The sequence below is a fragment of the Mytilus californianus genome, unplaced genomic scaffold (assembly GCF_021869535.1).
Source record: "Mytilus californianus isolate M0D057914Y unplaced genomic scaffold, xbMytCali1.0.p SCAF_6, whole genome shotgun sequence".
Taxonomy (NCBI): Eukaryota; Metazoa; Mollusca; class Bivalvia; order Mytilida; family Mytilidae; genus Mytilus; species Mytilus californianus.
The window spans coordinates 117821466-118109823 of record NW_026262712.1 but is presented as its reverse complement, the minus strand read 5'-3'; the positions used below and the strand labels follow the sequence as shown (position 1 = coordinate 118109823).

Sequence of the window (288358 nt, the reverse complement as noted above, 5' to 3'; positions counted from 1 at the left end):
ATTCTCTATAGTCTCTGTATTCTCTATAGTCTCGGTAGTATACTGCACGCAAAGCAGGAGACTTGCACATTGTTAAAGTATTCTATATTGTATAAAATACAAATGATTGCAGAAAAAAATTATCTACAAAACTATAATATATATGTACGCATAAGTACTGTGTATAAGAAACAAAATATATGTAATATATTTAAGAGAATGTAACAGCAGAAGAAAAAGAAGAAAAGAATCCAGCTAGACCTCAGACAGACCGACAGACACACAATCGATCGAACGAACGAACGAACGAACATTTTCATATATATATTTATATAAGGTCAAAGATTGTAATTTGTGTGAGTATATCATCCTTACAAGAGGATTGCAGCGAAATTTACACACCAAACAATACAAATATGTAACATTGACCACAAACAAATATAAGTTTTTTCTTCTTCTCGTGCTTGCGCATTTCCATCAGCATCTACGTTAGGTGGTTGTTTATTTGTTGGACTTTTATAGGAGAAAAAAGCAAGGTGAACTGTTTTTTTTTTTTTTTATCTATGCATGAATTTTTGACATCAACTATTGTTATATATAATAAAAAAAAGTAGACATCTGTAAACTGTTTACAAAAAAATGAAAAACAACAGAAAAATAAAAAATAAAAAATAAAAGACAGAGAAATGAGGGGGTGAGCTAGTTTTAAGGTTGTATTCTTCATTCAACTAATTGTACAACAAAGTCAGATTCTTTTTGAAAAATGTTGGTGGCCCTGAAAAGGGCCGTTGTAAGTGAAGTTTCTGTTGTATTGACTTTACTTGGCAGCTTTCTGTGTCTTCTTTGGCAGAAGTACAGCCTGGATGTTTGGCAAAACACCACCTTGGGCAATGGTTACACCAGAGAGAAGTTTGTTCAATTCTTCGTCGTTTCTGATGGCCAACTGAAGATGACGGGGGATGATTCTGCTCTTCTTGTTGTCACGGGCAGCATTTCCTGCCAACTCCAAAACCTCAGCTGCTAAGTATTCCAAGACAGCGGCAAGGTAGACTGGAGCTCCGGCACCAACTCTCTCGGCGTAGTTTCCTTTCCTCAAAAGTCTGTGGATACGACCTACTGGGAACTGAAGTCCGGCACGGGATGACCTAGACTTTGCTTTTGCCTTTGCTTTACCTCCTTTTCCTCGTCCTGACATTTTGATTTAATACGTTGTTTGACACTGAACAAGTATAAACAATGATTACCCCAAGAGGTCGTATTTTACTATTTATACCCGCAAAACGGATTGAAAGATGTTTCAGTTCTAAACCAATCAAATCATCGCTTCCTCCAAGTAGTTGGGTTGAATGTTAGAAGGTGCTCTCTCCGAAGTTCGCGTTTAGTAAAAACTTTCAATCCGTTTTGCCGAGTATAAATACAAATTTTTATTAACGGCCATCATTCACTGATTACTTTTCAGAGAGTATACATCTGTCAAAATGCCACCAAAAGTTGGAACCAAAGGAGCCAAAAAGGCCGTCACAAAGGCCAAAACTGCCCGTCCCGGCGGTGACAAGAAAAGGAGGAGGAAGAGGAGAGAATCCTATGCCATCTACATCTACAAAGTCTTGAGACAAGTTCACCCAGACACTGGAGTATCCTCAAAGGCCATGTCTATCATGAACAGTTTTGTCAACGATATCTTTGAGAGAATCGCTGCAGAAGCTTCCCGTCTCGCTCACTACAACAAGAGATCTACCATCACATCTCGGGAGATCCAGACTGCAGTTCGTCTGCTCTTACCCGGTGAATTAGCCAAGCATGCTGTCAATGAAGGTACCAAAGCTGTCACAAAGTACACCAGCAGCAAGTAAACAACGAGAAGTTTTCACTTCACAAACGGCCCTTTTCAGGGCCACCAACATTTTTCAAAAAGAGTCTTATTATTGTTGTACATCACATAAACTTCTAAATCAAGCTTTGCCCCCAGCCCAAATGAGGAATTTATCTTTATCATTTTTCTGCCTTTTTTTCTTATTCTTCATATAAAAAAGTTAAATTTGCTAAAATGTGTGATATGAAATATAAACAAAATTCTCTCTTTTTGTCTTACTTTTGTCTAGGCGCTTGAAAAGGGACGAATGAAAGTATACTTCGTGTATATTACTCCGTCATATAAAAAAAATCATACATTTAAAATTAACCAAACCATGCGCTAATATTGTACTTGAAAAGAAAGAATGAAAATAAAAATAAAAGGGTCTTCAGAATATATAAAATTTACACTTATATTCTGAATAAATTAAATGTCAACTGTACGAAAATAAATAAAGAGAGAAATGAAAACAATAAACTTATAAAAAAAATTATATAAATAAAGGTAAAATAAATGATTAGAGTGTAATTTTTATAAGTCGAGATTTATATATTATCCACTTGCTTAATTTTTTTATGGGCAAAAAAGAAAATAATCAAACATAAACGAAGAGAGGACAGAAAAATGGACAGGAGAAAGCTATGATTTTCATTTTGAGTACAACAAATGCAGATTCTTTTTGAAAGATGTTGGTGGCCCTGAAAAGGGCCGTTGTATTTGTATTTTTCAGCTGGCTGTTTAACCTCCGAATCCGTAAAGGGTACGTCCTTGACGTTTCAGGGCGTAGACAACATCCATGGCGGTGACAGTCTTCCTCTTTGCGTGCTCTGTGTATGTGACAGCATCACGGATGACATTTTCCAAAAAGACTTTCAAGACACCACGTGTTTCCTCGTAGATGAGACCAGAGATACGTTTGACACCACCTCTTCTTGCCAGACGACGGATTGCTGGTTTGGTGATACCTTGGATATTATCACGCAACACTTTCCTGTGACGCTTGGCGCCTCCTTTTCCTAGACCTTTTCCTCCTTTACCACGACCTGACATGTTGATTGCTTTGTGAAGTTCGAAATGTCGAATGACAACACTATCCAAATTATGCTATATATCTCATGAACGCGGCCCTAAAAGAAATACCACTAATCTTTTGGTAGGTTGGACCTGATTGGTTCTTTTCGTCTAATTCCGGGAGGTAACTCTGTAGGAATGTTGTACACTTTCAATCCACTTTTTGAATGATGGTCTGAAAATATATGAAAATAACAAATTTCAAAATGTATACAAATAAAAAAAGAGATTATACAAGATGGACCAAACAATATAAGATCTTTAACATCAATTAACAATATAAGATCTGTAACATCAATTAATATTCTTTTTTATTTTCAAATCTGAATGAGCTTTTTTTTTTTTAAGACTAGAAAATATCACACTGCATACATAAGCAGGAGATAATGTGCAATTGTAATTTTTTTTTTCATATTTCTTTTCTTTCCATACAATTTTTTCTTCTTCAAAAGACACAGTTCAGTTTCAGATGAAATCCACTTTGCAGATTTAAAAGTTTACATTGAAAACTACAACATACCAGTTAGTTAAGCATGGACAGATAAATTTGTAAATAACATTAACAGGTGTGCATAATAATTTTTCTAATAATCACTTTTACCAGTTTTAATGAGGATGTCCAGGCAAATTGACATTTCAAACATGGTATTATTACATGTCTTAAACTAATGCACATCTTTAAACTGCTAATAAGGAATCTTTCTACAATGCAATAAATTTATATATCAGCTTTTGATCTGTACACAGCTCAGCCTCACTTTTTACATACCACAAATGGTACATCATTGAATGAATAAATTATTGCGCCTTGTCTATTTTTCTCCACCAATGGGAAAAAAAGATTCATCCGCACACATGTAAACATCATTTATAAGACACAAATAGCACCCAAAATAGCTTCATATTAATCACAAATTAAAGGTTTTCAACAAAAAATTCTTTCTGTAACACGCAAATAATGAAGACAAAGTTTTCAAGGAGAATTTAAGATGGACTTCTTGGACCCGTACCGAAAAAATATATTTAAAAAATATAAAATAATTGAATCTTCTCTTGTATTCACAGTATAATACACAATATATGTAAAAAGAATATACAAAAGCATCAATAAAAACATTGAGAAAATAACATCAAGGGAAAATGTATGTAAGAGAAAAATATAACCACAGAAATTAGAAAGAAATACATTTTAATAATTCTGCAATAAGAAGATGGATTGTATTGTTCTGGGACTATAGTACTCTTCCCTTTTTAAATTTTTTTTTAGGGCCGGTATATATATCTCTGAAAATGTATAACATTCATATATTTCTATATGATGTGAAAGTTTTAGATGAATTAAAATATGTATACATAAGGTGCATATGGAATGAATGACTCTCTCTGTATCTATTTATATTTTCATTTGCAGAAGAGTATGTTTTGAAATAAGTTTTTTTTTAATTTTGTTTCAATAGTTAACTAGGTATAACATTTTCTGAGATTAAAAAAAAAGAAAGAAAGAAAGAAAGAAAGAAAGAAAGAAAGAAAGATGTGGAGAGGGTTTCAGCTATATTTGATTTTGGTGTACAACAAATTCAGACTCTTTTTGAAAAATATTGGTGGCCCTTAAAAGGGCCGTTATTGTATAGAGTAAAGGTCAGTTTAAGCACGTTCTCCACGGATTCTGCGAGCCAACTGGATGTCTTTGGGCATGATGGTGACTCTCTTGGCGTGGATGGCACACAAGTTGGTGTCCTCGAAAAGACCAACGAGGTAAGCTTCACTGGCTTCCTGGAGGGCCATAACGGCAGAGCTCTGGAAACGAAGATCAGTCTTGAAGTCTTGAGCAATTTCACGAACTAATCTCTGGAATGGGAGTTTCCTGATGAGGAGTTCAGTACTTTTCTGGTATCTTCTGATCTCACGAAGAGCGACTGTTCCTGGCCTGTATCTATGTGGTTTCTTAACTCCACCAGTTGCAGGTGCGCTCTTACGGGCGGCCTTGGTGGCAAGTTGCTTTCTTGGAGCTTTTCCTCCAGTGGATTTACGGGCGGTCTGCTTTGTACGAGCCATTGCGATATGTTCTCTGTGAAAATCTACGATTACACGACAGAATACTTTAAAACTTCGAATGTTTGTGTATTTGTGCTAGCCGCAATGTTTGCAAACACGACACTGATTGGCCTTTCGGGGTAATAAAACTCACGCTGATTGGTTGAAATCTCTGTATTATGATTGGACTGATCTGGAAGTTACTGTCACAGCTTTCAATCCCTTTTTGGACTGTAGCTAAAGACTGTTCACCCCAAGCTAACATTTGGCTCACATTTGTGTCTATTCTGTTTTGTTGTGATCGTGTCAACAAAAGTTTGAAATAATGAAAATACTCAAGAGTAATGCAGAATTGAATTAATCTTTATTCAAATTAATAAATAATTGGTTAATCAACAGTCTAACACGAAATGTATAAATTAATTGACAGGAAAAAAGTTACTGTAAATTAAATACCAAAAAAAACAACAAAAAACATCATCACCCATCAATTTTGATCAGTAGACGAGTGGTATAGGCATGCAGCCTTTTGTTGTCGCCAGTTTCTCGTATAGACATGCTTAATTCAGTGCACGACTGTCACTCGTCTCAGTGTCTGGGGAAAGGTTCCAAGACAAAGAGAACACTCTGTATTATCTTATCTTTCGCCTTTGTAATCTCTATAATAGTCTCGGTATTCTCTATAGTCTCGGTAGTATACTGCACGCAAAGCAGGAGACTTGCACATTGTTAAAGTATTCTATATTGTATAAAATACAAATGATTGCAGAAAAAAATTATCTACAAAACTATAATATATATGTACGCATAAGTACTGTGTATAAGAAACAAAATATATGTAATATATTTAAGAGAATGTAACAGCAGAAGAAAAAGAAGAAAAGAATCCAGCTAGACCTCAGACAGACAGACAGACCGACAGACACACATACACACACACACACAATCGATCGAACGAACGAACATTTTCATATATATATTTATATAAGGTCAAAGATTGTAATTTGTGTGAGTATATCATCCTTACAAGAGGATTGCAGCGAAATTTACACACCAAACAATACAAATATGTAACATTGACCACAAACAAATATAAGTTTTTTCTTCTTCTCGTGCTTGCGCATTTCCATCAGCATCTACGTTAGGTGGTTGTTTATTTGTTGGACTTTTATAGGAGAAAAAAGCAAGGTGTACTGCTTTTTTTTTTATCTATGCATGAATTTTTGACATCAACTATTGTTATATATAATAAAAAAAAAGTAGACATCTGTAAACTGTTTACAAAAAAATGAAAAACAGCAGAAAAATAAAAAATAAAAGACAGAGAAATGAGGGGGTGAGCTAGTTTTAAGGTTGTATTCTTCATTCAACTAATTGTACAACAAAGTCAGATTCTTTTTGAAAAATGTTGGTGGCCCTGAAAAGGGCCGTTGTAAGTGAAGTTTCTGTTGTATTGACTTTACTTGGCAGCTTTCTGTGTCTTCTTTGGCAGAAGTACAGCCTGGATGTTTGGCAAAACACCACCTTGGGCAATGGTTACACCAGAGAGAAGTTTGTTCAATTCTTCGTCGTTTCTGATGGCCAACTGAAGATGACGGGGGATGATTCTGCTCTTCTTGTTGTCACGGGCAGCATTTCCTGCCAACTCCAAAACCTCAGCTGCTAAGTATTCCAAGACAGCGGCAAGGTAGACTGGAGCTCCGGCACCAACTCTCTCGGCGTAGTTTCCTTTCCTCAAAAGTCTGTGGATACGACCTACTGGGAACTGAAGTCCGGCACGGGATGACCTAGACTTTGCTTTTGCCTTTGCTTTACCTCCTTTTCCTCGTCCTGACATTTTGATTTAATACGTTGTTTGACACTGAACAAGTATAAACAATGATTACCCCAAGAGGTCGTATTTTACTATTTATACCCGCAAAACGGATTGAAAGATGTTTCAGTTCTAAACCAATCAAATCATCGCTTCCTCCAAGTAGTTGGGTTGAATGTTAGAAGGTGCTCTCTCCGAAGTTCGCGTTTAGTAAAAACTTTCAATCCGTTTTGCCGAGTATAAATACAAATTTTTATTAACGGCCATCATTCACTGATTACTTTTCAGAGAGTATACATCTGTCAAAATGCCACCAAAAGTTGGAACCAAAGGAGCCAAAAAGGCCGTCACAAAGGCCAAAACTGCCCGTCCCGGCGGTGACAAGAAAAGGAGGAGGAAGAGGAGAGAATCCTATGCCATCTACATCTACAAAGTCTTGAGACAAGTTCACCCAGACACTGGAGTATCCTCAAAGGCCATGTCTATCATGAACAGTTTTGTCAACGATATCTTTGAGAGAATCGCTGCAGAAGCTTCCCGTCTCGCTCACTACAACAAGAGATCTACCATCACATCTCGGGAGATCCAGACTGCAGTTCGTCTGCTCTTACCCGGTGAATTAGCCAAGCATGCTGTCAGTGAAGGTACCAAAGCCGTCACAAAGTACACCAGCAGCAAGTAAACAACGAGAAGTTTTCACTTCACAAACGGCCCTTTTCAGGGCCACCAACATTTTTCAAAAAGAGTCTTATTATTGTTGTACATCACATAAACTTCTAAATCAAGCTTTGCCCCCAGCCCAAATGAGGAATTTATCTTTATCATTTTTCTGCCTTTTTTTCTTATTCTTCATATAAAAAAGTTAAATTTGCTAAAATGTGTGATATGAAATATAAACAAAATTCTCTCTTTTTGTCTTACTTTTGTCTAGGCGCTTGAAAAGGGACGAATGAAAGTATACTTCGTGTATATTACTCCGTCATATAAAAAAAATCATACATTTAAAATTAACCAAACCATGCGCTAATATTGTACTTGAAAAGAAAGAATGAAAATAAAAATAAAAGGGTCTTCAGAATATATAAAATTTACACTTATATTCTGAATAAATTAAATGTCAACTGTACGAAAATAAATAAAGAGAGAAATGAAAACAATAAACTTATAAAAAAAATTATATAAATAAAGGTAAAATAAATGATTAGAGTGTAATTTTTATAAGTCGAGATTTATATATTATCCACTTGCTTAATTTTTTTATGGGCAAAAAAGAAAATAATCAAACATAAACGAAGAGAGGACAGAAAAATGGACAGGAGAAAGCTATGATTTTCATTTTGAGTACAACAAATGCAGATTCTTTTTGAAAGATGTTGGTGGCCCTGAAAAGGGCCGTTGTATTTGTATTTTTCAGCTGGCTGTTTAACCTCCGAATCCGTAAAGGGTACGTCCTTGACGTTTCAGGGCGTAGACAACATCCATGGCGGTGACAGTCTTCCTCTTTGCGTGCTCTGTGTATGTGACAGCATCACGGATGACATTTTCCAAAAAGACTTTCAAGACACCACGTGTTTCCTCGTAGATGAGACCAGAGATACGTTTGACACCACCTCTTCTTGCCAGACGACGGATTGCTGGTTTGGTGATACCTTGGATATTATCACGCAACACTTTCCTGTGACGCTTGGCGCCTCCTTTTCCTAGACCTTTTCCTCCTTTACCACGACCTGACATGTTGATTGCTTTGTGAAGTTCGAAATGTCGAATGACAACACTATCCAAATTATGCTATATATCTCATGAACGCGGCCCTAAAAGAAATACCACTAATCTTTTGGTAGGTTGGACCTGATTGGTTCTTTTCGTCTAATTCCGGGAGGTAACTCTGTAGGAATGTTGTACACTTTCAATCCACTTTTTGAATGATGGTCTGAAAATATATGAAAATAACAAATTTCAAAATGTATACAAATAAAAAAAGAGATTATACAAGATGGACCAAACAATATAAGATCTTTAACATCAATTAACAATATAAGATCTGTAACATCAATTAATATTCTTTTTTATTTTCAAATCTGAATGAGCTTTTTTTTTTTTAAGACTAGAAAATATCACACTGCATACATAAGCAGGAGATAATGTGCAATTGTAATTTTTTTTTTCATATTTCTTTTCTTTCCATACAATTTTTTCTTCTTCAAAAGACACAGTTCAGTTTCAGATGAAATCCACTTTGCAGATTTAAAAGTTTACATTGAAAACTACAACATACCAGTTAGTTAAGCATGGACAGATAAATTTGTAAATAACATTAACAGGTGTGCATAATAATTTTTCTAATAATCACTTTTACCAGTTTTAATGAGGATGTCCAGGCAAATTGACATTTCAAACATGGTATTATTACATGTCTTAAACTAATGCACATCTTTAAACTGCTAATAAGGAATCTTTCTACAATGCAATAAATTTATATATCAGCTTTTGATCTGTACACAGCTCAGCCTCACTTTTTACATACCACAAATGGTACATCATTGAATGAATAAATTATTGCGCCTTGTCTATTTTTCTCCACCAATGGGAAAAAAAGATTCATCCGCACACATGTAAACATCATTTATAAGACACAAATAGCACCCAAAATAGCTTCATATTAATCACAAATTAAAGGTTTTCAACAAAAAATTCTTTCTGTAACACGCAAATAATGAAGACAAAGTTTTCAAGGAGAATTTAAGATGGACTTCTTGGACCCGTACCGAAAAAATATATTTAAAAAATATAAAATAATTGAATCTTCTCTTGTATTCACAGTATAATACACAATATATGTAAAAAGAATATACAAAAGCATCAATAAAAACATTGAGAAAATAACATCAAGGGAAAATGTATGTAAGAGAAAAATATAACCACAGAAATTAGAAAGAAATACATTTTAATAATTCTGCAATAAGAAGATGGATTGTATTGTTCTGGGACTATAGTACTCTTCCCTTTTTAAATTTTTTTTTAGGGCCGGTATATATATCTCTGAAAATGTATAACATTCATATATTTCTATATGATGTGAAAGTTTTAGATGAATTAAAATATGTATACATAAGGTGCATATGGAATGAATGACTCTCTCTGTATCTATTTATATTTTCATTTGCAGAAGAGTATGTTTTGAAATAAGTTTTTTTTTAATTTTGTTTCAATAGTTAACTAGGTATAACATTTTCTGAGATTAAAAAAAAAGAAAGAAAGAAAGAAAGAAAGAAAGAAAGAAAGAAAGATGTGGAGAGGGTTTCAGCTATATTTGATTTTGGTGTACAACAAATTCAGACTCTTTTTGAAAAATATTGGTGGCCCTTAAAAGGGCCGTTATTGTATAGAGTAAAGGTCAGTTTAAGCACGTTCTCCACGGATTCTGCGAGCCAACTGGATGTCTTTGGGCATGATGGTGACTCTCTTGGCGTGGATGGCACACAAGTTGGTGTCCTCGAAAAGACCAACGAGGTAAGCTTCACTGGCTTCCTGGAGGGCCATAACGGCAGAGCTCTGGAAACGAAGATCAGTCTTGAAGTCTTGAGCAATTTCACGAACTAATCTCTGGAATGGGAGTTTCCTGATGAGGAGTTCAGTACTTTTCTGGTATCTTCTGATCTCACGAAGAGCGACTGTTCCTGGCCTGTATCTATGTGGTTTCTTAACTCCACCAGTTGCAGGTGCGCTCTTACGGGCGGCCTTGGTGGCAAGTTGCTTTCTTGGAGCTTTTCCTCCAGTGGATTTACGGGCGGTCTGCTTTGTACGAGCCATTGCGATATGTTCTCTGTGAAAATCTACGATTACACGACAGAATACTTTAAAACTTCGAATGTTTGTGTATTTGTGCTAGCCGCAATGTTTGCAAACACGACACTGATTGGCCTTTCGGGGTAATAAAACTCACGCTGATTGGTTGAAATCTCTGTATTATGATTGGACTGATCTGGAAGTTACTGTCACAGCTTTCAATCCCTTTTTGGACTGTAGCTAAAGACTGTTCACCCCAAGCTAACATTTGGCTCACATTTGTGTCTATTCTGTTTTGTTGTGATCGTGTCAACAAAAGTTTGAAATAATGAAAATACTCAAGAGTAATGCAGAATTGAATTAATCTTTATTCAAATTAATAAATAATTGGTTAATCAACAGTCTAACACGAAATGTATAAATTAATTGACAGGAAAAAAGTTACTGTAAATTAAATACCAAAAAAAACAACAAAAAACATCATCACCCATCAATTTTGATCAGTAGACGAGTGGTATAGGCATGCAGCCTTTTGTTGTCGCCAGTTTCTCGTATAGACATGCTTAATTCAGTGCACGACTGTCACTCGTCTCAGTGTCTGGGGAAAGGTTCCAAGACAAAGAGAACACTCTGTATTATCTTATCTTTCGCCTTTGTAATCTCTATAATAGTCTCGGTATTCTCTATAGTCTCGGTAGTATACTGCACGCAAAGCAGGAGACTTGCACATTGTTAAAGTATTCTATATTGTATAAAATACAAATGATTGCAGAAAAAAATTATCTACAAAACTATAATATATATGTACGCATAAGTACTGTGTATAAGAAACAAAATATATGTAATATATTTAAGAGAATGTAACAGCAGAAGAAACGAACATTTTCATATATATATTTATATAAGGTCAAAGATTGTAATTTGTGTGAGTATATCATCCTTACAAGAGGATTGCAGCGAAATTTACACACCAAACAATACAAATATGTAACATTGACCACAAACAAATATAAGTTTTTTCTTCTTCTCGTGCTTGCGCATTTCCATCAGCATCTACGTTAGGTGGTTGTTTATTTGTTGGACTTTTATAGGAGAAAAAAGCAAGGTGTACTGCTTTTTTTTTTATCTATGCATGAATTTTTGACATCAACTATTGTTATATATAATAAAAAAAAAGTAGACATCTGTAAACTGTTTACAAAAAAATGAAAAACAGCAGAAAAATAAAAAATAAAAGACAGAGAAATGAGGGGGTGAGCTAGTTTTAAGGTTGTATTCTTCATTCAACTAATTGTACAACAAAGTCAGATTCTTTTTGAAAAATGTTGGTGGCCCTGAAAAGGGCCGTTGTAAGTGAAGTTTCTGTTGTATTGACTTTACTTGGCAGCTTTCTGTGTCTTCTTTGGCAGAAGTACAGCCTGGATGTTTGGCAAAACACCACCTTGGGCAATGGTTACACCAGAGAGAAGTTTGTTCAATTCTTCGTCGTTTCTGATGGCCAACTGAAGATGACGGGGGATGATTCTGCTCTTCTTGTTGTCACGGGCAGCATTTCCTGCCAACTCCAAAACCTCAGCTGCTAAGTATTCCAAGACAGCGGCAAGGTAGACTGGAGCTCCGGCACCAACTCTCTCGGCGTAGTTTCCTTTCCTCAAAAGTCTGTGGATACGACCTACTGGGAACTGAAGTCCGGCACGGGATGACCTAGACTTTGCTTTTGCCTTTGCTTTACCTCCTTTTCCTCGTCCTGACATTTTGATTTAATACGTTGTTTGACACTGAACAAGTATAAACAATGATTACCCCAAGAGGTCGTATTTTACTATTTATACCCGCAAAACGGATTGAAAGATGTTTCAGTTCTAAACCAATCAAATCATCGCTTCCTCCAAGTAGTTGGGTTGAATGTTAGAAGGTGCTCTCTCCGAAGTTCGCGTTTAGTAAAAACTTTCAATCCGTTTTGCCGAGTATAAATACAAATTTTTATTAACGGCCATCATTCACTGATTACTTTTCAGAGAGTATACATCTGTCAAAATGCCACCAAAAGTTGGAACCAAAGGAGCCAAAAAGGCCGTCACAAAGGCCAAAACTGCCCGTCCCGGCGGTGACAAGAAAAGGAGGAGGAAGAGGAGAGAATCCTATGCCATCTACATCTACAAAGTCTTGAGACAAGTTCACCCAGACACTGGAGTATCCTCAAAGGCCATGTCTATCATGAACAGTTTTGTCAACGATATCTTTGAGAGAATCGCTGCAGAAGCTTCCCGTCTCGCTCACTACAACAAGAGATCTACCATCACATCTCGGGAGATCCAGACTGCAGTTCGTCTGCTCTTACCCGGTGAATTAGCCAAGCATGCTGTCAGTGAAGGTACCAAAGCCGTCACAAAGTACACCAGCAGCAAGTAAACAACGAGAAGTTTTCACTTCACAAACGGCCCTTTTCAGGGCCACCAACATTTTTCAAAAAGAGTCTTATTATTGTTGTACATCACATAAACTTCTAAATCAAGCTTTGCCCCCAGCCCAAATGAGGAATTTATCTTTATCATTTTTCTGCCTTTTTTTCTTATTCTTCATATAAAAAAGTTAAATTTGCTAAAATGTGTGATATGAAATATAAACAAAATTCTCTCTTTTTGTCTTACTTTTGTCTAGGCGCTTGAAAAGGGACGAATGAAAGTATACTTCGTGTATATTACTCCGTCATATAAAAAAAATCATACATTTAAAATTAACCAAACCATGCGCTAATATTGTACTTGAAAAGAAAGAATGAAAATAAAAATAAAAGGGTCTTCAGAATATATAAAATTTACACTTATATTCTGAATAAATTAAATGTCAACTGTACGAAAATAAATAAAGAGAGAAATGAAAACAATAAACTTATAAAAAAAATTATATAAATAAAGGTAAAATAAATGATTAGAGTGTAATTTTTATAAGTCGAGATTTATATATTATCCACTTGCTTAATTTTTTTATGGGCAAAAAAGAAAATAATCAAACATAAACGAAGAGAGGACAGAAAAATGGACAGGAGAAAGCTATGATTTTCATTTTGAGTACAACAAATGCAGATTCTTTTTGAAAGATGTTGGTGGCCCTGAAAAGGGCCGTTGTATTTGTATTTTTCAGCTGGCTGTTTAACCTCCGAATCCGTAAAGGGTACGTCCTTGACGTTTCAGGGCGTAGACAACATCCATGGCGGTGACAGTCTTCCTCTTTGCGTGCTCTGTGTATGTGACAGCATCACGGATGACATTTTCCAAAAAGACTTTCAAGACACCACGTGTTTCCTCGTAGATGAGACCAGAGATACGTTTGACACCACCTCTTCTTGCCAGACGACGGATTGCTGGTTTGGTGATACCTTGGATATTATCACGCAACACTTTCCTGTGACGCTTGGCGCCTCCTTTTCCTAGACCTTTTCCTCCTTTACCACGACCTGACATGTTGATTGCTTTGTGAAGTTCGAAATGTCGAATGACAACACTATCCAAATTATGCTATATATCTCATGAACGCGGCCCTAAAAGAAATACCACTAATCTTTTGGTAGGTTGGACCTGATTGGTTCTTTTCGTCTAATTCCGGGAGGTAACTCTGTAGGAATGTTGTACACTTTCAATCCACTTTTTGAATGATGGTCTGAAAATATATGAAAATAACAAATTTCAAAATGTATACAAATAAAAAAAGAGATTATACAAGATGGACCAAACAATATAAGATCTTTAACATCAATTAACAATATAAGATCTGTAACATCAATTAATATTCTTTTTTATTTTCAAATCTGAATGAGCTTTTTTTTTTTTAAGACTAGAAAATATCACACTGCATACATAAGCAGGAGATAATGTGCAATTGTAATTTTTTTTTTCATATTTCTTTTCTTTCCATACAATTTTTTCTTCTTCAAAAGACACAGTTCAGTTTCAGATGAAATCCACTTTGCAGATTTAAAAGTTTACATTGAAAACTACAACATACCAGTTAGTTAAGCATGGACAGATAAATTTGTAAATAACATTAACAGGTGTGCATAATAATTTTTCTAATAATCACTTTTACCAGTTTTAATGAGGATGTCCAGGCAAATTGACATTTCAAACATGGTATTATTACATGTCTTAAACTAATGCACATCTTTAAACTGCTAATAAGGAATCTTTCTACAATGCAATAAATTTATATATCAGCTTTTGATCTGTACACAGCTCAGCCTCACTTTTTACATACCACAAATGGTACATCATTGAATGAATAAATTATTGCGCCTTGTCTATTTTTCTCCACCAATGGGAAAAAAAGATTCATCCGCACACATGTAAACATCATTTATAAGACACAAATAGCACCCAAAATAGCTTCATATTAATCACAAATTAAAGGTTTTCAACAAAAAATTCTTTCTGTAACACGCAAATAATGAAGACAAAGTTTTCAAGGAGAATTTAAGATGGACTTCTTGGACCCGTACCGAAAAAATATATTTAAAAAATATAAAATAATTGAATCTTCTCTTGTATTCACAGTATAATACACAATATATGTAAAAAGAATATACAAAAGCATCAATAAAAACATTGAGAAAATAACATCAAGGGAAAATGTATGTAAGAGAAAAATATAACCACAGAAATTAGAAAGAAATACATTTTAATAATTCTGCAATAAGAAGATGGATTGTATTGTTCTGGGACTATAGTACTCTTCCCTTTTTAAATTTTTTTTTAGGGCCGGTATATATATCTCTGAAAATGTATAACATTCATATATTTCTATATGATGTGAAAGTTTTAGATGAATTAAAATATGTATACATAAGGTGCATATGGAATGAATGACTCTCTCTGTATCTATTTATATTTTCATTTGCAGAAGAGTATGTTTTGAAATAAGTTTTTTTTTAATTTTGTTTCAATAGTTAACTAGGTATAACATTTTCTGAGATTAAAAAAAAAGAAAGAAAGAAAGAAAGAAAGAAAGAAAGAAAGAAAGATGTGGAGAGGGTTTCAGCTATATTTGATTTTGGTGTACAACAAATTCAGACTCTTTTTGAAAAATATTGGTGGCCCTTAAAAGGGCCGTTATTGTATAGAGTAAAGGTCAGTTTAAGCACGTTCTCCACGGATTCTGCGAGCCAACTGGATGTCTTTGGGCATGATGGTGACTCTCTTGGCGTGGATGGCACACAAGTTGGTGTCCTCGAAAAGACCAACGAGGTAAGCTTCACTGGCTTCCTGGAGGGCCATAACGGCAGAGCTCTGGAAACGAAGATCAGTCTTGAAGTCTTGAGCAATTTCACGAACTAATCTCTGGAATGGGAGTTTCCTGATGAGGAGTTCAGTACTTTTCTGGTATCTTCTGATCTCACGAAGAGCGACTGTTCCTGGCCTGTATCTATGTGGTTTCTTAACTCCACCAGTTGCAGGTGCGCTCTTACGGGCGGCCTTGGTGGCAAGTTGCTTTCTTGGAGCTTTTCCTCCAGTGGATTTACGGGCGGTCTGCTTTGTACGAGCCATTGCGATATGTTCTCTGTGAAAATCTACGATTACACGACAGAATACTTTAAAACTTCGAATGTTTGTGTATTTGTGCTAGCCGCAATGTTTGCAAACACGACACTGATTGGCCTTTCGGGGTAATAAAACTCACGCTGATTGGTTGAAATCTCTGTATTATGATTGGACTGATCTGGAAGTTACTGTCACAGCTTTCAATCCCTTTTTGGACTGTAGCTAAAGACTGTTCACCCCAAGCTAACATTTGGCTCACATTTGTGTCTATTCTGTTTTGTTGTGATCGTGTCAACAAAAGTTTGAAATAATGAAAATACTCAAGAGTAATGCAGAATTGAATTAATCTTTATTCAAATTAATAAATAATTGGTTAATCAACAGTCTAACACGAAATGTATAAATTAATTGACAGGAAAAAAGTTACTGTAAATTAAATACCAAAAAAAACAACAAAAAACATCATCACCCATCAATTTTGATCAGTAGACGAGTGGTATAGGCATGCAGCCTTTTGTTGTCGCCAGTTTCTCGTATAGACATGCTTAATTCAGTGCACGACTGTCACTCGTCTCAGTGTCTGGGGAAAGGTTCCAAGACAAAGAGAACACTCTGTATTATCTTATCTTTCGCCTTTGTAATCTCTATAATAGTCTCGGTATTCTCTATAGTCTCGGTAGTATACTGCACGCAAAGCAGGAGACTTGCACATTGTTAAAGTATTCTATATTGTATAAAATACAAATGATTGCAGAAAAAAATTATCTACAAAACTATAATATATATGTACGCATAAGTACTGTGTATAAGAAACAAAATATATGTAATATATTTAAGAGAATGTAACAGCAGAAGAAAAAGAAGAAAAGAATCCAGCTAGACCTCAGACAGACAGACAGACCGACAGACACACATACACACACACACACAATCGATCGAACGAACGAACATTTTCATATATATATTTATATAAGGTCAAAGATTGTAATTTGTGTGAGTATATCATCCTTACAAGAGGATTGCAGCGAAATTTACACACCAAACAATACAAATATGTAACATTGACCACAAACAAATATAAGTTTTTTCTTCTTCTCGTGCTTGCGCATTTCCATCAGCATCTACGTTAGGTGGTTGTTTATTTGTTGGACTTTTATAGGAGAAAAAAGCAAGGTGTACTGCTTTTTTTTTTATCTATGCATGAATTTTTGACATCAACTATTGTTATATATAATAAAAAAAAAGTAGACATCTGTAAACTGTTTACAAAAAAATGAAAAACAGCAGAAAAATAAAAAATAAAAGACAGAGAAATGAGGGGGTGAGCTAGTTTTAAGGTTGTATTCTTCATTCAACTAATTGTACAACAAAGTCAGATTCTTTTTGAAAAATGTTGGTGGCCCTGAAAAGGGCCGTTGTAAGTGAAGTTTCTGTTGTATTGACTTTACTTGGCAGCTTTCTGTGTCTTCTTTGGCAGAAGTACAGCCTGGATGTTTGGCAAAACACCACCTTGGGCAATGGTTACACCAGAGAGAAGTTTGTTCAATTCTTCGTCGTTTCTGATGGCCAACTGAAGATGACGGGGGATGATTCTGCTCTTCTTGTTGTCACGGGCAGCATTTCCTGCCAACTCCAAAACCTCAGCTGCTAAGTATTCCAAGACAGCGGCAAGGTAGACTGGAGCTCCGGCACCAACTCTCTCGGCGTAGTTTCCTTTCCTCAAAAGTCTGTGGATACGACCTACTGGGAACTGAAGTCCGGCACGGGATGACCTAGACTTTGCTTTTGCCTTTGCTTTACCTCCTTTTCCTCGTCCTGACATTTTGATTTAATACGTTGTTTGACACTGAACAAGTATAAACAATGATTACCCCAAGAGGTCGTATTTTACTATTTATACCCGCAAAACGGATTGAAAGATGTTTCAGTTCTAAACCAATCAAATCATCGCTTCCTCCAAGTAGTTGGGTTGAATGTTAGAAGGTGCTCTCTCCGAAGTTCGCGTTTAGTAAAAACTTTCAATCCGTTTTGCCGAGTATAAATACAAATTTTTATTAACGGCCATCATTCACTGATTACTTTTCAGAGAGTATACATCTGTCAAAATGCCACCAAAAGTTGGAACCAAAGGAGCCAAAAAGGCCGTCACAAAGGCCAAAACTGCCCGTCCCGGCGGTGACAAGAAAAGGAGGAGGAAGAGGAGAGAATCCTATGCCATCTACATCTACAAAGTCTTGAGACAAGTTCACCCAGACACTGGAGTATCCTCAAAGGCCATGTCTATCATGAACAGTTTTGTCAACGATATCTTTGAGAGAATCGCTGCAGAAGCTTCCCGTCTCGCTCACTACAACAAGAGATCTACCATCACATCTCGGGAGATCCAGACTGCAGTTCGTCTGCTCTTACCCGGTGAATTAGCCAAGCATGCTGTCAGTGAAGGTACCAAAGCCGTCACAAAGTACACCAGCAGCAAGTAAACAACGAGAAGTTTTCACTTCACAAACGGCCCTTTTCAGGGCCACCAACATTTTTCAAAAAGAGTCTTATTATTGTTGTACATCACATAAACTTCTAAATCAAGCTTTGCCCCCAGCCCAAATGAGGAATTTATCTTTATCATTTTTCTGCCTTTTTTTCTTATTCTTCATATAAAAAAGTTAAATTTGCTAAAATGTGTGATATGAAATATAAACAAAATTCTCTCTTTTTGTCTTACTTTTGTCTAGGCGCTTGAAAAGGGACGAATGAAAGTATACTTCGTGTATATTACTCCGTCATATAAAAAAAATCATACATTTAAAATTAACCAAACCATGCGCTAATATTGTACTTGAAAAGAAAGAATGAAAATAAAAATAAAAGGGTCTTCAGAATATATAAAATTTACACTTATATTCTGAATAAATTAAATGTCAACTGTACGAAAATAAATAAAGAGAGAAATGAAAACAATAAACTTATAAAAAAAATTATATAAATAAAGGTAAAATAAATGATTAGAGTGTAATTTTTATAAGTCGAGATTTATATATTATCCACTTGCTTAATTTTTTTATGGGCAAAAAAGAAAATAATCAAACATAAACGAAGAGAGGACAGAAAAATGGACAGGAGAAAGCTATGATTTTCATTTTGAGTACAACAAATGCAGATTCTTTTTGAAAGATGTTGGTGGCCCTGAAAAGGGCCGTTGTATTTGTATTTTTCAGCTGGCTGTTTAACCTCCGAATCCGTAAAGGGTACGTCCTTGACGTTTCAGGGCGTAGACAACATCCATGGCGGTGACAGTCTTCCTCTTTGCGTGCTCTGTGTATGTGACAGCATCACGGATGACATTTTCCAAAAAGACTTTCAAGACACCACGTGTTTCCTCGTAGATGAGACCAGAGATACGTTTGACACCACCTCTTCTTGCCAGACGACGGATTGCTGGTTTGGTGATACCTTGGATATTATCACGCAACACTTTCCTGTGACGCTTGGCGCCTCCTTTTCCTAGACCTTTTCCTCCTTTACCACGACCTGACATGTTGATTGCTTTGTGAAGTTCGAAATGTCGAATGACAACACTATCCAAATTATGCTATATATCTCATGAACGCGGCCCTAAAAGAAATACCACTAATCTTTTGGTAGGTTGGACCTGATTGGTTCTTTTCGTCTAATTCCGGGAGGTAACTCTGTAGGAATGTTGTACACTTTCAATCCACTTTTTGAATGATGGTCTGAAAATATATGAAAATAACAAATTTCAAAATGTATACAAATAAAAAAAGAGATTATACAAGATGGACCAAACAATATAAGATCTTTAACATCAATTAACAATATAAGATCTGTAACATCAATTAATATTCTTTTTTATTTTCAAATCTGAATGAGCTTTTTTTTTTTTAAGACTAGAAAATATCACACTGCATACATAAGCAGGAGATAATGTGCAATTGTAATTTTTTTTTTCATATTTCTTTTCTTTCCATACAATTTTTTCTTCTTCAAAAGACACAGTTCAGTTTCAGATGAAATCCACTTTGCAGATTTAAAAGTTTACATTGAAAACTACAACATACCAGTTAGTTAAGCATGGACAGATAAATTTGTAAATAACATTAACAGGTGTGCATAATAATTTTTCTAATAATCACTTTTACCAGTTTTAATGAGGATGTCCAGGCAAATTGACATTTCAAACATGGTATTATTACATGTCTTAAACTAATGCACATCTTTAAACTGCTAATAAGGAATCTTTCTACAATGCAATAAATTTATATATCAGCTTTTGATCTGTACACAGCTCAGCCTCACTTTTTACATACCACAAATGGTACATCATTGAATGAATAAATTATTGCGCCTTGTCTATTTTTCTCCACCAATGGGAAAAAAAGATTCATCCGCACACATGTAAACATCATTTATAAGACACAAATAGCACCCAAAATAGCTTCATATTAATCACAAATTAAAGGTTTTCAACAAAAAATTCTTTCTGTAACACGCAAATAATGAAGACAAAGTTTTCAAGGAGAATTTAAGATGGACTTCTTGGACCCGTACCGAAAAAATATATTTAAAAAATATAAAATAATTGAATCTTCTCTTGTATTCACAGTATAATACACAATATATGTAAAAAGAATATACAAAAGCATCAATAAAAACATTGAGAAAATAACATCAAGGGAAAATGTATGTAAGAGAAAAATATAACCACAGAAATTAGAAAGAAATACATTTTAATAATTCTGCAATAAGAAGATGGATTGTATTGTTCTGGGACTATAGTACTCTTCCCTTTTTAAATTTTTTTTTAGGGCCGGTATATATATCTCTGAAAATGTATAACATTCATATATTTCTATATGATGTGAAAGTTTTAGATGAATTAAAATATGTATACATAAGGTGCATATGGAATGAATGACTCTCTCTGTATCTATTTATATTTTCATTTGCAGAAGAGTATGTTTTGAAATAAGTTTTTTTTTAATTTTGTTTCAATAGTTAACTAGGTATAACATTTTCTGAGATTAAAAAAAAAGAAAGAAAGAAAGAAAGAAAGAAAGAAAGAAAGAAAGATGTGGAGAGGGTTTCAGCTATATTTGATTTTGGTGTACAACAAATTCAGACTCTTTTTGAAAAATATTGGTGGCCCTTAAAAGGGCCGTTATTGTATAGAGTAAAGGTCAGTTTAAGCACGTTCTCCACGGATTCTGCGAGCCAACTGGATGTCTTTGGGCATGATGGTGACTCTCTTGGCGTGGATGGCACACAAGTTGGTGTCCTCGAAAAGACCAACGAGGTAAGCTTCACTGGCTTCCTGGAGGGCCATAACGGCAGAGCTCTGGAAACGAAGATCAGTCTTGAAGTCTTGAGCAATTTCACGAACTAATCTCTGGAATGGGAGTTTCCTGATGAGGAGTTCAGTACTTTTCTGGTATCTTCTGATCTCACGAAGAGCGACTGTTCCTGGCCTGTATCTATGTGGTTTCTTAACTCCACCAGTTGCAGGTGCGCTCTTACGGGCGGCCTTGGTGGCAAGTTGCTTTCTTGGAGCTTTTCCTCCAGTGGATTTACGGGCGGTCTGCTTTGTACGAGCCATTGCGATATGTTCTCTGTGAAAATCTACGATTACACGACAGAATACTTTAAAACTTCGAATGTTTGTGTATTTGTGCTAGCCGCAATGTTTGCAAACACGACACTGATTGGCCTTTCGGGGTAATAAAACTCACGCTGATTGGTTGAAATCTCTGTATTATGATTGGACTGATCTGGAAGTTACTGTCACAGCTTTCAATCCCTTTTTGGACTGTAGCTAAAGACTGTTCACCCCAAGCTAACATTTGGCTCACATTTGTGTCTATTCTGTTTTGTTGTGATCGTGTCAACAAAAGTTTGAAATAATGAAAATACTCAAGAGTAATGCAGAATTGAATTAATCTTTATTCAAATTAATAAATAATTGGTTAATCAACAGTCTAACACGAAATGTATAAATTAATTGACAGGAAAAAAGTTACTGTAAATTAAATACCAAAAAAAACAACAAAAAACATCATCACCCATCAATTTTGATCAGTAGACGAGTGGTATAGGCATGCAGCCTTTTGTTGTCGCCAGTTTCTCGTATAGACATGCTTAATTCAGTGCACGACTGTCACTCGTCTCAGTGTCTGGGGAAAGGTTCCAAGACAAAGAGAACACTCTGTATTATCTTATCTTTCGCCTTTGTAATCTCTATAATAGTCTCGGTATTCTCTATAGTCTCGGTAGTATACTGCACGCAAAGCAGGAGACTTGCACATTGTTAAAGTATTCTATATTGTATAAAATACAAATGATTGCAGAAAAAAATTATCTACAAAACTATAATATATATGTACGCATAAGTACTGTGTATAAGAAACAAAATATATGTAATATATTTAAGAGAATGTAACAGCAGAAGAAAAAGAAGAAAAGAATCCAGCTAGACCTCAGACAGACAGACAGACCGACAGACACACATACACACACACACACAATCGATCGAACGAACGAACATTTTCATATATATATTTATATAAGGTCAAAGATTGTAATTTGTGTGAGTATATCATCCTTACAAGAGGATTGCAGCGAAATTTACACACCAAACAATACAAATATGTAACATTGACCACAAACAAATATAAGTTTTTTCTTCTTCTCGTGCTTGCGCATTTCCATCAGCATCTACGTTAGGTGGTTGTTTATTTGTTGGACTTTTATAGGAGAAAAAAGCAAGGTGTACTGCTTTTTTTTTTATCTATGCATGAATTTTTGACATCAACTATTGTTATATATAATAAAAAAAAAGTAGACATCTGTAAACTGTTTACAAAAAAATGAAAAACAGCAGAAAAATAAAAAATAAAAGACAGAGAAATGAGGGGGTGAGCTAGTTTTAAGGTTGTATTCTTCATTCAACTAATTGTACAACAAAGTCAGATTCTTTTTGAAAAATGTTGGTGGCCCTGAAAAGGGCCGTTGTAAGTGAAGTTTCTGTTGTATTGACTTTACTTGGCAGCTTTCTGTGTCTTCTTTGGCAGAAGTACAGCCTGGATGTTTGGCAAAACACCACCTTGGGCAATGGTTACACCAGAGAGAAGTTTGTTCAATTCTTCGTCGTTTCTGATGGCCAACTGAAGATGACGGGGGATGATTCTGCTCTTCTTGTTGTCACGGGCAGCATTTCCTGCCAACTCCAAAACCTCAGCTGCTAAGTATTCCAAGACAGCGGCAAGGTAGACTGGAGCTCCGGCACCAACTCTCTCGGCGTAGTTTCCTTTCCTCAAAAGTCTGTGGATACGACCTACTGGGAACTGAAGTCCGGCACGGGATGACCTAGACTTTGCTTTTGCCTTTGCTTTACCTCCTTTTCCTCGTCCTGACATTTTGATTTAATACGTTGTTTGACACTGAACAAGTATAAACAATGATTACCCCAAGAGGTCGTATTTTACTATTTATACCCGCAAAACGGATTGAAAGATGTTTCAGTTCTAAACCAATCAAATCATCGCTTCCTCCAAGTAGTTGGGTTGAATGTTAGAAGGTGCTCTCTCCGAAGTTCGCGTTTAGTAAAAACTTTCAATCCGTTTTGCCGAGTATAAATACAAATTTTTATTAACGGCCATCATTCACTGATTACTTTTCAGAGAGTATACATCTGTCAAAATGCCACCAAAAGTTGGAACCAAAGGAGCCAAAAAGGCCGTCACAAAGGCCAAAACTGCCCGTCCCGGCGGTGACAAGAAAAGGAGGAGGAAGAGGAGAGAATCCTATGCCATCTACATCTACAAAGTCTTGAGACAAGTTCACCCAGACACTGGAGTATCCTCAAAGGCCATGTCTATCATGAACAGTTTTGTCAACGATATCTTTGAGAGAATCGCTGCAGAAGCTTCCCGTCTCGCTCACTACAACAAGAGATCTACCATCACATCTCGGGAGATCCAGACTGCAGTTCGTCTGCTCTTACCCGGTGAATTAGCCAAGCATGCTGTCAGTGAAGGTACCAAAGCCGTCACAAAGTACACCAGCAGCAAGTAAACAACGAGAAGTTTTCACTTCACAAACGGCCCTTTTCAGGGCCACCAACATTTTTCAAAAAGAGTCTTATTATTGTTGTACATCACATAAACTTCTAAATCAAGCTTTGCCCCCAGCCCAAATGAGGAATTTATCTTTATCATTTTTCTGCCTTTTTTTCTTATTCTTCATATAAAAAAGTTAAATTTGCTAAAATGTGTGATATGAAATATAAACAAAATTCTCTCTTTTTGTCTTACTTTTGTCTAGGCGCTTGAAAAGGGACGAATGAAAGTATACTTCGTGTATATTACTCCGTCATATAAAAAAAATCATACATTTAAAATTAACCAAACCATGCGCTAATATTGTACTTGAAAAGAAAGAATGAAAATAAAAATAAAAGGGTCTTCAGAATATATAAAATTTACACTTATATTCTGAATAAATTAAATGTCAACTGTACGAAAATAAATAAAGAGAGAAATGAAAACAATAAACTTATAAAAAAAATTATATAAATAAAGGTAAAATAAATGATTAGAGTGTAATTTTTATAAGTCGAGATTTATATATTATCCACTTGCTTAATTTTTTTATGGGCAAAAAAGAAAATAATCAAACATAAACGAAGAGAGGACAGAAAAATGGACAGGAGAAAGCTATGATTTTCATTTTGAGTACAACAAATGCAGATTCTTTTTGAAAGATGTTGGTGGCCCTGAAAAGGGCCGTTGTATTTGTATTTTTCAGCTGGCTGTTTAACCTCCGAATCCGTAAAGGGTACGTCCTTGACGTTTCAGGGCGTAGACAACATCCATGGCGGTGACAGTCTTCCTCTTTGCGTGCTCTGTGTATGTGACAGCATCACGGATGACATTTTCCAAAAAGACTTTCAAGACACCACGTGTTTCCTCGTAGATGAGACCAGAGATACGTTTGACACCACCTCTTCTTGCCAGACGACGGATTGCTGGTTTGGTGATACCTTGGATATTATCACGCAACACTTTCCTGTGACGCTTGGCGCCTCCTTTTCCTAGACCTTTTCCTCCTTTACCACGACCTGACATGTTGATTGCTTTGTGAAGTTCGAAATGTCGAATGACAACACTATCCAAATTATGCTATATATCTCATGAACGCGGCCCTAAAAGAAATACCACTAATCTTTTGGTAGGTTGGACCTGATTGGTTCTTTTCGTCTAATTCCGGGAGGTAACTCTGTAGGAATGTTGTACACTTTCAATCCACTTTTTGAATGATGGTCTGAAAATATATGAAAATAACAAATTTCAAAATGTATACAAATAAAAAAAGAGATTATACAAGATGGACCAAACAATATAAGATCTTTAACATCAATTAACAATATAAGATCTGTAACATCAATTAATATTCTTTTTTATTTTCAAATCTGAATGAGCTTTTTTTTTTTTAAGACTAGAAAATATCACACTGCATACATAAGCAGGAGATAATGTGCAATTGTAATTTTTTTTTTCATATTTCTTTTCTTTCCATACAATTTTTTCTTCTTCAAAAGACACAGTTCAGTTTCAGATGAAATCCACTTTGCAGATTTAAAAGTTTACATTGAAAACTACAACATACCAGTTAGTTAAGCATGGACAGATAAATTTGTAAATAACATTAACAGGTGTGCATAATAATTTTTCTAATAATCACTTTTACCAGTTTTAATGAGGATGTCCAGGCAAATTGACATTTCAAACATGGTATTATTACATGTCTTAAACTAATGCACATCTTTAAACTGCTAATAAGGAATCTTTCTACAATGCAATAAATTTATATATCAGCTTTTGATCTGTACACAGCTCAGCCTCACTTTTTACATACCACAAATGGTACATCATTGAATGAATAAATTATTGCGCCTTGTCTATTTTTCTCCACCAATGGGAAAAAAAGATTCATCCGCACACATGTAAACATCATTTATAAGACACAAATAGCACCCAAAATAGCTTCATATTAATCACAAATTAAAGGTTTTCAACAAAAAATTCTTTCTGTAACACGCAAATAATGAAGACAAAGTTTTCAAGGAGAATTTAAGATGGACTTCTTGGACCCGTACCGAAAAAATATATTTAAAAAATATAAAATAATTGAATCTTCTCTTGTATTCACAGTATAATACACAATATATGTAAAAAGAATATACAAAAGCATCAATAAAAACATTGAGAAAATAACATCAAGGGAAAATGTATGTAAGAGAAAAATATAACCACAGAAATTAGAAAGAAATACATTTTAATAATTCTGCAATAAGAAGATGGATTGTATTGTTCTGGGACTATAGTACTCTTCCCTTTTTAAATTTTTTTTTAGGGCCGGTATATATATCTCTGAAAATGTATAACATTCATATATTTCTATATGATGTGAAAGTTTTAGATGAATTAAAATATGTATACATAAGGTGCATATGGAATGAATGACTCTCTCTGTATCTATTTATATTTTCATTTGCAGAAGAGTATGTTTTGAAATAAGTTTTTTTTTAATTTTGTTTCAATAGTTAACTAGGTATAACATTTTCTGAGATTAAAAAAAAAGAAAGAAAGAAAGAAAGAAAGAAAGAAAGAAAGAAAGATGTGGAGAGGGTTTCAGCTATATTTGATTTTGGTGTACAACAAATTCAGACTCTTTTTGAAAAATATTGGTGGCCCTTAAAAGGGCCGTTATTGTATAGAGTAAAGGTCAGTTTAAGCACGTTCTCCACGGATTCTGCGAGCCAACTGGATGTCTTTGGGCATGATGGTGACTCTCTTGGCGTGGATGGCACACAAGTTGGTGTCCTCGAAAAGACCAACGAGGTAAGCTTCACTGGCTTCCTGGAGGGCCATAACGGCAGAGCTCTGGAAACGAAGATCAGTCTTGAAGTCTTGAGCAATTTCACGAACTAATCTCTGGAATGGGAGTTTCCTGATGAGGAGTTCAGTACTTTTCTGGTATCTTCTGATCTCACGAAGAGCGACTGTTCCTGGCCTGTATCTATGTGGTTTCTTAACTCCACCAGTTGCAGGTGCGCTCTTACGGGCGGCCTTGGTGGCAAGTTGCTTTCTTGGAGCTTTTCCTCCAGTGGATTTACGGGCGGTCTGCTTTGTACGAGCCATTGCGATATGTTCTCTGTGAAAATCTACGATTACACGACAGAATACTTTAAAACTTCGAATGTTTGTGTATTTGTGCTAGCCGCAATGTTTGCAAACACGACACTGATTGGCCTTTCGGGGTAATAAAACTCACGCTGATTGGTTGAAATCTCTGTATTATGATTGGACTGATCTGGAAGTTACTGTCACAGCTTTCAATCCCTTTTTGGACTGTAGCTAAAGACTGTTCACCCCAAGCTAACATTTGGCTCACATTTGTGTCTATTCTGTTTTGTTGTGATCGTGTCAACAAAAGTTTGAAATAATGAAAATACTCAAGAGTAATGCAGAATTGAATTAATCTTTATTCAAATTAATAAATAATTGGTTAATCAACAGTCTAACACGAAATGTATAAATTAATTGACAGGAAAAAAGTTACTGTAAATTAAATACCAAAAAAAACAACAAAAAACATCATCACCCATCAATTTTGATCAGTAGACGAGTGGTATAGGCATGCAGCCTTTTGTTGTCGCCAGTTTCTCGTATAGACATGCTTAATTCAGTGCACGACTGTCACTCGTCTCAGTGTCTGGGGAAAGGTTCCAAGACAAAGAGAACACTCTGTATTATCTTATCTTTCGCCTTTGTAATCTCTATAATAGTCTCGGTATTCTCTATAGTCTCGGTAGTATACTGCACGCAAAGCAGGAGACTTGCACATTGTTAAAGTATTCTATATTGTATAAAATACAAATGATTGCAGAAAAAAATTATCTACAAAACTATAATATATATGTACGCATAAGTACTGTGTATAAGAAACAAAATATATGTAATATATTTAAGAGAATGTAACAGCAGAAGAAAAAGAAGAAAAGAATCCAGCTAGACCTCAGACAGACAGACAGACCGACAGACACACATACACACACACACACAATCGATCGAACGAACGAACATTTTCATATATATATTTATATAAGGTCAAAGATTGTAATTTGTGTGAGTATATCATCCTTACAAGAGGATTGCAGCGAAATTTACACACCAAACAATACAAATATGTAACATTGACCACAAACAAATATAAGTTTTTTCTTCTTCTCGTGCTTGCGCATTTCCATCAGCATCTACGTTAGGTGGTTGTTTATTTGTTGGACTTTTATAGGAGAAAAAAGCAAGGTGTACTGCTTTTTTTTTTATCTATGCATGAATTTTTGACATCAACTATTGTTATATATAATAAAAAAAAAGTAGACATCTGTAAACTGTTTACAAAAAAATGAAAAACAGCAGAAAAATAAAAAATAAAAGACAGAGAAATGAGGGGGTGAGCTAGTTTTAAGGTTGTATTCTTCATTCAACTAATTGTACAACAAAGTCAGATTCTTTTTGAAAAATGTTGGTGGCCCTGAAAAGGGCCGTTGTAAGTGAAGTTTCTGTTGTATTGACTTTACTTGGCAGCTTTCTGTGTCTTCTTTGGCAGAAGTACAGCCTGGATGTTTGGCAAAACACCACCTTGGGCAATGGTTACACCAGAGAGAAGTTTGTTCAATTCTTCGTCGTTTCTGATGGCCAACTGAAGATGACGGGGGATGATTCTGCTCTTCTTGTTGTCACGGGCAGCATTTCCTGCCAACTCCAAAACCTCAGCTGCTAAGTATTCCAAGACAGCGGCAAGGTAGACTGGAGCTCCGGCACCAACTCTCTCGGCGTAGTTTCCTTTCCTCAAAAGTCTGTGGATACGACCTACTGGGAACTGAAGTCCGGCACGGGATGACCTAGACTTTGCTTTTGCCTTTGCTTTACCTCCTTTTCCTCGTCCTGACATTTTGATTTAATACGTTGTTTGACACTGAACAAGTATAAACAATGATTACCCCAAGAGGTCGTATTTTACTATTTATACCCGCAAAACGGATTGAAAGATGTTTCAGTTCTAAACCAATCAAATCATCGCTTCCTCCAAGTAGTTGGGTTGAATGTTAGAAGGTGCTCTCTCCGAAGTTCGCGTTTAGTAAAAACTTTCAATCCGTTTTGCCGAGTATAAATACAAATTTTTATTAACGGCCATCATTCACTGATTACTTTTCAGAGAGTATACATCTGTCAAAATGCCACCAAAAGTTGGAACCAAAGGAGCCAAAAAGGCCGTCACAAAGGCCAAAACTGCCCGTCCCGGCGGTGACAAGAAAAGGAGGAGGAAGAGGAGAGAATCCTATGCCATCTACATCTACAAAGTCTTGAGACAAGTTCACCCAGACACTGGAGTATCCTCAAAGGCCATGTCTATCATGAACAGTTTTGTCAACGATATCTTTGAGAGAATCGCTGCAGAAGCTTCCCGTCTCGCTCACTACAACAAGAGATCTACCATCACATCTCGGGAGATCCAGACTGCAGTTCGTCTGCTCTTACCCGGTGAATTAGCCAAGCATGCTGTCAGTGAAGGTACCAAAGCCGTCACAAAGTACACCAGCAGCAAGTAAACAACGAGAAGTTTTCACTTCACAAACGGCCCTTTTCAGGGCCACCAACATTTTTCAAAAAGAGTCTTATTATTGTTGTACATCACATAAACTTCTAAATCAAGCTTTGCCCCCAGCCCAAATGAGGAATTTATCTTTATCATTTTTCTGCCTTTTTTTCTTATTCTTCATATAAAAAAGTTAAATTTGCTAAAATGTGTGATATGAAATATAAACAAAATTCTCTCTTTTTGTCTTACTTTTGTCTAGGCGCTTGAAAAGGGACGAATGAAAGTATACTTCGTGTATATTACTCCGTCATATAAAAAAAATCATACATTTAAAATTAACCAAACCATGCGCTAATATTGTACTTGAAAAGAAAGAATGAAAATAAAAATAAAAGGGTCTTCAGAATATATAAAATTTACACTTATATTCTGAATAAATTAAATGTCAACTGTACGAAAATAAATAAAGAGAGAAATGAAAACAATAAACTTATAAAAAAAATTATATAAATAAAGGTAAAATAAATGATTAGAGTGTAATTTTTATAAGTCGAGATTTATATATTATCCACTTGCTTAATTTTTTTATGGGCAAAAAAGAAAATAATCAAACATAAACGAAGAGAGGACAGAAAAATGGACAGGAGAAAGCTATGATTTTCATTTTGAGTACAACAAATGCAGATTCTTTTTGAAAGATGTTGGTGGCCCTGAAAAGGGCCGTTGTATTTGTATTTTTCAGCTGGCTGTTTAACCTCCGAATCCGTAAAGGGTACGTCCTTGACGTTTCAGGGCGTAGACAACATCCATGGCGGTGACAGTCTTCCTCTTTGCGTGCTCTGTGTATGTGACAGCATCACGGATGACATTTTCCAAAAAGACTTTCAAGACACCACGTGTTTCCTCGTAGATGAGACCAGAGATACGTTTGACACCACCTCTTCTTGCCAGACGACGGATTGCTGGTTTGGTGATACCTTGGATATTATCACGCAACACTTTCCTGTGACGCTTGGCGCCTCCTTTTCCTAGACCTTTTCCTCCTTTACCACGACCTGACATGTTGATTGCTTTGTGAAGTTCGAAATGTCGAATGACAACACTATCCAAATTATGCTATATATCTCATGAACGCGGCCCTAAAAGAAATACCACTAATCTTTTGGTAGGTTGGACCTGATTGGTTCTTTTCGTCTAATTCCGGGAGGTAACTCTGTAGGAATGTTGTACACTTTCAATCCACTTTTTGAATGATGGTCTGAAAATATATGAAAATAACAAATTTCAAAATGTATACAAATAAAAAAAGAGATTATACAAGATGGACCAAACAATATAAGATCTTTAACATCAATTAACAATATAAGATCTGTAACATCAATTAATATTCTTTTTTATTTTCAAATCTGAATGAGCTTTTTTTTTTTTAAGACTAGAAAATATCACACTGCATACATAAGCAGGAGATAATGTGCAATTGTAATTTTTTTTTTCATATTTCTTTTCTTTCCATACAATTTTTTCTTCTTCAAAAGACACAGTTCAGTTTCAGATGAAATCCACTTTGCAGATTTAAAAGTTTACATTGAAAACTACAACATACCAGTTAGTTAAGCATGGACAGATAAATTTGTAAATAACATTAACAGGTGTGCATAATAATTTTTCTAATAATCACTTTTACCAGTTTTAATGAGGATGTCCAGGCAAATTGACATTTCAAACATGGTATTATTACATGTCTTAAACTAATGCACATCTTTAAACTGCTAATAAGGAATCTTTCTACAATGCAATAAATTTATATATCAGCTTTTGATCTGTACACAGCTCAGCCTCACTTTTTACATACCACAAATGGTACATCATTGAATGAATAAATTATTGCGCCTTGTCTATTTTTCTCCACCAATGGGAAAAAAAGATTCATCCGCACACATGTAAACATCATTTATAAGACACAAATAGCACCCAAAATAGCTTCATATTAATCACAAATTAAAGGTTTTCAACAAAAAATTCTTTCTGTAACACGCAAATAATGAAGACAAAGTTTTCAAGGAGAATTTAAGATGGACTTCTTGGACCCGTACCGAAAAAATATATTTAAAAAATATAAAATAATTGAATCTTCTCTTGTATTCACAGTATAATACACAATATATGTAAAAAGAATATACAAAAGCATCAATAAAAACATTGAGAAAATAACATCAAGGGAAAATGTATGTAAGAGAAAAATATAACCACAGAAATTAGAAAGAAATACATTTTAATAATTCTGCAATAAGAAGATGGATTGTATTGTTCTGGGACTATAGTACTCTTCCCTTTTTAAATTTTTTTTTAGGGCCGGTATATATATCTCTGAAAATGTATAACATTCATATATTTCTATATGATGTGAAAGTTTTAGATGAATTAAAATATGTATACATAAGGTGCATATGGAATGAATGACTCTCTCTGTATCTATTTATATTTTCATTTGCAGAAGAGTATGTTTTGAAATAAGTTTTTTTTTAATTTTGTTTCAATAGTTAACTAGGTATAACATTTTCTGAGATTAAAAAAAAAGAAAGAAAGAAAGAAAGAAAGAAAGAAAGAAAGAAAGATGTGGAGAGGGTTTCAGCTATATTTGATTTTGGTGTACAACAAATTCAGACTCTTTTTGAAAAATATTGGTGGCCCTTAAAAGGGCCGTTATTGTATAGAGTAAAGGTCAGTTTAAGCACGTTCTCCACGGATTCTGCGAGCCAACTGGATGTCTTTGGGCATGATGGTGACTCTCTTGGCGTGGATGGCACACAAGTTGGTGTCCTCGAAAAGACCAACGAGGTAAGCTTCACTGGCTTCCTGGAGGGCCATAACGGCAGAGCTCTGGAAACGAAGATCAGTCTTGAAGTCTTGAGCAATTTCACGAACTAATCTCTGGAATGGGAGTTTCCTGATGAGGAGTTCAGTACTTTTCTGGTATCTTCTGATCTCACGAAGAGCGACTGTTCCTGGCCTGTATCTATGTGGTTTCTTAACTCCACCAGTTGCAGGTGCGCTCTTACGGGCGGCCTTGGTGGCAAGTTGCTTTCTTGGAGCTTTTCCTCCAGTGGATTTACGGGCGGTCTGCTTTGTACGAGCCATTGCGATATGTTCTCTGTGAAAATCTACGATTACACGACAGAATACTTTAAAACTTCGAATGTTTGTGTATTTGTGCTAGCCGCAATGTTTGCAAACACGACACTGATTGGCCTTTCGGGGTAATAAAACTCACGCTGATTGGTTGAAATCTCTGTATTATGATTGGACTGATCTGGAAGTTACTGTCACAGCTTTCAATCCCTTTTTGGACTGTAGCTAAAGACTGTTCACCCCAAGCTAACATTTGGCTCACATTTGTGTCTATTCTGTTTTGTTGTGATCGTGTCAACAAAAGTTTGAAATAATGAAAATACTCAAGAGTAATGCAGAATTGAATTAATCTTTATTCAAATTAATAAATAATTGGTTAATCAACAGTCTAACACGAAATGTATAAATTAATTGACAGGAAAAAAGTTACTGTAAATTAAATACCAAAAAAAACAACAAAAAACATCATCACCCATCAATTTTGATCAGTAGACGAGTGGTATAGGCATGCAGCCTTTTGTTGTCGCCAGTTTCTCGTATAGACATGCTTAATTCAGTGCACGACTGTCACTCGTCTCAGTGTCTGGGGAAAGGTTCCAAGACAAAGAGAACACTCTGTATTATCTTATCTTTCGCCTTTGTAATCTCTATAATAGTCTCGGTATTCTCTATAGTCTCGGTAGTATACTGCACGCAAAGCAGGAGACTTGCACATTGTTAAAGTATTCTATATTGTATAAAATACAAATGATTGCAGAAAAAAATTATCTACAAAACTATAATATATATGTACGCATAAGTACTGTGTATAAGAAACAAAATATATGTAATATATTTAAGAGAATGTAACAGCAGAAGAAAAAGAAGAAAAGAATCCAGCTAGACCTCAGACAGACAGACAGACCGACAGACACACATACACACACACACACAATCGATCGAACGAACGAACATTTTCATATATATATTTATATAAGGTCAAAGATTGTAATTTGTGTGAGTATATCATCCTTACAAGAGGATTGCAGCGAAATTTACACACCAAACAATACAAATATGTAACATTGACCACAAACAAATATAAGTTTTTTCTTCTTCTCGTGCTTGCGCATTTCCATCAGCATCTACGTTAGGTGGTTGTTTATTTGTTGGACTTTTATAGGAGAAAAAAGCAAGGTGTACTGCTTTTTTTTTTATCTATGCATGAATTTTTGACATCAACTATTGTTATATATAATAAAAAAAAAGTAGACATCTGTAAACTGTTTACAAAAAAATGAAAAACAGCAGAAAAATAAAAAATAAAAGACAGAGAAATGAGGGGGTGAGCTAGTTTTAAGGTTGTATTCTTCATTCAACTAATTGTACAACAAAGTCAGATTCTTTTTGAAAAATGTTGGTGGCCCTGAAAAGGGCCGTTGTAAGTGAAGTTTCTGTTGTATTGACTTTACTTGGCAGCTTTCTGTGTCTTCTTTGGCAGAAGTACAGCCTGGATGTTTGGCAAAACACCACCTTGGGCAATGGTTACACCAGAGAGAAGTTTGTTCAATTCTTCGTCGTTTCTGATGGCCAACTGAAGATGACGGGGGATGATTCTGCTCTTCTTGTTGTCACGGGCAGCATTTCCTGCCAACTCCAAAACCTCAGCTGCTAAGTATTCCAAGACAGCGGCAAGGTAGACTGGAGCTCCGGCACCAACTCTCTCGGCGTAGTTTCCTTTCCTCAAAAGTCTGTGGATACGACCTACTGGGAACTGAAGTCCGGCACGGGATGACCTAGACTTTGCTTTTGCCTTTGCTTTACCTCCTTTTCCTCGTCCTGACATTTTGATTTAATACGTTGTTTGACACTGAACAAGTATAAACAATGATTACCCCAAGAGGTCGTATTTTACTATTTATACCCGCAAAACGGATTGAAAGATGTTTCAGTTCTAAACCAATCAAATCATCGCTTCCTCCAAGTAGTTGGGTTGAATGTTAGAAGGTGCTCTCTCCGAAGTTCGCGTTTAGTAAAAACTTTCAATCCGTTTTGCCGAGTATAAATACAAATTTTTATTAACGGCCATCATTCACTGATTACTTTTCAGAGAGTATACATCTGTCAAAATGCCACCAAAAGTTGGAACCAAAGGAGCCAAAAAGGCCGTCACAAAGGCCAAAACTGCCCGTCCCGGCGGTGACAAGAAAAGGAGGAGGAAGAGGAGAGAATCCTATGCCATCTACATCTACAAAGTCTTGAGACAAGTTCACCCAGACACTGGAGTATCCTCAAAGGCCATGTCTATCATGAACAGTTTTGTCAACGATATCTTTGAGAGAATCGCTGCAGAAGCTTCCCGTCTCGCTCACTACAACAAGAGATCTACCATCACATCTCGGGAGATCCAGACTGCAGTTCGTCTGCTCTTACCCGGTGAATTAGCCAAGCATGCTGTCAGTGAAGGTACCAAAGCCGTCACAAAGTACACCAGCAGCAAGTAAACAACGAGAAGTTTTCACTTCACAAACGGCCCTTTTCAGGGCCACCAACATTTTTCAAAAAGAGTCTTATTATTGTTGTACATCACATAAACTTCTAAATCAAGCTTTGCCCCCAGCCCAAATGAGGAATTTATCTTTATCATTTTTCTGCCTTTTTTTCTTATTCTTCATATAAAAAAGTTAAATTTGCTAAAATGTGTGATATGAAATATAAACAAAATTCTCTCTTTTTGTCTTACTTTTGTCTAGGCGCTTGAAAAGGGACGAATGAAAGTATACTTCGTGTATATTACTCCGTCATATAAAAAAAATCATACATTTAAAATTAACCAAACCATGCGCTAATATTGTACTTGAAAAGAAAGAATGAAAATAAAAATAAAAGGGTCTTCAGAATATATAAAATTTACACTTATATTCTGAATAAATTAAATGTCAACTGTACGAAAATAAATAAAGAGAGAAATGAAAACAATAAACTTATAAAAAAAATTATATAAATAAAGGTAAAATAAATGATTAGAGTGTAATTTTTATAAGTCGAGATTTATATATTATCCACTTGCTTAATTTTTTTATGGGCAAAAAAGAAAATAATCAAACATAAACGAAGAGAGGACAGAAAAATGGACAGGAGAAAGCTATGATTTTCATTTTGAGTACAACAAATGCAGATTCTTTTTGAAAGATGTTGGTGGCCCTGAAAAGGGCCGTTGTATTTGTATTTTTCAGCTGGCTGTTTAACCTCCGAATCCGTAAAGGGTACGTCCTTGACGTTTCAGGGCGTAGACAACATCCATGGCGGTGACAGTCTTCCTCTTTGCGTGCTCTGTGTATGTGACAGCATCACGGATGACATTTTCCAAAAAGACTTTCAAGACACCACGTGTTTCCTCGTAGATGAGACCAGAGATACGTTTGACACCACCTCTTCTTGCCAGACGACGGATTGCTGGTTTGGTGATACCTTGGATATTATCACGCAACACTTTCCTGTGACGCTTGGCGCCTCCTTTTCCTAGACCTTTTCCTCCTTTACCACGACCTGACATGTTGATTGCTTTGTGAAGTTCGAAATGTCGAATGACAACACTATCCAAATTATGCTATATATCTCATGAACGCGGCCCTAAAAGAAATACCACTAATCTTTTGGTAGGTTGGACCTGATTGGTTCTTTTCGTCTAATTCCGGGAGGTAACTCTGTAGGAATGTTGTACACTTTCAATCCACTTTTTGAATGATGGTCTGAAAATATATGAAAATAACAAATTTCAAAATGTATACAAATAAAAAAAGAGATTATACAAGATGGACCAAACAATATAAGATCTTTAACATCAATTAACAATATAAGATCTGTAACATCAATTAATATTCTTTTTTATTTTCAAATCTGAATGAGCTTTTTTTTTTTTAAGACTAGAAAATATCACACTGCATACATAAGCAGGAGATAATGTGCAATTGTAATTTTTTTTTTCATATTTCTTTTCTTTCCATACAATTTTTTCTTCTTCAAAAGACACAGTTCAGTTTCAGATGAAATCCACTTTGCAGATTTAAAAGTTTACATTGAAAACTACAACATACCAGTTAGTTAAGCATGGACAGATAAATTTGTAAATAACATTAACAGGTGTGCATAATAATTTTTCTAATAATCACTTTTACCAGTTTTAATGAGGATGTCCAGGCAAATTGACATTTCAAACATGGTATTATTACATGTCTTAAACTAATGCACATCTTTAAACTGCTAATAAGGAATCTTTCTACAATGCAATAAATTTATATATCAGCTTTTGATCTGTACACAGCTCAGCCTCACTTTTTACATACCACAAATGGTACATCATTGAATGAATAAATTATTGCGCCTTGTCTATTTTTCTCCACCAATGGGAAAAAAAGATTCATCCGCACACATGTAAACATCATTTATAAGACACAAATAGCACCCAAAATAGCTTCATATTAATCACAAATTAAAGGTTTTCAACAAAAAATTCTTTCTGTAACACGCAAATAATGAAGACAAAGTTTTCAAGGAGAATTTAAGATGGACTTCTTGGACCCGTACCGAAAAAATATATTTAAAAAATATAAAATAATTGAATCTTCTCTTGTATTCACAGTATAATACACAATATATGTAAAAAGAATATACAAAAGCATCAATAAAAACATTGAGAAAATAACATCAAGGGAAAATGTATGTAAGAGAAAAATATAACCACAGAAATTAGAAAGAAATACATTTTAATAATTCTGCAATAAGAAGATGGATTGTATTGTTCTGGGACTATAGTACTCTTCCCTTTTTAAATTTTTTTTTAGGGCCGGTATATATATCTCTGAAAATGTATAACATTCATATATTTCTATATGATGTGAAAGTTTTAGATGAATTAAAATATGTATACATAAGGTGCATATGGAATGAATGACTCTCTCTGTATCTATTTATATTTTCATTTGCAGAAGAGTATGTTTTGAAATAAGTTTTTTTTTAATTTTGTTTCAATAGTTAACTAGGTATAACATTTTCTGAGATTAAAAAAAAAGAAAGAAAGAAAGAAAGAAAGAAAGAAAGAAAGAAAGATGTGGAGAGGGTTTCAGCTATATTTGATTTTGGTGTACAACAAATTCAGACTCTTTTTGAAAAATATTGGTGGCCCTTAAAAGGGCCGTTATTGTATAGAGTAAAGGTCAGTTTAAGCACGTTCTCCACGGATTCTGCGAGCCAACTGGATGTCTTTGGGCATGATGGTGACTCTCTTGGCGTGGATGGCACACAAGTTGGTGTCCTCGAAAAGACCAACGAGGTAAGCTTCACTGGCTTCCTGGAGGGCCATAACGGCAGAGCTCTGGAAACGAAGATCAGTCTTGAAGTCTTGAGCAATTTCACGAACTAATCTCTGGAATGGGAGTTTCCTGATGAGGAGTTCAGTACTTTTCTGGTATCTTCTGATCTCACGAAGAGCGACTGTTCCTGGCCTGTATCTATGTGGTTTCTTAACTCCACCAGTTGCAGGTGCGCTCTTACGGGCGGCCTTGGTGGCAAGTTGCTTTCTTGGAGCTTTTCCTCCAGTGGATTTACGGGCGGTCTGCTTTGTACGAGCCATTGCGATATGTTCTCTGTGAAAATCTACGATTACACGACAGAATACTTTAAAACTTCGAATGTTTGTGTATTTGTGCTAGCCGCAATGTTTGCAAACACGACACTGATTGGCCTTTCGGGGTAATAAAACTCACGCTGATTGGTTGAAATCTCTGTATTATGATTGGACTGATCTGGAAGTTACTGTCACAGCTTTCAATCCCTTTTTGGACTGTAGCTAAAGACTGTTCACCCCAAGCTAACATTTGGCTCACATTTGTGTCTATTCTGTTTTGTTGTGATCGTGTCAACAAAAGTTTGAAATAATGAAAATACTCAAGAGTAATGCAGAATTGAATTAATCTTTATTCAAATTAATAAATAATTGGTTAATCAACAGTCTAACACGAAATGTATAAATTAATTGACAGGAAAAAAGTTACTGTAAATTAAATACCAAAAAAAACAACAAAAAACATCATCACCCATCAATTTTGATCAGTAGACGAGTGGTATAGGCATGCAGCCTTTTGTTGTCGCCAGTTTCTCGTATAGACATGCTTAATTCAGTGCACGACTGTCACTCGTCTCAGTGTCTGGGGAAAGGTTCCAAGACAAAGAGAACACTCTGTATTATCTTATCTTTCGCCTTTGTAATCTCTATAATAGTCTCGGTATTCTCTATAGTCTCGGTAGTATACTGCACGCAAAGCAGGAGACTTGCACATTGTTAAAGTATTCTATATTGTATAAAATACAAATGATTGCAGAAAAAAATTATCTACAAAACTATAATATATATGTACGCATAAGTACTGTGTATAAGAAACAAAATATATGTAATATATTTAAGAGAATGTAACAGCAGAAGAAAAAGAAGAAAAGAATCCAGCTAGACCTCAGACAGACAGACAGACCGACAGACACACATACACACACACACACAATCGATCGAACGAACGAACATTTTCATATATATATTTATATAAGGTCAAAGATTGTAATTTGTGTGAGTATATCATCCTTACAAGAGGATTGCAGCGAAATTTACACACCAAACAATACAAATATGTAACATTGACCACAAACAAATATAAGTTTTTTCTTCTTCTCGTGCTTGCGCATTTCCATCAGCATCTACGTTAGGTGGTTGTTTATTTGTTGGACTTTTATAGGAGAAAAAAGCAAGGTGTACTGCTTTTTTTTTTATCTATGCATGAATTTTTGACATCAACTATTGTTATATATAATAAAAAAAAAGTAGACATCTGTAAACTGTTTACAAAAAAATGAAAAACAGCAGAAAAATAAAAAATAAAAGACAGAGAAATGAGGGGGTGAGCTAGTTTTAAGGTTGTATTCTTCATTCAACTAATTGTACAACAAAGTCAGATTCTTTTTGAAAAATGTTGGTGGCCCTGAAAAGGGCCGTTGTAAGTGAAGTTTCTGTTGTATTGACTTTACTTGGCAGCTTTCTGTGTCTTCTTTGGCAGAAGTACAGCCTGGATGTTTGGCAAAACACCACCTTGGGCAATGGTTACACCAGAGAGAAGTTTGTTCAATTCTTCGTCGTTTCTGATGGCCAACTGAAGATGACGGGGGATGATTCTGCTCTTCTTGTTGTCACGGGCAGCATTTCCTGCCAACTCCAAAACCTCAGCTGCTAAGTATTCCAAGACAGCGGCAAGGTAGACTGGAGCTCCGGCACCAACTCTCTCGGCGTAGTTTCCTTTCCTCAAAAGTCTGTGGATACGACCTACTGGGAACTGAAGTCCGGCACGGGATGACCTAGACTTTGCTTTTGCCTTTGCTTTACCTCCTTTTCCTCGTCCTGACATTTTGATTTAATACGTTGTTTGACACTGAACAAGTATAAACAATGATTACCCCAAGAGGTCGTATTTTACTATTTATACCCGCAAAACGGATTGAAAGATGTTTCAGTTCTAAACCAATCAAATCATCGCTTCCTCCAAGTAGTTGGGTTGAATGTTAGAAGGTGCTCTCTCCGAAGTTCGCGTTTAGTAAAAACTTTCAATCCGTTTTGCCGAGTATAAATACAAATTTTTATTAACGGCCATCATTCACTGATTACTTTTCAGAGAGTATACATCTGTCAAAATGCCACCAAAAGTTGGAACCAAAGGAGCCAAAAAGGCCGTCACAAAGGCCAAAACTGCCCGTCCCGGCGGTGACAAGAAAAGGAGGAGGAAGAGGAGAGAATCCTATGCCATCTACATCTACAAAGTCTTGAGACAAGTTCACCCAGACACTGGAGTATCCTCAAAGGCCATGTCTATCATGAACAGTTTTGTCAACGATATCTTTGAGAGAATCGCTGCAGAAGCTTCCCGTCTCGCTCACTACAACAAGAGATCTACCATCACATCTCGGGAGATCCAGACTGCAGTTCGTCTGCTCTTACCCGGTGAATTAGCCAAGCATGCTGTCAGTGAAGGTACCAAAGCCGTCACAAAGTACACCAGCAGCAAGTAAACAACGAGAAGTTTTCACTTCACAAACGGCCCTTTTCAGGGCCACCAACATTTTTCAAAAAGAGTCTTATTATTGTTGTACATCACATAAACTTCTAAATCAAGCTTTGCCCCCAGCCCAAATGAGGAATTTATCTTTATCATTTTTCTGCCTTTTTTTCTTATTCTTCATATAAAAAAGTTAAATTTGCTAAAATGTGTGATATGAAATATAAACAAAATTCTCTCTTTTTGTCTTACTTTTGTCTAGGCGCTTGAAAAGGGACGAATGAAAGTATACTTCGTGTATATTACTCCGTCATATAAAAAAAATCATACATTTAAAATTAACCAAACCATGCGCTAATATTGTACTTGAAAAGAAAGAATGAAAATAAAAATAAAAGGGTCTTCAGAATATATAAAATTTACACTTATATTCTGAATAAATTAAATGTCAACTGTACGAAAATAAATAAAGAGAGAAATGAAAACAATAAACTTATAAAAAAAATTATATAAATAAAGGTAAAATAAATGATTAGAGTGTAATTTTTATAAGTCGAGATTTATATATTATCCACTTGCTTAATTTTTTTATGGGCAAAAAAGAAAATAATCAAACATAAACGAAGAGAGGACAGAAAAATGGACAGGAGAAAGCTATGATTTTCATTTTGAGTACAACAAATGCAGATTCTTTTTGAAAGATGTTGGTGGCCCTGAAAAGGGCCGTTGTATTTGTATTTTTCAGCTGGCTGTTTAACCTCCGAATCCGTAAAGGGTACGTCCTTGACGTTTCAGGGCGTAGACAACATCCATGGCGGTGACAGTCTTCCTCTTTGCGTGCTCTGTGTATGTGACAGCATCACGGATGACATTTTCCAAAAAGACTTTCAAGACACCACGTGTTTCCTCGTAGATGAGACCAGAGATACGTTTGACACCACCTCTTCTTGCCAGACGACGGATTGCTGGTTTGGTGATACCTTGGATATTATCACGCAACACTTTCCTGTGACGCTTGGCGCCTCCTTTTCCTAGACCTTTTCCTCCTTTACCACGACCTGACATGTTGATTGCTTTGTGAAGTTCGAAATGTCGAATGACAACACTATCCAAATTATGCTATATATCTCATGAACGCGGCCCTAAAAGAAATACCACTAATCTTTTGGTAGGTTGGACCTGATTGGTTCTTTTCGTCTAATTCCGGGAGGTAACTCTGTAGGAATGTTGTACACTTTCAATCCACTTTTTGAATGATGGTCTGAAAATATATGAAAATAACAAATTTCAAAATGTATACAAATAAAAAAAGAGATTATACAAGATGGACCAAACAATATAAGATCTTTAACATCAATTAACAATATAAGATCTGTAACATCAATTAATATTCTTTTTTATTTTCAAATCTGAATGAGCTTTTTTTTTTTTAAGACTAGAAAATATCACACTGCATACATAAGCAGGAGATAATGTGCAATTGTAATTTTTTTTTTCATATTTCTTTTCTTTCCATACAATTTTTTCTTCTTCAAAAGACACAGTTCAGTTTCAGATGAAATCCACTTTGCAGATTTAAAAGTTTACATTGAAAACTACAACATACCAGTTAGTTAAGCATGGACAGATAAATTTGTAAATAACATTAACAGGTGTGCATAATAATTTTTCTAATAATCACTTTTACCAGTTTTAATGAGGATGTCCAGGCAAATTGACATTTCAAACATGGTATTATTACATGTCTTAAACTAATGCACATCTTTAAACTGCTAATAAGGAATCTTTCTACAATGCAATAAATTTATATATCAGCTTTTGATCTGTACACAGCTCAGCCTCACTTTTTACATACCACAAATGGTACATCATTGAATGAATAAATTATTGCGCCTTGTCTATTTTTCTCCACCAATGGGAAAAAAAGATTCATCCGCACACATGTAAACATCATTTATAAGACACAAATAGCACCCAAAATAGCTTCATATTAATCACAAATTAAAGGTTTTCAACAAAAAATTCTTTCTGTAACACGCAAATAATGAAGACAAAGTTTTCAAGGAGAATTTAAGATGGACTTCTTGGACCCGTACCGAAAAAATATATTTAAAAAATATAAAATAATTGAATCTTCTCTTGTATTCACAGTATAATACACAATATATGTAAAAAGAATATACAAAAGCATCAATAAAAACATTGAGAAAATAACATCAAGGGAAAATGTATGTAAGAGAAAAATATAACCACAGAAATTAGAAAGAAATACATTTTAATAATTCTGCAATAAGAAGATGGATTGTATTGTTCTGGGACTATAGTACTCTTCCCTTTTTAAATTTTTTTTTAGGGCCGGTATATATATCTCTGAAAATGTATAACATTCATATATTTCTATATGATGTGAAAGTTTTAGATGAATTAAAATATGTATACATAAGGTGCATATGGAATGAATGACTCTCTCTGTATCTATTTATATTTTCATTTGCAGAAGAGTATGTTTTGAAATAAGTTTTTTTTTAATTTTGTTTCAATAGTTAACTAGGTATAACATTTTCTGAGATTAAAAAAAAAGAAAGAAAGAAAGAAAGAAAGAAAGAAAGAAAGAAAGATGTGGAGAGGGTTTCAGCTATATTTGATTTTGGTGTACAACAAATTCAGACTCTTTTTGAAAAATATTGGTGGCCCTTAAAAGGGCCGTTATTGTATAGAGTAAAGGTCAGTTTAAGCACGTTCTCCACGGATTCTGCGAGCCAACTGGATGTCTTTGGGCATGATGGTGACTCTCTTGGCGTGGATGGCACACAAGTTGGTGTCCTCGAAAAGACCAACGAGGTAAGCTTCACTGGCTTCCTGGAGGGCCATAACGGCAGAGCTCTGGAAACGAAGATCAGTCTTGAAGTCTTGAGCAATTTCACGAACTAATCTCTGGAATGGGAGTTTCCTGATGAGGAGTTCAGTACTTTTCTGGTATCTTCTGATCTCACGAAGAGCGACTGTTCCTGGCCTGTATCTATGTGGTTTCTTAACTCCACCAGTTGCAGGTGCGCTCTTACGGGCGGCCTTGGTGGCAAGTTGCTTTCTTGGAGCTTTTCCTCCAGTGGATTTACGGGCGGTCTGCTTTGTACGAGCCATTGCGATATGTTCTCTGTGAAAATCTACGATTACACGACAGAATACTTTAAAACTTCGAATGTTTGTGTATTTGTGCTAGCCGCAATGTTTGCAAACACGACACTGATTGGCCTTTCGGGGTAATAAAACTCACGCTGATTGGTTGAAATCTCTGTATTATGATTGGACTGATCTGGAAGTTACTGTCACAGCTTTCAATCCCTTTTTGGACTGTAGCTAAAGACTGTTCACCCCAAGCTAACATTTGGCTCACATTTGTGTCTATTCTGTTTTGTTGTGATCGTGTCAACAAAAGTTTGAAATAATGAAAATACTCAAGAGTAATGCAGAATTGAATTAATCTTTATTCAAATTAATAAATAATTGGTTAATCAACAGTCTAACACGAAATGTATAAATTAATTGACAGGAAAAAAGTTACTGTAAATTAAATACCAAAAAAAACAACAAAAAACATCATCACCCATCAATTTTGATCAGTAGACGAGTGGTATAGGCATGCAGCCTTTTGTTGTCGCCAGTTTCTCGTATAGACATGCTTAATTCAGTGCACGACTGTCACTCGTCTCAGTGTCTGGGGAAAGGTTCCAAGACAAAGAGAACACTCTGTATTATCTTATCTTTCGCCTTTGTAATCTCTATAATAGTCTCGGTATTCTCTATAGTCTCGGTAGTATACTGCACGCAAAGCAGGAGACTTGCACATTGTTAAAGTATTCTATATTGTATAAAATACAAATGATTGCAGAAAAAAATTATCTACAAAACTATAATATATATGTACGCATAAGTACTGTGTATAAGAAACAAAATATATGTAATATATTTAAGAGAATGTAACAGCAGAAGAAAAAGAAGAAAAGAATCCAGCTAGACCTCAGACAGACAGACAGACCGACAGACACACATACACACACACACACAATCGATCGAACGAACGAACATTTTCATATATATATTTATATAAGGTCAAAGATTGTAATTTGTGTGAGTATATCATCCTTACAAGAGGATTGCAGCGAAATTTACACACCAAACAATACAAATATGTAACATTGACCACAAACAAATATAAGTTTTTTCTTCTTCTCGTGCTTGCGCATTTCCATCAGCATCTACGTTAGGTGGTTGTTTATTTGTTGGACTTTTATAGGAGAAAAAAGCAAGGTGTACTGCTTTTTTTTTTATCTATGCATGAATTTTTGACATCAACTATTGTTATATATAATAAAAAAAAAGTAGACATCTGTAAACTGTTTACAAAAAAATGAAAAACAGCAGAAAAATAAAAAATAAAAGACAGAGAAATGAGGGGGTGAGCTAGTTTTAAGGTTGTATTCTTCATTCAACTAATTGTACAACAAAGTCAGATTCTTTTTGAAAAATGTTGGTGGCCCTGAAAAGGGCCGTTGTAAGTGAAGTTTCTGTTGTATTGACTTTACTTGGCAGCTTTCTGTGTCTTCTTTGGCAGAAGTACAGCCTGGATGTTTGGCAAAACACCACCTTGGGCAATGGTTACACCAGAGAGAAGTTTGTTCAATTCTTCGTCGTTTCTGATGGCCAACTGAAGATGACGGGGGATGATTCTGCTCTTCTTGTTGTCACGGGCAGCATTTCCTGCCAACTCCAAAACCTCAGCTGCTAAGTATTCCAAGACAGCGGCAAGGTAGACTGGAGCTCCGGCACCAACTCTCTCGGCGTAGTTTCCTTTCCTCAAAAGTCTGTGGATACGACCTACTGGGAACTGAAGTCCGGCACGGGATGACCTAGACTTTGCTTTTGCCTTTGCTTTACCTCCTTTTCCTCGTCCTGACATTTTGATTTAATACGTTGTTTGACACTGAACAAGTATAAACAATGATTACCCCAAGAGGTCGTATTTTACTATTTATACCCGCAAAACGGATTGAAAGATGTTTCAGTTCTAAACCAATCAAATCATCGCTTCCTCCAAGTAGTTGGGTTGAATGTTAGAAGGTGCTCTCTCCGAAGTTCGCGTTTAGTAAAAACTTTCAATCCGTTTTGCCGAGTATAAATACAAATTTTTATTAACGGCCATCATTCACTGATTACTTTTCAGAGAGTATACATCTGTCAAAATGCCACCAAAAGTTGGAACCAAAGGAGCCAAAAAGGCCGTCACAAAGGCCAAAACTGCCCGTCCCGGCGGTGACAAGAAAAGGAGGAGGAAGAGGAGAGAATCCTATGCCATCTACATCTACAAAGTCTTGAGACAAGTTCACCCAGACACTGGAGTATCCTCAAAGGCCATGTCTATCATGAACAGTTTTGTCAACGATATCTTTGAGAGAATCGCTGCAGAAGCTTCCCGTCTCGCTCACTACAACAAGAGATCTACCATCACATCTCGGGAGATCCAGACTGCAGTTCGTCTGCTCTTACCCGGTGAATTAGCCAAGCATGCTGTCAGTGAAGGTACCAAAGCCGTCACAAAGTACACCAGCAGCAAGTAAACAACGAGAAGTTTTCACTTCACAAACGGCCCTTTTCAGGGCCACCAACATTTTTCAAAAAGAGTCTTATTATTGTTGTACATCACATAAACTTCTAAATCAAGCTTTGCCCCCAGCCCAAATGAGGAATTTATCTTTATCATTTTTCTGCCTTTTTTTCTTATTCTTCATATAAAAAAGTTAAATTTGCTAAAATGTGTGATATGAAATATAAACAAAATTCTCTCTTTTTGTCTTACTTTTGTCTAGGCGCTTGAAAAGGGACGAATGAAAGTATACTTCGTGTATATTACTCCGTCATATAAAAAAAATCATACATTTAAAATTAACCAAACCATGCGCTAATATTGTACTTGAAAAGAAAGAATGAAAATAAAAATAAAAGGGTCTTCAGAATATATAAAATTTACACTTATATTCTGAATAAATTAAATGTCAACTGTACGAAAATAAATAAAGAGAGAAATGAAAACAATAAACTTATAAAAAAAATTATATAAATAAAGGTAAAATAAATGATTAGAGTGTAATTTTTATAAGTCGAGATTTATATATTATCCACTTGCTTAATTTTTTTATGGGCAAAAAAGAAAATAATCAAACATAAACGAAGAGAGGACAGAAAAATGGACAGGAGAAAGCTATGATTTTCATTTTGAGTACAACAAATGCAGATTCTTTTTGAAAGATGTTGGTGGCCCTGAAAAGGGCCGTTGTATTTGTATTTTTCAGCTGGCTGTTTAACCTCCGAATCCGTAAAGGGTACGTCCTTGACGTTTCAGGGCGTAGACAACATCCATGGCGGTGACAGTCTTCCTCTTTGCGTGCTCTGTGTATGTGACAGCATCACGGATGACATTTTCCAAAAAGACTTTCAAGACACCACGTGTTTCCTCGTAGATGAGACCAGAGATACGTTTGACACCACCTCTTCTTGCCAGACGACGGATTGCTGGTTTGGTGATACCTTGGATATTATCACGCAACACTTTCCTGTGACGCTTGGCGCCTCCTTTTCCTAGACCTTTTCCTCCTTTACCACGACCTGACATGTTGATTGCTTTGTGAAGTTCGAAATGTCGAATGACAACACTATCCAAATTATGCTATATATCTCATGAACGCGGCCCTAAAAGAAATACCACTAATCTTTTGGTAGGTTGGACCTGATTGGTTCTTTTCGTCTAATTCCGGGAGGTAACTCTGTAGGAATGTTGTACACTTTCAATCCACTTTTTGAATGATGGTCTGAAAATATATGAAAATAACAAATTTCAAAATGTATACAAATAAAAAAAGAGATTATACAAGATGGACCAAACAATATAAGATCTTTAACATCAATTAACAATATAAGATCTGTAACATCAATTAATATTCTTTTTTATTTTCAAATCTGAATGAGCTTTTTTTTTTTTAAGACTAGAAAATATCACACTGCATACATAAGCAGGAGATAATGTGCAATTGTAATTTTTTTTTTCATATTTCTTTTCTTTCCATACAATTTTTTCTTCTTCAAAAGACACAGTTCAGTTTCAGATGAAATCCACTTTGCAGATTTAAAAGTTTACATTGAAAACTACAACATACCAGTTAGTTAAGCATGGACAGATAAATTTGTAAATAACATTAACAGGTGTGCATAATAATTTTTCTAATAATCACTTTTACCAGTTTTAATGAGGATGTCCAGGCAAATTGACATTTCAAACATGGTATTATTACATGTCTTAAACTAATGCACATCTTTAAACTGCTAATAAGGAATCTTTCTACAATGCAATAAATTTATATATCAGCTTTTGATCTGTACACAGCTCAGCCTCACTTTTTACATACCACAAATGGTACATCATTGAATGAATAAATTATTGCGCCTTGTCTATTTTTCTCCACCAATGGGAAAAAAAGATTCATCCGCACACATGTAAACATCATTTATAAGACACAAATAGCACCCAAAATAGCTTCATATTAATCACAAATTAAAGGTTTTCAACAAAAAATTCTTTCTGTAACACGCAAATAATGAAGACAAAGTTTTCAAGGAGAATTTAAGATGGACTTCTTGGACCCGTACCGAAAAAATATATTTAAAAAATATAAAATAATTGAATCTTCTCTTGTATTCACAGTATAATACACAATATATGTAAAAAGAATATACAAAAGCATCAATAAAAACATTGAGAAAATAACATCAAGGGAAAATGTATGTAAGAGAAAAATATAACCACAGAAATTAGAAAGAAATACATTTTAATAATTCTGCAATAAGAAGATGGATTGTATTGTTCTGGGACTATAGTACTCTTCCCTTTTTAAATTTTTTTTTAGGGCCGGTATATATATCTCTGAAAATGTATAACATTCATATATTTCTATATGATGTGAAAGTTTTAGATGAATTAAAATATGTATACATAAGGTGCATATGGAATGAATGACTCTCTCTGTATCTATTTATATTTTCATTTGCAGAAGAGTATGTTTTGAAATAAGTTTTTTTTTAATTTTGTTTCAATAGTTAACTAGGTATAACATTTTCTGAGATTAAAAAAAAAGAAAGAAAGAAAGAAAGAAAGAAAGAAAGAAAGAAAGATGTGGAGAGGGTTTCAGCTATATTTGATTTTGGTGTACAACAAATTCAGACTCTTTTTGAAAAATATTGGTGGCCCTTAAAAGGGCCGTTATTGTATAGAGTAAAGGTCAGTTTAAGCACGTTCTCCACGGATTCTGCGAGCCAACTGGATGTCTTTGGGCATGATGGTGACTCTCTTGGCGTGGATGGCACACAAGTTGGTGTCCTCGAAAAGACCAACGAGGTAAGCTTCACTGGCTTCCTGGAGGGCCATAACGGCAGAGCTCTGGAAACGAAGATCAGTCTTGAAGTCTTGAGCAATTTCACGAACTAATCTCTGGAATGGGAGTTTCCTGATGAGGAGTTCAGTACTTTTCTGGTATCTTCTGATCTCACGAAGAGCGACTGTTCCTGGCCTGTATCTATGTGGTTTCTTAACTCCACCAGTTGCAGGTGCGCTCTTACGGGCGGCCTTGGTGGCAAGTTGCTTTCTTGGAGCTTTTCCTCCAGTGGATTTACGGGCGGTCTGCTTTGTACGAGCCATTGCGATATGTTCTCTGTGAAAATCTACGATTACACGACAGAATACTTTAAAACTTCGAATGTTTGTGTATTTGTGCTAGCCGCAATGTTTGCAAACACGACACTGATTGGCCTTTCGGGGTAATAAAACTCACGCTGATTGGTTGAAATCTCTGTATTATGATTGGACTGATCTGGAAGTTACTGTCACAGCTTTCAATCCCTTTTTGGACTGTAGCTAAAGACTGTTCACCCCAAGCTAACATTTGGCTCACATTTGTGTCTATTCTGTTTTGTTGTGATCGTGTCAACAAAAGTTTGAAATAATGAAAATACTCAAGAGTAATGCAGAATTGAATTAATCTTTATTCAAATTAATAAATAATTGGTTAATCAACAGTCTAACACGAAATGTATAAATTAATTGACAGGAAAAAAGTTACTGTAAATTAAATACCAAAAAAAACAACAAAAAACATCATCACCCATCAATTTTGATCAGTAGACGAGTGGTATAGGCATGCAGCCTTTTGTTGTCGCCAGTTTCTCGTATAGACATGCTTAATTCAGTGCACGACTGTCACTCGTCTCAGTGTCTGGGGAAAGGTTCCAAGACAAAGAGAACACTCTGTATTATCTTATCTTTCGCCTTTGTAATCTCTATAATAGTCTCGGTATTCTCTATAGTCTCGGTAGTATACTGCACGCAAAGCAGGAGACTTGCACATTGTTAAAGTATTCTATATTGTATAAAATACAAATGATTGCAGAAAAAAATTATCTACAAAACTATAATATATATGTACGCATAAGTACTGTGTATAAGAAACAAAATATATGTAATATATTTAAGAGAATGTAACAGCAGAAGAAAAAGAAGAAAAGAATCCAGCTAGACCTCAGACAGACAGACAGACCGACAGACACACATACACACACACACACAATCGATCGAACGAACGAACATTTTCATATATATATTTATATAAGGTCAAAGATTGTAATTTGTGTGAGTATATCATCCTTACAAGAGGATTGCAGCGAAATTTACACACCAAACAATACAAATATGTAACATTGACCACAAACAAATATAAGTTTTTTCTTCTTCTCGTGCTTGCGCATTTCCATCAGCATCTACGTTAGGTGGTTGTTTATTTGTTGGACTTTTATAGGAGAAAAAAGCAAGGTGTACTGCTTTTTTTTTTATCTATGCATGAATTTTTGACATCAACTATTGTTATATATAATAAAAAAAAAGTAGACATCTGTAAACTGTTTACAAAAAAATGAAAAACAGCAGAAAAATAAAAAATAAAAGACAGAGAAATGAGGGGGTGAGCTAGTTTTAAGGTTGTATTCTTCATTCAACTAATTGTACAACAAAGTCAGATTCTTTTTGAAAAATGTTGGTGGCCCTGAAAAGGGCCGTTGTAAGTGAAGTTTCTGTTGTATTGACTTTACTTGGCAGCTTTCTGTGTCTTCTTTGGCAGAAGTACAGCCTGGATGTTTGGCAAAACACCACCTTGGGCAATGGTTACACCAGAGAGAAGTTTGTTCAATTCTTCGTCGTTTCTGATGGCCAACTGAAGATGACGGGGGATGATTCTGCTCTTCTTGTTGTCACGGGCAGCATTTCCTGCCAACTCCAAAACCTCAGCTGCTAAGTATTCCAAGACAGCGGCAAGGTAGACTGGAGCTCCGGCACCAACTCTCTCGGCGTAGTTTCCTTTCCTCAAAAGTCTGTGGATACGACCTACTGGGAACTGAAGTCCGGCACGGGATGACCTAGACTTTGCTTTTGCCTTTGCTTTACCTCCTTTTCCTCGTCCTGACATTTTGATTTAATACGTTGTTTGACACTGAACAAGTATAAACAATGATTACCCCAAGAGGTCGTATTTTACTATTTATACCCGCAAAACGGATTGAAAGATGTTTCAGTTCTAAACCAATCAAATCATCGCTTCCTCCAAGTAGTTGGGTTGAATGTTAGAAGGTGCTCTCTCCGAAGTTCGCGTTTAGTAAAAACTTTCAATCCGTTTTGCCGAGTATAAATACAAATTTTTATTAACGGCCATCATTCACTGATTACTTTTCAGAGAGTATACATCTGTCAAAATGCCACCAAAAGTTGGAACCAAAGGAGCCAAAAAGGCCGTCACAAAGGCCAAAACTGCCCGTCCCGGCGGTGACAAGAAAAGGAGGAGGAAGAGGAGAGAATCCTATGCCATCTACATCTACAAAGTCTTGAGACAAGTTCACCCAGACACTGGAGTATCCTCAAAGGCCATGTCTATCATGAACAGTTTTGTCAACGATATCTTTGAGAGAATCGCTGCAGAAGCTTCCCGTCTCGCTCACTACAACAAGAGATCTACCATCACATCTCGGGAGATCCAGACTGCAGTTCGTCTGCTCTTACCCGGTGAATTAGCCAAGCATGCTGTCAGTGAAGGTACCAAAGCCGTCACAAAGTACACCAGCAGCAAGTAAACAACGAGAAGTTTTCACTTCACAAACGGCCCTTTTCAGGGCCACCAACATTTTTCAAAAAGAGTCTTATTATTGTTGTACATCACATAAACTTCTAAATCAAGCTTTGCCCCCAGCCCAAATGAGGAATTTATCTTTATCATTTTTCTGCCTTTTTTTCTTATTCTTCATATAAAAAAGTTAAATTTGCTAAAATGTGTGATATGAAATATAAACAAAATTCTCTCTTTTTGTCTTACTTTTGTCTAGGCGCTTGAAAAGGGACGAATGAAAGTATACTTCGTGTATATTACTCCGTCATATAAAAAAAATCATACATTTAAAATTAACCAAACCATGCGCTAATATTGTACTTGAAAAGAAAGAATGAAAATAAAAATAAAAGGGTCTTCAGAAGATATAAAATTTACACTTATATTCTGAATAAATTAAATGTCAACTGTACGAAAATAAATAAAGAGAGAAATGAAAACAATAAACTTATAAAAAAAATTATATAAATAAAGGTAAAATAAATGATTAGAGTGTAATTTTTATAAGTCGAGATTTATATATTATCCACTTGCTTAATTTTTTTATGGGCAAAAAAGAAAATAATCAAACATAAACGAAGAGAGGACAGAAAAATGGACAGGAGAAAGCTATGATTTTCATTTTGAGTACAACAAATGCAGATTCTTTTTGAAAGATGTTGGTGGCCCTGAAAAGGGCCGTTGTATTTGTATTTTTCAGCTGGCTGTTTAACCTCCGAATCCGTAAAGGGTACGTCCTTGACGTTTCAGGGCGTAGACAACATCCATGGCGGTGACAGTCTTCCTCTTTGCGTGCTCTGTGTATGTGACAGCATCACGGATGACATTTTCCAAAAAGACTTTCAAGACACCACGTGTTTCCTCGTAGATGAGACCAGAGATACGTTTGACACCACCTCTTCTTGCCAGACGACGGATTGCTGGTTTGGTGATACCTTGGATATTATCACGCAACACTTTCCTGTGACGCTTGGCGCCTCCTTTTCCTAGACCTTTTCCTCCTTTACCACGACCTGACATGTTGATTGCTTTGTGAAGTTCGAAATGTCGAATGACAACACTATCCAAATTATGCTATATATCTCATGAACGCGGCCCTAAAAGAAATACCACTAATCTTTTGGTAGGTTGGACCTGATTGGTTCTTTTCGTCTAATTCCGGGAGGTAACTCTGTAGGAATGTTGTACACTTTCAATCCACTTTTTGAATGATGGTCTGAAAATATATGAAAATAACAAATTTCAAAATGTATACAAATAAAAAAAGAGATTATACAAGATGGACCAAACAATATAAGATCTTTAACATCAATTAACAATATAAGATCTGTAACATCAATTAATATTCTTTTTTATTTTCAAATCTGAATGAGCTTTTTTTTTTTTAAGACTAGAAAATATCACACTGCATACATAAGCAGGAGATAATGTGCAATTGTAATTTTTTTTTTCATATTTCTTTTCTTTCCATACAATTTTTTCTTCTTCAAAAGACACAGTTCAGTTTCAGATGAAATCCACTTTGCAGATTTAAAAGTTTACATTGAAAACTACAACATACCAGTTAGTTAAGCATGGACAGATAAATTTGTAAATAACATTAACAGGTGTGCATAATAATTTTTCTAATAATCACTTTTACCAGTTTTAATGAGGATGTCCAGGCAAATTGACATTTCAAACATGGTATTATTACATGTCTTAAACTAATGCACATCTTTAAACTGCTAATAAGGAATCTTTCTACAATGCAATAAATTTATATATCAGCTTTTGATCTGTACACAGCTCAGCCTCACTTTTTACATACCACAAATGGTACATCATTGAATGAATAAATTATTGCGCCTTGTCTATTTTTCTCCACCAATGGGAAAAAAAGATTCATCCGCACACATGTAAACATCATTTATAAGACACAAATAGCACCCAAAATAGCTTCATATTAATCACAAATTAAAGGTTTTCAACAAAAAATTCTTTCTGTAACACGCAAATAATGAAGACAAAGTTTTCAAGGAGAATTTAAGATGGACTTCTTGGACCCGTACCGAAAAAATATATTTAAAAAATATAAAATAATTGAATCTTCTCTTGTATTCACAGTATAATACACAATATATGTAAAAAGAATATACAAAAGCATCAATAAAAACATTGAGAAAATAACATCAAGGGAAAATGTATGTAAGAGAAAAATATAACCACAGAAATTAGAAAGAAATACATTTTAATAATTCTGCAATAAGAAGATGGATTGTATTGTTCTGGGACTATAGTACTCTTCCCTTTTTAAATTTTTTTTTAGGGCCGGTATATATATCTCTGAAAATGTATAACATTCATATATTTCTATATGATGTGAAAGTTTTAGATGAATTAAAATATGTATACATAAGGTGCATATGGAATGAATGACTCTCTCTGTATCTATTTATATTTTCATTTGCAGAAGAGTATGTTTTGAAATAAGTTTTTTTTTAATTTTGTTTCAATAGTTAACTAGGTATAACATTTTCTGAGATTAAAAAAAAAGAAAGAAAGAAAGAAAGAAAGAAAGAAAGAAAGAAAGATGTGGAGAGGGTTTCAGCTATATTTGATTTTGGTGTACAACAAATTCAGACTCTTTTTGAAAAATATTGGTGGCCCTTAAAAGGGCCGTTATTGTATAGAGTAAAGGTCAGTTTAAGCACGTTCTCCACGGATTCTGCGAGCCAACTGGATGTCTTTGGGCATGATGGTGACTCTCTTGGCGTGGATGGCACACAAGTTGGTGTCCTCGAAAAGACCAACGAGGTAAGCTTCACTGGCTTCCTGGAGGGCCATAACGGCAGAGCTCTGGAAACGAAGATCAGTCTTGAAGTCTTGAGCAATTTCACGAACTAATCTCTGGAATGGGAGTTTCCTGATGAGGAGTTCAGTACTTTTCTGGTATCTTCTGATCTCACGAAGAGCGACTGTTCCTGGCCTGTATCTATGTGGTTTCTTAACTCCACCAGTTGCAGGTGCGCTCTTACGGGCGGCCTTGGTGGCAAGTTGCTTTCTTGGAGCTTTTCCTCCAGTGGATTTACGGGCGGTCTGCTTTGTACGAGCCATTGCGATATGTTCTCTGTGAAAATCTACGATTACACGACAGAATACTTTAAAACTTCGAATGTTTGTGTATTTGTGCTAGCCGCAATGTTTGCAAACACGACACTGATTGGCCTTTCGGGGTAATAAAACTCACGCTGATTGGTTGAAATCTCTGTATTATGATTGGACTGATCTGGAAGTTACTGTCACAGCTTTCAATCCCTTTTTGGACTGTAGCTAAAGACTGTTCACCCCAAGCTAACATTTGGCTCACATTTGTGTCTATTCTGTTTTGTTGTGATCGTGTCAACAAAAGTTTGAAATAATGAAAATACTCAAGAGTAATGCAGAATTGAATTAATCTTTATTCAAATTAATAAATAATTGGTTAATCAACAGTCTAACACGAAATGTATAAATTAATTGACAGGAAAAAAGTTACTGTAAATTAAATACCAAAAAAAACAACAAAAAACATCATCACCCATCAATTTTGATCAGTAGACGAGTGGTATAGGCATGCAGCCTTTTGTTGTCGCCAGTTTCTCGTATAGACATGCTTAATTCAGTGCACGACTGTCACTCGTCTCAGTGTCTGGGGAAAGGTTCCAAGACAAAGAGAACACTCTGTATTATCTTATCTTTCGCCTTTGTAATCTCTATAATAGTCTCGGTATTCTCTATAGTCTCGGTAGTATACTGCACGCAAAGCAGGAGACTTGCACATTGTTAAAGTATTCTATATTGTATAAAATACAAATGATTGCAGAAAAAAATTATCTACAAAACTATAATATATATGTACGCATAAGTACTGTGTATAAGAAACAAAATATATGTAATATATTTAAGAGAATGTAACAGCAGAAGAAAAAGAAGAAAAGAATCCAGCTAGACCTCAGACAGACAGACAGACCGACAGACACACATACACACACACACACAATCGATCGAACGAACGAACATTTTCATATATATATTTATATAAGGTCAAAGATTGTAATTTGTGTGAGTATATCATCCTTACAAGAGGATTGCAGCGAAATTTACACACCAAACAATACAAATATGTAACATTGACCACAAACAAATATAAGTTTTTTCTTCTTCTCGTGCTTGCGCATTTCCATCAGCATCTACGTTAGGTGGTTGTTTATTTGTTGGACTTTTATAGGAGAAAAAAGCAAGGTGTACTGCTTTTTTTTTTATCTATGCATGAATTTTTGACATCAACTATTGTTATATATAATAAAAAAAAAGTAGACATCTGTAAACTGTTTACAAAAAAATGAAAAACAGCAGAAAAATAAAAAATAAAAGACAGAGAAATGAGGGGGTGAGCTAGTTTTAAGGTTGTATTCTTCATTCAACTAATTGTACAACAAAGTCAGATTCTTTTTGAAAAATGTTGGTGGCCCTGAAAAGGGCCGTTGTAAGTGAAGTTTCTGTTGTATTGACTTTACTTGGCAGCTTTCTGTGTCTTCTTTGGCAGAAGTACAGCCTGGATGTTTGGCAAAACACCACCTTGGGCAATGGTTACACCAGAGAGAAGTTTGTTCAATTCTTCGTCGTTTCTGATGGCCAACTGAAGATGACGGGGGATGATTCTGCTCTTCTTGTTGTCACGGGCAGCATTTCCTGCCAACTCCAAAACCTCAGCTGCTAAGTATTCCAAGACAGCGGCAAGGTAGACTGGAGCTCCGGCACCAACTCTCTCGGCGTAGTTTCCTTTCCTCAAAAGTCTGTGGATACGACCTACTGGGAACTGAAGTCCGGCACGGGATGACCTAGACTTTGCTTTTGCCTTTGCTTTACCTCCTTTTCCTCGTCCTGACATTTTGATTTAATACGTTGTTTGACACTGAACAAGTATAAACAATGATTACCCCAAGAGGTCGTATTTTACTATTTATACCCGCAAAACGGATTGAAAGATGTTTCAGTTCTAAACCAATCAAATCATCGCTTCCTCCAAGTAGTTGGGTTGAATGTTAGAAGGTGCTCTCTCCGAAGTTCGCGTTTAGTAAAAACTTTCAATCCGTTTTGCCGAGTATAAATACAAATTTTTATTAACGGCCATCATTCACTGATTACTTTTCAGAGAGTATACATCTGTCAAAATGCCACCAAAAGTTGGAACCAAAGGAGCCAAAAAGGCCGTCACAAAGGCCAAAACTGCCCGTCCCGGCGGTGACAAGAAAAGGAGGAGGAAGAGGAGAGAATCCTATGCCATCTACATCTACAAAGTCTTGAGACAAGTTCACCCAGACACTGGAGTATCCTCAAAGGCCATGTCTATCATGAACAGTTTTGTCAACGATATCTTTGAGAGAATCGCTGCAGAAGCTTCCCGTCTCGCTCACTACAACAAGAGATCTACCATCACATCTCGGGAGATCCAGACTGCAGTTCGTCTGCTCTTACCCGGTGAATTAGCCAAGCATGCTGTCAGTGAAGGTACCAAAGCCGTCACAAAGTACACCAGCAGCAAGTAAACAACGAGAAGTTTTCACTTCACAAACGGCCCTTTTCAGGGCCACCAACATTTTTCAAAAAGAGTCTTATTATTGTTGTACATCACATAAACTTCTAAATCAAGCTTTGCCCCCAGCCCAAATGAGGAATTTATCTTTATCATTTTTCTGCCTTTTTTTCTTATTCTTCATATAAAAAAGTTAAATTTGCTAAAATGTGTGATATGAAATATAAACAAAATTCTCTCTTTTTGTCTTACTTTTGTCTAGGCGCTTGAAAAGGGACGAATGAAAGTATACTTCGTGTATATTACTCCGTCATATAAAAAAAATCATACATTTAAAATTAACCAAACCATGCGCTAATATTGTACTTGAAAAGAAAGAATGAAAATAAAAATAAAAGGGTCTTCAGAATATATAAAATTTACACTTATATTCTGAATAAATTAAATGTCAACTGTACGAAAATAAATAAAGAGAGAAATGAAAACAATAAACTTATAAAAAAAATTATATAAATAAAGGTAAAATAAATGATTAGAGTGTAATTTTTATAAGTCGAGATTTATATATTATCCACTTGCTTAATTTTTTTATGGGCAAAAAAGAAAATAATCAAACATAAACGAAGAGAGGACAGAAAAATGGACAGGAGAAAGCTATGATTTTCATTTTGAGTACAACAAATGCAGATTCTTTTTGAAAGATGTTGGTGGCCCTGAAAAGGGCCGTTGTATTTGTATTTTTCAGCTGGCTGTTTAACCTCCGAATCCGTAAAGGGTACGTCCTTGACGTTTCAGGGCGTAGACAACATCCATGGCGGTGACAGTCTTCCTCTTTGCGTGCTCTGTGTATGTGACAGCATCACGGATGACATTTTCCAAAAAGACTTTCAAGACACCACGTGTTTCCTCGTAGATGAGACCAGAGATACGTTTGACACCACCTCTTCTTGCCAGACGACGGATTGCTGGTTTGGTGATACCTTGGATATTATCACGCAACACTTTCCTGTGACGCTTGGCGCCTCCTTTTCCTAGACCTTTTCCTCCTTTACCACGACCTGACATGTTGATTGCTTTGTGAAGTTCGAAATGTCGAATGACAACACTATCCAAATTATGCTATATATCTCATGAACGCGGCCCTAAAAGAAATACCACTAATCTTTTGGTAGGTTGGACCTGATTGGTTCTTTTCGTCTAATTCCGGGAGGTAACTCTGTAGGAATGTTGTACACTTTCAATCCACTTTTTGAATGATGGTCTGAAAATATATGAAAATAACAAATTTCAAAATGTATACAAATAAAAAAAGAGATTATACAAGATGGACCAAACAATATAAGATCTTTAACATCAATTAACAATATAAGATCTGTAACATCAATTAATATTCTTTTTTATTTTCAAATCTGAATGAGCTTTTTTTTTTTTAAGACTAGAAAATATCACACTGCATACATAAGCAGGAGATAATGTGCAATTGTAATTTTTTTTTTCATATTTCTTTTCTTTCCATACAATTTTTTCTTCTTCAAAAGACACAGTTCAGTTTCAGATGAAATCCACTTTGCAGATTTAAAAGTTTACATTGAAAACTACAACATACCAGTTAGTTAAGCATGGACAGATAAATTTGTAAATAACATTAACAGGTGTGCATAATAATTTTTCTAATAATCACTTTTACCAGTTTTAATGAGGATGTCCAGGCAAATTGACATTTCAAACATGGTATTATTACATGTCTTAAACTAATGCACATCTTTAAACTGCTAATAAGGAATCTTTCTACAATGCAATAAATTTATATATCAGCTTTTGATCTGTACACAGCTCAGCCTCACTTTTTACATACCACAAATGGTACATCATTGAATGAATAAATTATTGCGCCTTGTCTATTTTTCTCCACCAATGGGAAAAAAAGATTCATCCGCACACATGTAAACATCATTTATAAGACACAAATAGCACCCAAAATAGCTTCATATTAATCACAAATTAAAGGTTTTCAACAAAAAATTCTTTCTGTAACACGCAAATAATGAAGACAAAGTTTTCAAGGAGAATTTAAGATGGACTTCTTGGACCCGTACCGAAAAAATATATTTAAAAAATATAAAATAATTGAATCTTCTCTTGTATTCACAGTATAATACACAATATATGTAAAAAGAATATACAAAAGCATCAATAAAAACATTGAGAAAATAACATCAAGGGAAAATGTATGTAAGAGAAAAATATAACCACAGAAATTAGAAAGAAATACATTTTAATAATTCTGCAATAAGAAGATGGATTGTATTGTTCTGGGACTATAGTACTCTTCCCTTTTTAAATTTTTTTTTAGGGCCGGTATATATATCTCTGAAAATGTATAACATTCATATATTTCTATATGATGTGAAAGTTTTAGATGAATTAAAATATGTATACATAAGGTGCATATGGAATGAATGACTCTCTCTGTATCTATTTATATTTTCATTTGCAGAAGAGTATGTTTTGAAATAAGTTTTTTTTTAATTTTGTTTCAATAGTTAACTAGGTATAACATTTTCTGAGATTAAAAAAAAAGAAAGAAAGAAAGAAAGAAAGAAAGAAAGAAAGAAAGATGTGGAGAGGGTTTCAGCTATATTTGATTTTGGTGTACAACAAATTCAGACTCTTTTTGAAAAATATTGGTGGCCCTTAAAAGGGCCGTTATTGTATAGAGTAAAGGTCAGTTTAAGCACGTTCTCCACGGATTCTGCGAGCCAACTGGATGTCTGGCCCCTGTGTATCTTTCTGTGTTTTCTGAGTGTAAGATGCACAAATGTGAATGTTAACACACATGAACTTCGAACTTTATTCCTCCGAGCCCAATTGTTATCGGATGAATCTGGTATAATAAAGGGCACACACACAACATGACATTTAGATTTTATATATACATTGTTAAAAAACTTCAATTTATACACAAACCTACATGAATATAGTTCAACATTGTCATCTTCATCCTTCCACTTAAAACTCAAAACAAAATGGTTTCATTCAGAACTACTTGACAGGATGCCGAACTGGAAGTACTCGCCGTAATAACCTTGAAACCGTTTGTCAAACACGCCTTTTCAAGACAACACTCGCCACTAATCTCACTATACAATGATGATCAATGATTTTTGGAGAATTGAACGAACGATGAGATGTTCATTAAAGCAAATCCATTTGGTTGATCAACATTTCATCTATAGACCTACACAATTTAATTTCTTTCTAATATCAATTCAGGTTCATCATAACAAATGGACAAAACTGACTTATAGTAGTCTCAGAGTGACTGTATAATGAATTTACACCTCAAAAACTGATCTGAGTACAGATTTGCATGTGCAGTTGGAGGAAAAGTTTTTAGACATACAAGATTAAAGTGTATTTTGTGTTTCAGGATTTTTTTGGCATTTGTGTTCATTCCTACTGAAACACCTGAATTACATTTGATATTGAGGCCTCTCATGGGGGTATGCAAGTAATCACATAATCACAAATGTTTTGCCAATATAATAACATAATCATTTATTATTTTTTTAAACAAGATATTCAAATAATCAAAAATGAAATATTTGGTCTAGTAATCAAATAATCACTACAAAAACAGCTAAGTAATCACATAATCAAAAACCCCATGAGGATGCTCATATTGTCCACTCAGTTTCATCCTTTAAACTCACCTATTGTTATATAGATATCTATTGTCCATATCAATACAATACAACACAATACAGTTGTTACCTGAATCTCAAATATTTAACCAAACTTACTTTATTTTTACAAAGAAAAGAATGCCCATCTAAATCCCAAAATGTTTTTTTCTGATCTCCAATTTGATGAAAAAAAATATTCTGGTCAAGCAGATGAGATGGATGACAAACCTAATAGTGTTAAATTTTGAAAAAAATAATCTGATTGATCGCGTCGCTTTGAGCGAAAAAAAATTCAGATTAACACAAAAAAACCATAACCCCTAACTTCAGGTTAAATGGTTGCTCCCTTATGGAACACTGAACTGGTGAAGCATTCGGATTCATTTTTAGAAGAGAAAACATCTTTCCATTATGGGGAATTATGAATAGAGACAAAGCTCAACAAAGCTAAGAATTTCATCACTCCACTTAAGAATTGAGTGCGGAAGGTATCAGGGTACTCTCCTAAATGACAGAACTTGTACTCGTTGTAACTTTGGAGATGTGGAGGATGTATATAATTTAGAATTTTCTATTCCAATGTGTTAAATTTAATGATGACCGATTCATCTATTTCAAGAAATAACTAAAAGTTGTCAATTTTTTTTTACTCTTAACTCAAGAGATAAACTTACATATCTAATGAACACAGAAGATATTAAAGTCAATTTTCACTGCTGCTGATAAAATTATTAATTATGTGGCTTTCTTGTCTGCTTCAGACATGACAAGGACTGTAAATACTACAACATCTTGAGCACTGCCACTTGGTGTCTGGTGCAATTCTCAATAGCTATTACTGCAGTATATTTTATTTGCTGTGAATACACTTGAACTTTTGTTACATTTATGTTTGTTTCTCTGCATCAGATACGAGGAGGCTTGTTAGAGCTCTTACGTTCACAATCAGAAAGCATTGTCCCTTGGTACCTGTTGCAGCTAAACAATCAATTATATTTATTCATTTTCAGCAAAAATATTATAAAATTCGTAAGGGTTCCACGGAACCCAGTGTCTCGCCTACTTTTTCTGTTAATCGCAGGCTCAACAAAAATGAGGAAGTAAATCAATAAAAATATTCCTCTTGATACTATCTTTTGATTGTAAGAAGCTTCTGTCCAAGTTTGGTAAAATTCCAGGATAGTTTATGAATCTAATAAATGTTTAAAAACTTTAACTGCAGACTGAATGTAATGTTAACTGGAAGAAAACAAAATTTCCTTCTAGATACTGGCATTTGATCATAAACAAGCTTCTGTCCAAGTTTGGTACAAATCCAAAATAGTATAAGAAAGTTATTAAAATTTTAAAAACTTTAACCACCGAGTGAATATGTTGTTTCCTGGCAGAAAATCTAAGTCCATTTAAAAGTAAAATACGGAAAAAATGGATTTATTTTTTTACAAAATTTCCTTCTAGATACTAGCTTTTGATCATAAACAAGCTTCTGTCCAAGTTTGGTACAAACCCAGGATAGTTTAAGAAAGTTATTAAAATTTTAAAAACTTTAACCACAGAGTGAATGTAATATTTACCGGCAGAAAAACTAAGTCCATTTATAAGTAAAATACGGAAAAAATGGAATTTTGTTTTTACAAAATTTACTTCTGGATACTATCTTATGATCATAAACAAGCTTCTGTCCAAGTTTGGTAGAAATCCAGGATAGTTTAAGAAAGTTATTAAAATTTCAAAAACTTTAACCACAGAGTAAATATTTGTGGACGCCGCCGCCGCCGACGACGACGGAATGTAGGATCGCTATGTCTCGCTTTTTCGACTAAAGTCGAAGGCTCGACAAAAATCAAGTGAGAAAACTTTTGCCACATCTCTAGAGTAGCAACTTTAACTCTTAAATACTTTTTTTATTTTAACACATAATAGCCTGTATGACTTAATATCAATATTTAAGGTTTATTATATAAATGTCATGTAAAATACTGTATGTTGTAACATTTGTTCCTAATTTGGAAAATAATATATCTTATTTTATAAGTGAGTTTACAAATTTGATATAAGGCTTTTCTTGTTCCAAATTTTTGTATATATCATATGAGGACAAACTTTCCATTATATTTTCAGATTTAAGCCACAGCTAAAAATGTCGTTTGAGACAGACAGCACTTAACTGAGATGCATGCTGATCCAGATTTTGAAAAAGGGCAACCAAGAAACAGTTGGGTCAGGACACTCAGCATTTACCCATTTTTTGTAGTTCCCAGTACTGCCAAGTTTTCATGAAGCAAATGATAATAAGAAGAAGCCCTATATTAAATAAGAAGAAGCCATCAAGTAAATAAGGTGAAGCGGTAAGATATGTTTAGGTATTTGTCCAGTATATATGTAATTGTATTTGTTTGACATCTAATTACTTTCATCAAGATGAGTTGCCATACATGAAATTAAACCAGTGAAACAATTAGCTGTGTAATAAGCCATACCATACATATAAATTATGTTTAAATAATAGTGTCAGCTATATTGTCCAATAATTATACTCTGAATTTAATTACCGGTTTGACATCAAATTGGTTTCATCAAAGGTGCTAAATTTTACAGTGAAACCATAAACTGTGTTGATAATTGTCTGCAATAAAAATTGAGTAAAACCTGATATTGCAATAACTGTATATCACCTAGGGTGCTATAATATGTGCTGGTCTAGCAGTCTAGCCATCAATAGTATAATAAGGCACGTCATTGAAGTTTTTTCCTGCTATTCAAACATGTTTGAAACATTAAAACGTTTAAACCCGCTGCATTTGTTTGCACCTGTCCTAAGTCAGGAATCTGATGTTCAGTAGTTGTCGTTTGTTGATGTGGTTAATAAGTGTTTCTCGTTTCTCGTTTTTTATATAGATTAGACCATTGGTTTTCGCGTTTGAATGGTATTACACTAGTAATTTTTGGGGCCCTTTATAGCTTACTGTTCGGTGTGAGCCAAGGCTCCGTGTTGAAGACCGTACTGTGACCTATAATGGTTTACTTTTATAAATTTTGACTTGGATGGAGAGTTGTCTCATTGGCACTCATACCACCTCTTCTTATATCTATTAAATACCGTTTTTTTTATGTTGCGGAGGATTACTTGAATTAACAAAAGCAGTGGTTGATCAGAGACTGTTCAAGGTCAATGCATTTGAATGTGGACATATGGGTGGGGTGGAACCCCCTCCTTTTTCTCATGGGTTTGAACCCCCTTTTAAAAATGTCTGGAAGCGACTTGCAAAGGACCCTCTGCAAGCAGCCTTAATGTAAAATAGATACGCAGAAAATTAAATTTAAATAAAATTTGAATAAATGAATAATTTTTATTACCAACATGAATACACAATTTTTGCAAAAAAGAAAACATTATTTAGGAAATTGAATCTATCAAGAATCTAAAAACAACAGAAAAAGTTACTTCTAAACTGTATCTAATTATAATTTGACAGATTCAGTCAGAAAAAAAAGAAAACATCATGTTTTCATAATTTAAGCATGGGGTAAAAAATAAAAAGTCACATTATTATATACGTAAAACTTCATTACATTTTTTTTCAGGTTTACAAATTCCTTACATAAAATAAATACTTTTTGAGTGTTCAATTTATATGTTAAACTGAAAACAGATATGTCTGTGCTAAATCTATATGTTTATCCTGATGACATTTGCATTATGCCTTGAATTAGATATGGATAATGTAATTTTTTGTTGAAATGATTATTAATTCCAAGATCAAGGACCTTTTCTCATTTGTAAAACAAAATGCAATCAATGTGTAATATCAATTATGACCAATTGCACTGGTGTATAATGAAATTGTTTGGTTAAAATTTGTATATTGAACATTTTTTCTGCAACTTTCTATGGCTTAAGTCTCAATTGCCATTTAAATTTATATTAGAATTTACTTTTCAGAATAGAAAACAATTTAAATATTTTCCATTATTATTCAATGTTTGGTTATTGGTTTGTTTACTTTGCATTTATTCATTGATTATATATATCTTTTCTTTTTACATTTCAGTGGTGATTCCTAATGCAGTTGATATTCCATTACAGTGATTCCCATTATGGTGGTGATTCCCATTACAGTGATTCCCATTACAGTGGTGATTTCCATTACAGTGGTGATTCCCATTACAGTGATTCCCATTACAGTGGTGATTTCCATTACAGTGGTGATTTCCATTATATTGAGAATTCCCATTACAGTGATTCCAATTATGTTTAGGTGGTGATTCCCATTACAGTGTTGAATCCCATTAAGGTGGTGATTCCCATTAGTGATTCCCATTATGGTGGTGATTCCCATTACAGTGGTGATTCCCATTACAGTGTTGATCCAGGAACTTTTAGATTTACCTTCTTCAAAGAAAAGAAGTTAATTCACTTGAATGTAAGTACAAACTTTGTTATCGCTTTTATTTTTCTGTCCGAAGGTTACAAATTTCAAGGAACATATCAATCTTTTATCAATAAATATCTATGTGCAGATATTGGTACTTAGTCAGAGGAAAAAGGTCTAAAGATAAAATAAAAAGTAAAACCCTGCCGCAAGTCATATCTGCAAGTTTTTGCCATTTGAAGAATTTGATGAGGATGGAAAGTTTGAGAATGGTGTTTAATCTATTTGAAAATTCATATTTGTTAACTTAAAAAGTAAAAGAAGAATTATGATGTACACAATGTTTGGTTAAATTTTGGTCAAAAATAAGCACAAAATCTGATGTATTATTGGCTGGCTTGCAAGTCAATGATTCAATTCATTAAAATTCATATTAATGCAACCTTAAAAAATTTAAACCTCACCTTAAAGAAAAGGGGTTGAAGAATGGAATTTCAACATGTGTGAAGTGAAATTTAAGAAAGGAGCATCCACGAAGAACCACTTTGTTGACAGCATTCATTCTTATACAAGTATAACTATGATTTATGCATTTTTATGCCCCATTTGTGGGCATTATATTTTCTGGTCTGTGCTTCCGTTCGTCTGTTCGCCGTTCATCAATCTGTCCTGCTTCGGGTTAAAGTTTTTGGTCAAGGTAGTATTTGATGAAGTTGATGTCCAATCAACTTGAAACTTAGTACACATGTTCCCTATGATAAAATCTTTCTAATTTTAATGCCAAATTAGAGTTTTGACCCCAATTTCACGATCCACTGAACATAGAAAATTATAGTGCGAGTGGGGCATTTGTGTACTATGGACACATTCTTGTTTAATCTATGACATGAAATCAAACAGACCTATAAAAATTGTTACTACACGATTGCACATGCTTGTTTTGTCTATTTATATTCATGTTTATACCAAGAAAGATCATATCATAGGGAACATGTGTACAATGTTTCAAAAACTACCTTGACCAAAAACTTTAACCTGAAGTGGGACAAAAGAAACAGTTTATATTAAATGCATTGACTCATTTATTGTTCAAGTATTTTCTGGAAATTTTATACTAGATACCATTTAATTAATCACGGGAATGGCCTCCAAATTATGCTGATAGTACTTATAATGACTATATTTCAATGCCAAATTACAGTCTTGACCCTAATTTCAAAGTCCACTGAACATAGAAAATGATAGTGCCAGTGGCACTGGGGTAAATGTGATATCCGTAACTGCAGTTACGTTTATCCAAAGATGGCGGAAATGTTTCTAGTCAATATTTCTTTTGTCAATTCTGTAATAGTTATTTTGTGTCTTCTTTAACGTATTACTGAATTTGAAACTGAAATACTAAGAGTTTGTTCATAATTCAACTGCTAAATGGAGAAAACAGCCGTCCAAAATATCCACTGATATGGGTAACTGAAGTAAATAAATTGTCGATGATATACGTAACTGGAAATATTCATATCAGTAACTGATTTTATTTCTAAACAATTCATGCATGTTTGAAATGAAATAAATGTCTCCGGTTATCAAAATTGTAATCAATCGGGATCTGAATTGTTTTTGGAAGTCTTTACAAATATTATGTGAAAATATATTGATCAGGCTACCAATTCTGTATTTCTATGTAGTCAGCAGCATGCATAGTGAGGCAGAGGAAGGAAATTTGGTAGCTTATTGCAGATGAAATATGGGTGGCAATCAAGACATGCATATCGCTTATAACATAAAAAATACCGAATAAAATTGAGGACGGACAGTCCTTTAGCAAATGAAAAAAAAAAAATCTTAATCTCAAACACATCAAACATATTGATAACAACTATCATATTCTTGACTTGGTACCAGCATTTCCTTATGTAGAAAATGGTAGATTAAACCTGGTTTTATAGCTAGCTAAGCCTCTCACTTTGACAGTCGCAGAGGAATTCCATTATATTAACAATAATTTATGCAAACAGACAGGATAGGTAAAAATAACAAAAATTGGGGTACAACAATCAACATTGTTTTATAATCTTAATAACTATAAAACAAAATTTAAAACTATTTCAACAAAGAAATACAAAATGGCATATAGACACTTTCTGATAAAGATCATGAGCGAAAATTAAAGGTAAGAGTACAAATTGACTATAGCACCATAACACAATGGCGGTATACATGTATGAATACTGAGCCACGACAAATATTGCCAAAAAATTAATCAAACAACAACATAGAGTAAAGGTTAGTCTTCCTCCCCTTAAACCCTTGTAGGATTAATCAAGTACTCATCCACGTCTGGTCAGAAAGGGGACGTTAAATCTGATGCCTCGTGTGGAGAGGGTGCCGTGCTCTTTGCACGTTATGAACCCTTGCAACAACTCTTTGAAGGGTCCAATGGTGGCCTTTTGCAAGGCCAAATTTCCGTCCCTATCCAATTTACCATCATTTCCCCGTGGCAGTCCAAATTTCCCCGACCTTCATCCCAGATGGCCTCTATTGTAAGAATTATCTACTGTATCTATTTTTATCTTGTTCTCGTCCTGAACATATATAAAAAGATGTGGCATGAGTGCCAATGAGACAACTCTCCACAAGAGACCAAATGACACAGAAAATAACAATTATAGGTCACTGTATGGCCTTCAACAGTGAGCAAAGCCCATACCACATAGTTAGCTATAAAAGGCCCCAAATGACAAATGTAACACAATTCAAACAAGTCAACTAATGGCCTTATTTATGTACAAAAAAAATAAACGAAAAACAAATATGTAACACAGCAACAAACGACCACCACTAAATTATAGGCTCCTGACTTCGCACAGGCAAATACAAAATGTTGCGGCATTACATGTAAGCGGCGCCCAACCATCCCCTAACCTGGGACAGTGGTGTAAAAGTACAACATACGAGCAGACTATAAAAATCCTTTGAAAAGGCTTAACTCATCAGGTGGATACAAATAAAAATAAATCCTAACAAAAACATAGAGTGGACGTGGGAGGATACTTGAACATCCCAACAACAAAACAAAAAACCCCAAGTACAGATCTGAGAGTACTCGCATTTACTAACAGCAAGTTCAAAGCTAGTAAAACTTTTAAAAAATCATGTATCTTAGACTAATTTATCAATCATTACAGATCCAACATCCAATGGATTTAGTGTGACAACTTCATAAAACTCAACAGTTATGGATATCCTTTTCTAAACGTTTATTACAGTTATGGATATCAGTCTATACAGTTACCAATATCCACACGGTTTTTGGACGGCTGATTTCTCCATTTAGTGGTTGAACTATGAAAAAAAAAACTTTGTATTTCAGTTTCAAACTAAGTAATACATTAAAAAAACGACACACAATACCGAAGACTTATACATAATTATTACAGAATTGCAAAAAGAAATATTGACCAGAAATATCGTCGGCCATCTTTGGGTATACTTTAACTGCAGTTACGGATATCACATTAACCCCAGTGAGTGGGGCATCGTGTACTATGGACACATTCTTGTTTTAAATGCTTTTTCATGGTCTTGAAGATAATCTTTATCTGTATTTGTAGTTGGATACTGTATTTTGGTCATAAAAAAGCTTCTATCCAAATTTCTTAAAATCTATGAAGGTTTGACAAGGTTATTGAAGTCTTAAAATAATCTTCGATAAAAAAAAGCACTTTTATTATATCCTTTTATTATCAAGATTGCCTAAACCGATTTCCTTATTTTCTTTGTACAAGAGCTAATACCTATTAAAGTAAGGTTTTGTGAAAATTAGAAGAAAAACTTTGGTTAAGTGACATTTCAGCAAAAATATCACACTTAGTTCCCTATGAACTTTTGGGTAAATTGGATGTAAATTACAAGTTTTTGTAAAAAGTTCAAAGTTTGAAAAATTGAATCTATTTGTGCTTGGATTTCATAAAAGAAGTTGAAATAATCTGTTCCAAATTTATTGTATAGGTTCCAAAAATTAAGGAATGAATAATTTTTTGTAAAAAAATAAATAAATAAGGAACACTTATTTATGCATTATTTAAAGAAAATTGTTGGATAATTATGACATGCATTCCAAATTGATTCCTGACATCATATTTGTGGTAAAAACACTTATTTAATAAGATATTACAAATTTGAAGAAATAACTGATTTTGGGGATAGGATAATGCAAAGAAAATAGATATGCATTAGCTTTTCCTGATCGAGACTATACTATGTGTTATAGTAGTCTCATGCTATTCCAAATTTCTGAAATGAAATGGCTGTCAAAACAATATTATAAACAATACCAGCTGAGAACACATCCTCAATTTCCTGGTGTCAAATTTAGGAAAATGTATTCCCAATGATTAAGTAATTAAGTTTGCTTTTGTATTATTAATTTTTTCATTGACCTACCCAATGGGGCCCTTATTTGCTGATATGTCAGTTTTCTAATTATTAAACTGCTTGAGATGAAAAGGAAGTCAGAAATATAACCTCTTCAAGTAGTTTATATTTTATTTAAAAACAGTTGCTGCACATATTTAATAATAATCAACTGCCTGTCAAATGTTAACCAGTTAATATGGTCATAATCATTCATATATACTTTGTTTAACAACCCCCAACAATGATTATGTGCAGAGAACCAGGATTCTGAAAAAGGGGGACACCAGCAAAGCTATGTAAAAAGTGGGACTTGAAAAGAGTATATGCATGAACCAAATATGTAACTCTGAAACTACTGGGCCAAATACCTTCAAACATTATCCAATAAGTCAGCATGATCAAAATAGTCATTGACCCCTTTAAAGTAGTTAATGCCCTTAAAACTTCTTTTTAACATTTTTTGTGAGTCCAATTACTTTTTAAAAAATCTTCTTCTCTGAAATTGATTGGCCAAATACATCAAAACTTTAATTGAATGTTCCTTAGGAGATTTACAGTCAGGAAAAGTGGGGTATTACCTGTATTCAGGGAACACTCCAGTTTTCTGGTGTTAAAAAACCCAGTTTTAACAGGGGCTTCTTTTTTCCTATTCAGTTTATGGTATGAAATCTACAAAACTGCACCTTCTACATATGATAGCAAGTGTTTTTATTAGTACAAAAATCAAGCAAATTTCAACTCTAATTTGATGCATAACTCACAACAAAACACCAATTCATACCTTGTTCATCAATTATGAGATGACAAAAAGATAAGTAAATCATATGGGCATTTAAATTCAATAAATAGAAATTTTCAATAGAAGTGAACATAATTTAGTTATTTGGTCAGTTACACCTGCAACAGGTGCGTCTAAAAACCGCTCAGGACATCCTGAGTGCACTCAGGACATAAGCAGTGCACCCAGGACATGTAATAGATGTTTTAGTGAGCGTTGAGGGTATGCATTCCATAGATTATTTAATTTTTCATCTTATAATTTTTGTTTAAATAAAACCAATTCAATATTTAAGAAGTTATTGAAGTTTTTATCGACACACGTTTTCCTGGGATATGTTATGCATGACCAATGATTATATTGAATACTTATTATCATGTTGATTAGGTCCTTTGATCTTTATTACTTAGTACTTAGGAGTGACTAGCGATGGTAATAAACACATACAAGTAAGCTTGGCAAACAAACAAAAGAAGGTTTCCTTGGAAAAATGAAAATAATAAAGATTTATTGTTTTAGCAAAAATGTTAAATAAACTTTTCGTTCTGTTTGTAATAATTGAAGCCAGTTGAAAAATTTAAGAAATCTACATAAATATCTTGTTTTGTCTTGTCTATAGTCGGGAAATTTTTCATTTAATTAATTTCATTTGAAAAGGTTAAAAAAATATAGAGCTAATTCATTGCACAATGTGGCGTCCTTTGGGATAAAAAAACCTTTCAACTACGAGGAAAGTCCTATAATATAAGACTTCATAGGTGTGGTTCAGCATTGATTAAAAAAAAAAAACGGATAATGCATCAATAGAGTGCCTTATACATTAAAAAAAAATACCAAAATATATGTATTTGAATATGTGTGTGTTTTGTTCTAATTTTTTGTCCATTTAACACGTTTTGACTATTTAAACCACGTGGATCCACATATTTACAAGACACTGTCATTTGGCATTTTCATTGTTTTACTTAATTTCTTTAAACTCCTCATATATAGTTTTATATTATTCAAAGACAGCTTTTATATGCAAATTTTATTAAAACAAATATTTTTCGCCATCAAAACTCATTCTTGTCCAGTAACACATTTCTTAAACGAGTGAAATTGTGAAATATTTTTTTTAAGCTTTTATCTTTATTGCGATAGCCTATGTGTAAAAAAAAAACGTACGATACGTGTATAGTTTCAAACTTTATTAAGTAAGATGTATTCCCCCATTTACGCTCATTCTTGTCCAGTAATAAATTCCATGAACTTTGGGTATTTTTTCTAAACAATTTCAAGTAGTAAGATTAGGTTTTACATCGAGCTCATGGGAAATTATGAACTTTTTGGTCTTACAGAAAATTATGCTATTTCACAATAAGGTTTGCAAGACTCAAGAACAGCGAGACGACTATTTTGCAGATTGTTGAATGATACTCAGTCCTTTCTAACAACAACTAAGTCCTAATGTACAGATTTTGAGTTACAAAAACCCCAGAAACTTGTTCATTAGCCAAACCAAAGAAAGAAACCAAGGCAAGCATGTACTCTGCCAAGATATTAGACTTTAGATATTAAAACAAAAACACACTTGTCTGCCTTTGTATGATTATATTGAACAGATATATCATGTTAAGGAGGGGTATTTGCGAAAAATACCAGTCGAGAGAATGTTAAATTTTGCGAGCTGTAAGGCGAGGGAAATTCATTCTCAAGACTGGTATTTTTTCGCAAATACCCCTCAAGAACATGCTATATCTGTTTAATTACACCGAATGTTAACGTTCAAAAACGCATTGATGATCGTGACGTTACAAGCGTCCAGTCGGATAGAGTATTTTTTGGCAAATACCATGGCAGAGAGGGTAAAAAAGGCATATCCTTTTTGCATATACCCCGGCGGTGTTAAAAAATGAACGATATTCATTTGATAACAGTAAATTGGTGAAAAATACACTGGATATCAACCAATCAAAACCCAGGATTCTTACATAAGCTGTAATTATAAATAAAATATGATATTCGTTTATTTAGTTGATGTTGGAGAGGGGAAAAAAATTCACAAAGAAAAACAAAAACGAACTTGTAATAGACAAACTATACAACAATTTCTTTTACTTATGATAACTGCAGAACGTACAATAACAAATTAATTTCGCTGTCCTCTTTACACATAAACTGTATCAAAATACATTGAATGGGACTATTTTTTTGCTCCATTATTGTAAATTTCACTACACTATAAATAAAATAAATTTAAATACATAAATCAATTCCAAAACAACTTTAAAATATCGCACAATTAAATTTTATCAAGACTGTTCTAATAACATGATATTCATAAGAAATAAGGATATCCAATCAATTTTGTTGATTGGATTATTCACTACTGAGTAGTTCTCTAATCAGTGACATGTGCCCTCATTATTTTATAAAAATAATAAATATCTATTTAAGTTCGTTTTCAAAATCTACCAAAATTTACCACTACAATAAACAGCGTGCAACAAATATGTCGTTCTTCCTGTGTGCATATACGATGACTATAAAGTATCCTGAGTGCGCTTTGTATGTCCTGAGTGCACTCAGGAGGTCCTGAGCAGTGTTTAGACATACCCCCTGGAACATGCAGCTTGGTCAATTGATTCCTAAACAAATGATTTGTATGTTTTTGAGTTCTAGAAAAAATAAGGCTTCACTTTTTCATTGTTTTCACATGAAATACTTTAACAAATACTGCTGATGCACCAGAAAACTAGAGTGTGCCCTGAAAACAGGATATACCCCACTTCTCCTGACTTGTGCCCAACCTGATCTAGTTTATAGATTGTATTCAGGGATTGGATCCATTCATAAACATGGAGGCAGTTTCTAAAAATAGAACATAGAGTCAATAAAATTTTTTGGCTTTCATCTCAAAAACTAAAGCAGTTAAAGCAAAACTGATATAGGTGAAAGTGTTAACAGGTTATAGGAGCACTAGCTGTCAAAATCATATTCACTGATTTGACTCAAATTCTCATATTTGATTTATAACATACTAAAACACATATCCAACTTATAATAAGTCTTAAATAAACAGTTACCAGTGCATATACTAGATAATATATAACAGAAATTTTTGTGTATTTTAGTCTAGACGCCATCTAATTAACTATCGAGATGACCCCGAAAACTACCGACAGTCACATAACACGATATAAACATAAACATAGATATAAATAGACATGGTCCTCGTGGAAATGGATTTTTCTATGTCTATTTGATTTCATGTTTCAGGTTAAAATTATTTTTTTTTTTTCAATTTTACCTGTATAGGAATGTTTTTTTTTTGTGGATCGAATTAGTCAATCAAATGATTTACCTTTGTTTCACTCTCAATGTTGACATTCTTTTCTTTTAATAACTGAACATGAATCAGTCATGTGTAATTCATCTCTAGCTAAAGGATTAAATTTAAGTTCACATGAATATGGTCTCAATGAGGTCGAATTATTCACTTGCAAGTGAATGATACATCATTGATGTATCTTAGCTTATTTTGACAAAATTGAACCATACTGGCTACTAAAACTGAATAATTATTTCACTATTTCACTTTCATTAATGATTGAACAAAAAAAGTCAGAATCTAAATGTTTTAGGTATCTCGTAGCTAGTGCCCCTTTAACATCTACCTGTCAAGTAATCTTCAGACCAATGGGACAACTTATTGAGGGGTCACTGTCCAGAAATATTTAATTTTTTGGAAATTTACAGTTATGGGTTATGCATTACCTTTAATATATGTTATAGAATGAGAGAAATTGTTCAGCAAAGTGCAGATCTACAAATAAGTCAAATGCCTAAAACTGAAATTACAAGTGAGTGATATCAGACTCTCATGAATCTCTTGTTAAACTTTAAGTTCAAAAGGCTATTTTTTTTTATATTTTCTTTTCTACCACAGCTAAATAACCCCTTGTCTGAAGGAGTCGGAAAGACTCTTGTTTGAGAAAGGATTTGTATAGTAACTATACAAATCCTTGGCTTGAGGGATATCCCTCATTTGGGGGGTTGTTCCCAACGGGTTATCAGGATCAAGGATCACTAAAAACACTTTTGCCCATTGTTTAAAGCACAGACATATATACATGTCTGTTAAAAGTGATTGCTTCAATACTGTTCCAGGGTTCTAATCACCAGCATATAGATTTTTTTTTATTATTTCTACAATTTATTTTCAACAAATATTAGGAGGTGAATCTTACCATAATTTAAACAAGAATTTTTTTTTAAGAATTACAAACTTTTGTATATGAAATGCATTCTACTTACCAGATACATACCTTAGGTCAGTCAGTGCCCCCCCACCTTTATGCAAAGTTCTGGATCCGCCACTGGCATATTACATGTGGTCATTTCTCCTGTCAAAAAACTAATGACAAAATTCAGGTCCTTAGTTCAAGTGTCAAAATTACAGGTGAACTTAATTAACAACTGTTCACTACTTTCCATTTTATAACAGGAAATGGAATGATTATATCACCAGGTAATTTTAACACCTTGGATAGGTATAAAGTAGATAATCTTTGTGTATTTTTTTACCCATGACTGTGCAAGAACCTAATAATTTGGTCACGGTGGATAAAACCCCCTCATCATCATGTATTGTCATGCAGACATACTAATTATCTGATTATTCAAAAAAAATTTTTTAGGAAATTAAATAAATTTTTTTGAACATGGCATTAAAAGATCCTGGTCATATCTTAAAACTGAACAATTGTTTTCCAATTGAAGTAAGGCCAGGGTTAACATTTTGAAGTATTAAAATCGTTTAATAAAGATACACACTTAATTATAATTAAAAATGAAGATACAAAAATAATGTACAAGTGAAATATAAATTTGATAAACTAATTCACCACCAATGAAGTAAATATTTCAAGGCTATTGTTAACTGATTTTTCAGAGACATGGAAAAGAAAAGGGAAAAAAATCTTCAAAACTGTTTATTTCATAATTTTATGTTTTAAAGAAAAAATTTCAGACAAAAATGCAAATGATATTTATTTTTAGACTTTTTGTCATGATCCTTAATCCAATATAAACTTATGATAAGGCAAAATAAGGCCATTATTTCATTTCAGTACAAAATATAGTTTAAAGAGGAATAACTCTTGCTTTTTAAATTATAAAGAAAATGTTTCAAACATTTAATTATAGTACAATACTTGTGCAGCTAAATTCATCTACACATAGCTTACAACTTCTGTTTAATTTGATCATTTCTACTTTAAAACATGTTTTGTTTTATGAAAAAAAAGTTAAAAATTGTGCACATCCTAAACATGGAGGAATATGTGCACCTGCATTGGCATAAAGCAACATATAACCTGAATCAATATAAAAGAGGGAAAAAAAACTTTTAAACAAGTTTTTATATCTTTTTTAGTTCTATATGTAGAGTAGGGTATTATAATATATTCTTTCAAAAATTCTGCAGTAAAGCCTATAATCAAAGGAAAGAAAAAATAATTAGAAATAGATAACATATAAAATATTTGTTGACAAACAATGATAGGACTGAAAAAATGTTGACAGGATTATTCTATATCATTTGTAGTTGTTTATGCTGTTGTGATAATTTCCCGGGCAACAAGGTTGCAAGAAGTATGCTAATCTAATGCCCCCTTGACCATCCTTCTATCCTTCCTATTTTCATTTTGCATTCTATCTTAAGTTTATTCTTTACAAATTATATGAAACTCATACACAATAATAAGAACCAAAACTCACAAACAGAGTTAGAATTTGGGCAGCGAGTCAGTTACCAACCTAGAGTTATGCCCCTTTATAACTTTGAAAACTGCAATTTTTTTTTTCCTCACCAACTTAATTTTTCAGTCCATCACCACTTGTAGTTGCCTAGCTTATACCTTCATATTGAAGATTTTGATAATCAGAAAAATGTGAAATGTGAGACCCATTTTATCTCAAGCAGTCAAGGGAGGCTTGTAAAAATTGATGGACTTATGAAAATTAACAATATTGTTGACAGGATAGCCCCTTCATTTATATTTTATCGACAATTTGAATAAAGCTTTTGAACTTCAAAAGAGTTGGATTATCAGAAAAAAAACAATCTGAAATGGGGGACTACAATTTTGAGAGGGGGGTTGAGTATTGTTCCTAGTTCTGTCTGTGACAGGATTGCTTCCCTTGAATAGTAGATACTTAATCTCAATAGTTAAATTATCAAATTTTAAAGTCTCGATAGTTAAATTATAGTCCTTGTCTAGGCTCAAACTTTAAAAAATGAGATAATTAAACAATTTTGATTGGATAAATCCTATTATCCACTGATGCAGTACCATCTTTTCTGCACTAGATGCACATTTCAACAATAAATGTCTCATCAGTGATGATTGATGCCAAAATATTTGAAAACATAAAACTTACTAAAAAACAAGAAGTCACTCAGCTTATTAACCAAATGTTGAAATCTAAATGGTAATACTTTAATGTATAAACTATGCCAAACATTCAAAGTCAAGGAACCATTACTGAAGATACAGGGCCAAATAACCACAGTGAAAATGAGAAATACCAAAACTATAACAACTGCATACACCATTACCATTAACTTATTGTCCACTTAAACTGACCTCTGAACACAAACATTAACATGTAAAGATTTCAAATGTTTCAAGTTCAACTAACCATGGTGATAGGTGGGGTCATATACCAGTAATCTCCATGGAAATGAGATGTGCAAATGCTAATACAACTGCATTAAAGTATCATTGACCTATAGCTAGCACTAATGATTCTGCCAAACCACAATTTTTTTTTTATGTTGTGTTGTTCCACAACTGTTCCAGGTTAACATGGTTAAGGGTGGGGTAAACATATTTAACCCAACATTATGTAAGTGTCTGTTCCAAGTCAGGAGCCTGTAATTCAGTGGTTGTCCTTTGTCACTGTATATCATATTTGTTTGTTTTTTTGTTTGTTTGTTTGTTGTTTTTTTTTAAAATAAATCAGGCAATTAGTTTAAGTGTTTTGATTATTTATATAAGTCAAGAATGGGCCTTTGATAGCTTGCTAAGCAGCATGGTTTTGCTCATAGAAGAAGGCTGTACAGTGAACTATATTTTCCAACTTTAAGATCATTTGGTATCTGGTGGGAAGCTTTCTCATTGGAAATCGGTATATACCATATCTTCTTACTTTTATATTGATACATTTCTAATGCTGCTGCAGACAGAAACAACGCAACTAAGTCTTGCTATTTTCGAATTTATCATGCCAAGACAAAACTAGGTTAACTCCACAACATATATTTTGCCTGTCTCAAGTCAAGGACCTTCCAGTTCAGACAAATTTTCTTCCCTTTGGGACATCTTTAATTGACAAAAAAAATATTGTATTGTATTGTATTCATAAAACACAGAAAAGAATACTATTAACATGTCATTGGTTCATGTTTTCTCATATTTGTTTTTCCTAAATTGTTTTGTTATTAGGCTGTTAGTTTTCTGAATTTAATTGTTTATATTTTTGTGTCAGGGCCTTTTATAGCTGATTTCATGTTATGAGTTTTTCTCGTTGTTAAAAGCTGTATTGTTGTATATAAATGATAACATCCAATTCATTTGAACTTTGGTAAATAGTTGTCTCATTGGCAATAATACCACATTTCCATATTTCTATATTAAACTACAATTAAATTGTTTTTTTCTTTATATGTTTCATATACTTAATTGTGTAGGATGTCAACAATAGTTGTATAATTGTTTATCCTTCATTATGACAAACAATTTAAAAATAAGTTGGATCTCTGTTATACATTTATTGAACAATTTCTTCATTTGATAAAAATTCTCTACATTTCTTAAGAAATTTGAGACTCTGTGACCACTTCTCTGAAGGAAATTGTTGATGTATATCTGTTATAAAATTTTCTAACTTCTGGTATCTCTCAGCTACACTGAACTGACATACATGTTGAATTTTGTGTAAACAGACTGGACAATAAAACAACGGTTGGTTCATTGCATCAACCATTGACAAGCTTTCATTCATGTGACACAGAAAGAACTCACAATGTTCAAGTCCAAACAGATGTCCTAGTTCATGACTGGAAACCTGAAAATTTTCAAATTCAGAGAATCATTCAATATTTTGAGAATAATTTTCCAATTCCAAAGAATCATTTATTTCCAACAAAAGTGACAAACCTAAGTATTCTGTTTTTAATTGCTTTATTGTTTTTAATAACAGTTTTCAGAAGGTTGTTACTTTACACTGGAATAACATTGTCACCTGTTTCACTTCTGTGATGTCTATGAAGACTCTAGTATTTTATATATATAATACTTTAATTCCTGTGAATCCACCCACCTTGCTCATGTTGCTAAGTTTAGTATAATCGGGCACTTTTATTTTTATATGTCAATTAAATATTACCAGGAATTTAGGGAAAATAAAACTGCTTCAAAAACTCTTTGTTACCATTGTACTCTATAAATGGTTTATATGACCATTTATTTGTGTTCTTCAACATCTCTCTAATAATTCTGTTCCTTGAATTTTCAGTGAACTGTGAGTTTTTGTTCCCCATTAAAGGTTGCACTTTGTAAATACAGCTGTTTCTCAAACCACACCTCTTTTGGGGAGATATAGAATATTCATAGATAATTAATTTTGTTTACAAACTGGATCCCAATGGTGATCTCTATGTTTCATCTCATACAGACATAACTTGGGAACGTAAATCACCAGTAAATATACATATGCATATTGTTTATATTGAAATCTGTGGTAATCCTACTGTTAAGGTAGGGGTAGTTAAGAAATTTAGTGTTAGTTTAAACTCTTAGAAGTTCGGGGCATATAAACGTTGAAAATATGCCGCACAGCCCTATATTTTGACCTTAGAAAAAAATAGTAGTGCATATGAACTTTCCATTCTAGGATATGATTTTTTTCAAAACTTCATAGTAAAAGTGGTACAGTTTTAGTCGTAAAAGGAGTTCCTATGGGAAATTGTATTGTCAATATTTACAGAAATGCAACCTATATTGGGTGAAAAAAGAGAACATACGGAATTTATCCAAATTTGGTTTATCTCACAGGTTTTAATGAAATTAACTCAAATATGAAGTTTTATAAATATTTCATGAAGATTGAGAAAATCCTGGGCCTTAGCTATGATGACTCAGCATAAATTCACAGTTTACAGTATGCATAGTTTACATAAAGCCCTGAATGCAAAATAAATTCATCATATATGCATATTGATAGTTAAATTGTTGAGAAGTGCTTATTTTTACTCTTCGCAGTCATTGAAACTCATAGATCCTTCCTGAATATTATTGGTGGGGTGTTTTTGTACTGTCGATAACCCAAAAGTAAACCGTAACACCTAAATCTGCTTTTTTTGTCACCGCGACATAAAAAATACAAGCTAGAAATTACTTTAATATCTCAAAAAATATACATTAGTGTGTTCTATCCTGAATATGTACTAAATATTTCATATTGCTAGAAACAGCAAAATAATTGAGGGAATTTGAGGCCCCAGGGGCAAAAAACAGAGAAAATTGCCTACCCCCTGGGTCATAAAACAAATAATTTAACTTGTAAATGATATGATTTTATGATTTTAAAGGTCTTTATATAGAAAACAATAACTGTGCTTGGATTAAGTTATGCAAAAATCAGATGTTAGCAGTCATTTCTATAAATTTTAAGTGAATTTATACATCAGACTTGTATCTGCATACATACAACTATTGCAAATATGGCTTTGTTTTAACACTTCTAGTTCATATATTAGCTAAATTATGTCAGATATATGGTTAGAGATGATACTGTTGTGACAAGAATTCTTAACTGGCCATTTGAGGCAGAAATTGTGAATTTTCATTGACAAATAGGCATACAGTAAGATGTGGACTGGAGACAGAGGCAGGATTGGGTACTTTATATAATCTTGAATGTTGGAATAATTGACTGCTAAACATTACATTTACTGTAACAGTATTCTGAAATGCTTTCAATTTGTTATCAGAACAGTTTTAAACAGATTCTAGGCATTTCATGTCAGATAACATGCAAATAGGGTAAGCTGGCAATAATTAAAGTCTTGTTTTCAAATTCTTTAAAAAACTGAAACTGGGGAGGGGGTATAAAATGTACAGTAAAAGAAAACTTAGAATATATGCAGTGATTTCTATAAGGCTATAAATATGATAAATATGTATAAATGTGAGAAAAAGTGTTTTTTGAGAGTTTTCTGTTTCAATAAAGGTTTGTATAGGTTGCACTTTGTAAATACAGCTGTTTCTCAAACCACGCCTCTTTTAGGGAGATATAGAATATTCATAAATAATTAATTTTGTTTACAAACAGGATCCCAATGGTGATCTCTATGTTTCATCTCATAGAGACATAGCTTGGGAACGTAAATTACCAGTAAATATACATATGCATATTGTTTATATTGAAATCTGTGGTAATCCTACTGTTATGGTAGGGGTGGTTAAGAAATTTAGTGTTAAAAAAATAGTAGTGCATATGAACTTTCCATTCTAGGATATGATTTTTTTCAAAACTTCATAGTAAAAGTGGTACAGTTTTAGCCGTAAAAGGAGTTCCTATGGGAAATTGCATTGTCAATATTTACAGAAATGCAACCTATAGACCTCACAATGACTTTGAGATGAAGAATTGCAACAAAAGTGATGTTCCTTTGCTTTGGATCATTCTGTCAAATGTATGTAGAACTTTTATTATTATTTATTCCTATTAGTGAATTTGTTCTTTCTATTATTTTGTGTCCTACAGTGCAATCTATACAAATTACAATTTAATTACTAATATAAGAGGTATGGATTATCACAAAAGGATATATTTGCTTGTGTATAAATCAATGAAACAGCAACCCAACACAAAACATTTACAGTTTAGCATGCAGACTTCAACAAGAGATAATAGTGTAAAGTGATGATATACCCTAAATTCCCTTTGTTAGACCAAATATGTGTTCTGAGTAAACTTTAATCTGTACAATATTCTTTAGTGAACAATAACATTGTATACAAATACAACCACTGACAAGTTTCTGCATTTCACATGCACATTAACATAGAATATGTATATTATATATAGTTTTGTGAGTACTCATTCTTTATCCCTTTTTTTCTCAATCTGTATAAAAACAACAGGTTAAAATTAAAAGCCCTAGAAAAAACATGACTTAGGCAATACATGAAACAATAGATCTATAATTTAGAAGGAAATTTAATGAAACATTATATTCATGTTTCTTATTAAAATAAATTAAATTGTTTTATAAAAAATACAAGCAAGGTTGACAATTTAAATTTAAAATAATCCTGGTTGCAATCTATACACAGTGATCTTTTCCATCCCCCCCCCCATAAAAAAAAAGAAAAATTGTATTAATGTCTTTTATGTCCCTAAATTGTTTAAACTATCTTTAATCAGGAAAACATTAAACAACAGATTATTTAAACGAATAAAAAATATGTAAAACTAATAAGTGAGATATTTTAAACAAATATATTTTTGTTAATCCACAGAATGCATTTCCCTTATATTGATATATATATATATATTTACAATTTTTAATGATAGAATGATGTGTGTAGGCTTGTATTATATAACATTGATACATGTGTATGAAAATTTACCTTCAATAATCTCCACAAAATTTCAGAGGTGATTTCAGTTATATCTTTAGGATTTTTAGGGTCAAATGTTGATGGCGGACATCTTCCAAAACTAAATACACCTGACTTATGTTTACAGGAAGCTTCTCCTAAAGCAAAGTTATACTTCTCTTCAGGATATAAGTCTGTCCATGTCATACCCATAATGCAATATCCATCGGAGGGGTTGACATTTTGAAGAGGTGTAAAGAAATCCGTCACTAAATACTGCAGCTGTTCTGTTACTATATGACACCTTTCTCTAATATTCCAATCCACGTTTTTTAAGTTGATGTTATCCAACCATCGCACATCCATTCCCATGTGATAAATCTTTAAAAAATTCTCAATAAATTGAAATAATGTGTATGAACTTGACTGCAAAGTTATTCTAAAATTCTTGACGAAATCTGGGAAGTCATTTATCTGCACCAAATATATTACTCTTTTTGGTGAAGTAAATAAATGTTTTAAAAAATCTAAATCCAAACTCGATTTCCACTGAACATATGTTTGATGACAAAATAATTTCTTCTTCTTTGGTAATGGTTTGAATATTTGTGAATCACTGTCTTTATTTTTACAATTCTTGACAGTATCAATATCAGAGTTATCTCCCCTTCCATCAGCTTGATCTAAGTATATTTGACTGAGGTTAAAAAAATGCCTTTCATCAGGGGGTTTCCCATTTAATTTTCCAATTAGGAAAATGGATTCTGAACTCTGTGTGGAAAACAAACTACCCATTGCATTTCATCTGTCTGACAACTCTGAAATATAATTTTTAAATTATTTTTATATTTTATTGGTAATTATTAGCAATGTGTTTAAGTCCATATCACACATTTAAAGTGCATGAACTGTAATGTATACATATGTAATGTTTAATATTGATTCACTCATAGGGTCTTTGCATCGGAAATAAACACATTTATTGTAAACCAGATATTGGCATGATACGGGTTATGTTCTTTTCATATATTTTATGATGGTATGATACTAAACCGCTAACGGGAGAAATTGTGCTTAATTTTCATATGATGAAGACATAATCTTTCAATCAGTTTAATTGAGGTCTGGAGCTGGCATGTCAGTAACTGCTAGTAGTCCTTTGTTAATTTATGTATCATTGTCATTTTGCTTAGTTTCTTCTGTTACCTATTCTGACATCAGACTCAGACTTCTTTTAAACTGAGTTTTACTGTGTGTATTGCTGTGTGTTTGTTTATTCTACATTGGCTAGAGGTATAGGGGAGGGTTGAGATCTCACAAAACATGTTTAACCCCGCATTTTTGCACCTGTCCCAAGTCAGGCGCCTCTGGCCTTTGTTACTCTTGTATGTTTTTTTTTAATTTTAGTTCATTTATATGTTTCGGAGTTTAATGTGTAATCCGTTTTCACTGAACTAGTACACATTTTTGTTTAGGGGCCAGCTGAAGTCCGCCTCTGGCTGCGGGATTTTCTCGCTGTGTTGAAGAACCATTGGTGGCCTTGAGCTGTTTTCTGCTCTTTGGTTGGGTTGTTGTCTCTTTGACACATTCCCCATTTCCATTCTCAATTTTACTGTCTAAATTTAATTGACAAAAAAAAAAGAAGGGTTTTGTAATATGAAAAGAATGAATGCAGTAATAATTTAGCAATGCAGTTAATCTTTCCACCCTTGATTAGTCTTTCAACCTTAAATAAATGGTTAATGATTAATTATACAAAAAAAAGTTCAGTTTTATTTTTATTCTGTTATTTTAACAATTATAAAAAATAAATTTATATTTAAGATTGTGTATCCTAATGGCACAACAAACATGTCCACTCCATAAGTGTACTCTGCTCCAAGACAGTCAGGTTTTTATTTTAATCAATAACACAAGGAAATGAATAACAACATTTCATTTATGCAAGAAAATATATATGAATAATCAAAATATTCTTTGTATGCATAGTTCTTGCCAAGTTTTGTTATGGTAAGCCAAAGTTTGGTAATGGTAATCCAAGTGATTTCAGAGTAAAAACATTAATCTTGTATGTGCTCAACAACATACTAGGATTTTCAATTCCGGAGGGAGATATACGTTTTCTGATTTAAATGAAACATTTGACAAAGCAGTGACCTAGCTAGACAAAAGTAGAGGCACTCTCTGTTTGTTCTGTGCTCCCCTCTGCTCTTATAGGTTGTCATAGACCTGTTGGTAGTGGACTATCATTGAATCCTTTAGAGTTAATGAGTTCCCATCTGCCTTATCTGTCCAGTAGCCATTGCCTCAATTTAAGCTTTATTTAGATGAAAAATATTGTATGTAAGTTTCTAGTTTATACCGGTAATAAAATAGTTATGTAATTGTGCTTTAACTGAGGTTGCAACTCACTGACACAATTGGCCTTACATGGTTTTGGCTATTCTACTTCATTCCTGTGGGATTTTGAGTTTCTAAATATTTTATATATTTGGCTTTCCCAACTTATTATAATAAACTTAACAAACTGACCTAATGAAGTTATTCCAGAAACTTGTTCTGCATACTTCAAATTGAAGGATGATCAAATCCCCATCTATGGTATTCAAGTAAGTATGCATTGGGTGTGGATTTTGTGGCTTTAGAAAGAAGTAAGAAGAAACTTATTCTCTAAAATACTTTAATATCTGAAAAATCTTGGGAAGAATCTATGTGGGTGTTCATGATGTATAAAGTAAGTTGCACCTTTTGTATTCACTGAATGTTAAATATAATTACCATAGGCTTATCTATCTTGAAATCATACCTCTACCTGGACCTCATAGAAGAAATCCACTTAACAACTCTTCTTTGGAATTGAATTTATCAGACATTTTTCTCACAAATAATAAGGGCCCTGTATCAAGCTGCATCACTGTCTGTCCATCAACAATTTTTGTAAACGCCAAAAATCCAATAGTGTATGTAGGATTCTAATGAAAGTTTGCACTGTTGTTGTGCATAATATATTTTGGTGAAATTTCAGCTCATTTATTTTGGGAAAATACTATTTTTAGTTTAAAAATTACCGATTTGGAGAAAAAGATTTTGTTAAGGCAAATACTTCAAAAGTATAGGTAGGAGGGCAATGAAATAAATTCCCAGTGACAAAAAAAGATTTTTGTGAAATTGGAAAACAAATTGTGATAAAAACTTAGTTTTTGTTAAAAATATATAAATTTTGTGAAACTTTTGTGTGGTTTATGAAAATGTCATTAGTTCATGGGATTTAAAAGTCATGATTTTTAGATAAATATATTAGATCTCAAAGGAAAATATGTATTTCATGAGGTACTTAATTTCAATTCCGCTTGAACCACAAATTCCAAGAAAAATTGATAACCCCCAAACATGCATTGCTTCCTTTGCATCAATATAAAGTATTTGATTCTGTCACTTCTGTGTCTCAAACAAATACACCAGTGGGGCCCTTGCTGACATGTCAGTTCTCTAATTTATTTAGTACTATTAAATTCGTAATTCTTAAGAAAAAATTAGGAGTATGAAAAATATGTGAGCTTGAAATATCATAAATAAAATTTGAGATGGGGATATTAATTAAAAGAGCTATGGAACTTACAAGGCCACCACAGGGTCTGCAACACAGCGAGAAAATCCCGCACACGGTATTGCTTACTTTCCCAATACCTATGTCCTTTAACTGTCTGCCTTAATTTTCAATAATTATAATAGAAAAACAAAGGATATGTGGTATCCATCCAGGACACAAAATCAGTGCATGCACAGCAAAATGCACACAAAAAGCAAAGTAACAGTGCTTGTATTGCTGTTCTTCATCTCTAAGTCACAATGAGGCCTTCAACACAGAGCAAAAAAACACTCACCTCACTGCAAGCTTAAGACGGCTCCTAGCAAAGGTGATCCTTGTAGAACACATTTTTACTGATAATTTTGAATAACACAAAAATGTATGAATGAATTCTAAAATTGAGGAAATATATTGCCTGTTTCTCAGTTATGAAGTACCTGCATGGTTTGGTGTATCCAAATTTCTGGTTACCAGTATTGTCTGATGTGTACATAAAGGTATAATGGTAAAGCAAAATATTGTCCTCCATGACTATGTATCGTGAAATATTGTCCTAATCTATAAAAAACTGTCCAGAGTAGGACAAATTTCCATAGTGAAATTTTGTCTGTATATAGGCAATATTTCACAGATGAATACTATGAAATTTGTCCTGTTAAAGGGAAGTTATATTTTGTGTGCATTGAGACAATATTTCATAGACAGATTATCATGAAATTTTGTCTCATGAAGGGGAGGTTATCAACAGATATCATGTTGGATAATGATATCATTAAAGTGTTTTATTTGACTGATAACTAATAAACACAAATTAATATTCCAGTTACATTGTACTACTGTACCTCCAAAACACTGTCGCAAAAAGATTCGTCAATCTAGTATTTACGAATACTATTAGTACTTTCAATTTTAAACATAAATAAGTGATTGTCAGTACATAACTTATATTTATACAGTATAATGTACTTACAATGGAACATGAGTTACAATTTATGACAAAAATCAGCAAAGACCCATCGAAACAACATCTGATAAACAAATTTAATAATACTTTTAGATATTTGGATGATATTTTGGCTCTCAATAATGACGACTTCAGTATGTATACTAAAGAAATTTATCCTGTTGAACTTACTTTAAATAAAGCTAATACTAACAATGACCACTGCCCTTTCCTCGATCTTGATATCTATATCATTAATGGAAAGCTTAATACTAAAATATATGATAAAAGAGATGATTTTTCATTTCCTATTGTTAATTATCCATTTTTAGATGGTGACGTTCCCTTGTCACCATCTTACGGTGTTTATATATCTCAACTTGTACGATTCGCTCGTGTATGTAACAATGTTTTAGATTTCAACGAGAGAAATTTATGTATTACTGAAAAATTATTACACCAGGGTTTTCGATATCACAAACTAGTCAAAACATTTACTAAATTTTATCATCGGTATAAGGATATCATTCGTAAATATAGCTCAACATGCAGACTTCTTATACGTTCAGGTATTTCACATCCAATTTTTTATGGAAATATTCTTTATAAAGCACAAAAATGTCAGTATTCACCTCTGAAGCTAACAAAACCTTTAAATAGACTTATTAAGAAGGGATATAGTTACGATACTGTTGTCAGGTCATTAAAGATTGCATATTTTGGCGTTAATATCGATTCACTTATAGGGTCTTTGCATCGGCACTAAACACATTTATTTAAAAACCAGTTGTTGGCATGACACGGGTTATATTCTTCTCATATATGTTATGATGGTATGATACTAAACCCCTAACTGGAAGGATTGTGCCTGATATTCATATGATGAAGACATAATCTTTCAATCAGTTTAATTGAAGTCTGGAGCTGGCATGTCAGTTAACTGCTAGTAGTCTGTTGTTATTTATGTAGTATTGTCATTTTGTTTATTTTCTTTGGTTACATCTTCTGACATCAGACTCGGACTTCTCTTGAACTGAATTTTAATGTGCGTATTGTTATGCGTTTACTTTTCTACATTGGCTAGAGGTATAGGGGGAGGGTTGAGATCTCATAAACATGTTTAACCCCGCCGCATTTTTGCGCCTGTCCCAAGTCAGGAGCCTCTAGCCTTTGTTAGTCTTGTATTATTTTTAATTTTAGTTTCCTGTGTACAATTTGGAGTTTAGTATGGCGTTCATTATCACTGAACTAGTATATATATTTGTTTAGGGGCCAGCTGAAGGACGCCTCCGGGTGCGAGAATTTCTCGCTGCATTGAAGACCTGTTAGTGACCTTCTGCTGTTGTCTGTTCTATGGTTGGGTTGTTGTCTCTTTGACACATTCCCCATTTCCATTCTCAATTTTATATGTTAGACAATTCTTTAATCTATAATTAACAAGTTATAAAATATCTATGCAAATTTGAAACTAGCTTATGTTAAAATAAATATTAGTTTGATATATATAGAATAATTTCAGTTATAAATCTAAAAATGTGCATGCTGCATGCATGCAAACTATCATCAGAAGTTATTTCACCGTCAATAGCTTATATTATAAATAGGAGTATCACTACTGGTATATTTCCTTCTGAGCTTAAAAATGCCCATGTCATGCCAAGTCATAAAAAGGGTCCTAAAGATACTGTTGACAACTATAGACCAATATCTATTTTGCCTACTCTTTCAAAGATTTTTGAAAAGCATGTCTGCAAACACCTATACGGATACCTATTAAAATATAAGCTCCTTCATGCAAGTCAGTCTGGATTTAGAAGCCACCACTCTTGTCACACTGCTTTACTAAAACTTATTGATCAGTGGTTCAAAGCCATTGATGATGGAGAAATTATAGGTATTATCTTCCTAGATTTTAAAAAAGCATTTGATCTGGTAGATCACATTATCCTTCTTAAAAAACTGCAGTGATACAAAATTTTAAATTTATCATGTAACTGGTTTAAATCATATCTATCTCATAGATTCCAACAAGTTGAAAATGGGACAATCAAGTCAAGGGCACTAGAAATAAAATCTGGAGTACCTCAGGGCTCCATATTGGGCCCCCTTTTATTTTTATTGTTCATTAATGATTTGCCCCTTCATATAACCTCATCTCAAGCAGACCTCTATGCAGATGATACTACCATCCACTGCACAGGTCGTAGTCTCAATACCATCCTGGACAGCATTACAAATGATTTAGACAGAATTGAAGAATGGTGCAAGGGAAATAAGATGTATATAAATCCAACAAAAACTACATCTATGGTTATTGGTTCTAGACAGAAACTAGCAAAAACAGACCATGTTCTTAATTTGACTGTTGGTAACTCCCACATTAGAGATGTTAATGGCGAAAAGCTCCTAGGGGTTTTTATTGATGAAAATCTTGAGTGGACAGCCCAAATTGACACTTTGTGCACAAAAATCAGTACCAGGCTAAATCTTTTGTCTAGGATAAAGAAATCCCTCCCCCTGGAAACACGAAAGTTATACTTTAATGGTTATATTCTCCCTATTTTGGATTACTGTTGTACAATTTGGGGAAACACCAGTGACCAAAATACAAAGATTAGATAAACTTCAAAAACGAACAGCTAGAATTATTCTTGAACTTCCTTATGATACCCCATCTAATACAATGTTTAAAAAGTTATCATGGCTTCGATTTACTGATCGTGTAATTTACCACAAGGCCTTATATGTTCATAGATGTTTATATGGATCTGTCCCAGAATATTTGTCTAACAAAATCTCCTATGTTACAAATAAAAATGGAATGCAACTTAGATCAAATACTACCCAATTACTTAATATACCAAAGGCAAGAACAAACACATTAAGAAGATCTTTTTCATATTCTGGCCCAACTTTATGGAATAAACTACCAGAAGCACTAAGACACATGTCAATCATAAATACTTTTAAAACAAACTGCTTCAAGTTTTTACTTGAAAATCCAGGAATTATTAAATGATTATGTATCAATGTTGATTATGTTTTCTTATGTTTATCTTTGTTACGAAGAAATTGTGTGATGCATTGTGAGTGGTGTGTGAGGGCCTCAAGGGAGAATAGTGTTTGTACTAATTGAGCATACCCTCTTGAAATAAAGATTATTATTATTATTATTATTATTATTATTGTGTACAATTTTTATTTTGTAATAGTATTTCATAGTGAAATATTGTCATGGACAAAAAATGACACTATTTCATAATGAAATATTGTCCTGGAAAGTATTTCATTATGAAATAGTGTCCACAGACAATATTTTATATGTCCGGCAGACAATATTTCATGGGGGACAATATTTTATGTTACATTATTACTCCACTTGTACATGTGATATTTTGATGGTTTCTTTCTAAATTTGATGATCTTACATTTTTTTTAAGATTTTATGCAGATTATAAATTATGTTTTTTTAGTAAAGCCATAATATAATAATTATATGTCCCTGTTGTTAGGGATAAAAATCCAGCATTATATATAATTTTAACATATAAAATTATTCATGGTTTTAAAATAAAATTGTACAAATCAAATAATTGTCTTCATCACGAATGTAACTGTCATTTTATAACAAGAAACACAAGAAATGTTATCGTAGTCACAAACTGGCACACTTCAAAGGTAATTATGGCAATTATAAAAAAAAAAAAAATAGAAAAAAGCAAAATTGTATTAAAAAAGCAAATGCAGGTCAGGAAATATATGTTTTTGGGCGAAATTGCTGGTGATACATTTTGGTGACATCAAGATTTTACACAGTGAGTGTATGAGAATCAGTGCAACCTGTACTGTAGATGCACAAGATGGTCAGTTAACAAAGGTAATTGTAACCCAGAAGTCAGAATTTTTACAGGGACCTGGGACTGATTATATACTATGTCCCAGCAGGGACTAAGTCTAAAAGTCATTAAGTATTTATTTCCGAATTCTAGTCACTTCGGCACCTGGTTAAATCGGCACCTGGTCAATTCGGTACCAAGTCAAATCGGGACCTTGTTAATTCGGCACCCGAGGTAGTCATTTCGGCACACAAAATTAACATTATGTTTAGCAAGTTAACTGTGTATCATGACTATACACCTTATCGCTATTTTGAAATCTGTCCCGCTTGACCCGAGAATCTGTCCCACTTGAGCTATTGACGTCATACAACAATCACTTTTCCATTGTGGCGTCAGATATTTTCTATTATGACGTAAAAATTTTACTGGAACTTTTGTGATGTCCAGCAATGGCGGACAAATAGCGATAAGGTGTATTGAAGACTGTTAATTTCCATATTTTTTTAAAATATTTTCACTTGAGGTGTTGATCGACGTATATTTGTCTAAAAATACTTGAATTTGATTGGTCCGTTAGCATTGTCCCCCTTGGTTTACACTTCGATAGACCATGTTGCCGAAACTATTTTCGTAACCTTCACTGTGATCTATTCATGCAGATGTATGGGATTAAAGAGTTCAAGCAAATTGAGATTTAATTTTTTTTTTTTTTAAATACATATATAAACTGTTAGTTTCTTGTAGCCTTCAAATTTGGATAACATCTCATTGAAATGAAGTTTTTGATGTAGGTGTTAATTAATTTTATGTTTTATTGAATTAATCGAACATAAATGGATTTCAGACAGACATTATGCATGGCGGCAAACTCCTAAGTTACGAAATGTCAATTATGCATTTGATGGTTACAAAACAGTAGCCAATGTACCAAAAATTGTTAAAGAAAAAATTCAAATGTTTGTTTTAAGAATTATAAGGATTAAACACATTTTTCTAGAGGTTATTGATGTGTAAACTGGGTCGCTGACTCACAAACTTTACATAAAAGTCAGTGTGTGAGTTAATCGCCCCAGTTTACACATCAACTACCTCTAGAAAAAAATCTTTAATCCTATAATAAAAACCGAAAAACTATTCTCAAATAAAAAAGAAGGAAAACGGTAAAATTAATATTTGGTGCCAGTTGAATAACCAAATGCCGAAATGACTTTAAATAGGTGCCGATTTGACTAGATGCCGATTTGACCAGGTGCCGATTTGACTTTTTCTTTAAGAGCCGAATTGACCAGGTGCCGATTTGACTTGTACCCTTATTTCCTGGATTTCACATTTTCAGAATCATCAAATTCAAGGAATTAAAATTAACTGCATGTTTCTGTTTCTACTGAAACTAAATTATGTGTAGAACTGAAGCTAGGCAAGTTACCTCTTTAGTGTATTGACGATTTTAATCAAGTGATTATCAGAAGCTTTTCAATTTTACCCAGATCTTCTTTTACAGGCCACCTGGCAACATGTAAACTTCCGTATGGTGAATATATAATTAAAATTCCTAAACAAAACGAAACAAAGGATAAGCTCATATTTACAACAATTTATCTAACATTGAGCTATCAAGTATATTAATAAAGAGTAAAAAAATATGTTTTTATTATGTCACCTAGTTTTTGGGAGAGAAAAATTTGAATTTGTTTTTACAATGTGACAATAATAAGTAGTTTCGTTTTGTAAGAAAATTTGGTTTGTTATTATATGGGAATAACACACACATGCAGGAAAATGATTTTACATTAACAGTAAGTTATAATTCAATTTACGTTTTGAATTGATACACAAGAATTGATTTATCCTGTATTTGAAATCTTTTTACTTATTTCAAGCAAAATTAATTGATTTTATTGAGTAATGCACATTTTTATTTTGCTCAATTGTTGTTTTGAAACATTTATGGAAGTCTTAAAAGAAGCTGGTAAGAGGAGCCCTAATTAACCTTCAATAGTAATTTTATAAATCAAAGAGGCAAAGAATACAGAATAATCCTGAATGTGTAATTTAAAATATACCCACAGGTATAATTTTACTTACCTCAGCAGCCTTTGAGGTGGTTCACTCATGTGTCTAGGCAGTATAGGGACTGCCAGTATATACATGTATATCTGGGTCTGTTCACCCAAAATTATTTGCTCCCATTCACGATCGCCCCCTTTCACATTGGCACTCTTTTTATTGGTTGTGTGTTGAATACACTTTTAATCAAGTTTAAGTATTGCTATAAATAAGTTTTTTTTTTTAATGTTTCCTCAAAATAAAGGGACATTCTTAAAACGTAAACAGGTTTCCTTTAGTGTTTTATTAATTATTTTGACTAAATAAATCATGAATAAAAGATTGTCATGAAGATTAAGGCAATGTTTATTCATCTAAGATTTGTATTAAAATGAAAGGGTGCAATCAACAGTTTTTTTCTATGACGTCATATTTTAAGGGACCATGCCTAAGTGACCCTTAGTGGTGGAATGGTTAATAAAGATACTTGTATAAAACTAGATATTACTGGAATTAGAATTTTCTCTAGTTTATATTGAAATAAAAATATACTGTACTTTTAATATAGTAAAAAAGTTCTATCCAGAGAAAATGGGGAAAAAGTTGCCTAATCTGAACATAAAAAACCTGAAATCAGGTCATGTGCATACCCATGTAAACATGATACAGACACATTTCCCATAATCAAAACTGTATGAAATTCATAGGTTTTTACCTGGCCTTTAATAAAAATCTTGTTTCAGGGTACGGTTTCCTGCTTCGAAAAGAGCTACAGTGGCTGCAAATAAGTTTTCAATTTTCACTGCCAAAAAAACAGGATGTTTACAGTGTTGTCTCCCCTCAAAACATGAATATTTAATCAATTTTTTAAAATTATTTTAATCATTCAACCTGTTTAATTTGAAAGCTAATTAACTAATTTTTACAATTGAATACAAAAAACATGATACTTTTTCACCAATTATATGAATAAAAAGGGATTTCCCTCCATGGTTATTTTTAGTCGGGGAATAACCCCTAGTTTTTTATACGAAACTGTTTATAGCACCCAAAGGCAGAAGATATCAAATCTTTATTGAGTTTACTCATACCCAGCTAACTACATGCAGTATTTACATCAAAGCTAGTTATAACAACAACCATGATTTTCAAACACAGACCAAATTCAATTATACAAAATTTCATCATTAAAATTTAATTATTAATTATCAAATCACAAAACAAAACAAAACAAAATTTCATATAAAATTTTTCAAATTTTTATTTATGAAATTTATGTATTTTGATAAATATATTTAAAAACATCTAATGATTCAACCAGTATTTGAATAAGAAATAAGGTGCAAATTTGTGGTGTGTGAACGTGTTAGAGTGTGAACGTGTTTTGGGAGTGAACGGACCTGATACCTGACTGCAAATTGTCAAATAAAAAATATCACATGGACCATAAGAGCTGCAGTTCTGCAGCTACATTGTGTAACTATGACCTAGACCAGCCACCTCCCACTTCAATCCAGTATTTACTGTCCCATAAATTATTTTGATATTATAGCTATGTATGTTTTATTTAAGAACATTATGTTTTTAAACAAGATCATCTGACTGAAAGTTTTATCGCCACCTTTTTTTAATAAGGTTTTTCAGGGCCAACTAGTCAACCATCTACTTTTTCAGCTCCCTGTGGGAGCTTATATTCATTGCACTCTCTCCATTAGCTGCACAAGTGAAGTATACCAGAACATCTGATCCCTACTGATATTAAGTATGACATCACTGACAAAAAGTTAGAAAAGAGATGAAAAGTAAAAGGAACTCTGGTAACACTTAGAAGTAGGGAAGCAGGTGGTTATTATCATCAGATTCTTAATTGAATAAACATCTGAATTTTAGTATTTGACCCCTGTTCTATTTAATAATATTCTGATGATAGATTGTACAAGAAATCTAACTAGAATAATCAATTGTAAAATTTTATAATCAGTTAAAATTTTAAATTTGGGAAGCTCACTTTAAATTTTAGCAGCATACATATGTACTTAATCTATCTAAATTTAAAAAACGCATTTTCTACAATTAAGACATTATTGTCTGCTGGATCTAAAAAGATTGTTTGCTTGCTTCCAGTGGGAAATATTACATACATGTTCCTGACGAGAAACTATTTACAGTTAATCTTTTACATATAGGTAGGTTCTGCAAGGTCGGACCACATGTATTAAAGTAGGAAAATTTAGGCTGTCACTGGAACACAATAGTATGTTGAGAACAGTTGACAGTTCAGAGAACCAGGTTCATACTCCGTCTCTACATAATTTATGTAAATCTTAAATACAAATATAACCATCTTTAAGTAAATCAGATTGTGTGTTCTCCAGTTAGTAAAGACTCAAATTCAATCAATACCAATGATTTTACATTTTTTTAGATGCTTAAAAAACATCAAAGACAATGCAATGGAATATTTTCTACTTTCTGACATAACTCCAAATTTGAACCATTTTTACTGCAATAATGTTCTTAAACAAAATGCACATCCATTTATATTTAATATTTATGTATGTACATACATTTCATGTCATACACCTTTCTTTTGGTACAACTACATGTAGATGATTAGTGGATTGTTACATTTGATACAAATATTGATTATTTGCATTAATGTGTAAACTATTTTGGATAAAAAGGATACTTGTGTATAGGAAAAAAGTTATTCAAGCGTGTTGACTTCAAGATATTAGCTTCATCATCTGAAATGTGAAATTACATTAAAAACTGTTTATATCCCTGAAGAATCAGGGATTTTGTTTTTTTTGTGTCTCTTTGTCCTCCATATTTGCTCAGGTTGGAGTGTTTAAAATTAAATGTAAAAAAGGTCAGAAAATATCAGCAGATACAAAACAAATACTCCATTTTAACAAGCCAATTTTTGTTTTACACATCAGAGTGTGTTCATGGGAATGTGTTGTTCCTTCTTTATTCCAAGTTTATAGTTGTAAATTACATGTTTATAATGTGTATCTTTTTATTGTCCCCTGTTTAATGAGAAGCAGGAAGCGTAGAAGAATCAGACATTCAAAATATAAGTTTAAATGTATATATTGAAAATTGCATGGACTTTGTAAGAAGTCTCAAGCCTACATTTCTTGACAGATTTTTATGACATTTATATCAGTAATGTCTTTGAAAAGCAGTGCTAACCAACTCTTTTAAAAGAACCATCTTTGCATCGGAAATAAACACATTTATTCTAAAACCAGTTGTTGGCATGGTACAGGTTATGTTCTTCTCATATATTTTATGATGGTAAGATACTAAACCCCTAACATGAGGGATTGTGCTTGATTTTCATATGATGAAGACATAATCTTTCAATCAGTTTAATTGAGGTCTGGTGCTGGCATGTCAGTAACTGCTAGTAGTCCTTTGTTAATTTATGTATCATTGTCAATTTGCTTAGTTTCTTTTTTTCCCTATTCTGACATTGGACTCAGACTTCTTACTGTACCTATTGCTTGTGTTTCTTTATTCTACATTGGCTAGAGGTAGAGGGGGAGAGTTGAGATCTCACAAAACATGTTTAACCCCGCATTTTTGCACCTGTTCTAAGTCAGGAGCCTCTGGCCTTTGTTAGTCTTGTATGTTTTTTAATTTTAGTTCATTTATATGTTTTGGAGTTTAGTGTGACGTCCATTTTCATTGAACTTGTACACATTTTTATTTAGGGGCCAGCTGAAGACCCATTTGTTTTCTGCTCTTTGGTGGGGTTGTTGTCTCTTTGACACATTCCCCATTTCCATTCTCAATTTTATATTTCCCAGTTCATTTCTTTATATAGGGTTTAAGGAAAATCAATGGCAAGAGGTGGGGACCCAGTTCACTCAGACAGAGATGCATCAAATAGATTATATAATGAAAAAAAGGAAAAGTTTCTTAACATATAAGGAATTTCAGTAGAATGCAGATTATCAGTTCTCTATAAGACGTAACATGACAGACATTTTATTAAACTACTGTAGCAATATTCATATAAAAGGATTAATCTGACTAGTCAAGATTATAACACTAAAGAATTTAAACAGAAAAGATTAAAACTGAATGAAAATAACTTGTTGTACAAAATAATGCTGGATAAAATTTACACTTATTGACATGTCATGATAGGGCTAAATTCAAGTGTCTTAAAGAATTAAAACCTTTTCTCCAACACAAATATGTACATGTACATATGATTGTAAGATTTTTGTTAATTTTGTCAATACTTATTTATATACTGTAAATTCAGAAATAAGTGTATGCATTTATTATTGCGAATCCTTGATCTCTGGCAAAAATGTTAAATCTAATTAATGTGATCGATTCCAAAAAGTTTATGAAGGAAAATTACTGCTAATATTACAAATGCAAGTTTTATTGATGCGAAAGTGGTACTGTAAGTATTTTTCGCATTAAGAAAAACATTTCAATAAATTCTGATATTACTGTATTAAAATAAGTTGCAAAATATGAGATAAAAATCTTCAATTTCAATATTGTATTATCATTGTTTTCCCCAAAATTTCACCACTTTCAACATTTTTAAAATTTTTTTTGCATAAAACTGGAAATATTAGAAATAACAATTAAAAATTTTCAACATTTTGATATTTCATTCACCAAAACAATAAGTACATGTAAGAGTATGTGAATATGTTGCTTGTTTGTCAACATGACTTATAAAAAAAATATTTAATGCCTGAGTTGAGGGACAGCTAATGTTTCTTGAACTTTGTAAAAAGAAATAAAGTATTGATAGATATATATGTACTTGATAGTTAATGATTAGTAGTATGTAAGCGTCACTGTGAATGTATTTGAGTTGGTCAGTGTCCAGGCAAAAATAAGTCAGCTGGCAGATATTCTTTTCATGCTAAGCAAACTTAGGATCAAGTCGACATCTAAATTTGTAACTCTGGTACTTCAAGATGCAGAATAATTGGATGTTTTTATTCTGGTTTATTAAAAGGAATATATTTGACATGAAAATTACATGTAGGTAACACTTCTGACTGATGTCACTTCATATGGACATATTTAGTCTGAACTAGTCGACCTAGTTTTCATGTTACAATAATTTGTAACTTTGTAAGACTTTGGTTCAAATTTATATCAATGATTGAGTAGGTATGAATGAAAGATGCCGAGTATGCATGGTATGCAACAATGAGACAGTTACCCAACAACACAAAATAAACTAAAAATATTGAGATGCCAACATTTTTTCCTGTATTACATATTGCCTTATATCATGTATATGATAGTTACTTGTAAGTCATTACCAAATATATGTCTAACTTTGATTTTGAGTCTAGACAAAATGTGAATAAAGAAAACAGACATGTTTTCATCACACCACATTCCCTAAAGGACAAGAACATGTTAAAGAAATAATTAAAAATAACCTCTGACTAGGTTCTATGGTTTGACTACCTCTGACTAGGTTCTATGGTTTGACTACCTCTGACTAGGTTCTATGGTTTGACTACCTCTGACTAGGTTCTATGGTTTGACAACAGTACAAATAACCTCTGACTAGGTTCTATGGTTTGTACAAATAACCTCTGACTAGGTTCTATGGTTTGACTACCTCTGACTAGGTTCTATGGTTTGACTACCTCTGACTAGGTTCTATGGTTTGACAACAGTACAAATAACCTCTGACTAGGTTCTATGGTTTGTACAAATAACCTCTGACTAGGTTCTATGGTTTGACAACAGTAACTAGGTTCTATGGTTTGACTACCTCTGACTAGGTTCTATGGTTTGACAACAGTACAAATAACCTCTGACTAGGTTCTATGGTTTGTACAAATAACCTCTGACTAGGTTCTATGGTTTGACAACAGAAACTAGGTTCTATGGTTTGACTACCTCTGACTAGGTTCTATGGTTTGACTACCTCTGACTAGGTTCTATGGTTTGACAACAGTAACTAGGTTCTATGGTTTGACTACCTCTGACTAGGTTCTATGGTTTGACATAAGTACAAATAACCTCTGACTAGGTTCTATGGTTTGTACAAATAACCTCTGACTAGGTTCTATGGTTTGTACAAATAACCTCTGACTAGGTTCTATGGTTTGACAACAGTAACTAGGTTCTATGGTTTGACTACCTCTGACTAGGTTCTATGGTTTGACTACCTCTGACTAGGTTCTATGGTTTGACTACAGTACAAATAACCTCTGACTAGGTTCTATGGTTTGACTACAGTACAAATAACCACTGACTAGGTTCTATGGTTTGACCACAGTACAACCACTGACTAGGTTCTATGGTTTGACCACAGTACAAATAACCTCTGACTAGGTTCTATGGTTTGACCACAGTACAAATAACCTCTGACTAGGTTCTATGGTTTGACCACAGTACAAATAACCTCTGACTAGGTTCTATGGTTTGACCACAGTACAAATAACCTCTGACTAGGTTCTATGGTTTGACAACAGTACAAATAACCACTGACTAGGTTCTATGGTTTGACCACAGTACAAATAACCTCTGACTAGGTTCTATGGTTTGACTACAGTACAAATAACCTCTGACTAAGTTCTATGGTTTGACAACAGTACAAATAACCTCTGACTAGGTTCTATGGTTTGACTACAGTACAAATAACCTCTGACTAGGTTCTATGGTTTGACAACAGTACAAATAACCTCTGACTAGGTTCTATGGTTTGTACAAATAACCTCTGACTAGGTTCTATGGTTTGACAACAGTAACTAGGTTCTATGGTTTGACTACCTCTGAATAGGTTCTATGGTTTGACAACAGTACAAATAACCTCTGACTAGGTTCTATGGTTTGTACAAATAACCTCTGACTAGGTTCTATGGTTTGACAACAGAAACTAGGTTCTATGGTTTGACTACCTCTGACTAGGTTCTATGGTTTGACTACCTCTGACAGGTTCTATGGTTTGACAACAGTAACTAGGTTCTATGGTTTGACATAAGTACAAATAACCTCTGACTAGGTTCTATGGTTTGTACAAATAACCTCTGACTAGGTTCTATGGTTTGTACAAATAACCTCTGACTAGGTTCTATGGTTTGACAACAGTAACTAGGTTCTATGGTTTGACTACCTCTGACTAGGTTCTATGGTTTGACTACCTCTGACTAGGTTCTATGGTTTGACTACAGTACAAATAACCTCTGACTAGGTTCTATGGTTTGACTACAGTACAAATAACCACTGACTAGGTTCTATGGTTTGACAACAGTAACTAGGTTCTATGGTTTGACTACCTCTGACTAGGTTCTATGGTTTGACCACAGTACAAATAACCTCTGACTAGGTTCTATGGTTTGACCACAGTACAAATAACCTCTGACTAGGTTCTATGGTTTGACCACAGTACAAATAACCTCTGACTAGGTTCTATGGTTTGACAACAGTACAAATAACCACTGACTAGGTTCTATGGTTTGACCACAGTACAAATAACCTCTGACTAGGTTCTATGGTTTGACTACAGTACAAATAACCTCTGACTAAGTTCTATGGTTTGACAACAGTACAAATAACCTCTGACTAGGTTCTATGGTTTGACTACAGTACAAATAACCACTGACTAGGTTCTATGGTTTGACAACAGTACAAATAACCTCTGACTAGGTTCTATGGTTTGACTACAGTACAAATAACCACTGACTAGGTTCTATGGTTTGACCACAGTACAACCACTGACTAGGTTCTATGGTTTGACCACAGTACAAATAACCTCTGACTAGGTTCTATGGTTTGACCACAGTACAAATAACCTCTGACTAGGTTCTATGGTTTGACAACAGTACAAATAACCACCGACTAGGTTCTATGGTTTGACAACAGTACAAATAACCTCTCTGACTAGGTTCTATGGTTTGACAACAGTACAAATAACCTCTGACTAGGTTCTATGGTTTGACAACAGTACAAATAACCTCTGACTAGGTTCTATGGTTTGACAACAGTACAAATAACCTCTGAATAGGTTCTATGGTTTGACAACAGTACAAATAACCTCTGACTAGGTTCTATGGTTTGACAAATAACCTCTGACTAGGTTCTATGGTTTGACAACAGTACAAATAACCTCTGACTAGGTTCTATGGTTTGACAACAGTACAAATAACCTCTGACTAGGTTCTATGGTTTGACAACAGTACAAATAACCTCTGACTAGGTTCTATGGTTTGACAACAGTACAAATAACCTCTGACTAGGTTCTATGGTTTGACAACAGTACAAATAACCTCTGACTAGGTTGTTCTATGGTTTGACAACAGTACAAATAACCTCTGACTAGGTTCTATGGTTTGACTACAGTACAAAAAACCTCTGACTAGGTTGTTCTATGGTTTGACTACAGTACAAATAACCACTGACTAGGTTCTATGGTTTGACAACAGTACAAATAACCTCTGACTAGGTTCTATGGTTTGACAACAGTACAAATAACCACTGACTAGGTTCTATGGTTTGACAACAGTACAAATAACCACTGACTAGGTTCTATGGGTTGACTACAGTACAAATAACCTCTGACTAGGTTCTATGGTTTGACTACAGTACAAATAACCACTGACTAGGTCTTGGGTTTGACAACAGTACAAATAACCACTGACTAGGTTCTATGGTTTGACAACAGTACAAATAACCTCTGACTAGGTTCTATGGTTTGACAACAGTACAAATAACCACTGACTAGGTTCTATGGTTATGGTTTGACTACAGTACAAATAACCACTGACTAGGTTCTATGGTTTGACTACAGTACAAATAACCTCTGACTAGGTTCTATGGTTTGACAACAGTACAAATAACCACTGACTAGGTTCTATGGTTTGACAACAGTACAAATAACCACTGACTAGGTTCTATGGTTTGACAACAGTACAAATAACCTCTGACTAGGTTCTATGGTTTGACTACAGTACAAATAACCTCACTGACTAGGTTCTATGGTTTGACTACAGTACAAATAACCACTGACTAGGTTCTATGGTTTGACTACAGTACAAATAACCTCTGACTAGGTTCTATGGTTTGACAAATAACCTCTGACTAGGTTCTATGGTTTGACAACAGTACAAATAACCTCTGACTAGGTTCTATGGTTTGACAACAGTACAAATAACCACTGACTAGGTTCTATGGTTTGACAACAGTACAAATAACCACTGACTAGGTTCTATGGTTTGACAACAGTACAAATAACCTCTGACTAGGTTCTATGGTTTGACTACAGTACAAATAACCACTGACTAGGTTCTATGGTTTGACTACAGTACAAATAACCTCTGACTAGGTTCTATGGTTTGACAACATTACAAATAACCACTGACTAGGTTCTATGGTTTGACAACAGTACAAATAACCACTGACTAGGTTCTATGGTTTGACAACAGTACAAATAACCTCTGACTAGGTTCTATGGTTTGACTACAGTACAAATAACCTCACTGACTAGGTTCTATGGTTTGACTACAGTACAAATAACCACTGACTAGGTTCTATGGTTTGACTACAGTACAAATAACCTCTGACTAGGTTCTATGGTTTGACTACAGTACAAATAACCTCTGACTAGGTTCTATGGTTTGACAAATAACCTCTGACTAGGTTCTATGGTTTGACAACAGTACAAATAACCTCTGACTAGGTTCTATGGTTTGACAACAGTACAAATAACCTCTGACTAGGTTCTATGGTTTGACAACAGTACAAATAACCTCTGACTAGGTTCTATGGTTTGACAACAGTACAAATAACCTCTGACTAGGTTCTATGGTTTGACAACAGTACAAATAACCTCTGACTAGGTTCTATGGTTTGACTACAGTACAAATAACCTCTGACTAGGTTCTATGGTTTGACTACAGTACAAAAAACCTCTGACTAGGTTGTTCTATGGTTTGACTACAGTACAAATAACCACTGACTAGGTTCTATGGTTTGACTACAGTACAAATAACCACTGACTAGGTTCTATGGTTTGACAACAGTACAAATAACCTCTGACTAGGTTTTATGGTTTGACAACAATACAAATAACCTCTGACTAGGTTCTATGGTTTGACAACAGTACAAATAACCACTGACTAGGTTCTATGGTTTGACAACAGTACAAATAACCTCTGACTAGGTTCTATGGTTTGACAACAGTACAAATAACCTCTGACTAGGTTCTATGGTTTGACTACAGTACAAATAACCTCTGACTAGGTTCTATGGTTTGACTACAGTACAAATAACCTCTGACTAGGTTCTATGGTTTGACTACAGTACAAATAACCTCTGACTAGGTTCTATGGTTTGACTACAGTACAAATAACCACTGACTAGGTTCTATGGTTTGACAACAGTACAAATAACCTCTGACTAGGTTCTATGGTTTGACAACAGTACAAATAACCTCTGACTAGGTTCTATGGTTTTGACAACAGTACAAATAACCTCTGACTAGGTTCTATGGTTTGACAACAGTACAAATAACCTCTGACTAGGTTTTATGGTTTGACTACAGTACAAATAACCACTGACTAGGTTCTATGGTTTTGACAACAGTACAAATAACCTCTGACTAGGTTCTATGGTTTGACTACAGTACAAATAACCTCTGACTAGGTTCTATGGTTTGACTACAGTACAAATAACCACTGACTAGGTTCTATGGTTTGACTACAGTACAAATAACCACTAACTTGGTTCTATGGTTTGACTACAGTACAAATAACCACTGACTAGGTTCTATGGTTTGACAACAGTACAAATAACCTCTGACTAGGTTCTATGGTTTGACTACAGTACAAATAACCTCTGACTAGGTTCTATGGTTTGACTACAGTACAAATAACCTCTGACTAGGTTCTATGGTTTGACTACAGTACAAATAACCTCTGACTAGGTTCTATGGTTTGACTACAGTACAAATAACCACTGACTTGGTTCTATGGTTTGACTACAGTACAAATAACCACTGACTAGGTTCTATGGTTTGAATACAGTACAAATAACCTCTGACTAGGTTCTATGGTTTGACTACAGTACAAATAACCTCACTGACTAGGTTCTATGGTTTGACTACAGTACAAATAACCACTGACTAGGTTCTATGGTTTGACTACAGTACAAATAACCTCTGATTAGGTTCTTTGGTTTGACAACAGTACAAATAAGCTCTGACTAGGTTTTATGGTTTGACAACAGTACAAATAACCACTGACTAGGTTCTATGGTTTGACAACAGTACAAATAACCTCTGACTAGGTTCTATGGTTTGACAACAGTACAAATAACCTCTGATAAGGTTCTATGGTTTGACTACAGTACAAAGATTTATTTAGATTTCAGAAGGAACCATAGGAATAAAACATACTCCTGTACAGTGCGAAATGTGCTATTATCCATATTTGATTTGGTCATTTTTATTGACTGTCTAAATTATTAACATGGGTATTGGCTTAAAGAATACTTAGCAGATATATGGACTTTCCATTTTAATGATTCTTTGGAAAATATTGGTTAAGTTCAAGATATGACCATAGTAAAAAGCATTAGTATCTAATGCTGTCAGATATGACTCCTATATAGATATTTATGGTTGCAGTAGTTTACTAGACTTGTAAAAATTATAAAGTTCCAGCTAATGGCCCTAATATTGTGTAGAGATGCCTGACTGCAGTGTATGTCATTGTTTACTGTTTTTAAAATTATTGGGATGATGATGTTTTCTTAGAACATTTCTAATGGGATATTTCTATATTGGCTCATTGTATACCCATTAACAAGGATATCACACACAAATAAGGAAAAAAATGACAGAGACAAATTCAGTAATTTTAATTGTAAATTTCTGATAACATTGTTGCATAAAATTAAAAGAAATTTTGTAGATGTTTTTAACATGTAGAGGTTTTAAATGCAATCCTGTGTGTTAAAATTTAATGATTACATTTTAAATCCCAAAACAAAAAAGTTGTTGTTGATTTAATGAGATGTTAAACAATTTATCCTTTGTGGACATGCTTTATTGAAAGGCTTTATTGTTACTGTACTGGCAGTGAAAAGTTTGAATTATTTAATACACAATTGTTTGTTGAGACTGATGGAAATATAAAGACTCACCCACTGTGAATTTTTATTAAAGAATTTTTTACAATGGTTTGCTGTTTCTATTTCATTTTATATTTTATGAGGTATCTTAAGGTCTCATTTGGTTTTAGTAAATATTTGAGGAAAAATATAATGATATTTTGACATACAATGAATAAAGATTATTTTCAAAGTTACCATTTAATTTACATCTTTATCATTTTACAGACATTTTTAATTGCTTGAAGACCTTTATTTACCCTTTTATATTTTGTGTACAGTTTTCACTTTTAACAAGTGACCATTGTATAACAATTATTGATAGCTTTTCATGGATTCTTTCTAATAATTTGTGAGTATGTTTAAAGATAAGGTTTCTACATATTGACCAACATGACCAAGTAAACTAAATGTGCTATTAATAATGGCCTGAGAAGTGGAAAAACTTAATAACGGTACATTTTCTTTCCTGTCTTGTGTTATATTTATTTGTCTTCATTGTATATTTCTTGAGAGCAGTCAAATTTCTGTTTTGCAGATACCCTGAAATTTAAATACACCAAAATTCTTTGATATTGGTATTTATATATTGTTTGACATTTGATTAGAAATTTGCTAATGTTGAGTTTTGTATCCTTTTACAAAAATTATAGCTTTTATAAGTTAGAATTTTGTGACCCCTGCTACTTTAGGACTCATTTGACCCTTGCTGTGTGTATATCTATTAAGCTGGATGGCCAGTACTAGTTGGAACTAGGAAATCAAGATGATTGCTTGACTTTTTTTGTCATGTTTGTTGCAGAGGACACAGCATTTGACAGTATAACCCTTGATTAAGATTTGTATTATTCAGTATGTGCTATGATTTTCTTTTTTTTTAATTTTACTGATAAACCAGGTAGTAATTTATTGCTCAGAAAAACTTTGTTTGGATTAATAAATAATAATTGTCCATTGTTGAGTGAGCCATCCAGCACCAATGTGAACACTGATGTTTAAGAACCCTTATAATTATAACAACTCTCAATAGTGTGTGATCTACAGAATAGCTTTTTTTCTTGTCCTACCCAATTTAACCCTCAAATGTTGAAATAATGACTGTCACAAAATTTTATATAAAATTCTCAAAGAATTCATGGTACCATTGAAGTCTTTTTTAATTGCTATCCAATTTTCTAGTTATATAAGGTTATGAGACAGTTAATCAATCAATCATAGATAAAAGGTTCAACAGAATAGGATTAAAACTTCTTAGATTGAATATATTGTATTAAAATGATGTAATACTATATATCAAAAATCAAAAGTCAATAGGTCTATAAACTGTAGAGATCTTGTACAAGAAAAAATGTAGAAAAAGCTTCTTCATCTAAGTACTGCTTGATCAAATTTAACAGAACGATTCCTTATGAGGTTCTTACTAAGTCGGGGGCGGATCCAGCCATTTTTGTCGAGCCTGCGACTTTTGTCGCAGAAAGCTCGACATAGGGATAGTGATCCGGCGGCGGCGTTAGCTAACTTCTTAAAAGCTTTATATTTTAGAAGATGGAAGACCTGGATGCTTCATACTTTGTATATGGATGCCTCATGTTATGAAGTTTCCGTCAGTCACATGTCCAATGTCCTTGACCTCATTTTCATGGTTCAGTGACTACTTGAAAAAAAAGTTCAGATTTTTTGTAATGTTAAATTCCCTCTTATTATAAGTAATAGGATAACTATATTTGGTATGTGCGTACCTTGCAAGGTCCTCATGCCCGTCAGACAGTTTTCACTTGACCTCGACCTCATTTCATGGATCAGTGAACAAGGTTAAGTTTTGGTGGTCAAGTCCATATCTCAGATACTATAAGCAAGGACTGTAAGGTGTACATGTCCAACTGGCAGGTGTCATCTGACCTTGACCTCATTTTCATGGTTCAGTGGTTATAGTTAAGTTTTTGTGTTTTGGTCTGTTTTTCTTATACTGTATGCAATAGGTCTACTATATTTGGTGTATGGAATGATTGTAAGGTGTACATGTCTAGCTGGCAGGTGTCATCTGACCTTGACCTCATTTTCATGGTTCAGTGGTCAAAGTTAAGTTTTTGAGTTTTGGTCTTTCTTTCTAATACTGCATGCAATAGGTCAGCTATATTTGGTGTATGGAATGATTGTAAGGTGTACATGTCTAGCTGGCAGGTGTCATCTTACCTTGACCTCATTTTCATGGTTCAGTGGTCAAAGTTAAGTTTTTGAGTTTTGGTCTTTTTTTCTAATGCTATAAGCAATAGTTCAACTATATTTGGTGTATGGAAATATTTTATGATCTATATGTCAGTTACGCAGGTTTTATTTGACCTTGACCTCATTTTCAAGGTTCATTGCTCAGTGTTAAGTTTTTGTGTTTTCGTCTGTTTTTCTTATTCTATAAGTAATAGGTCAACTATATTTGTTGTATGGAAGAATTGTTAGCTGTACATGCCTGCCTAGCATGGTTCATCTGACCTTGACCTCATTTTCATGGTTCATTGGTCAATGTTTAGTTTACTTGGTTAATGTTAAGTTTATGTGACAGTTGTAATAAAGCTTTATATTTAGGACTATCAACATAATATCAATGATTAGTAAAGAAGGCGAGACATTTCAGTGTGTGCACTCTTGTTAAAAGGGGGTTTTAATCATATGTCCCCATTCAAAAGCATTGATCCTCAAAAAAAAGTGGGGGTTCCAAAAGGTTCCTTATGATTTACTGACTGGCTGGGAAATTAAATCAAGCAATAAAGCCAAATAAAGCAAGTAGTTTAGTAACTAGAACTTTGACAAGTGTCATTTCTTGATAGCATGTGAAGTATTTAAAACAGACTGGACAGGACAGGAGAAATAATGCATAATTAAGTGTAGGACAGAGTATAAAGAATGAAGTACATGTAAATTACACAACAACTATTGCCTGTGATTATCTTACAAGCACCTTACAAAATAGTTTCCACATAGAGACAATTTTGATTTGCCAATAATTTTCTTAATAAAGCAGTGAATTGTCTGAATTTAACTTTGATGTGCTATACCGATAGTTATATTCGACTTAATACTTTCTTTTAGTTTTATTGTTAAGCCTAGAAACATTTTCATTCTATAATTATTATTTTTTTGTATTTCAGGGTAGATGAAGAAAAATATGAAACCAGGATAGTTAAAAACAGACAGACATTACAGCAGAAATGCCTCAGATACGGACATTTTGTCGTATCAAGCCAACAGGGGATTACTATCCTGAGTTTGAAGTGTCACATGACACCCTCAGTTTACGAGTACCAGAGCTGTTGAGAGACTACAACAATCCAAAGGCTAACAATAGAACTACGGTACACCATGAGTTCCACTTTAACTACATATTTAAGAATGTGGCTACTCAGGAGGAAGTGTTTGATGTTGCTGCTAAAGATATTGTAGCAGGTATATTTTTTAGAGTCATGAGAAAAAAATATACTAATAACTTCAGGGAAAAAATACATTACTATAAAATAATCTGAAAAGTTCAGTAGTAACTCTGATCCTTGCAGTTCAAAAGGGTTCTGTAGAACTAATACATGTTATTAAGAAGTTACTCATATACAACCCTTCTCCCCCATCAAAAAAATATACTTTCCACATATATTATATATACAAACTTAAAAAACAACAACAAAAAAGCCAGTCTTTGAAGAACAATACTGCAAATTATTAACTTTTATTAGATACAGACAACATCTTCTTTTACAGGTGCCGTAGGAAGGACCATGGCCAATCTTTAACATTTTTAAATGCAAAATTGTACAATATTTATTTGATTAAAAGAAGCCATCTGTTTATTCAAATATTTGTAGGATTTTTGGATGGTTTCAATGGTACAATCTTTGCTTATGGTCAGACTGGTACTGGGAAAACATTTACTGTTGAAGGTTACGGCAAACAGTATGAAATGAGGGGTTTAGAACCCAGGTAAGATATATCATGTTGAATTTTACACAGGAAACAGTTTGTTAAGTTAAAATATATTTAGATAAAGTAGAAGATGACACACACACACATAATATAGAAAAAACTATTATTTCGTACTTGGATGGAAAGTTGTTTCATTGGCACTCATACCACATCTTCTTATATCTACATAAAAATTATATGTATATATAGAAAATCAAACAGGAAGAATAAAGGGACATTGAGGAATTTATCATGCACCAAGTATGCATTAGAGTGCTCATTTTGCAAAATGAAAGAACAACCTTAACTGGCTCTACAGCCCTTACACGGTCTAATTAAATCATCGGAGAGGACGTGATTTGCCAGTTGATATATATATATATTTGAAATTGAAATTTCGTTGAAAAATAATTTTAGGTTATTTTGTAAATGTTAATTTGCTGTCTCAATGACATATAGCCAATATCTCCTTTTTTATACCTTTTTGTAATTTATGCGATCAATTTTTTTCTCAGATATTTTTCATGGCATACATCTGCTTGTTATGGCTGAAAATGAACTGATTTATGATAATTTATAGTGCAATTGTTGCAAAATGGGTTGTAATTCTCCTTTGTATTGACTTTAAGGCAACTTTCAATGATAAACTTCTTTAACTAACACATGCACCCACACACAGTGGTCATACACACACACAGAAAACTAATATCTTTTATTTTGTGTTGAATGACAAATTCCTTATAAACTTTCAAGCATTGCATAACTTGTAAGACCAAAATGTAGGTAAATTCAGTAGAGGTAACTGGCTTAATGGTGTTAACTTTTATATTAAGTTGTGATCCTGAGTATACTGCAACATTTTTTGTGGTGTTTTTGTTTTTGTTTGCATAAACTACCTAAACTTTAAAAAAGAATACTTGCATCCAAAAAGTTGTTACTAGAAATTTGATTAAAAGGACAAAGCAAAAATTAGCAGTTAAAACGAGATATTAAAGAAGAATGTAAAAATTTACAAATAACAAACACACTTATGTAGCAGAAAAAAAGGGTAAATTATGGTTAAATTGTAAAATTATGTTTAATAAATATTATTGCTTCGCATCACGATGCGGAGCTATTAGTTTCAGTCAATATACACGCCATCTTGAAATAATTACTTTTCACATATAGATTTTGATTGGTTGCTTTATGATGCGGCTGAGATACAGCAACAGCTATTGGCCTAAATGAGATAAAGAATTACAGACTTTTCTCGTCTCAGGATAAGACATCAAATGCTGGAAAATTAACTATGTGTATTTCAGTTCCGATCAACTGTCATTAATTCATGTTCGTTTTATTATGCATATATATTGCACACTGAAATTCAATTTTGAAATATCAATTATTAATATGTGTTTATTTGCTTTGTTAATCTGCAATATGCACGATTTGTTTTGCTAAACAATGTTTACAAAAATGCATTATCTGTATTTTATAACTTCTGCCAATCTAGGCACACCTCCAGAGTCATGTCTATTTGTAAATATAAATAAATATAAATATATATACAAAAATTGATATTCCTAGTCTAAGACATCCATTTTATATCAATCAATATCTTAAAATACCACATTTCCAATACTAAACCAACAACCACATGCACACATATATCCTTAAATTAGGATAGAGCGAAGCAGTCCACAGCTTTTTAGAAAGCTCAAACTTGTATGTTTTTAGATCTCTATCCATGATATATAAAGCTTTGGAGAAACGTACAGATGAAGAAATTGATGTGCACATATCTTATATGGAAATATATCAAGAAGTTGGATATGATCTACTGAACCCAAACTACAAACAACAGAATCCAAACACACCATTTCCTAGGGTAATGACATACAAACTTAAACTACTTTTAATTGTATCTGTCTTTAATTGGTTGCTGTCATATTGATGTTTACTTCTCGTTACTTTTTATTCGCTGTTGTTCAGTATGGTTTTTTGTCATCTTTTCTATCTCAAATAAAGTGCAATTTAATATAAAAAAAACACATCTTAAATAATTTTAAAAAGTTCTTAAAAAGTATTGATCATGTTGATATTAGATGAAAATATATATGGTGACAATTTTTCTTAGTTCCAACTGAAAAAATTGCATGAGTAAACATTACAAAATTACGAAAGCAGGTCAAAAACCCCTGGAAAAAAATAAGACAAATGAAAATAGCCAAGTTTATCATCGCATAAAAAAAATCAGTAGTTACTTCCCTCTACACTGTTATCTTTAGTAAGTATTTATTGATAAACATATATAACAGCAGATAAGATTTCTTAGAGGAAATATCATCAGGGGTAACCCCAAAACATCTATTAATATAATAAAAATAGAAGTGATTTGCATGATCAATTCTTCAAGATTGGTCATTTTTAGGCTATAAGCATTGATATATGACAAACTGATTTTGATATCCACACAATCTACTGATGAATGAATCTAAATAAAAGCTTAGAAGCACAGTTTCTTTCCAGAATCAAACTTTTTGAACTCGATCTTTGACTGTTTTGATAGCAAGGATATAAAGACATGTTATTTACCTAATCAATATTTAATTGTGTATTAAAAAATGTTTTTTTTTTATGTCAAACATGCTTGAAATTTATCAAATAATAACATTTGTATGGTTGGAATTGCTAGTTTACTGAAAGAAAAATAAATTATGGTCAAGGGGGAGATAACTCCTATTTTTTTACAAAGCAATGGTAAAGAAAATAGATTACTTCTGTACACTGTTATGAAATACATTTTTTAAATACAAACCATTATATTTAGTTGGAAATTAACACTTAAGAATCCAAGAAGAGATCATAGTTATACACATTTACCATGTTAATTATTTTATTGTATAAATGGACAGAAAAATTATGCTAAAATATACAACTTTAACAATTTGAAGTAAAACAAATTTTTTTCTATAGCTGGAATGTGAATGTGATATCCCACCTGGATTGAATTAAGTCATCTATAGTTTATGATAAATATTGCTTTTATAAGTTATCTTTACTTTATGTTTTGTTTTTTTTCTTCTATGCGGGGATGAAGTTTTAGTTTTGCTTTATCATTAAAGGTAGGGGGCAGGTTTAGTTTGAATATGTAACAAACTGAAGAATTTAAAATTTAATTATATTGATTAGGAAATGATTTAAAACTATGTCAAGAAGTATTTGTCAAAATCAAACCTTAACTGACAGTGTAAATTTAATTAAAAAAACCTTAAGAATTTTGAAAGCTATTGCTTATGGCTTAAGCTTTGTCTATGAGAAAACATGCACAGAAAGAGATTTCCAGTTTTCATTTTATACAGAAAAATTTGACAAGAAGAATATATAGATAAATTTTTAAATTACTGAAGATTTAAATTTTGTTTTGTAATTTACCTGTTATAACTGTGTTGTTGTGTTTTGCTAGGTTCATGTGTTAGAAGGCACAGGTGGAGTCTGGGTTGTAAGAAACCTATCAGTTCATAAGGCTCCTACTGAGGAGATAGCCCAACAACTTTTACAACAAGGTCAGCTTCATCGTAAAGTAGCTGCCACCAGTGTACATGATAGATCGTCACGGTCACATGCTGTGTTTACTATACAAATGACATCGAAGAAACCAGGCTCAGATACTCTACTAAGGTCAGTTAAAGTATTTATAGAATATTTGTCAACAATATACATGTTCTTTTGGGTCTCAATACTTCAGGATAAAGGTTAATTAAAGGAAAGGACTGTATTGGGGTTATAGGTTAAACACAGATTCCTGTATTCAATTCAGTTTTTCTTAAAAATTGTTGCCTCACACTTAGAGTACAAGTCTTCAGGCAATGATAATGTCTTTGATAAGAAAATAAAAAAAAAAATTTGTTCCAAAACAGACTTTATAGGAATTGTTTCAACAAAATATTATCTGTCCAAAGATGACAAATTTTTATGCCCCCACCTACGATAGTAGAGGGGCATTATGTTTTTTGGTCTGTTCGTTTGTTCGTCCGTCTGTTCTTCTGTCCGTCCGTCTGTCCCGCTTCAGGTTAAAGTTTTTGGTCAAGGTAGTTTTTGATGAAGTTGAAGTCCAATCAACTTGAACCTTAGTACACATGTTCCCTATGATATGATCTTTCTAATTTTAATGCCAAATTAGAGTTTTGACCCCAATTTCACGGTCCACTGAACATAGAAAATGATAGTTTGAGTGGGGCATCCGTGTACTATGGACACATTCTTGTTCAAATAAATAAATTTAGATAACTATTACCTGAAAATGAGGTTTGTAACAAGATCTAATACATTTTATTTAATTCCCAGGCAGTGTTGTAACTGTTTAAATATAATGTTTTGAAGAAGTTTTGATGTAAAGAATTTCCTTAAAAGTGATTAGAAAATACTGGTAATTGAAATACATTTAGGTTAAAGACTGATACTTTGTTTTAGATAAAGATTTCAAAAAATATATAGGCTGCAATCCTTGTAAGAGAAAGTGCAATTTTAAGCATTTCTGGAAAAGTTGTTATAATGATTTTAATTTTTCCTAGAAAATCATTGTAGAACATGACATAATAATAAGATGCAAAATGCTTGTCAACTGCATCAACAACATCAAAAGTCCTAAGCCTCCTATGGATGCCATTTCAGGGAAGCTGTAGTGTAACATGTGAATCACTTCTTTATTGTGTCTTGGTTGTCATCCATGTCACACTTTGTTTATCAATATCTCTCTCAAATTTGCTGGACAGATTTCAACAAAATTTGCACATATTCTTCAGGACATGAAGTTGTGCACCTGCTATTTGAAATTTTAATCTGAACTATTTTTTGGGTTTCCCTTACCAAATCAGTGTGTTTAAAAACTGCAACTCTGACAATCATTGGCAGAAAAGCTAAATTGTCAACAAAATCCATTTCTAAATGATTTTATGTAAATCTTTATATTAAACCAAAGCTTGCACAGGTGTTATGTTATTTTTCTTCAACTGGTCAGATTTACCTAGACTTTAAAAATTTTAATTTTTAAGAAAGTGGGTGTTACATGGGCACTTTTTTCTTTTAGGAATGGCTTGCTACCAAAAATGACAAAAAATTATAAAAAAACGATTTATTATAATAAATGTGATGTGTCAGTATAAGTAATTATGAAATGTTTAGAAACTGTGTCAGACATCTAATCAATCATTAGTCTGGGTCCTGCTAAGCATTACTGCCACAGTGGTCTAGTGGTAACATGCTCAATAAGAGTATGGAAGATTCATGGGTTCGATCCCAGGTTAAGTGAAACCAAAGACTTAAAATCAGTATTTACTGTTTATGCCCGTAGCACACAGAATTTAGGAGTATAGGAGTAAGAAACAAGATTAGTCAGCTTTAGCATCTGAATAATGTGTCTTGAGACTGCTCATTGTGTCATTCTTGTACAAAGCAGGGTTCATATACATGTCACATTAAAATGTTCTCATCCTGACATACATGTAATACTTGCACTTGGCATTAAACATCAATCTATCATCATCATTATGTATTGCAACTCAATAGGAAGCACTGAGAGAATAAGCAAATCAAACTGTCAGCCTCCATTTTTTAACTTAATGCTTGCATAACAATAATGGGATACTTTTAGCAAACATTGTAATAAGTGTTTATTTCGACTAGTCAGAAAGTGAAAACAGTAATTTTTATGACATCCTTGGATATAAAAAACTCAGCGCAGGATGTTATCGCTTTTTTTATGGACATTTGCGCTTTTTATATAGGACATTTGCGCTTTAACAATATTTGCTGCTTATGACTTTCCTCCTTTTTTATCCCGTTTTAGGACCAGCAGGTTATACCTGGCAGAGTTAAAAGTCATAATTTTCTCTATGGTTAAAAGTATAATAGTCATTTCATAAAAGTATAATAGTCATTTCATATCACATTGATATAGTTATATATACCCGGTAACTAAAAGTAAACATTCTAAAGACATAAAAGACACGTTTAGTAATCACTGGTCAGTTTTCGCTTGATATCTAAAGCAGAAGGAATGAACAAATTTAGCTCTTGTAATCTGTCCTGACAGGTATTTGGCCCATATTTCAAATAAATATTCTAGTTTCTCTTTCTCAATTCTTGACTTAGGTGCTTTTTCATCAATATAATGAATTTAAATATAATTAAGTGACTGTTGTTCAATGATGAAAATCCATCGTGACATATAACATTTTTTTTCTTTACTAGTTGGGGCCGAGTGGTCTAAGTGGTTACTACTGTAATCACTAGCCAGTCAACACTCAGGTTGTGAGTTCGAACCCAGCTCGTCGGGTGCACTCAACTCCAATCTTAATTGACTAGGATTGTCAGTTTTCCTATCGAAGGTTGGTGGTTTTCTCTGGGCACTCCGGCTTCCTCCACCAATAAAAACTGGCTGCCACTAAATAGCCCAAAAGCGGTGCTTAAAAGTGGCGTTAAAACACCAAAAATCAAATCCTTTACTAGTCTACAACTTGAAACTCTATGTTTAAGACCGTGTCCATGTGAGCTAGCTTACGACAAATATAAGTTGAATTTATTTACGTTATGATTAAAATTGCTGGTAGACGACTATAGATAAAAAGCGCAAATGTCCGGTCAATTTAATACAGGTGTATCAAAATTTAAAGCGAAATGTCCATAGTGTTTGGAGGGCAAATGTCCTATCGTGTTACAGGTAAAAAAGCGCAAACATCCTGTGCCCAAAAAACTGAACTGGTGCTTTTGATTTGATATTTAAAATGAGTTACCCGATTGTTTTGTTTTGTGTTGGTTTTTTTTTTACAACTAGTAGCCAATATTACAAACAAATTTGGCATGCTATTTTAAAGCAGTAGTTTATGTGTATACCCTCAGACTTATGTATGTAAGTAAGTAAGTAAATAATGTATTTGAAGACGGTTTCAAAGTTGGCAACAATAAAGCAAATCTTCTGTGAGGCCATGAAATAAGAACAAATTTAAACAATTATAATGTAAATAAAATGTATAGAATTTACAAATCTACAGTACATAAAGTCTGTGAAATAAAATGTTTCATTGATTTAATTATTTCTAACATTAAATATGCTATATACTTTTCTTTAAAGGTATCAATATTTTCCAATATTTATTGGACTGGATGATAAAAAGTAAAATAAAAAAAATACCGAACTCCAAAGAAAATTCAAAACTGAAAGTCCCTTATCAAATGGCAAAATCAAAAGCTCAAACACATCAAACTAATGGAAAACAACTGTCATATTCCTGACTTGGTACAGGCATTTCCTTATGTAGAAAATGGTGGATTAAACCTGGTTTTATAGCTGGCTGAACCTCTCACTTGTATGACAGTTGCATAAAATTCCATTATATTGACAACAATGTGTGAACAAAACAAACAGACATAATTGGTAAAAAAGTTAAAAAAAAAAAAGGGGTACAACAGTCAACTTTGTGTTATAATCTTAATCACTATAAAAACAAACAAATATGTCAACAAAGAAAAACAAAATGGCATATAGACAAAGCACATAAGCAAAAATGAAAAACAAGAATACAAAAAATGACCATAGTACAATAAAGCAATGGCGGAATGTATAAGTACCGAGCAACGCCAAAAGGATATTTCCAAAAATGAACTAAACAGTAAAGGTAAATAATAAAGAAAAATAAAAGAATACTATAACACATAATTAAGATGATAAACAACGTCAGTACCTAGAATATATACTTCAAAACCATCATGTATTATTTGTGAAGTTGATACTGAATATTTATCAACAAGGTCTTGGTATCTTCCGATGAATTTTTTTAGAAAAAGGACGATACGTTGGTTCATCAACTTTCTGCTCAGACACTGGTGACGTTTTATAAAGTCTGAGTAGCAGCTGCAAGCTCTTGAATAATGAATGAGTTGGGAAAGAATTCCACACTTTGTTGCCTATATAATGTTATTTGTAGATAAACACTGCAAACCCACCTGTAGTAAGTTCAAATAAAAACTATTAGAAAAAAATCTTGATAAATAATTAATCATTGAGACCAATATTATCCGTCTGTCAGTCCCTCCTTCTTTCAACATGTCATACTAAAATTATAAGTTAACAAGAATATGCTTTTATAAAATTTCTTGAAACTATGGAATATTTGAAGCAGTGGAAAAGACTTTATGGATTTAGGAATTTTTGTTGCAGCATCGTTTCAGAGGATTTGATGTTTCATGAACTTTCCCTGTATCATACATAGAATGTCAAGGTCACATTCCAGGAAATGTATTGAATTTACCACATCTTTGTACTAACTTTTTAGATCATGGTAAAATGTAATTAATATCCATAACTTAAGGTGTGATGACTGACCCAAAATAACACATGGTTTGTCTAGATCACATCCAATAAATTAATGAAATTATGTGAATTCAACATCAAATTTTATATTTAGGTAACTTTAGGCCTTAGGTGAATAGGTGTTGCTTTTAACCATGGGGTTATTCTACTTTTTGCTAGAGTACAAATCTATCTGAAGTACTTGTGCATTTTTGTCGAGCCTGTGAAATTTATGTCCTGAAAGCTAGACATAGCAATCCTAGATTCCATCGTCGGCCATGTCAACATTTACATTCAGTCTGTGGTTAATATTTTTTAAACATCAGTAACTTTGTCAAAACTTTTATGGAATTTTATGAAATTTGGAATGAAGCTTTTTTTGACAAAAAGACAGTATCCAGAGCAAAATTTTGAAAATATTTATTTTCTTTTTTCCATATTTTTGGGATAAATGGACGTTTTACAGTCTAAGGTTAAAGCTTTTCATTCATCAATAATTTTGTCAAACCTTCATGGAATTTAACATAAGTTAGACAGAAGCTTTTTTTATGAACTAAAGACAGAATCCAGAGCAAAATAATACAAATATTTTTTTTTCATTTTTCAGTATTTTTCTAAAAAAAGACTTAGTTATTTGCAGTTAACAAGTAGATTCAGTCTGGGATTAAAGATTTGTGCACATCAATTAATTTGTCAAACCTTCATAAAATTTTATGAAACTTTGGCAGAAGCTTTTTGATGATTAAGAGATAATGTCTGAAACAAAATTTTAAGAGTATATTTCTTTCTTTTTTCAGTATTTTACTCATAGATGGACCTAGTTTTTTGCAGTTAATATGTACAGACAGTCGGGGATTACATTTTTTTACATGATAAATTTGTAAACCTTCATTGATTTTTATTAAATTTGGACATAAGCTAATCTTTAAGATCAAGAAATAGCATCTAAAGATAAAGATTGAATTTTTTTTTTTAATATTTTTTATTTCACTGATACATGAACTCATTTTTTTAAGTCAACTTTACTCTTTAACACTGACAGCAGCAATCAAAGGGGAGACACTGGGTTGCATGGAACCCTTTACAGATTTTTATAAAATTTTGCATGGATTATTATGTTATGTGTACTAATGTTTTTACAAGTTTCAGACAGGACTATTTTTATTTCCTTGCCTATGATAGAAGGGAGCATCATGTTTTTCCGGTCTGTTCATCTGTTTGTATCAGTCACTTGTTAATTGGCTTGCATGAGGACAAACAATGTCCTGAAGATGGTAAATAATTTATCATTTGAAGACATCTGTCGTATATCAGTTGTGACTTTTCAAAACCAGTCAGCAAGTATTTTATCTTACTATTGACTTTACAATAATCTCTAACCCATTAGCCTTTAAATAAACCAATACTTTATTTGTATAGGTTTGATAGATATAAGTGTTACCGTCAACAGTCTTTTGATTGGAATAAAATACAGGGATTAGAACCCATTAACCAGTTAACGAATTAGCACTTTAAATAGCCATTGTCAAGATGTGTTCAATTGTACAACTTTAAATCAACAGCTTTTGTCCTTCAATTTTGTCTAAGAGGTGATTGATAAATATTTGTATTGATATGATAAAGAGGCTCATCTTGCAGGTATTTTTTTGACAAATTTCTTCATTTTCCTAGAAATAAAATAACCAGCTGAATAAGACATTAACCATATTCCTAAAATTTATTTTATTGTTGCAAAATATAATTCAAATAATGAATTAGAAATTAAATGCAAACATTCCCCCCTTTTTGGTACCTCAGAAATTTAGTGATGGATATATTTAAGATTTAAAAGAACAGAATGAAACATTGTTACAGTGTTAAACAAGGTATTATAAAAACTCAGACTCAGTTTATCAATTGGAATATTTTATTACAAATCTGTGGTATGTATCAATTTTGTGTTTAGTTTTTACTTATGATTAGATAGATATACAAATGTATTAAAAGATTTCAAAAGCACATGTTTTTTCAGAAAAAAACTATATAGATTTATGTTAAAAATTATACAGTTTATATATTTTCAATGTGTTTTACTAGATATTGAAATTGAAAATTTGTATTCAATCATGTTTCACAACTTGTCTTTTCATTTTGAAAATGTTCAAATAGTCAGATATTTTGATAAAATGTTTGGATTGTTGGGATCTGTTACTGAAAAATGACTATGACAGTTATACCATTCCAAATTTTCCAACTTAAATCCAAAGGCTAGCCCTCATATATCAAATTTGATTTTTTTTAAGAATAAACCTTAAGTTAAGGTGCTTGTAATATTCCCTATTCTTCATAGCACCTACTAAGATGATGAAAATGGGTTCAACATGGATCTACAAAGGAATTTAGAACAAGGAATTATTTGAATCTGGAATAATTTTGAATTCTGGAAAATTGATGAGAAATGTATGATGAAAACTTACCCAATTTAGGGGGTTAGTTAGTTCATACTAAAATATCAGTGAAAGTAAAATTAACCTTAGCCATGCCCGCATGCCCGCATGCCCGCATGGCAAACCCTGTTTATCTTGATTAGATTTCATCATAAATTTCTGATCAATTTTCCAAAATTCAAATTTATTCCAAATTCAAATAATTCCTTGCTTTAACTTTTTAATTAAATGCAACCTGGTGAGATACGTTTAATTGATTAGATATAAAAACAATTCCTAAAAATAAGTCCACTTTTAAAGTGGGGGCTATATTGCAATCAACTTGTTCATCTGTCCGTCCTTCATCCAACAAATATTTTTGTCACACTTCTAAGAAAATGAAGAAGCTGTGAACAGAATTACTTCATATTTGGTCAGCAGCTTGATAATGCTGAGTTGTAACATGTGAGCACTTTGCATATTTGTCAGACACCCTTTCCTTATTTGCCAGTAATTGCCATCAGGTTGACAATAATGAGATATAACCTGTGTACGCTTTTTGGACCTATGTGACAACTACTTCTCGTTTTTTTTATGCTTTAGATTTAATTTTTTTTTTATTTTGACTAAAATTTTTGTCGCACTTTTATGATAAACTACTGTACAGAATGACTTCATAATTGGTCAGCAGCTTTACAGTGATGTGTTAATGTAATGTTTGAGCCCTTTTCTTATCTCTCGGACACATAGTTTCTGTTTTACAATACTTTGAACTATGAGTTGAGGGTATACTTAGCACGACAATGCATGCATTCTTGTTGATTTAGAGAGTCTTTCTGTTTTTCCTTGGGCTAATTAGGATTACTGTGTTCAAATATCAACTTTCAAGTACCTTTTTAATTTGTTCCAAAATTAACTTGATCTTGCAAATGTTAAATAAAAAAAACAAATTATTGAGACCTATTGTGTTACTCAAAATTTATGTGAAAAATCAGTGATAATTCACATTTGGGATGTCACAACTAAGGAAGTAAGGGACTGAATTGTGGTTATGACTTAGTTAAATAGTTTGTATGCAAGCAGCAACCTTTTTATCAAAGAAGACCTGAAAGGAAATGTAAACCCTGGAATATTGTATCATCTGGTAGAATTATACTCCATAATCAGGTGCTGCTTGTGGGTTGCTACACAGAAAGGTAAAGTGCACAATGGGACCTTCATTGACTTATGTTAATTGTTAGGAAAGTTGGAGAAGGCTTGTTTTGACTAAAGTAATTACCTAAATGTCCAGCAGACATGAACTCTGAGTGGTTAAAGAAAGCTTAAGAATATTATATTGAAAATTCTTTTCAAAATTTTTGTCTTTCTATATTCTATTTTTTACCATATCATTAGCTGCATGCTCTCCTGGTTCATAAGATTTCCCCCTCCTCTTCCTTTGTATGCAGGTTGATATATTTTGAAGACTGGAACCAGATTTGAGCCTTTTCTGATAAACATATGAATGACTCTTGGTATCCCCTATTCATTTCACAAGATTTTTTTAATAGAAGCACTTTCTGTCCCCCCTGTTAAAACATGTTTATAGTACATGTAGTGTGAATAGTTGATTTGCTGTACTATTGTACTCACTGTTGCATATCATTAAATCTGTTAGCCTTCTAATACTATGATTAGATTACACATTTAAATGTTTTACAAAGACAATACCATGTCTCAATGTATACCTTGATATCAACATATCTGTATGGTATGTAAGGGTCGATGCAAAGAAAGGTAGGTCATGTTTGTTTTAATAGCTAGCAGTTTAGTTCCAGAAGAGAACACATACAGACTAACATGCAATACAGTCTGCAGTTCAGGTCATAAGAACTCATGTAGTTCTATAAGTTTTAAAGTATGTTCATTAAAGCAAATCTCTAATACAAAATATGTAAATTGCTGACAGTAGCTCATTTATAGCTTGGAGAAAGTCTGATCTTTTTTATAAATTAGCAGTCTCTATAGAACTCTTCTTCTTTTTGTGTGGAAAATTTCATTAAAATGCAGTCAAGGTTATTTAAAAAACAAATTTCTTTTTGTCAAGAAATTCTATTTCAGGTTTTAAACGTTATTCAGCCTTCAAGATAAATAGATATTAGCTTACAAATAAAGGGACAAATAAAGGGATTTTGGGCCGAAACTGATGAAAAAGGGTTTATTACGATCCATACAGTGTGCTAACATGCTTTTACTTTGGTCTATTTGAAAGAGCATTTATATTACATCAGTTAAATTCTAGTAATCAAATACTACTCTATCATGTGTAACAGTTATTTGTTACAAAAGTTTATTAAATATTTAAAACAATTAGAGCATTGTAGTTTAAACCATTTCCATTACGTTGTTACTACAATTTCAAACATGCTGAAAAAAATCATTGACCCCAGTAAGAGTATTTTAATTATCAAGGACAGCTAACCTTTAGTGTTCTGACGCTGCAGACATGTAATTTTTAGATTACCGGAAGGTTTGAATTTGCAATAGTCAGTGATTTACTAATTGATCAGTGTGGTAGTGCATGTGCAACAAGACATTTGATGTTACCGTAGAACCGCTGGGATTAAATGACCATAGAACGTAACTTACACTTATTTGTTTTGATATACTTTGAAATGGTGATTGAGAGAATATTGTGAACATTGATAGTTATAATTGACCATTTCTGTGCAGCATAATTTTTATTCAAAAAATGAATGAAAATCAAAAATCCAAACTTCACTTTATATTTTTTTCAACAAATGATACCTACCAGTCTTTGTTTTCATATCTTGTTAGGCTCACGATAATAAAACTGTCTTTATTACTATTGGGAAGGATAGAAAAATAAGTAATTTCTCTAGGGGACAAGGATGCACAAACAAATTTATATCCTGTCTGGGACCTGAGGTTAAAACCATATTTAACTTTTTTTGCCTGGATTTTTCAGGATTCAAAAATATGTCAGTCACCTCTGGGGTCAGGATTAAAAAACGAGTTATATTTTGTATTATCTTCTCAGACCAAGATTGAAAAATATTTCAGTCCTCTCAGGGACCAGAATTATAAACAGAAACTATTTTATAATAAAGGCTATAAATAAAAACTTGACAAATATTCTGGTTATCTCGGGAATAACTTTAAACACAAGTTTAAACAAATAATGATAAAATCTTCAATTCAAATGTTGAAATTGAAATTATATATATGTGCCTTATCATCTAAATGAATTGAAAATATAAGATCTCTCATGATAACACTGCAGTTTATTGTCTTGGTACAAGATAAAAGGTCTAACTAATTTCCTTTCTAATCATGCATTACAGTGTCCTAAATGTAGATATAAGTGAATTTTCTTATGCTGATATAGTTCCTATAATGGTTGTCTAATATGGTCGTTTGAACTTCTTCATCCAACTATATGACTCATGGTGAGGGAATAAATGTTCAGCTCTGCAGAAAAAATACACAACTGGTCACTAGGGGCATAATAGTCAAATATTTTGATAGTGCCAGTTATGCTTATTGTCCCCCACATATCCCAATGTCAAGGACAAATTCGAAATGCAGAATCGATTAATTATTTTTTTAAAAGCTCTGCCCCTTTGAAATATTAATTATATGGAAGATTGCATTGTAAGCAATCTCAGGTGTATAGATTTTTATATGTAAAATTGCATTGTAAGCACTCTCAAGCCTACATTTCTCTAAGAAATTTAGAAATATTAAAAAGACATTTTGTTTTTTCATTTAAGTTAATGCCCTTAGACAGAAGAAATATGTGCAACAAGGGGGACATTGAAACTCTGTTGTTTTATTTAATATGAAAGAACCCTTTTTACAACTATTTGAATGTCTTGTAAAGTTATTTTCCGCACCCCCCTTTTTGCCAGTGGCAATTCAGGAAATAACTTTTTTCTGTATATAGATGATCTGATGCAAGGAAATGTTTAAATCCTACCAGCACAGTTCTTTTTCCAGTAGCATTCAACATTCTTAGCCTAATCATCCTTGTAAACCCAATTTGCACCTAAATTATTTTGTTTTCATTATCTCACTTGTTCATCTTGAATTTGCATAACATATTTGTCACTGGACATTAAATAAAGATCAATCAGTGAATTAAGTTCTATGAACAAAATATTATATACAACTACGGCCCTCTGAGGAGGGGGATATCCAAAATTGTCAACCCTGTTAAGGGAGCTTTAGCCCGAGGGGAATAACCCTTAGCAGAGTTGACAATTTTGGATATCTCTCAACTCATAGGGCCATAACTGTTTCATTATAAGGAACAAATATTGGCATTCAATTTGGCCGGTCAGTACAATTTGTTGATATTATTTACCGGCCCTGCCGATTTGGACGAAAATACTTGAATTAATTCACACCAGGCTGGGTTCATTCTAAAATATTTCTTTTATAACTCTTTCCACCATCAAACTGTTATACATGTAGTAATTATATATTATGAAATATTTGAGAAGATTGTCTGCTTTAAGAGCATATTTTTTGTGACTTTACATCTTTTAAAATTTTCTCGTCTATTGTGTCAGACTGAATATAGTACATTAGTGTATACTGATACTTACAAAAGCCAGTTTGGGTATTATGCTGGTTAACTCTCTTTTTAGCATACTGACTGTTGGAAGGGCATTCATGCAGTTCTGACATGTTTAGTTCACATTTATTTTTTTTAAAAAATGGCAGATAGACCCAATTTTAACCAGATTTAACCAGACACTCTTTTGGATGACTTCAATGAAATGTTTTCTCTTAGGGAGCTACCATTTGATTTTTAAGGGGGGGCTAGGATGAAAAATTTTGTCCTGCATTTTTTTTTAGTTTAAATCTCTGTCCTGCCTTTTTATTTTTCACTCTATTCGGTCCTGCATTTTTTTTTTATTAGTTTATCCTGACTTTTTTTTACATAAATTGACATCCTGCCTTTTTAGCTGCCACCAAATTGGTAGTTTTAACAAAATTTTGCAGTATTTTGTTATTATTTTGAATATTATTATAGATATATATCAACTGTAAGCAGCAATAATGTTCAGCAAATTAAGATCTACAAAAAAGTTAATATGACCATAATTGTCAATTGACCCCTTAAGGAGTTATTGCCCTTTAAAGACAATTTTACACAATTTGTTCATCAAGTTTGCTAACATTTAAAAATCTTCTCCTCTGAAACTATTGGGCCAATTACCTTCAAACTTTAATTAAATGTTCCTTAGGGTATCTAGTTTATAAATTGTATTCGAAGTTTTGATCCATCGACAAACATGGCCGCCATGGCTAAAAATAGAACGTAAGGGTCAAATGCAGTTTTTTGCTTATATCTCAAAAACTTTTAGAGCAAATGTGACATGGGGTAAAATTGTTTAATTGGTCAAGATCTATCGGCCCTGAAATTATCAGACGAATCGAACAACCAATTGTTGGGTTGCTGCCACCGAAATTGGTAGTTTTAACAAAATTTTGCAGTTTTTTGTTATTATTTTGAATATTACTATAGATATATATATAAACTGTAAGCAGCAATAATGTTCAGCAAAGTAAGATCTACAAAAAAGTTAATTTGACCAAAATTGTCAATTGACCCCTTAAGGAGTTATTGACCTTTAAAGACAATTTTACACAATTTGTTCATCAAGTTTGTTCATCAAGTTTGCTAACATTTAAAAATCTTCTCCTCTGAAATACAGGTGAGCGATTTAGGCTCTTGAGAGCCTCTTGTTTTTTTTGCCAAGTTGCTCATCCTGCCTTTTTTTTTACTCAAAACTCCTGTCCTGCCTATTTTTTCAAGTTTCATCCTAGCCCCCCCATAAAAATCAAATGGTAGCTCCCTTATTAAATAGTAATTTGAATGCAAAGAAGCCAAGTTAGTGTTGCAGACTTCAAACAAAGCCTCTGACAGAGTTTCGTGGAGATTTGCAGCCATTTATTGTCTTGCTTTCGCCACAGTAATCGACATAGGTATTAGAATCCCACGGTGGCGATGGTGTAAACTATTTATTTAAAGCTTTGTATTTCAGAAGGTAGAAGACCTGGATGCTTCATACCTTGTATGCAGATACCTTATGTTATGAAGTTTCTGTCTGTCATATGTCCATTGTTGTTGACCTAATTTCATGGTTAAGTGACTGCATGAAAAAAAAATTACATTTTATTTGTTAAGTGAAATACTCACTTATTATGAGTAATAGGATAACTTGTATTTGGTATATGGGTTCCTTGCAACGTCTACATCTCTGTCAGGTAATGTTTACCTGTCCTCGACCTTATTCCATAGATCAGTGACCAAGATTAAAGTTACGAGGTCAAGTCCGTATCTCAGATACTGTAAGCAATAGGTCAGCTATATTTGGTGTATGGAATGGTTGTAAGGGGTACATGTCTGTCTGACAGGTTTCATCTGACCTTGACCTCAATTTCATGGTTCATTGAACAATGTTTAGTTTTTGTGGTTTGATCTATTTCTCAGATACTATAAGCAATAGGTCAACTATATTTGGTGTATGGAATGATTGTAAGGGATACGGTCCGACTGACAGATTTCATCTGACCATGACCTAAATTTCATGGTTCATTGAACAATGTTTAGTTTTTGTCGAGCCTGCGACTTTTGTCGCAGAAAGCTCGACATAGGGATAGTGATCCGGCGGCGGCAGCGGCGTTAGCTAGCTTCTTTAAAGCTTTATATTTTAGAAGGTGGAAGGTCTGGATGCTTCATACTTTGTATATGGATGCCTCATGTTACGAAGTTTCCGTCAGTCACATGTCCAATGTCCTTTACCTCATTTTCATGGTTCAGTGACTACTTGAAAAAAAAGTTAAGATTTTTTGTAATGTTAAATTCTCTCTTATTATGAGTAATAGGATAACTATATTTGGTATGTGCGTACCTTGCAAGGTCCTCATGCCTGTCAGACAGTTTTCACTTGACCTCGACCTCATTTCATGGATCAGTGAACAAGGTTAAGTTTTGGTGGTCAAGTCCATATCTCAGATACTATAAGCAATAGGTCTAGTATATTCGGTGTATGGAAGGACTGTAAGCTGTACATGTCCAACTGGCAGGTGTCATCTGACCTTGATCTCATTTTCATGGTTCAGTGGTTATAGTTAAGTTTTTGTGTTTTGGTCTGTTTTTCTTATATTGTATGCAATAGGTCTACTATATTTGGTGTATGGAATGATTGTAAGGTGTACATGTCTAGCTGGCAGGTGTCATCTGACCTTGACCTCATTTTCATGGTTCAGTGGTCAAAGTTAGGTTTTTGAGTTTTGGTCTTTTTTTCTAATACTATATGTAATAGTTCAACTATATTTGGTGAATGGAAATATTTTATGATCTATATGTCGTTCACGCAGGTTTTATTTGACCTTGACCACATTTTCAAGGTTCATTGCTCAGTGTTAAGTTTTTGTGTTTTGGTCTGTTTTTCTTATACTGTATGCAATAGGTCTACTATATTTGGTGTATGGAATGATTGTAAGGTGTACATGTCTGGCTGGCAGGTGTCATCTGACCTTGACCTCATTTTCATGGTTCAGTGGTCAAAGTTAAGTTTTTGAGTTTTGGTCTTTTTTTCTAATACTATATGCAATAGTTCAACTATATTTGGTGTATGGAAATATTTTATGATCTATATGTCGTTCACACAGGTTTTATTTGACCTTGACCTCATTTTCAAGGTTTATTGCTCAGTGTTAAGTTTTTGTGTTTTGGTCTGTTTTTCTTAAACTATAAGCAATAGGTCAACTATATTTGTTGTATGGAAGAATTGTTAGCTGTACATGCCTGCCTAGCATGGTTCATCTGACCTTGACCTCATTTTCATGGTACATTGGTCAATGTTTAGTTTACTTGGTTAATGTTAAGTTTATGTGACAGTTGTAATAAAGCTTTATATTTAGGACTATCAACATAATATCAATGATTAGTAAAGAAGGCGAGACATTTCAGCGAGTGCACTCTTGTTGTGGTTTGGTCTATTTCTCAGATATAGGGCCAATATATTTGGTGTATGCAATGAATGTCAGGTTTTCATGTCTGTCTGCCAGGTTTCATCTGACCTTGACCTGATTTTCATGGTTCATCGGACAATTTTTAGTTTTTAGGCTTTGGTCTATTTCGCAGATATTATAAGCAATAGGTCAATTATATTTAGTGTATGGAATAATTGTGAGGTATACATGTCTGTTTGGCAGTTTCATATGATCTTGACCTCATTTTCATGGTTCATTGGTCAATGTTAAGTCTTTGTGACTCGTATTAAAACCTTCATATTATAGCTGACTATGCGGTATGGGTTTTGCTCATTGTTGAAGGTAGTACGGTGACCTATAGTTGTTGAGTTATGTGTCATTTGGTCTCTTGTGGAGAGTTGTCTCATTGGCAATTGTACCACAACTTCTTATTTTAATATTACAGACTTTCAACATAAATTCAATGATAAGTAAAACAGGCGAGACATTTCAGCGTGTGCACTCTTGTTTTAGAACATTTTTTCTGTATGGATAAACTTGACTTTTTTGTAAATATTTATCGAGTGGGATTATAATTCACTTTAAACCCATTACAGATTGCAACATAGGACTGTATTTCTTTTTTGTTGCTACTATAGAATGACAAATTTATCTTCATTAATAGTCTATGCATTTCTGTGCAGACTTCCTGACAAACAAAATCAATATTTAATATTATGATAAAATAATAAATTACAAAATTTGAAAATACTGGGTTCATTAAAATTCTCCAACGTCTAAGATAAACATTAAAAGTTAAATAAACCTAGGGATTATTTGACTAACCGGTCATTTATAAAATCATTAGACAGAAAAACATACATCTCTGTTTATATAAAGTTACACAAATCACACTTTGATGTCACTGGTTCACATCTATGTAGTTGTTATAGAAGATGTATATCATATACTCACCAGTTCACCCTAAGTAAAGTTGTTATAGAAGATGTATATCATATAATGTAAGTGAAAAAATACTGTTGAACTTGGTATTCAGTAAGTTTTTTTTTGTTTGGTGCAGGAGATTTGGGTAGATTTGTGATTTTAAAAAGGTATGCATTTCAGTTGACCAAGATTTCTCGACATCTGACAGACTTTTTTATGACTGGCTTGGGTCATGGGACCTAAAAAGAGTTAGTCAGACATCAGAGCAGAATCGGACTAGCTTTTCAAATAAACCATTAGGAGGTTAGTTTTTAGCTGAGTTTTACAAGATCAAACATAGCTACAAATAAGACATCAGCAATTTCTGTGGATGAGTTATTTTTTTAATTTGAATGAAAAATTATGTATACAAATTATTTAAAGTAAATCATATGTTTGTCTCTAGTACACACTGTATTGAAGAAAAAAACATGCATGGTGGGTTTTTAAACGCCCGCCCGTCAAATTTTTGACGGGACGTATTATGGTATACAAATGTCAGTCTGTTCGTCCGTCTGTCTGTCTGGCGTAAACATGTCGCACCGTAACTTGAGAATGACTTATCCAAATTTCATGAAACTTAACATAGTTGTTTCTTATGATGGTCAATCGATCTGTATACTTTTTGGTGAAAATAAGATTAAAACTTTTTGAGTGACGGGACTTAGTAACTAAAACAGGTGTGTGTTTTTTTTCACATGTCGCTCACGCAGGTTTTATGAACAATTTATGATTATTGCTTAAAACTTTACACACTTCTTAGTTATATTAATCTTAAGATCTGTATACTTTTTGGTGATGATTCAAAATTTTATTTTAGAGATATTGAGTATTTTGTTAAAAAAGGGGGAGGGGTTTTTCACATGTCCCGCCGTTTCTCAAAAACAGTTTATGATTATTGCTTAAAACTTTACACACTTCTTTGTTATATTAACCTTAAGATCTGTATACTTTTTGGTGATGATTCAAAATTTTATTTTTGAGTTATTGAGTATTTTGTAAAAAAAGGGGGAGGGGTTTTTCACATGTCGCGCCGTATCTCAAAAACAGTTTATGATTATTGCTTAAAACTTTACACACTTCTTAGTTATATTAACCTTAAGATCTGTATACTTTTTGGTGATGATTCAAAATTTTATTTTTGAGTTATTGAGTATTTTGTAAAAAAAGGGGGGAGGGGTTTTTCACATGTCACGCTGTATCTCAAAAACGATTTATGATTATTGCTTAAAATTTTACACACTTCTTAGCTATATTAATCTAAAGATCTGTATACTTTTTGGTTTTGATTCAAAATTTTATTTTTGAGTTATTGATTTTTTTTTTTTAAAGGGGGGTTTTCACATGTCGCGCCGTATCTCAAAAACGATTTATGATTATTCCTTAAAATTTTACACACTTCTTAGTTATATTAATTCTCAAGATCTGTATACTTTTTGGTTTTGATTCAAAATTTTATTTTAGAGATATTGAGTTTTTTGTAAAAAAAAAGCGGGGGTTTTCGCATGTCACACCGTATGTCAGGAACTATTTATGCTTATTGCATAAAAATTCACACACAAGACGACGGGCGTATCATGCGCTCATGGCGCAGCTGTTTATTTGTTTAACAAGAACTTTTTTATCATGTGTAGCATCTGTCATTTTCTGTCTGAACAGCTTTTCGATGGTTTTCTTTGCTGTCTTGGTCAACAATACACAAGATAACAACAATAAGAAATGCAAAAATTTTATTTAATTTTGTCATTTCACTGTTCTTTTTCAATTTTTCTTTTGTTCCATTCTTTTTATTTCTCTTGACTTCTGCTGGCTTCTGTAAAGAAAATGTTAACAAATTAGTCCTGTTGTTTAGTGAGTAAACTAGTGGAGATACATTGTGTAATTTAAATTTCATCAAATTACACAAGAAAATTTTATTTTAATCCAGTCTGGTTTCATAAAAATGTATATTGAAAAGCGACATCTAATCAGTGTGGCTGGATTCGGAAGGAATATTCATAGCTATTAGATATGCACGTACATCTGTGGAGTTTCAGGTGTATTATTATCATACGAGTCTGTAACGGTAGAGTTCACCAGTACTAAAATAAAACTGTACAGTACCATTTTCCAAACTGAGAATAGGACCTGTAACCTTTACTTGGTCTTACAAAAAATCAACTCTCTTAATGGTAATTGTATATTTTAACACAAATACATTTTTGTGATATAGATTGAGGCTATAAAAGGATAAATACCTTCACACAATCTGCTCCTCCAGAATGTTTTGAATCTAAGCTTATAAATTTTGGCTCTTCTAATTGTTTCTACAAAAGATAAAAAAAAAGTCAAAATATTAAATAAAATACAGTCAAGAAAAAATCACATTGTACTAGTCAGCTACAAAGGTCACAACATTAAAAAATGAAAGAAAATTCAAACAAGAAAACAAATGGCTTGATTTTAAATTATAAAATAAGACAATAAAAAAACAAATATATATGTATACATATCAGAAATTAACCAACTATAACTACTAAATTAAAGGCTCCGGACTAGGATTGACACATTAACAATTATCTATACTTACTAAAAATGTATCTGGCCTGGCCTGAAGGGCTAGCAAGTAATCACAGGCACTTGTCTCAGAAAAAAATGTGCGATTAATCATGAAAACTGTATAATGAATATATTGTCTTTCATGGTTACAAATATCTACCAGTAGAAAATGTCTGCAATATTTCACTATTTTATATTACTTTACTAACTAATACATTGTTGATGACGCTGAAAACAGCATACCTAATATATGCAGATATGCTATGTCTTGCTTTTGGACTCTGTCAATGCAAGACAAAAAGGAAAGAAATCAATGATTCAAGTTCAAATATATTGATTGATTGTTGGAATCTTAATGTCCAGTGACAAATATTTAATGCATGTTCCAGCCAAAGTTTAATTAAACAAGCTAAGGAATGGTTTGAATTTTTTTAAAACATGTAGGTAAAGATTTTTTAAAGTACTATTACATAGATTAAAATGTTAGGATTGCAAAGGAAGTTTCTGCTTGCCATGAAATATTTGAAAAACAAGATATCGAGTGGATTTAATGGTAAATGTATAACTAATGAAATTTTGAAAAATTCTTGTATGCTGAATGTTGGGCATGATATGTATATAAAATTATGAAACACTACTTTTTTCTTAAAAATTAATAAAATTTTCTCTCTAGCAAGAAGTTCTTATTGGAGAGAAAATTTATTTAACCCATATTCAAAGGAAGATGATTTAATAGCCCTTCAAACAACAGAGGTGTAACCCTTTTTACTAGTTTAGGAACATTTTTTTCCAAAGTATAATAGTTTAGAAAACTATTTAGAATCTCATAAGATTATCTGCCAAGAACATATAGGAATCAAAAAAGGATGTAGAACTATAGCGACCACATTTCTTAGTTTAAAAAATATTTAGTTGGGTTAGTTTTCATAATTATTTTCTAATCAATTTTGCAGAATTTGAAATTATTCCATATTTAAATAATTCCTTGTTTGAACTTGAATTGCAAATAAAACTTCATTATAGATGTACATATCTTTTAAAATTTCCAAAAATGGCCCCATCATGTTATATGTAAAAAGTTTGCAGAGAAGGGCCTCTATATTTTTTTTTACAGTGTCTTTTTTTTTTTAAGTTGATGAAGCTGAGACATATTAAAAGATTTAAGGCTTAAAAATGTAGAATCATGTCTTGTTTAAAAGTGTTATTGGGAGGATTTAATACTTTCCTTGTGTAATTGTCCAATTTTCAAAAGTAATAAATTGTTTATATATATCTGGGACTATTATACTATTAGTATAATAGTCCCAGTATATAACAAGTTAAATTTAATTTTCCCTTGCCCAGCCTGCATGGTCTTTATCACATGTCATGGCCAACAGATAATATCTGTATAGAACCCCTATTTTTGATTATTATTATACAAAATCATTTAAATGTATCCTAGAAAGTTTAATTATACCTTCATGCCTATTTATATGTTCAGTGGGTTTGTTTGTTTGTTTGTTTGTTTGTTTTTCTAACTTGGGGTACATGTATTTGTCACTTGGTATTTCACACTAAATATTTCATATAAAATTGCATTTCAAAAGATTATTTAGGGGACATTTCTGATTTGATTTTATGCAACTTGGTACCAACAGCAGAATAACTGTTTGTTTTATTTTCATTTTCTTCTATCTTGCTATATATTTATATTTCAACCAAATTAGATTGTAAAAAATAGTATATATGTTCACATCAGGAGAAAATAAAAACAACTGATGACAGAGCTATGACAAAACAAACAAATACTCTTTATATACAATTCAGCGTTTTTCAACACATTATTTGTAAAAAATACAACCATAAATGCCTCCAATAAACGTGTTTTTATATGAAATACATCATGTATATACATTTTTATAGCCCAAAAATGTAGGTGACGAAATCTTTTTGGCCATGTACTGAAGCAGCGTTTCCGCTTATAATAGAAGAAATCTCAATATTTTTTAAATACGTCGTTTACCTTTCTATAAGATCTATATTTCTGTCTCTTGTGACAGCTCCACGTAACGTTAGTTCTGGAACAGACCAGGTGATGTAATCATTGGATGCCATTGGCATTGTTTACGTTGTAAATACAGATGCAAACGTTTTACGTGATTGAAGCGTTCAAGTAACCACTTATGGAACCGAAGTGCCGCCACACGTGAAAAGTCGTGAATGATTCCTATTCACAGTGAGTGGTTTCATAATCAGATCTTTCTTGGATTCAATAACTGTTGTATATATTGTTAAATAAGAGAGAGTAAAGTAAAAATCCTTTTCATTATCAAAAGCCACAAAATCAAGTTGGATATTTATTGTTAAGTGATAAACAATTGGTAACTGAAACCCAATTGGAGTTATTGTGTTGAAAGACCTCATTTTGTCAGTTTTTTTTCTTTTTGGTAGTATAAACATAGGAGGTTTTAGGTGATACGGCTGCATATGGTCTGATATATATATATAACTGGTCAGTTTTACTGTCGGTAGGTGTCATAAAACTCAGGTTTCAGGTGCTGACTTTGATGAAATTTTGTGAAAAACTTGGCAAATGCCTGTAGATATATTCTTTAGTTCTTTCAAAAGTTGTATATTAATTTGTAGTAAATAAATTGTGCATTACCATTTCAGATCAAAACTTCATCTGGTAGATTTGGCTGGTTCAGAGAGAGTATCTAAGACTGGAGTTCAAGGTCATCAATTGAATGAGGCAAAATGTATCAACCTCTCTCTTCATTACCTAGAGACTGTTATTATAGCACTTCAGGGGGAAAGTGCCCCGCCCAGTAGACAAAGACCTGGTAGTGGAGGAGTCAAAAAGTAAGTATATGGGAATAGGGATGTCTTGTCTAGTAGACAAAGGTCAAGTAGTGGAGTAATTAAGACGAAGAAAGTATCAATTCAATATTATATTGGAAAGAGCACTATAAAGATGTGATCTTAGAATATTACACAAATTAAACTGTAAACTAATTGACACTTGGTATGATACATCCTCATATTAATGATAAATTGTATGTTCTATCACAGTACACTTAATCAAAATATTGTCTTAATCACTCAGTATTTTGGGAAAGATGAAGGTTTCAATAGGAAGACATTGTGTGGAAAGTGAAGTGGCCAGTTTATAGCCTCCAGTTTGTTAGTGAACAATTCATACATGTGAATGAATTTTCCTAATTATACATCTCAAAACAAAATTTGCAGTTGATACAATGTTACTGTTTTCAAAATCTTGAACAAATATAATGGTCAAGTAAAACAGAATTTGGTTATTATTTCTAAGTAGAACTATTATAAAAAAAATTCCCTTTATGGTGTTTTCATTTGTTACCAGATTCCATTAAAATTTGAATGAAAATTGACAAGTTTGCAACACACACAGTGTTTTCCTTAACCAACACTGACAAAGTATAAAATCTCAGTCTGTATCCTATATACACTCTTCTTAAAGACATGAACCCTAAGTATTACTATGACTTCTCATACTTTATCTTTTCATTTCAGATCTAGGTACAATTTACCAAACAGGCCAGCCACAGCAGAGGGAACAAGAATTGGAAATATCAGTAAACATGTCCCATACAGGAATTCTCTTCTTACTATGGTCCTCAGGGACAGTCTGGGTAGGTTTCTGGAAATATCAGTAAACATGTCCCATACAGGAATTCTCTCCTTACTATGGTCCTCAGGGACAGTCTGGGTAGGTTTCTGGAAATATCAGTAAACATGTCCCATTCAGGAATTCTCTTCTTACTATGGTCCTCAGGGACAGTCTGGTTAGGTTTCTGGAAATATCAGTAAACATGTCCCATACAGGAATTCTCTTCTAACTATGGTCCTCCGGGACAGTCTCGGTAGGTTTCTGGAAATATCAGTAAACATGTACCATACAGGAATTCTCTTCTTACTGTGGTCCTCCGGGACAGTCCGGGTAGGTTTCTGGAAATATCAGTAAACATATGTCCCATACAGGAATTCTCTTCTTACTATGGTCCTCAGGGACAGTCTGGGTAGGTTTCTGGAAATATCAGTAAACATATGTCCCATACAGGAATTCTCTTCTTACTATGGTCCTCAGGGACAGTCTGGGTAGGTTTCTGGAAATATCAGTAAACATGTCCCATACAGGAATTCTCTTCTTACTATGGTCCTCAGGGACAGTCTGGGTAGGTTTCTGGAAATATCAGTAAACATGTCCCATACAGGAATTTTCTTCTTACTATGGACCTCAGGGACAGTCTGGGTAGGTTTCTGGAAATATCAGTAAACATGTCCCATACAGGAATTCTCTTCTTACTATGGTCCTCAGGGACAGTCTGGGTAGGTTTCTGGAAATATCAGTAAACATGTCCCATACAGGAATTCTCTTCTTACTATGGTCCTCAGGGACAGTCTGGGTAGGTTTCTGGAAATATCAGTAAACATGTCCCATACATGAATTTTCTTTTTACTATGGTCCTCAGGGACAGTCTGGGTAGGTTTCTGGAAATATCAGTAAACATGTCCCATACACAAATTTTCTTCTTACTATGGTCCTCAGGGGTGTATAGGTATATATCCATCATCCATACAAATGAAATGGTTGAAATAACTAAATATTTAAACCACAGGTTTTCATCAAGGCTTAGAATTTACTAAAATATTTCAACCTAAAATATTTTTATCAAAGTATACATGTGTGAACAGAAATGAAAAAATGCCAAGATACAATTAGGACAGACTATTACTGGCCTTCCGTACATTAAGAGTCTGAATTCATTCTTTTTATTTTTATTTTTTACAAGAAAACTGTATCAGAATTCTATGATTTTAGGTGGAAATTGTATGACATCTATGATAGCTACCATTTCATTAGAATATAATAATCTTGGTGAATCCATTTCTACCTGTCGATTTGCTGGTCGTGTTGCATGTATAGCTAACAGTGTATCGTAAGTATCATTGTAGAGATAACAGTTCATACAAATAGTCATTCACAGAAGTACAAATAGTCATTCACAGAAGTACAAATAGTCATTCACAGAAGTACTAACAATATGTGATGCAGACAGTGTATGCATGATTAAAACTTTCACAGATAATTGAATCAATTATTATTAGTAATAGAAATGAAATGATTGTGTTCACGGACAAATCAACGTGTGAAGGGAATTAAAATGTTAAAGTATTATCTTCATGTAAGTTTTGTAGGAAAAACTTGAAAAATTATTGTGAAAATGTGAAACTAGCAAAATGGATAACAAAATACAAAACCATTAACTTACCTATAATTCAAAACATTAACTTTGGCACACAAAATCATTTCAAAGAAAACCACTGTACCTGTACATAATAATCTAAATAAAAATTGATTTGTTATTCATACTATAACAAATGATGATTTTCATCAGTTTTTTAACTGACTGCAGCGACGAATTTGGAATCAGGTATGGACATTGTAGGATATAGTATTTTATATCTGTGTTTATGTTTGTTTAGAGTTATCTCCAATTTAAAGACATTTTACCAGTGCTCAAATGTTTTAAACTTTCATTCAAACATTGACAGAAAAAAAAACCTCATTACTTCTCAGTTGGATTATATATGTTTCATTTTATGTGTAGGAATTCCAGGAAAGATAATTCAGCTTCTTATTTGTAGACTTTTATACCCCCGCTTTAAAAAAGGGGGGTATACTGTTTTACCTCTGTTTGTCCATCTGTCCGTCCGTCCATCCATCTGTTCGTCCGTCCCATGAATATTTTTCGTCGCATTTTTTCAGGAACTACATCATAAGGATTTCTGAAATTTGGTTTCAGGGTTTATATAAGTTAGCTATACCGTTTGATACGTTTTCAGATTCATCACTCAACAACAAATACATATTTGGGCTGGGGGTATCATCAGTGAGCAGTAGCTCACAGTTTCACTGGCCGTCTGATGGACATCAACTTTCTAACGTAAAACTTAAATACTTTCTGACATGTTTTATACCTTTAATATACTCAAAGTTTTGAAAGTCTGTTGACAGATGCGATCTAATTTGAATTCAACCTATGATTTTACCAAACATGCCTTGAAAAATTTAAATGGGGACCCTGTCACATCTGTAACATGTCTACAGACCAATTAAGCCTGTAACATTAAGTTATACACAAGGTCATCAAAACCTTTGAAAGATTGATATTTTTACACTAAATAGATTAGTTTTGAATGTAGATTAAAAAAATTACTTATTTAAAGGTTTTTACTGATTCTATGTATTGCAAGTATGAATTCTTGTGTCAAAATGGTGCAAAATTCATTGTCAAAAAGACCGTGAACATGATAAACATGAGATGATTGCAAAGTCACCAACCACATTGTTAACACTTTGTTAAATATTACTTCAAACATTTATGGCATTCAAATTACAAATGAATTTAATTGTGCATACAGAAATACATTGAAAGAATTCATGATGAAGTGTCCAGTTCAAATGTATGATAAAAAGAAAAATGACAGCCCATTCCTAATCTTGCAGTTATGGAGCTAGTGGCTTAAACAATGCTTAAGATAAATCTATCTTAACATAAGACTTAACCAGGGGAGATAACTCTTAATGTTTGTGCTACACTAATAGAAAAACTAGCCACTTTCCATCAATAAATATAAAACTATCAACTAGGGTTTTATTTATCACAGTATTTTATCAATTTGTTTAATGTAGCCTCAGACAGGTTGCACTTTCACTTGACAAAACGTAGTGTCAGTATTATATATCTTGTTTGCTGTTTAATATATATAGTAGCCTCATGGGTAGTTTGTCGAGCAAGTATATATGAATGAATGAATGGTTTATTATAGTGCAACCTGCATATATACAATAGATACATATTAGTACAATATTACATTACAGCCAGCCAGATAGGCTTACGATGCACTGACAAATTAAAACTCAAATTTTTGAAAAAATAGATAACAATTAGTTTTGGACGAATGTCTAAGTTATAAGAAAATACAACAGTTAACGTAAAATAGTTAGAGAATTTCTCTTCGGATACGATCACAGTCCAAGATAAAGATTGCTATACATTTGTTGTTGTTAGATAACAGTTCATTCAAGGCAGCATTTTGAGAAAGTTCCTTTATGCGTATATATAACTATGTATTATTTAGTTAATGCACACAATCTTCAATGTTTTATTGATAGAAAATGATGTTTCAATATTGTTTTGCTGCATTTCATAATAATGCTCTTACAAACTGAGAAAAATTGTCAATCATATTAACTATTGAGGCAAGCATTAGGAAAACTTTTGCCTTAGGACATAACAGTGTCTACTTAAATCCAAAAGATTAAAAAGTTGAATTATATATATCTATAAGTCATTGTATGGTCTTCTACAATAACCCATATCTTAGGGCTGTTTCAGAATTAAAAGCATTGAGGGGCATGAGAGGCCCCTTTTTAAAGACCCTAATCACTCATAATATAAAAATTGTATATAATTCTAAGGCAAATGCAACCTCCCACAATTGAGTGCTTTCCATCCCCCTTCCACAATCAATTTTTTAACAGTCCTTATGAAATGCAATAAAAGACCTCCAGTACAAAAAATAGAATCAGTTATTTGTTCTTTAGTGTATAATCATATCATTTCTAGATATTGGTGTTCACAGTATCATAAGCATGTTAAGCATTTCTTAGTATGAGTATTAACTAACAGTACAGTATGATTAAATAGTGAATGAAAATACTTTGTCCACATATTACAAGCATGTTATAAATGATATTGTTCACTATAGAAGCATGTTAAGCATCAGGCATATAACTAAAGTTACACTATGATTGGCTTTACAGTGGCAGAATATGGTAAGACATGCAGTGTTATAGCTTGTATAGCATGTAGCTTGCTTTAATTACTGGAGTATTGTGTACATTTGATGAACACTTTTTATGTGTAAACTTTGATTCCTTGTTTATAAATAGGACATTAGGATTTTTCTTTGACTTTGGCTTTTGCTAATTATCTTGAGTTGATCTCTATTGGTCCTTCTGACTACTTGGACACTTTTTTAGCTCACCTGGGCAAAACAATGAGCTTTTCTCATCACTTGGCGTCCGTCGTCCATCGTCTGTCATCTGTCGTCCGTTAACTTTTACTAAAATCTTCTCCTCTGAAACTACTGGGCCAAATTTAACCAAACTTGGCCACAATCATCAATAGGGTATCTAGTTTTAAAAATGTGTCCAATGACTCCACCTGCCAATCAAGATGGCAGACATGGCTAAAAATAGAACATCTGGGTAAAATGCAGTTTTTGGCTTATATCTCTGAAACTAAAGCATTTAGAGCAAATCTGACATGGGGGTAAAAATGTCCATCAAGTTAAGATCTATCTGCCCTTGAATTTTCAGACAAATCAGACAACCCGTTGTTGGGTTGCTGCCCCTGAATTGGTAATTTTAAGGAAATTTTGCAGTTTTTGGTTATTATCTTGAATATTATTATAGATAAAGATAAACTGTAAACAGCAATAATGTTCAGTAAAATCTACAAATAAGTCAACATGACCAAAATTGTCAATTGATCCCTTAAGGAGTTATTGCCCTTTATAGTCAATTTTTAACAATTTTTTGTAAATTTTTGTAATCTTTTACAAAATCTTCTACTCTGAAACAACTGAGACAAATTTAACCAAATTTGGCCACAATCATCATTAGGGTATATAGTTTGAAAAATTTGTCTGATGACCCCGCCTGCCAACCAACATGGCCAACATGGCTAAAACTAGAACATAGGGGTAAAATGCAGTTTTTGGCTTATATCTCTGAAACTAAAGCATTTAGAGCAAATCTGACATGGGTTAAAATGTTCTGTCTGCTCTGAAATTTTCCGACGAATTAGACAACCCATTGTTGGGTTGCTGCCCCTGAATCTTTATAGTCAATTTTTAGTCATTTTTTTTTATAAATTTTTGTAATCTTTTACAAAAATCTTCTTCGCTTAATCTACTGGGCCAAATAGAATTAAACTTAGCCACAATTTTCAATAGGGTATCTTGACTTAAAAATGTATCCGATGACCCTGCCATCCAACCAACATGGCCGCCATGGCTAAAATTAGAACATAGGGGTTAACTATAGAAGTCTAAGGGAAAATTGTAAAAAAATAATTTCAAATGGTCACAACTTGAAAACTAATTTAAATAATGATAAGGGATCTTCAGTAACTATTGTAAGACTACAATGGGATGACCTGCTTTTAATTTAACTACTGGGCCAAATTAAACCAAACTTGGCCTCAACCATTATTAGGATATCTTATACTATTTATTATGATTTTAACCTTATTTTACATGATTTCCAAAATACAGGTGAGCGACACAGGCTCTTGAGAGCCTCTAGTTTTTGGTTTTAAAGATCAGTCAAGAAGGCAATAAGTTTATATTTTTGAATACATTATGAATGCCATCATTTCTTTAAATCTTATATTAAACTAATTTTTTGCATCTTGCTTTTAACTTACTTTTTATGTTTTCATTCTGCACCTTATCAAAATTTACAAAGTCATGTATGTATCCTTGATTAAAATTTGGATAGTTATACTGTTTTACTTAACGTTATTGACCTAGAGTACACATCTTTCATCAAAACTACACAATTACATCTCGTAAAGTAATTTGCTATGAATGCAGTATTTTCTGACATTTATCTATGGTGTATGTTCTTTAGTTCTTAAAAATAATACAGTCAAACTTCACTAGCTCTTAACTCAATTACTCGTCAAAAACAGCTTTTATATCTCATTGATACATACGCTGTAACTACATTAAAATAAATAATTAATTACTTGTACACTTTGGTGTTTTAGCTACTGAGGTTTGACTGTATTGATAGAGTTTACTGTTATTTGTTTTATAATTTGTGCATGTTTTGGTCAGGAATATGGTGATAAAAAAAAAAAATGTTATATTGTTCAGGACACAACACTTTAGTAAAGGATTGAGATTTCTAAGAATTTCAATAAGTTGTAGTATGGGTTTACTGAAAAGGAAACTATGACTAAAATCAACATGAATATCATTTATGGAGATTGAAATGAGTACAGTGATAGAGATGAGTCAATGAAACACGCAGATGAGATCCCACTGTCTCCTGTCCTCTTTTGATAATGAGTAAAGCTATACCGTTCTTTGCATATATATGTATAGCAATATTGTTGTGTTGTAGTGACTTATCTTAATTAACTTTTTACTCTGACACTAAATATCTTAGCTGCATGGTAACAGAAAATTTTCTGAAACTATAGGTCTTGGATAATAAGGTAATAATCTTTGCTTTTTTTTTTTTTTTTCATCTGCTTATAGGTTTAGATTTCATAAGTAAAATTCACATTGGATAGATTACAACTTGAACTGTAAAACAATAAATTCACTGCACTTTTGGAATTTGACAAAAAGATTGTTTAGGTATTTAATAAGAAAATTATTGAAATTATTTAAACTGTATATTTTATTTCTTTTCAATCAATCAAATGTATAAGAATGCCATCAAAATGAAAGCAAAACGATCTAAGAGTACTCACAGTTACTGAAAGCTAGTTCAAAGCCAAATTTCAGCTAATAACCATGTTTTCCCAGAACTAAATAATTTTTTTTTTGGTTAAATTTTGTTATAAAGTTCTGTCTCATTGATATTTACCCTGCATCTTCAAATCCTGCAATTACTTGTACATGAGGACAGGCTTATTGTTCATACATTGTTTTCACTCTAACAGAAGAATATAGATTTATCCTGTTGAGTTGTTACCTCCTTTAAATGTACTTTGGTCCAGTTATTAGAAATATATCATTGTTAAACTCTTTTACTTATTGATTGAACAACTGTCAGTTTCTAAGAAGATGTGTGATTATAGGTTTTTACCAGAAAAGTCAGAATTGTGACAGACATCTTGTTTGTTAGAATGTCATCTCTGAAAAGTTTATTGAGATCTATTCAATAATACCATTTGCTCTGGCTCTTTCTGTTATTCAGTGTTAAATAAGTTACTTATTCGATAATCTTTGATCTTGTTGAAAAAATATATTGTGTTATTTTAAATTATTTCTAAAAGATTAGAGAAAGCATAAAAGATATGTTGAAGAATCATTTGATTCCATAACTAATTGATGCACAGTTATGATAAATAGGTAGGTTATTCTGGACTAAATGAGGGAAAAAATAGTTTGTCAGTTTTATTATATTATTACTTTTTCATTGTAGTCTTTGGGCACTTTTTTTATTTATTAACCCAATAGTCTTTATATTTTGTGTGTTCTTTACTACATATTAAGTAATTATTATCAAAATATAAACCAAGCTAAGTATTCTATATCATATTATATAAATTGACTCTGGCTATAACTATAACAAAATTTATTTTCATTTAACTCTTATCAAAATTTGTGACAAGTGAACCAACACCTTCTAACGGAAAAGCTGGTAGAGTAACCAAGATGGATACCGAAGTATGCTGCGGTTGTCTTAAAACCTCATGGAAATATAATATGTAGAGACATATTATATTCTTATCAAAATTTATAGAAATTTAAAAAGCATTGTAAAAAGCTTGTAGTATCATTAGCTTCTTTATTTTTCTTAAAAAAATATATAACAATAAATTTATTTCATGAATATTAAGAATAATTAGTTCTTAAAAACAAATATCAATTTGTGACAGTGCTGCATTTTTAATTATTAAAAAAATACAATTAATTTTTCTACATATACCTTTTTATAATAATTAGGATACCTCACTTCAGATTTAGTAGTTTATTATTTCACATTTTCTGTCAACTAAACAAGAGATCAAATTGTTTGATATTTTGACCAGTTCTTTGTAATAGTGGTGCTATATGTTTATTGTCTACTCATATAAAACAAATACTTGATTTTCTCACATTTCCTTTTTTTTTTTATTACAGGAGAAATGAACAGTTAGATGAAAAATCTTTGATTAAGAAGTTAAAGAAAAAAGTAGCTGAATTAGAAACAGAATTATCATGTCTGAAACTTGCCAAGGTAATCACTGATCACATGAGAAATGGTGGCTTTAACACAGAAATTTTGTTGACATTAATTTTTCACTGGTGCAATTTACAGAAAACTTAAGCACTTATAAAAAAATATTACTTGTGACAACTGCTTGTAACAGAAAAATTAGATAAGATATTCTTTCAATGGTAGAGTTTAAAGCTTAAATTTCTTCTTTTTTTTTAAAGAATGAAAAAAATTGCCATACTTAAAATGTTTGAAAATACCTGCTAGAATGGGAGATAACTCATGTAAAGTTCATCTGAAGAAACCTAATAAGTTTAAATCAATTCTGTTTTTCACATACAGCTGATGACGTGATGATGATACAGAGCTGATCTTAAGTTGTAGTATTACAAAATATATCATTATATAGTATAAGGTTTTATATTTTTACCAAAATTGAGTATTTCAACCTAGGTTATTGTGGATTCATTTATTTTCGTGGGTACTAATTTTTTTTGAATGAATGTTATTTTTAGTGGATATTTGATTTCGTGGTTATGCCAAAGTGCATACAAGTCTATAGAAAATTTATTCTGTGTTGAACATTTTAAATTCATGGTTTACCTATACCCACAAAATCAATAAAAAATTATGTTCTACGAATTAAAGTGAATCCACAGTTTTAATTATACCCCGCTTTAAAAAAGTGGGGGTATACTGTTTTACCTCTGTCTGTCCTTCCCTCAGTCATCCATCCATCCATCCATCCATCCGTCAGTCAGTCAGTCAGTCCGTCCCATGAATATTTTCTTCGCATTTTTCTCAGGAACTACTTGACAAGGATTTCTGAAATTTGGTTTCAGGGTTTATATAAGTAAATTACACCATGTGATGTGTTTTCAGATTCATCACTCAACAACTTCCTGTTAACCTAACACTTGTATTATTTTACACATGATAGCCAAGTTGTAAATTTTCGTCACATTTTTCTCAGGAACTACTTGACAAGGATTTCTGAAATTTGGTTTCAGGGTTTATATAAGTCAGCTATACTGTGTGATGTGTTTTCAGATTCATCACTCAACAACTTCCTGTGTTACTCAACAACTTCCTGTTTACCAAAATATTTCGGCAGGGGTATCATCAGTGAGCAGTAGCTCACAGTTTTACTTGTTATTTCCAGATTTGCAGTAAGTAATAGATGATAATTATTTTGTTATTTAAGGAGGTTGGTAATGCTGCTTTAGATAGTATGAATACAAAGTTAACAGACGAAGATAAAATCATGTGTGCTGAAATCATACAAGGTTATCTGGGAGGAAAAGTGCCTGACCCTATCACAGCAGGTATGTTACACACATCTCCTTCACTCAGCAGGTTTATATAAAGTTAAGATGTGGTATGATTGCCAATGATACAACTCTCCACCAGAGTGCAAACAAGCAATTATAGGTTACTGTACAGCCTTCAACAGTAAGAAAACCCCATACCATATAGTCAGCCCCAACATGAAAAATGTGAAACAATTAAAACAAGAAAACCAATGGCCTAATATTCACAAACAAAAAACCCATAGCTGTAAAAATATAAGGGCATACACTACAAGAACGGAACACATTCTGCTCCATCCCCACAGTAGGAGCAACAAACCCAGCAATCAATATAACATTAAGGAGATGTGTAGGATTGCCAATGAGACAATTATGTAGAGATATCCCCATAATTATATAAAGTTATCAGGGTAGAGGAGTGACAAGCTTACACGAGGGAGAACAGTGTCGTGTGCCAATCATCTCCAAACCTATTTGAGTTTGGGGTTTATATAGTGGTGAACTATTTAAGAACATTTCTTATTTGTGTGCATGTGGGAAGCTATATGTCAGAAACTTATTGATTATAAATGTTTAACTTTCAGATATTGCAATGAAATTTTATACAACCATAAATGATGGACATACTATGGTAGATGTTTGGTTGTCCATCCCTCTTGCTAAGCATGTCTTACAAAAACTCTATTTTTTCGATGCCAGGTCACAATTGATATACTATTGAATACTAGCTAGCTGTCCATCTGTTCAAAAATGTCTTCAATAAGATAAGCTTTACAATGTTAGTACACAATATCAAGTTGTATGAAAGCAAGCTATCTTTCAATTTTCAACGCCTTTTTTGATATGCCATTACAGAGTTCTTTTTTTTTCTATTCTATTTATATTATGCACAGAATTGATCTGGGGTTACTTTGGCAAGAATAGAAATACACAACTGCATGATATTTATAACTATCTACTAGTTTAAATATTTCATGAATTTATATACTATAAAAAGAAGAAGAAGTGGTATGATTGCTAATGAGACAACGCTACACCAATGTTTGTTTGAAAATTTCAGATTTAATATTTGGTAAATTGAAAATATTGAAACAATATTTGTTTGTCTTAAATTTGCAGGAATCACAAATCCACAAAAGTTCAGAGAATGTATGAAGTTACTTAGGGGTATGATAAGAGAAGGACAAAACTTAAATGAAGAATTTTCTAACAACAACAAAAGTATTGAATATAACAAAAATGATCAAAATTGGAGATCAACTGACAATCATTTAAACAAGAAAAATATTCGGATTATAACACATAACCAATCACAGACAAGGAGGAGAGCTTTTGAAGAGAAGAAAGTCCTGACATCTAATGAAGATCCAGAAGTGGATGTGTTGAAAGTCCATCCTGATACACGTATACAGCAAAATCAAGCCCAGTAAGATATTTAGTTGATAAAATATACAACTATTTATTAATTCAATTGTTATTTTTATGGCCCTGCCAACTTTGGTCAGGCCATAAAGTTCCTGCCATTGTGTCATTCCGTCATTCCACACCGACCAGTTATACAGACTTTTTTTTTCTAAATGCCTTTACATATTGAGCTGATTTTTAGTATGTGAGTCTATTATGATGAGTTACAGATCAAGTTTACGTTTGTTTTTGCTCCGCTGATTTTGCCGAAATTACAGGCTTTGGACTTCATGAAAATAACAGTTGTACAGACTTTTTTTCTAAACGCCTTCACATATTGAGCTGATTTTTAGTATGTGAGTCTGCTATGATGAGTTATAGATCAAGTTTAGGTTTGGTTCTGCTCCGCTGATTTTTGCCGAAATTACTGGCTTTGGTCTCAAAGTTTCCACTTTTTTTGCAAGTGGGGCCATTCGTATTGTTCTGACCCATCTAGTTTTTGTCGAGCCTGCAACTTTTGTGATCCAGGGGCAGCGGCGTTAGCTAACTTCTTAAAAGCTTTATATTTTAGAAGGTAGAAGACCTGGATGCTTCATACTTTGTATATAGATGCCTCATGTTACGAAATTTCCGTCAGTCACATGTCCAATGTACTTGACCTCATTTTCATGGTTCAGTGACTACTTGAAAAAAAAGTTAATATTTTTTGTAATATTACATTCTCTCTTATTAGAAGTAATAGGATAACTATATTTGGTATGTGCGTACCTTGCAAGGTCCTCATGCCTGTCAGACAGTTTTCACTTGACCTCGACCTCATTTCATGGATCAGTGAACAAGGTTAAGTTTTGGTGGTCAAGTCCATATCTCAGATACTATAAGCAATAGCTCTAGTATATTTGGTGTATGGAAGGACTGTAAGGTGTACATGTCCAACTGGTAGGGTTCATCTGACCTTGACCACATTTTCATGGTTCAGTGGTAGTAGTTAAGTTTTTGTGTTTTGATCTGTTTTTCTTATAATGTATGCAATAGGTCTACTATATTTGGTGTATGGAATAATTGTAAGGTGTACATGTCTAGCTGGCAGGTGTCATCTGACCTTGACCTCATTTTCATGGTTCAGTGGTCAAAGTTAAGTTTTTGAGTTTTGGTCTTTTTTTGTCGAGCCTTCGACTTTTGTCGAAAAAGCGAGACATAGCGATCCTTCATTCCGTCGGCGTCGTCGTTGTCGTCGGCGGCGTCCACAAATATTCACTCTGTGGTTAAAGTTTTTGAAATTTTAATAACTTTCTTAAACTATTCTGGATTTCTACCAAACTTAGACAGAAGCTTGTTTATGATCATAAGATAATATTCAAAAGTAAATTTTGTAAAAAAAAAAATCCATTTTTTCCGTATTTTACTTATAAATGGACTTAGTTTTTCTGCCAGGAAACATTACATTCACTCTGTGGTTAAAGTTTTTGAAATTTTAATAACTTTCTTAAACTATCCTGGATTTCTACCAAACTTTGAAAGAAGCTGGTTTATGATCATAAGACAGTATCCAGAAGTAAATTTTGTAAAAAAAAAATTTCATTTTTTCCGTATTTTACTTATAAATGGACTTAGTTTTTCTGCCAGGAAACATTACATTCACTCTGTGGTTAAAGTTTTTGAAATTTTAATAACTTTCTTAAACTATCCTGGATTTCTACCAAACTTGGAAAGAAGCTTGTTTATGATCATAAGATAGTATCCAGAAGGCAATTTTGTATAATAAAAATTCTATTTTTTCCGTATTTTACTTATAAATGGACTTAGTTTTTCTGCCAGTTAACATTACATTCACTCTGTGGTTAAAGTTTTTAAAATTTTAACAACTTTCTTAAACTATCCTGGATTTGTACCAAACTTGGACAGAAGCTTGTTTATGATTAAAAGCTAGTATCTACATGGAAATTTTGTTCCATTTTTTCCGTATTTTACTTATAAATGGACTTAGTTTTTCTTCCAGTTAACATTACATACAGTCTGCAGTGTAAGTTTTTAAAACATTTATTAGATTCATAAACTATCCTGGATTTTTATCAAACTTGGACAGAAGCTACTTACAATCAAAAGATAGTATAGAGAGGAATATTTTTATTAATTTTTTTCCTCATTTTTGTTGAGCCTGCGATTAACAGCAAAAGTAGGCGAGACACTGGGTTCCGCGGAACCCTTACGAATTTTTCTAATACTATATGCAATAGGTCAACTATATTTGGTGTATGGAAATATTTTATGATCTATATGTCAGTCGTGCAGGTTTTATTTGACCTTGACCTCATTTTCACGGTTCATTGCTCAGTGTTAATTTTTTGTGTTTTGGTCTGTTTATCATTAACTATAAGCAATAGGTCAACTATATTTGTTGTATGGAAGAATTGTTAGCTGTACATGTCTGTCTGGCATGGTTCATCCGACCTTGACCTCATTTGCATGGTTCATCGGTCAATGTTTAGTTTTCTTGGTTAATGTTAAGTTTATGTGACAGTTGTAATAAAGCTTTATATTTAGGACTATCAACATAATATCGATGATAAGTAAAGAAGGCAAGACATTTCAGTGTGTGCACTCTTGTTGTATATTTTATATAATTCTGTTGCTACTTACTATATACTTATGTCTGGTGTCTTTTACCTTACTTTCATGATGCAGCAACTGCTTATAAAACTATATAGTTTTTTATCATGTAATTTTTTGCTTGAGCTTATATGCAGACTATGGCAAAACCAAAAAAACCAGTATCCACGAAAATACAATTTTTTCTGAAATTACGAAAATTGGTACCCACCAAAATAAACAAATCCACAGTATAAGCTAAATGGTTGTTTTGTTTAAATATGTACGGACTAAACAGAATAAAAATATGTAAATTTTAATTTTTTTACCCAACAGACATATGCAGTAACATCCACTTCTATGTAATTGTTGCTGTCAATCATTTAAGGATTAAGTATCCAAGATAGCAGGTAATAAATACAAAATTAACAGTAGTTATAATTTAATTATTGAATTTAATTATAGTAAAGAAGTAGAGATCCCTATAACAAATGCTTGGACTGCTGACACCAGAGAAGCAGCCAAACAACCTGTCCGGAGGAAACCAAGACAACCTGTCAGGGAATCAACATTATCTGATGAGGAAAATAGAGAAGGTAAAAAAATGGTTTATACAATGACTGTGATGTATGAGAATGATATGTCAATCTTTAAAAAAGTGATCATTATTATCAAAGAGATTGTAGCATTGAGAAAAATGCATATAAGATAGATTGAATTTTCCCAGTTTTAAACTAAGCTGTTCAATGTGCTTCTAACCTGTGAAATGTAGTTGTAAGAATTGAAAGCATCTTTTTACATTCTTGTAGAGTTGTATTTTTAGCCTGGGATCCTGGCTCACTGCTTAACAGTAGAGCCAAGTGGAATACAATGACATATATTCGTGTATTGTCTGTTGCATTGTTGGATAGCATCATTTCTTGACATATGGCTGGAAAAATTTATTTAGCCATGAATTTGTTGAAAAATATTTAACAATTTATGCAAAATGCATTTTTTAATAAAAATATAGCAACAATAATCCAAACCTTACTGATATAAACTGTGAATCAACAGTTAATTTATGATCCATTGATAAATCCCTTGTTTATATAACCTGCACATGCACAGTAATTCAGTCCTGTACAGTGCTGAAAAGTGGTCACATGGATTGTATTACACCTGGCCTTGCTGATGCAAAGAGGAGGTTAGGCCAGGATGCCAGGCTATTGTATTTTCAGTTTGAAACATGAAAATGTGTTTTTGAGCTGTTTGGGATTGTTAATTAAATACATTGAGGGGTGTCTATTGGCTGTGTGGGATGCACAAATACAATCATCTGTATACAAGATGTATTAATACATAGCCATGTCCTTATAGGGACAATGATTCCAAGATACATACTTAATTTAAACAGAACTTATTGTATACATGGTTGAAGCTATGGCTAGGCTGTAAAACCTGGTTCAACTGACCACTTTCCTTCCAAAGTGTCTGTACTTAGTCATGACAACCACTTTCCTTCCAAAGTGCCTGTACTTAGTCATGACATCCACTTTCCTTCCAAAGTGCCTGTACTTAGTCTAGACAACCACTTTCCTTCCAAAATGCCTGTACTTAGTCATGACAACCACTTTCCTTCCAAAGTGCCTGTACTTAGTCATGACATCCACTTTCCTTCCAAAGTGCCTGTACTTAGTCTAGACAACCACTTTCCTTCCAAAATGCCTGTACTTAGTCATGACAACCACTTTCCTTCCAAAGTGCCTGTACTTAGTCATGACAACCACTTTCCTTCCAAAGTGCCTGTACTTAGTCATGACAACCACTTTCCTTCCAAAGTGCCTGTACTTCGTCTAGACAACCACTTTCCTTCCAAAATGCCTGTACTTAGTCAAGACATCCACTTTCCTTCCAAAGTGCCTGTACTTAGTCAAGACAACCACTTTCCTTCCAAAGTGCCTGTACTTAGTCAAGACATCCACTTTCCTTCCAAAGTGCCTGTACTTAGTCAAGACATCCACTTTCCTTCCAAAGTGCCTGTACTTAGTCATGACAACCACTTTCCTTCCAAAGTGCCTGTACTTAGTCATGACATCCACTTTCCTTCCAAATTGCCTGTATTTAGTCATGACAACCACTTTCCTTCCAGATTGCCTGTACTTAGTCATGACAACCACTTTCCTTCCAAAGTGCCTGTACTTAGTCATGACAACCACTTTCCTTCCAAAGTGCCTGTACTTAGTCATGACAACCACTTTCCTTCCAAAGTGCCTGTACTAAGTCATGACATCCACTTTCCTTCCAAAGTGCCTGTACTTCGTCTAGACATCCACTTTCCTTCCAAAGTTCCTGTACTTCGTCATGACATCCACTTTCCTTCCAAAGTGCCTGTACTTAGTCAAGACAACCACTTTCCTTCCAAAGTGCCTGTACATAGTCTAGACAACCACTTTCCTTCCAAAGTGCCTGTACTTAGTCATGACATCCACTTTCCTTCCTAAGTGCCTGTACTTAGCTAGACATCCACTTTCCTTCCAAAGTGCCTGTACTTAGTCTAGACAATGACAATTAATCCCCAATTGTTCCAATGAGGATTGTGTTAAAAGATTTTCCAAAAAACTAGCCAGTACATTTGGACATAGGTTGTCAGTCAGAGCTATAATGATTGGTAATCAATTATTAGATGAATAAATATTAGATTCAGCCTTTTTATAATGTAAACAGGGTTCGACATTAACTTTTATACCAACTTGTCCAGTTGGGCAAGCGCCCTATTTCTTTTACTTGTCCAAAAGTGAAATCTACATGCCCAAAACTCCTTTTTCCAAGACTCAATGAACACTCGTGGCATCCTTTTTTGTTCATATTTAGCTTTTGACTAGGACTGGGAGTCAGATTTCCTTTTTAAAGGAATTCCACTGAAAAAACTTGCCAGGGTTGATTGTTGTGCCATGATGGCTGCAACTAGACTTGACCACTGAGATACTATGAGGCATATATGAGCCGAGGAGGGAGGGAAAAGATCGACAAATATACGGGAATTGGATCATTTACATAGAGATACTTATTTCATAATGATTTATCTAAGAAATGCCATTTCAAAAAACCCTTCTTGATAAACTAACAACAACTGACAAATTTGTTAAAGTTTAATTTCATTTTCTCTTTCAAGCTTTTACGTTTTTCCATCTTAGGGAAATACACATCCGATTTCAAATTCTAAAGTTAGAACAATGAAAATAGACCTCCGCTTTCCATTGGTCGGTGGGAATAACACGTGCGTCGGAAACGATCAAGTGGTGTCCCGATTGATAACGATAATGACGAAGCAACGCCGCGGCCGCCAGATTGGCCAATATTTTTGAATGTGATTTATTTTTGGTAAAATGAGGAATTCAGTGCGAACAAATGACGAAATATACGCATTGAAGGGGGGTTAAGACCACTTTACTCGACTGTGCTGTGTTATCACTGAGTAATCTATTGACAAAACAGACACTATTGATTTTGTGAAATTTTAATCATATAACACTTTTTTTTTCACTTGCCCGATTGGACAACCAAGATGATGTTTTTACTTGTCCGAATACGGCATTTACTTGCCCTGGGCAATCGGACAACCGTAAGTGTTGGACCCTGGTAAACTACTTTTTTTTCCACTTAAATATGAAGTCAAATACAGCCTTTTGAATAAATCTTAATATTCCAGATTGCTGATTGCATCTGCCTTGTGTAAAATATGAATTATAAATAAAATGTACATTATATATTTCTGTTAGCAGAAAACAAACCACAAGATCCAGTCAGTCGTTTGACTTCACTACTGGAGGCCCATAAAAGGAGGAGTAGAAAATATCAATCACCATTTGAAAAGAAACGAGTGAAGGAGATAAAAACTTTAAATTCTAAAGTACATCAAATGCAACAGGAGAAGTTAGAGAAAGAGGAAGAAATCATTGAAATGAAACTAAGTCTGGCTACTCAGGAATTAGATATTATGGAACAGGAGATCAAGTATGTTATTCTGTATAATTATTTGAAATAGGGAGTCAATTAAATGCCTTTTTGTGTATATATAACATTGTACATAGAAGAATTTTAATTGAAACACTGAATTTGTACACAGGCAGGATAATACTAAATGTAAATGTGAAACCAAACCCTTCACAATTTGAGTACCTTTCAGCAACTACTAGTACATTCTGGTCAGAACTTTGTTATATCCTTAGATAAGCACCATTTCAATTAAATTTGACACTTTGAATCAATGATTTGCTGTAACACCAATCACCCAGTGTAGGAAAAGACTTTTTTACTCAAAAGCATGTTTAACCAAACCTTGTTTTGTGTATTATAGTCTAGTTACCAGATTATGCTTTCAATTTAGAATTTGATATAGATATGTGATGGGGAAATAACCAAGTTAAATAAAACATTACAAAAATACATTTTGTCTATAGTCTAAGGGAAGCAACTCCACATATTTTTAGATATAATCTTTGTTTATTCAGAACAAATTTAGACGTAACAAAAGACCAAGTATCAGATCAGCATGCCTATGTACAACAACTCAGATCCACTGAGGCAGATCCAAATCTGGTTGAACAGGAAAAACTTGTGGAAAAACAACTCAGGAAAAGACAGGTATGTTACAATGGACAGTTAATTGTACAGTTTGTCCAGTTTAGAGTAGGATGATTAAAGGTTTGGTTTATTTTTTAAAAAAATTCAATATTTGACAGCCATGGTCCAAAAACTTGAATAGAATATAATGTACCAATAAATTATAGTCATCGGGTATTAAAATACAGATAAATATTTGTTTACATAGGCAGTTTTAAAGCCTTATTTTTTTATTACAGGCCAAGTTTGATAAAAAGTTGGAATTTATAGATGAAAAACGACAGCAATTAAATGAACAATCAGAACATATTATGGCTGAGATTAGTAGTGCTAAACCAACTATTGTGGATAAGTTTGGAAAATTCCGTAAACATGATGGAACATTAAATACCAGACAGGTCTACGATTTGTTGAGAAATGAGGAGAAGAAACATGAAAAGGTAAATCATAAACAGATGTAAGCAAAACTTTACTCACATTTTAATTCCTGAAAATGTGTGTAAAGATATACACAGAAAAAAAGTCTCAAAAGTCAAAAGCTAGTCAATATGTACTTTTACATACAACTTAGTCAGATTACAAATTCAAGAAAGTCTCTTCCTGAAATTTCCTTCAATGGTAAAGGGTGTGTGATTATAGTTATACACCACTCTTACATTTTTATAGCCTCTGTCATTAATTCCACTGACTGGCATGACATTCTTCTGTACACAAGGTTCACAAAATGTTTTTAGAAATGTGACATTTTATTTTCATAATATTTTCTATTAAACAACAGAAACAGAATAGTTTAGAGGTAGCTTAATATACATATGAGACATTCTACAAAATCTGAATTGAAATTACTTATTGTAGAAAATGTCTTTTTAATATATGCAAATCACATACCTAAAAGATGAACCTTGTTTTCAGTATAAAACCTGTACATTATCTGTCTTAGATTAACTTTGTCTTCAGTATAGAACCTGTACATTATCTGTCTTAGATGAACCTTGTCTTCAGTATAGAACCTGTACATTATCTGTCTCAGATGAACCTTGTCCTCAGTAAAGAAACTGTACATTATCTGTCTTAGATGAACTTGTGTTGTTGGTTGGCTGTCTCATTGATACCCTTTTACTTATAACTAATATGATTATACAGTATAACTTGTTAAAATTTCAGATAAAATAATAATACCCTGAAGTTATTATTATATGAAAAGTAATAAATGGGATTCCAAATCATCAGACTTTTTTCATATATAAAATATTACAGATTACATGTTTTAGGAACTATTTTATTTAAATAGAGTATTAATACATAATACGTTTTGGAATGCTGGTCAGTAGTTACTTGGGGACACTCGCATGTCTAGGTTTTTAACCAATCAGCAATGGGGTTACCCAGTCACTGTCACATGTGCTTCTTGTTTACCAATTGTTTTTCGAGATCATACTAATTAACCAATGAGATTCATAGCTAATTTTGAATTAAATTTTCAGCACTTAATTAGTAAGGCTTTTGTTTTATGCACACTGGCTCAACTATTCCCGAAGCAACGCTTGCTTGCAGCAGCCATTATTTTTCTGGGACAAAACTGTCGCTATGCACACATTTGTGCTATCCAGGGGTGTGGTGCGGAACACCAAGCATTTGCTCATTCAAAAAACTGGGTATAATGGTAAAGCTGGGTATAATGGTAAAGCTGGGTATAATGGTAAAGCTGGGTATAATGGTAAAACTGGGTATAATGGTAAAACTGGGTATAATGGTAAAGCTGGGTATAATGGTAAAGCTGGGTATAATGGTAAAACTGGGTATAATGGTAAAACTGGGTATAATGGTAAAGCTGGGTATAATGGTAAAGCCAGTGCGTGACCTTGTTTATACTGTTTGGCAAGAGGAACTTAAAAATGATTCTGATAAAGAATTTCTTTTACAAGGCATAAAAAATGGGTTTGACATTGTTCAGGATATTAATTTGGCTCCACTTAACATTTCAGCTAAAAATCACCCTTCAGCACATATTTCAAGTCCTTTATACGATAAAGCTCATCAACAGATTTTAATTGAAATTGAAAATGAGAATTATGAGTTGGCAACGTCCACACCAAAAATTATCAGTCCTTTAGGTGTCATTTCAAAACCAGATGGGGGTGTAAGAACAATTCATGATTGCAGTAGACCCATAGGGTCAGCTGTTAATGATTTTGCAGGGGATATGGATAAGCAAAAATTTCAATCTGTTGATGATGCAGCAAAATTAGTGACAAAAAACTGTTTCATGTCCAAAGTTGATTTAAAATCTGCCTACAGATCTGTGGGTATCAGTCGCAGTAGTCAACAGGTAATAGGTTTACAGTGGACTTTCCCTGACAGTCAAACACATATTTTTATAGATAAAAAATTATCTTTTGGCTCTAAATTAGCACCTGGTATTTTCCATAGACTTTCACAGGCTATTCATCGCATGATGTCACGCAGAGGCTTTACCATTATAGCATACTTAGATGATTTTTTCATTTGCGAAAGCACTAAGCAGTGCTGCGCACATGGCCTTAGGGTTTTAATTTACTTGCTGCGCAAGTTAGGCTTTGCAATTAGTTGGTCCAAGGTCTTGGACCCATGCCAGAAATTAGTATTTTTAGGTGTGGAGATAGACTCCACAACATTTGAATTAAGATTACCTAGTACAAAACTAGAGCAGTTAAGGCAAGATTTGGCAGATTTTCAGCAGCGCAAGCATGTTTCTAAGAAACAACTGCAGTCCCTGGCGGGAAAACTAAACTGGGCTTCTTCAGTGGTTCGCGGCGGAAGAGTTTTTCTTCGAAGAATCATTGATGGCATTACGAAGCTTAAGCATGATTGGCACAAAATGCGCTTATGTGAGGATATTTTGCATGATATTCATTGGTGGTACAATTTCATGTCCACTTTTGGAAATCCTTCTTACTTAACACTGATCCTGTCACCTCAGTTTATACTGATGCTTGCAAAACAGGTGCAGGTGGAGTTTTTGGTACCGATTGGTTTTGTGTAAATTAGAAAGAGGATTTCCCATTTGCGCAAACTTTGCATATTAATGAGCAAGAAGCATTTGCAGTGGCTTTGGCGGCCAAGCGTTGGGCTAAATGTTGGCAAAATAAGCGTGTATATATTTATTGTGATAATTCATCAACTGTTGGTTGTATCAATAAGTGTACCTCTAAGAACAAACTTTTGATGTCATTTTTGCACGAATTGTTTTGGCTGTCTACTACTAACAATTTTCAACTTGTTGCAATTCATCTGCCAGGGAAGCAGAATGATATGGCTGATGCCGTTTCACGGTTGCATGAGTTAAAGCTATGTAAATTTTTTTTGAAAGAATGCTTACCAACTCCTTTGTTTGTGCATCACCTTGTTTCTCATATGTCCTGTCACTCCCTTCATTTTCTTTTATTTAGGCTCACAGGCACACTTTGATTCAGTGTTAATTTTCAGAAGTAACTTGTGCTGAATTCAGGATAATGAATTCTTGCAAAACTGTTCTTGTCATAGAATAAGTGTTAAATACCATCAGAAAATTTTGTTTATTCAAAAAGGGTACCATGCCTGTCTTTCTATAATCAGCATGTCATGCATGTATGTGTTATTACCAGGCTTCCAATTGCATGAACCTAATCTCCTTCTTTAACACAGGTTTGGATTATTTTGGAGTACCACAGTTTTTCAACTTGATTTTGCTTTCTTTGTAAATATGTTTATTGCTTTATTGATATGCAAAGAAAATATTAAACTGTGATTCTTTCTCCCAAACCTGTGTCTGTTTACTTTATTCCTTTATACATACTATAACCAGTTGGCATTTCTTGATCCCTTTACTGAACTCTGTTAAGTGTAAATCAGGTGCCTTATCTGCACTGTAACTCTTCAGCATTCGGTCAGGGCACCAAAGACATAGCAGACTGGTTATTGGTGCAACTGACATATATACAGCATAATAAGGGAGGATCTGGGTGGAACAGTGTTATGAATTAATTTGAAGGATTAAAGGTCACTTTCTTTGCATTTATACAATTTCATGACTGTCAGTTGTATACGCCCATCTTTAAAGACTGGAAGTATTATAGTATATCATTGTCTATCTGTATGTCTGTCTATCTGTCATCAACACTTTGGACAATAACTCCAAAACGCTTTCCCCAATTTTTTATAAAACTTTGGTGAATTGTTTATATCTGTTGACATAAGCTCCCTTTTGATTTTTATAAATTTTTAGATTTTATGTTTCCAAGTTGTGGGATTTTATTCATAAAAAATGGGAGATTTTCCAGTTTTCTGACTATAACGCCAAAATGCTTTGAGCAATTTTCATGAAACTTTGGTGAATTGTTTATATATATTGAAAAAAGTTCCCTGTCAATTTTTAAAAATTTCTGATGTTACGTTTTGGAGTATTGGGAATTTATTCATAAAAAAGGGGGGATTTTCCAGTTTTCCGACAATAACTCAAAAACGCTTAAAGCAGTTTTCATGAAACTTTGATGACTTGTTTATATTTATTGAAATAAGCTCCCTTTTGTTTTTTTATAAATTTCTGATATGACATTGCAGAGTTATTGAAATTTATTTGTTGAAAAATCATCCTTTTGTGTCAGTGGGTATCACTGTGTGTGCATGTCTTTTTTTTTGACGGGGGGGGGGTCTATTTGAGCAATGCTCACAGTATTTCTAGTTGATCATATAAATTCTTTTTATAGTCCTAGGTTAACTACAGCCTTTGAAGAGTAACAAACTAATTTAACTTTATTACTAATTACAGGCTCAGACAGATCTAGATAGAGAAAGGTATATGGTAATTAGTCGACAGTTAGAGATGAAAGAAGTAGCCACAAGACAAAAATTACAAGAATTTAAAGAAATGTTGCGCATGTCTAAATCTGCAGGATACCCTGATGGACTTGTATTACATAATGGTGATCGTAATATGAATACAGCTCCTGCTAAAGGCATGTTTATGCATCGTGAACCATCTCGGCATGCATCGCGACATGCATCAAAACCAGTTCAAATTGTAGAACATGATGAGGATGAGAATTATCCAAGGTCTGCACAGACAAGAGCATCTGATGACACTTTTGTAACAGCCAAAAGTGACTTTGATAGGGACGAGGATGAACGTGAAGAGTATCCTAAATCTGCTGTTACTAGAGTTTCTGGTGCTACATTTTTCACAGCCAAATCAAATTTTGATCGTCCTCCTTCAAGGGCCAGTCTGAGATCATTTCAAAGTAGCATTCCAGATTCAGATTTTTATGCCAAAAGAAAACAAGAAAAGGATCCAACTGTAAGATGGGAATCAGCATTTTCACGGCCGCCGTCATCTGCAGCGAGCAGACAGGCTTCTGTTGCTGACTTTCACAGCGAGTTAAAAAGAAATGCTGAAAAAGAGGTTCAGTTTTTATCTCCAGAATATATGACTGATGATTATAAGTCATCTTCTAGAAAATCTGAAAGAAGACGTGATATTAGTAGTGATAGGGAAAGTTTACAAAATGGTTTTGAGTCTGAACCAGAAGAAACAATGTTGCCAAGTAATTATGTGTATGGAATGAGTAGAGGAGATAAATTTGATGCAAGAAAAATGGGTCTTGCCTCAAATACCTTTGATTCTGCTTTAGCATCAATGTTGGACAAAAGTGAATCTAACGTTTATTATGATCATGAGGATTATAATGATTTTGCTAGAAATACTAATCCTAGCTTTTTTGGTGAAGTGCCAAGTCGTAAAAGTCGGGGTACATCACGACAGAGGTCAGAACAGATACAGGCAGCTTATGGTGTTAGACAGAGTAGGAGTAGAGACAGGCGAAGTGAGCAGAGTTCTAGAGATTCCTGGTTAAGACAGAGTAGTCTTAGTCAGGAGAGAAAGAGCACAAGTGGAGACAGAAAGACAAGGAGTAGAGACAGATGGAGGGATAAGTCAATGGACAGTGATTATAGCGATGCAGAACAGAAAAAGCCAGCCAAACCCAAAACTCCAAATATTAAGTTTAGAAACTGGGGACCAATGGCTAGAGTGAGTACAGTGAATTTCCTTAAAAAACAAGAAAGTTCAAAGTTGAAGAAGAAAGCTATTTTCTTTGTTAGGATAAAATAAATCGCTGATTGGTTTTGTAACACAAATAAAAGAAAATACAAAATTGATGATTCAGTCATCATTTTCTTAGAAGTTGTAAGATGTCTTATAGCAATTACAAGATTGCCACTTTGTCAACATCTTTTAGTTAAATCATGTATACTGAAATATTGTTTACTCTTGCATTATATTACTTTTTAATATATCAGTTCATACACATATGAAATTAAATTGAACTATTAATGAAGATGAGCAATGTTGTGTTATTCAGGACAGGAATAGTAAGTGTGTTATGAACAACAATGGCAGAAGAGACTATATGTACACAAAAAAAGAACATTCACGACAGGAACATAGCTATTTTTAAAAGACCATAAGAATACTTTTATTTTGAAAAATTCTGAAAACAGATTTTTATTGTTGTGTTTAAAATATACCCTAAGCATTAAAAATGTTACTTTACAATTTCACCAAAATTGTTGGAGGTAAAGCTAATTTTGACATATCATACAATTCCAGGAGACATCCATTTTAGACAGGTTGGCTTCTACATCCATTAAAACTCCAGAAAAGAAGACAAGAACACCATCAAAATCTAAAGAAGGTAAGCGCATCTAATCCACAGGGTTGTCCATGCTAAAAATATGTTGGCATTCTTGTGATTACATGGTTTATTAACTTTTTTAATCAAGATTGTCAATATCTGCAATTTTTCTATATTATGTATAGGCTTGATTATGAAACACAATCTCTTTTTCCTCTGAATCTGTCAAGTGATAACTATAAAGAAAATTAAAAAAATTCTTGCAATTGCCTTATCAAAATTTCCAGTAATCTCCCCTCTTCTAGATGGTGTGTATTTGAAAAAAACAAACTATATAAAATTTTCAGATATATTGATTATATTTTGTAATCACAAAAAATCTAGGTACAAAACTTTGAAAGCTTCACCATTTCTTAGCCTCTTACAAAATACAATTGCAAATATTTTAGAACATAATTGTTGATATCTCAATACACAGTTGCTTCTGTGTCTGTATGTCAGCTTCTTCTATTTTGTGTAACTCCATCACCTGGATATATGTTTTATTGTATAAACAGTTCATTATGTTGAAAAATGTATAATTTGCCTGTCAATAATTATTTTATTGTTCTAGAATATTTTGTTATAAGCTGCTAAGTCAGAATAATAAATCAGTACAAGGTAAATGTGTGTGTGTGTCAGGTCAATATATGTGTATGATTCGCAGTAGTAGCCTGAAGGTAGAGTCAACATTTGTTTAATTTATTTATTTTTAGTTTGATTTTTATGTTTCTGCAGTATTTTAGGACAATATAGATTGAGATTGTCAAGCTTTATTACGAGCACATAGTAAAAATAGAGTATTTGATATTTTGATAGAAGTTTTGTGTCACCGATTTTATATCTCCCGCCTACAACAGTAAAAGGGCATTATGTTTTCCTGTCTGTGTGTCTGTCTGTCCATCTATGTGTAGTAAGTCAATCCGTCTGTTATCCAGTTAAAGTTTTGGTTTAAGGTAGCTTGTGGTCACATCAACTTGAAACTTAGAGGGGGCATGGTATCCTATGGACACATGTTCTTGTTTTTTTTTGTTTTTTTTGCTTGTTAGAACTGCTGATGTGAATGTCATTCACTGGAAATTACTTTCTATCTTTATTACCACTGAATAATTTCAAAAGCAATCAAGCAACAGCTACAGAAAAATATATCTACTTTATACCAAGAATCGCCACAGTGGTATTGTGGTAATGTGCTAGCCGCGCATGTTGGTTGTCTTTGATACGATCGTTGGCTGGTCAAACCAAAGATTTAGACATTAATGTTTTCTGCCTCTCTGCCAAGGATGCAGAGTCTTCCTGTGGACTGTTACCTTATGAACTAGCACACAAAGGATTTAATTCTGGTAGTCAGTTTAGTACAAAGTAGTGTATGAACAGATTTTCGTCCTTAATATACTTGTAATACTTGATGCAGGACATAAAGCAGTCATCCATCAATCAGTCAGTCAACTGTTCAAAACCAAAATATGCATTATTAATTTATTCTGAATAACTGAAAAAATAGGAACATAATTTGTTTAAGAAATAATTCATGATAGCCATAGATTTGTTGGAAATTTTCACATGGCCTTGGCCGTTATAATCGAGTTTTATCCTGAACAATCGTGGGGAATAAAATTAATGAATATAATGGCCCAGGCCATGTGAAAATGATAACAAATCTATGGCTTGCATGAACTATTTGGATTCTAATTGGGCAAAATGGTAATTTAAAAAACTGAAGTGTAGGTAAGTGTGCTGTGAATTATTTCTTAAATAACCTTGTGAAAAAAGTGTTTAATCCTTATAGTTCTCAATCTAAATAATTTGTTTTTTGTTGGCTACTATTTTCTGTCCAATCCATAGTTGACATGTCGTATCTAAGGAATGAGCTGCCATGTGGACTTGCTGAAATCCATAAATGTGTAAATTATGCAATAGAAAAGAAAATGAAACAACACATACCTCAAAACTCCATTGTAATGCAATTTTATCAGAATTTGGACTGTAAAAGTAAAGATATAACCTTCAGCTGGAGAGATTTCATTGGTACATCACTGAGTCTGCACTAAGTATAGATATATCAGAAAATTTATGATGTTGTTGTTTACAAAGCGAAAGAAGCACGTCATATCAGAATAATGAATAATATTTGTTATTTTTGTGGTTGCATTTAATATCTTGGCACCTTTGAGGAAACCTTTATAGTTTATGTTTCACATTTTAGATAAAAGTTTTGATGAGACAGTAGTTGGTCATAACATGAAAATGGAGTATGTTCCAAAGAAAGCGAATCACTATACTCAGTCTAGCAAACCTCAGTCGACATCAGTAGAACCTGCTAATGATGTGGAGAATGCTTTCCAATCTAAAGTACAATCTCATAAAGAAAGGGTAGCCAAAATCAGGAAAGCCAGGAGATCAGCAGAACTTATACAACGAGCATGGAGAAACTATATCAAAAGCAAAAACAAAAAACGGCGTTACTAAAATCATAAATGGACTGTAATATAAGGGTATTTTAGTTAATTTTATGGTATTATTTTTAGTTTTTAGTCTAAATCTGCATTTTTTAGCATTATATTGATTTAGATTGTTGAAAATCATGAAATGTGATTAGTTATGCATTTGATTTTTTTAGTATTTGCTATATTGATAGAAGGCTAGTCAAAATATTTTGTTAAATACCGTCTGTGATATCACTTGTTTACTCATTCCACCAAAAATGTGCTATATCTTAACACTTCATTAACTTCAGGGAATATTCACAGGCACTAGGGAAATGAACACCCCTTTTTCGAAATTTTTTTTTTTGTGTTTTTTTTTAATATTGTAACTTATTTTGACTTATTAAATATGTTCTTGCTCTAATCCATATGATATTACAATAACAGTACAATCAATCAGCTATCCAGAAATTCAAATTTTCATACTTGGGTAGATTTTATTTCGCCAAGTCTATTACTGATGAGGGAGACGTCAAACACATGCTCTGTATGACTCCAAATGCTATACATGAATAATGAAGTCAGATAAGTTTGCAAGGTTTCCCACATTTTATTAACTTTTGGTGGCTGTAAATAATTGGGAAACCTTTCAAACTTCATGATTTATGTATTGCATGTATTGATAAAATAAAAACTTCTCCTGAACTTGAACTGAAATGATGTTAATTCTCATTATTGTAGGTGTAATACTATTTTCCCGTACTATTTTCCCGTTTTAGTAGTACTTGATGTGTCCAAACTGGTTTTCCGCAAAAACAATATTAACTGATCTGATTAGATGAATTTCCTTTTGTTTTATTTTTTACAAAGTCGTTTTCAAAGTTTCTGTAGACAATAAATAACACCCCACGCCAACATTTGGCAGAATTTATGTAAAGACTAGTGCAATGATTTTTACTCCTTCACAAATTTCCTGTTGTAACATTAATGAACACATCATCATTGCCCGTTGATTTTCTCTGTGCCTTAATATTTATGTCTGGATATTTAGAAAACTATCCATCTGTCATGTTCTGTGCCTTGTGTTTATTTTATAGTCAATCATATTTCTAGTTAATGCTAGATATTTTAGAGGGACATAACTTTATGAACTTACACCTTATTTTGTCTATTTTGTTGTAATGAAACTCAGGACTGCAAATTGTGACTTTGTAATGCAAGTTTTGTGGATATCTGTAATTTTGCTTTAATCAGTTTAGACATATTCAAATGAATTGAACTATAAATGACTTTAATACAAACAGCAGGTTATATGTATGGTAATAAGTGCCAGTCTGTAATGGTTATTACCAATCATTCTATTTAGGAGAGTATTTTCAGTGTTGCCAGTGTTAATGACTACATATATTTTTTTTTTAAATACTATGAAGTTAAATACAACAGCATTTGGAAAAACAATAAATCCAAATTATTTTTGTTTGTTTTATGACATTAAGAAAAATTTACTGCTGGTATCTGATACCAGTCAATAAAGCATTAAAATCATAGAGTAAGATTTCTCTGAAGAGGCTTGTCCCTGTTTTGAGCTAATTTAAATCTTACAGAAAAATTGTCTTTTATTTATAATTTTCCGTCCAAAATGAGTTTATGGCCAATATTTTTTTTTTATTGTGATATTGATTTAAAACATTCCATTTTTTTGACAGATATTTTATATTTGATTTTTTTAGAAGTTGATTTTTGAGATACATTTATATTTATTGCATTTATATTTATTGTAAAAACAAAAAAATAGATTTTGCCCTTGTCATATGTTATGTATAGATCAGATTTGGGTAACATGAATGTTGATTTTGTGATGGTTGTGCAAGTTATACAATTATTTCCAGAATGCATTTTCCTGTCTTGAACATCTAAAAGAGGTCCTCTCTTATACTGACCATTGTCTAGGGAAATTTAATCTCATTTGTTCTATTTCTCAGATGTAACAATTTAAATTTAATGAAATAATATATTTATTTTGATTTGACAGTTTATACATGAAATGTCCATGCACAGTCATTATCATTTGTTGCAATAGTAGACAATGGATCCCCCCCCCCCCCCCCACTCAATGCTTTTATTGTTACTACAAAAAAACATCAGAATACTCTTGAATTGTAATGGTGTTTTCTTTGCAGCAGTAATAAAACCACTTATAATGACTGTTAATATCAATGATGTTATAGCCTCTTGTGACCATGACAATTTTAATGTCAATGATGTTACAGGTTTTTGCGATAAAGACTATATTTATATCAGTGATGTTATAGCCTCTTGTGACCATGACATTTTTAATGTCAATGATGTTACAGGTTTTTGTGATAAAGACTATATTAATATCAGTAATGTTATAGCCTCTTGTGACCATGACAATTTTAATGTCAATGATGTTACAGGTTTTTGTGATAAAGACTATATTTATATCAGTGATGTTATAGCCTCTTGTGACCATGACATTTTTAATGTCAATGATGTTACAGGTTTTTGTGATAAAGACTATATTAATATCAGTGATGTTATAGCCTCTTGTGACCATGACATTTTTAATGTCAATGATGTTACAGGTTTTTGTGATAAAGACTATATTTATATCAGTGATGTTATAGCCTCTTGTGACCATGACAATTTTAATGTCAATGATGGTTACAGGTTTTTGTGATAATGACTATATTTATATCAGCGATGTAATAGAGTCTTGTGACCATCACTTTATGTAATCTCTGTGATGTTTATAGACTTTTTGATTCTGTTTGTTAGTTATTACAAATTATTTATTTTTGGCAGCACAAATGTGCTTCAGTGTCTTGTACTTAAATAAATTTTATATCAATGTTCATTATGAATCTTATCCCATATTGTTGCCTTAAATATACCTAATATGGGGAGATTTAAGGGAATAAAAGAAAAGTTCAAGTCATATTTATAGATGGAGTGATTGATAGATTGTTTGTATTTAATGCCAGTTTTAGCACTCATGGCTTTTTCATGAGGGTCAGTTTTTAAAGGTGGAGGAAGCTGGAGTACCCAGGGATAACCACAGACGTTATGTGGGAAAAAATAACAATTATACCCGAGTAAGCTCAGAGTAGAACACACCTGGCCACAATCGGGGTTCGAACTGACAACCTCAGAGTTGACAGGCTAGTAACCACTGTAGATGTTCACATAAGAACACTAGGCCACAGAGGCCCTTTATAAATGGCACTTATAATATAAACCAAAACTCAAGGTCCATACATAACACAAATCTTAACAATTAACAGAATACAGTCAAAACTAAAACTTCAGTAAAATATAGTGATAAAAAATTTAGATGAACATACTCTGCTGAGGCTGAGATTGAAATTACATGAATATGAACATCATTATTTTAAGAGGAAAACAGTCTGGAACATCCCAGTACAGTTCATTGACTTTATAATGTTAATGTAATACTGTAACTAAAGTTTGACTCCACCTTTAACACATCCACACACAATGTTATTCTCCAGTGTTCCATGAAAAACATATAAGAAATAAGATGTCAAATTGACTACAAACTGGGTTTTCTGAAGGTGCTTTCAGGCTTGTTTGACCTGCCACCAAACTGTCAGAATCATCAATACCATAATTGACCGCCATTTTGGTATCACTGACAAACACATGAAAATTTGAAAAGTATTGGTGAAACGATTTATAAGTTATTGCATGGAAACAATGTGATGTGTCATTTTCCAATCTATTGATGAAAATCTTCAATATCGAACTGGACCTTAATTTTGTTATCAGTAACAACATGTTAAAATTTGTAGTATAAATAAAAGGTGATAGGGGGTATACAGAAATAAGACGGGAAACAAACGAATAACATCTTGATGGTTAACATAATCTTCAACAATAAACCAGTTAAAATTTGTAAATCTTATAATTGCAGGATATAGAAATCTACATTACAATGTAAAACTGCCTCTGTGGTCTCATGGTAAGGTGTTATCTTGAGTGTGGGACCTCTACCTAAGTCAAACCAAGTATTTGTCTCTTCTCTACAAAGTATGCAGCATTTTGTAGTCCGAACAATGTGCTCTAGTAGGTGATGAGCTCATGACCACTCTTCTTATCTTGTGAGCTATCACACTCAAAATCTATTTCAGTATGTTGGTCTAGTAGTACAAAGCATGTTATAAATATTGTCATCTAGAATATGCATTCAAACTGACAATCAATCACTGTCAACCAATTGGAATCACTAACTAACCCTGGCAGCCACATCTTTTTGGTCAGATCAGAATAAAATGAAATGCATTCTCAAAAGACCATCCATCAATTATAGCCGATATTTAAGGTCAGTAAGAGAAAACAACAAAAAAGGTGATTTCCCATATTTCTGTTTCAATGTAATATATGTGGTTTCAGTCATACTTTCATACATCTACATAATTCATGCAAAGTTTGGTCCATATTGGCTCAGCATTTTCAGATTTAATTGCGAACATTTTAAAGAAAACAAACAGAACTGACTTTTAAGACAGAGGCCATATCCTAGTGGTCCTTTAGGCTAGGGGAATTTACATAATTAGGTGTTACACTATCTTACAAAACTACTGTAAATTCAGAAATTATTGCGAGGTTTTTATTTATGCAAATAGTGTGACTGGGTTAGTATCGCAATGATTAGAACTCGCAGTCTGATATCTGATATATGCATCTGTATGCAGAATTTCCTTAAATCGCAATAATTAATCTTGCATTATTGTCCATTCTTCATAAATCGCAATAATAAATGTACGCAATAATTTCTGAATTTACAGTAATTAGGATGCATGTACCGGTATTCAGATTTTAATGGTCTAGTAAAAGTACTTCATTAACAACAATTCCTCAGACAGCAAAACATATGAACATAGAAACTTCTCTACTTGGAATACTTTTTAATATTTCAAATTTTGAACAGAATAAAAATTCAATAAATTGCTCCGCTGGGCGCAGCTTGATACGACCGCAGAGTTCGAACCCTGAACAGTTGGGGCAAGTATGGACACAACATTCAAGCTTGATACAGCACTGAATTTGGATTGTGATTAAATATTTGACACAGCATAGGTTTCTGACACTGAATGAATGTGGTATAAGAACTTGAATTTTTTAATTTACCTATTCAAACCATATCATTATTATTTGCTTTTATATATAAATCAGAAATAACCAATTTAAAATGAAAAATTTTAAAGAAAAAAAAGGAAAATAAAATCCCCCCCAAATGTTTTTAACCCCCTTATGATTCATCACCCCCAAAATCAATCCCAGCCTTTCCTTTGTGGTATGGTACCTTGCAGTACAATTTCAGAGAGATCCATACACTTGAACACAAGTTATTGTCTGGAAACTAGAAAAAGGCTTGTTTTTTTTGGCCCCTTTTTCACCCCAAATTCCTAAACGTTTAGGGCAATTACCCCCAAACTCAAACCCAGCTTTCCCTTTGAGATATGGAACCTTGTAGTACAATTTCATAAAGATCCATACACTTACACACAAGTTATTGTCATGAAACTAGAAAAATGCTTATTTTTTTACCCCTTTTTGGCCCCTAATTCCTAAAATTTGGAGGCAATTACCCCCAAAATCAATCCCAGCATTCCCTTTGTGATATGGAACCTTGTGGTACAATGTCGGAGAGATCCATGCACTAACACACACGTTATGTCTGGGATTTACAAAAAAGCTTATTTTTGGCCCTTAATTCCCTAACTGTTGGTACCATAACCCCCAAAATCAATCCCAACCTTCCTTTTATGGTATTGAACCGTATTGTAAAATTTCATAGAGATCCATTCACTTGAACACAAGTTATTGTCTGGCAACTAGAAAAATGCTTATTTTTGGCCCCTTTTTGGCCCCTTATTCCTATTCATTTTGGGCAATTACCCCCAAACTCAATTCCAGCTTTCCTTTTGTGATATGGAACCTTGTAGTACAATTTTAGAAAGATCCATACACTTACAAGTTATTGTCATGAAACTAGAAAAATGCTTGTTTTTTGCCCCTAATTCCTAAAATTTAGGGCAATTACCCCCAAACTCAAACCCAGCTTTCCCTTTGAGATATGGAACCTTGTAGTACAATTTCATGAAGATCCATACACTTACACACAAGTTATTGTCATGAAACTAGAAAAATGCTTATTTTTTTACCCCTTTTTGGCCCCTAATTCCTAAAATTTGGAGGCAATTACCCCCAAAATCAATCCCAGCATTCCCTTTGTGATATGGAACCTTGTGGTACAATGTCAGAGAGATACATGCACTTACACACAAGTTATGTCTGGAAGTTACAAAAATGCTTATTTTTGGCCTTTTTGGCCCCTAATTCCTTAACTGTTGGTACCAAAACCCCCAAAATCAATTCCAACCTTCCTTTTATGGTATTGAACCTCATGGTAAAATTTCATAGAGATCCATTTACTTAAACTAAAGTTAGAGTGCGAAAACCAATGTGTCTTCGGACGACGACAACAACGACGACAACAACGCCAACGTCATACCAATATACGACCACATAAATTTTTTTGCGGTTGTATAAAAATTACTGACCCCTAAAGGTTGGAATATCTCCCTGAAGTTGAAGTGCATAGAGACTCATTCAACAACATCAATGGCATAAAGTAAAATCAACCATATATCAATACACCATTTCTCTAGTCATTCTTCATTACTGGACATCACAAAGGTTCCTGCCAAATTTTGAAGTCATAATAAAATTTTCTGACACCACAAAGGAAAAGTGATTGTTGTACGACGTCAATAGTTAGAAGTGTCGCAAATTCTCAAATAGCAATAAGGTCTATGGTATACCATAAATACTTATAGAATAACTAATCATCTCCTTCAAAAATATTTGTACACCAGTGATTTCAAATTTGTACTTTATAAACATCAAAAGTCCTTGTTAAAAAAAAACTAATCCAAAATTTTGAACATAAAAAAACTAATCCAAAATTTTGAACATAAAACTTATACTCAATGAGTGACAAACAACACATTAATTCAAAAATGTGCACATGAGTGAATTATGTTGTTCATCACAATATTTTCAATATTTGACTTCTTGACATTGACATTTAATATAAATAAAGTAGAACTTTGAAGTCACTGGAACATGACTGCAGGAAGCAGGGATACTTATGCAATTGTACACAAAAATGTTCCATAAAATGAACCCAAATCAGTAATCTTTACATTACGAGTTGACAACAATGATGATGCACAGCCAGAAAAGTGACAATCCTGTCTCATTAATCCTATTTTTTAATAACACAAGAAAAGAATTTCATATCAGTTTAATATTTGATCAGCAAAGATAAATACTATATATTTAGCCAAAATGTCTCTGAGGGGGATTATTCAGGGTCATGACACTGTGACTTTAAGTCAAACTTCAATCTGAATCTCCAATTTAAAAAAAAATGTTGTTCTCAAAGGGGTTTGTCTGAACCCCTCTTGCTACAGGTATTCCATGTTAAAAAAGAAAACTGAAGATAGAAACATGATCTTAGTATTTTAATTTATACAATACAACAAACATTTATGAATATACAATAATTTCATGATTAAAGATTCTATGAGATCAATCTGTATCACAGTTTTGACATATTGTGCTCAATAAACAGCTGCGCACAACGCATAATACCCTATTCTTGTGCATATTGAAATTGTTACAAAAATAAAATCAGGTGTTTAGAAGGCATTTAATCAGAAGCAAATATAATGGCTCCATAGAAAAACACGCATGAGGATATCCTTCGACAAGAATTGTGTCAATTATGACTGTTAAAAGTCTCATAACTCTGGAATGAGAAACCAGAAAAATTTCATAATCAAGAGTACATTCATCAATCAAGGCATACTAGAGTTAGTGCACGAGATGTGAATAATTGCCTTAATTCAAATGGTTCAAGTCCTGTAACTCTGAAATGTCATCGAAAGCTTTTTTACATCAATCCTTGTGTTGTGTTAAAATTGTATGATCATTGCTTAAAGCAATTTTGAGTTAATGTACGAAGTGTTGACTGAGGGATGGACGAACATTGGTATACTATAATAAGTCCTGTCTTGGGCTAATAAAAATCTTACTGACTCTATTAGTCTGGAAACATAATATCATAAGGAGGTAGATTAAGTAACTTCTCAGTTGAGATACAATAAAATATTAGCTTCTCTTGTGGTTCATTTTAAAAAAATGTATGTTTTTCTTCAGTAGGTGCTTTTTAAGGTAGTGTTACTGTATTGGAATTATAATATATTCAATGGAGCAAACGTGTTCTTTCCATGTGATATTTGGGTTAAGTGATACACAAGATCAAAGTGTATAATTGTAACAACTAACTTGTGATAATTATTCAATAGATTTGACAGTTTGGGAAAATGCAGTTAAAACGGAAATTCTTTAAACGAGACAGTTCTTTAATTACAACTGGGATATTTTCAACAAGGCTTTAATTTCAGACATATGAAATGTTTAAATTAGACCAAGAATTTCTTATATGAGTGGTCTAATTTAATGTGTATTTCTGAAGTTGTTTTAAACTGTACTTTCTTATAATTGTCAGAAATTAAATTCTTGCAAAAAATTTCCCCATCAACAATTAATGTGTTCTGACTATAGTTTAGCACCATAGATATATCTATCCTATGATAATAATGTAAATAAACATTTAATGATGTAAAACATTAAATGAAATATATATTTATATATCAAAATACAATTGAGTAAAATGAAAGACATATAAATATTGCCTGAAGATTCAAAACAGCTTATTAATGCCCTCTGCAACTTCTCTGCATGAAGAATAATGACAAGATACAAAAAAGGAAATTCAAATGATATCTTCTTGTCAGTTATAATCTATTTTCTATTATTTCATGACACCTGTACATCCATTCATTATCTCTTTGTTGATATTGTGAAACATTCACATTGCCATTAAATATTAAAGATTGTCTAAATGCTTTATTGAAATCTATCAAGCTTTTAGGAGAAAGGGGTGTTCATTCTTCTATATTATACCTCTACATGTGAGGTTAAGTATAATCAATCATTTATTATGATTGATTGTCCTTTGTCTTACATCTAGAAGCATACTATAGGATAAGAAATGACCAATGAAATAAGGTATATAAGTCTGCAATTTGTAAAGAGACAAACTGACAATTTGGTGTGACTCGAATTGGCTGAAATGATAAGCTATCAAGTTGGTCTAATCTAAAATTATAGACTTTCAATTTGTGTATCCTGAAATAATAGACTCTCAATATGGTGTGGCCTTATTGTGTCTTGAAACAATGGAATATCATTTGAAGTGGCCTGATACAACGGTACATAAATTTGCTGTGGAATACAAAAACAGAGGAAATACATTTGAAAGCACAACATTGTTATAAATTGCACTGAATATTAAACATCATTCTTTTCTTTTGATAGTTCCTGGAATGGATTTTCCTCTTCCCTGTATCATTTAGGAAGACAGATCTTTGTCAAATATGTACTCTCCTAGTCCTGGGCCAACATTCTTTAGCCTGGTTGCATAATCTGACAATGTCTTGATTATTTCCACTTGTTGACCCAAGAAATGGTCTTCAAGGAAATCTTCAAACTAATGAAAATAAAAATTCAATTAAACAATTAGTTACTCAAAAACACATTATTCAAAGAATTCTCCAAACTTGCCAGAATGGCCAACAAAATTCAATATAGCCTATTAAAGTCTACTTCATTTTGGTAGTATATTTAATATCACAACATATTTTTGTAAATATTTTCATTTTTAGTTCTTGTAGAATTTACTTTTGATGGACATTTAGGTCATCCATATTTCTTAATGAAGTTAAAAAAAAAATTTATCAAACTAAAATTGGTAACAAAAGGCAACAGTATTTTTAATGAATCTTTTATGGTCAATTTTTCATTAACAACAGTTAAATCCATGTAAGTGGTTTCTTAAAGAGGATATATACATGTATCATATTCCTTAGTTTTGTAGCAGTCCCACTTTTACAATATTTGCAGGATTTTGAATAGATATTTTGTGGATTTTAATCAAAAAGTAACACATCCCACTGTTGATTGATCAGTGGAGTTAGAATTCATAAGTTTTTCCTAGAGAGATGGGGATGGTATTCACCAACAACATTATCATACATACATGTGCATCACCCTGTGTACAAGAAATCTTGTGTAACAACATTATCATACATACATGTGCATCACCCTGAGTATAAGAAATCTTGTGTAACAACATTATCATACATACATGTGCATCACCCTGTGTACAAGAAATCTTGTGTAACAACATTATCATACATACATGTGCATCACCCTGTGTACAAGAAATCTTGTGTAACAACATTATCATACATACATGTGCATTACCCTGTGTACAAGAAATCTTGTGTAACAACATTATCATACATACATGTGCATCACCCTGTGTACAAGAAATCTTGTGTAACAACATTATCATACATACATGTGCATCACCCTGTGTACAAGAAATCTTGTGTAACAACATTATCATACATACATGTGCATTACCCTGTGTACAAGAAATCTTGTGTAACAACATTATCATACATACATGTGCATCACCCTGTGTACAAGAAATCTAGTGTAACAACATTATCATACATACATGTGCATCACCCTGTGTACAAGAAATCTTGTGTAACAACATTATCATACATACATGTGCATCACCCTGTGTACAAGAAATCTTGTGTAACAACATTATCATACATACATGTGCATCACCCTGTGTACAAGATATCTTGTGTAACAACATTATCATACATACATGTGCATCACCCTGTGTACAAGAAATCTAGTGTAACAACATTATCATACATACATGTGCATCACCCTGTGTACAAGAAATCTTGTGTAACAACATTATCATACATACATGTGCATCACCCTGAGTACAAGAAATCTTGTGTAGAGCCAGAATGGCCTCATTGACCTTTTTCTCCAGACTTAACGATGTCTGTACTGCATCCAAACCAGTTTTCCATTCATCTTTGTCTGGTTTCTACCAAAATACAATTAAAAAAATTGTCATATTAATGGCCACAGGGTAAACATTGCCCATCTGGTAAAAAATTAGAATAAAAGAGATCATGTATCATCTTATTGGTGGGAACATGTACAAGTGAGGCTATCTAGACCATGTGTTGTTCATTGGTGGGAACATGTACAAGTTAGGCTATCTAGACCATGTGTTGTTCATTGGTGGGAACATCTAGTACAAGTTAGGCTATCTAGACCATGGGTTGTTCATTGGTGGGAACATGTACAAGTTAGGCTATCTAGACAATGTGTTATTCATTGGTGGGAACATGTACAAGTTAGGTTATCTAAACCATGTTTGTTCATTGGTGGGAATATGTACAAGTTAGGCTATCTAGAACATGTGGTGTGTATTGGTGGGAACATCTAGTACAAGTTAGGTTATCTAAACCATGTTTGTTTATTGGTGGGAACATGTACAAGTTAGGTTATCTAAACCATGTTTGTTTATTGGTGGGAACATGTACAAGTTAGGTTATCTAGACCATGTTTGTGTATTGGTGGGAACATGTACAAGTTTGGTTATCTAAACCATGTTTGTTCATTGGTGGGAACATGTACAAGTTAGGCTATCTAGACCATGTTTGTTCATTGGTGGGAACATGTACAAGTTAGGCTATCTAGACCATGTGTTGTTCATTGTGGTGTTTGTTTGTACATTTATTGTGTTTAATGAGTTGGTTGTTGGTGATTGGTATTCTCTATTTGTACACCTATTTTTTCGAATGAGTCAGTTGGTAGTGATTGGTGTTTTCTGTTTGTACATCTATTTCGTTGAATGAGTCGGTTCGTGGTGATTGGTGTTGTCTGTTTGTACATCTATTTCATTGAATGAGTCCGTTTGTGATGATTGGTCTTGTCTGTTTGTACATATTTTGTCGAATGAGTCAGTTCGTGGTGATTAGTGTTGTCTGTTTGTACATATTTTGTCGAATGAGTCAGTTCGTGGTGATTAGTGTTGTCTGTTTGTACATATTTTGTCGAATGAGTCAGTTCGTGGTGATTAGTGTTGTCTGTTTGTACATATTTTGTCGAATGAGTCAGTTCGTGGTGATTAGTGTTGTCTGTTTGTACATATTTTGTCGAATGAGTCAGTTCGTGGTGATTAGTGTTGTCTGTTTGTACATATTTTGTCGAATGAGTCAGTTCGTGGTGATTAGTGTTGTCTGTTTGTACATATTTTGTCGAATGAGTCAGTTCGTGGTGATTAGTGTTGTCTGTTTGTACATATTTTGTCGAATGAGTCGGTTCGTGGTGATTAGTGTTGTCTGTTTGTACATATTTTGTCGAATGAGTCGGTTCATGGTGATTGGTGTTGTCTGTTTGTACATATTTTGTCGAATGAGTCGGTTCATGGTGATTGGTGTTGTCTGTTTGTACATATTTTGTCGAATGAGTCGGTTCATGGTGATTGGTGTTGTCTGTTTGTACGGTCTTATGTTAGGTAATTGCTTTTAAATCATTTTTATGTATGGTTGATTAACTAAGGATTATATAAATAATGAAATAATAATCTTTGTTGGTAACTTTAGTCCTCAAGTAGATATATCAAATGTCAAAGTTTCATTTAAAGTAACATAGTTCTACTAAGTAATCTAGATAAGGTAGCACTACAGTCAGAATTTTCAGACGCCAACCAACATTCTTTAAAGATTAATTTCTCCAAAACTACTCAATGGATTTTTAAAATCTTTAACTCATTTTAAAGCTGAAATATTACTCTTTCATAATCCATAGATAAATTTATTTTTGGTATGATAAATCTTAAAATATAGCTCATTAATTTCCAAAAAAGTGGTCTTCCAACTTGGATGGAAATGGTAAATTCAGGTCAAATGGTAGTAAAAATTTGTTTTCATCCCTTTAATCAACCATATACAAACTACAAAACTGTGTATCAGATTTTTGATATATGCCTCCAGTAATAAGATATATTATTTTTACTGCTGGATGCCAAACCTCATTTCACCTTTCATCTTTGGAGACCTATAAATTCATTTAGAAACAAATTATCCAAAAACTGGGACACGGTATTGTAGAAAATACTCCCTTTAATCACATATATCAAAGTCAAGCCAAAGGGGGTACCCATAAAGTTTATATTTTCATTTTTTCCTAACAAATCTCATGAAAAATTGTTCTGAGAAATGACCTAAAAACGGAATTTCCCCCTTTAATAGAACCCCTATAAATGTAACATTAATACAAAAATTCCACTGGGAACACCCCAGGAGTATTCTGACACCATTACTTTATCAATAGAACCACACACTTTGTCTCTTTGATGCTCTTATGCTGTAAATTTTGCATTATGTGTGGCACTGTGCAACACTAACTTGGCATTTGGCGGGAGTTTGACGTCACAGATTTGACCAATATCTGTGATGTAGTAATTAAATATAGACAAAGCTCCGCCTCTGTCAAGACAGTCTAAGATAAGAGAATAACAGGATTGACAAGCTGCATATAATCAATATTTATCATCATTATTCTCACTATAAAGAATAAATTTCATTTGAATTTTAAAAAGAAATATACTATTACTGAAATTTAAGCTAGAACATTAAAATTGTGCATCAAAACACATGTTAATAAAAAGATCCAAGACCATCCACTTCTTTAAAAAAAGACACTCCCACATGATTTTTGAGTTTTATGGAATTGAAAAATTTCAGATAAACTTAAAGTTGGTTAAAATTCCTAAAACTGTATTTAAATGTAGAAGACCAAATTTATACAGGCAGTCAGAGGATTTCAAAGATACTTTCACACTCTTTTCCATATTTTTTTTTCATTTTTTGTAGATTTCATCCTTTAGATTTTTTCCTTCATATCTTTTTCTTTTTCTCTGTTTATAAACATGTTATATATATTACTTTTGTTGCAATACAATGAGATAAGACCACAATATTTATCTTGTGATCAGGGATTAACAGCTGGACACTGGTATCAACAGATGATTGACATATTAGCCCCTCCCAAATGCCTATATATTTAGATAAATTACCATGTGCTTTTATTTACATAAGTTCATTATTAATTTACTCCCTGTTGTGATATGACAATGACTTTGGGATTTTTACAAACTGTGCAGAATAATACTTAATTCAAAATTATGTGATAAAAAAAAATATCTTCAAAAAATCATTGTTAGACTGTAGTACTACCTTAATAGAGGTCTTTCACATTCGTGCATTTCCCCCTACATTTCTAGTGTCACAATGGTTATGTTATTACATAACACTCATAGGCTATGATTCAAACACACCATTAACACTAACTGACCTGACTTTAATCGGTATTAATCATTATTAAAATAGAACTGGAAATTGGTCTTTTATATCTAACAAAATTCTACAAAAGGCCAGGCTTTAAAGATCCTTTGTTTTTACTTTAACCATATTCAGAATTGGATGGTAGTTAATTTCTTTTTTTGTGAAAAAAGTGTTTAATCCTTTGTTACATTTTGAAGAAAATACAACTACATGTATGGTATATGCTTTGTAATTTAAACATACATAATCAATGAACTGTCTTATTACATTTCAAGTTTTATATAGGAATGACAGATGGATGAATCTTGGTAAATCCACTGTATATACATGTATATTTCAGTTAATTCAAAATATATAGTAAGGGTGTACATGCTGAAATGTCTTGAATTCTTTTAAAAATTGTGATAGAATTTTATGTTAAATGTGGCCGTACAGTTTCTTATAGTTGCTTCATTTGGACTCTGTTGGATAGTTGTCTCATAAGCAATCAGGATTGTGTCACAACAAAAAATTAAAATAGCCATTTAAGACATCATCATTATTTAGACTAGTAATACCTGAACATCCTGAAGTACAATTCTTCCACCTCTTTTATTTTGATACTCCATTAACTTTTCTGCCTCACATCTCTTTTGTTTTGACAGTTTCTCAAAATATTTATGGAAACCTGGAAGTGCTATATCATCTCTGTCAAAGTAATATGCCTGGAAATAATAATTTTCATTGTATTGAGTTATGATTTGAAAAAAACAACATTCTGGATATATCAACTGTAGATTCATTATTATAGTCAAATGAAATCAGACATAGTATATCTAGTCTGCATCAATCACTTTTAATAATAAAAAAAAATGTTATTCTTTATTCTAATATGACTGCTTCTTTCGCTTTGTAAACAACACCTTGATAAAATTCTAGATATATCTATACTTAGCGCAGACTCAGAGATGTGCATATTGGTGGTTGTTACTAGTTACCTCCCACGTAAATCCTCATGTATCGTTCCCTATGTGCAAACAGTATGCTGATTTCGTTATGTTCAAATTGAAATTGGTAAAGAAACTACAGAACCGTTATTCCGATTCTAATGCATAACAAAAAGAATTAATGCACAAGAGCTTAAAAAATGTATAAAATCAAAATAAAATAAAATTCCGCGAAATTTCATGAATGATTTTGGCGCAATAACGTCCGATGTCATAACATGACGTCATACGAATGAAAACTCTCAAGCTGAAGGTTTTCTGTTACGTATACGCCCTAAGTTCAGATAATATTGCATTAAAATGGAGTTTTGAGGTAGGTGGTGTTTCATTTTATGTTCTAAAGCATTATTCCCACATTTGTGGATTTCAGCAAGTCAACATGGCAGCTCACTCCTTAGTTATGACATGTCAACTCTGGATTTGAAGTATTTCTTAACTTATCTGGAACTCAAGAATTTAGACAGAACTGAAATTTGAAACTTAAAAAAAACAAAAGAAGAGTGTGTCTGAGGACACCAATGCCCTCACTCAAGCTTGCTTAATATAAAATGTGAAAATACTTTTGGAGAGAATTTGATGTGACTGCTAGTTTTTAAAGAGATCTAGATCTATTGTTCTAGTCTAAGGTTTTTTGTGCTGTGTGTTATTTACATGTTTTCACTGTTATGTTTTTATTTCTTACCGCCTTACATAATAAGCTTTGTGATTTAAGACCTTAATAGTAGTTCAGTGAAGATCACACTTTTTGTCCTTAGCATTGTGTATTAGTGTCATAAAATTTGTATGAGGCAAACTTAAGTTAGAGTGGGAAGACAAAAAAATTTGCAATACCAAGTTATAAAGGGATATAACTCTAGAACGGTGACTGACTTACTGCCCAAATTCTTTCAGCGAGTTTTGGTGCATAGCATGTCCAGTGGAATTTTCATCAACTAGGTAAACTTCTTTCAGCTGATTTTGTATGTTAAGGTAAACATTAAAGAGGGTCGTAATGGGGGTACCTTCATGACGAATAACAGTAAAAATTCTTGCCAAATGAAGTTAACGATAATTTTTGGTCCATGACAATAAAATGTACACTTTCTTTTAGACAATAAAAAACCTACTGATTTTGACGAATCACGTTAATTTTTTTCCAAAAATAACGCCAGGTAACGATAATTATTTGAGACCTCTGACGAATCATGATAAGGATATTTTGATGAATGACGGTAAAATTTTAACCAATTTGACGCTAACTGTAGCCTAAAATGACAGTTTGATGCCTGACGGTAAAGGGCATTCCTATCCTCATTAAACAAGCCGGCATTCGTCAAAATCAGTCTATTTATTAATGTCTAAAAGAAAGTGTACATTTTATCGTCATGCAACAAAAATTACTGTTAACGTCATTTGGCAAGAATTTTTACCGTTATTCGTCATGAAGGTACCCCCATTACGACCCTCATTAAACCTAATGACATGTAATAAATAACACAAAATAAACATCTAACCAACATTTTGGCTCCTATACAACTTCATTTAAATAATATACGGTAGTGATGTGGTCTCAATGTTTTGGCTTATGATATGCAGAAATATCAACTCTTTTAAATGAAAGCAACTATTTTAAATCATTTAATTGGAGGGAGCCACGCAGCGACGCCGACGGACACACAGCGACCAAGCATAAAAAAATGAGCGAGTGCAGAGATTTAATTCTTATTAGATTGGAATTAAAGAAAATTTTTTTTCTCAAAAACAGTTCCCCTCATTTAAAGGATAGTTACTCAATCGGGGAGCCTTTCCCCATTTTGGCGTTCCCAACCTCATAAACAGAACACATTGAAAAAAAATATTTTACCATTGACTGATAAATATAAGACGCATGCAGTTCGAGATTTATATGCTTGTTGATTCCCGCCTCAGTTTCAGCATGAAAGTTTTGTCGAGGTTGTGTCTGAGACATCTTGGGACTGTTTACAGATTTGTGATTTCCTGTGATTCCTTGAATCAAAAAATGGCCGGAAGGAAATAATGAACTTTCTTTGTAGAAAATTCCTCCCCTTTTTGGGAGCACCACAGAATTACATTGAACAGCTGGAACAAAAGTGGATACTTATCTAAAATAAGTTTTTCGTATAATGATATAAATGTTTCAATTTTGATCTTCGTTCAAGTTACCTTTGTAAGAGTTCAAGACAATGAAATATTAAAAAAAAAGATTTTCAGCAGTTAATTTTGCTTACTTTCGTTTTGTTTGTTTGTAATTGAGGTCGATCCGCATTTTATATTTATCGTTTATTGAGGTTTCATGGTTGAGTGAATACACATTGTAAACCGATTGCAAGGATGTTGTAAACAATCTTTGAGTTCAGATATTGTTATTTACACGGATTAAAATGGATATATCATAAAACATGCGTGTCTATGTTTTTAAAAAATGAAGGCATTCATTGCTTTCCCATTTATTTGGACTTTTATATTGGGTAAGTTATGCATTTTATATACGATCAGAGTTGTTACAAAAGTGAACCTTAAACAATGTAGTATTTCAATTAAGAACAAAGTTATCTGAACAGCATGATATTGAAGATGGTGACGATGAAAAATAAAGTCAAATTAAAAAATAGTTCATAATTATGTATAATATGCCTACATAAATGTACAGGAAATTTCAAATAAAATACAGAACTCTATATGTAATTTTTTGTGAACCAACCTACATGTACTATCAAAGTAGCTGAGGAAATCACAATATCCAGTTGTGGTTCTGAAAAAATTTAAATGGGATGGTGGGTAGAAATAATATTATTTCAACAAATAAGTATGAAAAGTGGAAAGTCATACTAATGCAAACTCATACCATTGTCAACTTTTTACAATAAACATTTATAAAAGAGTGTCCAATATCCCAACTGTTTTATAAAATGTTTTTAAAAAATGGATATAATTTTGATATTTATTTGAGTGAAATGTAATGACCACAATTGATTTATCTGAAATTCGGTGAAATTAAAAACCTTGCAAGATTTTCTTTTGTCAATTCTACTTCATGTGTATATATATGAAGTACAAAACAGAAACAAGTCAGTCAGTAGGGTATGCACAAATAGCACTAATTGGAATACTGACCGCCTTTTAAGATTATGTCAATTAACCAAACTCAGTATTAGCTAGTATAGCAAATACTGACAAGCTAGTGTAGCTTGTTTGAAATTGAAAATGTACCTTGAACTATATCAAATATTTTTTTTTAAATGTCTGTGGGAAAATGAACAGTTGGGTTTGTTTAAGTATACATGTACATGTATGCACAATTCAATAAGGAGAATTTCAAGTTGATTTAATGCTGCATGAATAACTTAACATTTCTGCACATGTTACAATCATTTAGCAAGAAATTGCATTCAACCCACTTTTTAAATTGATAGAAAATAATACTTCAATGTTCTTCTGTAATAAACTTGTTTTGTACACAAGGTTCTTCTGGTATCATACCTTCGTGAGGACTATTTGCCATATTGTCAAATACCATGTAAAAATAAAGCTCTCAGAAAGAAGTTGTGGAGTTGTGGTTACCAACACTGATTGACTTAACCATATTTGGCCAGGGTGAATCCATAGTTCTATGAAGAAAACCAATATTGAACAATGCCTTAATGTTTTATTTTTAGTCTTCCAAATGACAAAAGAGTAAAGTGTGATCATTTTTGTGTGGCCTGCAACACATTAGCAGAATGCTACACATGGGATGCTTATCTGTTGGCTGTGGCATTAAATATTTGTGTCAAGCTCTATATAACAGAAGGTTGAAGACCAGGATGCTTCATACCTTCTCTTCAGATGCATTACATGTATGTTACGAAGTTCCCATCTGTTATATTTTCATTGTTCTTGACTTCATTTTTATGGTTTAGTAGTGCCTAAAAAAATTATACCAAAGTTTTTTTGTCGCATGAATTTTTCACTTATTCATGTTATTATGAGTTATAAAATAACTATTTTTGGTATATGGGATCCATGCAAGGTCTACATGTCTGCAGTTTCACCTGGCCTTCACCTCATTTCATGGATCAGTGATCAAGGTTAAAAGTTTTGTGGTCAGGTCTGTATGTCAGATACATGTACTATAAGCAACCAGTCAGCTGTATAAGTATAAATAAGAAGATGTGGTATGAGTGCCAATGAGACAACTATCCATCCAAGTCACAATGTGTAAAAAGTAAACAATTATAGGTCAAAGTACGGCTTTCAACACAGAGCCTTGGCTCACACTGAACAGCAAGCTATAAAGGGCCCCAAAAAGACTAGTGTAAAACAATTCAAACAGGAAAACCAACGGTCTAATCTATATAAAAAATGAGAAACACTTATGCCGGCAACCACACCAACAAACGACAAACAGGCTCCTGAATTAGTACAGGTGCATAAAAATGCATGGAATGAGTTAAAGGTGAACATGTCAGTCAGGCAGGTTTCATCTGACCTTGACCTTATTTTCATGGTTGAATGATTGGTCAGTGATAAGTTTTCATGGTTTTGTCTGTTTCACATACATGTACTATAACTTCTATAAGCAATATGTTAAGTATATTATTAGGCATAGAAGGTTTGAATGCATGGTGTACATGGATCATTGATGATGTGAGGTTTATGTGATACTTGTAATAAAACTTTTATCAGCTTTAATGATTGTTTGAAAGAAATATTTATTTAAAGAATTGTAGCATTTCTCAAGTTGCTGAATATAATGTTTTTGTATATTTTGTATTTATAAGTCTTCATTTGATGTACAAAATGTAGTTTGCATTCAATAGCAACATTTATGTAATATCCATAATGCTTATAACATTTATTCTATATGTATATATATATTCTTGTAAGGCAATAAAACTTTCCATGAAATCTTGAATAAATTTCAAGTGGAAGTTACAAGCTACATATATTACAACTTCAACTACCATTTTACAAACACAGTTTAAAACACTTGAAGCTCATAAATATCATGAAATTTTATGTAATTAAATTGAATAAAAGTTTTTATCATTTTTTAGATAAGTTCAACAATAATGATAATTTAAATAACTACTGTTTGGGATATATGCCAGTAAGTTTTTACATTAGACATTTTAGAGGGTTGTGTTTTTTGTCAATCGAAGGCAGATTGCAGTGGTTATGTAATAAATGCACCCCTTGTGGTACTACAGATGTCAAATTTCAACATCAAAAGGGAAATATTTCTTCCATGTGTCACTGAAAATAAACACCAGTAACAACATAATCTGTTAAAAAAGTTCTTGCAGCTTAAAGATTAGGAAGTTTGGACAAGTTAAACATGTTCTGTTACTTCATGGCAGGTATTTTTATAATATGTATTTTTTTAGAGGAGAGTTGTAATTTTTACTTATCTCTTTCCCTTCTTCTTTGAAGAACACCCCCCCTCCCATTTCTATCTATTGACTGAGTTTTGATGATTGTTGTGTGATACATGTATGTAAGTGTGATGGATTCAGGGGGCGGTGAAGAGGGCATACACCCCCCCCCCATTTGATCAGAAATTTATATCATTTCTTAGCTTAAAATCGTCTAAAAATATTACTTCACTTTTATGGAATCATGCCCTCCTTTGAAAAATCCTGGATCTGCCCCTGATAATAGTGTTAATATTGAATGAAATTATATAAAGTTGCATTTCTAGTTATTTTGATGTTCTTTCCATGTTGATGCTGTACACATGGTACATGTTTATGTATTGTTCTAACTGGTTCACTCTATACCCTATTCTTTGACTTTATCAGACAATTTCATTTTCATTATTACTTTTAAGTCTTTGATTCATAATCATGTAGTTTTAGATGATTATAAAAAATAAGTGTCTTTTCTTGTTCTCATGGTATTAGTCTGTCCAGTACAGGGGCGGATTCAGGCGGGGGGCGTGGCGGGCGTGCACCCCATAAAATATGCAAAACATGGGTTGTCTTCAGCTCAATAAAGAATATTTCGATAATTTTACCTCAAAAAAATTTCAGTTTGCGCCCCCTAACCTAAAATCCTAGATCCACCCCTGGTCCAGTATATCATGTATATATATATGCATGTTAAGACAAGGAATCTCATTATTCTGTGCACAGTGTAACTGTTCATCTGAGACATCAATCCTGATTCAATGTTTGTAATAGTCTCATATGGTCTATGTTTGATGTCTTTTGGCTGGCATTGATCACATCTTATTATTTTTAACTTCCATCTTCTTGTGTGCAGAGCACTACAAATGTAACTGGTACAATGGTGCATACATATATTTGTCTATTTACAAATTTTTTGTTAAAAGTTATTAACTTTCAGAAAGTTTAGCCAACATTTAGAAAGGAGAGTGTAGATATTTTGCTGGTTGTGGGCTGCAGGTTTATATGAAGATCATAAATATATTTGGCCTTTTAATTTACAATGTTAAAAGAAATCTCCACTGTTTTATTTTTTTGTCATCAGAACTGATATCATATCATTGTTTACTGTATGGAAGAACTGCTGCTCATAAAATCATGTCTATTGTAAAGTAATTAATGATCCAAGTCCTGCATCTTTTGCTGATAAATGATAATACTTATATGTATATCTGTGTATAAATCTATTGTGTATTGGTACTGTAATCAGTAAACATAGTTGAGTTCCTTGAGGAATGATTTGTTTACTGGAATTCGTTTATTAAGATAACTGTTGTACATGCTCTAAATATCTGCTGCAACATTGATGATCCAATGTCAATCTTACTTACTTTCAACATATCTTTATTGTGTTCAGTGGATCTCGTCCAACATACAACATGTGCAATTCTGCTTGTTTCTGATGTCAAAATATTTCTTATCTACAACAAGTGATTTTTTAGGTCAAAATGCAATTATGTATAATTGAAAAAGGGCATAATGAGGTCGTATATCTAAACAAATACTGCAGTGCATAGCAAAAGGAGACCTGAATGAACATATCTGTTTTGAGTAATAGGACTTGTAAGGAGAAATAGCTAGTATAACTTTTGCATTGTGTACATGTTTTGTCTCCTTTCTACTATAATCTTTTAGAAAGAGAAAATATATTACAAATATCCTATAAAAAAAAAAAAACCTACTATGGAAGGTGATATAATGTCTCTTTTTTAAAGTTTTTTAATGGCAGTTAAAGAAAACAAGTAGGTGATCTTTATCCCTGCCCACGGAAACTTATACTGGTAATTTTTTATATTGTCTTTTTAGTCATATTTTACCTGAAACCAACAAAATTTAAATAAATTTTATACCAGGAATATATATTTGTAAGGGATACTGCCTGGGTCATTCACTGCCTAACAAGTTTGACCTTTATAATCTTTAAGATAACATGACATGAAGATGTATTTGTACAGATGTTGTATCAATAAAAGTAGGTGTGAAATAAATAAACAAACTGCCAAGTACTTGACACCTGGAATACTGGTACAGACATGTTAAAGGAAATGCTGCCATTCCTTACAGCAGTACATGCATCTAATTGTTTCTGCAGTATCATTGTTCCTCAAATATACATTTTAGCCCATAAAAAAACACCACAATAGACCATTTTATTTCTGGTAACTGAAACATCTGCAGCGTAACCTGATTTTGACATATCCAGATAATGAATATATATTTGTAATAATGTTTGATGAGATTATTTTCTACACAAATTAAAAGCCTCAGTTAAGTATTTGACACTGATTAAATTGTGGAAAATATTGAAATGTTTGGCTCAAAGAGACAATTCAGGGCCAGTTGTATCAATTATTTTGTTATTTGAGAGGGAATCGCCCATGTGTTTTGCTTTTCTCAGCAGTCTGCTGACACTGAACCATAAGTACAAGTTGAGTATCCAGTGTTTTTGAACAAATTGTATTTATTTCCTTGTTGCAAGAACCAGTTCTTCATGGTATTTGGGTATATGTGTACAACTGCGAAAAAAGATAGATTAACACAGTCTGCACCATTAGCCACAAGTCCGATGCCCCAGACTATTAAATATTGATTCTGACTAGTGAAAATTTTATATAGTCATATAGGGACAAGTTTTGATATTTAGTTTCTGGACTAGTAGATGAAAAAGTATTTGGTGCAGACTGTTAACATGTTGTAAAAGTTTTTTGAATCAGTATAATTAAAGTTTAACTCTCTTTGTTAATAATAATGTGTATCTTTTCATTTATGAAAATTGCCATCAAATTCTCAGTTTTTACCAAATATGTCACCAAACATCATGTAGACTTCTCTTGAATTGCTGCTCACCATGGCTGTACTGTGCATCTGTTTAAAATATATAGAAAAAGTAACAATATTCAATTCAGTGTCATGTGGTTATCAATCGATGTTGTTTTTACATTCAAAATGTATTACATCTCCTTAATACGTTATATATGTAAGGAGAAAGCAAAGGTTAAACACTTTAATTCTCTAGAAGAAATTGAAGCTTATAAAAACACCCAGAGTTATATTAACCATACAACTTGGTGATTTAATTTTAATCTATTCCCACATCTGAATGCTATTTAATTTTAAAATTAAAAGTTTTTTGTAGAAAAGAGATAGCGATGGAACATTTTCATTTACAATAACCCTGCCACATGTGATTGACAGGTTTTTTATTTTCTCTCTTTACTGAAAGACAGATTTGAAACCAGTAGGTCTGGGTTATGAACCTGATAAAACCTAGATAGTATTATTATTATTAATGATCCTGTACCTAAAAAGATGATATCGTGTGTAATAACATGAACTATTTAAACTCATGGACAGATCAACTTATTAATCTTTAAAACTTATTATAAAATCATGCATAGATCAGAGGTCACAGACCATCATTGTCAAAAAAAGGAAACAACTCTTCATAATTCCATGCATCAAACTTTGATTTCTTCAAATTTTGAAAGGCAAATATGGCAAAGAGTTCAAAGTTCAAAAATGAAGTTTTGTAACTGCTCAAGGTCATTATTATTATTTGTTATTATTGTAAGATCTTCTCTGTAACTATGTATTTGGTTTATGAGAATAAAGATCATTCATTCATTCATTCAAGAAAATTATGTTTTAGTGAACAACTAAGACAGACTTTTATTGTTTAGTTATTTTCAAAATGTTTAATTATTATAGTTAATAGAATTATATTTTATTACTAGTTGTCCAGAGAGAGATATTTTTCAAGAAGATAAACAATATTTATCCTATGATAACTTTTCAGATCTCTGAAATGAGACAAAATTTGTTTGGTTATTTACTAATGAAAATTTATATCTTAAAATATTTAGGAAATTATGTTATTAAATGTCTAGATGTTAAATGAAACGTAAATAGATATAGGTAATAACGATGATTATTGTAATGATTTTATGGTTCTGGTCCTGTCTGGAATAAAATGTACAGGATTTATATAAGATGAAGAAATATATGTAGCTTTATATCTATGAACATTTAATTCTTCATTTCAATGTAAAAAATTTTTTTTTTACAAATCATAGTATATTGTTTTGTGTGTATAAATGTCATGCTGCCCATCAAGGGCCCTTAATTGGAACAATAAATATTCCTCCTTATAATATATAAATTACCTGTATGAAAAAAAAGAAAATAAAACAGCAATCCAACAACACATAAGAATGATAAGAGACATATACGGTCAACAAAAGGTCTTCCAACAACAGTATTCTTTTTGCATGTTTTATATCTTGTTTTGTTTCTCTAGTTCAAAATTATATCTAGGGAAATCCTTATCAGATTTCTGTTTGACCCTTTTGTAGGAAGCCCCAAAAGTCAAAAAGATAACTAAGGGTAACTGAATGTCGACCTTTTCATGTATAAGACTTGGTGTATACCTACCATACTTTTTATTTGGCTGAGAGATTTGTAGCATACATTAAAGTCTTTGATTTTATGGAAATTCCAAAAATTTTGGCTGAGAACGTATTTAAATGTCTCATCTGACTTTAAAAAGGCTTGCATAGAACTTGGTGGTCTTGTGCCATAAAAACTGGCTTGCTTAATATACCATTTTGTGAAAATGGGAATTTTATGAATGGAGACTATTTATTTTATTTCAAGTTTTGCCTGGGTTTTTATATGCCCGTTTACGGGACGTATTATGGTATACCTCTGTCCGTCTGTCCGTCATCAACATGTCGGACATTAACTCAAAAATGCTTTATCCAATTTGCATAAAACTTTGGTGAATTGTTAATATCTATTGACGTGAGCTCCCTTTCATTTTTTATAAAATTTAGATTTTACGTTTCTGAGTTATGGGGTTTTATTCATTAAAAAAAGGGGGATTTTCCAGTTTTCAGACAATAAGTCAAGAATGCTTTCACCAACTTGCAAGAAATTGTGGTGAATTGTTTATATCTATTGACATGAGCTCCCTTTCGATTTTAATAAATTTTAGATTTTACGTTTCCAAGTTACAGGGTTTTATTCATAAAAAAAGGGGGGATTTTCCAGTTTTCGGACAAAAACTCAAAAATGCTTTCAGCAATTCTTATGAAACTTTGGTGAATTGTTTGTATGTATTGATGTAAGCTCCCTTTAGAATTTTATAAATTTTACATTTTACATTTCTGAGTTATTGGGTTTTATTCATTAAAAAAAGGGGTGTTTTTTCTGTTTTCGGACAATAACTCAAAAATGCTTGTCACCAATTCTCATGAAACTTTGGTGAATTGTTTATATCTATTGATGTAAGCTCCCTTTTTATTTTCATAAATTTCTAATATGACATTGAGAATTAATTGAACTTTATTTGTTTATAGTCTGACAACAGATTTACTAAGTATTGCACAACAGCAAGAAATCTTTATTTGAATATAAATTCAATTCATATAATCAATTTCAAGTTCTTTAACTACATTTATTCAGAAACCTATAATATGTCAAATATTTAATTATAATCCAAATTCAGACCTGAATCAAGCTTGAATATTGTGTCCATTTTTGCCCCAACTTTTCAGGGTTGGACCTCTGCGGGTGTATCTAGCTGCGCTCAGCGTAGCAGTTTATTTGGAAATGCATTTGTACCTCAAGTTTAGTACAGTTCTGATTTTCTCTTCTTTATTTTATTTTTTTTATTTTTTGTAGAAATAGGAATAATTTTAACCCCATCTTATGTCATATGTTCCTCATTCAAATAAATGATGCAATGAAACATTTCCTTGACATTTTATCACATTAAATTTTTTATTGGAGAATATTCGATAAATTACTGATAAATTATTTCTAATTAACATGTGACATTTATTGTTATTCCCTAATTAAAAGTGAATATCAATGCTACAGTACTGCAGGTTTCTTCTTTCATGACATTTCATGGTCAACAAAAGTTAGAAATTGCAAGTCACATTCACAAATATGATTCTAACAACAGGTTGTCAAATGTTATCTGGGTTAGTACAAGTTTATTGTCAGTCCATATGATAATTATAACCCACATGAAAGAACTTTATGAAGCATAGCCCTTTTATTGGGGGTTAATTAAGACCACTTTTTTCTCTGATGTTGAGTATGAACCTTTTAAATAGCAATGGTTCATTAATTTTCATGTGATCTTGTTCATCTGCATGAATTGTTACCTTTAAAAGACATTTTTTATGAGTTTTCATCAGTTGTACCATTGTATGTTTACATGTAGCTTTTTGGTGTTCAAAAGTGTTTTTTTTTTGTTGTTTAAATTCATTTTTAACTGCTATCCATTATTGTAGAAATGGCTACATGTGAGATTATCTGAAACTTAGTACTGTAAATCATAAATTTTTACAATGTTTTATTATTGCGAAATTGCAACAGGATACTGGTTTCACAAAAATTTGAACGTCCATTTTAAATGTTGATACCATCATTTGTATGCAGCATTTCCAGAATTAGCAATAATTATTTTCACATTGTTGTCCATTCTTCATCAATCACAATAATAAATACACACTAAAATTACTGTATACATGTACATACAGTGTATCATGTTTCCTCTTATTACTGACAAATTTTAAAGTAAATTTTTTTTAAATCTGGAGTTGAAATTTCAGTATTATAGTTATTATAAAAATAAGAACATGTGGTATAAATGCCAATGAGACAACCCATTGTCTATGATTGCATTTCAATGTTTAAGATAAGGTTATTTTAGGCTTTGTGATTACATGTATTTTTGTGATTGGAATAAAATGAAAGAGATGTGGGGTATATATATGTCAATGAGACAAAGCCACTTGGACAAATATTATCAAAGGACATCTAGAGAACAACACTAGGACAAAAATATCCAAAGGACATCTAGAGAACAACACTAGGACAAAAATATCCAAAGGACATCTAGAGAACAACACTAGGACAAAAATATCCAAAGGACATTAAGAGAACAACACTAGGACAAAAATAACCGAAGGACATCTAGAGAACAACACTAGGACAAAAATATCCAAAGGACATTAAGAGAACAACACTAGGACAAAAATAACCGAAGGACATCTAGAGAACAACACTAGGACAAAAATATCCAAAGGACATTAAGAGAACAACACTAGGACAAAAATAACCGAAGGACATCTAGAGAACAACACTAGGACAAAAATATCCAAAGGACATTAAGAGAACAACACTAGGACAAAAATAACCGAAGGACATCTAGAGAACAACACTAGGACAAAAATATCCAAAGGACATCTAGAGAACAACACTAGGACAAAAATAACCAAAGGACATCTAGAGAACATAGAAGTAGGACAAAAATATCCAAAGGACATCTAGAGAACAACACTAGGACAAAAATAACCAAAGGACATCTAGAGAACACCAAACTAGGACAAAAAAATAACCAAAGGACATCTAGAGAACAACACTAGGATAAAAATAACCAAAGGACATCTAGAGAACACCGAACTAGGACAAAAAAATAACCAAAGGACATCTAGAGAACAACACTAAGACAAAAATAACCAAAGGACAAAGGACATCTAGAGAACAACACTAGGACAAAAATAACCAAAGGACATATAGAGAACAACACCAGGACAAAAATATCCAAAGGACATCTAGAGAACAACACTAGGACACAAATATCCAAAGGGCATATAGAGAACAACACCAGGACAAAAATAACCAAAGGACATCTAGAAAACACCGAACTAGGACAAAAATAACCAAAGGACATCTAGATAACAACACTAGGACAAAAATAACCAAAGGACATCTAGAGAACATCGAAGTAGGACAAAAATATCCAAAGGACATCTAGAGAACAACACTAAGACACAAATATCCAAAGGGCATATAGAGAACAACACCAGGACAAAAATAACCAAAGGACATCTAGAGAACACTGAACTAGGACAAAAATAACCAAAGGACATCTAGAGAACAACACTAGGACAAAAATAACCAAAGGACATCTAGAGAACATCACTAGGACAAAAATATCTAAAGGACATTTAGAGAACAATACTAGGACAAAAATAACCAAAAGACATCTAGAGAACAACACTAGGACAAAAATAACCAAAGGACAACTAGAGAACAACACTAGGACAAAAATATCCAAAGGACATTTAGAGAACTCCACTAGGACAAAAATATCATAAGGACATATAGAGAACAACACCAGGACAAAAATAACCAAAGGACATCTAGAGAACACCGAACTAGGACAAAAATAACCAAAGGACATCTAGAGAACAACGAACTAGGACAAACATAACCAAAGGACATCTAGAGAACAACGAACTAGGACAAACATAACCAAAGGACATCTAGAGAACAACACTAGGACAAACATAACCAAAGGACATATAGAGAACAACGAACTAGGACAAACATAACCAAAGGACATCTAGAGAACAACACTAGGACAAAAATAACCAAAGGACATATAGAGAACAACACCAGGACAAAAATATCCAAAGGACATTTAGAGAACACCGAACTAGTACAAAAAGAACCAAAGGACATCTAGATAACAACATACAGTCTTCAACATGGTGGGCTGTGTTAAGCTTTGTGTGTTTCTCCTGTGCGCACATCATGATAGACTAACAAGCACAGGAAAAAATTATGATGAATGGTAGCAGAGTATTTATCATTCCTTCCTTTTGTGTTCCATCCTTCCAAATTAAGTAAAAAAAATTATAAAAATGCAAGATACTTTCACCATTTAATGTAAATGGATACCTGCATTAATCATGCTTAAAAGTACCCTGAGATTAGGTTAAATTATTTAAAGAACCCATCCTGAATTGTTGAAAGAACCCCTCTTAAATTATTGAAAGTACCCTATTTTAATCATTTTAAGAACCCTTTTTTAATTATTGAAAGCAATCATTTTGAATTAACAAATTGGTGTAATTTTGATACAACCAATTGGACTAATGTCCTCATGGATGTATCTAATACTCTAAGTAGAGGGGGAGACAAAACCTTTTTGAATAAATGTTTCCAGGTATTCTTGAAACCAACTAGCACAAGATTTCAAATTAACTATGTTGTATACATAGACTCAGCACAGACTTGTTCTATATAAGATCCTAATATTTAATATATAAAGTATATATATCAATCAACTTAACTTTGGCTTCATTGTTATGTTTTCCCTGCGTATTTCTGTATTTAGCTTTTGACTTATGTTGACTTATGTTGACTGTTATATTGTGTTCCAATTTTAAAAGATGTTGCAAAAAGCCGACCATCAAAGTAAAAAGTTATGTAATTAGATTTCCAATATTTACATTTGTAAATGAAAGTCATTGACTTAAAAGTTTAGAAGGCATTATACAAGCTTTTTAAGTACAGAAATATTTATTTTGCGGTGATTGTGAAGTGAATGCTGTCTTTCAAGTATTTGTGACAATCATTAACATTAAGATTACAGTTCACAGTTTGCTCTAACAGTACTTAAAAATCGAAAATCGGGTTAATACTTGAAAATGCAAACCTTGTTGGACTTTAAAAACACATTAAGCTACACTGACATAAATTTTATTTAAATTTCAATTTGAGTTCAATTTGTTGTAAGAATCAATGTATGTTTTTTTGTATGGTAAATGCATATTTGTGATTTTATCGTTGAACACTGTGATCGTAATCTGGTATCAAGTCTAAATCAAACTTTTGTGGTAGGTTTAAACTAGAAAATGTCACTGGATTGACACAAGCCATTAAACATAATTTGAATGACATGTTGTTCTGTAACCAACAATCGTAAGATGTTCTTACTAAGCCCCTTTAACCCAGTTGGTTTTATAATTCCTTTGTATCCTAGAAGGATCAGTCTCAGATTGACCGGCAGATTGACAGAGATGACCCTGTTGATCTTAAAGGTCAATCAGTATTATATTTCTGCCAAATGTAATCTACGTTAGAATGTATGTGATTTTTAGTTTGTTGTCATGTTTGTCAAAGGTTTACTCCCTTATGTAAACAGAATTAATTGTCCATTAGGTTGTACAGTAGTCGTTGTAAATACCTATATAAAAGTAAGGAGTTCCTACTGATGTTCAAAATGTAAGAAATGTAAGGAAATAAAAGTCTTTACAAGTGCCATATTTTTTATGCCCTTTTCTACAAATGCACCTTTTGACAATAGATGTACAATTGTCTCTGCTACTGTACATACATTTCGTACATTATACTGATTATGGATTTGGTTTATGTTTTTCTGTATTTCTCAGACCTATCATTATATATAACATATAAGGTAGTTTCACCACTACAATTTTTCCGGAGTATATCAGTTTTAAGTGATTTTTGCATTAAATACTGAAACAAACTAGAGCAGACCCACAAAAATACTGTAACTGAAGTCATCATGGTTATGCATAGGCATTTTCATCACAAACTTTACAAAGTACCTTGTTACGTCAAATATATGATCATGCTTATTAATAATTTTGCCACTGGCTTAATTGTGGCATTTCTTTTAGTGGATAAATTTTAGTCACATGGGACATTTATTTCATATAGAGTAAAAGATGCTGTGTTGTTTAAAATTTAGCTATTTAGCATAAAGTACAATCATTGTACTTGTATGATTGCCCTATTATATTGAAGTACATGTATGGGGTCGAATATTCTGCTAACTTCAAAAAGCTTCTGTAGATTAAAATTTTATTTATCTTTCCACTTGGGTAGTAATTTTCTATTTCACATGATTATCAATCAAGTTGTTAACAGCTAAACCATTTAACATCAACAGCTTTGTGTACAACTGTATGAACAAAATTACAAAGCAACATTTTTGTCGAGCCTGCGACTTTTGTCGCAGAAAGCTCGACATAGGGATAGCGATCCGGCGGCGGCGGCGGCGTTAGCTAACTTCTTAAAAGCTTTATATTTTAGAAGATGGAAGACCTGGATGCTTCATACTTTGTATATGGATGCCTCATGTTACGAAGTTTCCGTCAGTCACATGTCCAATGTCCTTGACCTCATTTTCATGGTTCAGTGACTACTTGAAAAAAAAGTTCAGATTTTTTGTAATGTTAAATTCTCTCTTATTATAAGTAATAGGATAACTATATTTGGTATGTGCGTACCTTGCAAGGTCCTCATGCCCGTCAGACAGTTTTCACTTGACCTCGACCTCATTTCATGGATCAGTGAACAAGGTTAAGTTTTCGTGGTCAAGTCCATATCTCAGATACTATAAGCAATAGGTCTAGTATATTCGGTGTATGGAAGGACTGTAAGGTGTACATGTCCAACTGGCAGGTGTCATCTGACCTTGACCTCATTTTCATGGTTCAGTGGTTATAGTTAAGTTTTTGTGTTTTGGTCTGTTTTTCTTATACTGTATGCAATAGGTCTACTATATTTGGTGTATGGAATGATTGTAAGGTGTACATGTTTAGCTGGCAGGTGTCATCTGACCTTGACCTCATTTTCATGGTTCAGTGGTCAAAGTTAAGTTTTTGAGTTTTGGTCTTTTTTTCTAATACTGCATGCAATAGGTCAGCTATATTTGGTGTATGGAATGATTGTAAGGTGTACATGTCTAGCTGGCAGGTGTCATCTTACCTTGACCTCATTTTCATGGTTCAGTGGTCAAAGTTAAGTTTTTGAGTTTTGGTCTTTTTTACTAATACTATATGCAATAGTTCAACTATATTTGGTGTATGGAAATATTTTATGATCTATATGTCAGTCACGCAGGTTTTATTTGACGTTGACCTCATTTTCAAGGTTCATTGCTCAGTGTTAAGTTTTTGTGTTTTCGTCTGTTTTTCTTAAACTATAAGCAATAGGTCAACTATATTTGTTGTATGGAAGAATTGTTAGCTGTACATGCCTGCCTAGCATGGTTCATCTGACCTTGACCTCATTTTCATGGTTCATTGGTCAATGTTTAGTTTACTTGGTTAATGTTAAGTTTATGTGACAGTTGTAATAAAGCTTTATATTTAGGACTATCAACATAATATCAATGATTAGTAAAGAAGGCGAGACATTTCAGCGTGTGCACTCTTGTTTAATTAAGTCCAGTACATTTTACTGCTACAAATTTCTGCCAAAATCTATTGCTTCAAAAAAAAATTATGGGTATGTTCTTAATTGAGTCTGTAAATATGGAAGATTAAAAGTATATATTATATATATATATTATTCACTGTTACTATCAACTGTGGACATGAGAGGGTAATGGCCATATTATTGTCGAGCCTGCGACTTTTGTCGCAGAAAGCTCGACATAGGGATAGCGATCCGGCGGCGGCGGCGGCGGCTACGGCGGCGGCGGCGGCGTTAGCTAACTTCTTAAAAGCTTTATATTTTAGAAGATGGAAGACCTGGATGCTTCATACTTTGTATATGGATGCCTCATGTTACGAAGTTTCCGTCAGTCACATGTCCAATATCCTTGACCTCATTTTCATGGTTCAGTGACTACTTGAAAAAAAAGTTCAGATTTTTTGTAATGTTAAATTCTCTCTTATTATAAGTAATAGGATAACTATATTTGGTATGTGCGTACCTTGCAAGGTCCTCATGCCCGTCAGACAGTTTTCACTTGACCTCAACCTCATTTCATGGATCAGTGAACAAGGTTAAGTTTTCGTGGTCAAGTCCATATCTCAGATACTATAAGCAATAGGTCTAGTATATTCGGTGTATGGAAGGACTGTAAGGTGTACATGTCCAACTGGCAGGTGTCATCTGACCTTGACCTCATTTTCATGGTTCAGTGGTTATAGTTAAGTTTTTGTGTTTTGGTCTGTTTTTCTTATACTGTATGCAATAGGTCTACTATATTTGGTGTATGGAATGATTGTAAGGTGTACATGTCTAGCTGGCAGGTGTCATCTGACCTTGACCTCATTTTCATGGTTCAGTGGTCAAAGTTAAGTTTTTGAGTTTTGGTCTTTTTTTCTAATACTGCATGCAATAGGTCAGCTATATTTGGTGTATGGAATGATTGTAAGGTGTACATGTCTAGTTGGCAGGTGTCATCTTACCTTGACCTCATTTTCATGGTTCAGTGGTCAAAGTTAAGTTTTTGAGTTTTGGTCTTTTTTTCTAATACTATATGCAATAGTTCAACTATATTTGGTGTATGGAAATATTTTATGATCTATATGTCAGTCACGCAGGTTTTATTTGACGTTGACCTCATTTTCAAGGTTCATTGCTCAGTGTTAAGTTTTTGTGTTTTCGTCTGTTTTTCTTAAACTATAAGCAATAGGTCAACTATATTTGTTGTATGGAAGAATTGTTAGCTGTACATGCCTGCCTAGCATGGTTCATCTGACCTTGACCTCATTTTCATGGTTCATTGGTCAATGTTTAGTTTACTTGGTTAATGTTAAGTTTATGTGACAGTTGTAATAAAGCTTTATATTTAGGACTATCAACATAATATCAATGATTAGTAAAGAAGGCGAGACATTTCAGCGTGTGCACTCTTGTTATAATTTCTTTGTTTTGTCTGTGTGAGATTGGTATGTAATTATATTTCATAGAATAGAGAATAGAAATGGGGAATGTGTCAAAGGAGACAACAACCTGACAAAACAGCAGAAAGGCCACCAATGGGTCTTCAACACAGCGAGAAAATCCTGGAGGCAGCCTTCAGCTGGCCACTCCCTAAGCAATAAAGTATACTAGTGAATTTAGTGAAATGGACGCCACACTAAACTCCAGATCATGCAAATGAACCAAAATTTAAAAAACACACAAGACTAAGAAAGGCTAGAGGTTCCTGACTTGGTACAGACGCACAAAATGCATAAAAGGTGTTATAGCCAGTTTGTTATGCTAAAATAAATAAGAAAAAAATGTGTTCTTAAAAAAGCACATGTTTCAACAGATTTCACTGGCCTTTTGGTCAATTTAGAGACCTGTGGCAGGTCATATATGTAGTAACCAAAGTTCCAGATGTTTAAAAACAAACTATAAACATTAAATTTGTTGTTTCAGGACTAAAGATTCCTGAACCAGAAACCAAAAGCTCCTGTACATGTCCTGATCATTTCTTCTCCTGTGGAAACTGTATATGTATTCCAAAGAAATGGGTCTGTGATGGAGACAATGATTGCTCCAATAACCAGGATGAAAAACATTGTGGTAAGTTACCATGGTTACTGTTGTCTTTGATGCTGACCTTGATCTGTACAATACAGCTGCTTTTAGCACTGGCCAAGATGACTAGTCATTTTGTTTAATAACTACCAGCACATGTACAGGCCTTTTGTTAGTTGATGGCACTTACCAGGATGGAAATGGTAAAAAGGTGGATGAAAAATATATAGCCATGAATTTTTACTTGAATCAAAAAAGAAATCTGAAATTAGAAGTTTGGTCTTGCAGGTAATATTAAGCTTCTCAACACATGATAAATAAACATGTTCCTTTTGAATTCTTTATAAAATATTTAAATAAAGATCAACACTCAAATTGACAGTGGTAAATTAAATTATTAGATGCTTTGGATAATAGTGTCAAAATAACTGTCTGACATATTGTTTTGTGCATTTAGACAGTAGATACAGCTAATCTCTTCTCAATTTTGAGTCTACATTAATTGTAAAAAGGTGCTATAACATGTATAATGCAGATCGCTGTATGCAGCACTAATGTGCAGTAACTGACAAAGCTGCCATTTAATATCTCTTTTGAAGAATGGTGATAAAATTACATGCAAATTAACAATTTGAATTTTTGAATTGCATAGATACATATTTGAAATTTTTCGGTTTTCTTCTTTGAGAAATTGTGCTACAGGCATGACAGGTCAGTATATAACTTGCAAATTTTTTTCATACACTTTCCAAATTTTTTCTTTAAATTTTATGTATGAAATATTAAGTACATGAAGTAGGGGATGAAATTACATGTTAAAAAAATTTAGGTGATGAATTTTATGTAAAGTAGTGATTTGGCTCAGTTAAAAAAGGTGAAAAATTAGTATGTCTGAATCTGTCAAACTGAATTATAGACCCCCCTTAACATAGAATTGTCCATATTTTGAGTTAGAGCTGGTAGATTTTTCTATAATTTTGATATTATTTGTTCCAAAAGTAGTACACTACACTATGAAAATCGTTTGAGATAGAGCAGGTGCGATTTTTTTAAATTTGAATTTATTGTCTTAAACAAATGCACTACAAAATAACTGTGTTCTCTGACCTACAGGAATAAAGAATATAGTGACAGAAATATATTTTTTAAAAAGTAATAATAAAGTAAAGTATATATTAAAAGTAGTAGTGTGGTGACATTGACATAAAATCTGTACAAAAATAGTTTGTGTGTAGTGTACATGATACATTCATTTTAACTGAAAGAAAAACTTCCCATACATGCCATAGTGACATTAAATAATGATTGATAACATATATTTTCTGTCAGTGAAGAAATGATTTTAGAACTATTTGCGAAATGGGCCCATTTTCTGAGGATCTACCAAGGGTGCCAACATATTTGTTTCTGTTACAGAATTAGAAAATTCAGTGACAAATTTTATCGTGTTGAATGTGCTATGAGAAAACAAACAGAAAATGTACCCTTAATAAGAAATTTAGTACTATGACAGTCATAGTATGACCTCTCTTCTTGATATGTTCTATTTAGGTGGAATATTGTATGAAATTCTGTAAATATTCTGGTTATACGACCGCAAAAAATTTTGCGGTCGTATATTGGTATCACATTGTCGTCTTCCGAAGACATTTGGTTTCCGGACAATAACTTTAGTATTAGTAAATAGAAATCTATGAAATTTAAATATAAGGTTTATAACCTCAAAAGGAAGGTTGGGATTGATTTTGGGGTTATGGTCTCAACAGTTTAGGAATTAGGGGCCAAAAAGGGGCCCAAATAAGCATTTTTCTAGTTTCATGACAATAACTTGTGGAACAGTGTATGGATCTCTCTGAAATTATACCACAAGTTTCCATACCACAAAGGGATGGTTAGGATTTGCTTTGGAGGGTTATGACTCAAACCGTTTAGGAATTAGGGGCAAAAAAGTGAGAAAAAACAAGGGTGTCCTGGTTAATGGACAATTATTTAAGTACAAATTACAGTGTAAGGGAGGTAATTCAAACACAACTTTGAATTACCTCCCTTACACTGCTTTTAAATTATGTAGAAAGAATTTTTGTATTGTCTTGGGGTGATTAGCTGTCAATTCATTTTTAGAAGTTACTATTTTAATAATTTTAAAAATGCTGATTAAGGTAAATTAATTTTAGCTATGATTATGTATGTCATTTTCTATTTTAAGACTTTTATGATGTATTTAAATGGGTTATTATGGTTGCAAACTCCATTGGAAATTTGAATTGAAATTAAGACCATGACTGAAGGAAAGAATTTTTTTTTTGGAAAAAGGGGGGTGGGGGTGGGGGGTGGGAGGTAAAAAAAATTGGAAGGGGGTAAAAAAAAAATTGGTGGTGGGGGGTGGGGGGGACAATTTTTTCTTCTCAAGATTTCAGTAATTAAAAAGAAAATCCTTCAAATTTATTTTTTTTTTTAAAAAGGGAGGGGGAGGTCAATTCGCAACAGCATAGTGTATTGCACAAAAGCAAATGAATTACAATCCAAATTCAGACCTGTATCAAGCGCAAATATTGTGTCCATTTTTGCCCCAACTGTTCAGGGTTGGACCTCTGCGGTTGTATCCAGCTGCGCTCGGCGAAGCAATTTATTTTATATGATGCAAAAGGAGATTATGATTTATTGCCAAATGACATAAAAGTTACAAGAAAAATGTGATAAAATAGGATATTTTAAATGTGGTGAGATTACTGATCAAAAGACCCAGACATTATAAAACTTACACTTTTTTGTCAAAGATTAAAATTTCTGCTGAAATCTTTGATTATGATTAATCTCATTTTACATCAAATGTCAAAATGGCAAATTTAAATTTAAATTTTATGCTATAAATGTATGATAATTTAGGTGTCTCATAAAAAAATTGAATAGCTGTATCTATCAAACCCATTAATCAAATGTACCTGGCACCAAGTAAAAAATTAAGCTTTACATTTTTCTTTTGTAACAAGGGATCTATCAATTTTAACTGTGATCAGAAGCCTGAGAATTTATGTATTTTCTGGACAGAGCTAGAGAGTTAAGAATTTTCAGTTGATTCATCATGTAGTGTCTATATATCCTGTCAAAGAGTTTTACATTGTCTATCAAACCTCTGTGTAAGAGTGGAGGTTCTTTATCAACACTTCTGACTTTTTCTGCTCCAACTTTGAAGTTGTAGGTAACAGGATCAATGTCTTTGTTCTATATTGAAATCATAAAGAAAGATTGACACATGTAATATTTAAAATGTAAGCTTTCCTCATTGCTTGACTGAATTATACTGAAAATTAATATTATGAAAGATTTAAGTTTTTGGGGTGCATCGCATATAAAATTGTTGAAACAGGATATGGGTGGATGAAATATTAGGAAATAGCCAATATATCAAAGGATCAGTGGTTATGTTGCTGTTTTTCTTATTCAACAGTTGCAGCTTACAGTGTTCATATTGGTTTCTCTCTAATTTTTCTTGATAACAACTAAACAGGCTATTAAAAGAAGTATTTATCAAATTGAATATAATGAGGTGACGTCTTTCTACAAATTCTATTATTAATTGTTAAAGACTATGGTCATAATAGTGGTCACAGTACATACTAAAATACTAAAGGTGTTTACTTGACAAAGTAACTACCTTAGTTTGGGTATTTTATAAATGGTTTGCATTGATTATTTCAAACCACAATCATGTCTGAACTGAGATATAATATAGCAATTATTTTGTGTAAGATTGAGTTTAAGTGTTCATTCAGAAAGTGCTGTTTGAATCAGGATACTCACAGAATTGAGTAAAAAGGTCCTATATGAGGCAGAACAGCTTTATGATTGAGTTTTCTTATCTTACTTTTAAAATTTGGCATGTTTTTCAGACAGGTCCTTTGGAGAATTTCCCAGACTTTACATTGACCTCTGTCAAAGCTATATCTCACAGAATACTGAAGTGTGTATCTTTGATCTGCCTTTTCCTTGAGAAATATTTGCATCAGTTTGTCTGCTGGTATAACAGTCTGCTAAACATCAGCACTCACTCAATGTAAATAAACTGTCAACAAATATATTGCTTTCAAGATAAAGTATCTATTCATTAATTTTGAATAAAAATTTCTTGTTAAAAGATTGGTGATCATACAACCACTTGATCAGCATAAAAAAAAGACACGTATCTGTTGAAATTAGAAAGTTAGTGCAGAAAAGAGTGTTTGTCAGAACTTTTCTTTGATTCAGATATTACATACACTTTGTGCACATTTAATGCTGGTATTAGTATGATAGGTTCTTCGATAAAAGATTTCATTAAACTACTGGTACACATTAAAACCATTCATGAACTCCATATTAAGTCTTATATTTGTTAAAAATAGTACTTGAAAAGTTAGTTTTAGGGGTCATGATGTGTACTTAGTTTGAAAAAAATAACACAATTAAAATGGAAAATAAATTACATGTCTTAATTGTTTTATTTTTGACTTTTTTTGGTTAACATCATTTATGCCCTTCTCAAAGGGAGGTAACCCAAGATGATAATACATCATTTATGCCCTTCTCAAAGGGAGGTAACCCAAGATGATAATACATCATTTATGCCCTTCTCAAAGGAAGGTAACCCAAGCTGATAATACACTTTGATCTGTAGTTTGGACAGTCAGTTTTTAACAAAACGATGTTTTATGCAAGAAGAGCTGTCAGACAAGATAAGGAAGAGTGGTTTTGATATATCTGATTGTGACCATTCAGGAATTCGGGAAAAATTTGAGGTTTGTCACAATTACAAACAATGATATGTTTCATTCACAATCCTCTGTGAAACTTGTGTTTGAGATGTCTTTTTCTGCCTGTTAGACTGTCTGCTCAAACTAACCTTGCCTTTTGCCAGATGCCACTGCATTAAAAATAAAAATAGGTGTTGAAAATATCATCATTTAGACTTTCTGTTTTCTAAATGAGGAAAAATGAACTTTAAGTTAATTGTTTTCTGAGATGGCACATAATCTGTGCTGCTTTCTATTACTATTTTTTTTATACTTTAACTAACTATAGAACAAAGGAAAGAATGTTTCAATAAAAATTCAGCTTATTCATACCACTTAACAAGGTGAGCCTTGGAAAAACTTTTCTTGGGAAATAAAAGTTCTTTCCTTTAGTAGCCCATAGATTGGCAAGGGACCATTGGTCTGTGGACCCCCACTAATTTTACATCCTTATATATTTGCATACTTTATACCATAGAATACTATAGTGTACATAATTTAACTCTGCATGAGAGTTTAATTACATTGACTTGTCTTTAACTTGGATACATCAGATTAGTAAGGTTAACACTATATCATATAAAAGTTTTTGATGAGCTTTCTGTGGGGGATTAAGTCTCAGTCAGTATGACTACTGTACCAATCTCAAAACAAATTTCAAAACACATAGTTTGACAAATAATCTGTTTATAATTGCCAACACTATGAAAAATTCACTGAATTGCTTAATCATGTTGTAAATAAAGTCACATGGCTTTCTGAAAGCAAAATATTGGTAGTGGTAGACTTAAAGTCTTCTGACAGAGTCGGTCAGGTGTCAATCATTCAAAAGAATTGTCATTCATACTTTTTCTTATCATTGAATAATGTGATATTTAGTGGCACAAAGATAATATATACTTCACCTGTAGGTTGACATGTTCTTTTGATGTCATATTAATCAGGTGTTATCAGGTGTAAAAAATAACTCAATTATAGAAGTGAATATGAAACTAGATATCAGATTATTAGCATGTGCATTTTTTGCTGCATATTTTGGATAAAATTACTAAATATTTTGTTTACAGTACATTATTCAGTCTATTATTTAAAGGTTTTATTTCATAAGATATTGTTTAAACTGTCAAAATTTCAGACTAGGTAACGACAGTCAATATCATATTTATAAAAAAATTTAAAACTTGTCATTAAAATGTATATCTATACTTTTATTTTAATTTGACTTTATGATTATTTTATAATTTATTAATCAAGGTATGTAGCATTCATTGACTATACATTGTAGGTTTCCAAATCAGCAAAAAATACAAAACTATCTAATGAAAATTAATATAATTTATTGCAATTATATTATGTCTGGTAAAAAACTTAAGTGTAAGGAGGTTAATGGTAAATGTACACAATGTCCTTTTCTGTGGTAATTCTGATTCATTAGCGGCATACATTCAATTTATACCCCTTTTACCTGTTTACCAGCAGACAAATGACCACTGAAGGAGTGAGGAGACATTGGTTACCTTTCTATTTTCCCCCTTTTTCTTTTACATTTTTGCATGATAGATCTCTGTACATTAGAACTATTTGAAATTTTTGGTATTAAGTATTGAATTGGTGAGTTGAAAGTTGTAATTTATTTTTTGCTTACCTATGTCTCTAGGTCAAAATATATCATATCTGATAAAAATTCATGACAGACTTATCAAATAGTTTGAAAAATGTAAATTTTACCATGATATTGAGTTTCTAGGGGTAATGCATTTCCTGTTTTAGACTGTAGCTCACATATGGTTCCTGTATATATATGACATCTAAAATTATGTCATACAGAAATTGTTCATGTACTGTGATCATTTTAACTTGCTTTTGTGTGTGTGTGTGTGTGTGTGGGTGCAATGATTTAAAGTTTCGTTAAGTTTTCTTAGAATTTATATATAGATATGGAGAAGATGAAAAATTTTCTGTAACTTTAAAATTCCATAAGGATGGATCTGAAAGGGGACCTATCTACAATTCAAGACTTTGTAAATCATTTTTTGAGTGATCTACTAAAACAGTCATTTATACATTCACTTTCATATGATTTATAATAGTATTACTGCTATACTTTAACATAAAGAAGAATTGTAATTAACATACAGTCATATGTTGCCAATTATTACAAATGATCTTCATATTATACAAGAAAAATTATTTCTGCTTTATGTGTAAGGATGAAGTCAGTTAATCTAAAGAAAACTATTATTCTTTTGGCAAAGTCTCTGTCTGCTTTCAGAAGAATCAAAATACAAATCTTGATCCTTATGACAAAACTGATCCCTTTCTGTTCCATTCTTATGACTAATCCACTTTGATGTCCCCTTTCTGCTCCATTCTTATGACTAATCCACTTTGATGTCCCCTTTCTGCTCCATTCTTATGACTAATCCACTTTGATGTCCCCTTTCTGCTCCATTCTAATGACTAATCCACTTTGATTTCCTCTTTCTGTTCCCTCTTTATGACTAATCCACTTTGATGTCCCTTTCTGTTCCCTCTTTATGACTAATCCACTTTAAGGTCCCCTTTCAGTTCCATCCTTATGATTTATTCACTTTGAGGGCTCCTTTCTGATACCTCCTTATGAATAATCAGCTTTGAGGTCCCCTTTCTGTTCCATCCTTATGACTTATCTACTTTGTGGTCCCCTTTCTGTTCCATCCCTATGAATAATCTACTTGGAGGATCCCTTTCTGTTCCATCCTTATGACTTATCTACTTTGAAGTCCCCTTTCAGTTCCATCCTTATGACTAATCTACTTGGAGGTCCCCTTTCAGTTCCATCGTTATGACTAATCAACTTGAAGGTCCCCTTTCTGTTCCATCCTTATGAGTAATTCACTTTGAGGATCCCTTTCTGTTCCATTATTATGACTAATAGACTTTGAGGTCCCCTTTCTGTTCCCTCTTTATGACTAATCTACTTGGAGGTCCCCTTTCTGTTCCATCCTTATGACTACTCCACTTGGAGGTCCCCTTTCTTTTCCATCCTTATGACTAATCCACTTGGAGGTGACTGGTCCCCTTTCTGTTTCATCAATATGACATTATGTCTAATCTACTTTGAGACGCCTTTCAGTTCCGTCCTTATGACTAATCCACTTGGAGGTCCCCTTTCTGTTTCATCCTTATGTCTAATCGACTTTGAGGTCCCCTTTCTGTTCCCTCTTTATGACTAATCTACTTGGAGGTCCCCTTTCTGTTCCATCCTTATGACTACTCCACTTTGAGGTCCCCTTTCAGTTCCATCCTTATGACTAATCCACTTGGAGGTCCCCTTTCTCTTTCATCCTTATGTCAAATCAAATTTGAGGTCCCCTTTCTGTTCCCTCTTTATGACTAATCTACTTGGAGGTCCCCTTTCTGTTCCCTCTTTATGACTACTCCACTTAGAGGTCCCCTTTCTTTTCCATCCTTATGACTAATCCACTTGGAGGTCCCCTTTCTGTTTCATCCTTATGACTACTCCATTTGGAGGTCCCCTTTCTTTTCCATCCTTATGTCTAATCTACTTGGAGGTCCCCTTTCTGTTTCATCCTTATGACTACTCCATTTGGAGGTCCCCTTTCTTTTCCATCCTTATGTCTAATCTACTTGGAGGTCCCCTTTCAGTTCCATCGTTATGACTAATCAACTTGAAGGTCCCCTTTCTGTTCCATCCTAATGAGTAATTCACTTTGAGGATCCCTTTCTGTTCCATTATTATGACTAATAGACTTTGAGGTCCCCTTTCTGTTCCCTCTTTATGACTAATCTACTTGGAGGTCCCCTTTCTGTTCCATCCTTATGACTACTCCACTTGGAGGTCCCCTTTCTTTTCCATCCTTATGACTAATCCACTTGGAGGTGACTGGTCCCCTTTCTGTTTCATCAATATGACATTATGTCTAATCTACTTTGAGGTCGCCTTTCAGTTCCGTCCTTATGACTAATCCACTTGGAGGTCCCTTTTCTGTTTCATCCTTATGTCTAATCGACTTTGAGGTCCCCTTTCTGTTCCCTCTTTATGACTAATCTACTTGGAGGTCCCCTTTCTGTTCCATCCTTATGACTACTCCACTTTGAGGTCCCCTTTCAGTTCCATCCTTATGACTAATCCACTTGGAGGTCCCCTTTCTCTTTCATCCTTATGTCAAATCAAATTTGAGGTCCCCTTTCTGTTCCCTCTTTATGACTAATCTACTTGGAGGTCCCCTTTCTGTTCCCTCTTTATGACTACTCCACTTAGAGGCCCCCTTTCTTTTCCATCCTTATGTCTAATCCACTTGGAGGTCCCCTTTCTGTTTCATCCTTATGACTACTCCATTTGGAGGTCCCCTTTCTTTTCCATCCTTATGTCTAATCTACTTGGAGGTCCCCTTTCTGTTCCTTCATTGTGACTAATCCACTTGGAGGTCCCCTTTCTTTTCCATCCTTATGTCTAATCAACTTGGAGGTCCCCTTTCTGTTTCATCCTTATGACTTATCCACTTGGAGGTCCCCTTTCAGTTCCATCCTTATGTCTAATCCACTTGGAGGTCCCCTTTCTCTTTCATCCTTATGTCAAATCAAATTTGAGGTCCCCTTTCTGTTCCCTCTTTATGACTAATCTACTTGGAGGTCCCCTTTCTGTTCCCTCTTTATGACTAATCAACTTGGAGGTCCCCTTTCTGTTCCCTCTTTATGACTAATCAACTTGGAGGTCCCCTTTCTGTTTCATCCTTATGACTAATCCACTTGGAGGTCCCCTTTCAGTTCCGTCCTTATGACTAATCCACTTGGAGGTCCCCTTTCTCTTTCATCCTTATGTCAAATCAAATTTGAGGTCCCCTTTCTGTTCCCTCTTTATGTCTAATCAACTTGGAGGTCCCCTTTCTGTTTCATCCTTATGACTAATCCACTTGGAGGTCCCCTTTCAGTTCCATCATTATGACTACTCCACTTGGAGGTCCCCTTTCTTTTCCATCCTTATGACTAATCCACTTGGAGGTCCCCTTTCTGTTTCATCCTTATGACTACTCCATTTGGAGGTCCCCTTTCTTTTCCATCCTTATGTCTAATCTACTTGGAGGTCCCCTTTCTGTTCCCTCTTTATGACTAATCCACTTGGAGGTCCCCTTTCTGTTCCTTCATTATGACTACTCCACTTGGAGGTCCCCTTTCTTTTCCATCCTTATGTCTAATCAACTTGGAGGTCCCCTTACTGTTTCATCCTTATGACTAATCCACTTGGAGGTCCCCTTTCAGTTCCATCCTTATGACTAATCCACTTGGAGGTCCCCTTTCTCTTTCATCCTTATGTCAAATCAAATTTGAGGTCCCCTTTCTGTTCCCTCTTTATGACTAATCTACTTGGAGGTCCCCTTTCTGTTCCCTCTTTATGACTACTCCACTTGGAGGTCCCCTTTCTTTTCCATCCTTATGACTAATCCACTTGGAGGTCCCCTTTCTGTTCCATCATTATGACTACTCCACTTGGAGGTCCCCTTTCTTTTCCATCCTTATGACTAATCCACTTGGAGGTCCTCTTTCTGTTCCATCATTATGACTACTCCACTTTGAAGTCCCCTTTCAGTTCCATCCTTATAACTTATCAACTTGGAAGTCCCCTTTCTGTTCCATCCTTATGACTTATTTACTTTGCGGTCCCCTTTCTGTTCCATTCTTATGACTTTTCCACTTGGAGGTCCCCTTTCAGTTCCATCTTTATGAGGAAAAAATATAATGATATTGCCTTAATGAACTGAAAGTAGGCCCTGTTAGTCAACCAACTCCCTGTTGTGTTAATTGATTGATTGATTGTTAGTTGCTTAACATCCAATGGTCAGTGAATTGAAATTCTAGATCTTAATATCATATGAATAAAAGAAGATTTATGGTATACTTTATTCAGAGTTAAAAGCCCCACAAAACACCAAAAGACATCTAGTGGTCAATATTATTTTTCTTTATTTGTAAAATATTATCTTTTTTGTTGTCAAATCTTGGAGTTATCTATTTGAGAATAAACCACAGTAGATGCCTAGACCATCAATAAAACAATCAAAGTTTGGATGTATTGAGTTCAGATAGGGTGTGATACCTTATCCACACTGTGTAAATGATCCTTTATGAAATGTAACTTTGTATAACTGATATATGGTGATATTATTAATCAAATATTTTTAAGGATTTGTGATTTGTTAAAACTTGATCACATGTACATTTGTATTTATTCAGTTTGCATGCCAATACTATTGTGTTTAGCTTTTCGTAGTTCAAAAACAGCATATTGCACAGGGCATACAGCATGTTACTAAAAATACATTCTAGAAATCCACAATTTTACATGGTTCATACAATATTTGTTGATTAATAATATAACAATTGTAGCCTTTGGTTGAGGTCAATATGATGTTATAACGACCTCATACAAAGGCTATAATTGTATAACTTTTCTGTATGAAGTATTCTGTGTGAAATGTGTCGTCATGCTAAAATCAAAACAACAAGAAGGCTCTTTTTCAGAGAATGTCGTAATACAAAAGCACATTACCCAGTTACTCTATAGAACTGGGAAGTAACTATACACTTAAGGATGAAGTTGCTCCTCTTGTTTTTGAATTTTTGTCAGATATTCGAAATCCTCTGGTTTTATCCATGTAGTGCCAATAAATATTTTGCCCGCTAACCCCTACTTTTCTTTTCCTAATTTTATTAAGTCTCCCAAACAAAGTTTGGGAAGACTTATTGTTTTTGCTCAGTTATTATTATTCCCCTTTTCTTCTTCCTCTTCCGCCGCTTTTAAATTTGAACTTGTCCGCACCCATTCTCCAAATCCATGTCTAGTGGTGCAATCAGGGTTTTGTTTGTGCAATGGGGTTTATAAAGGGGTACTTTGAGGGGCAAAAAGAAAAGAGGGTTTTAATAAAGAACCCTATGGGATTTTATTTTTTAAAATTTTCAAATGAAAATAAATTGAAAACCGTTTGTGATAGACACAATCTTTTTAATTGAAAATGTTCTAAATGATAAAGCACATTAAATGAAATACAGGGTTAGTCCCCAGGGGTCACCCCCACCCCCTGCCATTTAAGAAAGTTCTAATACATTGTAAGTGGTCAAGATCCCCACCCCTAAACATATATATTTTGGTTTGTCATGCTAAGATTGTTTGAATGATATACAGGGTTAGTCCCCAGGGGTCATCCCGACCCCCTGCCATTTGAGAAAGTTCTAATATCTTGTAAATGGTCGAGATCCCCACCCCTAAACCATATATATTCTGGTTTGTCATGATAAAGCACATCAAATGTCATACAGGGTTAGTCCCCAGGGGTCACCCCCACCCCCTGCCATTAAAGAAAGTTCTAATACCTTGTAAGTGGTCAAGATCCCCACCCCTTAACCATATATATTTTGGTTTGTCATGCGAAGATGGTTTGAATGATATACAGGGTTAGTCCCCAGGGGTCATCCCGACCCCCTGCCATTTAAGAAAGTTCTAATATCTTGTAAATGATTGAGATCCCCACCCCTAAATCATATATATTCCTATTTGTCATGTCTCGAACATTTGAATGACGTATACGGTCAGTCCCCAGGGGTTCCCCCCACCCCCAATGTTCTAATATCTTGTAAATGGTTGAGATCCCCACCCCTAAACCATATATATTCCTGTTAGTCATGTAACGAACATTTGAATGACGTATAGGGTCAGTCCCCAGGGGTTCCCCCCACCACCCAATGTTCTAGTATCTTGTAAATAGTCGAGATCCCCACCCCTAAACCATATATATTCTGGTTTGTCATGCCAAGATGATTTGAATGATATACAAGGTTAGTCCCCAGGCATCACTAATGCATATAACTTTACTGGACCAAACCAATTTTCACTGGACGTTGCCCAATGTCAGGCGACCCTGGGAATAACGAATTATGGAATCTTCGTTTTCCAGTATCCTGTTACAATCATTTCTTGTTACATATAGTTTAAAAAAGCCATATTTGAAAATCTTATAAAATTCTTGTTATTTTTTCATAGTTTTTGAATGAAAAAAGGTGCCAATGTTAAATGTATGAACAATCTAGAGAGAATCATTTCCCTCCAATTTTTCAATGGCTTATATCTCAAAAACAAGGACTCGAGCCCTTCATTTTTTTTTCTGCTGTTTTAGTTCTGTTTTTTATATACTATCAACTTATAACAGTCTTTCAAAAAGCTTGTTATTTTGAAACAGAGTAGCGAACATCCTTAAATTATACAAAGGCACATTTACAGGGGACAAAGAAAAGATAAGCCAGGCGCAGACTCCATTATAAATGTCATGATAACAGAGAAGTAACAGTACAACAGAATTACAATGTTTCAAGGCACATTTTTCTGCAAACACACCCTGGAACAGCTACATTAAAAATACACCAAAAATATAAAAGCACTGTACAATAGTGAAGTAACAACGCCCTAGAAATATAGAGGCACATTTTACTGGAGACTCAATCTATAGGAAAGCAACGATACACCATAAATACAGTTGTAGTTTTCTTTGTTGGCACTCTGTACAAAAGTGAAGTAATAACGCACTAGAAATATAGAGGCACATTTTACTGGAGACTCAATCTATAGGAAAGCAACGATACACCATAAATACAGTTGTAGTTTTCTTTGTTGGCACTCTGTACAAAAGTGAAGTAACAACGCACTAGAAATATAGAGGCACATTTTACTGGAGACTCAATCTATAGGAAAGCAACGATACACCATAAATACAGTTGTAGTTTTCTTTGTTGGCACTCTGTACAAAAGTGAAGTAACAACGCACTAGAAATATAGAGGCACATTTTACTGGAGACGCTATCTATAGGACAGCAATGATACACAATAAATACAGTTGTAGTTTTCTTTGTTGGCACTCTATACAATAGTGAAGTAACAACGCACTAGAACTATAGAGGCAATATAAAACTTCCATGGTAGTATTCAGTTGTTTTATATTAGCAAAAAAAAAAACAGAAGTAAATCAACTTTTATGTGATTGATAAAAAAATTATCATAATGTACTTCAATATTATTTTTTCTTGATAAAACTAAGTTTTAGAAGGTTAATGCTAAATGGTTAATGTACACAATGGACTTTTCTGTATTCTGTCAGACTTCAGTTCACATAAGGCTGTACCTGCAAAACAACATCACTTTTCTTATTAGACAACCTCTTCAACAGTTAAATAACTGAAAAGTAGAAAAACAAAAGAAAATTTGACAGTGCCCACTGTGGTGTACTTTACTGTGAGCTAGAAAAATAGAAGCACATTTTATACAAACTTAAGACACTATTTAAGCAATGTGTTACCACAGTAAGTCTTTTAAAGATCACCCAAGACACCAGTCCTTTGAAGAATGAATGCAGGGGTGCGAATAATAGATTACAAGGTTAAAGGTCACATAATCTAGTCTTAAAGCAAAAACCGATTTATATTAATCAAATAGCTAAAATAATCTAATTTAAATCTAAAATAAACATTAACTACCATCTGCCTTAAATCAGAAATTGTGTAAACTTTTGTATTTGCTTTTTAGTTTTTTTTTGTGCTTGTGGAATATTTGCACATCACCTTATATAAAATGTATCCTGAATACATCTATGAAAGTACAACTTAATATCAACTAGAAAAAATAATATGACAACATTTATTTAACTGGCCATAAATAGAGGTTGCTATAAAGATTATCCAAATAAGGAAAATTTGAGTGAATTATTCTTGATATTGCAAGTACCTGTATATATTTGAGTATGTCATTACCTCCTTGGCAATAGATGTCTCTCGTTAACATTATAACAATTAGTATCAAGTACCAGTGATCATTGTTATAAATCATGTAAGTGGATTACAAGTGTCTGTTTAGCCAGGAAATTGATGCTTGGCATCTATTTGTGAATTTGTTTCAAAGAAAATGTTTATATTTATCATATAGATAAAAAAAAAGACATATTGTTTTTAATAACTGACATAATATCATGTCTGCTAGTTAAGTAGTAATAGTCTAAAGGTCTAGTGTTTGTGTTTGTATGGTCTTTGATCTGGGCCTTGTGACAGTCTGTGTTCAGCCCAATATTTGATGAGAAGTCTGGTATTGTGGTCAATGTACTATATTGATTTCATTGTCAAGTAGCCATTGCCAGCTCATGTTTTTAGAGGGCATGTATTTCTTACATAGAGCATATATGTAATGTGTAGGTTGAAAAAAAGATCATTTGTGTCAATTTTGAACTGTTGTATATATATTTCATTGTTGGAATATAGTATAATGGTGGGGTTGGGGGTCAATAAGAATTACTAATAAACTTAACATTGTCCAAAAGACAAGTGTGAGTTGCTTTCATTGCTTGCCATTTGTCCTCAGTCAATGATAGAAATAATCTTCCTAAAACCACTGGGATCACAATCATCATTTTGGTGTTTAGTTTCAAATCTTTGATATTTCTGTTGACCAACAAACATGTTTGCTGACCATTTTTTTTAAGTTTCCTTTTTTTATTCATCCTATAAGTCATATGATTCTCCTATTTTGCAATTAAAACCAACCAAAATTAATAAAAAATATAAATTTTCTAGTAAAAAACAAATATTTGAAAAAAAGCTATTTAGTAATTCAAATGATAGGAATGATGATTATACTGTTCACATCATAGTATTTACCCATTGAACCAGCTTGTAAAGATTACTGCAGAATTTTCATAGTATTTGCAGCAAAGAAAAAAATAATGATTTCCAAATGTTTCTCAAACTCATTTAAATTTAAAAAACATTTATAAAGCAATTGAAAGATAACCCCTCTGCTACAGTTTGTGCTTGCATTGAATTCTTCCTTATAAAATTAAAACTGTTAGAAAAAATATTATATTCTACATGATTTTACAAATATTACCCTATGACACTTATATCAAGAAATTTTGAAGGACACATTGTTTTACTTTTCATAAAATATAGTAGTATGTAAGGCAAGAATTGATTGGATATATGAATGATAGTAAACACCCAGTAAATAATTAGTAAATAATTAAGTCATCTATATAATACAAAAAAACTAATACATTACAATTATGTTGAATTTAAAGGTGTCCAATATATGCATAGTGGAATTACAGGCAATTTAATTTTATCTATAAAAAATACTTGCACAACAAAATTTAATTCATTTCTACTAATATGAAATTTTACAAATCCATTTAAATAATTACAGCCAAGAAATGATTCCCATAGAAAAGAATATGTTATCAGAGTGAACTCTTCTTGACTAGCTACCAGTTAAAGCCTATTGATTTCACAACTATTCGTAAAACTACGTTTTTCTCAACAATTCAATCATTCTTCTACTCAGCTACTCTTGATTATTGAATTTCTGAGTTTCTAAATATTTCTACATAATTAAAAGCTGAGATATGATTGACAAACACACCCAGGTGCTAATATTGGGTTTGTGTCCATGTTTTATTAGGTTTCAGGTAGCCTTTGAATTGACACAGGTGTTCACTTTGATGTATAACACACCTGTTATCACCTGTAGTCCTGACCATCTTGCCTACATGTTCTTACATCTGATTATAGATCAACATGATATATTTACATACATGATTTGTAAATAAATAAGTCTTCTTTGAATTAAAATATGTAATGCATGCTATGAAATTTTGTTTCCTTTTAAATTTATTTACAAAAAGATGTATAATAAATCAAACCATTACATGCATGCTGTGCAGTTTTAAATTCAGGTGCAAAACTTTTGTTTGCATTTAACATTGAAATTCGTGCTGTGAAGTTCTACTGTTTCATTGTCAGTTAGAATTTTAATTCAACCAATAAAATATTGGCATCTGCTGAAGGTCAGAGCTGAAGGTTAAATGTAACATTTCAGTATAAATGGACACAAAGTATTTGTACTATACAAATTATCATTTCTCTGAATTATTAATGTGATCAAATGTACCTTGGCAAATTAGATATACTCCGTCATAGTTACTAGGCTTGAAATTTTGTATGCCAGACAAGAGATTCTTCTACAAAAAACTTGTGAGGGACACTCAAATCAAAAAAGTTAAAAAGGCCAAGCAAAGGTTGGCAGCTCAGAGGATTGAAATAATCCAGATTTTAGGCCACTATTTATAAATGTTATATAATTCAATTAACCTGATATACATGTATTAGGCCTTCGCTACAAAAAATGTCAATAAGGCATTGAACAACATAAAGCTTTTTTAACAAAGTTGACATTTTTGGTCTGCCTGCAAACTTACTGAAAAACAGTCATTCAAATTCATTAAATTCTTGCATTTTTTTTTTATTATATCAGAAAAAATGTAGAATGATGAGAATCAGATTTTAAAATAGTACTGGCTTTTCAAATGACAATGATGAACCGTCTTAGTAGTCATGTGGTAGCGGTCTTGCCTCAAGTGCAGGCGGTCTTGCGTTTTTCCCAGGCCGGGTTAAGTCCAAAGACTTTTGTATTTGCTGCTTCTCCCCTAGGCATGTGGTACTATGGAGTAACAGCAAAGACTGGTGGGCCTAAAGTTGAAACAATGTGTCCAGGAAGGGCGACATGTCTTCTTGCAAACTGTTATCTTGTGAAATAGCACGATAAAAGTCAGGCTCTGAGTGTGATGGTCTAGTACAAAGCAGGGTTCATATCCATCTCACATCAACATGTTCTAGTTCTTCATATGCATTTAACTTGGTGCTCAGACAGTGCTGGATGTTAAATAGCCATCCATACCCATCACATGATGATGACATTGTTTGTAAACAACTTCTTGTATTCCTCAATTCCCATTGATTTGTCCATTGTTCAACATTTGCATTAAAAAATGAAAGCAGTATTTTTAATTTACATGAGTAAGCTTCTTTTCTTGTGTACTGAATGAGACCAATTGAGTACTTTGCCCTGATTTTTTGTGTTTTAAATAAAACAGCACCATGACCTATATTTTTATTTTTATTTTTTCAGATCAAACATGCCTTCCAAACCACTTCACATGTAACAACCAGCGATGTGTAAAAATAGAATGGCTTTGTGATGGAGATAATGACTGTGGGGATGACAGTGATGAACTCAGTTGTCGTAAGTTACTGTTACTATAGTGATGAACTCAGTTATCATGAGTAACTTGTAAAATTAATGAACTCAGTTTTCGTAAGTTACTGTTGTTATATTGATGAACTTAGCTGTACATTACTGGTGTTATAGTGACCTCAGTTGTTATGACCTTCTATTCAAGTGATGAACTCTGTTGTCATAAGCTACTGTTATAATGATGAACTCAGTTGTCTGAAGTAACTTGCTACAGGGATGAACTCAGTTGTTGTTAGTAACTGTTGTTATTGTGTGTGACAAATTCAGTTGTTGTTAGTTACTGTTGTTTTAGTGATGAACTCAGTTGCTGTAAGTTACAATTGTCATAGAGATGAACTCAGTTGTCATAAGTTACTGCTCAGTTGTCTTAAGTAATTTGTTATAGTGATGAATTCAGTTGTTGTTAGTTACTGTTGTTATTGCGATGTACTCCTTTGTTTTTTACTGTTGTTATGGTCATGAACTTAGTTGTAGTAAGTTACTGTTGTCATACAGGGGTTAAAAAATCCACTAGCCCGACGCCCGGGACTAGAACATTTACACCTGGGCAATCAAAACTTTCATCCAATATGCCAGACGGACTAGTAGAAAAAATTATTGGCATTAACAAAATACACAGTGGAAAATCCCTTCCTCACTTTTTTTATCTTAGCCAATTGGATTCAATTACTTCATTCATGATTCCAGGATTTGAACAGATATTTTTACATGTTTTAAAAATAGAACAAATAACTGGGTAGACCGGTATCATGTATTGAACATGTACTTTCAATAATGATTTCTCAGTTCTGAGGGGTATTGTATACTACTCATGCTAAAACTTACAATTAACAGTACTGAGGGTATGATGCATTGATTGATATGACCTGTTTGCGCAAATCTAATTAATTTAGTAAAAATGATTTAGCCTATCAGAAATACATATTCAAATATTTTTTTAATTTAGAAAAAAACGACAGAACCAGTTTGTTAACAAGTACATGTGTACCCGTGTGTGAGATTTAATTATGCATCCAAATTCTTCAAAAATGCTTAAATATCATTGATACCTTTATCTTGCATTCATTTCAAGAATTGTTTTGAAGAAATAGTGGTGGAGTGAACTATTTAAACTCAATTGTGCTTTGTAAATGTACATAGATTTTATGTACCTATCTCTGATCTCTACTTTTACTATTGTCTAGTCAATATCCGGTATTAGGAAAATGTGCTTTTAAACACAAATATAAAGCTCTGACAGCGTGATATTGCATTAATAAAGAGTCAAAGGCAGATTTTTATACACTTGTGTTGAACATTTCATAAGATGCACTGTCAATGTAACAGTTTACGTCAGAACATCTGATTTAAAAAGTCTGAAGTTTAATATCGTTGTTATGTCAATCATTGTTATGATGCTCAGATTATTACCATGTCATGATTGCCCTTTGTTACTAAGTCTTACGCCGTTACGGGATTGAAATCTGAATAACAAAAAAATGTCTGTCTGGCTCAAGTGTTTTTGAAAGCCTGGGCTAGCAGTTCTTCCATCAGGACTAGTAATATCCTGCTACCAATAAGTTGTGGGCTAGTGAGCTGTAGCAAAATTTTTGAACCCCTGTGTCTGTCTGTCCCACATCAGGTTATATGTTTAAGACAAGGTTGTTTATCATGAAGTTGTGGTCACATCAACTTCAAAAAATTAGTACACATGTTCATTATGATGTTAACTTTTGAAGCTTTGCGCCAGTTAGGGTTTTGACCCAAATTTCAGAGTTCTTTGAAGGTTAACATGTGATTATGTGATATCCTATTGGACACATATTCTTGTTACTGTAATCTTAGTCTTGATCTCAGTTGTCCTCAGTTACTGTGAAGGTCAGTGGACCTCTCTGGGCACTCTGGCTTTCTCCACCAATAAAAACTGACCTCCACGAAATAGCACAACAGTCCTCAGTTACTGTTGGTACTCTCTCTGAGTATACAAGATTCCTTACACCAACTCTTTTCTGAGAATATATGTTTGGATCTGCTATGAGAATAAACACGCATTCACTTCCAAGCTGAGTAGAAATTTACCTTTAACATGTTTAAGATTCTTTATGCATATTTCAGCCTTAAAGGGTTGAACCTAATCAGTTTGTATGAAATGATGTTTGTATATATATCATAAAAAAGAAGATGTGGTATGATTGCCAATGAGACAACTCTCCACAAGAGACCAAATTCTTTGTGTTTATTTCAGCCTTTAAGGATTGAACCTAATCAGTTTGTTTGAAATGATGTTGTGTTTATTTCAGCCTCTAAGGGTTAAACCTAATCAGTTTGTATGAAATGATGTTGTGTTTATTTCAGCCTCTAAGGATTAAACCTAATCAGTTTGTATGAAATGATGCTGTGTTTATTTCAGCCTTTAAGGATTGAACCTAACCAGTTTGTATGAATTAATGTTGTGTATATTTCAGCCTTTAAGGATTAAACCTAATCAGTTTGTATGAAATGATGTTGTGTTTATTTCAGCCTCTAAGGGTTGAACCTAATCAGTTTGTATGAAAAGATGTGTTTATTTCAGCCTCAAAGAACTGCAGTACTGATCAGTTCCCGTGCAGTGATGGAAGTTGTATACCCAAACATTGGAAATGTGACCATGACCCTGACTGTACTCATGGAGAAGATGAAAGGAACTGTGGTAGGTAATCTGTACAATAAGATATCTTATCCCTTTGATATATAATAGTTATATACTTACATGTCATGTTGAGGTTGTCTCGTGTACATCCAACTCAGATTAGTTCTTTTCATGATTTATTTAGACAATAAAACCTTTCATAATTTCTATTATAGAGTTATTTCAGACATTAACATCATAATCAGATGTTTTGATTAGTTTGAAAAAAAATGCAACTTGGTTTAGAGTGAATTAATTAAAATTCACATGTTTATTCTGATCATGAATTGTTCAGTTAGAGTTTTAATAAATTTTGAATTGCAGTCAATTTTTGATGATTTGAATCAATAACTGTCTTAATTAATTTCTAGTGTACAGAACTTACATTGATATTATCTTAATAATTATGGTTATAATATCACACATAACTTTGTAGCAAAAGTACACTTATTTTTTTGGTAGACTTTCATAAAGATTGGACACTTGTATTGTTAGCTTTGCATCTCTTGAGAAATGTGAAGACACTTACATATATGAGATGATAGAATAGAGTTTGGATGGCAAAACCGTTCACTTTTACATATAGTAAACATTTTTATCCTGTTTATATTGTGAATGGACTGATAAATTGGCAGTTTAAGAATCTGAGAGATGTAATGAAATTAGAACAATCCACTATTGTCAATACATTTTTTAACCAATCACAACACGTGTGTACACTTTTGAAAGTATTACCCAGAGTGCATAAGTTCTGAAACATTGAATAAGCAATGTCTTTATCTTGCTGTAATACATGAGATTTTAAGCTGAGTGTTGAAAACCTGTCAACCACTGTCAAGACAAAGAATGTGTTAAAAGTGTGATTACTTTTATATATTGTAAATATCTTAGTATTTCATTGGACTTATTAGTCTTATACATCCACATTCTATGCCAATTTGATAAACTATCATTGTATTTTACATGAATGTGTAAAATAAAGCCAATAAATTATTATTAAACTTCCTTTTATATTCAATAAACATTCAGTAAAATATTTAAACAGAAAAAACATAGAAAGAACATATAAAGTAAAGATAAAAAATGATATATACTTGACATAATTGCATAGGCTGTGAATGACAAAGTTAGAAAAGATGAAAGATGTAAGTTCTTGTGGATATGTTCCAGACCATATGAATATTTGGACCATACGAGTATATACACATTTGGATATTAACGGGCTGGACCATACGAGTATATATTTATTTGGCAATTAACGGGCCGGACCATACAAGTATATACTCGTTTGGCAGCAGGAACACACATCTTGTTTTCTGAACTAAAATAGGCACAAGTTACTAACTGAAATCCTTTATCTTTGAAATATTGTCTGAATCTTAGTGTATCTGTTATTTTCCAATCGCTGGAGTCAATTTTAAGTGCCTTTATATTGTTGAAACTTTTCGTTTGTAAGTGAAACCACAGGCGTATGAGGCAAGAACTTTTTTTTTTCGTTTTTCCCTGGGCCCTCGGTCATAACCCTTTACTTGGTACTCAGAGTACAGATTGTGTGCTCAAAAAACCATATCCAACAATTTGATTGGTTGATTTTTTGAGTCTGAGTGTGATTATCGTGCACTACAGTTCCATGACTGCAAGGCCTGGTGTTTAGTTCTTTCAAAAAAAAATCTTCCAATTTCTACTGATTTTGCTTAATTGATGTGTTCTTTATCCAATTCATACATCTTACAATAACAGTAGTTAATATGTGCTTTCCCTCTCTTTTTATTTTCCATATAAGAATAAAGGGAGAGGAAGTATTAACTACTGTTATTGTTAGATTGTATGAATAGGAGCAAGAACACTAAATAACTTGTTATGATACAAAAAATTCAAGAAATTTTAATTTATTTAAATCAGATTTAAACATAAAAATAAAGAAAAAGAGGGTTCAATGTCGAAGTGCCTGTGAGTAAAACAGTTGACCTCTCATTTAACAGTTCATTCATATATTTGTGGAGGTTATTTTCCAAAGAGGACATTTGGTTAAGGAAAATATATAATTTTTACTTGTGAGTAAAATTCACTTTATTTCATTAATCATGTAACATTAAAATCAACTTATATTTATGATATTGAATAAGTCAAAATTTCATTTTTAGAAACTCTTAATTATTGACACCTGGAAGGTCATACCTTATGCAATTTATGGTATAAGTAACTTTTCAACATTCATAGTACTAATTACCCGGACCATACAATTATATACACATATGGTCATGACCATACGCGTATAGACCAAACACACATATGGCCCATATGGTTCAGAACAGATTCAGTGTATCAGTTTATATTTGATATACTGGTAGTTACTGCATTTGAAAAAATTATCTCTCTGCAGTTTTGTATAATTCTCACGAACGTAAAATTAAATTTAAAGAAAATAAACCTGTTTCATTCATAGCCATTAAATGAGAAGACCTTATTTTGTGTGTCGCTTCTCTTCCTTCCACAATAAATTAATCGTCATGCCTCTGTGTCCTGTAGGTACCATGCATAGTCGCATTTGTCATCATCGCTTATGATTATTCTGTTTTGGTTATTTTGGGAGGAAAACGAAAATAAAGGCGTCCGGATATTGTTTCCGTCATCGGACGGTCTTTTAAGTCATAGACAAGACTTCCGTTTAGGACTGTAAAATTACACATAATTTTCATAGGTACTTGGGGACAGGTCAATTATTTTCGCGTTGTTTTTTTATACGACCGCAAAAATTAAAAATTTTTTGGTCGTATATTGGTATGACGTTGGCGTCGTCGTCGTCGTCGTCGTCGTCGTCGTCGTCCGGCGTCGTCCGAAGACACATTGGTTTTCGCACTCTAACTTTAGTTTAAGTGAATGGATCTCCATGAAATTTTACCATAAGGTTCAATACCACGAAAGGAAGGTTGGGATTGATTTTGGGGGTTATGGTACCAACAGTTAAGGAATTAGGGGCCAAAAAGGGGCCAAAAATAAGCATTTTTGTAACTTCCAGACAATAACTTGTGTGTAAGTGTATGGATCTCTCTGACATTGTACCACAAGGTTCCATATCACAAAAGGAAAGGCTGTAATTGATTTTGGGGGTAATTGCCTCAAAATTTTAGGAATTAGGGGCCAAAAAAGGGGCCAAAAACAAGCATTTTTTTAGTTTCATGACAATAACTTGTGTGTTAGTGTTTGGATATTTCTGAAATTGTACTACAAGGTTCCATATCACAAAGGGAAAGCTGGAATTGAGTTTGGGGGTAATTGCCCGAAACGTTTAGGAATTGGGGGCCAAAAAGGGGCCAAAAATAAGCATTTTTCTAGTTTCCAGACAATAACTTGTGTTCAAGTGTATGGATCTCTCTGAAATTGTACTGCAAGGTACCATACCACAAAGGGAAGGCTGGGATTGAGTTTGGGGGTGATGAATCATAAGGGGGTTCAAAAAATTTGGGGGGGGATTTTTTTTTTTCTTTTTTTTTTTCTTTTTTTCCTTTTTTTTTTCTTTTAAAATTTTCCATTTTAAGTTGGTTATTTCTGAATAATATTTAAAAGCAAATAATAATGATATGGTAGGAGATACACACCAAACAGGATGTGTAAATTATTATCTAATAAGTATTGTGCAATAGCAAGAAATTTTCAATTGCACAGTATTGCACAATAGCAAGAAATCTTCAATTGCACAGTATTGCGCAATAGCAAGAAATCTTCAATTGCACAGTATTGCGCAATAGCAAGAAATATCCAATAGCACAATATTGCGCAATAGCAAGAAATTGTCAATTGTACAGTATTGCGCAATAGCAAGAAATATTCAATTGCACAGTATTGTGCAAAAGAAGATACTTCGTATAAATTGCTTATTTCTTGATCAATTTCAATGGGGTTTTATTCTTGAATTCTTGGGGTTCTTTAATATGCTGAATCTAACCGTGTATTAAGTTTTTGGATTTTGGGCCCCGTTTTTAAATTGGTCCACATTGAGGTCCAAAGGGTCCAAAATTTAACTTTGTTTGATTTCATCAAAAATTGAATTATTGGGGTTCTTTGATATGCTGAATCTAACCGTGTATTTAGATTCTTAATTTTTGGTTCCGTTTTCAAATTGGTCTACATTAAGGTCCAAAGGGTCCAAAATTAAACTTAGTTTGATTTTAACAAAAATTGAATTTTTAGGGTTCTTTGATATGCTGAATCTAAACATGTATTTAGATTTTTGATTATGGGCCCAGTTTTCAAGTTGGTCCAAATCGGGGTCCAAAATTAAACTTTGTTTGATTTCAACAAAAATTGAATATATGGGGTTCTTTGATATGCTGAATCTAACCATGTATTTAGATTTTTGATTTTTGGGCCCCGTTATCAACTTTGTCCACATTGAGGTCAAAAGGGTCCAAAATTTAACTTTGTTTGATTTCATCAAAAATTGAATTATTGGGGTTCTTTGATATGCCGAATCTAACCGTGTATTTAAATTCTTAATTTTTGGTTCCGTTTTCAAATTGGTCTACATTAAGGTCCAAAGGGTCCAAAATTAAACTTAGTTTGATTTTAACAAAAATTGAATTTTTAGGGTTCTTTGATATGCTGAATCTAAACATGTATTTAGATTTTTGATTATGGGCCCAGTTTTCAAGTTGGTCCAAATCGGGGTCCAAAATTAAACTTTGTTTGATTTCAACAAAAATTGAATATATGGGGTTCTTTGATATGCTGAATCTAACCATGTATTTAGATTTTTGATTTTTGGGCCCCGTTATCAACTTTGTCCACTTTGAGGTTTAAAGGGTCCAAAATTTAACTTTGTTTGATTTCATCAAAAATTGAATTATTGGGGTTCTTTGATATGCCGAATCTAACCGTGTATTTAAATTCTTAATTTTTGGTTCCGTTTTCAAATTGGTCTACATTAAGGTCCAAAGGGTCCAAAATTAAACTTAGTTTGATTTTAACAAAAATTGAATTTTTAGGGTTCTTTGATATGCTGAATCTAAACATGTATTTAGATTTTTGATTATGGGCCCAGTTTTCAAGTTGGTCCAAATCGGGGTCCAAAATTAAACTTTGTTTGATTTCATCAAAAATTGAATTCTTGGGGTTCTTTGATATGCTGAATCTAACCATGTATTTAGATTTTGGATATTGGACCATAATAGGTGAATGTCCAATTTAAAATTTTTAAGTTCTTAGACCACATTCATTCTGTGTCAGAAACCTATGCTGTGTCAAATATTTAATCACAATCCAAATTCAGAGCTGTATCAAGCTTGAATGTTGTGTCCATACTTGCCCCAACTGTTCAGGGTTCGACCTCTGCGGTCGTATCAAGCTGCGCCCTGCGGAGCATTTTATTTTACACTATGAACATACATATACTATAAATAAAGTATATTTGCTATTTACTATCAATTCCAAGCTTATATCATATAGAGAGTCTCTATATAATATGTCAGTGACCGCCGTGAATAGTAAACTTGGAGTTGATAGTAAATAGCAAATACAATTTATTTAAAGTATATGTATGTTCATAGTGTAAAAAAAAAAACGAGAAAATAATTGAAATTAATAGAAAACAAAAAAATAACAGATTTCATCCTACAACAGTTTACATACTTTCAACCACGCTCTAAATGCCTGAGATTTCGCGGGTGTTGTTCTAGTAATTATGTATTTCAGCTGTGACATGTAATGAACACCAGTTTAAATGTCTATGTATTTCAGCTGTGACATGTAATGAACACCAGTTTAAATGTCAAGACAAGTCTAGCTGTATACCTAAAGAATGGAGGTGTAACTCTATACTGGACTGTTCTGATGGTAGTGATGAAGATAATTGTAGTAAGTTAATGGTCCAGCTTACATAGCTGATAATGATGGGGAAATAATGTTATAATAGGTAGTAAGTTAATGTTCCTGCTAGCAATGCTGGTAAAAACTGAGATGTTTTAATTCTTTACTAGGTAGTTTGTTACTATTCCAGCTAACATGGCTGGTAGTAAAAGGGAATGATTCTATAATAAGTTACTTTTCCAGCCAATGAAAATAGTAATATAAGGATCATATTCTATATTTGGTAGTACTGTTCCATCTCCAAACCTGGAAACAAATTACCTTGAGTTTGTACATCTTGTATTTATATTACAGTAAATTTGCCTTGTTAATTTTGAAGGAAGATTTTCTTTCAGGTTAAAAACTCTTAATTTATACAGATTGACATTGTCAATTATAAATGATTATTTTAGATGAACAGCAAGCCTTCTGTAGTAAACATGAATTTACCTGTCTACAAACTTCTACATGTGTTCCACTGAAGATGAGATGTGATGGTAAAAACGATTGTAAGTCTGGTGAAGATGAATTACTTTGTGGTAAGTCTGTTGTTAGTTTCGTCTGTTAAAAAAGAATATGGGATAGATATGAGAAACTGTAACAATTCAAAAACTATGTAAAATGGCAAACCTACCACTCTTGGAAATGCTTTTCATCATTTATAGATCTTCTAGAACATTACTGTCTTTTCCACAACCTTAACACATATTATAGGTTAAATATAATTGGTAAATATACTATAAAGCTGGTCACACCCTAGAAGGTACATTGTTTGGAGGAATTTGAATAAGATATTAGCTAGGAATATCTTCAAATTATGGTAATATTCTTACTATTGAAATGCCTTATACTCCATAACAATAAATTTCTTACTGAATAGCTCTGCAACAGTGAAAATAAATGAGTGTTTTGGGAAGATAATATGTTTGAGTCACATTCAATACTACAGAAAATCCTGCAAATAGCTCTATAATGCTCTTATTTTGATTGATGTAAGGAGTTATTGTTACGAAAAATTTTCAAAAATAATATCAGCAGAAAATAATGTGTGAAAAGTTACGACACAATGAAGCCATGAAGGGAACTGGATTTTTTAAGACTTTGATTAAAGAGTTATCCTGGTGTATCATAACTTTTTTACTTTTTCCACAGAAGTGTCAGATAAATCTGACTGCTCAGCAGATGAGTATGTATGTGGTGATGGGTCCTGCATAGCTATGGACTGGGTCTGTGATGGAGTTACTGACTGTGCAAACCTGATGGATGAACAGAATTGTAGTAAGTTATTCAATCCTACTCACCCAATCCTCTACTTTCTTAACAGTCATTAGATTGTACTTTAGATCAAAATTCATGTTGAATTCCTTTAGGGACTGAATTTGCCGATGAAATAGTTAAACTGAAGTGTAGTCAGAACCTCAGTTTGGAGCCCACTCTTCTGTCGAATAAGATGAGTTAGAGTGTCTAGTTATACAAAAAGACTACTTGGTATTCAGATTTCCTCCTTTATAAGATCAATTGGTATGTACAGATATAAAAAAGAATCCTTCGGAAATCACATGAACAGTTGCAACCAAACTTGGATTGAATAATATTTGGTTTGTTTCTGATATAAGATTTTTTTCAGATGATCATGTTAACCAATGAAATTGAAGGAACCAGCTTTTGCCAGTCATTGAAGACAGCGGCTATGGTTCATGAAGACAGTTGATATTTTTCCTATCTTTCAGCTTTTTTGTCCTGTAATCCTAACCAGTTCAGATGTGACAATGATCATTGTATCAGCAGATCTAAAAGATGTGATGGAGTTGATGATTGTTCTGATGACAGTGATGAAAAGGGGTGTGGTAAGTTGTTAGAACATCCCACTAATGAATACTTAATCCCACCCACTCACTATATTTATTCACTAAGAATGTGTAAATGATTGATGAAAGGGAATATTGTAAATTCTATGGCAGCAAACTAAAGAAATCTTAGTCCATTTTCTTTATCCTCTTTAATTGTGGTTTTAGGGGCTGATGGTAATTTCTCGGTGCCCAATGCATAGATCTGACTGTGGCAACTGTATAATGAATTTAATTATTACATAATGGAAAATTTTGTTGAATCAAATGGCTGAAGGCAGACTGATATTTGTGCTAACTGTAGCACTGTAATTTTAGGGGTTTACAATGCAAACTATTGACTTAGTTATTTCTGCTCATGACAGTTTGTTAATCTTCAATAAAAATGGTTTGACAGAATCTAAACGAACTTGCATTGGTTCTAACAGGACATGAAGTGTGCACATTCTATTTTAATTTTTTATCTTAAAAGATTTTTGAGGTTTCTCATACTAGAAAATGGACCTAGTCATTTATACTTACATTATTTTGATAAAGCAGACAACTATTATTATTATAATTATTTGTTGTATCACTCATATATTTTGCATTACCTAGAAACCATGAATGGAGAGATACAGTGCAGTCCAGGACAGTTTAGTTGTGGCAATGAGAAATGTATCTCCTTAGAAAAGAAATGTAATACATTTGATGACTGCGGGGATTCTTCTGATGAACTGAACTGTGGTAAGTTTCATGGTAACAAGAACTTGGTAATTTGTCATGGTAACAAGAACTTGGTAATTTTCCATGGCAACAAGAATGTGATAATTTGTCATGGTATCATACAGTGTGCTAGTAATGGCTTTTCTGTAATCGGCAGATTGAATTTTTGCATAAAGACGTAATGCATGAGGTAGGGGCTGGGTTGAGAACACAAATCTTAAAGGATTTGCAATGCTTTTAGTACCTCCATCATGTCCCTTTTGGTTATTATCTTGAGTAGTTGTATATGACATAATACAGTATCATTTTTCTGTTGACTGTATGGTAGAATAATCACTCATATTTTTGTCAGGTTTATTTGCCAATATCTGCGCTTTTGATGATAAAAGATATTTATTTTGCATAAGTGATAATACACTTACATGTAAAAAGTAGAAAAAAGGCAAATAGAAAAATTGTAATGAATCATCTGTTATAAGCTTTCATTTAGGATCTCTTGTTCATGATATTTTTGTTTCTCTTCTGATTTATAAAGATTAAACATTATTATACAATACAGACAGTTTAATCTGTTTATGTTGAGAGAAGACTTGTGATCTTAATGACAGAACATGAAACACAAGATGACAGACTGATGATAGAGTTTCCATTCTATTACATAATAAGTTTTCTTATCAAAGAAAAAAGGCTACAGTGAAATGTGTTGAATAGTTTTTTTAAAGATTACACAATAATTCTTTTTTTTTATCAAAGGTCTTGATTTCAATACAAAATTTACCTACATTCATGTTCTAGTTCTTTATATCAAACAAAAACGATACAAATAGTTGTAGTCAGGTTACTGAAGAAATCGGACATAAAATTTCATGCATATTTATCCTGATCCTATTGAAAAGAAAGTACCCAAAAGGTTTCTTTTTTTGTTGTTGATGATGATGCTTTAATTGTTAGCATCATGATCCTATTGAAAATGTTCCTTTGTGCCAGGATGCTATGTGAAATTTCTGATTGAACACTAATATTAAGAAATAAATATTAGCAGATTGTTAAATGAAACAGAATCTATTACATGTTTATATGAATAAATGGTGATTTGCAGAACTAGTAAATTGGGTTACAAGTGAATTAGGAACTAGTAAATTGGGTTACAGGTGAATTAGGAACTGGTAAATTGGGTTACAGGTGAATTAGGAACTAGTAAATTGGGTTACAGGTGAATTAGGAACTAGTAAATTGGGTTACAGGTGAATTAGGAACTAGTAAATTGGGTTACAGGTGAATTAGGAACTAGTAAATTGGGTTACAGGTGAATTAGGAACTAGTAAATTGGGTTACATGTGAATTAGGAACTAGTAAATTGGGTTACAGGTGAATAAGGAACTGGTAAATTAGGTTACAGGTGAATTAGGAACTAGTAAATTGGGTTACAGGTGAATTAGGAACTAGTAATTGGGTTACAGGTGAATTAGGAACTAGTAAATTGGGTTACAGGTGAATTAGGAACTAGTAAATTGGGTTACAGGTGAATTAGGAAATAGTAAATTGGGTTACATGTGAATTAGGAACTAGTAAATTGGGTTACATGTCAAGGAGCCAGGAACACAAATACTGTGGATCTGTTTATTTTTGTGGGTTGAGAAAAAATTGTATTTTCGTGGATATTAGATTTTGTGGCTTTTGCCAAGTTTGCATATAAGTATATAGAAAAACCCATGAATTCCACAAAAATTGGTGTACTGCAAAAATAATGAATCCACAGTACAGAAATGGTCAAGGACATCTTCAGGTCATTCATGTAACGTACAGTCTTCAACAGTGTTTCTACAATAACCAATGAATGACATATTTGACTTATTTCAGGCGAGGAGGTTCTGATTTATGCCCAAGGACAGTACTTAAGGAAGATAGCACTGAGCATGCCTAACTATCCTGATGTTAAAATACCACTGAAAGGTGTGAAGAAGATCATAGCTATTGATTACAACCCAATAAGTAACATGATCTACTGGAGTGACCAGGATCTCAACACTATAAGTGCAGCTTATCTGGATGGTTCAGGTACAATAGTTATCTCCCCTTCCTGCTACTACACATCTTTTCTTACACTGTGAACAAAAATGAGAATAATTTTAACATTACTTTTTGGTGAAAAAATGGTAGCCAGTATTTCTCCTCATGAAAAGCATTTGCCTTCTACCATAGATATAAATCAAGTCATATAAGAGAATTTCTTTGGTTTCAAATATCTCTTCTGGTATATAGCCATATGTAATAGTAAAATTGTAGTCCAGTTGTAGAAGTTATATTGTTATCAAAGCCAGGGTCATTTGTTTGTTGAGAGAAACATATAACTGTATGTCCCACATGCTTAAAAAAGTTTGTTTTTTTATTATAAGTAAATGTAACTCAGAAGGAGACAAACTTTCAAAGTCTTGAAACAACAAATTGCACCTGTAAAGTTGGTCATCTACCATGTGCTTACATCAATAGTGTCCACAAAATATAAAAAAAATTCACGTTCTGTTTGATTTGAAAAATTTTATTTACAAATTGTTGCAGCCAGTTTGAATAAGTCAAAGTATAAGTATTTATAATTTTTTATAGACAAAAATTACCGTTTGAGAACAAATTTTTACTCATATTTGTATAATACCAGGACAAATATTTTCTTATCAAAGGTCAGAAAATAATATCGAGCAAAGTGAAATCATCTGATGGTATAGCAGTGGATTGGATCAACAAAGTGCTATTCTGGACAGATACAGGCTCAGATAAGATAGAACAGGCAAATCTTAATGGTACTGAACAAATTACTATCCTGTCTAAAGATCTTGATGAACCAAGGGATATTGCAGTAGACCCAGTCGAAAAGTGAGTATAGCAGACATCTGTCTTGTATAGACAACTGTCCTGCATAGACGACTGTCCTATATAGACAACTGTCCTGTTTAGATGACAGTCCTATATAAACAACTAATCTGTATAGACAACTGTCCTATATAGACAACTGTCCTGTATAGACAAGTGTCCTATATAGAAAACTTTCCTATATAGAAGACTGTCCTATACAGACAACTGTCCTACATAGACAACTGTCCTGTATAGATGACAGTCCTATATAAACAACTAATCTGTATAGACAACTGTCCTATATAGACAACTGTCCTGTATAGACAACTGTCCTATATAGAAAACTTTCCTATATAGAAGACTGTCCTTTACAGACAACTGTCCTGTATAGACAACTGTACTGTATAGACAACTGTCCTGTATAGACAACTGTCCTATATAGACAACTGTCCTATATAGAAAACTGTCCTGTATAGACGACTGTCTTGTATAGACGACTGTCCTGTATAGACCCCTGTCCTGTATAGACAACTGTTCTGTATAGACTGCTGTCCTATATAGACAACTTTCCTGTATAGATGACTGTCCTGTATAGACAACTCTGTATAGACAACTGTCCTGTATAGACAATTGTCCTGTATAGACAACTGTCCTGTATAGTATAGACAACTGTCCTGTATAGACTACTGTCCTGTATAGACAACTGCAATATTTAAGGAACACTACAGTAGACCAAGTGAGAAATAAGCATATTGAACAACTAGATTTTATTAACCAATGTCTTAAACACATTATAAATTGTCCAGTTAATACAATTTCAAGTGTCTGAGAACTGGTCGTTAATACAGGTCTAAAACAAGAAAAAACGGTCAATACAGAATTTTTAGTGGTCTTAATACAGGATTTTATCTTCCGGTTTTAGGTTCAAAAAGGTGTCAGAAAATTGATGTGTGTATTACACGAAATATTAGATTTCAACAAGTTTGATGCTAGAGTTGTTGTTATTTTTTATATGTTATACAATTTTTTTCTTTGAGAATATACAGTTATGGACTGTAAAAAGGGTGAATATCCAGAATTGTCAACCGTTAAAGATTATTTCTCTGAGGGTGCAGTCCGAAGTGAGAGAAATTTATAGGATAGAATATCTTGGAAATGCACCATTTCTAATGGGCCACATTTGTTTAATTTTACCAAAGGGCTCTTCCAATCATTGAAAATACATGTTAAAGAAGCTCTTGTATATGTCTTAACTGTAGTAACAAATTGTCAAAACACTTACGTCAGAGAATATTTTTGTCACTTAAAGTGCCTCATATGTATAAATGAAGACTCTTTCTGGAAAATATTAGTGGCCCTGAAAAGGGCCGTTTGTGAAAGGTATCCTTGGCACCAGATGGATTTCAAATACTTGTTTCTTCATCACTCCAGTCCACAGACTTCTTACCTGGACGTTGCCATTTTGTATACATCCGTCAGTGACATCATTTTGATGGGAGATAACTTGTGTAAAAATCTAGAAGCTCCCAGGGTTATTTACCGTTGAATAAAAGGGTAATTCATCGCACATTTTAAGGGTTATTTGGCATTCCTTGCATGAAAATAATAACTAACCCAAATAGTTCATATTGATCCAGTATGAGTCTTCCTACAGTCATGTGTATCGTCAGTCAGCTGGTGGTTATTTTAAGTCATTGGTTAAAGGTGTCATAAAATGGGTGTTTTCATATTAATCCTCGTACAGTCGTATTGGGTCTTGATCAGCTGTATTGGCCCTCGGATAAGCCTAGAGAGAATACAGCTAACCTCGACCCAATTCAACCTGTTTAACATAATACAGGATTAATATGAAAACACCCATTTAATAACACTATATTATTCATTTATGAAAGTACTCCAAAAGTACTTGTATTATAATAATTCACAAGGAAATGTTAATTTTATCAAGTTAAGATTTGTTTAAATTAGAAAACTTTTAAAAGTGGAATGTTAAGCCCAAAGCATTTATGATGTGAAAGTTGTTTGTAGTTTCTTGGAATTTTGGAAGTTATGAACTGTTGTTTATAGAGTCTGTTGGCTTGTATAAGTTTGATACTAACTATAGAATTGTGTTAATTTCAGATTTATATATTGGTCTGACTGGGGTCAACAACCTAAAATAGAGAGGTCAAGATATAATGGAACAGACAGACAAACTCTTATTGACAGTGAGATCCAATGGCCTAATGGACTAGCATTAGATTTGGCAGACAGGAAGATTTATTGGGGAGATGCTAAGAAACAGAGAATTGAAAGAGCTAACTTGGATAGTTCAAACAGAGAGGTTGTAATATCAACTGACATACCTCATTTGTTTGGGCTGAGTTTGCTTGGTAAGTACTGAGGTTGTCATATCAACTGACATACCTCATTTGTTTGGGCTGAGTTTGCTTGGTAAGAACTGCAGTATAAACTGTCCTTTTAGATTCCTTACAATTTTCAGATAGGCTTACTGATTAGGGAGGAGTTTCTTTGATTTTTTATTTGTCAGGTACTAATGGAATCCATAAATTCATAAGCCAATGAGTATATATTTCTTTCCAATTTTAGATTCAACTAGAACTAAAATAAAATCCCAGTATTAAAGTACATCAACAATTGTACAATCTTTACTTAAAAAGATAAGAATTAATAAACATGCAATCTAGAAAAGAAGGGAACTGGTGAATAAATTCATGAAACAAAATCCGTACACACACTTGACACTTGTATTTTGGTATTTTAGGTAACCATATTTACTGGTCAGACTGGAAGGACACATCTTTAAATAGATGTGATAAAAGGACTGGAAAGAACAAAGTCACCATACTGAAACATCATAGCAGGAATCTAGGCATGTTCATGGACGTCAAGGCTATCAAGGTCAAACTTATAAAAGGTAAGGTCAAACACATTCATAATCTTGACATGGAATCAGTCAATTTAACAATGTTTGGTTGTGGTAATACTGTAAATTCATCATTATTCGTGGGATACCAATGTTCACTGATTTCGTGGGTATAGGGAAACCACAAATTTAAATGTTTAACGAATAAAATTGAGAATGGAAATGGGGAATATGTCAAAGAGACAACAACCCAACCAAAGAGCAGATAACAGCTGAAGGCCACCAATGGAAAATCCCTCATCCGGAGGTGGTCCTCAGCTGGCCCCTAAATAAAGTTGTGTACTGGTTCAGTGAAAATGAACATCACACTAAACTCCAAAACATATAAAGGAACTAAAATTAAAAAACATACAAGACTAGCAAAGGCCAGAGGCTCCGGACTTGGGACAGGCGCAAAAATGTGGCGGGGTTAAACATGTTTTGTGAGATCTCAACCCTCCCCCTATACCTCTAGCCAATGTAGAATAAAGAAACACATAGCAATACGCACAGTAAAACTCAGTATATATTGTATATAGGCTTGTATACAAACTATTGCAAAACCATGAAATCAAATATCCACGAAAATATGTTTTTTTCTCAATCCATGAAAATTGGTAACCACGAAAATAAATGAATCTACAGTACCGGTAAATGGAAAACTGCCTTTACATCGAAGCATCTGAGCAAATTCATGGGTTAGAATTATGTCAAACTTCCCATAATCAGGGCATATTTAGGGGTGTGAGCTATCAGCATCAGACTGCCATTACACAGCAGATATCTGGTATGATCAAAGAAAAAAGATGTTAAACTACCCTAACAACACAAGCATGTATTGTCTTAAGATATTTGAATAACTTTTCTTTGAATTTCAGGAGACAGAAATAAATACTGTGGATTTGATGAGTTCCATTGTGAGAATGATCTTTGTATCGGGAACAAGAAACGATGTAATGGAAAGAATGACTGTGGGGATAATTCAGACGAGATAGACTGTGGTAAGAATGTAAAACAGGGTAATCTAGTCTCTTACGAGTATTAGACTAATAAAAATACAACAATGAAACAATGTGTACCAGTAATGTTCAAATTGTTAAATATGTTCAAAAATTGAGTGAAAAGCAGGTACATTATTTATGCAACCCAAAAGGTTGGATGAAACAGGAATATATGCACACAAAATCAATGAAAAGTTGGTATCTTACAAATGATAATGAATCCACAGATTTTTTAATTTAATACTGAAATACAAATGCGTAATCACCTAAAATATTGATTTATAGTGCACTTTATATAGTATTACCTTGTGAGCCTCATATATTATAATTGATGGAAAAAGAATATATGGAACTCTGCAAAGCCAACAAATACTGTCCTTTCTTTTGATAGATTTACCAGCAACTTGTGACAAGGAAAATGGAGGTTGTCAGCAGACGTGTCGTATATTTGGCCAGCAGGCAAGATGTGACTGTTTCCCAGGCTATTATCTACTGTCAGACATGAGAAACTGTAAAGACATAAATGAATGCAACTTTGAAGGCACATGTAGTCAGAAGTGTACAAATGTGCCAGGAACATATAAATGTTATTGTGTAGATGGATACACATTAAAGCCTGATGGCAGGGGCTGTAAAGCTGATGGTAGGTATACAGGGTGCTATCAGTTTAGATGCATGTAGGTAGACCAAGGTACCAGTTTAAATCTTTATATAGGGTTGTAACAAGTTAGATAATTAGACTAGGTCGTTAAATAATTAAACTAGGTCATTAGATATTTAGACCAGGGTACCATTTAAAACCTTTTGACAGGATTGTAACTCTTAGATGATTAGACTTGGATACAGGTTTAAACTTCTGTAAACCAACTTATTTTCGCAGATACTTATTTTTAGCGTTAAGTCCTAACCAATTTCAATAAAATACATTTTTGCAATAATCTAACGTTATTGTTGTCATATAAGGATGATCCAAGTTTGACAAATTCATGATGATTTATATTCACGTTATTTTTCTACTAAAAGTTGCAAAAAATGAATCTCTTGAAAATAAAAATGAGTTTGTTTACAGAACTACCTAGTCTGTTCTCTTTATAATGTTTCATCAGGGTTGTCAGTTAAAACCTATTGACAGGGTTGTATCTCTTTAGATCAGAGTACCATTTGAAACATTATTGTAAAGCTGTCAGTTTGGTAGACCAATGTGTTTGTTGAAATCCAGTACTGGTTATATTTAGTTGGAAGACTTAAAAAAGTAGAAGAAATGGTAACATTTATTGCAAAAAATTATTCTGATATGAGTAGACTACAGAATCATTTACAGTCAAGAATCCCAGATTCACTACAAAAAGTATGTAGACACAAGTCAAACTGCAGAAATGAAAGTACTAGAATGACATATCTTTCTTTCTATTGGACTAATGGGTGAAATGTTTCCTGATCTTTAATTGTTTGGAATGACAGTATTAAATAGAATAAGAAATAACATAACATTATAAAAGTTAAACTTATGAATTTAATTGCAGTTTATGTTATTTTTTTTAATTAATAAAAGCTTTTTAAAAATTGTATGTTTCAGGTGGGAAAGCCTATTTGATCTTTGCCAACCGTGTTGACATCAGAAGAGTCCTACCAGATAAGTCAGAGTATGATTCTATACTCCAAGGTTTACAGAATGCCATAGCGTTAGACTTCCATATAGATAAGAATTATGTGTTCTGGTCTGATGTGGCTCTAGATAAGATTAAGAGAGCTTACATTAATGGTAGTGAGATTAAAGAAGTTGTACAGTATGGCTTAGAAAGTCCTGGTAAGTTATAATCCTTGAAAGGAGAAAAATTTAATTTGTCTCAAATTTGTTGAAAACTTACTTAGAAGTTATGTTAAAGTTTTAAGATTTAGAAGTTGTTACATCATAACCAGCTGTTGATTGACCAGGATACCCGCATTGAGACAAAAACAATGTATAGAAAATGTAAGTAATAATTCCTGCACTTGCTGGAACTTGTATCTGGTTTAAAAAAAAATGACTTATGTTTATTTATAGGAGGCCTAGCTGTAGATTGGGTACATGATCTGTTGTTTTGGACTGATGCTGGAACATCTACAATAGAAGTGACAGATTTAGATGGAGTCTATCGTAAAGTGTTGATATGGGAGAACTTAGAGAAACCAAGGGCACTTGTAGCTCATCCTGGAAATAGGTCAGTAAAAATTGTATGAAATTTGAAATGCATACATATGATTGATCGATTGTTGCTTAATGTCCAGAGGCATTTCATACATATTGACATATCTAATAAACAAATTTAAAATATTTACAAGCAGTCTGTACAGTGTATGAAACAAAGTAATATTAACTGTAGAAGTGTAAATATTAAAATGTTAGGCCATACAAAAAAATATTACCATCTCAGGCCAGATAATTGTTTTTTTCTACTTGTGCACCAGATAGAACCTGACATGACACCAATGACAATGCCATCTTGGTTGCACTTTTTTATACCCCTGCCGTAGCGGAGGGGGCATTAAGTTTTACCCTTGTCCGTCTTTACGTTCGTCCATACATACGTCCCGAAATTGGTTTCTGTTCTCTAACTTTAGTTAGCCTAAACCAAATGTTATGAAACTTATACACAATGCTTATTACCACAAAACACAGATCAAGTTTGAATTTGGGTGGGGTCACTTTTACCTTTCTAGAGTTATGGCACTTTACAAATGGAAAAAAATTGCTGAATTTTTCGTTTACTTTCTCTAACTTAAGTTAGCCTGAACCAAATGTTATGAAACTTATACACAATGCTTATTACCACAAAACTCAGATCAAGTACAACTTTTGGTAGTGTCACCTTTACGGTTCATAAGTTATGTCCCTTTATAAGGTTATATATGCAAGCGAATTCATCATCTGTGTCTCATGGACACATTCCCTATTTTTTTCAATATAGTTCTAAATTATTAAGTAAACATATCAATATCAATGTTAATTATTGTATTTTCAGATCAATATTTTGGACAGATTGGGGAACTACACCTAAGATAGAGAGTAGCTGTATGGATGGTAGTTATAGGAATGTTATTGCTAACACATCACTGTTCTGGCCTAATGGTCTAACTATAGATTATACCACAGACAAACTGTACTGGGCTGATGCTAAACATCATGTCATAGAATGTGCTGATTTAGATGGTTCTAATAGGAGAACCGTTCTAAATAAAGGTGAGAATTTATTGATAACAAGAGAACTGTACTAAATAAAGGTAAGAAATTATAGATAACAAGAGGACTGTACTTAATAAGGGTAAGAATTTATAGATTACATGAGAGAACTGTCCTTTATAAAGGTAAAAAATTATAGATAACAAGAGGAATGTACTTTTAAGAGGTAAGAAAGTGCTGAGGACTGATGTTGCTGGCTGTAATAAGGGGACTGCTGTAACCTGGCCTTGACCTTATTTTATTGGTTCAGAAATAAATGTTCAAGAAGTTTTTATACGATTGCAAACATTTTTTTTATCAAGCTTGAATGTAGTGTCCATACTTGCCCCAACTGTTCAGGATTCAACCTCTGCGGTTGTATCAAGCTGTGCCCTGCAGTGCATTTTGGTCAGATTCTCAGGTACTAAGAGTAATATATGGTCTATATTAAGTGTATAAGAATTCATGTAAAATGTACATATTCATCTGGTCAAGTGTCACTTTACCTTTACCCCATTTTTAAGGTTCATGGAACAATGTTTATTTTGGTATTGTGCTTAGGTCTGATTCTCAAGTACTGTGAAAAATAAGTTCTTCTTGGAATCACTTGGATCTTTGAGCATTGAACAATGTCAATTTTACCGGAATTTAAGACCTTTATCTCAAAAACTATCAAAACTATTTAGTTAAAACAATTTAACTAAATTAGATATGTCACTGTATCCATTTGGTCATTTTGTTATTGAGCACTTCACTATCTTTATATTAATTACAAATAAAATATGTTATCATTTGGTCATTTTGTTATTGACCACTTCACTATCTTTATATTAATTACAAATAAAATATCATTTGGCCTCCTTCAGTTTAAAAATGTCCTACTCATCCTAGATATCACATTGATCTAATTGAAGTTGACCATACACTTTTTGTGCATATATATCTGACACACACTGACATCTTTCAAGATACATTATTTATGTTTTTAGTCCCCTACCGACGATCTGATAATTTTGTGCAGAGTTATGGTCCTTGGACTTGAAAAATTCACTCATATAATCAGTTTTCCACACTGTTTTTAGTCATGCTTGAAGATATTGACTTGATATTTTCTTTTTGTTTACATCATGACAAGTTATAGAACAAGTTAGCATTTTGTTCCAGTATAATGAATTTTTACCCGGTAGGGGACTATGTATTGCCATGCAATACTCTCAGAATGCTTGTTATTATCTTATTTTCAGGATTGCCACATCCTTTTGCCTTGACCTTGTTTGAAGATGAACTTTATTGGACAGACTGGAATACAAAGAGTATAAACAAAGCCAACAAGTTTACTGGGAATGATGTAGAGACTGTACATAACAGGCTTCATTATCCCATGGATATACATACGTTCCATCCGCAGAGGCAGCCAACAAGTAATTTCCTTATTTTAAGGATATAAGTCAATAAACTGAAAGGGAAGGGATAATTTAGTCCAAGCTAAGAATTTTATTGTGATTTCATCGTAGACTTAGTGATTGTTTCATGTTTAAGGTGGTACCCAACACCTTGACTAATATTAATTTGGCTCGTTTAATTTTCATAAAATTTTGACAAAATGTTAACTTTGACCCTTTGACAAAAATATAAAAATTTCAAAAAATTTGAACCAACCACTTTATCAGAAAAATTTCATTGGTTATATAGCAGTTTGACAAACACTAATTTTGATCATTGAGAAGCTTAATATTTCCTTAACAATACAACGTAATTAAAACGTTTAGCTGATTTTTACAGAGTTATCTCCCTGTAGTGTTAGGTACCACCTTAACAAGTTGTAGTTTATTGTAGCAATGATAATGGTTTTAGACAGTAATGTTATATTAGTGATTTCTACATGAAGTATTGGATTTTTTTGATTTCATAAAAGATAAAAATGCAAGTTTAAAAACTGATTTTTTTCTTACTGTTTTTTAATTCAAATAGATAGCTATAACATTATTAAAACAAAAGTATCTTTCAGTGAAGAATGTCTGTGGTAAAAACAATGGAGGATGCAGCCATTTTTGTTTGCCAAATTGGCATGGTTACAGCTGTGCTTGTCTAACAGGACAACATCTGAAGAAGGATAACAAAACATGTGTTGAGAGTATGAATCGTTTTGTGGTGTTTTCAACCATGTCCGATCTGAGACGTATCAGTGTAGATACACCTGACAGAACAGATGTGGTTCTTCCCCTTAATAAAGTGCTGAGTGCTGTGGGGATTGATTTTGATGCAAAGAATGATATGATATATTGGACTGATACAGACCTGAATGTCATCAAAAGAGCACATTGGAATGGCAGTCATGAGAAGGTAAAGTCATAATTGTAAATTAAGAAATGTGCATTTATTATTGGGATTGTTCAACAATAAAGAAAGATGCAAGAATAATTGATGCTATTTTAGTTAATGCTGCATAAAAATAATGTAATCAAAATTTAAGAAGTGACTTTTTATACGACCGCAAAAAAATTTTTGTGGTCGTATATTGGTATGACGTTGGCGTTGGCGTCGTCGTCGTCCGAAGACACATTAGTTTTCGCACTCTAACTTTAGTTTAAGTGAATGGATCTCAATGAAATTTTACTATAAGGTTCAATACCACAAAAGGAAGGTGGGGATTGATTTTGGGGGTTATGGTACCCACAGTTAAGGAATTAGGGGCCAAAAAGGGGCCAAAAATAAGCATTTATGTAAGTGTATGGATCTCTCTGACATTGTACCACAAGGTTCCATATCACAAAGGGAATGCTGGGATTGATTTTGGGGGTAATTGCCTCCAAATTTTAGGAATTAGGGGCAAAAAACACCCATTTTTTCTAGTTTCATGACAATAACTTGTGTGTAAGTGTATGGATCTTTATGAAATTGTACTACAAGGTTCCATATCACAAAGGGGAAGCTGGAATTGAGTTTGGGGGTAATTGCCCAAAAAGTTTAGGAATAAGGGGCCAAAAAGAGGCCAAAAATAAGCATTTTTCTAGTTTCCAGACAATAACTTGTGTTCAAATGTATGGATCTCTCTAAAATTGTACTGCAAGGTACCATACCACAAAGGGAAGGCTGGGATTGATTTTGGGGGTAATTCCCTCAAAATTTTAGTAATAAGGGGCCATAAAAGGGCAAAAAAACAAGCATTTTTCTAGTTTCAGGACAATAACTTGTGTGTAAGTGTATGGATCTTTATGAAATTGTACTGCAAGGTTCCATATCACAAAGGGAAAGCTGGGTTTAAGTTTGGGGATAATTGCCCTAAACATTTAGGAATTTGGGGCCAAAAAACAAGCATTTTTCTAGTTTCCAGACAATAACTTGTGTTCAAGTGTATGGATCTCTCTGAAATTGTACTGCAAGGTACCATACCACAAAGGGAAAGCTGGGATTGAGTTTGGGGTGATGAATCATAAGGGGGTTCAAAAAATTTGGGGGGGGGGGGGTTTCCTTTTTTTCTTTAAAATTTCCCATTTTAAATTGGTTATTTCTGATTTATATATAAAAGCAAATAATAATGATATGGTTTGAATAGGTAAATTAAAAATTTCTAAGTTCTTAGACCACTTTCATTCTGTGTGAGAAACCTATGCTGTGTCAAATATTTAATTACAATCCTAATTCAGTGCTGTATCAAGCTTGAATGTTGTGTCCATACTTGCCCCAACTGTTCAGGGTTCGACCTCTGCGGTCGTATCAAGCTGCGCCCCAGTGGAGCATTTTATTATTTTTGCAACACCTTTCTGATCGCAATTTTTGGATTAATAAAAAAATTGTTAAATTTCTGAGTTTACAGTATATAGATTATCAAATTCACAAAGCATGATAGATTTGTGATTAACTTATTGACATGTACTTAAATACTTCACTGACAAATTGGTACCAACCAGATTATTTCTCTTACATGAATTTATATTGGATTGTAATTCCATTTTACAGGTTGTCATTGGAAACCAGGTGGAGTCTCCAGTAGGTGTGGCTATAGACTGGATTGGTCGTAAGATTTATTGGACAGACCAGGATACAGATTTTATAGAAGTAGCCAATCTGAATGGTAGTATGAGGAGTATCCTGATCTCTACAAGTCTAGATAAACCTAGAGACATCATTGTAGATCCTTTGGAAGGGTAATTCATCTTTTTTTTTTAAATTATTGATTCCCTCTTTTAGTTGTACATATATGTACATATTATTACTTAATTATATGTAGACTTTCAAAGTTTTATACAAGTTCATCACTGCTGTATTTTAAGGTTTAAAGCACTGCTTAATTTGATTATTGTGACATTTTGTTAAAGTTTCTTTAATATTTCTGTGTTATATTTCTGTAGGTTTATGTACTGGAGTGATTGGGGAAGCAGACCTAAGATAGAAAGAGCAGGAATGGATGGGAATAGAAGACAGGTTCTAATCAGTAACAATATCACATGGCCCAATGGTCTAGCCCTGGACAAAAAACTTAAACGTCTTTATTGGACAGACGGAGGAAGGAGTGTTATAGAATCTGTCAATTTGGATGGTACAGACAGACAGGTAAGGAGGTTGACTTTCCGCTGTTAAATAATTTGCCCAAATTGGCAAAATGTCTCCTTTAAACAAATTGATGTTGGCAAGAGTTCAGATCAACCAATTTAAAATTCAGAAAACCACAGCTTAGATTTTGTTTCAAAATTAAGCAAGATACCCTTAGCTTTACTACAGAAAGTTCGCTTTAATCCTTGAAAATACAAATACATATGCTTTCACTTTCAGATTATAATATCTGTGAATGTTCCTCGACCATTTGGCATTGCTTTGTTTGAAAATACGATCTACTGGACGGACAAGTTAAACAAGGGAGTTTACTCTGCAAACAAGTATAATGGATCAGGACGTGAAGTAATCGCCTCACAGCTTGATAATGTGATGGACATCAAAATGTTTTATAAACCACAACCAAGGGGTAACTATCAAAATATACATCAATAAGCCTCAGCCTAGGGGTAAATATCAAAATACACTTATAAACCACAGCCTAGAGGTAACTATCAAAATATACATCAGTAAATCACAGCCTAGAGATAAATATCAAAATACACTTATAAACCACAGCCTAGAGGTAAATATCAAAATACACTTATAAACCACAGCCTAGAGGTAACTATCAAAATACACACCAATAAACCACAGCCTAGAGGTAAATATCAAAATATACACCAATGAACCACAACCTAGAGGTAAATATCAAAATATATGCCAATAAACCACAGTCTAGAGGTTAATATCAAAATATACACCAATAAACCACAGTCTAGAGGTTAATATCAAAATATACACCAATAAACCACAGTCTAGAGGTTAATATCAAAATATACACCAATAAACCACAACCTAGAGGTAAATATCAAAATATACACCAATAAACCAAAACCTAGAGGTAAATATCAAAATATACACCAATAAACCACAGTCTAGAGGTTAATATCAAAATATACACTTAGTATAGTCATACTGTTAAGCTTTTAAGCTGTAGAATTTTCTTATTTATTATGAACTATGAGAAGTTCTGAGGTTCTTACTACTGTATGGTCTCAATGGGTGTAACCTGATAAAATTATATAAATCAAAGGAAATACTGGGTAAATATAAGTCAGTAAAATTATCATTTGTCTTCAAATATTCAGGGTATGATGGCAATAATTTTTTACCGTACAGCTCTTTTACATAAAAATTCAAAAGACAATAGTTATGGAGAAATGTTTTTAATGTCTTCTTCGAGAACATTTGTTCAATATGTTTTATCATTGTTTCAGGTAAGAATCCATGTGCTAATGACAATGGTGGCTGTAGTCATTTATGTTTGATATCAACAACAGGATACACATGTGTCTGTCCTACAGGGATACTAATGTCACCAGATGGGAAGACTTGTAATAAAGGTAGGTTAATATCAACAACAGGATACACATGTGTCTCTCCTACAAGGATACTAATGTCACCAGATGGGAAGACTTGTAATAAAGGTAGGTTAATATCAACAACAGGATACACATGTGTCTGTCCTACAGGGTTCTAATGTCACCAGATGGGAAGACTTGTAATAAAGGTAGGTTAATATCAACAACAGGATACACATGAGTCTGTCCTACAGGGTTCTAATGTCACCATATGGGAAGACTTGTAATAAAGGTAGGTTAATATCAACAACAGGATACACATGTGTCTGTCCTACAGGGTTCTAATGTCACCAGATGGGAAGACTTGTAATAAAGGTAGAATAATATCAACAATAGGATACACATGTGTCTATCCTACAAGGATACTAATGTCACTGGATGGGATGACTTGTAATAAAGTTAGGTATTGATGGGTGTAATTGTCTTCATGGTCCGTTTTGGGGGGTTCAAAAGCTGTCATTCAGCATTTTATCATATTTAAGTGGAATTAAAAGCAGGCATAGCAAACAATGGCAAAGCCTTTAGTTCTGTAGTGTTCTTACTTTTCACTAATATATGTGCTATGAAAATGAATGAAGAATAGCTGAAATTGTATGCTTAAACAAAAAAGTGATGTATGCCACCTCAATTTATTAAATGTTAAGTTTGACAAACAAAGAATGTAAATAGCAGGTGTAATTTAATATTTTAGCAAATGTGTTGTTCAGAACATAGTGAAAATTTGAATGAAAAGCGATATGGGGTAAAATGAGACATCATCACAACAACTCAAGTCCAAGAAAAATTTACATCTACAATGTATATGATGAGGTATCTTCATCAGAGTCCAGCTACAAATGGCCTGAAGTGTAGACAACTTGTGATAGATTCAAAATAGACAATCAAAAATCTGATATCAAACCCTAATTTTAAAAAGACAGAAAAGACATGAGAAAAATTGACATGTCATTATTTAATATGATTCTTTATGTTTTAAAATATATTGTTCTACATGTTTCTTTTGTTGACAAGGTTCTTTTTGAAATATAGATCGCTAATCAACAGAGGGTAATCAACATTTCTATTTACAGATATGAGTAATTTTATTGTGTTTGCCAGGAGAACAGATATCAGAAAGATATCATTAGATGTTAATTATATCGCTGATGTAGTGATACCTCTCGGTGAAATCAGAAATGCTATTGCTATAGGTGTAGATAGAGTTGCAGGTAAATGTGGTCTTTTCTACCTTTTGAGGAATCTTTTTATACTCCCTACTTGTAAATTTCAAATAGTAAGACAACAGTACATCTTCATTAAAAAATTCTAAAAAAAAATGGCTACTTAAGTAGCAGATATTTATGTGCACTAATTTATTAAGACCGTATAATTTTGACTGACTTTATTTGAAATTTACAAGAAGGATGCATAAAAAGAGCCATTATTTGTTCCTTGAATTTGTTAAAATGGTAAAACTCTAAATTTCTTTCAAAACTGTGATTCATTTACTGATAAACAAATAGAATGAACATGATATAGACTGGTCACTTTAGTTCAGAAATGTCATCTGTGATGTCATAAACATTTTAGTTTAACATATTTGACCTAAAATGCCAATTATAGATTTGGTAGTATTAAATATGAGCAACAGCCTTATCCAATGGTAAGTCAATGATATTTGGTATGTAGTTGTATTAGCATTTGCACATGTCATTCTTTGGAGATTATTTGGCCCTGCACATTTAGCCTTGGTTTATTGACTTTGAATGTTTTGCAAAGTATACATGTTAAAGTATTGCCATTAAATTTCATCATTTGCATTATACTGTAACATCGAAATTACATACAGGTGAGACATATCTCTGTGTCAACTGTTTATACTAAAATTTCATAAATTTTTAGAAATATTTTTTTGTGCTAGTGTTGACTCAACAGTTTATATTTTTTTCCAAGCTGGTCTGAAAGCAAAAGTTTACCTGTACAGTAAGGCTCGCCTGAATATATGGGTTACCAAATTCAATTAATTAAACTTCATGCTTACCAGTATGATTGTTTTAACTTTCAGGGAAGCTATATTGGACAGATACAATTCTAGATGTGATAATGAAAGCTAATTTAGATGGATCTCAGGTGGAGCAATTTATAAAACATGGACTGGACACACCGGATGGACTGGCAGTAGATGAGATTGGTCGGAAGATTTACTGGACAGATACTGGATTAAACCGCATTGAAGTGGCTGACTTGGTTACTGGGATGAGAAAAGTGTTGATTTGGGATAACCTAGATAAACCTAGAGATTTAACTTTGTATTATGAGAAGGGGTAAGAAAAGATAACATAATAAAATACAGGAAATATATAATTTACACAAGGTCTTTAATCCCATTTTTTGCGTGTTAGTTTTCTGTTAAATTTCATAACAATTTAGATATTTAAAGTATTGCATTATATGAAAATAAGTTAGGTTTAAAAATCCCTATGATTCCTACTAAAAAGATGATTTTAGTCATAACATCAATGTTTCAAAAGTTCTGTAATTATTTTGACAGGTACATGTATTGGACAGATTGGGGTAAACTACCTAAGATTCAGAGGGCTGATATGGATGGTAGTAATAGGACAGTATTAGTTGACAAAAACCTAGGCTGGCCTAACGGAATTGTCATTGACAAGCAATCCCAGAGAATTGTATGGGCTGATGCTAAAATGGAAGTGATAGAGTCATCAGATTTAAATGGTGGTAATCGTCGTGTCATCATCTCTAATGTCAATCATCCCTATGGACTGACCATTACTGAGAGACATATATACTGGACAGACTGGCAGAAAATGGCAATATTTAAAGCAGACAAGGATACTGGAAGTAATTTATTAGTCATAAGGAGAACATTACCTGGACTGATGGATCTACAGGCTGTTATCAGGTCACCAGATGGTTAGTCAATTGTTACTAAAGTTATAGTAAATTACTGCTAAAAGTCAATTCAATTGACATGCATAGATGTGACAAATCTAGAATGACAATCAGGAGTCCGAGTCATTTTGATCTGGCATTTTGACTTTATTAAAGTTGTTTTTATTGACATATTTTTTCACCTGTTTAACTTCATGTGCAAGGCATAAATTGACACTTTTTTGTATGTTTTCTAGTCTCTTGCTAGATTTTCGTAACAGAAGTGTAGTTGTTGCTAAAAAAACATTTTAATGCAATGTTCTTAATTTTAAGGACACAATTTAGCTTTTGCATTGTTTAATATGTCCATAAAGCCCATGAAAAGGATTTTTTTAAAACTAAATAAGCAATATTTTATTAAAGTACACAGGTGCTTAATGGTTTGATTCTGAAAAATTTTCGAAACTCTCAAGTATATTTGATTTTAGTGCAAATTTGAGGCCAAAATTGTACAAGTGTTCATTTCCACATATACCTACATGATGAAACAAAAAAGTTAAATATTCAATATCACTACAATCCAGGAACACAATCAATTTGTAGCATCAATCTTAATAATTGTTTATTTATTTCATACAGATGACCTTCACAAACTAGAGAACAAATGTGAGAATAATGGAGGCTGCAGTCATCTCTGTTTACCAAATCATAGTGGAATCACATGTTCATGTCCTACTGGATTACAGCTCAAACACAACGGAAAAACTTGCTTAACATGTGAGTAGGGTACCAGTCATGATTGAATTACATGTAAATATCTTACTAGCTAACATGTGACAGATGATGGCAAAATTTTCTTTACCATTTTATAAAAGTCACATACTTTGTTTTAGCCACCTCTATTTGCACAGTCGCATCTAAATCTATGTGTCTTTTCTTACTGTTTTACACTTCAAGGACAATAGAAATAGCTGAACTAGTACTATATATGCCTCTATCACATCAATTGGCATATCACATGAACATGTTCTCATGGTTTACAGCTTAACCTCAATAGAAAAGGTTGTTTGACATGCAAGAAAGACTCCAGTGTATATTGGAATCACTGAATTCAGAATTTCTACAATGAAAATGAAATCAGCCTATGCTGCCTTCTCTGGAAAAAAATGTTGAATTATTAGAACTGATCATATATAAGTGGATTTATTTATTTTCGTGGGTACCAGTTTTCGTGGATTAGGGAAAATTGGCATGTTCGTGGATATTTAATTTCATGGTTTTACCGAAAGTCTGCGTACAAGCCTATACAAAATATGTCATTTGTTGAACATTTTATTTCGTGGTTCACTTGTACACACGAAATCCATGAAAATTGGTATCCAACGAATAATAATGAATCCACAGTATTTAAATATTTACTTTTTTAGATAGAAATTTCTTTTATTACTTTGCATAGGTGTTAGACTTGACATGCCAGAAGGATGACAATCAATTTTAGAATTTTTTTTTTATCCTAGACATGACTTGATTATGCGAGTGATATTGATCTGTGATATATCTTCTTTGAACTGTTTCAGTGCCAAGCAAGTACCTGTTGTTTGCCAGTAGAGGCAGTTTAAGGAGAATCTCATTGGATACTCCTGATTATACAGATACATTTCTTCCCATGTCTGACCTCCATAATGTTATATCACTTGACTATGACTACCAGAAACAGAAGATGTACTTTACTGATGTTCATTTAGATGTTGTCAGGTAGTTATCTCCCTTTTTGTAACCACTCATTCCTTAGTTACATTTAATCAGCAATAAGGCATTAGAATGTTACCATAGCAATTTTTTGATGAACTATACTGATGTTTATCAAGTAAAAGATTCTGCCTATTTGTTAATCCTCAATTGTCATGTTTTCTGTAAAATTTATTTGACAATTATGTTTACAATCAAAGAATTTTACATTAGTTTGATTTTCATGTGTTACAGAAGAAATAATTAACAATACAAAAAGATTGATTTAAAAATTCTGATGGATATGGTAATGTTTGTTTTATTTTGACAGGTTGTTTTAGATAATAATTTAGATGATTGTACTTTAAGGGAGTCTTGAAAGTAATTGTGGACAAGTTAAGGATAAGGGGTTGATTTTAATGTTTCTTTAGCTAATTTAGATGGTACATGTTTACAGACTGTAGTTTAGGAGAATCTTGAAAGTATTGATTGATAAGGTTAGGGTTAGGGATTTTTTTTGTATTTGATATTTCTTTGTTACAGAAGAGCTAATTTAGATGGTACAGGTTTGCAGTCTGTAGTATCAGAGAATCTAGAGACAACCGATGGACTTGCTGTAGACTGGATTGCTAATAATTTGTTCTGGACAGATACAGGTATATCTCCAATGATAACAATAGTTATTGCAGTAAGACTAGTTTTGTACATGAAATATGCATTAGGTCCATTTGTTGTAAGGAAAATAATGAACAAATACAAATATTTTGCTAAAATAAACCTGAGGTATGAATTTAAAAAGAAGATACATGTATGTGGTAAATGAAAATAAGACTGATACCTAACAACAATAAGTTGTCTTCAATGATGGACAAGTTACACCGGAATATGTAGGTCATTGCCCAGGCTACCAGGTTGTCAGTTTGCACTTTTAAATATTACTATAGTTACAAGGAGAATATAGTCTTCAATAACTTGTATTATGACATGTTTTCTTATCTTCAGGTCGTGATGTTATAGAAGTATCATCCACTGATGGGACAAACAGAAAATCTCTGATCACAGAAGATTTAGATGAACCAAGAGCTATAGCTTTGTATCCCCAGAAAGGGTAAGTACAAATGTATTGTTAATAATATAGGAGTTTCCATAGGACAGTTAACAGAATGGGTGAAGAGGGATGTCAGAAAGGGAAGTTGATATTGTAAGAAACTTAACAGGATGGATCAAGAATTTAGTATGTAGTTATAATGATATAGGACTGTTAATAGACAGATCCATGGCCTATGGAAGGCTGAGAATTGTTTATGATATGTGACTAGACATACTCCAACCATGGAAATTGATGCAAATAAAAATAAACAAATCTACAGTATCATTATTTTACAGCTTACTGAAGGAAATATGATGAACTTGCAAAGAATAAATGTAAATTCAGAAATTATTGCGTAGTTTTTATTAATGCGAAAGGGTGATTTTCGTAATAATAAGAACTCGCTTTCTGATATCTGATGCAAATATATGTATGCAAATTTTCCTGAAATCGCAATAATTAATCTCGCATTATTGTCCATTGTTCAAAAATCGCAATAATAAATGCACGCAATATTTTCCGAATTTACAGTATATGTTTTCAGGTCCTAACTGTATTTTTGAACAGGGTTTATTGCAGACATTTTTATTCGGGTTTTAACTTTTAGATTTTACCAAAATGAATTATTTGTTATCATTCTAGCACAGAATTGATTGTTTGTTGATAATCACAGTTGTATTGATTTTTTTCAGATTGTTATATTGGACAGACTGGGGATCACCACCTAAAATAGAAAAAGCATACATGGATGGTAGCAATAGGAAAATTATTATCAAAACAGATTTAGGTAAGTCTTCTCTACTGCCACTAACATTGTTACAATGGAGTCTAATTGACAAAACTGTCAGCTTCTTTTTTTTCAAGGAAAAAAAAACTTCAGAAGAACCACAGTCTAAAATGGTCAAATATAGCTATATTTGAACGATTAAGTCTTGATATTCCATGCTGATAAATCATAGAATTGAAAAAATAATATAGTAAAATTTCCACATCATACTTGTTCTTTATAAAAAAGAGAGATGCTCAATAAAACAATTAGAACTTTTGTTATGATACTTTATCATGTGATATTTACTTGTCATGTCATCTTTTGTTATGATACTTTATCTTGTGATATTTACTTGTCATGTAATCTTTTGTTATGATACTTTATCATGTGATATTTACTTGTCATGTAATCTTTTGTTATGATACTTTATCATGTGATATTTACTTGTCATGTAATCTTTTGTTATGATACTTTATCATGTGATATTTACTTGTCATGTAATCTTTTGTTATGATACTTTATCATGTGATATTTACTTGTCATGTAATCTTTTGTTATGATACTTTATCATGTGATATTTACTTGTCATGTAATCTTTTGTTATGATACTTTATCATGTGATATTTACTTGTCATGTAATCTTTTGTTATGATACTTTATCATGTGATATTTACTTGTCATGTAATCTTTTGTTATGATACTTTATCATGTGATATTTACTTGTCATGTAATCTTTTGTTATGATACTTTATCATGTGATATTTACTTGTCATGTAATCTTCATTAATTGCTTTGCACTGTTTTAATTATGCTTTTTCACATTTACTTAAGCAAAACACTAAACGTGTATCTGATTTACCTAGTTGAATTTTGGCAAATGTTTACAAAGTGCTTCAATTTATTCTTCAGGTTTTCCCAATGGATTATCAGTAGATTTTAAGGCAAAGAGATTATATTGGGTTGATGCCAGATTAGATAAGATAGAAACTTCAGATCTGATGGGACAGAATCGTGTTACATTGATTAGTAATGTCCCACATCCATTTGGTCTGACTGTGGTAAGTATTAGATACACACATGAATCGATCTAAATTTGAATTGATCTAAATAAAACAAGTTAGCGTTCACATTATCTTTAATCCTAACGAACTCTATCGGTGTAATCTGACCCACTGCGTTCACACTACAAGTAAAAATGCAATAGATCTGACCTAATTACCCAGGAAATTGTAAACACTGTGTATAAATAGAAATATTTAATCAAATTAATGTGTTGATACACACGCTTGCAAAAAAATAATGGTGAAGGAATTGTTTCACTTGAATTACAAGTTCAAATGTTGATACTGCTGTTTGTATAGTTTTCGTTAATTTTCAGCCCTTTTTATGTTGGTCATCCATTTTGTAATAAATTGCATGTGTAATTTTTCCACCATACATGCGCACAAATTATTTCCGATTCAATCGTACTAGTTTAGATTGATCTCTGCGTTCACATTTAAAGTTAGATCGGTTCACTTTAAATCAATTCAAACTAAACTACCTCTTTTGGTGTTTTAGTTTAGACCGACCGATTTAAGATTGATTCAAAGCTTTCACATTGGGCTTAAATCGATCTAAATGTCCAAATGTGAACAGGGTCTAAAAAATTTTAAGGAAATGACATCATCCATGGCAGGTAATTTTCCCATATTAATATCGAAATAATTAATATAAATTAATAAAACATCTTCCATGGTATTAACAGTATGTTCAAACATTTTGCTTAAACAAAGTTTTGACATGGAATATTTGCTATATTACAGTATGGTCCTCATATCTACTGGACTGACTGGCAGTCAGAGAAAATAGAAAGAGCAGATAAAAATTCAGGAAAAGATCGTGCAGTCATACAGAGACATCTAGAAGGATTGATGGACATAGTAGTGGTGGCAAAAGATAGACAGTCTGGTGAGTAATATTTTCATTCATTTGAAAAGTATTTTACTCACAAGGCACTTTACTCACAGGGTTATATAATTTCATTTTATATGTAAAACCAAGTCCAAACATGTTTTCTTTTCTATTAATCTTGGTATCAATATATCTTAAGTTCAGATAATCAAATTGAAACATGCCTTCTGCTGGGTATAAAATTTTGGTATTAATTCATTTTGATACCATCATTGATATGCATATCTTTGTTGTATACAGTGATATTAAATAACACATGATTATCTAACTTTTTACAGGAACAAACTGGTGCAGTACAGGAAATGGTGGTTGTAGTCATCTTTGTCTTGCCAGACCCCGGGGAAGATCATGTGCCTGTCCTGATAAAACTACACAAGAACCTTGTTACACATGTAAGTTTTGGGACAGAACCTTGTTATACATGTAAGTTTTGGGACAGAACCTTGTTATACATGTAAGTTTTGGGACAGAACCTTGTTATACATGTAAGTTTTGGGACAAGAACCTTGTTATACATGTAAGTTTTGGGACAGAACCTTGTTATACATGTAAGTTTTGGGACAGAACCTTGTTATACATGTAAGTTTTGGGACGGAACCTTGTTATACATGTAAGTTTTGGGACAAGAACCTTGTTATACATGTAAGTTTTGGGACAGAACCTTGTTATACATGTAAGTTTTGGGACAGAACCTTGTTATACATGTAAGTTTTGGGACGGAACCTTGTTATACATGTAAGTTTTGGGACAGAACCTTGTTACACATGTAAGTTTTGGGACAGAACCTTGTTATACATGTAAGTTTTGGGACAGAACCTTGTTATACATGTAAGTTTTGGGACAGAACCTTGTTATACATGTAAGTTTTGGGACAAGAACCTTGTTATACATGTAAGTTTTGGGACAGAACCTTGTTATACATGTAAGTTTTGGGACGGAACCTTGTTATACATGTAAGTTTTGGGACAGAAATTTGATGAACATATACATATCTCCTTTAAAATGTTTTATTTATTTTTGTTTTGATTGAAGTAGTAGATCTATTATAGACTCTAAAATGAAAAAAAAACTATTTCTGCTCATCAGTAGACATGTATTTTGTCTTGATGGCTGCTTAACAGATGTCCAATAACTTTATATTTTATATTGTAGATCCAGTCACAGATTCTGGAATGGAGAACCAGATCCCTGGATATAATGCTGCTGATGCTGATGAGTAAGTTTTATTGTTTTTATGCCCTTTCTGTGTTAATTAGCATGGTAACAAGTTTTATCTTTTTTAATAGAAAAACAAAGGATATGGGGTATCCATCCATGACACAACATCAGTAATTGCACAACAGAAACACACACAAAAAGCAAAGGAACAGTGCTTTTATTGCTGTTCTTCATCTCTAAGTCACAGTGAGACCTCAACACGGAGCAAAAAAACTCTCACCTCACTGCAAGTTTAAGACGGCCCCTAGCATCGGCTTTAGTGGAATTCTTTGCAAAAATAATTTGGATAAACTTTGTAAGATGTAACACCACCTAATCTGTTTGTTTGTGCATACTCCATGGTTGTCGTTTGTTGGTGTGGTTCATAAGTGTTTCTTGTTTCTCGTTTTTTATATAGATAAGACCGTTGGTTTTCCTGTTTGAATTGTTTTACACTAGTCATTTTGGGGCCCATTATAGCTTGCTCCATGTTGAAGGCCGTACTTTGACCTATAATTGTTTACTTTTTACTCATCGTGACTTGGATGGAGAGTTGTCTCATTGGAACTCATACCACATCTTCTTATTTATATCCTAGAATTGAGTAAGTTTTGCAATGAGATTTATTTCTCTGAAACCAATGGGGAAATTTTACAACTACAGTCCTTTTTGTAAAGTTCAGGGTTGCTAAGCAATATTTAAGTCACCATGACCTACATTTTTGGTTGTGTGCATTTGTTCTGATTTTTCAGAAATCAAAGGTTCTATGTCAATGGAATTTCATTATACAATGCAATTTTATTCAGTTTGGGTCATTAAAATTTGGACCAACTTTTTAACACAAGTGAATTCAGTTGCATTCAAACATCTGGACCTGCATTTCACAAAGTATGGACTTTGGTTAAGCCTATGTTTTGGTCCATTTCTCAGAAATCTGCAGTATTATTTTAATTACATTTCACGGTTCAGTTTTGAATTTTAAATTAATTTCTCTGAAACCTTTTTAATTTATTAAATGATATTTCATCACCTGTTTTCTACCTTTTTGGTTGAGTTTTATTTTGTTATGTAAGTTTCAACTGATGGAACCTAGGTAAATGAGTATGGTACTTCCAAATTATGGATATTGAAAATTTATGCAGATTTGATATTTTAAACATAAGGTGCTTATCACAGGTGCACAGATGAAGATGAGAAAGATGGAATTTGTGAGAAGCCAAAGAATGTTCCCCAAGCAGGTAAATATCAGAGTTTTATGTAAGGGGGGGGATTAGTAGTTTTTCTAAATTCTAATCTAAATGTCATTATGTTGATTGGGTGATACAGTGACATCTGCAAATGTTTTTTTTTATATATATATAATTACAATAAAAAGCATAATGTCAGTATATGTTTTCAGTTATTTTGATAATAACATATATAATTACAAATTTACAAACATTGAAAGCATAACATTTACTCTAGTTAAAAAACAATAACGAAAAAACAACTGGAATCAAATGGATTGACCATTTAATTAGTCCCCGACTGACGAAGTCGAAGGGGACTTTAGGTTTGCACTCTGTCCGTCTGTCATTCTGTCTGTCCATCCGTCAGTCCGGCAAATCAGTTTTCCAGACTTTTTTTCTTCATGCTTGAAGATATTGATTTGATATTTGGTGTATTGTTTTATCATGACAAGTTACAGGTCAAAGTAGATTTTATCGATTTTAGCTTTTCTCCTTGTTCAGTTAAAGCCCTTTCCCTAGAATTAAATTTTTGATGAAATACTTATTAATTACTAGATTTCTGTTCAAAGGGAAATAACTCATTTTTTTAACTTTCCCTAGAATTAAAATTTTGATGAAATATTTATTAATTACTAGATTTCTGTTCAAAGGTAAATAACTCTTTTTTTTTTTTTTTAAAGATTTGTAAAAGACATTGTATTAAGATAAATGACATTTTGAATTCTTGTTCCTTTTCTTTAGTAAATTGTTTGAAGAATTTAGTGGTAGGTTTGCTCCATTACAATGAATTTTTAACCGGTAGGGGACTATGTATTGCCATGCAATACTCACAGAATGCTAGTTATACCTTGGTGTGAAGTTTATATAGTGATGTCACCAGTGACATTCATCTTTCAACCAACAATCAATCAATCTTGGTATAAATATATATATGTAAATAACTACAATTCCTTCATAATTTTTCATTTTTGAATATTTATTACAGTAACTGCTTTGGGAGGAAAAGAAACAGCCATGATAGCTTTGTCAGTTGGAATTGTAGTTATTGTAGCCTTACTGGTGTTTGTTGTCTGGAGAGTTAAAAAGAGGTATAGTCAAAAACTGTTAGACTCTGATTTTAGGGAAAATGTGTACATAGTTTTAAAAAAAAAATGTTTTAAGTTGTACAACACACATAATATATCATGCAGACCTGTCAGCCATTACTGTTTTGGTTTGAAGTACTATTTGATGTTGAAATTATTGTCACTGTTTACAATTTCTCTTCTTGACCAGTTGTACAGAAATTCATAGCTTAATCTTAAAAGATGCAGGGAAAACATTGTAACAGTGACAATTCAGTGATACACTATAGTTTGAAGATCCATATTACCTGTAAAATTATGGCTTTACCATCTTTTGTTTTACTTTTACACAATGATCTTCCCCAGAAAGTCCATGTACTCATTTCTGTCAATTGAAGACTAACTTGGATCAGGTGCTTGTGACAGTAATCAAAGTGGATCTGTCAATTGTCTTTGACATAGAATTTCTTGATCTGAGGGAATCATTTTTCTCTTATGGTTGTGGCCTGTCATCTATTTCTCACACGAAGAGATATTTCTCATATCACACTCTGTGCGTTAATTTGATTGGCTTATTCAGCATCATGAATGATATTGCAACATTTTCATTCGCTGTTAGTGAGGTCATTGATGACTTTCAAAGGTTGAGATGATGTACATTTCCTCCATGGCAAGAATTTACAAAACACTCACACTTTTCACTGAAATTCTTCTTTTCGCCAAATTTTCACATTCTGAAGTGTACAAAATTATTTTAAATGTCTGATGTTAAAGTTTGACGCCAGAACAAGATATATGACGTCATACAGGATAATAGTTACCAACAGTGTGAGGCCCTCATGGGTAGTCAAGGTCATTAAACACAGCCCTAGTAGTAGGATAATAGCCTTAAAATATTTTTCCTAGGTACACCAAATAACACTGATTGTGAATAGTAAATTGCTAAACAAAACAATTCAAAATAAATTTTGAGAATACATTGAGTGAACATTCATTTGTTATTTAAATTGGTATGAATTCAGTTAACCACAAACACTGTGACAATATGTACTCAGTGACAGATTTGTACTTCTAATAATTAAAATTATTTAATATACAACATATAGTTTATGATACATGTATATTTTGCAGAAGAAGACAAGCATTCCTAACAGAATCCGATGAGTTTGTACGTCTGACATTTTCTAATCCTAATTACCAGAAAAGTAGTACAGAAACCATAAACTTAGAAAGATCTTCATCGGCTGAATCTCAGGAATGGAAAATATTTAGATATAGTAAAAAAGATGTAAGTATTTATAGATCTGATCTGACAGTTATGAAATAAGTCAGCAAAAGTAGAAAATAAACTGACAACGCCATGGCTAAAAAAAGAAAAAGACAAACAGACAAACAACAGTACACAAAACACAACATAGAAAACTAAAGACTGAGCAACTCGAACAATTAACTGCAGTTAAAACTAAACATCTAGAAAAAGTTTTTAAAATTTGTGACAATAAAACAAAAATGGCAATAATACATACAAAGGATACCACAGGAATTAACAAAAATATTGGACAGTACAACAGACCACAATCTTCAAAGAAAATAGGTGTAAAACAATGACAACACATGGTCCAGATAGTCTTGACTTGGTACAGGATCAAAACCTTTATAAAGATTTCAGAGTGTTAAAACAAATTAGTTGCCTTACATCAGTACAGTTGAATGCCATGAAGTCATGCCTATTACATAAAGTTGTATTCAACATCAGCATACATATAGAGATTCCACAATGTAATATGCCAAGAACAGAGTGAGGATGGCATATACAAACTTACAAATGAGACGGGGATTAGTGATAGAAGACTCGTTTTTTAATTTGAAAATTTTCTGGTGTTTGTATTTCCAGAGTTATTAAACTTTTCTTTGTCATATTTTAAGCAATATTAATTTGCCTAAGTATATATTCATGCAAGTTATTCTACAGAGCCATTTTACTAACTTCTGATTAGATGCCTTCTAGATATTCCTTTTTATTCTCACAACAATTTCAATGTGGACAAAAAGGGTGTATCATGCACTTTTAACTCAGTCTCTTATTGAATAATGTCTATTATTTTACAGCAACAAGTTTCAATTTTAAAACCATCAAGAGAGACGAAGTCCAGGGGTTCTGAACGTGCTGCTTTAGTGCAACAAATGGACTCTGGTGCTGTGTCTCCTTCACTACCAAGTCGAGAGAGACAAAGTAAATTGTTTAAAGACAGAACTTCTAATAAAGATAAGGATGTTATTTCTAAAGTTCCTTATAAACCTGTTAAAACATGACATTGTTATAAATACTTTTTTACCTTTTTTTTTTATAAAAGTTTGATGAGATGTGCCAATTTATGATTTTATAAAAATAATTTGTACATACTTCACTAGTAAACAATTATAGAATAATTTAAATAAAATTTGATATTATTTAGTCATATCTTTTTTCAAATTATCTCCCTTGTTTAGGAGATGATCTGTTCATGTATTTTGTAGTAATTTTAATTATGTGTAGTAATTTTATAACTGACTATAAATCATTTTGATTGGCAATCTCATCTTATTTATGTATACATTGACATCTTTGTTGTTTTTTATGTCCCTTTTAAAGGATTTGCATGTTCTTTGTTGCTAGGCGACAATTTTTTGTTTTTTTTGTTTTTTATTTAACTCATGCAATGAATTGGTTACTTTTTAAACAGAATTATGTTTTTTTAAGTTGAATCACTATATACATATATTAAATCAGACAGTTTGTAAATATGTATTATGCTTATTTAAAAATCTATTTTCCTGTCAAGAACAGTTTTACCTTGATTATTTATGCAACCTTGGATTTTTTTTAATTCTGTTATTTGAATAGTGATATTATTTTTAACTTTGCTCAAAAGCCATCTTCTAGAACCAAACTATATCTTTCAGCTTTGATAGCAAGAAAATATCATTGTAAATAAAAACATTTTCATTAATGTAAATATTGAGGCCTTCACTTGCCAGCATTATTTCAGTGTAGTAATACATAAGTCATTTTATTTATAAAATGTATATATTATGATGTCATTTTTATGGTCACAAATATTTTTTTAAGTGTAAATATGATTGATATTTCTGTTGATTAACTGTAAAAATATGATCATATTCTTGAGGCAGCCATATTTCTATATCTATCGAGAAAATACTTTTAGTTCCTAGATAGTTCCTAATCATGTGTCCCATTTTACACACATAAATCATGTGATAAAAGTCAGAAATCTATGTACTATTGGGATCAGTACAACATCATCAGCAAGAAAATGTCAACTTATGGTTGCTGTCCCCTTGCGGTAGATTTTTATCAGGGTGAGGGTGTCAAAATAGAAAAAACTGTGGTCAAATTCAAGTGGAATTTGCCTGTGTAAAAATTTATAGTTGGAATCATAAACAATTGTCACCTGATACCACTTTTCTGACCTCCTAATTGCGACTACAGCTATCTCTGAACTATCCTATAATCTGACACTGTTATAAAAAATATGTCCCTGTTGATGATAAAACATGAAATTGGGTAACATAAATATCAAACTCCAGGAAGTTAATAGAATTCTATCTTTTTAAACTGTATGCGTTTTGCCTACCATTTAATAACCTATTCCATTCAGCACTATTGATTTTTGTTACAGAGGTTTAGTTTTAGAGATATGAGATGAAATTCATTTAATGGGAAAATCCTATTTTTATGAATGTTGTTACAGGCTTATTGGTGTTAAACTATTATAAAAGTACCAGAGCTGCTATAATACAAGGTAGTGCAGTACTAATGAAACAGTTACTGTACTTTTGTATGTTCTTGATACTTTTATGTTACATAGTATGAACCAATATTGATAGACCTGATGTAGGTAGCAATCAGTTATTCATTTAGATGTCACAGTTATTTATTTATTTACATGGTAAGTTTAGTTACATGTGATAATTATTTTGGTGCTTATATTTTTGTCAACTTCTCAGATGAACTACTAAAAAGCCAGTCTAATTTTTATATGAATCATTCATTTATAGTTTCCTCGTCTTTAAATAATGAAATAAGATGTTTGCAAATAATCATTGACCTAGTTTATATAAAATTTGACTATATTTTTTCAAATTTTTTGTATGAGTGAAATTTTTTTTGTGTTTAAACTTCCAGCTGATTATTAAGTAACATTTTAGGATCAGTTTCAAAGAAATTTTGTAGGTATATATATATGTATAATTTTATGTAGATATTGATGTAGACAAGAGAAATTTCCATCTTTGTATGTGAAATGTTTCCGATAAGATACCTCACTTTGTAATATAGAAACGTAGTCATATGGATGTTGGGTAGATGGGTTTGAAAGTAAAGAATATCAGAATACAAAATGTAGCACGTGATAGGACCGTGTTGGTAGGAATTACTCTTATGATTGGATTTAAATTTACCATCACTTTAGGTGTCAGTTTAGTTTTTAAAAAAAGATGGTTAAAATATGCTGCCATTCTAGCGTTAAACTTCATTCAAAATGCTTCAAAATATATTTGACTATAAATTATTAATGTGTATAAAATGAGAATTGTTTTGTTTATTTTGTTGAAAATCTACATTTTGAAGGCCTTATTTTCTTATTGTGTCCCCTTTTTTTCCAATCATCTTCATGTTATTGGTAATTCTAATATTTATTTTGTTGAAAATCTACATTTTGAAGGCCTTATTGTCTTATTGTGTCCCCCTTTTTTCCAATCATCTTCATGTTATTGGTAATTCTAATATTGTACTATTATATGCCAGTCAGAAGGGTTGGGGTAACCATTCTGTTCTGTTGAGATGTGGATGTTATGAATGATGCTTTCTTTAAACCTTTTTCAAAGTTTTTTTAAATATTTTTTGGTGCACTTTTTTTATGCATTGTACATTTTATGCAATTTGTTTTGTTTTATTTTTTTTTTGCTTTATAGTGTAACAAGATGGTGCTTCTGTATATTTGCTTTTCACAAAATTGATTGTTAATTCAGTACCCTGAAGTCAGGTTGTGTTTTGTATATAATATTGTCATATTCTAAGTTTTTAAATCTGGACATTATGATGCAATTAAAAATAAATTTGTTGTTTTAGTGCTAATCAATAATTATATAACTTGAAAACTGTCATCTAAACTTAACCAGATTTAGGTTTATGAAAAAACTGTCATCTAAACTTGACCAGATTTTGGTTTACAAAAATTGAATTAATTAAGAAGGCAATTTCCCAACACAAGATTTCATGTTAGGTTGTTTACTGGTTTATATAGAGTAAGACAGGTTTTCAGTGAACAAAGTTTCGGCTGCCACAAAGAGGAATTGATGACTGATGTCAGCCAATCAAAAGTGGCTTTTCATGTCATATTTCATTAGAACTAATGTTATTGATAATGACTTTATATTGTTGTTTGGAATTAACACTGTTAGCTTGTATTTTACAAAAGTTAGAAAGATTTATCATCAGTAATAATTTGTAGACTTTATTATGGTTGGTCATGAGTTCTACTGTTTCTTACATACCCGCCGAATGTTTATTAAACTCATGTTGAATTTTTTTCTAATTTGATTAATTTCCCTGTTGTAATATATTTATATGCCATTGATAAGTTCGGAATGTAGACAATGTATGATTTTATGATTGTTGTCCCTTTCAGACAAATTATACATCATTAATTAATCAGTTTTTTTCAGTTTTAGTCATAATGTAACTTATAATATCTACCTCAAAAATTTGATCAGAAAAAAAATGTCATTCAATTTTAAGAAATTTATCACTCAAACACTTTCAACTCGTTGAGAATTACTTGTAAAGAGTCACAACGTATGGTTTGTTGTGTCAGACAAAAGTCTTTAGTAACTGTTATGTTTAATTCTACTTTAGAAATCGGATTTACGAAATGGAAAGGTCATTTCTTTTTTATGGACACATTTTTTAAAAAGACATGCACATTAAAAGCTAGTCTCTTCTATTTCAGCCATTTGAAACTGTTTGAGTGATAATGTATTTACCATATAATTATCATATGAAATTATAAATTTTAAATTTACATAATAAGTCCCAGATTATGACATTTATTAATGAATCATAAAATTCAGCTCTGTGTAGTTATAGTAACAATGACAGTTGTCTAGATATCATCACATTTAAAGGATGTAACTTAGTCTACCTCCTTCATTCTGTCCATCAGGTTTTTTATCTTACATTTCTGTGACAGTTACCCCCAAGAAACTACAGAGCAAATGCTTTATTGTTAACCTGGTCCGAAGAGACTTTGTTGTCAATCATCTGTCATTCATCACCTGTCCAGGTGGAAGTTTGCTTTGAAACCACTAAGCTAATTGGTACCAAATTACCTATAAAATTTTCTTTAGGGTGTGTTGGTTCAAAATTACATCAAATGGTGATAATGCAGACCAAGCACATGGCTGACTTCTAATTAAAACGAAGCAGGCGGTAAAATTGGCAAAATAATAGTTTTTATGGCTATTTTTAATGAGGGAATTCTTCACCAGAGTTTTTTGTTTCATATACATTCATTTGTCTTGAATAGATATACAAGTCACAATTTTCTAGATTTCTTCTGTGCTGGATTGTCACAGTATTTTATTTTGAATTAAGATTATTTTTCTATTTTAGATTTTCTAGGAATATATTTGTAACTGTATCATTGTCTAATTCAGAGTAATTTCCTGTTGTACTAAACTTCATTATATTACATTTCTTTATGATTTATACTTTTAGACCACTGCCATTGATTTGTACGGGTAACTAATTACTTTTTGATTTATATTCATCACTTCTTACCTTACTTCTACCTAATCATGTCCAACTTAAGTATTATTTTCAGTCTGTATTGCTAAGGTTAACATCCTACCAATGTTTTTACTTTAGATGATTTTTTACTTTACACCAGAAACCATTCATGTGTTAACCTGATAACTTGTAAGTTGTAAATTCTATTTCAATTTATCAAGAGTTATTAAAAATTCAGATTCTAATAATCAAATTTGCTGAGGCAGAATACTTTTTGATTTGCTCTTTATGGAATAGAAATCGAACTGCCCTGTAGCAGGAAAAAAAATAGGTTTAACATGAATGGTTTCTGTATAAAGTTTGTTTTAAAAATGTTTAGTTCCATACACAGGGTAAACTTAATATGCAAATTATTCATGTGTTGTGGAATCATATGTTACTGACTTTTGTGTATAAACAATGACTGTGGCTAAACCTCGTTCTGTAATCAGCTAAAAAAAAAAACCAATAGTTCTGGATTTTTAAAGCTTTTTCCTTAATTATTACAATTCTGTGGATCTGAAGTACATATAAGTTAAAATATTGAATGAGATTAAATTTAACAGAAGTTAACAAACTCTAAAGTAATGAAATTTTAACAAAGTTTCGAAAAATTTGTAAATTATAGACTACAACTGTATCATTAAATTTTATACAAATCGGAGAAAACCATGAATTGAATGTAATTATGATTATATAAGAGAAGGGTCAGAGGGGTCATAGTCATTGTTTCTAATGATAAACTCATCATTTTCACCAAATTGATATTATAAATATTTATATATAGAGATATGACTCATTTTCCATTTATTGCATGGACTTATGTCATTGAAAAATAAAATGATATTCTTAAACTGTATTTGTTACATTTATTAACTCTGGTTGATGCCCTAATGTGATTAATTGAAGAATATATTTGTATGTTAGTTGGTGTTTAACTTCACTTTCAGCAAACCTAGGCTATATCATGTCTCAGTTTTTCTTTGTGGAGGCTATTTATCATTGAAGATGGACTATTTAAGACCTCATGCCCCCCTCCTTTTTTTAAATAAAAAGGTGGGCTATGAATGAAATAAATTGATTGATTGGTGTTTAACACCACTTTCAACACTAATGTGCTATTTCGTGGCGGTCAGTTTTTATTGGTGGAGGAAGCCGGTGCCCGGAGAGAACAAACGACCTTCGGTAGGAAAACTGACAACCCTTGTCAATTAAGATTGGAGTGCAGTGCACCTGCCCCGTGCGGAATTCGAACTCACAACCTCAGTGTTGACTGGCTAGTGGTACAGTAGTTCGACTACTTAGACCACTTGGCCACAGAGGCCCAAATGAAATAAATCGATGGTGAAATACTGTAAAAAAAATTATATATCAAAGTACATAATGCTTGCATTGTTGTTTTTCACCTGGACAGTACTTTGAATATTTTCAACTTAAACAATGATCAGTGCTTAAGCTGCTTTGATTTTGCAAATGTTGTACTCAAGTGTTGTACTTGCAAATTCAATAAAGCCTAATCACTGATCATTGTCTCACCTTAATGGAGTCAGAAAGAATTTCATGAGTCTTAATCGTCATCGTCGTCCAAAGACACATTGGTTTTCGCACAATAACTTAAGTTTAAGTGAATGGATCTCTATAAAATTTAATCATAAGGTTCAATACCACAAAAGGAAGGTTGGGATTGATTTTGGGGGTTATGGTACCAACAGTTAAGGAATTAGTGGCCAAAAATAAGCATATTTGTGACTTCCAGACAATAATTTGTGTGTTAGTGTATGGATCTCTCTGACATTGTACCACAATGTTCCATATCACAGAGGGAATGCTGGGATTGATTTTGGGGCTGATTGCTGCAAAATTTTAGAAATTAGGGGCCAAAAAAGGGGCAAAAAACAAGCATTTTTCTAGTTTCATGATAATAACTTGTGTGTTAGTGTATGGATCTTTCTAAAATTGTACTACAAGGTTCTATATCACAAAGGGCAAGCTGGGTTTGAGTTTTGGGGTAATTGCTCAAAACGTTTAGGAATAAGGGGCCAAAAATAAGCATTTTTCTAGTTTCCAGACAATAACTTGTGTTCAAGTGTATGGATCTCTGTGAAATTGTACTGCAAGGTACCATACCACAAAGGGAAGGCTGGGATGGATTATGGGGGTAATTGCCTTAAATTTTAGGAATTAGGGGCAAAAAACAAGCATTTTTCTAGTTTCAGGACAATAACTTGTGTGTAAGTGTATGGATCTTTATGAAATTGTACTACAAGGTTCCATATCACAAAGAGAAAGCTGAGTTTGAGTTTGGGGGTAATTGCCCTAAACCTTTTGGAATTTGGGGCCAAAAAGGGGCCAAAAAACAAGCATTTTTCTAGTTTCCAGACAATAACTTGAGTTCAAGTGTATGGATCTCTCTGAAATTGTACTGCAAGGTACCATACCACAAAGGGAAGGCTGGGATTGAGTTTGGGGGTGATGAATCATAAGGGGGTTCAAAAATTTGGGGGGGGGATTTTTTTTTCTATTTTAAGACTCTTATGATGTATTTAAATTGGTAATTATGGTTGCAAACTCCATTGGTAATTTGAACTGAGATTATGACCATATCTTGAGGGAAAGAATTGTTTTTTTGGAAAAGGGGGGAGGTGAAAAAAAGAATTTAGGGGGAGGGGGGTAAAAACGAAATTGTGGGGGCAATTTTTTTTTTTTTTCATTTCAGATTTCAGAAATGTAAAAGAAAATTTCTTCATTTATTATTTCTTTTTGCAAAAAAAGGGGGGGGGTAAATTTTTTTTATTTTTTTTTTTGGGGGGGTGGGGGTCAATAGGCAACAGCATAGTGTATTGCACAAAAGCAAAAAATTGAATATAAATTCAAATCATATAACCAATTCTAAGTTCTTTGACTACAGTTATTCAGTGTCAGAAACCTATTATGTGTCAAATATTTAATTACAATCCAAATTCAGACCTGTATCAAGCGCAAGCGCGAATATTGTGTCCATTTTTGCCCCAACTGTTCAGGGTTGGACCTCTGCGGTCGTATCCAGCTGCGCTCAGCGAAGCATTTTATTTTTTAATAGAATGTTGTGTTGACGAATTATGTCTCGGTTATTAACGCCATCAAGGAAGCTATATACGGTGATGTATAAGCAAAAGACGTGTTTTTTCTTCGCTTCTACCGAAATATATTTGTCAAAAATATCCAACCATTTGTTGCTTCAGATGACTAAGAAACTATTTCAAATTTCAAAAGTCTCTTGTTTTTAGCTATTTTAGATTAAGAGACATACTTTTCTCCCGTCTGTCCGTCATTACGTTCACCGTCATAAGATGTATAAACGTGAGTCAGTGTTGCAAAGTGTCGTTTTATACTCACAAGACTGAAGACATTTGTAGATCACGCGGATTAAAGTTTTGATGTATCGTGTGTTGCTAGTTTAATGTTCAGTGGCAAATATATCATGCATATCCCATCAAAGAGTTGTCGCAAGTGTTATTTAACATGCAGAGAGTATAACATTCATCCTGAATACGTGAGGTACTGGATTTAAAATCCTCAGACCCGAAGAGGCTGCTATTAATGTATACATCCCACGCTTGTAAGAAAAGGTTTTATTGTTGGTACCAGACAATTCCAGGGATTACTTTATTCCTTACGGCCCAGCTTAACCCTTGAGATTGAATTAGTATTTGAAAAAATTAAATCAAATTGTCCTACAGCTAGGTTTTTGAATTAAGACCTCGTCATATTTCAGTATGAAGTATACTTACATAAAGAATATATATTTATCACTCATTTGTTTACAAAGATCGTGATCGCAACTTTTCCTACAATTTTAACCATAAAACTTTATGATATGTCGAACGCACGTGTTGAGAACTGCATTTTTTGCATGTATTTTAACGGATAAATGTAACAATATCTGACTGAACTTGATGATAAGCTTTGTTTGTCCATACCATCATCCCAGGTAGTATTACCGTCAAGATCTCAGTTAAGCAGGATCGAAAAAGTTCAAATTGAAAAAACGGGATACAATTATTTTCTGCTCTTTTTTCAAAATTGAAGGTACAATGTGTTAATTTGCTAAAAATGGTAATATCTGCAGAATTCCCATGTAACTTTAAAAAAAAAATCAAATTTCTTTAAATTTGTAAATCGTAACATATATTCTTAAAATAAATATGATAGAATGTTTATTCCTATTAAACTCATTCCTAATCCAGTGTTACTTGTACTGTATATGGATACACAATTTTCCGACCTAATTTTTCCTTGCCAACTTTTTAATGGCAATTTTACACAATTAACTCTAAAACCAAATGTTTATTGTATTTAAAAGTGAGCATTTTTTATTCCATCTGACAATTTTTCTACGGTTATAATTGTAGTTTTTATACGACCGCAAAAATTTTTGCGGTCGTATATTGGTATGACGTTGGCGTCGTCGTCGTCGTCGTCTGGCGTCGTCCGAAGACACATTGGTTTTCGCACTCTAACTTTAGTTTAAGTGAATGTATCTCTATGAAATTTTACCATAAGGTTCAATACCACAAAAGGAAGGTTGGGATTGATTTTAGGGGTTATGGTACCAACAGTTAAGGAATTAGGGGCCAAAAAGGGGCAAAAAATAAACATTTTTGTAACTTCCAGACATAACTTGTGTGTTAGTGTATGGATCTCTCTGACATTGTACCTCAAGGTTCCATATCACAAAGGGAAGGCTGGGATTGATTTTGGGGGTAATTGCCTCAAAATATTAGGAATTAGGGGCCAAAAAAGGGCAAAAAACAAGCATTTTTCTAGTTTCATGACAATAACTTGTGTGAAAGTGTATGGATCTTTCTGAAATTGTACTACAAGGTTTCATATCACAAAGGGAAAGCTGGAATTGAGTTTGGGGGTAATTGCCCGAAACGTTTATGAATAAGGGGCCAAAAAGGGGCCAAAAATAAGCATTTTTCTAGTTTCCAGACAATAACTTGTGTTCAAGTGTATGGATCTCTCTGAAATTGTACCAGAAGGTTCCATATCACACAGGGAATGCTGGGATTGATTTTGGGGGTGATGAATCATAAGGGGGTTAAAAAAATTGGGGGGGGGGGGGGTGGTTTTCCTTTTTTTTTCTTTTAAAATTTTCCATTTTAAGTTGGTTATTTCTGATTTATATTTAAAAGAAAATAATAATGATATGGTAGGAGATACACACCAAACAGGATGTGTAAATTATTATATAATAAGTATTGTGCAATAGCAAGAAATCTTCATTTGCACAGTATTGCGCAATAGCAAGAAATCTTCAATTGCACAGTATTGCGCAATAGCAAGAAATATCTAATAGCACAATATTGCGCAATAGCAAGAAATTGTCAATTGTGCAGTATTGCGCAATAGCAAGAAATATTCAATTGCACAGTATTGTGCAAAAGAAGATACTTCGTATAAATTGCTTATTTCTTGACCAATTTCAATGGGGTTTTATTCTTGAATTCTTGGGGTTCTTTAATATGCCGAATCTAACCGTGTATTAAGTTTTTGGATTTTGGGCCCCGTTTTTAAATTTGTCCACATTGAGGTCCAAAGGGTCCAAAATTAAACTTTGTTTGATTTCATCAAAAATTGAATTATTGGGGTTCTTTGATATGCCGAATCTAACCGTGTATTTAGATTCTTAATTTTTGGTTCCGTTTTCAAATTGGTCTATATTAAGGTCCAAAGGGTCCAAACTTAAATAAAACCAAAATTAAACTAAGTTTGATTTTAACAAAAATTGAATTCTTAGGGTTCTTTGATATGCTGAATCTAAACATGTATTTAGATTTTTGATTATGGGCCCAGTTTTCATGTTGGTCCAAATCGGGGTCCAAAATTAAACTTTGTTTGATTTCAACAAAAATTGAATATATGGGGTTCTTTGATATGCTGAATCTAATCATGTATTTAGATTTTTGATTTTTGGGCCCCGTTATCAACTTTGTCCACATTGAGGTCAAAAGGGTCCAAAATTAAACTTTGTTGTTTGATTTCATCAAAAATTGAATTCTTGGGGTTCTTTGATATGCTGAATCTAACCATGTATTTAGATTTTGGATATTGGACCATAATAGGTGAATGTCCAATTTAAAATTTTTAAGTTCTTAGACCACATTCATTCTGTGTCAGAAATCTATGCTGTGTCAAATATTTAATCACAATCCAAATTCAGAGCTGTATCAAGCTTGAATGTTGTGTCCATACTTGCCCCAACTGTTCAGCGTTCGACCTCTGCGGTCGTATCAAGCTGCGCCCTGCGGAGCATTTTATTAAATTGATAAATTATGCAAACATTTTAATCATTTAATATTAAAACCATCATAATGACTCATGACACAGATATAATATGGCATCTAGGATCTGCTATTCATTAACACATCGATGGTCGAACATTATTTTCAACTGCGTGCTAATTAAGTTATAGGGTGTTTTGCATAAATTATCTCTACCCAGAATGCATCGCAAAAAATTTGGCCATTGATTTTTGTTTCTATTAATAGCAATCTCGCTCAAATCCCGTTTCAATCACAGTTGGAAGTACGGGGACATTGTGATCGCCTTACTATATAGCGGGTTGCACACTTCGTCTAGTAATGGACTTCTGATATTATATATCTCCCCAAAAGAGGCGTGGTTTGAGAAACAGCTGTATTTACAAAGTGCAACCTATACCATCACAACATGACAGGTTGAATGGCATGTATAATGTTTGACTGTACAGAACTAATGAGATAATTTTATTTTTTGACAATTATGTTTACCAAATTTGATGAAGACTATTCTACAAATTTATTCTGTAATGTTTCAAAAAGACTTTTTGATCCCTCACCATTGTGAGATTTTTGGCAATTACCTAGAAAAATATACACTAGTACATTATGTGTGTGCATGTACCAAACCAGACTATCTAGACAAATGTATAAATAGGCTTTAATTGACACAATCTGAGGCTCAGAGCAAGATTTACTTTTTCCCTTTTGTCGCCATGTTGGAGGTCTATTGTGCACAAATTCTTTCATAAATCAGCCAAATTCAACTTATTATACTGACCACTAGTCTTCAGAAAAAGTTATTATCTGAACAATTTTAATTTCTTTTAGCCTTGTTTGATAGAAAAACAAAGGATATGGGGTATCCATCCATGACAAAAAATCATTACATGCACAGCAAAACACACACACAAAGCAAAGGAACAGCTCTTTTATTGCTGTTCTTCATCTCAAAGTTACAAGGAGCAAAAAAAAAAAACAAATATAACAAAAACAAAAACAAAAAACTTTCACCTCACTGCAAGTTTAAGACGGCCCCTAGCACTGGCTGAGCGTAATTTTTTGCAAAAAAAATTGGATAGACTGTAAAATGTAACACCACCAAATCGGGCCCGGTCAAAAAAGAACATACTGGAAAGTTGTACATATTTAAAACAAAATAGTTCCTTCGCATATGTGTAAATATGAAAACTATGTAGAATATATTTTAGTAATTGAGGTATCAAATGAAAGGCGAAGGACTGGTGATCCTTGTAGAACACATATTGACTTATACTTTTGAATAATACAAAAATGTATGAATGAATTCTAAAATTGGGGGCATATATTGCCTGTTTCTCAGATATGTACCTGGTTTGGTGTATCCAAAACTCCAGTAACCAGTACACTCTGATGTATAAATAACGGTATATTGATCCCACCCCTGTAAAATGTTTGGAAGTGAAAAATTTAACATGGATAGGAATGAGGGCCAAGAATAGGTGGTGTGCGTCTTACTAAAAATTTAGTACACAAACTGGCCTTAATAGTGAGAGAATGATGTGGCACAAATAAGAAAAGTTATCTCAAGAATAAATACACCATAACTTTAAAAATACAAAAGAACATACATATCAAGCAAGGGGAAACTTTATACGGCCTGCACACAGCACGAGAGACAAACTCTGTATATATAATAGAAAAACAAAGGATATGGGGTAGTGACACAAATCAGTACATGCACAACAAAATACACACATTAAAGCAAAGGAACGGCGATTCATCACTATAATTTAGTAAAGATCTCTAATAAAACTTGAGTGTACCACATGTTTTGATTTGGTTAGTCAAATAAGAAAATCAACCATTTACCCTATCCAAAATGGTGGCCAAGGGAAATAACTCAAACTACTTCATATAGAAATCTATCTAATGTTGTTTTTTTTTGTCATTGTATGAAAATAAGAAGATGTGGTATGATTGTCAATGAGACAACTCTCCACAAGAGACCAAATGACATAGAAGTTAACAACTATAGGCCACCATACGGCCTTCAACAATGAGAAAAACCCATACAGCATAGTCAGCTATAAAAGGCCCCGAAACAACAAATGTTAAACAATTTAAACGAGAAAACTAACGGCCTGATTTATGCACAAAATAATGAACGAAAAACAATTATGATATACAGCAACAAACGACAACCACTGAATTACAGACTCCTGACTTGGGACAGGCACATACAGAATGTGGACAGGGTAGTTTGTATGTCTATTTTTCAGAGCAGTCATACTGTCATATGTTGTTGATGTGGTCTGTTGTACTGTCCAGTATACATAAAACACTTAAAATCTTTTCGAAATATTAAGGATTTGCTACCACAGGAATAGATTATCTTAGCTGCATTTGGCAAAATCTTTGCTAATTTTGGGTCCTCAATGCTCTTCAACTTTATACTTTATTTTGGTTTTTTTTTATAAATTTTTTGATTTGAGTGTCACGAGTCTTTTGTAGACAAAAACAGCATCTCACATACAAAACATTAATCCTGGTATCTGTGATGAGATTATTTACTATATATACAATGCATCTTCATTGGGAAAAGATAGTGATGATTTTCAAAGCTTGGCAGCTCATCTTATGAAAAACTTATCAAATGTTATGAAGGAAACTGTAAGATGATTTTAGTTAGAAATAAAATAATCAAAATTCATAAAAAATATTAAAGCTATTAATCTATAAACAATATAAAACCTGGCATGTCCCATATGAGAAGCATCATATACTGTTGGTCCACAGCTGTACCGTATAACACGTCTCCCATTCTGTGCGGTAAATACTTCCTAAAAATACAAAGTTAATCCATATGGTGATGATACAACTAATAAAAAGATGTAAATCTCTACTCTTATTCTTCTTTGAAATAAATATATAAATACTGATATCCTTGGGCTTAACACAGGTTTCTGAGATAATCTTCATTAGAAATGCCAGAGACCCAAAATTTGGTAAAACTATTACTTGTTTTGAGCATATTAACCCAACAAGACATAAGCAGCACAGTCAAAAAGGTCTTAGGATAAATAAAAGGGGATACAGGGTATAGGTCTATGAGACAGCAACCCATCAACAAAAATAATCAACAGACATCTATTTCGAACTAATATTATGAAAGAACTTCTATTTCACCACATTGGCACTTCAAACATGAGTTGAAAGCCAAATCAATCATTGAAGAGCATTGGGAACCAATTGAAGGTTCTGACAGGCTCATTTTATGGTAAGTTGAAGAGCATTGAGAACCAATTGAAGGTTCTGATAGGCTCATTTTATGGTAAGTTGAAGAGCATTGAGAACCAATTGAAGGTTCCTTAGGCTCATTTTATGGTAAGTTGAAAAGCATTGAGAACCAATTGAAGGTTCCTTTATTTTATGGTAAGTTGAAGAGCATTGAGAACCAATTGAAGGTTCTGACAGGATCATTTTATGGTAAGTTGAAGAGCATTGAGAACCAATTGAAGGTTCTGACAGGCTCATTTTATGGTAAGTTGAAGAGCATTGAGAACCAATTGAAGGTTCTGACAGGCTCATTTTATGGTAAGTTGAAGAGCATTGGGAACCAATTGAAGGTTCTGACAGGCTCATTTTACGGTAAGTTGAAGAGCATTGAGAACCAATTGAAGGTTCCTTCATTTTATGGTAAGTTGAAGAGCATTGAGAACCAATTGAAGGTTCCTTCATTTTATGATAAGTTGAAGAGCATTGATAACCAATTGAAAGTTCCTTCATTTTATGGTAAGTTATTGCAATAAGGTCCTTTGTCTTTGAATCTCATAGATAGATAATTGGTTATGTAAAGTTCATGTGATCCCCATACCTGTGGTAATCATTGATTATGTAAAGTTCAAGTGATCCCCATACCTGTGGTAATCATTGATTATATAAAGTTCAAGTGATCCTCATACCTGTGGTAATCATTGATTATGTAAAGTTCATGTGATCCTCATACCTGTGGCAAGACAATGGAGCATAAAAACGAGGCCAAAATATGGCGGTAATAACCAGCTAAAAAGGTCAGATAATTTACAACCTCAATCCAATTTGCAAAGAATGTGAAAATTGATAACAGCATCTCAGAAAAGTCATACCATAATCTCATCTTCTGTGACATTGTTCAGATGCAAGACAATAATGGAGGGTAAACTAAAGTTAGGTATAATCAAAGAAACCAGACAATAACGGAGGGTAAACTAGAGTTAGGTGATCACAGAAACCAGACAATAATGGAGGGTAAACTAGAGTAAGGTGATCACAGAAACAAGACAATAACGGAGGGTAAACTAGAATAAGGTGATCACAGAACCCAGACAATAATGGAGGGTAAACTAGAGTTAGGTGATCACAGAATCCAGACAATAACGGAGGGTAAACTAGAGTTAGGTGATCACAAAACCCAGACAATATGGAGGGTAAACTAGAATAAGGTGATCACAGACACTAAACAATAACGGAGGGTAAACTAGTTTGAGTGATCGCAGAATCCAGATAATAACGGAGGGTAAACTAGAGTTAGGTGATCACAGAATCCAGACAATAACGGAGGGTAAACTAGAATAAGGTGATCACAGAACCCAGACAATAATGGAGGGTAAACTAGAGTTAGGTGATCACAGAACCCAGACAATAATGGAGGGTAAACTAGAGTTAGGTGATCACAGAATCCAGACAATAACGAAGGGTAAACAAGAGTTAGGTGATCACAAAACCCAGACAATATGGAGGGTAAACTAGAATAAGGTGATCACAGAACCCAGATAATAATGGAGGGTAAACTAGAGTTAGGTGATCACAGAAACCAGACAATAATGGAGGGTAAACTAGAGTTAGGTGATCACAGAAACAAGACAATAACGGAGGGTAAACTAGAATAAGGTGATCACAGAACCCAGACAATAATGGAGGGTAAACTAGAGTTGGGTGACCACAGAATCCAGATAATAACGGAGGGTAAACTAGAGTTAGGTGATCACAAAACCCAGACAATATGGAGGGTAAACTAGAATAAGGTGATCACAGACACTAAACAATAACGGAGGGTAAACTAGTTTGAGTGATCGCAGAATCCAGATAATAACGGAGGGTAAACTAGAGTTAGGTGATCACAGAATCCAGACAATAATGGAGGGTAAACTAGAGTTAGGAGATCACAAACCCAGACAATATGGAGGGTAAACTAGAATAAGGTGATCACAGAAACAAGACAATAACGGATGGTAAACTAGAGTTGGGTGATCTCAGAATCCAGATAATAACGGAGGGTAAACTAGAGTTAGGTGATCACAGAATCCAGATAATAACGGAGGGTAAACTAGAGTTAGGTGATCACAGAAACAAGACAATAACGGATGGTAAACTAGAGTTGGGTGATCACAGAATCCAGATAATAACAGTGGGTAAACTAGAGTTAGGTGATCACAGAATCCAGATAATAACAGTGGGTAAACTAGAGTTAGGTGATCACAGAATCCAGATAATAACGAAGGGTTAACTAGAATTAGGTGATCACAGAAACAAGACAATAACGGATGGTAAACTAGAGTTGGGTGACCACAGAATCCAGATAATAACGGAGGGTAAACTAGAGTTAGGTGATCACAAAACCCAGACTATATGGAGGGTAAATTAGAATAAGGTGATCACAGACACTAAACAATAACGGAGGGTAAACTAGTTTGAGTGATCAGCATATTTTAATTGACACTGTATTTTTAAATATCATTTGTTATCCCTAAACCTCAAATAGACAATGAGAAATCACATCCTAATTTGGCAAAAAAACAACCAACAAATACCACATTACTGAGAATCTACCATGTCAGACACACCTCTTAAATTTATAAATACAATATCTAATAACATAATCTTGTATCTGATGAATCTTAACTTAATTATTGTTTTCCACAATTTGACACTAGATTTGTCAATGATGGATCAACCCAATATACAAGGATGTGAACATTAAGTTCGGAGGTCAAATGAATATTCATTTAATTGTAACTAGTAGTCATATCAATTCAAAGTTGTAGAAACTAAGGTAAGGAAGATTTTTTATATTATCTTTTTCTTTAATGGATTTCTTTATACATGTATGAGTTAAAATTCTTTTTTCTTTTTTTTTTTATATATTTGCATTTTATTTAGATGTTTAGAAAAAACAACTATTCACACAATTAAAAAAATGAAATGTTTCAAGTTTTGAAAGACAATAAATGTAACTTATAAATCAGTCCTGTTGAGATAGCATTCATGTTTGGATACAATACTTAGTTTTATCTTTTTTCAATTATTAATTTTACAATAAAGTAAATTCAAAATGATTGTGTATTTTAACCCTTTTCCCTTCAAAATAAATAATATAAAATAATATAAAATAATTAAATTAAAAAAAATCAATAGAAATATTTAAAGCTGCATCACCTGAATCAGGCCATAACTTGGACAGCATCACCTGAATCAGGCCATAACTTGAACAGCATCACCTGAATCAGGCCATAACTTGGACAGCATCACCTGAATCAGGCCATAACTTGGACAGCATCACCTGAATCAGGCCATAACTTGAACAGCATCACCTGAATTGGCCAATTAACTTGGACATTTTGTGTAAATGACAATAACACTTTATTAAATTTGTGTCTTAAGCAATTTTCTGGAATAGCCTTAATCAGGAAAACTCAAATCTTAAAAGTCAGGGATAAAACCTAAGTAATTGTAGAGCTGTGTGACACCTAACATAAAAGTCCGGGATAAAACCTAAGTAATTGTAGAGCTGTGTGACACCTAACATAAAAGTCCGGGATAAAACCTAAGTAATTGTAGAGCTGTATGACACCTAACATAAAAGCCAGGGATAAAACTTAAGTAATTGTAGAGCTGTGTGACACCTAACATAAAAGTCAGGGATATATAAAACCTAAGCAATTGTAGAGCTGTGTGACACCTAACATAAAAGTCAGGGATAAAACTTAAGTAATTGTAGAGCTGTGTGACACCTAACATAAAAGTCAGGGATAAAACCTAAGTAATTGTAGAGCTGTGTGACACCTAACATAAAAGCCAGGGATAAACCTAAGTAATTGTAGAGCTGTGTGACACCTAACATAAAAGTCAGGGATATATAAAACCTAAGCAATTGTAGAGCTGTGTGACACCTAACATAAAAGTCAGGGATAAAACTTAAGTAATTGTAGAGCTGTATGACACCTAACATAAAAGCCAGGGATAAAACTTAAGTAATTGTAGAGCTGTGTGACACCTAACATAAAAGTCAGGGATATATAAAACCTAAGCAATTGTAGAGCTGTGTGACACCTAACATAAAAGTCAGGGATAAAACTTAAGTAATTGTAGAGCTGTGTGACACCTAACATAAAAGTCAGGGATAAAACCTAAGTAATTGTAGAGCTGTGTGACACCTAACATAAAAGCCAGGGATAAACCTAAGTAATTGTAGAGCTGTGTGACACCTAACATAAAAGTCAGGGATAAAACCTAAGTAATTGTAGAGCTGTGTGACACCTAACATAAAAGTCAGGGATAAAACCTAAGTAATTGTAGAGCTGTGTGACACCTAACATAAAAGCCAGGGATAAAACCTAAGTAATTGTAGAGCTGTATGACACCTAACATAAAAGTCAGGGATAAAACCTAAGTAATTGTAGAGCTGTGTGACACCTAACATAAAAGTCAGGGATAAAACCTAAGTAATTGTAGAGCTGTGTGACACCTAACATAAAAGTCAGGGATAAAACCTAAGTAATTGTAGAGCTGTGTGACACCTAACATAAAAGCCAGGGATAAAACCTAAGTAATTGTAGAGCTGTATGACACCTAACATAAAAGTCAGGGATATATAAAACCTAAGTAATTGTACAGCTGTGTGACACCTAACATAAAAGTCAAGGATATATAAAACCTAAGTAATTGTAGAGCTGTGTGACACCTTACATAAAAGTCAGGGATAAAACCTAAGTAATTGTAGAGCCGTGTGACATCTAACATAAAAGTCAGGGATATATAAAACCTAAGTAATTGTAGAGCTGTGTGACACCTTACATAAAAGCCAGGGATAAAACCTAAGTAATTGTAGAGCTGTGTGACACCTAACATAAAAGTCAGGGATAAAACCTAAGTAATTGTAGAGCTGTGTGACACCTTACATAAAAGCCAGGGATATATAAAACCTAAGTAATTGTAGAGCTGTGTGACACCTTACATAAAAGCCAGGGATATATAAAACCTAAGTAATTGTAGAGCTGTGTGACACCTAACATAAAAGCCAGGGATAAAACCTAAGTAATTGTAGAGCTGTGTGACACCTTACATAAAAGTCAGGGATAAAACCTAAGTAATTGTAGAGCTGTGTGACACCTAACATAAAAGTCAGGGATAAAACCTAAGTAATTGTAGAGCTGTGTGACACCTAACATAAAAGTCAGGGATAAAACCTAAGTAATTGTAGAGCTGTGTGACACCTAACATAAAAGTCAGGGATAAAACCTAAGTAATTGTAGAGCTGTGTGACACCTAATATAAAAGTCAGGGATAAAACCTAAGTAATTGTAGAGCTGTGTGACACCTAACATAAAAGTCAGGGATATATAAAACCTAAGTAATTGTAGAGCTGTTTGACACCTTACATAAAAGTCAGGGATAAAACCCAAGTAATTGTAGAGCTGTGTGACACCTAACATAAAAGTCAGGGATAAAACCTAAGTAATTGTAGAGCTGCGTGACACCTAACATAAAAGTCAGGGATAAAACCTAAGTAATTGTAGAGCTGTATGACACCTAACATAAAAGTCAGGGATATATAAAACCTAAGTAATTGTAGAGCTGTGTGACACCTTACATAAAAGTCAGGGATAAAACCTAAGTAATTGTAGAGCTGTGTGACACCTAACATAAAAGTGAGGGATAAAACCTAAGTAATTGTAGAGCTGTGTGACACCTAACATAAAAGTCAGGGATAAAACCTAAGTAATTGTAGAGCTGTGTGACACCTAACATAAAAGTCAGGGATAAAACCTAAGTAATTGTAGAGCTGTGTGACACCTAACATAAAAGTCAGGGATAAAACCTAAGTAATTGTAGAGCTGTGTGACACCTTACATAAAAGCCAGGGATATATAAAACCTAAGTAATTGTAGAGCTGTGTGACACCTTACATAAAAGTCAGGGATAAAACCTAAGTAATTGTAGAGCTGTGTGACACCTAACATAAAAGTGAGGGATAAAACCTAAGTAATTGTAGAGCTGTGTGACACCTAACATAAAAGCCAGGGATAAAACCTAAGTAATTGTAGAGCTGTGTGACACCTAACATAAAAGTCAGGGATAAAACCTAAGTAATTGTAGAGCTGTGTGACACCTAACATAAAAGCCAGGGATAAAACCTAAGTAATTGTAGAGCTGTGTGACACCTTACATAAAAGCCAGGGATAAAACCTAAGTAATTGTAGAGCTGTGTGACACCTTACATAAAAGTCAGGGATAAAACCTAAGTAATTGTAGAGCTGTGTGACACCTAACATAAAAGTCAGGGATAAAACCTAAGTAATTGTAGAGCTGTGTGACACCTTACATAAAAGCCAGGGATATATAAAACCTAAGTAATTGTAGAGCTGTGTGACACCTAACATAAAAGTCAGGGATAAAACCTAAGTAATTGTAGAGCTGTGTGACACCTTACATAAAAGCCAGGGATATATAAAACCTAAGTAATTGTAGAGCTGTGTGACACCTAACATAAAAGTCAGGGATAAAACCTAAGTAATTGTACAGCTGTGTGACACCTAACATAAAAGTCAAGGATATATAAAACCTAAGTAATTGTAGAGCTGTGTGACACCTAACATAAAAGTCAGGGATAAAACCTAAGTAATTGTAGAGCTGTGTGACACCTTACATAAAAGCCAGGGATATATAAAACCTAAGTAATTGTAGAGCTGTGTGACACCTTACATAAAAGCCAGGGATATATAAAACCTAAGTAATTGTAGAGCTGTATGACACCTTACATAAAAGCCAGGGATAAAACCTAAGTAATTGTAGAGCTGTGTGACACCTAACATAAAAGCCAGGGATATATAAAACCTAGGTAATTGTAGAGCTGTGTGACACCTAACATAAAAGCCAGGGATATATAAAACCTAAGCAATTGTAGAGCTGTGTGACAAAAAGGGACCTAACAAAATAGTCAAATTCATCTAAGGTCAACTTGCCCGAGGGAGTTGAAACCTTAGTTATTTAATAATTTGTTAATTTATCTATGAAAAATTTAAGAAAAGATGGTTGAAAATCATGTCAGTACAGCACACTGACTACTGAGTCGATGGTACCCTTGGGAACTAACACTCACTGTCCACCAGCAGTAGTATCGACCAAGTGCTAGTTAATGAAAATACATGTACAATGTACCACTTTATTAATTTTGTGCGTCCAAAGTGCTTTTTTTTATTTATCTTTATCAGCAACTCTCAAATTAAAACATTTTGAAAGCTATGGATGTATAAGACCTAAACAGTTGAAAAGTTATATGACCAAAAGGGACATAAAAACATAGCCAAAATCATCTAAGGTAAATTTTTCCTTGGCTTCTATGTTGTGTTTTGTAGACTGTTGTTGGTCGTTTTTTGCTGTTTGCCATGGCATTGTCAGTTTGTTTATGACTTATGAGTTTAAATATCCCTTTTGTATCTTTGTGTAAGTTGACAGTTTTAAGCTAGTTAGGTTATGATGTTAGAAATATTTTTATAATTATTTATTTTTTCAAGTACAGTGGCAAAATTTCTTTGACTTATGTACCACATCTATAAAACAGACATATTATGTCGGGACTCCCTATTGTATAGCATCTACAAGTGACTAACACAGTAGATGTAGAAGTAGAAAAAAGCATGTCTTTATCACAAAGTATAATAAATAAAAGAGAAGGGGGTTATATATCAATGAGACAGCAACAAATTGACACAATAGAGCAATGTCTAATATGTCTCAATTCTAACAATACTGTAAATTCAAAAATTTATTGCTATGTTTTTATTAATGAGGAAAATGGGACAGTATCAGGTTCATATTAATAAAAACTCACATTTATAATTTCAGTAGTGATTTTACTTCACAACATGTTTTCAATTGCATTAATCAAATCTTGCATTTTTACCAGTAATCACTGATTCACAATAATAAATGCACAAATTAATTTCTGAATTTACAGTATCAACTTTCAGAATAAATATTTCAAGAGATCATAAGATAATTTTTTTGTTTGTTTTAAATTCCAGGTCTGCAATCATGTTTAAAGTCCTATATACATACCAAGCCTCCGTAGATACAGACATCAATCTTTCTGTCGGTGATACCATAACAGAGGTCGAAGATGTTGGTAATGGCTGGTCCAGGGGACTAAATATGTCAAGTGGCAAAACTGGAACATTTCCAACTAGTTATATTGCCAGAAATTTGTCATTCAAAGACAAGGTCAAAAGGATGTCAATGGCGAGGAAGACGACTGACGAACTAGAGATAATGTATAAAGTATTATATGCATACCAAGCCTCCATAGATACAGACATCAACCTTTGTGTCGGTGATACAATAACAAAGGTCGAGGATGTTGGTAATGGCTGGTCAATGGGACAAAATGTGTCAAGTGGAAAAACTGGGACATTTCCAACTAGTTATATTGCCAGAAATTTGTCATTCAAAGACAAGGTCAAAAGGATGTCAATGGCGAAGAAGACGACTAACGAACTAGTGATGATGTCGAAAAACAAGCGAGAAAATACAGAAACTTTGGTTCCTCAAATCAAGGCCAAAATTCCTGATCATGTCTTACAAAGAAGACTAACTCGTGTTCCTGAACATTCAAATATCATAGAAACTAAACTTTCTAAAATGGTTCCCAAGCCAGTCAAATCCTTTGGAAACAACCTGGTCAACAGTAGCCGTGGAGAACATAGGATTCTGAAAGCCATCTTTGGGATAATTGGAGGTTTTATTGCCTGTGGAATCCTATTTGTTCTTTTACGATACAGTTATGATTATTCTCTACAAAACTCTTGCTACATAACACTTGGATTATCTCTACCCATATGTGCAGCATTAGCCCTGTCTACACACATGAGATGCATCTTTTTACTAATGGTTCCAAACCTGTTCACTGGAAAAGGACGAGCTGTATTTATGTCCATTATTTTCGCCATGTTACTTGCTGGTCCTGTAGTCAACATTGTATACAATGCAGAGCAAGCATCACAATCAATGGCCTGTACCCAGGAACTGATCTATAACCAGACTTATATCCTCAGAAGACAACTAGAAGAACCAATCAGAAGAATAGAACGGAAAATTTATGAAGGCCTTGTCAAACTGAGGAACATTGCAAATTCTATCAAAAGTGCTATTGCACCAATTACTAATGCAGTTAAAGTTTTTGTCAATGGTCTCAACGCAGCTAAGAATGCACTAGGAAATGCAGCCAAGGTATTAGTTTTATTTACTTTAGTGAACCATTCAGGGCATCATCTTTGCAGCAAAAAAAAAGAAGAAATGAGACAGAATTTGTCTTTGTTTTTTCACAAGAAACCCGTTAGAAAGTGTAACAAGTTATTGTAACATGTAAATTTTCATTTCTAATTATTATCTTTTTAATTCAAACAGCAAGATAATTGAAAAGATTGTGTATGGGCTTCATGGCACTATATACAATTTACAATTACAACTCTATCAGTGTATTTACTGATGAACATCCACAGTAAAATTAGATATTCAAAGAAAAATTGACTGATCTTTGATCTAAATACTACTACATCATGTGCAGTATAAAAGGAGGTTACAATTTGTCAATAAACCTGCAACACAATGATACAAAAACCAAGGGTAAAAAAAAACACATCTAGATATAACAACAAAAAAGTGTATTTATTATATCTCAATCCCCAATTGTCCAAGGCTCTAGATACAAGGGCCCAAGGGAGCATTAACAAGTTATTTAGGTATTTACAGCCATATGGTAGTTTGTGGACAGGTCGCTCATCTCACAAAAGTATATGCACTGAAACCAGAGAATGGTATATAATCTGCCATTTTATGAATACATGTATTAATTTTTGGGGTTGATAAAAAATTGCATTTTCATAGATATCTGATTCTAGGGTTTTGATAAATTCTGCATAAAAAGCTACAGAAAATTTGTATTTCTTTCAGCTCTTGAATTTGAGGTTCACCTATACCCCAAAACAAACCCATGAATTGAATAATGATACCTAGCCTTAATTATATAAAACACAGGCTAATTAAGTATAAATAAATTGTAACCATATTTACTTTAACTGTTATATGCCATTTATCAGAAGATAATTCATTGGTAACATTTTCTGTATTTCATTGTCCCTCCCTTTTTAATGTATTTCCAAGCTTTCTATCTTCCCCCCTATTAAATAATTCTAATTTTCCATCCCTGAAAAATGTATTTCGAAGTTTTCTATTTTTTCCTCCCCATTACAAGTATTCCAAAGCTTTTGATATTTTTCCTTCCTATAAAATGTATTTCGAAGCTTTCTTTTTTCCCTCCCTTTTACCAGTAAAAGTTCTTTTTCTCCTCATTTATTAATTTTCCAAGCTTTGTATTTTTTTCACCTATTCCATGATTTGCTTTTTATCCTCCCTTTTTCATTTATTTATAAACTTTCTGTTATTTCCTCCTTGTTAAATGTTTCCATTTTCTTTTTAATGTATTTTAATGATTTGCATTTTCCCCAGGAATGTAGTGATGGAGTGAAAACTGCCCAGTCTAGATGTGAGAAGGGAATAAACAACGCTAAATATGAGTGTGAAAAAGCACTCAGAAACGTAGACCCTACAGATAAAGTCATCAATTTTGGGAAAGACGTAGTCAAAACTGGGGATTCAGTAGTGAGGAAAATAGACAATACTTTCCGTAGTTTCTTTGGGAAAAAAAGGAAAAGAAGGAGGGCTATGACAGAAAAAGAGAAAAATGCAATAAAATTAGCTAAACAGTTGATGGAACAAGATACACCATTACAAAGATATGGTATTTACCTAAACTCTAAGAATGATGATAGCATAACCAATAACACCAGACTGCATAAACAACGTGCACTGAAAAGGTAGGTTAGAGAATAAACATAAACCACATGCACTGAAATGGTAGGTTAGAGAATAAACATAAACCACATGCACTGAAATGGTAGGTTAGAGAATAAACATAAACCACATGCACTGAAATGGTAGGTTAGAGAATAAACATAAACCACATGCACTGAAATGGTAGGTTAGAGAATAAACATAAACCACATGCACTGAAATGGTAGGTTAGAGAATAAACATAAACCACATGTACTGAAATGGTAGGTTAGAGAATAAACATAAACCACATGTACTGAAATGGTAGGTTAGAGAATAAACATAAACCACATGTACTAAAATGGTAGGTTAGAGAATAAACATAAACAACATGCACAGAAATGGTAGGTTAGAGAATAAACATAAACCACATGTACTGAAATGGTAGGTTAGAGAATAAACAAAAACCACATGCACTGAAAAGGTAGGTTAGAGAATTAACATAAACAACATGCACTGAAATGGTAGGTTAGAGAATTAACATAAACAACATGCACTGAAAAGGTAGGTTAAAGAATAAACATAAACAACATGCACTGAAAAGGTAGGTTAGAGAATAAACATAAACCACATGTACTCAAATGGTAGGTTAGAGAATAAACATAAACAACATGCACTGAAAAGGTAGGTTAGAGAATAAACATAAACCACATGCACTCAAATGGTAGGTTAGAGAATAAACATAAACAACATGCACTGAAAAGGTAGGTTAGAGAATAAACATAAACAACATGCACTGAAAAGGTAGGTTAGAGAATAAACATATACCACATGCACTGAAATGGTAGGTTAGAGAATAAACATAAACCACATGTACTGAAATGGTAGGTTAGAGAATAAACATAAACCACATGTACTGAAATGGTAGGTTAGAGAATAAACATAAACCACATGCACTAAACAGTAGGTTATAGAATAAACATAAACCACATGCACTCAAATGGTAGGTTAGAGAATTAACATAAACCACATGTACTGAACAGTAGGTTATAGAATAAACATAAACCACATGTACTGAAATGGAAGGGTTGGAGAATATACATAAACAACATGCACTGAAAAGGTAGGTTAGAGAATAAACATAAACCACATGCACTGAAATGGTAGGTTAGAGAATAAACATAAACCACATGTACTGAAATGGTAGGTTAGAGAATAAACATAAACCACATGCACTAAACAGTAGGTTATAGAATAAACATAAACCACATGCACTCAAATGGTAGGTTAGAGAATTAACATAAACCACATGTACTGAACAGTAGGTTATAGAATAAACATAAACCACATGTACTGAAATGGAAGGGTTGGAGAATATACATAAACAACATGCACTGAAAAGGTAGGTTAGAGAATAAACACAAACCACATGCACTGAAATGGTAGGTTAGAGAATAAACAAAAACCACATGCACTGAAATGGTAGGTTAGAGAATAAACAAAAACCACATGCACTAGTTTAGAGAAATAAAGAACCTTAGTGAGCGCGCTCACATACCCCACGTCCCCACATTGTCACTGGAGAAATAAAATAACTGTAAGAAAAAAAAAATTATATAAGAAAAAAAAATTGAATCATAATTTCCTGTCGATATGCACATCTACATAGTATGTCCTTATTATCTACAAAGTTTCATGAAATCCTGTTGTGTGGTTTCAGAGGAGTTGCGATGACAAACTGTTGCAGAGGTATATTGAAGCAAATAAGTTCAAAGGGGCGTAACTCCTAGAAAAAAATTGAATCATAATTTCCTGTGGATATGCACATCTACCTAGTATGTCCTTATTATCTGAAAAGGTTTCATGAAATTCTGTTGTGTGGTTTGAGAGGAGTTGCGATGACAAAAGGTTGCAGTAGTATATTGGGCAAATAAGTTCAAAGGGGCTTAACTCCTGGAAAAAAAATTGAATCGTAATTTCCTGTCGATATGCACATCTACGTAGTATGTCCTTATTATCTACAAAGTTTCATGAAATTTTATTGTGTGGTTTCAGAGGAGTTGAGATGACAAACTGTTGCAGTAGTACATTAAAGTAAATAAGTTCAAAGGGGCGTAACTCCTAGAAAAAAAATTGAATCGTAATTTCCTGTCGATATGCACAACTACATAGTATGTCCTTATTATCTAAAAAGGTTTCGTGAAATTCTGTTGTGTGGTTTGAGAGGAGTTGCGATGACAAAAGGTTGCAGTAGTATATTGGGCAAATAAGTTCAAAGGGGCGTAACTCCTGAAAAAAAAATTGAATCATAATTTCCTGTCGATATGCACATCTACGTAGTGTGTCCTTATTATCTGAAAAGGCTTCATGAAATTCTGTTGTGTGGTTTGAGAGGAGTTGCGATGACAAACTGTTGCAGTAGAATATTGGGCAAATAAGTTCAAAGGGGCGTAACTCCTGGAAAAAAAATTGAATCGTAATTTCCTGTCGATATGCACAACTACATAGTATGTCCTTATTATCTAAAAAGGTTTCGTGAAATTCTGTTGTGTGGTATGAAAGGAGTTGCGATGACAAGAAACAGGACTGACGGACTGACGGACGGACAGACAGACGGACGGACGGACAGACGGACAGACGGACGGACGGGTCAAAAACATTATACCCCCCGCAACTCGTTGCGTGGGGTATAATAAACATAGACCACATGTACTGAAAAGGTAGGTTATAGAATAAACATTAACAACATGTACTGAAAAGGTAGGTTATAGAATAAACATTAACAACATGTACTGAAAAGGTAGGTTATAGAATAAACATTAACAACATGTACTGAAAAGGTAGGTTATAGAATAAACATAGACCACATGTAAACATAGACCACATGTACTGAAAAGGTAGGTTATAGAATAAACATTAACAACATGCACTGAAGAGTTTCATTTCAAACAGAATAAACACACATTAGTGTGAAGAAGAAATACACTAGTGCATTTCATACAACATTTATTCTTAACCCTGAATGAAAATATCCTTACAAATACACACCAACAAAAGTTGTCTTGACATGGGGCATACAAGGACCAATTAACTCTGCCATCTTAAACTGTGTTTGTAAACGATTAAGACATTTAATTGTTGCCTATGTTGTATTATATTTACACCCTCTTTGTTTGGTTTAAGTATTGAAGTCTACATTACAAAGCTAAAAACAAAAATGTGTCCAAAAATAATTCTGATTACAGTATTTCAGTTTATTAACGATAAACATTTTGTAGGTCAAAGAGAGGTGTTTTGGATAGGATATGTGTCGTTCTTGACATTGGAGATGTTTGTAAAGTCGTCCAAGTAGCAAATGTACTTGTCTGTAAACCTCTTAAATTTGTATCACATATCATAGAAGTAGCTAATACTGAGATAAATTCCTTCCTAGATGGGGTCATCTCGTTCTTTTCATTCGATTTTGAAGGAGATATCAGTGCAGTTGGGAATATCAATTCCTCAAAAACAGCAGCACAAATCATTTCCGAAGTGAAAGCTGACATACAGTCTAGAACTAAATGGATTCTAACAGTATCTGGTATAGTCAGTAACATTCTCATCATCACTCTCCTATTATTATTTCTCAAGTCAATCTTCTACCTAAAGAAGTTCCTCAGTAAGGATCGCTATGACAATATCTACATTACAAAGGCTTTTAAGATTTATGACCAGCAATGCAAGGCACAGGGAAAACCATCAGTTTTACCGCTGAAGAGAAAAGAATGCAGAAACTATGCGGACACACGGTCACCATGGCTGTCATCAAAAGAAATAGCTCATGCTAAAACAGGTATTACTAAAATTGGAATTCATCTCTTGATAGCTACTGTAATCATTGTCTTTGACTATGTCCTTTACTTTGTCCTGAACCTCATTGATCGCTATGGTAACCTGAATATAAATATTGGTGGCAACAGTTATCTGAATGTATCAGTAGAAGGCAGTGGATTTATTTCAGCATTTTTGAGAGCTTTCCTCAGCACAATCAAATTGGATTCCGACTTTGGTGTAGAGTTTAACCTAACAACTTGTATCCCTAATCCCAGTAAACCAGATGACAATAATATCTACAAGTTTAGTTTTCTCTACTTCTTTGTATTTGTGTTCCTTATAATGCAGGCTTATGGTTTACGTTTACGAAGGAAAATTGTCACATTCTTCTATCCAGAACGAGACATTGAAAGGATAACATTTCTTCATGAGAAAATACGACACCGGAGAAAATCTCTGATGAATTGGCTGACCCAGCATGTCATATCTCGTAACAAGCAATTCCATATGGAAAATCGTATATCTTTCCGTGGATGGATGGAATACCGCTGTCCTACATTTGCTAAATGCTTCTGCCCATGTCTTAAATATAAGACATGCATCAGCTGTGAAAATAAGGATGATGGTAAAATTCGCTTCCATCAATGTGAGAAATGTCAATCTAATTACTGTGAGGAATGTTTTGGAGACATGAATTACAGTTGTCCCATTTGTAATACTGAATCAAACATGTCCAACCCTTATTCTAATATATAGCAACATTCTGTCATGATTGCAGATCCTTCACAAAAGTGAAGTATAGATAATAAATATCATACTTATAAACCTATGTTATCTTTTTTAACAAAAAATATACTTTGAAAAAATAAAAATTTGTAGAGAAATTGTCTCGTCTCTTTTAATAAGAACAAACACACAGTACAATTCACTGAACTACAGACAGTGTAATTAACTTAATTTCAAACATACCAACTCACCCAACAACAGACATTGTAATTGACCCAACTACAGACACTTCAATTCACCTACAAACACACACTGCAATACACTCAATAACAGACTTTGCATTGGCACTCATACCACATCTTATTTCTATTCATTCTACTACAGACATTGCAATACACTCAATAACAGACATTGCAATTCGTCCTACTACAGACATTGCAATACACTCAATAACAGACATTGCTATTCATCCTACTAGACATTGCAATACCATCAATAACAGACATTTCTATTCATCCTACTACAGACATTGCAATACATTCAATAACATGTATCCCGATTAATCTAACAACATATATTACAATAAATTCAACAAGTGTAAAAGGGGCATAATAAGACGGGGAGAGGAAGGGACAAAAACACCATATCAAAGCAAATATTCTTTAGACAGTTTTGAACCTGGATCCTTGAAACCTCACATGCAGGACATTATATAATATTAAAAAAATGGGGTAAGATTGCCAATGAGACAAATATCCCCCAGAGACTAAATGATTTGGATGTAAGCAACTATAGGTCACTGGTCAGCTTTCAACAATGAGCAAAACTCATACAGTATAGTCCGCCTAAAAACCGCCTGACACTGACAAAATGTGGAACATTTGAGTTCATTTAACCAACATAATGGAGGATGTTCTCAGATTCTATCAAGACAATGTGTAGTTATGCTGATAAACAAAGTTTGTAGACGAAGTAATCAATTCATATCTCATTGTTAGTTCAGTTGATTTTCTAGGAATGGATAAATTTTCTAATCTGTATCTCATTTCCTGGGACAGACTTTAAAGGAAAACAGCCATTTCCTACAGACAAAGCTGTTTATATCTATTTCCTTGTCATTTGGTTGTGCCACCGAAAATTTATAATCTCTTTTATTTGTTTTTTTCTTTCTGAAACACAAATAAGAACCTTACATTTTTTAAGAAAAAAGTTATCAAATATCCTTATTGACATAGCTGATATTTGAATGTTATATTGATTGATTCTTGCTGGTTAAATGTAGAGTGACAAATATGTCATGCATGATCATGAAAACACATATACAATAAATATGATTCACTGTTTCAGAAAATAATGCATTGTGGGTAATATTTGCAAAAGAATACACCAAAACCTTGTGATATACTAACAACCCCCTAAACAATGGAAATTCAGCCAATGATGTGATGATATATTCATTTTTGGGTACGAAAAATGTAATCTCCCATAATCCTTTAGATTTTGAAACAGCTAATTGGTAGATTCTGCAAAGTAGGTTGACAAGGATGGATGCAAGTACATTTAGATTGCCACTAGTAAATGAGGATATGTTGTATAGTGGCAACAATTTTTACCTAGGACAGGCCAAATACAGATCACCTCAGGAGTTGATTCTAGGGTTAAATAATGTACTGATAGCATGGCACTCACCCTACATGGGGCACCAGATTTTATGTACCTATTACGACTTTACAAGACTGCATATTTATACATCCTGAATTCCAAATTGTTGACCCACACAAGGGTTTTAGTACCAGACATATAAAATCTATGCATGAATATATTCTATACCCTCGACTGAGTAGTCAATCCTTGGGGTATTGTAAGTGGGCATGATTCCATTGTCATCAAAGGTATTCATAAGAGCTAACTTTCAATAACAAAGAAAAGTTAACAAAAATAAAACAATCGAATATCCTTTGGTGGTCTTGGGCTGTTTCCTGCTCTTTGGTTGGGTTGTTGTCTCCTTGACACATTCCCCATTTCAATTCTCCATGATATTATGTTTTAACTAAAGTGACATTTACATTGACATATTGTATAAAGCTGTCTGAACTATATGCACATTTTTTATGACATGATAATGTGTCTGATGGTGGTAACATTAAGGTATAAGTTAAGAATACAGGTCTTCTTCCCCAGAAACCGTAAATAATTAATCAGTGAACTTTTACCAGCAGTGTTCATTTATTATCAGGTGAGTATTATAAAAGCATACATCATATAATTCAAAACCAGTCTTCTTGTACAGCACAAAACTGTTAAAATGCTTAATTCGTCTCACCAAGACATATATTTCATGGTTGAGTGACATTTACTCAAATGTCGTGTTTATGTCCCTTTCTCATACTCATCTTACTTTGTCCCTTTCGATGAGTGAATTGACGTTTCTGTTGATGACTGC

At 33.2% G+C, this 288358-nt stretch overlaps 6 protein-coding genes and 1 long non-coding RNA gene across 44 annotated transcripts; 5 read left to right on the top strand and 2 right to left on the bottom strand.

The window, feature by feature from the left end:
• Positions 1 to 78805: 78805 nt before the first annotated feature.
• On the bottom strand, positions 78806 to 92561 carry LOC127704186 (archaemetzincin-2-like). 3 transcript variants are annotated; one of them, XM_052208122.1, is made up of 4 exons: positions 92461 to 92555; positions 86548 to 86586; positions 82694 to 83481; positions 78806 to 79121 (listed from the first exon to the last, which is right to left on the bottom strand). In XM_052208122.1, exons 3-4 carry the CDS (start codon positions 83456 to 83458, stop codon positions 78825 to 78827), a joined length of 1062 nt encoding a protein of 353 aa, XP_052064082.1. In that variant the 5' UTR covers positions 83459 to 83481; positions 86548 to 86586; positions 92461 to 92555; the 3' UTR covers positions 78806 to 78824. The 3 variants fall into 3 exon arrangements, with proteins under 3 accessions (XP_052064082.1, XP_052064083.1, XP_052064084.1); XM_052208123.1 differs by lacking the exon at positions 86548 to 86586 and having other exon boundaries at positions 92461 to 92561; XM_052208124.1 differs by lacking the exon at positions 86548 to 86586 and having other exon boundaries at positions 92518 to 92561.
• A 225-nt stretch (positions 92562 to 92786) lies between these two features.
• LOC127704178 (kinesin-like protein KIF6) lies at positions 92787 to 165325 on the top strand. 34 transcript variants are annotated; one of them, XM_052208094.1, is made up of 20 exons: positions 105490 to 105552; positions 108344 to 108638; positions 109049 to 109163; positions 110865 to 111015; positions 112594 to 112808; positions 134052 to 134240; positions 134928 to 135046; positions 136237 to 136354; positions 143352 to 143448; positions 144632 to 144752; positions 145857 to 146163; positions 149196 to 149326; positions 152492 to 152726; positions 153224 to 153356; positions 153575 to 153775; positions 158122 to 159378; positions 159958 to 160042; positions 162228 to 164717; positions 164970 to 165053; positions 165096 to 165325. In XM_052208094.1, the coding sequence occupies exons 2-18, from the start codon at positions 108404 to 108406 to the stop codon at positions 162488 to 162490; spliced, it is 3972 nt and encodes a 1323-aa protein (XP_052064054.1). In that variant the 5' UTR covers positions 105490 to 105552; positions 108344 to 108403; the 3' UTR covers positions 162491 to 164717; positions 164970 to 165053; positions 165096 to 165325. The 34 variants fall into 34 exon arrangements, with proteins under 34 accessions (XP_052064033.1, XP_052064054.1, XP_052064045.1 ...); XM_052208085.1 differs by having other exon boundaries at positions 164928 to 165053; XM_052208099.1 differs by lacking the exon at positions 164970 to 165053 and adding an exon at positions 164886 to 164969 and having other exon boundaries at positions 165139 to 165325.
• Positions 165326 to 170006: 4681 nt separating this feature from the next.
• Positions 170007 to 179884, bottom strand: LOC127704187 (soma ferritin-like). Its single transcript, XM_052208125.1, has 4 exons — positions 179688 to 179884; positions 177416 to 177562; positions 173420 to 173545; positions 170007 to 172114 (listed from the first exon to the last, which is right to left on the bottom strand). The coding sequence occupies exons 1-4, from the start codon at positions 179790 to 179792 to the stop codon at positions 171977 to 171979; spliced, it is 516 nt and encodes a 171-aa protein (XP_052064085.1). The 5' UTR covers positions 179793 to 179884; the 3' UTR covers positions 170007 to 171976.
• A 261-nt stretch (positions 179885 to 180145) lies between these two features.
• Positions 180146 to 261801, top strand: LOC127704177 (low-density lipoprotein receptor-related protein 4-like). The gene is made up of 40 exons (XM_052208066.1): positions 180146 to 180312; positions 197266 to 197412; positions 215134 to 215247; positions 217811 to 217927; positions 223643 to 223759; positions 224164 to 224289; positions 224903 to 225028; positions 225481 to 225597; positions 226195 to 226323; positions 228163 to 228360; positions 228981 to 229173; positions 231274 to 231524; positions 231917 to 232069; positions 232936 to 233058; positions 233450 to 233701; positions 234635 to 234865; positions 235103 to 235259; positions 236061 to 236278; positions 237502 to 237678; positions 238266 to 238600; positions 240218 to 240405; positions 240610 to 240811; positions 241031 to 241220; positions 242071 to 242196; positions 243285 to 243422; positions 244259 to 244517; positions 244745 to 245130; positions 245728 to 245865; positions 246666 to 246843; positions 247360 to 247472; positions 247819 to 247924; positions 248599 to 248693; positions 249585 to 249733; positions 250481 to 250625; positions 250907 to 251020; positions 251781 to 251844; positions 253002 to 253063; positions 254040 to 254142; positions 255250 to 255406; positions 256228 to 261801. The coding sequence occupies exons 1-40, from the start codon at positions 180267 to 180269 to the stop codon at positions 256429 to 256431; spliced, it is 6444 nt and encodes a 2147-aa protein (XP_052064026.1). The 5' UTR covers positions 180146 to 180266; the 3' UTR covers positions 256432 to 261801.
• LOC127704190 (uncharacterized) lies at positions 205405 to 207213 on the top strand. 2 transcript variants are annotated; one of them, XR_007983177.1, is made up of 4 exons: positions 205405 to 205444; positions 205568 to 205608; positions 205978 to 206018; positions 207100 to 207213. It is a non-coding gene; the product is annotated as an uncharacterized LOC127704190 (long non-coding RNA). The 2 variants fall into 2 exon arrangements; XR_007983176.1 differs by lacking the exon at positions 207100 to 207213 and adding an exon at positions 206567 to 206585.
• Positions 261802 to 273285: 11484 nt separating the features above from the next.
• LOC127704184 (uncharacterized) lies at positions 273286 to 281720 on the top strand. Its single transcript, XM_052208118.1, has 3 exons — positions 273286 to 273322; positions 278574 to 279774; positions 281053 to 281720. Exons 2-3 carry the CDS (start codon positions 278584 to 278586, stop codon positions 281422 to 281424), a joined length of 1563 nt encoding a protein of 520 aa, XP_052064078.1. The 5' UTR covers positions 273286 to 273322; positions 278574 to 278583; the 3' UTR covers positions 281425 to 281720.
• A 701-nt stretch (positions 281721 to 282421) lies between these two features.
• Positions 282422 to 286070, top strand: LOC127704185 (E3 ubiquitin-protein ligase DCST1-like). Of its 2 annotated transcripts, XM_052208119.1 has the most exons (3): positions 282488 to 282503; positions 282702 to 282778; positions 284655 to 286070. In XM_052208119.1, the coding sequence occupies exons 2-3, from the start codon at positions 282735 to 282737 to the stop codon at positions 285943 to 285945; spliced, it is 1335 nt and encodes a 444-aa protein (XP_052064079.1). In that variant the 5' UTR covers positions 282488 to 282503; positions 282702 to 282734; the 3' UTR covers positions 285946 to 286070. The 2 variants fall into 2 exon arrangements, with proteins under 2 accessions (XP_052064080.1, XP_052064079.1); XM_052208120.1 differs by lacking the exon at positions 282702 to 282778 and having other exon boundaries at positions 282422 to 282499.
• The last annotated feature ends 2288 nt before the right edge of the window (positions 286071 to 288358 follow it).

What these genes read in the sequence shown, in the direction of transcription:
- LOC127704186 (XM_052208123.1), bottom strand. Translation starts at nt 83,458, where the DNA reads ATGGGTAGTTTGTTTTCCACACAGAGTTCAGAATCCATTTTCCTAATT. An exon ending in TTTTGTGGAGATTATTGAAG is followed by an intron (nt 79,122 to 82,693) that starts GTAAATTTTCAT and finishes GAAAATTTTCAG; the next exon opens with GTTTCCAGTCATGAACTAGG.
- LOC127704178 (XM_052208073.1), top strand. Translation starts at nt 108,404, where the DNA reads ATGCCTCAGATACGGACATTTTGTCGTATCAAGCCAACAGGGGATTAC. An exon ending in TGCTAAAGATATTGTAGCAG is followed by an intron (nt 108,639 to 109,048) that starts GTATATTTTTTA and finishes AAATATTTGTAG; the next exon opens with GATTTTTGGATGGTTTCAAT. An exon ending in AGGAGAAGAAACATGAAAAG is followed by an intron (nt 153,776 to 158,121) that starts GTAAATCATAAA and finishes TACTAATTACAG; the next exon opens with GCTCAGACAGATCTAGATAG.
- LOC127704187 (XM_052208125.1), bottom strand. Translation starts at nt 179,792, where the DNA reads ATGTCTCAGACACAACCTCGACAAAACTTTCATGCTGAAACTGAGGCG. An exon ending in TTGTACTTCAGGATGTTCAG is followed by an intron (nt 173,546 to 177,415) that starts GTATTACTAGTC and finishes GTATTTTGGTAG; the next exon opens with AAACCAGACAAAGATGAATG. An exon ending in GTACTCAGGGTGATGCACAT is followed by an intron (nt 172,115 to 173,419) that starts GTATGTATGATA and finishes TATTTTCATTAG; the next exon opens with TTTGAAGATTTCCTTGAAGA.
- LOC127704177 (XM_052208066.1), top strand. Translation starts at nt 180,267, where the DNA reads ATGAAGGCATTCATTGCTTTCCCATTTATTTGGACTTTTATATTGG. An exon ending in GTAGCTCATCCTGGAAATAG is followed by an intron (nt 235,260 to 236,060) that starts GTCAGTAAAAAT and finishes TTGTATTTTCAG; the next exon opens with ATCAATATTTTGGACAGATT. An exon ending in GGAATGGCAGTCATGAGAAG is followed by an intron (nt 238,601 to 240,217) that starts GTAAAGTCATAA and finishes TCCATTTTACAG; the next exon opens with GTTGTCATTGGAAACCAGGT.
- LOC127704184 (XM_052208118.1), top strand. Translation starts at nt 278,584, where the DNA reads ATGTTTAAAGTCCTATATACATACCAAGCCTCCGTAGATACAGACATC. An exon ending in CACTAGGAAATGCAGCCAAG is followed by an intron (nt 279,775 to 281,052) that starts GTATTAGTTTTA and finishes CATTTTCCCCAG; the next exon opens with GAATGTAGTGATGGAGTGAA.
- LOC127704185 (XM_052208120.1), top strand. Translation starts at nt 282,456, where the DNA reads ATGGAAGGGTTGGAGAATATACATAAACAACATGCACTGAAAAG. An exon ending in AAACAACATGCACTGAAAAG is followed by an intron (nt 282,500 to 284,654) that starts GTAGGTTAGAGA and finishes AACATTTTGTAG; the next exon opens with GTCAAAGAGAGGTGTTTTGG.